Below are 267,224 nucleotides of genomic sequence, written 5' to 3'. Positions count from 1 at the left end.
CACCGTCTAAAACTTCGAAGCGGTGCGAAATATGCCTCGCTCGACAACGGCAGGCTGGCCGGCAACTGGTGTGAGAGTTGCGCCGGTGACGCACTCACCCCGACTCCACCGAATATGGTTTCTCGGAGTGCCACCGGTATTTCACCGGCTGCACACATGTGAGCAGTAAAAAGGCCGTCGGTATCAAGCCAGCGTCGTAGCAAGCTCGCACGGTGCACCGGCCACCGTGGCAAGCTCTACGAGTGAGCACCGACCCTCGGTGAGACAGTGATTGTGTTTCACACACACATGAAAAAAATAAAGGCTGCTGCAGTCTTCTGCGCCGTGTGACCGCTGCTATCAAATGACTAACACGAAGGAGTGCCGAACGATTCGAAGACACACAGAAACGGCGTACCTCATGCATGCCGATGCAACTCATCCAACGACCAGGAACCACGGCTGCGAACTGTCTCGTTCATTCAAATCCTTTGCTTCGTAGCTTAAACTGCGTGGATAGGGAACACCTAACTCTGCGCATGGTAAAAATAAAGAGATGAAAACTTTACAGCAGCAAGCATTTTGTGATCGCCAGCTGTCATTCATCGTATAACTGTGCCGTACTCCTGAGTGAGGCCTAGTCGTCTGACGCGGTAGCGGCGGTGTACCTCGGTTCATCGCTGAAGCTGCGGGATGTGTGTCGTTGAAGTGTTCATGCATGAACACTCGGGCTTTGCGTACGAATCAGTGCATTTACGGATTCGCACACCGTACTGCAAATGCAAATGCTGCCCGTATGCCAAAGCACCATCTGACAAGTGGCTTTCGGTGTAGATAAAAGAGTATTGAATATTAGGCGGAGTTAGGATAAAAAACTTGTATGTTGCAGTGCTTACAATAGGCCATCGCAAATATATATCTATGCAGTGCATACCTATTGTTTTATCATTAGCATAGGAAGGATGTCGCCAGAGATACATGGGAGGTCAGAATATTGTGCCTATATATACCCGGCGGCTAACGTGTGAGTGTGCAGCGTGAGCGGCAAGTTGTGGTTAGTGGGAGAGTTGTAATATTACAAGAACGTTGTATGCATATTTCTGTACTGTGATCAATATTGTGTGGTTAGAACATAAGTAAATAATGCTAGCGCTGCAGAAGTGATTTTCTATTTCAGCAGATGTAAAAATTTACCCCTATAGTGACCTGAAAAAGATCCCCGATGAATATAAAATGAAAACCCCCTACATCCGTCCAAAAGCCCCTCCTGTTGGGAAGTTACTTTTTTACTTTCTCCGTATGGTGTTTATAAAACCCCCATCGGGGCATGCGCTAGAGAATAAGTTGTTCACTCCATCTCCGCTTATTTTTGTTTACAGTGTACAAGCCTGCCGAATTAGGTGGTCGCTTAGAAACGACGTGGACTCAGAGCTCACGGGTTCGACTCCTAATAACTCAAATTTTTTCTTTGTCGCCTAATTCTGGGTATTTTTTGTCGTCACTTCCGTGACGGAAATACGTCATTAAAGTATTGGTGGGCCAGGTATAAGACACGTTCGTGTTAAAACATAAAAAATGCGTGCAGCAAAACGAACTATCCAACAGCGAAAAGACGACAAAATATAAAATATTTGTGCAGTAGATAGGTAGCTTTGGAATTGACGAAACGCGGCTACTGCTTGTCGGCTGTAAGCGGTTCTGACCTTTTGTCATCGTCAAGGCAAAAGACGACTTTCTCAGCACACTAATGAGTTTTATATATGAAATAAAACCATGCTAGGGCTGATACATCACAAATTTGTGCTCAATAAAACTGACTCCATGTCTAAGGAAGTAATTTATATTATGTAGATTCGATTACCAACACACATGCCAAACTTTCGGTCCCGTATCATAACGAGATTACAACTTGCTATGCTTTAGCTTAGTTGTGCCAAACCAAAATCACGCTTATAAAACTCCAATTCAATCTCAGCCGTGTTGCGCGAGCTCGCGCATCACGGTAACACAGCTTGTATCCAAAGAAATCACTGCTCTGCTTTGAAGGACGCAGCACAAACTATATGTCACCATCATCATCGGCAGTACGACAGCAGGGCAAAGGCCTCTTGCACGTTCTGCCAATCAACCCGGAAGATATTGATTCTTATTCTTATCTGCCCAGCTTATTCTCTCTGTCTCTCACCCATGTAGTTTTTTTTGGAATTTTATCAGTTATCTTTAATCATCAGCAGTTTTTGTACATACGCGCAGCGTGCCCAGCTCCTGCCAATTTTTTCTTCTCGGTTTCCACTTCCATATCTTCAACCTCCCATCATTCCCTGACCCACTTTTTGCCTGTCTTTTAAAGACTAACCCTAATTTATAAACACACCGGCCTACTTCGATGGTGCTACATCGATGGTGTACTGGATATGTGCAATCATGAGGAGGAGGAGGAGGAGGAAGGGAAGAAATGAAAGGCAGAGAGGTCAATCAGACGCATGTCCGGTTTGCTACCCTGCACTGGGGGAGGGGTGAGGGGATTAAAGGAGAAGAGAGAGATAAGTGAAAGGCAACGTGTGTGTAGATGTGACCTTGTCCATTGCACGCTTATAAGCGGTCGCGTAGTCCGGTCGTCTTTAGAAAACTTAGCAATGCCCGCGTCGCTTTGCTGGCCAGCGACGCGTAGAGCCATGAGCCAAGTATCTTCTCTTCGGAAAAAGGTCTACTGTCTAGTGTCTCTAACGTTTCGCGTAGCAAGTTGCGTTCGCTCACAAAACGTTCACATGAACACAGTAGATGTTCTATTGTCTCGTCAGTGTCGCACGATTCACATCGGGAGCTATCCGCCATTTCTATGCGAAAGGAGTACGCCTTTGTAAAAGCTACTCATAACCACAGGCGGCACAGTAAAGTTGCATCCTGGCGGGAGAGGTCCGATAGAACTTTAAGCTATCTCAATGGGTCCAATTTGTGTAGGCGGCGGTTCCTGACACTGGGGTCACTCAGCCAAGTGTCCGACATAGTGTTAGCGAACGAGTGAAGGCCCCTTGCAGCGTCGGATCTCGACAATGCAATTGGGGTTGTCTGGGCGTCCGCGTGGGCGGATCGGGCAGCATTATCAGCAATGAGAATGTCTTCATAAGTTACTGGGAAAAAGTCTGGCACAGTTTCAGAGACATAGACGATGTTGCTTTCTAGATGTTGCTTGCGAGAAATCACACCACAATTTTTGCAGTCATCCGACATTGTCAGATCTTTGATAAGTGGCATGAGCAGCACGTGATTCGCTATCATGGCCTCACGATAGCGGACACCCTCTCAAGCTTCCACGCAGCTGTCTGTTATTCCAAACTGTAACCGCTTGTGTCTATACTTGAAGACTTCAGCCATCAGTGGTAGCACACCAGCTTTCATTTGAATGCTTCACTCACGAGTCGGCAAACTTTTGGGCTCCGGATCTTCAAAGCGACTTTCCTACCGAAATTTCTAAGGCCTCACAACTCATCGTCCAACAATCGCCCATCAGCTACCCACTGCATGTCTGAACGCCTAATAGTGGACTGCCCAATATACGCAACACGAATGGTTTGAATGCTATCCACATTTGTGCAACCATTCTGTTACTTAATGACATGCTAACACACACACATTTGCGGTCAAAGCATATCTTTAAGCAAGTACCAACTAGGCCAACAATTAGTATTGTTACACTATATTTTGTTACTTGTACTACTATCTATTGATGTGTAAAAGCGAGGAAGATGTAAGTGCCTCTACAGTAAAATTGCTAAGTTTGTGGCACTGTATCGCACTAAAAAATTGTGTAGCATGGATGGTATTTCCTGAAGTGCTCTTCGCTAGGTAAAACCTTGGCCGCGTCTCTGCAGATACAGGCTTTCATCGGAATTATACGGATTGCAGCAAAGATAAAGTCGCATCTTAAGAAGCCCACACGCGTGAAGATTTCGCTGCAGTCACTCATTTCCGCAACATATGTGTTGATTTCTGCATTTGTTTGTTACCATATCCTCAGATTTGCTTAGTCATTTTTTTTGTTCTCCTTTGCACTCAATGTACTTTATTTTTACAAAAAAATGTTACGTTGACATCAGCACGTGCTGTGAATGTATCATCACAAAAGATTTGATGAAGCTGTCGAACATCTGCATTAATGCAAGAAGGGTATTTTTAGTTTCGGAACGCCAGATTTTCTTACGGGTGTACATGTATTCTTCGTTAGTGTCGTTTCAAAGTGAAAAAACGCGCAAGCAAAAATTGATAGTGCACATTTTCTGCGCATTTAATAATAAATTGGTGACAGTTGTGTATATATAGCAAAATATACTCTTCATTGTGAGAGCTAATATTACCTCATAACATCATGGAAGAGTTATCGTCCAATGATAAATTGCTCATTGTGCTTTACACGTGAACACATGACCACACCAACTCATACGTAAGTCATGGTGAGGCACAATCAGCCAATAGCGAAGTATACAAACATAGCGCACAAGTGGCAAATACTATATTACTGGTGGCTTATTAAAAGTTACGCTTGGTTTCGAAATTATCTTAGCAACAACCTTACTTTACCAGTTCCATATCAGAATTATTTGCAAATACGTATATCACTATAAAAGTGTCACAGTAATGTATGTTAATCATTAAATATGGCTCTTTCTTTTTACAGCAATTGGTATATGTTTAGTAATGAATATGAAATCTTTGATAATGAATACATTAGTTTTACAGAAGCACGTGCTTCGTATTATAGAAAAATTTAAAGGTCCTCCCAGGAACCTAGACACTGAACGGTTCTTCTCAAACACGAAATTCTGCCTGTTAAAAAGTTTATAATTTTGAGCTGACGCAACGTATTCATAAGCATAAACTACGGGATTTCTACCTACGCACTACAAGGACTAAATATTCCTTCAGAAATTTTGCCCTCAAAACCAAGGAATTGTGCACTAATTACGGAAAGCAGGATATTGATTACAAAGTAATTCAGTTGGTGAACCTTAACGAATCAAAAATAGACTCATCACTTTTTTTTCTCGACTGACGTCATTGTAGACCCATAGTCATTTACACGTAGGAGTAATCGTCCACTTTGTTTTTGTTCATTTTTATGATTGTTCACTATAATTCTAAAATGGAATTGAATCCAACAGCGTCTACGTTTCCAAGTATTGAGTGTATTCTGAATGTATACAATGTAGAACGAAGCGTGTTTTAAAATGTGTACTTTTGTTTGCATATCCCAAAAATGAATGTTCTGAATGTTTAAATATTTTTAATATGTAAAATTGTATTATAACATGCCAGTTTTACCTACCAATAAAATATGTAAATTTAGGTGAAATATGTAACCGATATATATATTTGTGTGTTGAAGATGTGTAAAGGTATGTCCCTAATGCAGACTCTTTTAGTTATTAGGTGGTGAGAGCTCATCAGAGTTTTAGCATTCAGTCTTTGCCTCCCGCAAGCAAATTCTGTATTTATTTCGTGCAAATATACAACGTTGAATCAATGTTGAATGTAGCACCAGCGTAATCTATAGCACCTTGCCTCTGTGTTGTAGCTTTTAGTCTCTTTCAGCTTTATATTATAAAATTGGCAACTCTATTTTTGAGAATTCGTGAGAAGGAATGTGATCTCACAATCTTTGTGGTATATATACGTAAGGTTGGCGCAAGCCTATCATTTATTCTTAAATCACCCAAGCGTTAATGATAAGCGAATACTAGCACAGTGTTATCTCAAGATGTATACTTCCTCGCTATCGTCCACTCTGGGAACAACAATTCCTAGACGTGGCAATGAAGATTGAATACCACTAATCATCGCCTTTTCTCGAAATAGTTTTCACAGCAAAAGTTGTTATGGTATCACAACTCGGGTCACGCGCGGCGCAGTAGTTGTCCGCCGCCGCCACAGGTGGTGTACGTAAGCACTATCCCACCAAATGAGAAAAAAAACCCTAATACCAAGGACACAGTGGAGCTCGAACCAGGGATCACATTGTGCGCTTCAATGTTCCACGTTGTTCACAAATAACTTTACTCTCTCTCCATCAGTGAAAGCATTCATGAAATGTGCCTTTAAGATTGATTATGCTGTGTACATAAGTTTTAAAATAGAAGTTCTAGGCACAGAATGGAAAAAACAGAAATTGCAGCGTACGTGCCGCTGCACAATCTATAATATGCAAAGATATCCGACCCTAAATAGCCATTCCCAAGCGTATCAAGTGGTGATGAATGTTACCCCAAGAATCAGAGCTGAAAGACTTGGAAGATAAGAATTGAGGGGCTTCTCGCTTGTCGAGAAAAGGGCAGACCATATTTAGCGTGCGTTTGTGTCTCACGACAGCCTTTGTTCGTTTCTTTCTTCCTTCGACACTGCGTACTGCTACCGCCAAGTTGTTTTATTTTCCAACGCTGGTAATAAAAGTGATAGTACCGGGTTTAACAGCGCAACACTACCATGAATAGCTACAGCGAAAGAGGCAATCGTGGGTTCATATAAATGGAGCCGTGAAATGGGTCACGCTGAAATGAGAAGTTATTCTCAAAATATTTAGGCAATAAGAATGTCCAATAAAAAATTGGCCCCGTATGTGCATGTTAATCAGCAGATGTCGTTGAAAGACGATAGTCTTGCGTGTGGAGAGAGTGAATAAAACATTTATTTGTTGTTCTGCAAAAGAAAATTCGTGGATGGTATTCTGTATTCTGGCTTCGAGCGTGCAGCGGAGGTGAACGAACGCATCAAGCACGTCACACGTAAGACATGAGCGCCATCTGGCAGTTTTTTTCGGAAAACGAAGCACGTGGCTCTGAGACGTGTGTACGTGCCCGTCTCAAAGGTGATAACGTGTAGAACGCAAGACGATGGGTAGGCGCCACCACCGTCTCATCTTAGCAAAGCGTTGGAAACACTCACCTTTTCGTGCAAGCGTCGCATGATCAGCGCAGCGTGATAAGCCCTACGGTTCTTAAAATTTCCTATGAATGCCTTTTCCAGTAAAAGGCGCACAGGCAGAATATAAGTGTTGTTTGGTGTCCCAGACATGCGCGATAATTGCTTTTTATTTGACGATTGCACAAGCATCAACGCTAAACCTTAAGCAACATTGGTAGGCACTGCGGATGGGGTCAGCCGTTTCAAGTACCCGGTGCCGTTTACAGTGAAAAAACGGACAAATTTACAGATAGACAGACCAAACGTTTTGCGTTGGAGGTCCCCAAGAAAGACTATTATTGTTAAAATTCCTCTTCACTGGTGAATGTGAAATGAAGCGATCAATTATCATTTCAATACGGCGAATACAAATAGGCACGAGACCATCGCATCTTCAAGATCTCCAATTTTTGCACCAGCGAGCGCCCGGTTTCGCTGCTCTCGAGGCTACAAAACGGGCTACAATAGAGACGCGATAAAAACCTAACTCGGGAACTGGGCTGCTTAGGGCAATCGTATATGTCACAAGCCTCTGATGTAACAGTCATAATTGTGGTACATGGCGCTAAAGTAGGAGATTTTGATCAATGGGACCGCCAAGTCCCATATTTTTGCTGTTATAGACGACCAAGCTATCAATGCTAAAACCAATTTCTATTCCTGTGGGCGGTAAAAATAGGATAACAGTGATTTTTCAGCCAGTGCTTGGGCGCACTATGCCATTGACAAGCGATAGTGCACAGTCCTCTTCTCTACTCTGTATCACGAAAAATTGGCGTGTCTTTTCATAATGCCAACTCATGCCAAGCATAGACTGACCTGCTAGCTATAAAGTGCATGTTAGAGTGTTTTTGTTAATTCGAACTGTTGCAGCACTTCCTCTGTCGAGGTATTGTTAGTGACAAACACTGCTTCTGCACTGTATTGCAGTGTTACTATGAAATGTTTTCATTAATGTGTGTGTTATGGTTTGTGGTTTCTGCCAGATATAGTCTCAGTGAATAAGGTGTGCGTTCCCGTATTGCAGCAAAGCTTTTGCGACGCAATCGCAAGCTACAATATCTGCACAACGTGCCACGGTTTGCTTTAGAAAGAACAAGTGCTGTCCTTCTCAAGTTCTCCTTGGTACGTTTATCTATTCATGCTCGTCTTGTTTGCGGAAAGCCTGATAACCTCTTCAATACTGTCTCAGTGGGTTGATCGCCTGTTCAAAGATACAAGCAAATATGCCATCACGCAGTTACAAGGAAATTGGTTCGCATAACACTCAAGGCGTTTTCTGCTTACTTGCTCGAAATATAGTGGTCGAAAAAGCAGTCCTGGTTAACGTAGAGACTTCCTAGGGGTAACTCCCTAGATGATAAACCCGGTTCACTTGTATATCCCTGCATTAACAGAGTGCTGTGCTCTTCTTTTAGTTAGCAGGAAGGCCACATTCAACGCTGTGTAACTAAGGACCATGTGCCTCATTTATTGAAGCCCGAGTTCCCTAGGTAATAGAACAGTTTGCGAACTGATGAAATTACAATGAAGTATGCTTCTATATTATGTATTTTAAGTATAATAATATTTGAAATGTCACGTAACTGGTGTCCTTCATTATAAATACCACATGATAGCCAGCTCTTACGCAGTAAACATTTTTTATTGCAATTAGGTAGTATTTGGTCCTTTAGCGTTGCTTCAGTACTCCCTGATGTGGGTGGGTTCGCAGGCTACCATCTGCATCAGATGTTTTTTCTGGAACATAAAAAATCGGTTCGGCTGCACAGAATTGACATCGTTTCATTGTGAGTCATTCTTAGTATGTGAATGTATTCGTGCGCGACCGTTTCAATAGGTTACAGTGATAGTCGCAATTGGTTATTACGACATGTCACTTTACGACTTCACAATGGACAAACGCACATCTGCAGCTAATACCATCAATCATCTTTGGCCAAATATGCGAGGCTGTGAAATAGGGCATCATTACGTGTAGACTGGGCTCATTACAAAATTGAAATATTTGCAATTACGTGTTCAAGTGTGCGCCTGCAATCCCTGCATGACTTCTTTCCGACAATTTGGAACGCAATTCAAAAATTCATGACTGGCATTTTACCTGTACACCTTCACATTGCGATGGCCGTGTCGCAGCAGCAGTCAACCTCGTGTAATCTTCCACTGCACATTTTTTTTTCTTCACTGAGTCGGCTGATATGTTCAGTGTTTGTTAATGAAGCGAGCTATTGCAAAAGCAGTTTTCTGTTTTGCGCGTAAAAATAATGAAGAATTATGATGGATGTAGAGTAGAACCAGTACAGCTTTTATAAAGAATGTTGATGCCCTATAAAATATGAAAAATACTGCTTTTATTAGCAATGCATAATAAATGAAATGAACACCATACTTTCTTAAAGAATCTATTAGGGCTTTCTTATTTTTTGGCTTTTTACGTGGACGCCATGCGTGCTGGCAACTGCAACTAGTGCCAGCGTTCGCACGCAGAGTTACCCGTGATAAGTTTAAAAAAAGCCAGTCGAAATTTTTACTTTGAATGACAGTCAACTTCTTTGTCGCTGCAACAATCGCTACACCCTGACGATGAAGCGTGATAGTTTATTTTTCTCAATAGAATTTCATGCATGGGCATACAACATGGCAGGTATGTTCTTTAGCTTGTGTGTCTTAAGAGGATGCTTAAACATTAAACGTATGAGCAGTGTGGCGCACACTAGGACGACAACCTGTCAAATGCTGTCTTACGTTACAGTATCCTGTCGTTCTCGCTTGGCATATTAATTTATGTGTTGCGTAATGAGCACGCCCATGTCAAAGTGAAGTCTTTTTATTCTTTGTCTTCAAATGTTTTGATGACAGTAACGCCTTGAAGATAGTGATTTGTCATCACAAAGAGCCATGAACGGCTCAGAAACTTACTCTTCACCGAGTAACTCTACAGCCGACTGTGGCAAGGAGGTCATCTTTCTTTGCACGAAGAAAAACTGAGAAAATAAACCTCTCCTTTCCTGTTTTCGTCACGCACAAAAGCCTCATTTTCGTGGTTCGTAGAGGAACATACACTGACTAGCCTAGCGAAAAGTACTTCTAAACACCTCGTAAACAGTACTTTCTCCTCGATCTATTTGGTTCCTTCTGAGATTTTCCGAGAGCAACAAAAAGATAACATTATTAAGCGTTCTTTACATTGAAGACCTGTGGTGTACTGGGCGAGCTGGCTCAGATTCGTGGCTAAACTAAACGCGTGGACAACGTAACACAGAGTAGAAGAAACAAGACAGGCGCTGACTGATAACTGAAGCCTGTTGAAAGTATAATCAGCCTCTCATAGACGGGAATAACGTCTCAACAGATGAAGATATGCCCTCATGTGAACATAAGTGAATGCAACAAAGACAATGGAAAAATTTAGCACGCTTCGAAAGAAACTAAAGTTGCCGCTAAAGCGAGCATGATTCATAAGCGCGTAACTGTGAAAGTAAGCTTATAGGTAATAAACACGAGTCTTTTTTGGGATACTTCAACAAAAACATTTGGGTGGGTCTCTCTGTCTACTGTCAATTAGGTTTTTGTCAGTTCAAACGGCTAAAATCCAACGACTTTCACAGCATCCAGAAATCAAACATTCATGCGAAAACACTGTAGACATTTTCATTATAACGCAAGATAATATTAGGTTATTGGACTTTTGTTGCTAGTGCGGTATATGAAACCTTAAGTGTCGAGTTTGGCATGTCCTGTGTAGTCTAATTTTGTGTAGCACAGCATTTCTTGCATTGATATGTACTATTACTACAGTTTACGTAATCACACCACTTCATATAAAAAAATAATTAGGACAACCTTTCGAGTGGCATAACTATCTTCGTTAATTCAATAGTTCATAAGGACAATGCTAGAAACCGTTATCTTACTCCTAGAACGTCGTGAAGATGTTGTTCAAGGATGACAAGATTTACAAGCAATGTCTGAGTTGTGTTTGAAACAATTAGTGGCTTCTGTACACTAAATGTTTTCCTTGAAGTTGAGTATCAGCACTTCACTGCGGGATTGTTGTTCGAAACCCCGTTATTTAAAGCACCGGCACGGCTCATTTATTTTTTGTATTTCAATAAAATATTGTAACGAATGTAACAGCCTCACAACAACGACGTTCTATTTACACGGTTTATTAAGGGCGAACTTGCGCCCAAAGTGAACGTCGCACAGCAATCAAGAAGATCCAATGTCGGTAGTCCTCGTGAGCCTCTGCCTTGAGCACTCTCGTTCTCTTCTTCACGCGCGTTGGCTGTTCGGCGGAGTACCGGGCGCATGCAGGGCCGGCTCGTGCATTGCGGCTGGCTTCGTCGCTCGTAGTCGTGCCGTTAGCGTTTCTCTAGTTCCCAACGTCCGCGTTTCGCGGAGCAATGGTAATTTCTTGTGGCATTATCCCCCCTCTCAAGAGGCATCGCCCCGATGCTTTCGATGATAATGTATGCAGGGTTTCCGTCTCGGAAGGTTTGTAAGAGGGAAATGGTTGTACAGCAAGCAAGTAGGGTGGCTAGTCTGCGTACCGGTCATAGTACGGTTTCATGCGCACAATGTGTACACGCTCGGTGGGATTGCGTCGTTTAGAATGCCCATGTCCTGTAGGCTTGACTTCATAAACGAGGTCGATGAGTCGCTGTACTACCTCGTAAGGATCAAAATATCGAAAAATGAGTTTTTCAGACAGGCCTCATCGTCGTACTGGGGTCCATATCTCCACTTTGTCACCAACTTTATACCGTGTTTCGCGTCCTCATCGGTTGTAGCGGTCGGCATCGATTCGTTGTTGGTGACATATACGGTACTTGCTAATTGGCAGGCCTCCTCCGCTCTCTCTATATAGTCATCGAGATCAGAAGAATAGTCATCTTGATCTATAAGTAACATAGCGTCCAGTGTTGTGGTAACTACATGACCGTAAACTAGTTAAAACGGGGTAATCTTGGTAGTCTCTAGTACGGCGGTGTTATAGGCGAACGTGACGTATGGTAAAATTTCGTCCCACTTTTTGTGTTCGACTTCCACATACATAGATACTGTTACGGGGAAGATTTATTCACCGAGAGCTGGTCTTGCTAACGGCTTAGAGAGCGCACAGTCAAGCAGGACAACGGGGAGAAGCTCGAGAGTGCAACCCACAACAACCACGTTGTCGTCTTCTTCGTTTGGGTGCCAATTCAGCTGTGTCGGCGCGACAGTTCCATACACGTATCATCACCCCGGCCCGTAAGGCACCGTCTCGGTGCCTGTTCAATGAGCGAGTCGGCGTTGTAGGGCTTGAGACGAGAAAGGTGGACTACTCCCGTTCTGGGTGAAGCAGCTGAAGAGTTTGTGGTAGCGGCAATCTCGTAGGTCACAGGTGTGACCTGACGAATGACTCGGTAGGGCCCAGTGTATCGCGATAGTAGTTTGTCGCAGAGGCCAACACGTCGAGATGCGAGCCACAGGAGAACAAGAGATCCCGCGGAAAAAACGGCATGTCTATGTCGACGGTCATAAAGGGACTTCTGTGCTGTCTGCGACGACGATAACCGAGCGCGTGCTATCGCGCGTGCCGTGAGGGCCCGGGTGATCGCATCCTGAGCGTACGAAGTTGAGGATGGGTGGTCTGATGAAAGCAGTGTGTTGAAGGGCAGTAAAGAATGACGTCCGAAGAGTAGATAAAAAGGGGAGTAGCCCGCTGTTTCATGACGCGACGAATTATAGGCAAAGGTTACAAACGGAAGAGCTATGTCCCAATCAGTGTGGTCGGTAGATACGTACATGGCAAGTGCGTAATGTGTGGTTTAGGCGCTCCGTAAGGCCGTTAGTCTGAGGGTGGTAAGATGTGGTGAAGTTGTGACGGGTAGCACAAGATCGGAGTAGATCATCAACCACACGAGATAGAAAGTAGCGACCACGGTCTGTGAGCAGGTGAGACGGAGCGCCAAGCTGGAGAATAATGTCGTACAGCAGGAAGTCGGCAACGTCGGTTGCGCAGCTGGTTGGTGGCGCTCGAGTGATCGCATACCGAGTGGCATAGTCTGTGGCCACTGCAATACATTTATTTCCAGTTGTAGAAGTAGGAAAGGGACCTAGCAAGTCCAACCCCACTCGATAAAATGGCTCGAATGGAACTTCAATAGGTTGAAGAAGACCGGCAGGGGGAGTCGTAGGCTTCTTTCGGCGCTGGCAGAGGTCGCATGATGCGACGTAACGGCGAACATAGCGGTAGAGGCCCTCCTAGAATACTCGTCGTCGAATGCGGTCGTAAGTTCTGGAGACTCCTAGATGTCCTGAAGTTGGAGCGTCGTGGTTTTGTCGCACAACATTCTTTCGCAGGTGATGCGGTACGACGAGTAAAAGTTCTGCGCCGTCGGGGTGAAGGCTGCGGCAGTACAAAACGTTGTCTTGAAGTACGTATCTGCTAAGAGAAGGGTCAGCATAACGCAATTGAAGGTGGTTAGTGATGATGAGCAGCGATGGATCTCGGCGCTGTTCGTCGGCCACGTTCAGAAAGTCAGTGATGGCTAAAACGCAGGCATTGGATTCCAAATCGGTGGAGCTAGCTGGATCAACGGGGTGCCGGGATAAGCAGTCAGCATCGCTGTGCAGCTTTCCAGATTGGTAAACAACCGAGAACGTGTACTCCTGTAATCGAAGTGCCCATCAGCCGAGTCTTCCTGTAGGGTCCTTAAGCGTCGACAGCCATCAAAGCGCATGATGGCTCATGATGACTGCGAACGGACGTCCGTATAGGTACGGACGGAATTTCACAATAGCCCAAACGAGGGCTAAGCATTCTTGCTCAGTGATGGAATAATTTTGTTCCGCTTGCGACAAATGGTGGCTAGCGTAGGCTATCACACGGTTGGTGCCATTCTGTATCTGAGCGAGTACAGCACCAATGCCATGGCCGCTTGCATCGGTGCGAAGCTCTGTTCGAGCCGCTGGATCAAAATGAGCCAACACAGGTGGTGATGTGAGGGTGGTAATTAGCGACGCGAAGGAATGTTCTTGGTCCCTTCCCCAAGAAAAGGCCACATTCTTTTTGAGGAGATCCGTGAGGAGCCCAGAAATATCTGCGAAATTGAAGACAAAGCAACGGAAGTATGAGCAGAGCCCAATAACACTGCGAACTTCTTGTGTGGAACGCGGAACCGGGAATTCTCGGAGTGCACGGACTTTGTCAGGGTCGGGTTTAACACCGGTGGCGACAACAAGGTGGCCGAGTAGTTTATTCTGCCGGCGTCGAAATGAGCATTTCGACGAATTCAGTTGGAGACCAGCGCAACAAAAAACGTCAAAAATTGCGGAGAGACGAGACAGGTGGCTTTCGAAGGAGGGCGAGAAAGTAATTACATCATCCAGATAGCAAAGGCAGGTCGACTATTTGAAACCGCGAAGAAGAGAGTCCATCATACGCTCAAACGTAGCCGGGGCATTGCCCAACCCAAAGGGCATGACCTTGAATTGGCAAAAGCCGTCAGGTGTGATGAATGCTGTCTTCTCGTGGTCGCGGTCGTCAACCGAAATTTGCCAGTATCTGCATCGAAGGTCGAGGGACGAGAAATAGTTGGCACCGTGGAGGCAGTCGAGCGCATCATCGATTTGGGGTAAAGGATAAACGTCCTTCTTGGTGATCCGATTCAGGTGGTAATAGTCGACGCAAAAGCGCCAGGTGTTGTCCTTATTTTTAACTAAGACCACAGGGGATGCCCAAGCACTCGATGAAGGCTCAATGAGGTCTTTACTCAGCATTTTCTTGACCTCCGGCTGTATGTCTTGGGGAAGAACTTGGGTCGACTTACAGGAGTGGAGAACCGGAAGTAGCGCCGTGTTGTTAATAACAACCACTATAGTATGTGGTAGTGTGATGTGGTGCGTAAGGGTCAAATCAATGAGGGAAGCCACCAGATAGTCTCCATCAGGAACGGACGGGAAGGGCGACAGAGGGATGGGCATAGCAGCCTGGGGTGGTAGCCGTAGAGACTCCATGGATCGTAGCCGAGTGCGACTTGGAGGAGTGAAATTGGTGCACAAAGACAATTCGAGCCGTAACATACCGGTAGAACAGTCAATGAGGGCGGAGTGGGCGGTTAGGAAGTCAATTCCAAGGATGACGTCATGTGGGCAAGCATCAAGGACTGCGAAGAGAACGGAAGTGTGGTGGCCAGCAACAGTAACGCGGGCAGTGCACATACCAAGCACCGATGTTCGACTTCCGTTGGCAACTCGCACAGTAGAGAACTTAGCCGGTGTGAGAACCTTTTTCTGGCGAGATCGAAGTGTAGAACTCATAACAGATACTTGTGCACCAGTGTCAATTAGAGCAGTAACGGCGTGGCCATCAACGAACACCCGAAGTAAATTGCGTCTTGAATTTGTAGCCGGTTGAGGGTTTTCGTTCCACGTCGTCAACGCAGTGCCACCTCCCGGAGCTGCACTCCTCAGTTTCCCGGGGAATGGCCAGAATAAGCCGGTGACGGAAAGCGGTGGCGTTGAGGGGAGCGAGACGGCCGACCTTGAGGTGACGGCGAGTGGCTAGACGAGTTTCTTTGGGTGACGACGTCAGCGTAGGATGGTTAGGAGCGTGGAGATGAACGGCGAGCTGAAGGTTCCTGAATATGGTCATCCGGAAAACCGGGTTGCGAATAGCGTCCACGGTTCTGACGGCGGTCGATATTAGGAAAGCTATGCCGGAAATACCACCTGTTGCGGCAATGGCGGAAGATGTGCCCAACTCAATAGCAAGAAAAGCAGATGGGTCGATCACCGTGCGTGCCCCACTCAGATGGATTTCGGTAGCGTGGTGGAAACCGAGGAGTAGCAGCTGCCGCAGTGACAAGTGGGGCAGAGTGGTGGTCAGCATTTTGGACGGGAGTGCTCATGCGCTGCGGCATAAGTCTGGTGGGCTGGGAAACCTGGACGCCCAGGTTAGCAAACTCCTGACGTACGACGGCTTGAATAAGCGAGACTGTTGCCCAGTTGTCTTGCACAGGAAGCTGACAGGAAGCGGGTGCCATGGCTTCCAGCTCCTGGCGAACAATCATTGCAATATTGGCAGGAGGCGCAAGTGAACGGGGCCCTGCAGAATCCTCGCAAGACGAAGTCACAGCAGTGTTTGGTAGTCTCGGGTTGTGGTGGGTTATTCGCCTGCTTTTAGCTTGTTGAAAGCATCATCAGCAATGCCTTTCAACACGTTGCTGATCTTGTCCGCCTTGGACATGTTTTTGTCAGTCTTCCGACGCAGTGCCAGTACGTCTTGAATGTACGTGACGTACGACTCCGTCGATGATTGAACACGCGACGCGAGTTCCTGCCTGGCTGCCATCTGACGAGCAACTTTCCGACCAAACAAATCGCGAAGCTTTTGCTTGCATGTGTCCCAGCTGGTTAGTTCTTCATGCGTCTCATACCAGGCGCGAGCCGTACCCCGTAGGTAGAATAGAATATTTGCCAGCATAAGCGTTTCGTCCCACCTGTAGTGCCTGCTGACGCGCTCGAATAATGCGAGCCACGCTTCGACGTCCGTGCTGTCCGTCCCGGAAAACGTGCCAGGGTCGAGAAGATGGGGGGAGGGGGGAATCACTGATCATAGAGCCGGCGCGGTAGGCGAGGCCTGAGTGCCGGTTTCAGGCATCGCGGCTGTACAAAGCTGGCGTCCACTGCGGAGTTCCAGAGCCGGGTTGTGTGAAGACCCCGCACCTTCCACCAAAAAATGTTACGGGGAAGATTTATTCACCGAGAGCTGGTCTTGTTAATGGCTTAGAGAGGGCACAGTCAAGCAGGCCAACAGGAAGAAGCTCGAGAATGCAACCCACAACAACCACGTTGTCGTCTTCTTTGTTTAGGTGCCAATTCAGCTGCGTCGGCGCCACAGTTCCATACACGTATCAATATGATGTCAGCTAGAGTTCTGTTAAGGCGTTCAGTCAGGCCATTGCTTTGAGGGTGATATGCGGTAGTTTTCCTGTGAACAGTGTGGGTCATGTTCAGCAGGCATTCCATGAGTTCCGCCGTGAAAGCCGGTCCGCGATCGGGGATTGCAACAGTTGGAGCGCCATGCCGTAGCACTATGCTCTGTACAAATAATTTGGCGACCTCAGCTGCCGTCCCCCGATGCAAGAAGTCTGTTTCCGCGTATCTCGTTAAATAATAGGTCGCTACAACGATCCACTTCTTGCCAAGTAAAGATTCCGGGAATGGTCCAAGGAGGACCAATCCAACTTGTTGAAAGGGTGCTTTCGGTGAGGTGTATCGGGTGCAGAAGGCCCGCTGGCTTAACACGAGGCGCTTTCCGTCTTTGGCACTCGCGGCATGTTCTGACATAGCGCTGTACTGAAGACAATAGCTTGGGCCAATAATAGTGCTGACTGATTCGTCCAAGCGTTCGAGTGACCCCCAAATGTCCAGGCGTAGGCTCATAGTGGCACGCTTGTAATATTTCTAGCCGCATAGTTGCGGGAACGACAAGCAGAAACTTTTCACGGTCGTGCTTAAAGTTTCTCTTGCAGAGGACATTTCCTCGGAGGCAGAACAATGCGAGGCTTCGAGAAAATGCACGAGGTACTTGTGCGTCAGCTCCTTTCAGCTGTTTGATGAGCGGGAGCAATTCTTCGTCCGCATGTTGAATTTAAGTTATCTAAGAAGTCTCGACAGCAGCCACGAATAGAAAGTCCTCTTCATCTGATAGTGCTGTGTCTGCAGGTGCCCGTGACAAACAGTCGGCGTCGGTATGCTTCCTGCCAGATCGGTATACCACAGTTATGTAAAATTCTTGCAGTCTGAGGCTCCACCTTCCTAGTCGTCCGGACGGGTCCTTGAGGTTGGCGAGCCAGCAAAAGGCATGGTGATCGCTGACTGCCTTGAATGGTCTACCATACAATTAAGGCCGAAACTTACTGAGGGCCCAGATGACGGCAAGGCATTCTTTCTCTGTTGCCAAATAATTGGTCTCCACCTCTCCACCTTTGTTAGAGTCCGGCTGGCGTGTGCTATCACCTTTTCTTCGCCATTCTGCCACTGTATTAGGATGCATCCTAGGCCGATGTTGCTGGCGTCTGTGTGTGTTTGTGTGTCAGCTGTTTCACCGAAATGAGAAAGGATTGGGGGCTCTTGCAACCGTTTTCTTAATTCGTTGAAGGCGCTTCGTTGCTCTGTTTCCCACCGGAAAGGTACATCTTCTCTCGTAAGTTTCGTCAAGGGTTGTGCAATCTGCGAGAAATTTCTGACAAATCGTCGGTAGTAAGCACAGAGACCTAGGAATCTCCGTACTGACATTTTGTATGCTGGCACCAGGAACTTTGCAACGGCAGCTGTCTTTTCGAAATCAGGGCGCACACCACGGGCGCTGAAAACGTGCCCAAGGAATCATAGCTCTTCGAAACCAAATTGGCACTTCTCCTGCTTGATGGTTAAATCTGTCGAACGGATTGCTTCTAACACTGTTCACAGGCGCTTGATATGCTCCTCGAATGAAGCGGTGAAGATGACCACGTCGTCAAGGTGCACTGAGCAACACAGCCACTTCAATCCGGAAAGTACAGTGTCCATCATGCGTTGGAACGTTGCCGGCGCACAACAGAGACCAAAAGGGAGAGCCTTCAATTCATAGAGTCCGTCCGGGGTAACAAAAGCAGTCTTCTCGCGATCACATTCATCAACTTCGACCTGCCAGTATCCACTTTTCAGATCTAGTGATGAAAAGAACTTGGCACACCAAAGTCTGTCTAATGTGTCGTCAATACGCGGGAGGGAATATACATGCCGTTTAGTCACAGCATTTAATTTCCGGTAGTCGACGCAAAACCTTAGCGTGTTATCCTTCTTCTTGACAAGTACTACAGGAGATGCCCATGGACTGCTAGAAGGTTCAATAAAATCATCTTCAAGCATATCCTGTACTTGACTCTTGATGAGTTCCCTTTCTTTTGGTGAAACGCGGTACGGGTGCTGGCGTACCGGCCTGGTTGTCTTGTCTGTTACGATCCTGTGTTTTGCAATGGTTGTGCGTCGTACCCTTGAACTATTGGAGAAAAAACTGCCAAATTCCCGTACAAGGTCGTATAGCTGTTGACGTTGGATCACTGAAAGATTGTGATTTACGGATATTACGTCGCAGACATGATATGTTGGTTTCATATCCGTGGACATTGTTTCAAGGCTGGATATTTCTGTGGCTTCACAAACCTCATGAAGAAAGGCTATGGCTGTCCCGTTTGCGATGTGCTTGAATTCGTTCCCAAAATTCGTCAGGAGGACGTCTGCGTACCCGTTTCGTAGCTGGATAATCCCTCGTGCCACACAAACACCTCTTTTCAGGAAAGCATCCATGTTGCTGTCTGCCACACCTTCGTAGTCACCAAACGTATCATTTCTGACTAGAACCATTACACCGCTCTGCGGCGGTACAATCACGTCGTCATCGACGATGCGCAGTGGAGTGGTGTATTGCTCGTATGCTCGAGCTACCTTTATAGCTTGTTTCGTCGACAATGATACGCTGGACCTCTGCAAATTGATAATGACACCATTTGCTTGCAGAAAATTCATTCCGAGTATAACTTCTCTCGAACATACGGGCAGGACAACAAAGCCACCAACGTAAGTGAAACCACGTATCTCAACTCTTGCGGCGCATCTGCCGAGAGGAGTAATAAGGTGACCGCCTGCCATAAGTACTTGAGGTTCACTCCAATCGGTAAGAACTTTCCATAGGCACTTCGCTAAATCGTAGCTTATCAGAGAGTAATCCGCACCAGTATCGATTAAAGCCATGAGCTCTAGCCCGTCAATTACCAACGGCAATTCTGAAGTTATCTTCTCATTACTGCACATCTTTACCTAGAGACAGTCGTCGTCGTCGTCACGCTGGTGTCGCAGTGGAGGATCTTCGTATTTCGAACCACCAGCGGCCTCGCCTCCACAGGTCACCCACTTCAGTTTCCCGGGTTTGGACTAGGTGAACGATGCCTAGGTGCGTTTGGAAAGGAACGTGAGCTTGGCGAGGGCTGACGCAGAGGGGATGGTGACCATGGTTGGTGATGACGATGCAGGTCGAAGCTCTGACGTAAGCACATGTATTCCCCGATGTCGGACGGCCTTTCGCCGTTTGGCGGACACGGTGCGTTGACCGAAAATCTTCGAAGACCAGCTTGACGATATCGGCAAAACCGGTAAAGATGGCCAGCCTCTCCACAGTTGAAGCACAGGGGCCTACGTTCCACATCTCGTCATACATCGCTTTTCCGAGGTCTTGTCTGTCGGAAGAGGTGCGCTGCGAGTTGCCTCTACGATATGGCGTGGGCTACGTGTTGTCGGTGCGTAAGTACCAGGTGTCTCGATAGGCGCACAATGGACAGCAGGCCGCCTGAGCACCTCAAAATAAGTTACAGCGCGTCGTGTCGGTGGTGCACCCCTTTGCGGCTCCCGCATGGCCTGCCGAATTTCTTCTCGGACAACATCCGCAATAGACAGTTCCGGTGAAGGGGTGGCTGCAGCTTGCGTAGTTCCTCCCTGACAACTGACCAGACGAGCTCACTCGCAGTGTCAAAATTATCGACAACGTTCGCCAAGAAGACCCCTGCTGATGTACAGGCTACGTCACGATTGTATTGCCGGGCTCTCTGCTGCAGCGTCGTTTCGATTGTTGTTCCTTCCGACCAAAACTCGGCAACAATACGCGGCGGATTGCGAACGAGTCCCGCGAACAGCTCTTGTTTTACCCCATGCATGAGATGACGCACCTTCTTGTCTTCAGTCATGTTGGGATCAGCTCGCTTGAACAGGCGGGACATGTCTTCTATGTACATAGCGACAGTCTCATTTGTGAGTTGATTCCGTGCACGAAGAGCTGCTTCTGCCTTTTCCCGGCGATCATTGTTGCCAAACGTACACAGTAGCTGCCGCCGGAACTCTTCCTAGGACGTCAAAGATGCGTCGTGGTTTTCGTACCACACTCGCACTGCGTCTTCCAAAGAGACTTATACGTTGCGCAACTTGCCTGCTTCGTTCCATTGGTTTATGTTCGCCACCCTCTCGAGATGATCCAGCCAGTCTTCGGCGTCCTCGAACGGGTCACCAAGGAACACCTTCGGTATGACGGGCTGGCTGATAATGAGCTGTGATGGTGCAACTTGGCTAGTCATGGTGGTGGCGTTTCTAGGTTCCGAAGCTGATGCCCTTGGCACAGGAGGAAGTGGTCCAAATTCTGGTGAATCTCCTCGAATACGGCAACTGATCCGTTGGTGCACCGGCGTAAGCTCCACGGCTTGCGGATGGTCAGGGCTTGGACTTCGCTCTCTCGTGGGGGCTGGAATCATCTACCCCGCACCTCCGCCAGAAAATGTAATGAATGTAGCAGCCTCACAACAACGATGATCTATTTACACGATTTATTAAGAGCGAGCTTGTTCTCAAAGTGAACGACGCACAGCAATCAAGAAGATCCAAGAGCGGTAGTCCTCGTAAGCCTCTGCCTCGAGCACCCTCGTTCTCTTCTTCTTCATGCGCTTTGGCTGTTCGGCGGAGTACCGGGCGCATGCAGGACCGGCTCGTGCATTGCGGCTGGCTTTGTCGCTCGTAGTCGTGCCGTTAGCGTTTCTCTGGTTCCAAACGTCCACGTTGCGCGGAGCAATGGTGATTTCCAGTGGCAATATAAGAAAACCACTGTGTTAAGGAAGAGCACATAAAACGTGCGAATAATGTTCTGTGCAAGAATATTGATGAGTGTGATCCTTAGTCGCAATCTCAATGAAAATGATCACATTATTCATGATGGCTTCTTGGATTATCGGATCTGAGCTGAACAGAACTACCTACCTCCAATTGGCTTGTGTCCTCACTTACAAAGGTATATTTTCTGGACATCTACATACCATTTTGTACAGTGTAGATGTCTTATTAGCATAGAACCTGCACTGTGATGCATTTGTGTCATGATCTTAGACAGAATTAACGGATTAGAGTTAGGTTCTGCAGACAATGCTCTGCTACCTGCAATTTTATACTGAGGTTTGGCCCCCCTATGCTGGACATGCGACAGATTCACTCATCGAGATGTTCTCTCGCGTTTGGCTACCCAAAGTTATTATGCCCAATCAAAGGGCGAGCTTTACATCCCAGCTCATGAAAGAGATCGACCGATCACTAGCCTCAAAGAACACCTTACGATGCGCCATGGCAAATTGACAATTAAAAAAATTTTAGCGGCACTGTAAAGAGAATGATTAAGCGAATGGGCCAAGAAAAACCAAAAACCTGTGAGAGGTACCTTGCACCACTCTGTTTCTCCTATAGATAGGTACGGCCAGCGAGTACGGACCTCTCACCCTACCAGTTGATTTATAGCTGGTATATCCGAGAACCACTTACTATTCTCACAAATTATGGACTAATGAAAGAATTCATGGCAAAACCCTCACTACGTACACGTACCTCGTAGATTTTAGCCAATTCAGCGTTAAAAGCTTTTTTTTTCAATAATAAAAGAATGTTCCTGGCATTTAGAAATCTCGGCTTCACTTCAGTTTTAGGAAACGTTCCGCACGCTCTTGTGTTATCGTGCATAGCGTGTCTTTGAAAAGAGGTTGGTACTTCGCCAACGAAGGGTCGAGCCATTTTCTTACACTGATATTGGTTGTGTTCGACCCTATAATGTTATTCAGGTTCTTAGAATTATGCCTAGACCAATTGGACGGTGTGTAGCCAATCCTGGCCCAGTAGAGGTTGTACCTTGCCGACCACGACGTAGAGCGGAAGAGGTGCCAATTGTTTGCCGCGCAGAACGTTGACCGAGGACAATCTCTGGGGTCGTACGAGCGCTCCTGTGTAGGTACGATGCTTTAACTGTGGTGGACCACAGGACAGTGAAGAACTGACGGAACCTAGTTTGACATGACGGAAAGAGCCGCTCCCGCGTCTAGCTCTATGCTAACCAAGACGCCATCAATTGCCATCTGTACAATGACTGAGTCGAGCTTAGCCTTGAACACGCCGTTTAGACTGAGCACCGAACATTTCTGCGACACAAGCCTGGGCAGCTTCACATTTTTTTTCTGTCTTCTAGTTGGACGAACTCTTACGACCAATTCAGCATACTCTCAGGATATGTCCTTTCTTGTCGCAGTTGAAACAGGTTGCGAGCACAAGTGCGTATGCATCACTCCAGTGCGTTGGCGAACTGCAGTGAGAACAGCTTTTACTTGTTTTCTGGGGCTAAGCTTGCACCTTTCGCAAATCGCCGACTGAGAAGTCACCCCCGCTTGCCACGGCGCTGCATCATTCCAGGGCACTACATATACTCGCCCCCATCAAACTATTTTCGCTTATTTCAGGAATGTTTGCGGCACTGGTGCGAGGCTCACGTGCATGATAGTCAGTGGAAACTGGCTGGTGTGGCTGGGTATAATACACACCTTTCTGATATTGAAGAAACCGTTTAGTCTTATCAAGAGACAAAAATGCGGCAATTATATCGCTGAAGTCAATGTTAAATTCATAATGACCGTCAGGAGTGATGGATGCGGTTTTCTCACGGTTCATTTCGTTTACGGCTTTCTGCCAGTAGCCTGACCGAAGGTCAATAGTGGAAAAATAAATAGCAACGTATAGGCAGTCGAGGGAGTCGTCGATGCGCGGCAGAGGGTAAACTTCTTTTTTGTAATCTTGTTGAGGTGATGGTAATCAACGCAAAAGCGCCATGTTCCATCCTTCTTCTTCACAAGGATGATTGGAGAAGCCAAGGGGCTGCATGAGGGCATCTTCGAGGCTTCTTTTTGTATGCTCTTACGCGGAACTACAGTATGGATGTCGATAAATGGGAGTTGCATGGCCATTATCAATGCGTTGAGTGACGATGGTCTTTTAGCCGGAAGAGGTACTGGCAAACTTGAAAATGTCACGATAGCCCTCAAAAACGTGGCAAAGCACTGCAGCTTGCTCAGACATGAGGTACAATGACACCATTCACTTGATGTCGACGCTCGAAAAACGTGATGGGCTGAACCACTGGTTCAGCTGCAGCAATCGTCCACTCTGAAGGGCTCGACGTCGTCGTCTTAAAAAGCCGTAGTTTTGCCCAGAGAGATACGCCGTGGTATACAGCTTGGTGGAGAGGGAGAAGTTGACAAACTGAACACAGGTGTGCTTTCCACTAATCGCTAGAATCGCATGCAGCACAGCAACCCCATGGGTAAAGATCACGGCAGAAATTGGGGCACATATAATCACCGTTAGGTACTGGTGACGTGGAGGACAAGCTGACATGCATGACAAAGTTAGGCGGGAGACGTGTGATATTATTGCAGCAGAGGTGGCTTTGCGGTGGGCCATTCCGGTTAAAAAGGAGAGGTAAATCTAGTGGAGAAAGCGAGCTGAACACTCTATGAGGGCGGAATGCGTGGCTGGAAAATTCATACCAAGGATAAGTTCATGAGAGTACTGTCCAATAACGGCAAAAACACGACAGTGCTTCTCTCCCGAATTGAGACTCGGGAAGAGCACATGCTGAGAATTGCGGCAGTTCTTCCATCAGCAACTTGTAAAGCTGTGTTGAGGGTGGGCGTGAAAACTTCTTTAAGTTGGCGGTGAAGGGTAGCACTCATAATGGGCACATGCGCGCCAGTATCTATCAACTCACTCACAGAAACATTGTCGACAATAACGTCTAAAAACTTCTGGCTTATGGGTATATTTAAGCGAGGATTTTTTGTGCGGGTCGTCAAAGTAGCTCACCCTCGAGAAGCTGCATGGCCTAGTGTTCCAGTCAAAATGCTGCAAATTGGTGGGCGAGGCAGCACGGCGTTTTGGCGGCGACCGGCGCTGACGACGAGCAGAGGACGGTGACCGGTCGCAGTGATATTCGCTTAGAGGTGCGGCAGGAGCGGAGATTCTGATCGGCATCAATGAAGGAAGTGCGGGGCATAATGTGACGATGGAGCACAGTGGCTGCAGCAGTGGCGAGTGATATGACCAACGCGTTGGCAGTTGAAACATATGGGCCTGTCATGGAGGGAACTCTATTCGGACGGATTGCGTTGTCGAGAATAGGTAGAAGCAGGGTGAGGAGCTGAGGGGGAACGATAAGACGGTTCAGCTGAGCATACGGCAGGAAAAAGATGTAGGCCGACATTCGACAATTCTCGACGAACGACGACGGCATGTATCAAATAAACGTTGGTCGGGGAAGGCTCAAGCTTCGGGAATGGCGTGGCACCAGTTGTGCTGCTTCGACCTTTTTAAAAAATAATGTGTGTGAGGTTATCACATCGAGGGGCCTGGTGGAAGACCACGCCACATTAAGAAGTAGCCGCCCTGTTGTGAAGGTGCACGATGCTTCCAGCCACGCGGCAGGCTTTAGCTTTTTTGAGAGGTTGGCATTTTTTAAGGATTGTGTCGATGCTCGTGACGTTGTTAAGAATCAGTAGGTTGAAAATATCGCAGGCAATATATTTTAGGATGTGACTGACCTTCTCGTCTTCCTACATGCGCTGGTTGGCATTGCTACAAAGCCAAAGCGTCAATAATGTAGGAGGCATCAGATTTGGTAGAAGACTGTGCCCATGTGGCGAGAATGTTCTTGGCAGGGAGCTGACAACCCCATGAATCACCAAACAGGCCGCGGATCTTTTCTTTTAAGAGATCCCAGCTCAAAATTTGTACTTTGTGGCTTTAAAACCATGGCTTTGTCGAGGTATACAAGTTAACGTTGGCGAACATGAGCGTGGAGTCTCAGCGACGAGTAGCACTGACGCGCTTGTACAGGTTCAGCCAAGTGTCAACATCGATGGTACCATTGCCGAAAAAAGTGCCGAGATCCCGGAGGTGAAAGAGTGTGCCGTAGGTTGTGGCTTGGGCTGAAACCGGTGGCGGAAAGGAAGTACCACCAGTCGAAGTTGAGGGGGCGCCAGTGTTGCGACCACTATCGGTCTCCATCGAGGTATGGGAGTCGTCAGCCTCCACCTATAATGTCTCGAATAACTTCTTCAATGATCTAGTTACAATGCACAGAACTCGGCAATTAACATGGCGCCAGTACGGCATCAATCAAAACTACCTTCTACCTCCTCTTTCATGCAGCCACGCTGTGGCGGCTGTTTTGTATGAATATTTATTTCTTAGACAGCGTTCATTTTCAATAAACCGCTTGTTTGCTGGCATCAATCGCCAGATATGAATAAATTACGCCTTTTATATCAGCTACCAAAATATATTGAAGAGAACTGTTCCAACACTTAGATTGGAAAAGGGCATGATTTGTGTTCAGTTGATGCCTCATGTTTTGTTGCTCACACGCATTTCATCTGATGTACAGAATTTCCTTTTCCTTTAGGCCTCCATGCATAACTTGAAGAAAAAAAGACATTAGCATTTGCTACGAACCCTAATAGCAAAGCATATAATAGTACGACTAATTCATCCACAGCCTAAAGAAGGAGGCATGAAGTACCACTCATCTTCTGAGACATGGCTAAATTGGTTCAGCTGTGTCGCCGTATCTACAGTGACGGAAGACCACGAAGGTATGACAAGAAACAGCGTTCTGTGCATTGTTATGCCTGCGAGTCCGCAGCAAACGTCCATGCCTCGGAAAAAGGAAATCTGTGTCAAGGCCAGCACGCGAGCCCGTCTGACGCGATCAACAACTCAACGGCGTCATCACGCGACGGCGCCTTTCCGGCACGCACGTGCAGTGAGTCACCTCCGCCCGCGAGCCCGTCGAGTAAACAACCGGCGTCTTCCTGTCTGGCGGGTCTGACGCAATGTGCGGCGACGTCACTCGTCCTTGGGTGCAGCCACCTGCAGCGCAGCCTCTCCAGATTCGATGAGAAAGAATGACGCGGCCCAGAGGCAACCCCATTGGAGGAGTCTGACCTCATGATTAGCGGCGCTTCTGATTGTACATTTTGTTACTCAAAAAATCCACTCGGTGCATTTAAAAGAAGCCATGCGGCGCGTCGCGAGCAGCAGTCCTATGTGAGAGCAGACATGTGTGTCGCAGTTGAGCTGTGTGTCAGAGTTGAGCTGTGTGTTAGCAGCAGTCCCATGTGAGAGCAGACATGTGTGTCCCAGTTGAGCTGTGTGTCAGAGAAAAGAGCTATGGGCTAGAGAGTTGAGCTATGTGGTAGCAGTTGAGCTATGTGTTAGAAGACCCCTTACAGCAGACCCATTTCAGAGCAGACCTATGTGTTAGAGAGGAGAGCTTGGCTCTTCAGTCTTGAAGCTGTCGGCCCCAGTGCCGAATTTGTAACGCCTCTGTATATATGCTGTATATAAACCTTGTTTAACTCACCGTCGTCTCGTCCGCTTGTCTATCAGCTCTGCGCAGAAGCAGTTACGAACTTAGAAACCTACACTACCAAACGGCTGGTGACCTTCCCGGCGGTGTTCGAAGCAGTGGTGCCTTCGAGACCGTGTTGGTGTGGCCGTCGTTCGTAAACAGTGGATGCAGCGGTGAGATTCGTAGCGCCCTTCGTAATTTCGTCGGAGGTGCGCTTCGTAACAGCATATGGATTGCGAGGCAGAAGGGTTTTGCGAGATTCTCCTGGAGGGCACACTGTCTAAGGTCGAATACGCTGGCATTTTGCCTATAAAGGAACTATAGGAAACGAGCCAAATTTAAAGAAATATATTGAATTCGCACCTTTGCATCAACTTTTCGGAACTTGCATAGTGGCATGTATAAACATTGCACAAATGCTAGGGGTGATATATTGTTACTGGCACAGCAATGAACTTTCTCACATATTATGTCAAGTGAATATTGTTCTCACCAAGTGTCATGTTCATAGACGGCAGTACTTCCTTAAACGTCACAAAAAAAACTTTGATTTAGAAAAAAAAACACTCTCTCTTTTTTGCCAAGTATAGGACTTCCAAAACCAAAGGGTGAGGCACGCTGTATAGAGGGCAGCACATCATTAAAGACGAAGACTTTAAAAAACCTAGGGCAAGAACAATTGTTTACATAACAAAAATTGTTATTTTTGTCTTACCAAAAAGTATGCGATTTATAATGTATATTAAAAATCACAACGTTTGGACATTTAAGATCAATAAAAAGACCATGATTACCGAATAATATATATATATATATATATGTATATATATATATATATATATATATATATATATATATATATATTATAAAGCAAGATAAAAAATGGTAGAATGCAGTGGGATAGCACAAGCTCTTAGTAATTCAAGCTTCTTTTCTGCCTAATATTTTGCGAACGCTACGATAACTTTCTGTAGTAATTTAGCACTACATATACAGAACACGGTTACCAAAAAAGATTTCTGAGAAATTTAATGTACTTGTGCTAAAAACCAAGGCGATGGTTGGTAGAGGTCGAGAAGGAAGAAGTCAGAATGAAATAAACATTAAAATTTTGTTCAAATTATTGCCCAGTGACGTCTCCAAAGTTATAAACGACTCCTTCAAAAACTCATAGGTGCCGCAAGATTAGAGGATAGCAAAAGTCATTCCTTTACTAAAATGGTCAGAAGCAGAATTAACAGTCGATAATATCGAACCCATCTCTCTAACATCTAACATGGTCAAACTAGTAGAGAGGATCCGATCCTGCATAGCCGACTAAATATCTGGATGGCAGACAATGTGGTAATAAAACTGAAGCAAATCGGCTTTCGTAGTGATTTCTCTATTTGGTGTGCCCATGCTGACATGGAGAGCCGAATACAGCTTGCTCGAAAAAGAAGATCACACGCTGCTTTGGCAACGCTTGATATAGCCAAGGCGTATGGCAGTGTGGAGCACTTCATTTTGTTAACTACTCTTAAGAGATTAAATTTTCCACAATATTTTATCGTGTGGGTGGCAGACTTTTTAAAATCAAGAGAATTCTACTGCATCAAGGATGGACTTTTCTCATCCAGGTTTAATCAAACACGTGGTGTTCCCCAAGGAGCAGCATTATCTCCAGTGGTATTTAGAGCTTTAATGAGCACCTTTTCAACAGGAGAAGAAGTTACTGTCTACGTTTGTGCTGATGGCATCGCATTCTTTGCTGCTGACTGTACTATTTGCTCACTACAACTGAAATTAAAAGATATATTATCTCAGAAATTTCGTTGCACTCGATTTCATTACCGTTAAATGTCAGCAAAAGTGCACTCTTGGTGTTTCCACTTGCAGACTCAATTTCAATTCTATCTAAACAGGACCTCATCCAGTAAGTACACTCTATAAAATATTTGGGAATCATATATAATAAAAAACTGAACTGGAGTTCACACATGTATTATATAACTACCAAGGCACAACGGGCCTCGGGCTTACTGCACAAGCTATGTAACCGTAAATATGGGTTACAAAGGCACACCTTCATGAAGTTGTACAAGATGTACATGCGCCCCATCATGGGATTCGGATGCCTATTATTCTCAAGTGGCCTTGCTTATAAAACAAAACCTCTAGTTGTGTTGGAGCGAGAAGCACTGGGAATGTGTCCGGGACTACCTAGGTTTGTGGCTATCAATGTGCTGCACCAGAAAGCACGTCTGCCTACACTACTTTGTCGATTTCGCAATTTCACAGCAAGGCATTTTTAAAATTTATAGCTTACCATCAAAAAGATCTCAATAAGATTTTACCGCCAACCCATACGCTTTCTTTCTTGCTCATTGGCCACAGTTTCACACACCCCAGATAATTTTTGAACAAACGAATTTACAAAGTATAAATGTGATCATTAGAACTGTAATTGAGAATAATGGCTTGAATTGTATTGTTTTAACTGAAAATGATGATATTTTCCCCCAAAACGCCAAGTTTTATTCTCTCAAACTTTTAAATAACATATTATTAGATTACTTGGAGCACGTAAAAACTGAAAATATAATAGCCTAAGACGCTTTAGTAAATAATCAAAAGGCAGGTGTAGGCATCGCCTCTGATTTGCTTGACTGGTCAAGCAAATGCGACAAGACGAAGTGGCACATGAGTTCACAGACAGGCGACCATGCGTATTTCGGAAGAAACTCAACCATTAAGCGCACCTTCCTTCCGCACGAAAGTCGGCCTTTACACAGTCGTCGCACCAACATATGACACGAGACGTCGCTCGCCCTACTGATGCCCTTCATGCTTCGTCTCGCATACATGGCTCACCACCTGGTTTTCTATGACGCAGCTCTTCAAAGGCTCCTAACGGTCACTATTCGTGTCATCAGGACGCCTCGTACCTGGTAGACCAGCTGATCCATGCGGGAAATACCAAACAACGAAATGACAATTCGAAGAGTGCAAATCAGTCTTCACACATTGAATCAACTTACTTTCCATCTCGCACACTTGGCCCAGCTCCTGGTTTTTCATTGCTTGGCGCTTTTGTCGCTCAGAACGCTCACCTCACGCCTCACACGCCCTCTACGGTCGGGATAAAGCAGTGAAACTCGGAGGATACTTAGCCATGCACTGCGGCTTCTATCCAGATTCATTCATCAGAGCAGCTCAGCACGTTAGTTGCACGGAAAGACGGACATTCAGAACTGAAATTTGATGAAACCACGCACATCGCGGTGTCACCGTCTAGTGCACAGCCACACGAAAATCTAAACACAGAAGGCTCAAAAGCACCAACTCTCACAGGGTGCCGGGTGCAAGAAGCCTCCATAATGAACGGTGTCGCAAGTATTAGTGATATTCCTGCAGTCAAGTCTGTTCTGCTAACTTCACTGCATGAAAAGCATTGACACAGCTACCAAGTGAGAACTACGTCAAGTTACCAAAAAAAAACACTGCCTTTTTCCAGAAGGGCTGCCACTCAGCCTTTTTCGCAACACCACCAAGACCAGAAGAAGAAAATCAGCCAGGTTAAGCAACGTGCTATGCGAAATGGACAACCACAGCCCTCGAAAGACCACTCGCACCTCAAGGAAAGCCATTTGCAAGAGACTCAAGTGAAGCGTCGACAAATTCAAGATATCTTTCTCTAGAGAAAGAACACATCAGATTCAAGACATTTTGCCGAAAAGAAACATCACACAAGTTTTCTCCGGCAGAGGTCAAGACGGAGCCTACGATCAAAGCGATTGAAACCGCAGGAGACAAAACAACACAAACGGCGTAAAACCACACCCTGTTTTTCAGAAAGAAGCAGGGATCGCCCCGTTAGCCAACGATTACGCAAACTGGCAGTGCCTCTTGCGTACTCTTCACGACAAAAAACACGACGTGTTCAAAACTCGTGCTTATAAGTGTACCAACGCGTTCCACAGTTGTTTATTCGTCACAAGAATTGCTGTGTCATCACCATTTTCTGCCTTCAAGCCGTACTTCTGTTGGCCAGTATGTAACAGTCAGCCTCGCCCACCAGAACTGCAGCACTTACCGGAATGCTGCACTCTCCTGTGAAGCTACAGTGTGTTTGCGGAATGTTCCTGGGACATGAAACGATTTCCCCTTTTTGACAGTGTTCACTTATAAGTCGTGTATTTTCAGTTTTCGTTTTTTTTTTCGTCTGATGTGACTTCTAGTAGCGGGGAAAGGATGCATGATCTGGCGTATAAAGCAATGGTTGGTAGAGGCTGAGAAGAAAGAACTCAGAATAGAATGAACATAACATAAGAGCCAGGCCACGTCTCCCGCATTTAGCGTCATTTATATTGCTAAGATACTGAGGGAACGCGTGGAAGAAGAGGAGCCTCGAGGTTGGTACGAGCGGTGATTGGCCAGATTCCTGGACTCTCTCATTCATCATCTCTTGTAAATAAAGGCATTTCACTTTAACAAGATTGGTGGAAGGTGCTGTGTACAGCGGAGCGATCCCAGGCGAACTGTCACGGAAGTGCTGCCTCAAGAACTAGGCTGAAGCCGCCGACTGGCTGGTCTACCACCGCTCTCTATGGATCCGAATGCCAATGGCGACACCACGCATTCTTCGTCTGGCGCTACGAGGCCCCGACACATGGTACCACGAAGCTTCTCTGGAAGGATCGGAGAAGACGTCGACGAATGGCTGAAACACTTCAACCGTGTGACTAAATACAATTGTTGGGATGCAGCCTCCCGGTTGTCCAACGTTGGATTGTTTCTTCAAGGGATGGCGTTGGTGTGGTTTTAAAAACCACGAAGAAACAATAATGACCTGGGAAGCGTTTGAAAGAAAATAGCGAGCTGCTTTCGGGGACCCATTGATGAAGAAGAAGCGCGCTGAGCAAACTTTGATGCAGCGTGCTCAACTACTGCGAGGGCTCATCAGCTTCTCGATAAAACCGCTGGCGTGGTGGTATGCGCTCAATGCGCGACTCGTACGTTGGGGACGGCTTCCAGCAAACGACCCACAGTGATACACATGTAGGGCGTGATTCCCACCGGAATTTACGCAATGACTCGCATTCCTCCGTGCAAAAATTGACGCCCCCCGCAACACGCCGGTTCCGTTCCCCATCTCCTGGTCGACGCGTCACCTCCCCGCCTCAGGAAAACTAGGTGGTGCGGCCAATGGAGGTGAGGTCACGAACATTTTTCACTTCAACCACCTATGCCTCCACCCGTTTTTATGACGCAAGATAGGGTCGCGGTGCTTATTGATAGACTTCCTAAGATGGCTTTGATAGATACGGGAGCAGCTCTTTCAGTGATGAGTCTTAACTTATGATTGCGGCTAGGACATAAAGTGATGTTTCGCTGGGACAGTTGCGCATGATTGCGTGCAGTGAGCGGGGAGATACTGCGCCCTATCGGTGTGTGTGTTGTTAGTGTCACTTTGGGCGACAGGGTGTTCGAGGCTGAATTCGCTGTCCTGACCAGCTCCACCCGTGACATCATCTTGAGGATCGATTTTCTACGCGAGTGCGGTGGTACTGTAGATTGCGGTGCTGACTAAGTTATGCTATTGGCATTTACTAATGATCCCAGGTGCTGTCAAGAATCTATCACCGTCATTGAGGATGTTGTCTGGCCGCCCAACTCGATGAAGACCGTACGCGTTGGCGCCTCTGCCTCGGACGCCGGCATGTTTGACGTTCTTGTGGAGCCCATTCCTCTCAATTGCGCCAAGAAAATTTTCTCCTTCCACATTGTGTTCTGTCGATTAGTGATAGACGATCGGCCTTATGAGTGTCGAACTATTCAAATGAACCTGTCATGCTACCCTGCGGATTGCGACTCGCCCTCATCGAACAAAATGCGACCAGTTTTATTGCGTCTTTAAGCGACGAGAGCGTAGACCCTATTCGTGCAACGTACCATACAAAAGCCAACTTTCTGAGTATGGTAAACAAGTCGCTATTATCAGAAAAACGTCAAGCTTTAGTCGAAGTCCTTGCGAAGCAGGCTACTATAGTTGACTGTGCTCAGAATGAAGAGCAAATGAGCGCACCCAAGTCGCATACTCGCCACGGGATCGGCACAGGATCCGCTCACCCTATCCGGCAGAAACTATACCGTGTCTCATCTGCGGAGCGCAAGGTCATTGCTTAACAAGTAGAAGAGATGTTAAAGAAAAGGGTCATCCAAGAGTCGTGTAGCTCTTGGGCTGCCCCTGTGAATCTTGTCCGAAAGAAGGATGGTACATGGTGATTCTTCGTGGACTACCGATGGCTCAACTCTATTACTAAAAAGGATGTCTACCCGCTTCCCAGGATTTATGATGTCATCGATTGCTTACATTCGGCATCGTACTTCTCCATGGATTTGAGATCTGGTTATTGGCAAATCTCCATGCACTCGAATGTCAAGGAGAAAACGGCCTTCATGACCCCAGATGGTCTATTTGACAATCAATGTACTGCCTTTTGAATTCAATGTACTGCCTTTTGGCGTATGCAATGCTCCAGTCACGTTTGAGCGCTTCATGGACTCTATGTTACGTGGACTAAAGTGGGAAATTTGTCTCTGTGTTACGTGGACTAAAGTGGGAAATTTGTCTCTGCTACCTGGATGACATTATAATTTTTGGCCGTACATTCGATGAGCACAACTACTGTCTAGACATTGTTCTCACCTGCCTTGAGAGATCTAAGCTCACCCTGAACTCTAAGAAGTGTCACTTTGGCAGCCGTGAGACTCTCGTTCTCGGTCTTCTGGTGGACAAGAATAGCGTTCGACCCGACCCCTAGAAAGTCACTGCAGTGAACAGCTTCTTTATTTATTTTGAATACCTCAACGACCCCAGCTGGGGTATTACATCAGGGATGGATATTGATTACAGAATAAAAAAATTGATTCGAGGGCAATCTTGAATGCATGCGGGTCGGAGTGGTGCAAGAGAGTTGCAGGCAGATGATTCCAGTCCCGTGCGGTTGTCACAAAAAAGGAGCGAAGATGTGCGGTGCTTTGGGCTGGTGGAGGATACACAGCGCTTAAATTGTTTGTGCGGCTTGATGAGCGACGAACTGGCAGGATGGCTGGAACTTTGATGGGGGCATGATAAAAATTGTGAAAAAGACATAGTCGAGATAAGTGATGTCGTAATTCTAGATTAGAAAGGTGAGCACGAGTTTTAAGTTTGGGAACACTGGAATCGTAGGTATATTCACAGTAGATAAAACGCGCAGCACAGTTTTGAATCGATTCAAGAATGTTGAATAAGTGAGATTGGTGGGGATCCCAGACAGAACATGCATACTGTAATTTTGGACGAACAAGTGTGACTTACGATATTAGATTAACAGATGGGGGCGCAAGTTTTAAGTGTCTACGTAGAAAACCCAGAGTGCGATTCGCAGAGTTGGCTATGTTAGTCACGTGGGCTGACCAGGAAATGTTACTTGAAAATGTGACTCCAAGATATTTGTAAAATTCAGCGGGTGAGAATGCAGAGCCGGACATGGTGTATTCTGCGGACTGGTGAAGCGCCTGCGATGAAAAGATACCAATGAAGTTTTGTTTATGTTTAAAAACATTAGCCACTTTCACACCAGGATACAATTATTTGAGGTCATTTTGAAGTGTAGTAGTGTCTGCGCTGTTTGCTTTGGAACGGTATACGACGCAGTCCTCTGCAAAGAGGCGAATGCTTGAAGAGATGTTTGATGTAAGCTCATTGATGTAAATGAGAAAAAGTAATGGTCCGAGCACTGTACCTTGCGGAACACCAGAGATTACAGAGGAACCGCTAGATGAGACGACGTTAGCATGCACAAATTGTTGGCGATTGGTAAGAAAACTGCGAATCCAAATAAATACATTTGTATTATAGTTTAGACGAAAAAGCTTTAGTAGTAGCCGTCGATGCGGGACTTTGTTGAATGCTTTTTCAAAGCCTAAGAAGAGGGCGTCAACAGGTATATTTATGGCGATACTGGAACTGATATCATGAAAAAATAAAGCTAGTTGTGTGTCACACGAAAATCCTGAGCGAAAGCCGAGCTGACTGAAATGAAAATAGTTATTGCTGACTAATAACTTGACGATGTTAGAATAAATAACATGCTCCATTAGTTTGAAGGAAACGCTGGTAAGGTAAAAGGGGCGATAACTGCTGCAAAGAGATGAAGAACCTTTTTTGGGCACTGTAACAATCTCGCCCACTCTCCAATCTTCCGACACCACTACTGATGATAGTGACTGTTGAAAAATATGACAGAGTGGTGTACTAGCAGTTCATTTCGTGATTTTGAGAATTTTCGCTTTTTTACAATCGATGCCGCATGAAGATGGGAGTTTCAGTGAGTCGATTAATTTTGTGATGCCATTTGAGCAGAATGTGATGTCTGGGATCTCGCTATGGTTGATATTAAGAAATGAAGGCAAGTTATCGACAGGTTCAACGGTAAACACGGAAGAAAAAAAGCTGTTAAGTTGTTCGGAGGCCTCGTGATCAGGAATTGGATGATTTTGGTCGTTGTGCAGTGCTAAACGTTGGAAGGTACTGGAGTTAATTGTGCACCAGAATTTTTCGGGGTTGTTGCTTAACGTAGAGGGCAATGTTTGTGACAAAAATAAAATTTTTTATTTGTTAGCAAGTTTATCGAATTCTTTTTCTGCAGCGTAGTACCTGTTCAATGCACGTGTGCTATTGAACCGCTTTGCCGATCTAAAGAGTCGTTTCTTTTTGTTATTTAGGCGTTTTATTGTGATGTTAAACCACGGGGATGAAAAATCACGGGGCCGAATGATTTAAACTACCTCAGTTGGTACGAGAGTTGCAAAGCATATTTGGCCTATGCTCGTACTTCCGTCACTTCGTGCCCAAGTTTGCCGACCTCGCTTACCCTTTGACGACCCTACGCAACAGGAATGCACCTTTTCGGTGGTCAGCGGAATGCGAGTCGTCTTTTTCGCAACTCAAGTTTGTTCTTACGTCAGGGCCCATACTTCGCCATTATGATCCATGTGCTGCCACAGAAGTTTATACCGACGCCAGTGGTGTAGGTATCGGTGCCGTCTTTGTCCAACGCCATGGAGCTGCTGAACACGTCGTTGCCTATGCCAGTCGCTGTTTAAGTAAACCGGAGTGACTCTATATTGTCACAAAGCAGGAATGTCTCATGGTCATATTCGCCTTGCACAAGTTTCGCCCTTATATATACGGACGCCGATTCTAGATTATCACGGACCATCATTCTTTATGTTGGCTCACTGGACTACGGGACCCATGAGGTCGTCTTGCTCGTTGGTCGTTACAATTGCAAGAACGCGACTTTGAAGTCTGTTACTAGAACGGTCGTCGTCATGCCGACGCTGATTGCCTTTCACGGCTTCCCCTTCCGACAACTGACTGTGACGCTGACAACTTTGATGAATACTTGACTGTAGTGGACACTCTGTACCCTAACTTAACAACTTTTCGAGCAGAGCAACGCAGTGACAACAGTCTCATTTCTTTCTTCATTTCCGGAACGAACGGTCAACGTGGTTTCATCGTAACGGATGGCCTTCTTTACAAAAAGAATCATTCCGGCGTAGGTCCTCACCTACTTCTAGTTGTGCCAAAGAGTCTGCGACAACACGTGCACGATGACCCAACATCTGGCCATATGGGTTTTTCTAGGACATTTTATCGCACGCAAGAACACTTCTTCTGGCCAAAGATGCGTAAAAGTGTGACTGCATACGTTGCGAGCTGTGAGCAATGTCAACCCCACAAGCGTCCTACAACTCCACCAGCCGGACTACTTCATCCCATAGCGCCCCCGGGTTCACCATTTCACGTCGTCGGTGTTGACCTGCTCGGCCCTTTTTCGCGATCAGCGAACGGTAACCGATGGATTATTGTGGGCGTTGACCACCTCACACGTTACGCCGAAACTGCGGCGATTCCGGCGGCAACGGCCACTCAAGTTTCACAGTTCAGGTGGTCGCACGTTATATTACGCCATGGATCCCTCCGTGTCATCATCAGTGATCGCAGGCGGCAATTTGTTGCCGATGTAGTTGAACACCTCCTTCGTCTTGCTTCGTACCATTTTCTTCACACTGCCCCGTATCACCCGAGGGCTAACAATTTGACAGAACGAACTAACAGGGTTCTCGTCAACATGATTTCCATGTATGTCGATTCCGGACACAAAATATGGGACGCAATCTTGCCATTTATAAGTTTCGCCTACAACACTGCACAGCACGAAACAACGAGATACTGTCCATTTTATCTGCTCTATGCGCGCCAACCGGCACAGCTCTTGACGCTATTCTTCCTTTTTCCGAGACTAATCAACCTACGCTCGCCGAAACCATTTGCCGCGCAGAAAAAGCCCGGCGCATCGCCTGTCTTCGAACTTTTGTCTTCCAGAAACGCTCCAAGAATCGTTACGACAGAAGTCACCGGTACGTATTGTTTGAGAAGGGGGATTTGGTGTGGCTTTGGACGCCGCATCGCAAGCGCGGCCTCTGCCAAAAGTTTCTGGCCAACTACACTGGTCCGTTTGTTGTCCTGGAACGTCTCAGCGATGTCACACACGTGATATCTCAGCTGTTTTCAACTGGCCGCCGCTCAAGCAAGACCAACGTCGTTCATGTTGCCCGTTTAAAATCCTATCATCATCGCAACGAAGCCTAACTCGCCCGGTGGGCATCGTCTGCAAAGGGGGAATCGCTAAGATACTGAGGGGACGCGTGGAAGAAGGGGAGAACAAGGTTGGCCCGAGCGGTGATCGGCCAGATTTCTGGACTCTCGTATTCAATTCTCTTGTAAATAAAGGCATTTCACCGTAACAATATATATATATATATATATATATATATATATATATATATATATATATATATATATATATGAATCCAGCAAGATAATGAATGGTAGAAAGTAGTGGGATAGCACAAGCTCTCAGTAATTCAAGCGCCTTTTCTCCCTAACGTTTCGCGAACGCTACAATCAATTTCTGTTGTAATTTAGCACTACATAATTCAGCACACCGCTACCAAAATGAATTTCTGAAAATTTAATGTGCTTGCGCTGAAAACCAGTCTTTTTTCTCAGTTGGTGATTTCTGTTTGTGGATAACCAGTATTTCTGTCGTACAGCATTCAAGAAGCAAAATTTGAGTCCTGTGATATTTATGGCTTCAATATATAGTCATATGTCATATCGATTTTGCTGTATTCAAAGAACAACTGAAATATTTCATCATTGTAAAGAGAGTTCCCTGGCTTGATAAGTACTATTCGCACAAGTGCTTAAACTCCTTTTTCGAGGTCCTTGTACGGTTTACTGAGTGGACCAATACAATGTATTTATTTATACAGCAATTAGAAAGACAAAGTTAGGGTGCATCAAAGGCTCATTTTTTCTTAGACAGAGCCCAACGCAACGATTACACAAAGTAGGTATAACAGAAAGTAGCAATACGCAAGTATGCAGGAAGAATACACAAAAGTTGGTATCACATGTTTAGTTCTTGCATTCAATTATTGTGAATAAGAGTGTCACAAGATGAATATATATGGTTTCATTACAAAATAGTTTGGCTACCAGCCGACAGAATATTCACCCTTGACATATTGCATCCTAATACCCCCTAAATTGAAGTTAGGGGAGTTTTAAGTCGCAGTTGTTAGTGTTCTCCCAAACACTATTTCACGTTTGCGTTTCCATTGCGTGTAAATGCGTTAGCCAACAATTGTAGAGTCTACAGCAGCCACTCCAAAGAATGAAAGTAAAGAATGTTGTCGAGAGAGAAAATAACATCCCTCAACGTTGGTCACTGCTTATTTAAAAGTATGTGGACAACTAGATTGAGAAGTAATTGAAAAATAATAAAAGATGAGCCACTTTTGAACCCGGCACTTAGTGGTGATGTAGTGACCAGTAAAAATAGCGATGATCTATCAAAAACACACATATGAGTCAAACCAAGACACTATAAAATTTCGAAAAGGTACGAGAATTTGTTGTAAAGATGTTGAAAAACTCAGCGAAAGAGAATAAGTTGTTGATGACAAACAGATTTCGCTTTTAAATACCCTCTATAGTAGCTGAAATGTAAATCGATGGCTTCATTATTTATAGAAAATTTTGTAATTGACCGCGTTCACAATGCCGTGAAATATGTTTTTCGGGCTTTGATCGGAATCGTGCCATAATACGCTGCAACAATTATATAACGTTTTTTTTTTATCTCTGTGTAATACTTTAGGTTTTCGACAGCTTTCCTGTAAAAGAAGCTGCCTATTTGTTCGCGCTACTCACTAGATAAAATAAAGTGGTCGCTGCCATTTATTTCAGCTATCCGATAAATAATAAAAGTAATTGTTCAAGCACTTTCATTTGAAAAGACCCCAAAAGGAAAGTTTTCACTCGATGTTGCTTGATTTTTTTAATCACGTAAATCGCCTATGTGCACAGAATTTCCTTATTTGCTTTTGACGTCAGGCGATGAGCCCTTCCTGCTGAAAGCGAACGGACAGAAGAAATGAGTGGCTGTTCAAACGTTTGTTGTAGAAGGGTTCAATGAGGTGCGATACATAAATAACTTACCAACCACATATTAAAATGCAGGCAGACAAGGTACACCGCTCATCTTCCTAAATACGGTTAAAGTGGTTCAGCTGTGTCATCGTAACAGTAGTGATGGAAAACCACTACGATTTGGAAAAAACACCATACTCTCTACCGAATGCGCCGCATGAGTGACGTACAAGATTCTCCTGGCGCAGCGAGACCTACGTTGGACCAACTGGACTTAGTGTTAACGTAGAAACCGTAAGATACGAGCAAATTTCTGAAGAAAGCAGTCAACTTGCATATTTGCCTCAACTCTTCAAATTCTATAAAAGCGAACAGCGGTTTACCAATGTTAAGACGCTTGGTAAGAGTAATAAACAAGCTTCCTGGGGCTCGTCAGGAAGCCCTTATTATTCAATCGTTACTTCATGCATAAACGTAACATTTATAACTTGCGTTACATCTGCCATTGGTATTGCGTCTGTAGCCTTCTGAGATTTGATTTCTTGTGTGCTCTTTGCCCCTTTATGTAGGTGTGTTTTTCAAGGCGCAGGTGTCGCTTTGCATGTATGTTCTTTGTATTCCGAAATAAATAAATTTGTCTGAAGGGGCTGTCTGTGTCATTATTTTAACCATCTTTTCTCGACATTTTTTTAACGGCTAGATTGGTTTCACGCATACAGCGTAAAGTGAGACTAAAACACTTCGTTCTATACAAAAAACGTTCTATGTGATTGATGATATGTGGGGTTTAACGTCCCAAAACCACCATATGATTATGAGAGACGCCGTCGTGGAGGGCTCCAGAAATTTCGACCACCTGGGGTTCTTTACCGTGCACCCAAATCTGAGCACACGGACCTACAACATTTCCGCCTCCATCGGAAATGCAGTCACCGCATCCGGGATTCGAACCCGCGACCTGCTGGTCAGCACTCGTGTACCTTGGTCACTAGACCACCGCGGCGGGGCAAAAAAACGTTCTATGTGAAAACAATTATATGTCGACCGACTGGATCACTTAGGCTGAAAAAACGAAGTCGACTATATTGTCGGCACTTATTGGTTTTAGTGTCAAGAAAGTAACCTTAATATTGCAGCAGTATATAACTAAAAATTGAAATAGTGGAAGAATATTATCGATAGCGCACCTTACAACTAGTTTTTTCACTTGCGTGGGTTGTCTATAAGCAATACGCCAGGTACAATATGCACTAAGCTGTTCGTAACATGATAATTTGTTTAGTCTTTTGTTGTGGGCATGGTTTATGGCGACTTCAAGGTAGTCGCACTTGAGAGTTTCCTGGGGGTGGCGGAGAGATGTATCTTTTATTACGGTAAAACAATTGCCAGACTTGGAAATGATGAAGCACCTCCGGAACTTGAGGATGACGACTGCTGAAAAAAATGGTAGCATGGCAACAAACAATAGAGCATATCTGCAAGAACGCGTAGAAACTACATGCTTACATCATCCTATTTATGAATCACCTACAAAAACCATGCAGTTGTGATGGTCTAACTAAAACCACAATGCGTGGAGATAGAGAGAGAGATAAAGATGCAAGGAAAGGCAGGGAGGTTAACCAGACGCACATCCAGTTTGCTACCCTGCACTTGGGAAGGGATGAAGGGGAGAAAAGAGGTTGCAGAGAGATGAGAAGGTGCTTGGAAATTTAGCACCTAACAGCCCACCTTAGGTGCCATATTGGTTTACTTTTTGCGGTCATCTCAATCACACATGCAATCACACTAGCAAGTATTCACTACAACACACCTCAAGATAGAGACGATGGTGTGCCGAGCTGCGCCAAATTTTCAAGATGACAATAACATAGGTCTGCAAACACACTCATGAACCGTCTCACTCGTATTTACTTAGACTCAGGTCGAGCTGTGGGTCTCAGCCTGAGTGAGCCCGGTTAAAATAACTTTGAGCAGTGTGTCTAAGTGAGCCCTAAATGAGGTATATTTCATTAGAGAGTCTGACTACGCTCCCAGATGCTTTTGCAGACCTCTCGGCCTGTCAACACAGCTTCAGCAATTAGTCAGCCTTAATTCAGCTTACGTTTATACTAATTATGTTTACTGGCACCATAACGCAGTAGTACTCGAATGTTAGCTCGATATCAATTGAAAACAGACGTACGTTACGAAAGGAGGAAGGTGCCTCGACACTTCATTGGTTTTTTTTGTTGTTGTTGAAGGTCTACGTAAACATCTCTGCTATGAGTTATCACTTTCAAATATTATGTCCTTAGTGAACCGAAACCACTGATAACTGGCTTTTGAAGATGCTTGGTCGAAAACGCCAAATATAGACCTGATCACTTGAGATATCGGCGTGAAAAGCAATGACTCCTTGTATGAAACTGTACACAACGGACTCATGAGTCGGCACGCTCAGAATCCAATAAAGCACAGAGTACGAGTCTGAGTGCGTAATATCTTGGTGGTCCTAAGTCTGACTGAATTCGAATATGTAAAAGTTAGGTAGTCGGAGTTCAAGCAACTCCGGCCCAAGAAAACAATGGTTAGTGTGAGTGCGAGTGAGTCTCGAGTGCGATGTACGTCCCATGAGTGACTCTGAGTGAGCTGTAAATGTTTTGCCCATATATGCATATTAAAACACGTCTAACAAAAGTTCTAAACAACACCTATATTCAAACAATGTAAACATGTTTATGTTTACTGGGCCTGGCACACATGTTAACATTGTTACTCATAGAAGGTACTGATTGTGAATGGTAAAGCACAGCAAAAAATGAACCCATATTACTTTACGTAGATATATCCCTCATAACGTACGCCATGAACGGCCCGGTACATTGTGGTATAGCAGTGTTCGCTGCCCCGACCGTATATGGGTGCATCTTTTGCACACCGCTAAGCAGTTGGGTTTCGTCAAACTTTCTACAATATGTGTTCGGGCACTATGTTAATGTGTCCCAGGTCAAATATACGAATGCTCTGTTTCTTTCTAGCTAATGCTTATCTTACTTACTAGTTTAGATTACTATTAGCATAATTATTTAGTACTTTTTATGGTCATGAAACTCCCGCGTCGCTCAATGGAAGAGCTTCATACGGCGCCCGCATTTTCCACGCCGCGGCACTGCGTAGTGAGAGGGGTGAAAGAGCTGGCCCGGCCGGCTGCCTCGCTAGTCGCCATTGGCAATGTGCTAGCGCGGACTGGTGGCGGTCGCGCGCATCAGCCTTTGTTTTTGCTTTTCAGGATCGCATAGCGTTGTCAATGATGTCAAACAGCTGCTCCGTGCTGGACTGTCACTCTGGATACAAGGGCACCGTGGCTTCCTGTTCTGTTTCCTAGCCAACGAAGAACAACGCGACAGGGGGAAACATGCAATCCCGCAACAAGAGATTGCTGGAATGTCGTTCGACAAAAAGAACCCTCGCGTGTCTGAAAAATGTTTCGACGCCAGTGAAATTGTACGTGCGGACGTGTGCACAGTGAATGGAGTCAGCGTTTTGCTTCCCCAAGAACGACCAAGGCTGGTAGAAGATGCCGTACCAAGGAGTTTCCAAGGTTTGCCTTGTTACCTCTTCAAACCAAAACGGCATTCATGTGCAACGAAGCGCCCACCTCTTGATCCTTCCTCCACACGGAGCCTCGGTTGAGGGGATGGTCCGCATCACCTCTTGAAAATACAGGATTTTTTTCAACATAAAGAACCCACTGTTAACCAGGTAAACACTTGAATACCACCCACCAACGCTGCTTGTAGGGTTTCTGTGTATCGTAAACGTACGGAGTGGCGTCTAGCCTTTTGATGCTAATGACAGGCACGTCTGGTCGTATGATATGGAACAAGCTTTTATTGTGTTTTTTGTAGTATTTTATTTTTCTATTTTCTCACTCTGGTCAACGTGATGTTACGAAATACGTTTCAGATTATAACCATGGCAGTTCTTTTTGACTACATACTGCTGGAGCCTGCCGAATGCATGCAAGACATGATTCATCCAAAGTCAACGAGGAACTGTACTTTGGATTAATTCAGTGACTATGTAGAAAAAAGTTTGCTAAACTAAGCTACAAGGACTGCCTCTAAACACTCGTAAGCAACTCCCGTGAGCCAATTGCATTGAGTCAAATGAAGAGCATTTGTGCAAGCGCCATCGCAGAAATTATTGGGGCTCTTGCAAATTGTGCAAAAACATATGGAAATATGCACTGTCGACAGAGTACTCTGTGCCAGTGTTTACGTAAGCATTGTTGATAACATCCTGCTGGACGACCACCTCCTTCAGCCAGTGTTGGTTGTGGAGTTATTTCGTTAGCACTACAGCAGAAATTGTGAGTTTTTTCATTAGGTGCTGTCAACATTTTTTACGCGTGAGGAAAACAAACTGTTTCGTGCTCGCGGACGTCGTTTATTCTGCTAGACCAAAGGAGGGAAGAAACTAGAAGCTTAAAAGTTTTTATGTGATTTTCGTTGGGTCGTTCACTCCACCTCCCAACTTTCAACAACAGTTTATGAAATGTATATTTGAATAAACTTTGTGCCTGAGCTCATGGTAGTTTGGAATTCTCGACGAGTGCCAGTAATTTCAGCAAAAAACATTTGCCGACATTTTGCCTACATTTGCTTGCAAGGTAGTTGCTGAATTGAAAATGTTACCCACTGTTAGTTTAGTGGTGCACAGATTTGTATCTGTTTGGCAGAAATGTCTCGCATGTAAAAAGCTCAAGTTGGATTGAAAGAAATATCCAAGTACATAAATAAAGTATGCAAAATTATTAAAAATGAGCAATGTAGTTTCATGTACGGCTCATTCGTTTAAACTTAAACTGAACAGCTGGGTAGAAGGAAGATACTGGTTGATTTCTATATGAGCGCAGGAGGAACAGGGTAGCTAATTAGAACGCGGACTTCGAAGTTGTCGTCATCAGAGAGTACATGGGAATGCATACAAAAAGCCACGTATGTCAACGCTGGGCTGCGTTATCAGATATTCATGGGTAAAATTAAAAGCTTTTGTTTTGAAATATCACGTAGTGTGTATATCTAGCAACTCACAACAGTTTCATCGCATTGTTACCTTTAAAACCAAGGGCAGAATATTACACCAAATAGAAAAAAATACACAGCTTGTGCATTCCCCTCCGTCTCGTGGTGTCTCATTCAGATCTTTATTTTTCTGGCTTTATAACTAACGGTATTCCTGAAGAGGTACTTGAAGGCTTTTAATGCCAAGTGACCCTGATATACAGATGTGTTCATTACATGCGAACTTCTAATAGCTGTTTTGTTATGCTCTATTGAATAAAACGACAAATATTCAGAAAATAAACGTTACGTGCAGCCAGACCACGGCTGCTCCGTAATCTCTAGCGCAAACTATGTTAACCTTTTAGTCATCTAGAACCAGCCAGTGTTCGGTTTAAGCACGATAGCGACTATGCAATAATTGGGAAATTAAGGAATGCTATGAATGCACGTCAATTGATAGACGGACTTAGTTGAAACCTCACCCGCAATCAACGACTTAGGCAATTTGACAACGCGCATTTTGGACTACTTCGACAAAACTAATAGCCGCTATAATTTTTTAGCAAAAACACGGAGGGCGAAAATATCTTAAGAAGTGCATTTGATGGGAAACGCTTCCGCGAACTCGCTACAGCCCTGTCAAGCGCCCCCATTGATGCCCTCCTGCTTACGGTGGCCCCTCTGGTGCAGTGACGTACCAACTCTTTCGCGAGTGGGGGGGGGGGCAAACTTTGCACTCGTCTGCCCGGATATATCCACGTAGAGCGTTATGTTGGTGCGAAGGGAATGTCTCGGCAGCGTGGAACCCATCGAAGACGAACGAGTTATGGAACAAGTTATAGATCAACCCGATGACATGCACTGTTCAAGTTCCAGTACGCTTAGTGCTGTTTCGACATCTGCTTCATCATCTGATGATGTATTCGGTCCCTCCATTCGCGACAACCTTACGCCAGGCCAGCGTTCCCAGCTTCTGGGCCTGTTGGAAGAATTCCGGTCTTCTTTTGATGTCGCCCAACCTTCTCTCGGCCGCACATCCACCGTCACGCATCGCATCGACACAGGCACACAGCCACCACTGAGACAGCGTCCATATCGCGTATCTCCCACAGAACGCCATGTCATCAACGAGCATGTCGACGACATGCTTCACCGTGATGTTATTCGACCCTCTAGCAGCCCCTGGGCGTCTCATGTCGTTCTTGTCACGAAGAAGGACGGTTCTGTGTGGTTCTGTGTGAACTACCGACACCTCAACAAGATCACTCAAAAGAACGTGTACCCACTACCGCGGGTAGATGATGCGATTGACAGCCTGCAAGGAGCTAAATTCTTTTCATCCCTCTATTTGTGCTCAGGATACTGGCAAGTACCTATGGCTGAGGACGCTCGACCGAAGACCGCTTTTGTCGCCCCCGACGACTTGTACGAATTCAACGTCATGCCGTTTGGGCTGTGCAATGCACCCGCCACCTTTGAGCGCATGATGGATACTGTTCTGCGTGACCTGAAATGGCACACGTGCCTGTGCTACCTCGATGACGTCGTCGTTTTCGCTCCGGACTTCTCGACGCATATTCAACGCCTACGGCATGTTTTAACGCGTCTGAGTGACGCCAGTCTGCAACTGAACTTTAAGAAGTGCCGATTTGCAGCTCGGCAGCTGACAGTACTCGGCTACGTCGTGTCCAAGGACAGAATTCTCCCTGATCCAGCTAAGCTTCGGGCCGTGGCCAAGTTCCCCAAGCCGACATCCGTCAAAGAACTGCGCAGTTTCGTAGGGCTGTGTTCCTACTTTCGGCGCTTCGTTCGAAACTTCGCGACTATCATATCGCTGCTGACGAAGCTCCTTGGAAGTAACGGGTCTCTCCATTCGTGGTCGTCACAGTGCGACGACGCTCTCACACCGCTCCGTCGTTTGTTGACGTCGCCTCCCATACTCCGCCACTACGACCCTACGGCCCCTACAGAGGTACACACGGATGCCAGTGGTGTCGGCCTTGGCGCTGTCCTTGCGCAGCGCAAACCAGGATTCCCGGAATATGTCGTGGCGTATGCAAGCTGTACGCTTACTAAGGCCGAGACTAATGACACCGTCACCGAGAAGGAATGTTTGGCAATCGTCTGGGCTCTTACGACGTTCCGACCTTATTTGTATGGTCGCCCATTTGATGTCGTCACCGACCATCACGCACTATGCTGGTTGTCGTCATTGAAAGATCCCTCAGGCCGTCTCGCCCGGTGGGCACTTCGCCTGCAAGACTATGGCATCCGCGTGCTGTACCGCAATGGAAGGCAACATGCTGACGCCAACGCCCTGTCACGCTCTCCCTTGCCTGACGACAATGCCCACAACTCCACGTCTCACCTTGCCATTTCTTCCATTAGCATTCATACCATTGCTACTGAACAGCGCAAAGATCAATGGATCGCCTCACTGATCTACTTGTTGGCTGATCCATCCACTCCATCCACTCGCGCGTTGCGTCGTCAAGCCCACCATTTCGCCGTTCGCGACAACCTCCTCCACAGGCGCAATTGCAACGGTGACGGCCTCCAGTGGCTACTAGTCATACCTCGCAGTATGCGCTCTAACATATGCGAGTTTTTTCATTCCGATCCGCAATGTGCGCACTCCGGGGTATCGAAGACTTACCACCGCATTCGCCAGCGGTACATTTGGCGCGGCGTGTACCGCTACGTGCAGAAATTCGTTCGCTCCTGCATAGAGTGTCAGTGCCGAAAAGCTTCAACGCCCCTTTCACCGGTAAATCTGCAACCTCTACCTTGCCCTGCCAGGCCCTTTGGGCGCGTTGGCATCAATTTGTATGCGCCCCTTCCACTGACGTCGGCTGGTAACCGCTGGGTCATTGTCGCTGTGGACCACCTCACGCGATACGCCGAAACGGCCGCTGTGGTTTCCTTTCTGCTCCAACGATTCATTTTGCGACACGGTCCACCCCAGGAACTGCTCAGTGACCGAGGCCACGTCTTCCTGTCTGAAGTTGTTGAAGCCATTCTTAAAGAGTGGAACGTTGTTCACGGCAAAACTGCTGCTTACCACCCGCAGACGAATGGCCTCACCGAACGCTTCAACCGTACGCTCGGCGACATGCTCTCCAAGTACGTCGCCGCCGATCACACAAATTGCGATTCCATTCTACCCTTCGTCACCTACGCATATAATACCACCCCTCAGAGCACCACTGGTTTTCACCTGTCTTTTTATTATATGGAAGGCACCCGTCGCCCACCATCAACACGATACTTCCGTACAAGCCAGATCCGTCTGAGTGGGCGCCTATTTCTGCTACAGCCAAGCTTGCCGAAGACTGTCGAGAGTTTGCAAAGACCTTTACTGCGCACGATCAAGAGCGGCAAAAAAGCATTCGCGCTGACGCCAGCACTACTGCGCCCACGTTCTCCCTGGAGCGCTCGTCTGGCTCTCGATGCCTACCACTGCAACTGGCCTATCTTCAAAACTATTGCCCAAATACGAAGGACCCTACCGTGTCGTCAAACGCACTTCCCCTGTCAACTACTTGATTGAACCAATCGAACCATCTTCAGACATGCGGCGTCGAGGACGCGACATTTTTAACGTGGAGCGCCTCAAGGCCCTCCATGACCCGCTCATTGTAACCACCTGTTAGGTCGCCAGGCGGCTCCCTTTTCGTACCCGGGGTAGTTGTGGCAAAGCCTTCGAACAGTGGGTCGTCGTCTCCAGTGCCTTTTAGTGGGTCGCCCTTTTCATAAGAAGAAGAGCAGCTCGTGCAGAGAGCCGGTTCCCGCATTGACTGTCGCTGTCGTGGATTGTCAAAGAGTGTCCGCCAATAAACATCTTAACATCTTATATATATATATATAGAGAGAGAGAGAGAGAGAGAGATAACTGAATCGCCGCATTTTCAATTTGATATAAGTTTGATGCAGAGAGGTAGCGCAACTCACGATCTTAGAAACCACGAAAGTCAATCACACTTTAACAGACTAAAAAATGGCGCCCTTAGCCCGATTTCCGCATCCTAAACAATTCTTTACACACATCGGCTTACAACAGTTTTGACAGAGCAGCGGAGAAGATATAATCTTTTTAAAGAAAAGTATTTTCCGGAAGCAGCAAATTCTTTTACCGGTCTTTAAAGAGTTTGCTCTTTCCCATGCGTAACTTCATCAATAAGTCACAGCAGAATGAAAACATAAACGAGTGACGTAATAATATTAGGCCCCTTTAAAGCACTTGCCTGCTCTGGAATACTACAGCAGAAGACACGATGGTGTCATATAGGCAACCCGCACTGCAAAGAGCCCACAAAAAAAATCATCACAGTGGAAATGTTGGCAAAGCTAAATTATGTTGTAACGTTGCCTGGTAACATCGTCATTCTTTCGTAAGAACATAAATGAGTGATTACTGTTGTGACGGAAAAGTTCACCTTGATTGTTGGTTTCTCCAGTGAGCAGCAAGAAGGACCACTATCAAAAGACAGGGGAGGAAATACTCAGCCTCCCACCACTTTTGTTTGTGGTGAGTTCGTGCGCCCCCCTTGCCCCCCGGGCTGATACGTCTATGCTCTTTTGGCCACTTTAGTCGCCATATGAAGCTTTCGCGGGCTGTTTCAAGACCAGAAAACAATATTAACAGACCATGGTCAGGCAAATGGTTGGTGCAATATTCAGGAAGGATGTCGAACAGCTTGCTCGTTGCACGAACGCCTCCCATAGGTGCCGCCTCACGGTGGGTTGTCATTGGTCGGCAGGCTGAAGCCAATAAATTTTATTCTCGATTGTCAATGTAATTTTTAGGTGCAGCACACAGGTCCAGAACACCAGATAGTTTTCCACATCAATTTGTTCGAGCTTTCTATGCTCCAGTCACAGAGACGTCACAAAGTCTCGAGCAATAGCAGACGCTGGCCAGCATTACAATCATTCTGCTAGGTGAAAACAAAAGGCCACAAGGTTGCAAGAATATATAGTCATCGAAATATTTGTATGCAGCTCCCACAAGTATTATCTGCACGGCATCTTATCGACCTTGAAAGTCATCCATGCATAGATTTTACGTGGTGTGTTCCCGATAAATGTAGAGTGCGATGGGCACCAAATATAAGGATAGTATTGCACAAAGGTGACTTTTAAAAAGTCAATAAGTTCAGATTATTTCTAATAATCCAAATCACCGAGAAGTAGATACACTTAATAATATTCCTAAATTGCTTTGGAAACTTGAGGCTGATTTCTATGCTGCGCAAGAGTCCTTGACATTGTATCGCCAAAAGAATGAATGCTTTTTCCCCAGCACTCCTCCGGGGCTACAGTGATGGTGGAAACAGCTTGACACTACTCACTGAGATCACAAGTATATCGACTGCCATCAAGAGGAGCAAGCTTATAAGGTGTTACAAACAGTCGTGTGGATCTCGTGCCTCAATCTTACTAACCAGACATTGTGTCTAAGAATGCCTAAAAGCTTACTTCGAACATCGACGTCATCGACGGTTAGTAAATAGGCCAACGGAAGTCGCAGAGTGCCAGAACTACGTACTTTGGGTACATGAAGTACAAAAGGTACATTGAGCACAGGTTTCAAAACTGCGGCAATCGCGGCACTAGTAAACATTTCTGCTAATGTATCATTGATTGAAGTCTTTCAAGTAGTCATTCTCTTTTTTATAACCTGGCTTCGAGCCCTTCAAGAAACAAGTAATTGAACGGCTTCTGTTGTGGAAAAAAAGTTTATATATAGTCATTTTTCGCTGTACATGGCTCTGAAAGAAAGAGGTGTTTCAACGATATCTGAGGCTTCTCTTTTATTTCATAATTGTTGGACAACCAGCTAGGGTACATGTAGGTAATAAATTATATTTATTTAGAGAACACATTTCTAAACCATTTTCTTTGTCCTAATATCAGGTGTCTGGTAACTATTATCTACCAACTACAACTGACCATATTTCATTTGATCATCACTGACCAATGTTTTTGTTGGCATAAACCACTTACCTCTGGAAGAACTCGGGGTCACCCACGTTGTAAATAGAATGGGAGTGCAATTGCAGATTTAAAATACATGCGAAACTCAATCTTCAAGCAAGTGTTTTATTCATGGTAGATAGTAAGAGGTTGTAAAATTTTACCATTACCAATAATCGAAAATTGGCACTATGAACGCATGCGCTACGTGTACCTTTACACTGCAAGTGCTAGAATGATTGCAGTTCAAATGAGGCAGTGCGAACACTTTTATTTAAATTGTTAGCTAATGTTTTTTTCACTTACCTTTAGTTGCATTGTATACACTGAAGGGAATTCATCTTGCAGTTCAGAAACAATACATATCAGAAATGTTCGTAGATTGGGCTGGCCGCCCTATTTCCTCTCGTATTGTTCCTCTTTGTTCAAGCTGCCAGCGCGCCAGAACTCTCGTATTGCTCTTTCCTGTCACAGCCTACCAACACCGCGAGGGGAGGGGCTACCAACAGCGTGGCAAGTAGGTGATGCCGGCTACACCACGGTGGGTGCTCCCAATCACGCTTTAACTGTGTTCGAGAGTCCGCTGGAAGGGTCTTTCATAGGCGACACTAGCTTCATTACAATGATTGATAACGACCATGCTGCGACGTCATAAGAGATGTAGTACACTTTTATGGTCTTCTGCTTTGTATTTGTCGTGGTTGTAACACCGGGCACTGCATGCCCAAAGAAATGCATCAATTGAATTCCGAAATTGCACTCTTACCATCTGACGCTGTTTAAAGTTGTTTTTCTGTTTTCTTGCTTTTCGGTCATCGCCTTGGCAATGCAGCTGCCTGCTGACACCTTGCACGTGGATATCTTGGATACACATTGTCACCATGATGTTGTCGGCCTCAATCGGGTCGAGGGGACCAGAGGATAGATCAGGGAATCACTGCGCTTGAAGCTACCAATAGTTCAGCTCAGCATGCAGCACGCCTTACCTTCTACCGTCAAGCGAATGCGCTTTAGGTTTCTTGTAATGGAGCTTCTGATTCACAGACCAGTCCACTGTCAACTACTACCTAACTCCCGTAATTGTTTGTTGGCAGGGTAAAGTTTGCGGTCAATAAGCTGCAAGGCGCCGTTGCAGCCTTAAAGTGGTGAGGCTACTGAACGTTACACTTGGCAGAGGTATAGTAGAAGTGAGTGGCAGCTCTAATCCGTTAGTCCATCTGTCCAAAGGTAGCTAAAGAATGGGTGCTACAAATACACCTGGGACTGCTGCCTTATATTCAAGGTGATCTGTGGTCTCTCACCATTTCGACTCGTTTGTCAAGGCTGCACCATCGCCTGGAATTTTTCCCTTCATCAACCAGTTATTGGCGCCATTCTCGAAGCGTTAGAACTACGGATATTTCTTGTAGTTAATCTTGGAGGGCCAACAAGTATAAACCCGACCATTCAGACGCGAAGCAGGCCTTTGTCTTAAGAAACCTGCAAGACTTTTACCGCGAACCTTCACAGTCCTCGAGTAAGCTGGCTTCAAAGTCAGACTAGTCGGCCAAACCCAACCCGGTGTTGATTGCACACTGTAGCGTCATCGTCATTGACATGCATTATCGTAATCAGTCACTCACCATCATGCCACGAGTCTCGGTCAACTGATGCGAGCTCAGAACACACGCCATTTATTTTGATTCCTGCTAAAAACACCATTTGTATTCCGTAGTTTTCCGATGCAATTCTATGCATGTGGCCGACACTTTGAGCTTTGTCTCTGATTTCAAGTGCGTAGTTGATTTTCTTGCATTAGCCTTTTTCTTTTGCCGATGCGGATGATACCCGCATTATGGTGAGCGGGTACCCGGTTTTACTCAAACCAACAACTTGCTAAAGAAACGAGGTAAAAACAGTATGAACAGGCACTTTCTTCATCGCGGTAAGAAACAAGGCAGGACAGTGCGATTCTACAAAATTTGCTTCCTTCTACAAAAGCTGCATTTCTTCCCTATGCTAGAAAAATTAGTGCACATCTTCCAGTAAAAATTTGATACTGATAAAAAAATAGCAATATGCTGTATGCGAGTACTGTCGATTTAAAATCTATACCTTTCGAGAAATAAATTTGAAAAATAAACCAGTTGTTCAGCATCAGCAAAAACTGAATGCTGACTCTCAGCAACCATGTGATAGCAGAAAGACGCACGTGGCAACGTGCCTTTGTCAGATTTGGACGTCTTATTGCAGCAGTCGAGTTGGTTGATTGGCTCCCATGCACACGCATCTCTACTGTAACCTTTCACTGTCAGTGCATTCACGCGAAAATAGAGATGCGTGTACCCTGTTTCAACAGACAGAACTCTTTCGGGACTGTAGGAATTGTCCTACAAATTTTTCAAAGACTCACTCATTTGAAAAACATTCTACAACTTGCATTGTAAGTTAGATGTTGCGTTTTCATGAAAGTTGGCTTTATACACTATTCATAGCGACAGAATTACACTTATTTCTTAAGCGGTAAGCTGGGTATTTCGGGAATTGTGTACAAAATGACTGAAAGTTACAGAAAGTCGTTATTTGTTTTGTGCCTTCAAAAGAGCTTGCGGGCGTCATGATTGCCATATTGGAAAGCACCCCCGGCACACTCACAAACAGTTGTTCACTAATTCAGGACGTCCAAGTTGGAAATGGCATTTGTGCTCTTCGGTGTTTCATTTATGCCGAGGAAGTTAGGTGAACTTGATTGGAGCAAAATTATTACTGGAGATGACTTTCACAGTTTGAAATTAGGGATCGCCTTCTTGCCAGAAGGACTTTTTTATTTATTTTTTTTTTTCATTTATTACATACTGCAGTCCGTAGACCAAGCAGGAGGGGCACAAAAAGGGAGCATAGCGAAAAAAGCGAACAAGTTATACAGCAAGTTAGAATACACAAAGCTACTGAAAAACAAGTCATAATAAATAGGATGCTTAGTTATACATATCTAGAAAAAAAAACTAACAAACTTCTAGAAACAGTTTCAAGCACAAAAAGTAAAGCTACACAGTTGAAATAATAAGATGAGCTAATCTAGCATTGAAATATCAACAGTGTTGATTACACAAAAGATGCATGTAGTTTTCAAAGTCGGGAATGCCACGTTCAGGAAAAACATTTGAAGGCAGTGCATTCCATTCGCTAATGGTTCTAGGAAAGAAGGAATGTTTGAAAAGGTTAGTACGTGCAAAGTAAGGTGTCAGATCATGATTGTGAGCATGCCTGGTTTTCCTGGAAGAAGAGGGAGAGATGTATTTACTGGGATCAATATTAAACTGATGATTACGAAGCAGGAAAAGAAACTTCAGTCGGGCGATAGTTCTACGCTGTTTCAAGAGCGGAATGTTGTTAGTAGCCATAAGTGATGAAGGAGAATCAAGATTGTGATAGGCATTATAGATGAATCTTACCGCTCTCCTCTGGACCATTTCAAGTTTATAAACGTCCTTTTTAAAGTACGGGTCCCAGGCTACGCATGCGTACTCTAGACGGGGTCGTATAAATGTATTATATGCAAGAAGTTTGATCTGAGTTGGCGCGTTTTTTAGTTTGTGTCTTAGAAACCCTAGTTTTCTAGAGGCGGAGGAACAAGCGTCGTCAATGTGGTTACTCCACGACAGTCGATTGGTAATATTGACTCCCAAGTATTTAAAATTACTCACTTCGATCAACGGATTATTATTTAAGGTGTAGCGTGATGCAAAAGGGGTAATTTTATTTGAGATACGCATATAGACCGATTTACTAATGTTTAACTCCATCGACCAGGCATGGCACCAATCGCAGAGAGAATTTAGGCTGTTCTGCAAGCACTCTTCGTCTCTTTCACTTTTAATTGGCTTGTAAAGAATGCAGTCATCTGCAAAAAGCTTTAAGCTTATGGCGGAGGTGTCAACTGATGAAACGATGTCATTGATAGAGATGAGAAACAAGACAGGGCCAAGGACACTGCCTTGTGGAACTCCCGAGGTTACAGGTAGAACCCCAGAGCAGCAGCCCTCGACCTGGACAAACTGTTTGCGGCTGGTAAGGTAGGAGCGGATCCAATTAATTACAGTAATGGGTAGGCCAATGTTTGAAAGTTTGGTGAGTAATTTACTGTGGCAAGCACAGTCGAAAGCTTTTCTAAAATCTAAGAAGATGGCGTCTATTTGGTCGCCCTTGTCAATTGCCATAGCGAAGTCGTGAATTGTGGTGACAAGTTGAGTGTTAGTCGAGAGGCCCTTCCTGAAACCATGCTGGAAAGGAGTCAAAATACTGTTTTCTTCAAGGAATGACATTATGTAATGCGCGATGATATGCTCAAGAAGTTTACAAGGACAGGAAGTTAATGAAATTGGCCGGTAGTTTTCAACATTTAGGCGATCACCTTTTTTAAATACGGGAATAACGCGTGCCGTTCGCCAATCATCGGGAAGAATTGAATTATGAAGCGAAAGACGAAAAATATGGGTGAAGACATGCGCGATAGGTTCGGCGTAACGTTGCAAAAATGCATTAGGTATGCCTTCGGGACCATCGGAAGATTTAGTCTTAACATTCAGTAACAGTGAAAGGACACCTTCGACAGTTATGAAATCGGCAGATATAGTAGACAGAGAAATAATGTTTGTGTTAGCATGATCTCCCTGAGTGAATACTGAGTGAAAATACTGATTGAATTGGTTTGCAATTTTGACTGGATCGTTAACAATACAACCATTTACTGTTATCTCGGTTGGTGTTTTGTGCGCATCGCTCAAGTACCGCCAGAATCTATCCGGGTTAGTTTTCAAAAAGTTAGGAAGCGAGTGGTTGAAGTATCTTGCCTTAGCTTCGCTTAGCCGAGTTGCAAGCTGGGCCTTCAACGAGATAAGTCTGCAGGGTATTTTTTTCTTTTTTCTAGCTCGTTTTAGCTTGCGGTGCAAATGTATAATATCTCTAGTAATCCATGGGTTATTTCGGTTTTTCCTAACCCGTTTGCTTGGCACAAACTTATCAGTGCAGTAATGTATCGCAGTTTTTATTTGGTTCCAGGCTATCGACACATCATCAGAAAGATTATCACATAAGAACCACAGATAATCCAAAATGGCCTGGTCGTCCGCCTTCGAGTAATCCTTAATGACATGTCTGGTCTCTTGTCGGTGTGCTTTGTTTTCACCAATACCGAAGGATAAAAATACTGCTTTATGGTCGGAAATGCCATCTTCAATAAAGACCGTGTATTTGCATACATTAGAATTTAAAAAGACTAGGTCGAGTGTAGAACGGGTGTTTCCAGCCTCTCTGGTGCACTCATTAACAATCTGCACAAGATCGCACATCAAGGCAATGTCAGCGAGAGGGTTTAACGTCGTTACATCAGAGCCAGAGTATGGAACGCGCCAGTCAACATTGGGCAAGTTAAAATCACCTGCGAGAATCAGACGATCATTTTTAAACGTGAACATGTGGTCATATAGTCTAGACAGATATTCGTGTGTTGAAGAGGGTGGTCTGTATATGGCACATACGGTGAAGTAATGGCCCCAGCAGCTTACCTTAAGGAATAAACTTTCGTGCTCATGAATTTGTTGAAGGGGCCGAGCACTAATACAATCTTTGAGAACTATTGCTACACCACCACCTCTTGATGGCCGGTCACGTCTGAAGATTTGATATCTCGGAGGAATTAGTACTGAATCATTTATACCTTCGTGCAGCCAGGTTTCTGTGATTATTGTAATGTGAGGGTCGTAGGTGAGTAGAAGGTACTCGAGCTTGTCAACTTTATTTGATAGGCTTTGCGCGTTTACGTTAAGCACTCTCAAACTTTTGGACGCACACTGTCGAGCGGGTCAATCAGAACCTGTAGTTTGCGGGTTAAGGGCTACACGCACATTTTTGGCTTCATCCCAGACAAAAAGTTTGCCATCAATTTTGATTTTGTCGTGAATAAGTGTAACCTGTTTCCTGCTATTGCGTTCAGCTTTTGCACTTTCCCAAAGCAGGCGGCGCTTGCGCAGCGTGCACTGGCTATAATCATTTTGCACATAAATATTGGAGCCCTTTAATTTATTTGAATTCTTTAAGACTTCTTGTTTCTCCTGATAATCTTGAAAGTAAGCTATGACAGGCCTACGACTACCTTGGCGGCCAAGACGGTGAATGCGGGCTATGGACTTGCACTTCACTCCCAATGTTTTCTCGAATATATCGGTTACAACAGCAGTTCGAAGACAGTTGTCATTTTCATTTGTGTTTTCGAGAACACCATGAATGACAAGGTTTGCCCCACGGCTTCGGTCTTCGAGATCAGTTAACTTAGAGCTCTGCCATGACAGCACAGTTTTAAAGGAAGCTGCAGTGGATTCAAGAGCTGCTACTTCCGGTGATTTATCTTTAAATTCCTGTAGTTTGGCTTCAATTGCTTGAAATCGCAAGTCCATGTCGCACATCATTTGTTCGTTCATCGATTTTAACAGCAGTATTTCAGCCTTCATATCTGCTTGGCCCTGAAGAATACTGTGTAATAAATCAGCGTTCGTGGGTCCTGGGTTTGTCTCAACGTCACCACAGAGTAACATTTTGCATGCACAATAGCACTCATATGCAATACTTAAACAGGTGCTTGGGCACGGCACAACTACTAACATGACTTCATCACTAGTTTTTATGTTGGAAGCAGAGTAGCTAACCTTTACAACGAAGAAGAACTTCGTGGTCAGCAACATGGTCGCTGTCGTCTCGCCGTGCCCACTGTCGAAGAAATGCTGCAGTGGATGCTTTAGAGCCTCGGTCGCTGATGTCACGGACATGCGCAACTGTCGCTGCGTCGGAGCGTCCATACAGAAGGTCAGTATCGGCGTCCGCACATGCAGATCTGCCACGGAAAGGTAGATGGTGTCATCCGGCGGCGCGCACGTGTCATTCGTGCTCGGTAATCTTGTGACCGTCAGCAGCGAAACCTGTACAACGAAGAAGAACTTCGTGGTCAGCAACATGGTCGCTGTCGTCTCGCCGTGCCCACTGTCGAAGAAATGCTGCAGTGGATGCTTTATAGCCTCGGTCGCTGATGTCACGGACATGCGCAACTGTCGCTGCGTCGGAGCGTCCATACAGAAGGTCAGTATCGGCGTCCGCACATGCAGATCTGCCACGGAAAGGTAGATGGTGTCATCCGGCGGCGCGCACGTGTCATTCGTGCTCGGTAATCCTGTGACCGTCAGCAGCGAAACCTGTACAACGAAGAAGAACTTCGTGGTCAGCAACAAGGTCACTGTCGTCTCGCCGTGCCCACTCAACTTACACTCTTCCCTTTATCAAAATCCCCAAACTTCAGTGTTGAGGAAGGTAATTACTGCACTTTCAAGTTTCTGTCCTAAACTACGTTCTTATTCATCTCAATACGTCTGCTGCTACATTAATTATTCTGAGTACCTCTAGTGACTATCCTGCTTCTGTAATCTTCCAAATGCTCTGACATATTGCAACAGACACTGGTAGACCGGTAATATAGCGTGCAGAAAAAATATTAAAGAAGATAGTCTTTCTTGGGGACCTTTGACGCAAAGATTTTGGTCTGTCTGTCTGTCTGTCTGTCTGTCTGTCCGTCTGTCTGTCTGTCTGTCTGTGTCTATTTGACTGTTTGTCCACTCTTAACAGCATCGGGTACTTGAAATGGCCCACCCCATCCACAGCGCCCACCAATGTTGCTCAAGCTCTAGCGTTCATACTTTTGCGATTGTCAATTAATAAGCAATTGTTGGGCATGTCGGGGGCACCACAACAACACGTGTACATTCTGCATGTGCGTCTTTTTCAATAAAATGCATATATAGGTAACTTCAAAGACCATAGCAGTTATCCCGCTGCGCTGACCATGCAACGCTTGCACGAACAGGCAAGTGTCTCCAAAGTTTTGCTAAAACGAGACCATGGAGGCACCTACTTATCGTCTTGTGTTCTACATCTTATCACCCCTGAGACGGGCACGCACACTTGTCTCAAAGCCATGCGCTCTGTTTTCCGAGAAAAATGCCATATGGCGCTCATGTCTCACGTGTGACGTGACTTGACGTGCTTGTTCGCTTCCACTGCACGCTCGGGACACTCGAACGCAGCACCTCCAGGATACCATTCACCGATATCTTGCACAGAACATCAAATAAGTGTTTTGTTCACTCTCTACACACACAAGACTATCGTCTTTCGACGACAATTGCAGATTACATGCAGATACGGGGCTATTTTTTTACTTCCACCTATGCTTAACTCCTCGTCGTTGTAATGTATATTTTTCAGTTCGATGAAGCCTAGCATGAAGTTTATGGTCTGACTCAAGCAAGTATTTCATTTCTACGCATATTCCTTTTTAGGCATTCTTTTATAATCATCTAAACGTTAGCAGTAGTATTCTTCTTGTTATTAACAACCTTCGAGGTATACATTGGATGACAAGTTTAAAACTGCGTGGAAAAGAACACTACGAAGATGGCCGGTTGGTTAGTAGAAAGAATACTAACATTTTCGCATTCGAGGAATCGTTTTTAAATAGTCATTTTTCTTAGTAATGGCCTGTCGCGTTCATAGTGTTCCGTTCAATTACACACTCTTTGCATGACGCGAGAAAGAACCTAGCGAACGAATGCGACTATTATGACAAGCTAGGATATAGTAGCACAAATTAGGTTTACAAGTGAAAATTGCAAGCTGCTAATACCATCAGTTGACCCGTTTGAGTACACCCTTGAGGGCTGTTGAAGAAAATAAAGAGCTTTTACAAATAGGACGACTGGCAGAAGTCACGTATCCCGTGGTTCGTTTTGAAGACCTTGCACCTACGTGGCATGGGAAGTTCAAAGCCTACATGCTGTACAGGGGAAATCACGGCAATAATGGTTAAATACACCTACACAAGTAGCAAATAAATTGTTAAATATCTCTGCACTCTTGGAGTTGACTCGGATATTGGGCAGTTGGTATAAATATCGAAAATAGGAACTACCTTATCAGGCCTACTCATACCAAACCAAGTTAGCATTAGACACTGAACTTCTCTGCTTTGTGTTAAAAAAAGACTTTTACGCTTTTATCATTCAGGTCATGTCGCACACAGTAGCCAGATTCGAGTGGGCAGCAACCGTCATGGCAAAGATGCTGGCGAAATTCATTTCGCAATAAAGTATTAACCCAAGCTTTCCGTCTGTTCATAGATTAAACGGAAGTCTGCGGCACGTCTTTATTAAACTCCCACACCTCTGTACAGTGATCACGGAAGTGATACGCACGTAGCAGGCACCTCTGACTTTATCAGGATCGTAAGTGGTCAATATCGCTCTAAATTGAACGAGGCATCTGAAACACAAGGAAGAATGTGAACAACAGCTGATGCGGTGCAAACCACACCTAATCCGGAGTTCACATGTAAACCATACGGCACATCAATACAAAACTTCCGAAAGCGGCTCTTTACCTCTCCGCAACAAACCACACGTCTGGCGTGCTTGACCCAGCATCTACATACCACTGTCTAGAAGATATAGTTTACCCTCCTTTGGAGGGTGTCTTCACCACCTTAGTGCAATTGATCGTACATTGGTCATTCCGATGCTTTTAAACGCTAAGCTCCCAAAGCGCGAAGTCATATATACGTTCCCCCTCTGAGAATAATTACGGCATATCCACGAAGTCACCAATGATGAGTTGGCTAAGGAGTGGGATCATTCAGTCGTATCGTAAATCACCCATGACATTGAGTACTCACGCATAGAGAATAATTGTCAAACAGTGTACAGTTATATACAGTGTTTATTAGCGATAACCAGTATCGTTTACAGCGAAATATGTTATGGGATCACAACGTGCGTCGCGTGCGCCGTTGTTGTCCGCCGCTGCCATTTTTTGTATGCACTATCTGCAAAAGAAGAGAAAAAATAATTAAATGAAAAACAAGACGAAAACATTCGGATTCAAACTCTGGTGTCCTGCGTTCGAGCCCTGCATTTTACCACTGATCTACGCCGGTGCTTGAAACTCCACTGTAAGAGGCCTTGAGCAAGTGTAATGTCGGGTAATAAATCACGGTATCAGCTGTAATAGAGCGTTTTACAGCATTAAAAGGGAACAACCAGGCGTAACACTTTGCGAATCCATCATCGAAAGCTACAACTCATTAAAAAAGCTGCGGTCGTAACTCTTCATCTTCGTCCGCCACACCATGAAAGCATGTCATAAAACTTTTCGAAAATGCGTAGCGCGTATCGCGCTCATCCGAACAATGACGAAGAATGGCATAGTGAATGAGCGCTATAAATGTGTATGGGACCTCCAAGGTTTGTGGCTGTTAACGTAGTGCCTAAGGACGCATTTGTGCCAACAATTCTTTGTCGATTGCGCATAATAGTGGCACAAGCTTTCCCTAAACTTTAAGCCATATTGGCTAGAAGACTTCAGTGTGCCTTTATTTGTGACCCTCACGCCTTCCCGCTTGTTCATTGGCCAAATCCTCAGGTAATTTTTCTCGAAACGAAACAGGAAAGCATAATAATGGACGTTAAATAGTCTTTGAAATATCACCATATCACCAGGTAAATTAAAATATCACCATAGAACATGGTCGAAATTTCTCTGCGCAATCTAAAATCCTACCCTTCAGATTTTTTTTCAATAACAAAGTGATTGAATAAACTCTTGATTGATTGATTGATATGTGGGTTCGAACGTCCCGAAATCATTATATCATTATGAAAGACGCCGTTGTGTAAGGCTCCGGAAGTTGCGACCACCTGGGGTTTTTTAACAGATTAAAAGATTACACTGTACAATGGAAAATATATTACATAATATTCTTAGATGCTTCTCTGAATTATAAAAAGGCAGGTGTAGGAATAGTCTGTGATGACCTCGGCTGGTGATTGTCAGTGAGCCTGCTAAATTACACTCCTTTTTCTGAAGCTGACCTGATTGCTTTTATTTTGGCGCTTCGAAAAGTGCCTTTGGGTGAAATCAGTGAAATCATCATGACTGATCTCCTTTCCGTGTGTACGGCTCTTACAGCTTTAGAACTATCAAGAGCTTCGTGACTCCATGCATTTTAGCACCACTAGAAGTGAAACTTTTTAATGTACTATTTCTCTCAGGCCACTGTGACATACAGTTAAATAAACTGTTCAATTTGTTAACCCGAGCTTCTACTGATGGACCGATGATTTCGCTACTACCAGAAATAAAATGTAAAGCACAAATCAGGTATGTGAATTTGCAATTTGTACCGATATGATGGAGAGTATTACGAAACGGAAAGACTATCAGCCCGTCAAACTTCCTGGGAAACCTGTGTGGAGTCAATGACGGTTTACTTTGAAGTCATTTGTATCAAAATGGGAGGCTGTGCAATCGTTAAAGTTTAATTTACACAGATCTGGTCTGGCGATATCTCCCTTGTGTCCATTATGCGAAAAAACAGAAACTACTGAGCATTGTTTTTCATCAAGTAGGAAATACTCAATATTCAGGTAAACACTTCTAGTTGTAAGTTTCAGTTCCTCCGTCTTGGTAGATTGCTACAGAAAGGTACTTGGTGTAATAAATTTTATATTTAGGAATAGCAAAGAATTTCAACAAAACGTTTTCTTTAATACACTCTCGCAAAATGCTAGTGATGTAAGTTTTATGTGAAAAAATTTAGGACATACATTTGATTTTTGTCACGTGAGTTGAAGTCCTCTGTATGGTCAGCTCGAAATTTCCGTTTTTCGAGATGGTATTACCACTTACTTCATTGATTTATTTTTATGTCAATGCTTTAGTTTATATATAGAATACTACACGGCTGTTTGCCTGAGGTCTCAGAGTAGGTAGCGGCCAGAGTTGAGAGGTAACAAACAAACAAAAGTGTCCCCTACTACACAAACGTTATGGTGATTTATGGCGTAGTAGGAACATTCCAAGTGTGCTGTAGCAATTACGCGTAAGTGTTTACCAAAGGCTCTAAAAGGCTTCTCTTCCGGCTTTCGCTGTGACTGTTCTACGCTGTCCACACAGGCATGGCAGTTTATTTAGTTGTGAATTTCGTTTTGCCTTCACTTTTACTGCTTTGTGGTTCTCTACCTCTCCTTACGGCTGACAAAGATGACGTCTGGGCATATTTCTCTGGGGGTTGTTTGTCATTTCCAATCATACAAAATTCATCGTAGCATATCGAGATATCATCTACTACACAACTTAGTCATTGTCCGCGATTATCATGATCATCTATATCCTGATCAGCTTCATCGCCATGAACCCGACGATGACGCCGCTGACGCTTCACGGAGCCACGCCTGCATGTTCTGTGCAGTGATGACGGATATAAACTGTGTGGTTTGTTTGTTTTCCCACAATATACGGAATGTAGCCACTTTGGGGGATAGGCCAAGAATGCGACGTTGAGACTTTGAAAGTTATTTTAGAAACGACAGGTGAATTTCAAAAAAATGAAGAAATGAAATGACAATGACATGTTATAGATTAAATTTAAATGACAAGTATCATGTTTTGAGCTTGTATTTCAGACTACCGTATGAACCTGATCATAACGAATTTGAAGAACTTATTTAGGTTTTACCTTGTTGAAAGACGAATAAGTTTAGATACGAGAATAAAATGGTACTCGTTGAGTAGCTACAATTAAATTACACTCGACATCAAAGGCATTCCAGTATCAGTATCCCATGCCTGAGGCATCGAAGCTTAAAATATTTTCCTCAGATAATTTTTGCCTACTTTTTGAAAAGGAGTTATGAGAAGTCGGGTTCTAATACAAGAATAACTTCGACAAGACAAAGACTAACGTTGTTCATTGTCTTTAGTGGCATCGTCATTAATACCACGTGCAGTTGGTACCTTCTATGTGGTGTGCCGTGATGACAGAAAGAGATTGTATTCTTTGGAACTTGCTTCTTGGTCATTATCAGCATCGTCACCATTGTCAGCGTCAGTGGTGGCTACGGAGCAAAATGCCGATGTGAATTCCATCGGAGAAGCCTCGACGATGAGGTGTTTCACCCCTAAATCTATCTGCCCCGTTACCTAGCAATGACCAAAACACAGCTCTACACCCCTTGTGTTTCACCTCGCACTAGCCTAGCAGGCTTCGAAAAGCAGCCAACGTGAAAGGTATGCTCTTATACGAAGACACTCTGTGCAGTCAGAACGCTGACGTTGGCCGGCGTAGCACAGGGAGAGTGCGAGCTACAAAGCACCCATTCTCCGACCGGCAATTCCGCGGCTAGGTCTGCACGGTGGTTTCTAGAGCTGGGATTTTAACACTCGCCAGCTTCGTGACAGGTTTGGGGGTTCGGCTATAATCGATCTACGCCAAGGAGAGACTTTCAGCATTACTTCAAAAGTCAACATTGATACCCTGGGATCGCCCAGTTTGACTGTTTCTTGAGCTTTGCGCAGCGACATTAAACTTCATTTTTAAATTTTTGTTGGGGCTAAGGGTCAGTTTTATTCTGCATTCAAGGTAATTGTGACATGAAAGTTCTGGTTCACATCAAATATGCATTGTTTGTTTAACATTAAATTCTTACCCGAACTCCACCTAAGGTGACAGTTTCAAGGCTAGGAGGACTTGAAGGCTGAAAAAGACAGGAAAGCACTGAAAAAGTGAGTATACATCTGCACAGCTACCTGTATCCACCCAAAGTCACACTTCATGGCTAAGGGTGGAGCAGCTGTTCCCTGCCAGACGGAAAAGTGTTCGTCATTTACAAGAAAGCAATGCCTACGTTTCATTCATGATGGGACTAAATGATGTCATTATTCCGCAGATTACGGTACATAGCCCCCACGAGCTATATCAGATCGCTAAATGATCAATTAAAATGGCGAGCTGAAATTTGCGTAGACGTTCAATCTCGCCTTTGAACGTATCCAAAATTAGTGCCAATTCAAGCTATTGAAGACTGTGCAGCACCTTTATATCACGTTATTGACAGGAAATAGGCTTAGGTAAAGCATTCGACCAGTTAAAACCACATCCTAAGCTGATACTTCGTAACTATATATTGGACATTGCAACGCAGACAAGCACAGAGAAATAGATCAACACACATGAAGGTGCCCAAGTACGTATGCTTGCCCTTCTTATCGCTTCATGTTTGCGGAGTTCAGCATGCAACGTAGCACTAGATTTTAAATGAGATTAAATTCTTCTAGGCAGGTATTGCTTGTGGCGTCTACATCACTCATTATTAATCCTTTAAACCCTGGAATTTCTCTTTTTGTCAGACATAATTTTACTGGGTATTTTACTAATATTTTGGGTATCACAAGACCAAAAACGAAAAAATAATGCACTAGTGTAAGTATTTATGGATTGGCAGCCATGACATCAAATTAGATCATCACTAACCTATAGCCATCAAATCACAAATATGACAAATTTATTGCTGTTGTGTCATAGAGCGCACAAAATCTGAATAAACGTAGTATTGGAAAGTGTTGAAGCTCTTAAAACAACTTCAGGACTCCAACTCAAAAGTGGCGCCTTCCCGCCTCTGCTTGCCGGCGTAATTGTTCACAATGACCTCGGTTCAGAATCTTCTTTTTAACGGCTCCATGTTCCACAAAAACAAAACAACAAATGTGTCGATCGCAGTGGATATAGTTGGAGAAATACGTCTGTACTAATGGGCGGGTTTGGTTATGTTTTCAAGGTCCAAGGAGAAGTTTTGTATGGTGTCTCCATAGCACTGTTATACAAAGGCCACAAAAACTCGATCTTAAGTACTTTTGTTTTGTTTGGGCATTCTGCTTCTGTCATTTACTTTTTGTCAATTCAGCTGAAGAAGCTCGGCATTTTTTAGGAAACAGAACGCAAACGGCGATTTCTTATCGGGGCCAAAGCTCCTTGAATATTCGAGACACCTTACGGCAGTTTAGCGTTATTTTATTCATTTTTGATAACACCCACTGTAAAGCTTTTTTCGCACTCATTTGATTACCAAGCGAGACTTCAATAATTTTACCATCAAAATTTGGCGATTGCTGCCCAAAACCAACGTATGAACTTGCAGAATCACAAGACCAAACTTATGGCACAGTTTCCGTACTGATAGTTATACCAGCATTCCAATTACACAGTTTCCCTATTGCCAGTTATAACCACATTACCAATATAGGGCATCTTGCAGTGTTCAAAAGCTGCGAAGACGTAAGGTCAATTAAGTTTTCTTGCCCATGGTATGTGTACTCCCCATACGTGGGGCATCTGCAAATACCCTTCATCAAGTACGCTTACAAGCACTTAGTTTCCTTTCAGCTCAAGTAGTGAAGGTCAACATACTTCCTACACTATGAAGATTGGGTTTCATGCAAGAAAAAAAAGTTACTGGAAAGTAGAACTGTGACCTATTTTGCGTATCAGCCTATAAGCAAGTAAATCAGAGGACCTTAGCAGAAGAGGCGACAGACGTTTGGTGTGTTGCTTATTGCGTTGTTTTGTCCCCCCAGCGTGTAAATACCAGTGTTTGGTACATTCTGTTGCATCAATCTTATAAATCATAGCTTGACAATACGTATGTCTTGATTTCCAATGCGGTGTATCTCGTTTCTGCTATGGGCAAGGGGGCGTTACTTAACAGGATTCTTTTAAATGAAATACCAGATATTCAGGTAGAAATTAAACGCCTACCTGAATTCCACCAAAAAAGACAGTGTCAAGACTTGGGGGACTAGATGGCTAGAAAAAAGGATAGCATTGCATTCGAGAAATGATTACACATTCACACTTAATATTTGTGGTTTATGATAATCAGGAATCTCAAAATAAAGTGCTAGTGTTTGTGCACGCTTCAAATTATCAGCAAAATCTGAATTTCATGCGTAAATTGTTCGCATCTACAAACTGAAAACGCAACAGCATTTGCAGTTTAGAAGTAAGATAGGACAAATATATTATTTGTAATGCCGGTAAATATTTTCTTAGCTTTTTGGCAGTATCGCTCAACACTGAAGCTAATTTTGTGCCATTAGCCCAGTAACTTCTAATGCAGAGTCTACCAGAGCTCTCTCAGCCGGCGGAATAATCAATTTAAGTGACCATTCAAATCTTGACGCTATTCAGGAAAGGTGCAAAGCCTCTTTCAGTGACTTAGGATAGCTTGTCACAACTTAGTTGTTGATGGCTCTGCAGATGATGATCACTGCGGCAATATTGTCACGTGCTCGTAACGTAGATGAAGGCAGCAGTCGTCGTGTTAAAAAACTGTGCCCGGAAAACGAAAGGATCATAGCACAATCAAATCGAGCCGTTCATTGATAGCAGTGATGCAAGCGTACGCATCGGATGGTTGGCATCTGGTTTCTTGTGTTTGATGTCGGTGTACATGGCCAGAATCTTGGTAATGGTCTCAGTGAGACTGTCTTGTCTGTAGATGGTGGCAGTGGTCCACTGGTTCTTTGTATAAGCAGTCAGAGGCACCCACGTTAGGTGTGTAAGACCCTGAACTGTTTTGTTAAGGTAATCTCTAGGGCTGTTTTGGCAGGTCTATTCTCCCACTTCAGCATCGACGAATCGCATGGTCGTTTCCGAATAGTTGACAAAGTAGTGCTCTCCTAACAGTTCTGCTGTCATGAGTCTGCTTCATGCACAAGTTCATACAACGCAACCATCAATTGCAGTAAATGGTTTCACCTATATTTGACAGAGCTGTTTAGATTGTCAGAGGTGCTTACATTATGAAGCAGTTCTCACCGAAGTAATCAACCAATACCACTAAGACTAGAAGTGCACGCAAAATGGGCATTGCGGTCACATACCACAAACAAGGTAATATTTAACTTTGTCCTTCATGCATGATTCTTTGGGCATCTACACTTTTGTTTGTCGACCTTAGCTCTACGTCAGAATCCTCCGAGGGGCACACAGAAAAGTACCTCTCACCTTTCAGCAACGAATGTCCTCATACGCAGAAGACCCCTATTGAAAATCCTGGATTGGTAGATGCTGGAATCTTTAGTGGATTTGGTCATGATGATTTCTATTCTGTTCTATTCTTTTCTAGTAGCACGTGCAAAACCAGTCCATCTCGAGTAAGCGACGAACAGAACTGAAGTTACACAGTGAGTTTGTAAATTAACTACTTCTTGAACACCACATTTGCCATCTGTTGGCGTGGTGCAGTGACTAGTGTGCTCAAATGGAAATCGGTAGGTGGCAGGTTTGATTGCGCGCTGTCGCACGTTCTTTTTTACGGGTGCCTTTTTTTATCATTTTCATACAATTATTTTCAATATTTTTTTAGTGGCAGCTCGTCACGGTGGTTCTGACGCTGCTTCGCGCTCCAACATTGCTGGCTTAAGTGCACCACCAACCATTTGGTCCACCATACACTATCATACACCACGTGCAACCAACATTTCCAGCACCATAACCCACCAAAGTGGTGGATGGTGGAATGCACCAATCCTATGGACGTTTTTTTAATAGGGGAAACTGAAAATTTTGTGCGGTGACGTTTGGAACTAAAATTGAAGCACTTGGCTTTGCCGCTCAAGAAGCGACTTCCTCGCCATCAACACGGCGTACACACTCGGCGTCTGAACTTCAGTGTCACCCTCTCACTCTCCGAGATACTGCAACTACCGGGGCTCCTTCTTATTTTGCAGAAAGTTATAAATGGCGTTGAATGAGGGTTTGCTCAAATACTAAGTTATAGCTAATAGGACATTTAACACTTCGTCCGAAAGGTATGGGAATCAATTTTTCTTTGTTTTGTATGGTTCTCGATATCCTAATGCTATATCACCGCCTTGTAATGAACCGACTATATTTTCGGTAAACTCTTTAATGAGCGTACTTACTTTTTCAGTCACGTTCTTATTTCAGCTCATTTGGCAATGGCTACCCATTACAAGTTTTACCTTGAGGAAATTGCTTTAATGGGAAACTTGGTTGATTGATATGTGGTGTTTAACGTCCCAAAACTACCATATGATTATGTGACACACCATAATGGAGGGCTCGGGAAATTTAGACCACCTGGAGTTCTTTAAGGTGCCCCCCAAATCTGAGCACACGGGCCTACAACAGTTTCGCCTCCATCGTAAATGCAGCCGCCGCAGCTGGGATTCGATCCCGCGATCTGTGTGTCAGCAGTCGAGTACCTTAGCCACTAGTTCACCGCGGCGGGGCAACGGAAAACTTCAAAGTTCTAAGTTGTGATATGAGCCACTAGAGTTGGCGTTCAGTTTCATGCCCAAAATTTTTTGCAGTAAGCTCATAAAAGAGTTCGTTCTTTATTTGCTTTTTTTGCCTAAGAGATCACTACTATGGCCGTCCACATCACTATCACCAGCCTGGCTATGCCAACTGCAGGACAAAGGTCTCTCCCATTTTTCACTAGACCACTAGGTTCTGTGCTTGATACTGCCACATTATTCGCAATTCCGGAAAACTTTCCGTGTGCTGGCAACAATGAAAAAAACAGAGATGGCTGCACCTAACAGGTTCAATGAGCACTTTCGCTTGGCCCTTAAATTTTCTTGATTGTAGTGTCGGATCGCGTTCTTTCATTGAAGACGAAAGATGGCTGGCCACGGACCCCCTCACTGTCATCAGCATAATGAATTTCACTGAAACAGCCTAAATTGTTGCACGGTGCGCGCAACATTGAGCATCCACGGCAAACCGCATCAAGGTTACTTCGATTTGAAGAACCAGTCTAGCAAGTCTGAGGTTGAAGAAAGCAGCTTCCTAGGTGTAGCGGGCAAAAGGCGCTACCACTTTACGCTGCGTTGCCATTCTGCTGCAGAGAAGGCCAGAACAGTTTTGGAGGTGACTTCGCAGCGACTCGTGCTGCCGACTGCATGAATCTCATTGAGTCATCACACACTGACCTGACCAGAGGAAAATGAAATGGTTGTTCACTATTTGGTGCAAATCTTCTTAGCAATCCGGGCGATATGATGGCACTATAGCGCTGTTTTATGACTTTTCGTCGACTCACATTAGTCTTTTTTGGGCTTAGTTTATTACCAAACTTAGCTTTCGCACACTGACTTGACCATCAGCATAAGACCACTGACTCATCATAACCTAATAATGAGCTCACTTAACCATAAAAACAGATTGCTTTCATGATAATACTACTACTGGTTCAAGCCAAAGCAACGAAATGGGGCATCTCCCATTCTTTAGATATGATGAGACTTTAGTCAACACCTTCTTTCCTAAACATGGTAACAAAATCAACAGAGAATACTTTATTTTAAAATACTGTTAATGACTTTGGCCTTTGAGCTGTTTTCCATTCTTTTTCAGCTCCTGTAGTAACGATTATCGATACCTATTTTAGCCAAGTCGTGCAATAAAAATTAGTTGCAAGTAAAACAGTGTTCATGTGCTCTGATTTCGTACAAAGATAGTGTGAAACACATTGGCAGAAGATGGCTCGCAGGTCTCTCTGCACTTTCCGGTTACGTCATCTGCATATGAGGCAGAGGCTCGCACACGTCATTGCATCAGCAGTTTAATTCGTATTCTGGTGATGACAGATATTTTTTTTCTATTGCGCTCTGTCAAGTTTTTACTACATACATGCTGGACGTTGCGTAATAGGTTTCGTTTACGTGCAACATCACGTATTTTAGTTAGAGAAATGCGCTTACCGGAATTCCATTGAAGTAGACAGTGTCTAGACTTGGGGGAGTCGAAGGCTGTAAAAAAGTATGATAGCACTGAAGGAATGTATACACATAGAAACATAACCTTTGTTGTCTATGAAATGACAGCAAAGGACTTGACATTGAGCGATCGCATTTTTGCAGCTTCCAGTATTCTGCCAAAACAGAATTTTATGGCTGAAGTATTTGCATCGACGAACTAGCATTCGTCAAATGGTTTGCGATTCACAAGAAAGACGCATCAAAATTTTTATTGCTAATGCTGTTTTTCTTACCCATCTGTTTATTATCTGCTTATCCACGGGAGTTTTCCAAGAAAAAATGAACCTTGCGAGAGTTAGTGTCTTATACAAATCTAATGACCGAAATATCTTTTCTAATTATCGTCCAATCTCGATACTTCCTGTTATATCTAAAGGGCTAGAGAAAATCATATATCAACGTGTCATGTCTTTTTCTGAAAAGTACTCTATATTATCAACGCATCGATTTCGCTTCCGACGGGGCATGTCCACGGAACTGGCTCTCCTCACACAAAAAGAACTCATTCTTAACTCATTTGAAAAGAAACTGTTAACACTGGGTGTTTTTATTGACTATTCCACAGCGTTCGATAGAATCAACCACGAAGTACTCTCTGCAAAATTGCGTCATTATGGTTTTCGGGGAAGCCCACTTGACTTTCTTAAATCTTATTTATCACAAAGAAAGCAATCTGTAGTTATAAATGACAGCCAATCCTCCCTGCTAACCATAACGACAGGTGTACCTCAGGGCAGCATATTAGGGCCCCTACTGTTTAATATTTATATAAACGACATAACAAGTGTCAGCAAATATGTGGACTTTATAATTTATGCAGATGAGACTAGTATATTTTTTCATGGTAATGATTTAGGTAAGCTCGCAGACTCAGCCAACAACATTCTTAATGACATTTTCATATGGAGTACTGCAAATTATTTAATGATCAACACAAAAAGGTCCAAAGCTGTGGTATTCGCACCGGTTCAGAAAGCTGTCTGTTGTGGTTTGGATATATATCTCAAGCCCGAAAAAATTGAGGTTGTCAAAGAAGTTTCATCTTTAGGAGTAATTTTTAATTAAAATCTTAATTGGGACGAACACGTTAATAAAGTAACTAGAAACATAGCTAGGACGTGTGGTGCTCTTTCTAAACTTCGACAGATACTTCCAGCAAACAATAAAGTTTACTCTATAATACGTTGTTTTCATCTCACATAAAGTATTGTAGTCTAGTGTGGGCAGATACATCTAAAGCAAATCGAAACAAAATATTTTTACTGCAGAAAAAAGCGATTCGTCATATTGCAAACGTACCATACGACGCACATACAAGTCATTTATTCAGAGAATATAAGACTTTACCGATCGATTACATACACAGTTTCACCCTTATTATGAAATACAAACAAAGCTTGCTATCAAACAACGCTTGTTTTCTTAAACTGTGTAACCTCAGAAAAAATACACAATCCTATTATGACATTCGGAAAAGGCTTTCCTGGTTCGTTCCTTATTCGCGAACTAATCACGGTTTGAGAAGACTTGAACACTGTATTCCAGCTTGTTTTAACATGTTTGAAAATAAAAACATCGGCATCTTTAATATACATAAAAAACAACTTAAGAACCTTCTTATCCAAATTGGCGGCGTGTAGTTAAGCTTCTTCCAGTTGTCCGGCTACAGTACTATATGTAAAAGAAACACCCTATAATAGTGCTCGTGTGTAACATGGCATCCTATGATGTTTGCTCTCTTTGACATTTTTTTTTGTTGCTTTTTTTACGAGTAATGCAGAGTTTGGCCCCGAGAGAACATTTCACTCGTCAGTGTTTCCCTTGTGCATTAAAACTTGTGCTTTTTGCATACCCAATGTTGTAAATGTTGTATAATCATTTTGTAATACTTTGGTAGCAGTTTAGCAACGTGTGCATTGTTTTCATGATTGACCGCAAGCTGTTTTCTTTTGTTTTTTGTTGTTTTTCTCTCTTTGTGGGTTGCTTATTTTGTGTAAACCTGAAACTGATGTAATTTTGATGCATTTTATTTTTATTTTCTAATTTCTTGAAGTTTTGAAAATCGACGTCAAATTGTTTTTTCATGTTTTGTGCTCTGCGGATTTTTGTAATGCCAAGTGAAAAGGGGTAGGAGCCTCGTCAAGCTGCTAACATAGCAGCTTTTTGCTCTTATTTTTGCGTTTTCTTTTTCGCAACTCTTTAAAGAAAATGCTCAATAAAACTGAAACTGAAAACTGAAACTAAAACTGAAATATTTTTCTCAGGTCTTCGGAGAATATTAGTCAATAGTAAGGCTATCTTTTTAAGTGTCATGAGGCAAGTATTATATAACAAAAAGTGAGCAATAGCCTCTCCAACCGCAAAACTTTCACTTTTAAGTTACCACCTGAAATTAGAGAGGCATGCAGGAAAGTTTCCAAAGCATTGTTATGAATTTCAGCTGCTGATGACTCTGCAGCTAGTGATTAATATGAAAACACTGCTTGAAAACAGGCTCAAGACGCTTCCGGTGGCTTTATGTTGTTTGGTATCGTCATCTGTCTATGGCGTAGTGGAACGGCCCACGTAAATTGTCTTGATTATATAAATCATACCTTCGTAATAGCAACGTTTTTTTCCTATTGTGCCCTGTCCAATTTTCATGATGTGCAAGGTAGGTGTAACATAATAGGATTTTTTTGTATACAAATATTGACGACTTTGTTTAGAGACAAAACGCTTACCGCCATTCCACCAAAATAGACAGTACTGAGACGGGGGGGACTCCCAAGCTGAAAAAAAAAGGATAGCGTTGCACTCAACAAATTGATTCACACATAAGCCAAATCTCAATGTTTGTGACCACAGGGCATCTGAAAATGAAACGCTCGCATCTGTGCAGCTTCTAATATTCTGCCGAAGCCACAATTTTTTAGTAAACTATGCGCATCTACGCACCACAATATCTAAGTGACTTTGAGATTTACGAGCAAGGCATGTCCACGTTTTCATTGATAGTGCTGTTACACATTTCCTTCGTTTTTTTTGGACAGTACTCTTCAACACTGAGGTTACCTTCACGTCGTGATGAAAGTGTTGTATCATACAAGTTCTACATAGCTTTTGCGGACTGCAAAATGGTCAAATTTTAGAGACGAGCTCAAATCTGGGTGCTATGCAGGGAAGGTTTCAAGACATTGTTTTATTGACTTACTGGAGCTTATTACAGATTCCAGCTGCTGACGGCTCTGCAGCTTGTAATATAAGGATGGTACTGAATCAACGTGGTCGTGAAGTTGACGGGCGCAGCAACTGCCGTGTCTTCTAAGACGAATATATTTAATGGGGTAAATCAATGCCCAGTGATTTATTGGAGAACAGCACGAACAATTAAAATTATACAGTGAGAGCGGCGAGGAAAACGTAGGCCACAGAGTCAACTGATCTGCGGGGGTGTGCGCCTGCATGAGGTTGGAAAGAACAGTAGCGAAGTAAGTAAAAACTAGTCTTCAGGTACCTTAACACGCTTTGAAAGACTTCAGGCGGTCCGATTGTATGACCTCGGGTTGTGGCCAACACTGCTCACAGTCCGCCATGCGATTACGTACAACTTGGTAGTTGAGTGCGCCGAGACGTGAAATAATCTTGTATGGCTAGAAGTATCACGGGAAAACATCACAGCGTATTCACGGAGTGAATGATGATGAGTGGGGCGAGGGGTCCGTCAGTCCATTTGCACTCTCGTCCACTCATTAGTTCTTACCTCCGTCCGTCCATGCGTCTGTTCATGCGCCCGTCCGTGCTCCGTCCGTGCGACTCTCTGTGCGACCACCCTTGCGGCCGTTCGTGCATTCGTCAGCGTGTCTGTCCATGCGTCCATCTCTGGTTATTTGCGTTCATCCATGCATTCGTCGTTTCTACCGTGCGTCCATCTACCCGTCTGTGTGTTCATTCTTCCGTTCATCCGGGCATCCGTACGTCCCTCCGTGCATCAGTCTATGCGTCCATTCATGCATCCATCCGTCCGTCCATCCCTGCGTCCGTTCGTGCGTCCATCTCTGCGTTTGTAAGTACATACGTCCGTCCGTTCATGTGCATGTCCATGCATCCGGGCTTCCATCTGTGCGTCCATGCTTCCGTTTCTCCATGCGTCTGGACGATCGTTCGTCCATGCGTTTTGTTGTGTCAGCGCGACGCAGTGTTATCAAGGCACGTCCCGGCAAAATCACATGCGCTTAGTATAAATACAAGCTTCTCAATAAACCATCGTTCTTGTGGCGTTATCTGGCTTTCTTGTAGTATTTGGACACTGACATGACAGTGGCGACGTGCAGACCCGTGCAATCATGAGTGCCGGGCGGCCACCCGAATTCGGAGAGGTGGATGGTACCTGACCAACGTATTGTGCTCGTTTCGAGGCTTGCTTTTAAGCTCATAACATCGCAGACGAAGCAAACAAACGGATACTCTTGATAGCATTACTAACGGACAGTGCAGTGCGAGTCGTTCAGGGGCATTGCCTCCCGAAGAAGGTCAACAAGCTCACCTACGACAAATTTGTCGAGTATTTACAAGAACATTACACCCCACACGCCAACGATACCACCCTAAGCTATGCATTCTTCATGCGAACACAAAGGGCTGGTGAGTCTGCGGAGGATTTCATTGCCGAAATCAGGCGGTTGGAGGAGAAGTTCAATTTCGGGATATCGTTGGAGCGCATGCTGAGGGACCGATTTTTGTGTGGCGTGCACATTTAAGACGTCAGGCGACATTTATTGAAGCAACGGAAGCTCACGCTAGAACAAGCACATTGCTTTGCTATTTTGGCGCAAGACACCAAAGAAAACGCTCAAATAATGCATTCTACGGACCATTGTGCTGTAATTTTTGCACGCCAGAGGGACCGTGCTAAGCAATTGAGACTGAAACCAAATACTCGCGGCTGCTGTGGTCGCTGTGGCAGCGAAAAACATGTAGCGGAGGGATGTAAACACCTGCGCACGGTGTGCAACAGGTGCGGCAACCGGGGCCACTTGAAACGGTTGTGCCAATCAGCCACGTCGGGTCACCGACAGAGCTCACGTGCGGATGTACGTAGGCAAGGGGTGTACGTGGCGACAGCGGAAGACTGCTCAGCCTCGGATGATAATGAGGCCTTGTACAATATACAGGCCGTCCTTCATCAAGAAGTAAGCATCCACAAGGTGACACCTATTTACAAAGTTGCAACCAGGGATAGAGTTGCTCTGACAACGCTGATGGACACTAGATCACCCATAAGCATCATTTGAGCATCCGTGTTTCGGAAGTAAGAAATGAAGTGGCCGCCGTTGCGAAAAACGCCGCTAAAACTGTCCCACCTAGTGGGTAAACTTACAGTGCTCGGACAACTACGTATGACAGCTAGAAGCGACAGCAAAGATATGCAAGGCACGGCCATAGTGGTTGATAGCTCGGGACCATATTTATGTGGCAGAGACAGGATAAAGGCTTTTAACAAAATAATAGTTTCAATGCTGACAAACGTCGTCGCTAGCCTGCACCCCATTAAGTTGAATGAAGCCGACACGAAACCAGAGGCTCTGCTCAGCGAATGTGCAAATGTCTTCGCTCGAGGTCTTGGACTTAGTAAGGAACACCGTTGACATTCCAGCAGAAAGAAAAAGTAGTTCCGTGGCTTTTCAAGGCCCACACCATACCTTACGCTTTGCGGGACAAGATCACAGAAGCGCTGGATCAGCTAGTAGCCCAAGACGTCATTACGCCCATGAAAGCCGCCGAGTGACCAACACCAGTCGTACCCGTCATAAATAAGGATGGGTCGCCCAGAATCTGCGGAGACTTTCGAATGACTGTCAACACGGCCACTGTGACAGAGCAGTACCCACTGCCGCTATTGAACGACATTTTGCAAAGCTGAATGGCGGGAAAGTTTTCACAAAAATGGACCTGCGGTAAATGGCTTACAACCATTTACCGTTGGATAAAGACGCCCAGGAAATAGCAGTATTGAACACGCAAAAGGGTCTTTTTTTGTTTCAAACGGTTCCCTTTTGGTGTGAGTTCAACACCAGCCATGTTTCAAAGACAGATGTACGCACTTCTGAGCGGTATTGAGGAGTACAGGAGTATCTGGATGATATCATTGTCGTGGAAAAACGAAGTTACATGTCGCGACTGCGACAAGTCTTTCAGAGATTACGGGAATATGGTCTACGGTTACACAAGAAAAAATACAAATTTCGACAACGCGAGGTCACTTTTCCCGGCCTTCGTATCGATGCTAGCCTCGCCGTGGTGGTCTAGTGGCTAAGGTACTCGGCTGCTGACCTGCAAGTCACGGGATCTAATCCCGGCTGCGGCGGCTGCATTTTCGATGGAGGCAGAAATGTTGTAGGCCCGTGTGCTCAGATTTGGGTGCACGTTAAAGAACCCCAGGTGGTCTAAAATGCCGGAGCCCCTGCACTACGGCGTCTCTCATAACCAAATGGTAGTTTTGGGACGTTAAACCCAACATGTCAATCAATCAATCGTACCGACGCTAACGGACTTCGGCCGACAGAGGACAACATCGATGCCGTTTGCGAAGCGGCGGAGCCCACATCGGTGAGTGAGCTGAAAGCATTTTTTGGGTCTCGTGAACTATTACGACAAATTCTGGCCGACCCTAGCAACCACACTGGCACCGTTGTACGCGCTTCTCCATAAATGGGCCAGATGGCAGTGTAATCAGGAGCACAAAGGATGTTTTCGGAAAGTTGAACAGCCAATAGAAGCATCCAAGTTTTTGACCTACTGTTATCCTGATAAGCCATTGAAGCTGGAGTGCGACGCGTCCCCAGTAGGCATCGGAGCGGTTTTGTTCCATGGTGTCAATGGTGCTGATTACACGATTGATTTCCGTTCCAGAAAGCTGACAAAGGCAGAATGTAATCATTCACAGTTGGAAAAAGAGACCCTAGTACTTGTTTTCAGGGTTGCACAGTTTAAGGACTATTTGTACTGTCACGAGTTTGTCTTCGTGACAGACCATAATCCTCTTACTGGGTTGTTAAATCCAAGAAACGCAATACCACCGATGGCAGCCACTCGGATTCAGCATTGGGCGTTGTTTCTCTCTAAACACAGCTATACGGTACAGTATCGTAAAGGCAGTGAACATTCAAACGCAGATGCCCTAACCCGGTTGCCGCTGCCAGTCAGAGCCTCGAGAAGGCTATTCAGATGAACGGGTTATGTTTTGTTTGCCCAATCGATAGAGGAAACAGCTATGTGCGCTCGAGAGATGAAAGATATGCCCGATCGGGACCCTACTCCTAAACAGGTCAGCGAGTGGATTTTACAGCAATGGCCGCGGTTCCGACCCCAAGATCACGAGCAGTACCAGCCATACTTCAACAAAAGAACGGAACTGACCGTAAGTGACGATTCGGTGTACTGGGCCATCGCATTGCTGTACCTGTAGTGGCAAGAACACGCTCACAAATCCTGCTGCATGAAACGCCTCCCGGCATAGTTGCCATGAAGAGTATTAATAGGACGCTATTCTGGTACCCGGGAATAGACTGTGACATTGAGCAACTGGTCAAGTCATGTGATGTTTGTGCACAGGCTTCCGCGATGCCACCTGGTCAGGTGCCTGCATCCTGGCCAGCGACCAGTGAGAGCTAGAGCCGTCTGGATGCCTAATTCACCAGGCGGTTTTGGAAGAAGTCGAAGATTGATTCCAGCAGTAGTGCAAGACCATCAAGGTTCCAGAATGGTTACCATGCATTGTGCTCAAGGACTGCACCGACGGCATCTAGATCAGCTAAGACATCGAGTGGAATCGGTGAAGAGTGGCCCTGGACAGACACAAAAGCAGAAGCCAGTCGAAGCCACCGCGGAAACTGTGCAAGAGAGACCGAAAAATAAACTGGACACAATCAGCCTTAACATCACCACTCTTGCGAAGATCAAGTCGGCCACGGAAACAACCTGAACGCTATGGGTTTTAAAGGGGTAGAGATGAGGTGTCAGTGCGATGCATTGTTATCAAGGCACGTCACGGCAACGTCACATGCGCTTAGTATAAATGCCAGCTGCTCGATAAATCATCGTTCTTGTTGCGTTATCTGAATTTCTTGTAGTATCTGGACAGTGATATAACACGTTTGTTCCTCTATTCATCCATGTGCATCTCTCTGTCCGGCCCCTTCATCCGCCCGCTCCTCTATTCATCCGTCCGTCTGTTTCTCGGCCTGTACGTCCGTGGATGAGTTCGTCCGTCCGTTCATCTAGTGAGCGCTGAAAGTACCGCTACTTCGCATCTTTTCGTCATATATTCATCATATAGAAGTACTGCAGTCCAGCAGACATTCCAAGGACTAAACGCGAGGTGGCTGCGTACTACTACGAATACTGCTTTTACTACTTCTACATGCAATGCGGTGCACCACCTACGGCTTAAGGAGCTTCGCCCCTAAAAGTTTTTGACTAAGCTGATGTCGGCTTATCAGGCTCTATAGTTAAACTCAGTCACCGGCCTGATATTCTACATAGCATTGTGGAAGGTTGTAATATTGACGGTTCCTTTGTCTTGTTTATGCGCAGTCAGGAAATATGCCTGGATTCTTCCGTGTGCTGAAGGTAGAAGGTGACTTCGTGGTTTCCGTTCTTGTTGATATTGGGTAGAACGGTGTCGAGCAATTATGTCGCTGAGCTCCTTTCGTATACCAACTTGCATGGCGTCATCCACTTCGTTTTTTGCATGAATATGTTGTAACAAAAGTGGCGTACGGAAGGATTTCTTGTGTTTGGACGGTCGGTGCACCAGTCAGCAAAGTGGAGATCGTGTTATTTAGATGCTAATTGTGACCTCTTGTCTGTGGTTCATAGATGGTGATAAGTTGGCGGCGTTTTTGGCTGCGTCTCAGCATCGCTCATGTTGCATCAGCAGTAAAAGACCTAAATCATAAGGTGATTGTGGCATCTGAAGCTCGGTTACAAAGGGCAACGAGCATAGCTGTTTTGCTATATTAGTTAGGACAGTGGGCAGCTACGTTGATTCGCGTTTCACCACACGTTGACGATTTGAAAAGCCCTAGCATATGTATGCCGATCTGTTGGAAGGGTCGACGAGAGGCATTACCTGGCCCAAATACTGCTGACTTTTTTAGCGTTGTCTTGCATCACTGGCAATGTCAGCATGTCATCACATACTGAGCGACGTCGACGGTACGGTTGGGCTACTAGTACCTCTTGTGCTTCCTGGCGAGTGGGCTAGAAAAAGCAAAGCTGCCAGCACTAATGCAGACATCACTGGCTTGAAGATATTGGTGTCTTCGTATCGAAGGTACAACGGCCACGTAGTTCACTGGGACTCGTAAGAAGTTCTGCTTTACTAAGACATTTCTGCTTTACGAAGACGCTAATTTTTATGAGAACCCGTTGCGTACACTGGTGGTCTTGCGTTCTAAGTACTCTCTCAGGCTTCTAGGTTCAGTATCAGTTCACTGCTGTTGATCGAGGCCGTCGGCATTTTTGCGACCAAAGAAGGGTCGTTTATTTTCGCAAGGTTTATTGATGGGTAAAAAGATGATGTCATTGCCTTTGTTTTGAATGAAGTACCCGCCACGGTGGTCTAGTGGCTAAAGCATTCAGCTGCTGACCCGCAGGTGGCGTGATAAAATCCGGACCATGCCGACTGCATTTTCGATGGAGGCGAAAGTGCTTGAGGCCCGCGTGCATATATCTACTTGCAGGTTTAAGAGCGTCTGGTGGTCGAAATTCCTGAAGCCCTCTACTATGGCGTGTCTGATTATCTTCTTGTGGCTCTGGGTTGTTCAACACCAACAATTATTATTGTTGATCGTGAGGCGCTGCAGATGCGGAGGAATACTGTTTACTTTACCATGCATTCCTTTCGTGCAATAAAGTTTGGTGCTCTTGTTGTCACTCATTCTTTCAGTGCCCTTGTTTCTTCGTGCTGTCGTTCTTTCTTAAAACTGGGTTTTTCTCGAGATCGACTTCGAGGGTTGATCGGTAGGTGCGTGCAACAGCGATTGGTCGTCATAGTGCTTACGTCTGAAATTAAAGATTATGCTCATGACGAATTATTGAAGCGTCAGATTCCTCCCTTCGAGGTTCTCGGAAGGGTGCTGCCAGCTTGCTGACCACAACAGTGTGGGGTGACCACTCACCACATTGAAAGGACAGCCGCAGCGGTAACGGCGTTGCGATGATAGACCAAGTGATCGCAAGGTGGTGTTTTTCAGGAGTGGAATAGTTTGATGCAGGCTTCTACAGATAAAGACTAGCGTAAGCGATCAACTTTTCTCGAAATTCAATGCCGTCTACAAGTACGGTGTCAGGTCCTGCAAAACGTCTATGGGTGTACATTTCTGTGTCTGCGTTATTGTAAAGTTTGCAAGAATTGGCGGTCACTGTGTGCATCGTTTCATTCCTCTAAATTTTCTCTCCTACGGTGATTTCCGCTAAACTGAACAACGGCCCTGGTCAGGTTGCAAGGTGGTTAGGTCATGTGGACAAAACTTTCGAAGATTTGCCTGTAAAGTAGATCCAGGCCAAACAATTGGCCCACAGCCTTCTTATCGGTGGGAGGTAGCAACGTAGCGATAGCGGCTGCCTTCTGCTTCTCAGTGCAGGCTCTAGATTTCCTCACGACGTGACCTAAGAAGAGTAGCTCTTCGTGCTAGAATTGCTTTTTCGCCGGCTCGGGTGTTAAGTCAGTTGACATGTTTACCTGAACCACTGTCTCCGGGGGTGTTCTTCAAAACTTGTAGTGAATATGTTGACGTAGTATAAACAGACTTATGAAAGTCTGTCACCTAATTACAGCCAGCTCTGTCGAAAACGCGTTCGAACGTCGCACACACTGATTATAGGCTATATTCTGTGACCTATGCCTAAACGACTTCTTCATTTTATGCTATCATCGTCTACATGCTGAGGTGTCAGTTTTATTGACTTGAATTCGCTATCACGACCCTTATTGTTGGTGTGAGAAGCCGAGCAATGCCTCTGACGACTAAAAATGTGAAGTCCAGCAGTAAACACCGACAACTTTCGATGAGGTCTCGAATATTTTTTTAGATTTGTCAGTGCCGACGGTAATTATCATGCTGGTGCAGTGCGAAATGATTACTTTATGCTCAAGCTTCTTCAAGGCACGGGTGTACGTGTTGGCGTCCGGCGCTGTCGATGTATCCTACGATAAATATATCGAGTTGGTTCTTTGGTCACTGACGTGTCTTGTCTTAAAAACAAGAAGCGACCGAGACGTTCATTCGTGTTCTTCAGAGAAGTCGGCCATCAGAAGGCGTGGTGGTCCGTAACGGTTCAGAATATGCGACCATATAAATATGGCCTGAACTTGGCGACGGCTGAAACTAAAGCTAATCACTCTCTCTCTCTCTCTCGGTGACGGAATAAATCCTCTCAGGGGGAGAAAGCAGGTGACAGGGGTGAGCTATCACGCACTGTCTGCCGTGGTGCCGCTGAGCGAGAACTGCGCAAATACCGGTGCCACTGGCATCGGTGCGAACTTGTGTGGCAGCACAAGGATTAAAGTGGAAAAGAATAGGGGGTGTAGTTAAGTAGCCAATGAGAGCAGTGAACGCTTGAACCTGCTTAGGGCCCCATGAGAATGTAGTATTTTTCTTCAGCAAGCCTGTGAGTGGCCTGGCTACGTCGGCGAAGTTTTTCAGAAAACGACGACAGTAGGAACATAAGCCAATGAAGCTCCGGACGTCGGATGTAGAACGGGGCTTCGGAAAGCTACGGACGGCGCGGATTTTTTTGGACTCTCGTTGGACACCGTCGGCGTTTTCTAGATCGCCCAGAATGGTAATCTGACAGCGGCAAAATTGGCATTTCTTAGAGTTGAGTTGTAGCCCAGCTGTTCTGTAGACTGCGAGAATTGCAGCTAGACGGGTCAGGTGGCTATCCAAAGTAGATGAAAAGACTATCACATCGTGTAGATAACAGACAGAAGTAGACCACTTATAACCACGCAGGAGAAAGTCCATCATTCGTTCGAAAGTGGCAGGGGCGTTACATAGTCCAAAACGCATGACCTTAAGCTGTTATAAACCATCCGGTGTAATCAAGGCCGTCTTCTCGCGGTCCTTTTTATCGACATTTATCTGCCAGTAGCTGGAGCGAATATCAATAGACGAGAAGTATGTAGCGCCGTACAAGCAGTCTAATGCGTCATCAATACGTGGTAGCGGGTATACGTCTTTTCACGTGATCTTGTTGAGGTGGCGATAGTCAACGCAGAAGCGCCAGGTACCATCCTTTTTTTTCACAAGGACGACATGGGAGGCCCAAGGACTACTTCATGGTTCTATTACACCTTTGTTGAGCATTTTTTCAACTTCCGCAAGGATAACTCTGCCCTCAAGGTGGGAGACACGATAGGGCGTCAGCCAAAAGGACTGGCGTCACCGGTGTTTACACGGTGCTGAACACTTTATGTCGGTATATGACGCGAGAAGGCGATGGATGTCGTTGGCTTGCGCAGGATTGAGGTCGGGTGCAATCATCTTCGAGAAACGCTTTGGCAGAGAACAGGTGCTGTTATCTACAGGAGACTGAAGTAAATCAATCTCGGTGGTGAGAGCCGCTATTTCGAATTCGTCAACATTAGATACGCTGGCCATAACATGCCACATGCCACGAGGAAGCACTTGAGGGCACAAGATGAAATTGTGAAGTGGGGTTGAGGTACAGTTGTCAGTGACAGTCACAATCCTATGAGGAATGGTGATGTTGTGGCTCAGAAGGACGTCGGCGAAAGGAAGGAGGACATATTTACCATGAGGAACCTGTGACTGTGCGGTCAAAACGACGGAGGTGGCTGCCTGAGGTGACATTCGTACATCCTGAAGGGAGCACAGGCGTGGCGGGGAAGTCTGGGGATCAGCAACTATCTGAGGCACCTGTGCCTGAAGGACGATGGTATCACAACCGATAAGAGCAGAATAATTCTACAAGAAGTCCAGGCCTAGAATGACGCCATAAGGGGAGTGGTAAATCACGACTAGAATGACACAAGTAGTGTGGTCCTTTATACTTAATCGGGCAGTGCACAGACCGAGAACCATCGGCGTGCCACCATCAGGCACACGGAGAATTTGTGCATCCGCTGGTTTCAGAACTTTCTTTAAACGTGTGCGTAGGCACGAACTCGACCGAAATGCTTGCGCAGGTGTCTACAAGTGCTTGTACAGGTACGCCGTCTACTTGAACGTCTATTACACTTCGTCTGGTGGGAACGAAAAGAGAATTTGCTGCGGAAGTCGTCAATGCCGCACCACCTCCGAGGGCTGCAGTTCTCAGTTTTCCGAGATGATGCAGCCGGAAGCCACGGGGGACAAGAAGCTCTGTGACTGCGGCGAACAGGACAGTGGACGGCGTATTTGCGGCGAAAGAAACTGGTGCCCACGTGGTGAAGACAAGCGGCTGTACCCAGTGTTCCGAGATTTGTCAACGGCATTGGACTCTTCAGCAGGTGAAAAGGTGCGGGTGGTACCGTCGAAGCAGGTCACATGGGTCGTTGCGCGAGGTGCCGAGGACCGTGTGTTGCGGCAGTAACGTGCAATATGTCCAACGTGGTGGCAGTTGAAACATATAGGGCGGTCATCTGCAGTGTGCAACTCAGCCGGGTTGCGGGTACGTGGAGAAAATCGTCGGTTGGAGGAGGGCATCGCGAAAGGACAATCGCTGACTCTGGGCGCGGTGACATAACACACGGAATGTACTCCGATGTTTTCGAGCTCCTGGCGCACGATGGCTTGAACAAGAGGTACAGTGGCAACAGTGGTATCGGTGCTGCGCGAATAGAACACCGAGGGCACCATTGCTTCCAATTCGCGACAAACAATGCGTGTCAGGTCTGCAGGCGGCGACGGACGTTGTGGTGCGGACTGGTCCTCGCAAGTCTATGTTGCATTGATGTTTGGAAGTCGGGCGAATGTTTACAGAATGCGGCGACTTTTCACTTGCTCAAACTGACGACACTTTTTGATGATCGCGTCCACGGTGGATTAGCCCTTCCACATCAGGAGATTGAACGAGTCGTCGGCAATCCCCTTCAGGACATGCCCGACCTTGTCTCCTTCTGTCATATCGCTTTTGGACTTTCGCCGGAGGGCCAGCACGTCCTCATTGTTTGTGAGTTATGATTCCATTGTGGATTGGGCACAGCAGGCCGATTCTTTTTTGGCGGTGATCTTACGACTGGCGTTTTTGCCAAGCACCTCTCGCATCTTTTTTTTTTTTTTGCATTGGTCCCAGCTTGTGAGGTCTTCTTCGTTGTTTTCATACCATACCTTGGTCATACCTCTAAACTAAAACAGCACATTAGCCAACTGAAGTGAGGGATCCCGTCTGTTCGGCACACTCACTCGTTCAACCATGGCCAACCAATCGTCAACGTCGACGCCATCAGTCCCGCAGAATATACCGGGATCCTTAAGTGGCATGAAAACGTATGGTTGCGACGCCGTGTTCGTCGGAGACGCTGACATTGATTTGGAGGACTGAGCATTGGCCATGGCTGGAAAACCGATGTGACGTCTGCTGCGGAGCTCCGATGCCTGACGGTCACCCTGCACCTCTCACCGACATGTTACGGAGTCAGTCACTTCTGTACAAAATGTTTTTTACAGTGGAAAAGCCACAGACAAGAGTTACAATGGCTGATTGGCAAGCTCGCGCACCTCTCAGCTGATTGTGTTTTTCCTCTTCCTTTACTTCATTTCCGTAACAATATTCGCAGCAAAGAAGAAACTCGCGAGAAAAAGTATGACATGTTGCAGTTATCGCACGGCTTGAAGTGGACTAGAACATCTACGCTTCAAAGCACCTCGATGAAAAAATGCATCTCTTATTTATTAGGTGTATATAAGGAGAGGTTGGTGCCAATGCGTGGCATCGGCTACTCCTCTTCTCCTGCACAAAAGTCGATATCGCATATTTCGTACCAAACACAAGGCTATAAATACGTACAGAGCACAATGCTTACGCATTGAGTTCACACTTTTTAATACTGAGTGCCCACACCACACAGAACTGCGTCCCCATTACATACAAATTTGTCCATACAACACAGTGTTTGTAAAACCACAAGCATTCACGCAATTTAAGTGTTGACGGAAAGCATGAAAGTTCGATAAATTTTCTAAAGTGATCTTGTCGCTTAAATACTGAACTGTTTTCAGAAATGTTTTCCCAGAAATATCATAGTGAAACACGAAAATGTGGTTTTGAAATATACTGGTTAACAGTGGCAATAATACATTTTTTTCGTTCAGTACTTATGAGTTATTTCTTATTCCTCCAGAAAATGAATAACTGCACGCGCTGCAGTGGCTTGTAGCTTTCCTTATAGCCATGGACCCAAGATTTTAGCAATTGATGGATGTCGCTTATATGAACAATTTAGTTCTTGTAAAAGGTTCTTTTGATGTACGTCATAAATTTACAATGCATCGCTCATCAATAGAGGTAGCAGTGATATACTATTTTCCTGACGTGCTGTATGTGCAAAGTGATGAGCTCTGCATCTTTTTGTGCGAGGACTGGACATTACACAGAATATTGCAGAAGAAGCGTCACGATGGAACAGCACAAAGAAGCCTTGCAGTAGCATCGAAGGTGCTTCAGATTCAATGGACCTCACCACACGGCGAAGACATGCTGCGCTAACGTACGCTACAATACATGAAAGGTAAGGCACGCAATATTCTTGTATCGATCTCGTACACCTGCGGAAAAGTCCGCTACACAGCTAGGTGGCGGTGATGGGCGCGTGCGTACAAGCGCCCAACGTGACCGGTTAGGTGCTAGAAAGTCCTGCAACATGCACGCACAGAAGTCCCAAAAACAAAACCACCTACTACTACAGACAGCCTCACCGTGGACCAAGGAAAAATACAGTGGTTGGTACACAAGAATTCTGCTAGATTGTGGGAGCAAGCACACAATCCACCAAATACTGTCAAGGAAAGTATGTTGCCAGGTCAAAAGTTCTGAAAGGGTCATTTTTAGATAGTTTGGAGGAGGAGGGACAGAATTCGACATTAAAGCACTCAAAGTCAATTGAAAAAAGGACCCTACATTGTAACGCGTAACGATTGAGGCACTGGTGATAGACTATATATTCTGCGACATGCTACCGTTGCCACTGTTGAATTTAGAAGAAAAGACAAGATCAATAGGAACTTCTTTCGCTGATGACAGTAATAAGACGGCCAATGAAAGCAAAATCTGTACAGTTTTACATTTACTAAAACATATTGTTACTAAACCCTAGCCACTGGTGAAACTCGCAAACTTCGTTGAAAAGTAATGGCGATAAAAACGATCTTGGGATGAACAATACAAAGTCTTGTAGAACTTCGTCATGCGCAACTGAATTCGGTGACAATTATGGTACTCAAGGTCAGTGCAAAATCTGACAAGATAGTCGATGAATTTCCAAAATTCTGAAATTCAAAAATCACGAGAATGAACGAGAAACCAGAAAAAAAACTGACTGATGAACATGTGAAAGAGTACGTACGAAAAATAATTAAATTCAAAGCTGGAAAATACCAAGTGTGGCTAGCAAGGAAAGAAAACGTAACGTTGGGCGATAACAACGTCATTGCAGAAAAGAGGCTTACTCATGTGACAAAGAATGTACGCAATGATAGAGCTGACCTTAAAGACTACGACAAAGATGTCCGAATGTACTATGTGAAAGAAATAGCAGAAAACATCGGAGAAGCTGCGGATCAGATACAAATGCAAACTTGTCTACTGCATGGCGCATCAGGCCGTAATAAAAAAAAAGACCGAACAACAACAAAGCTACGGATCATCTTTGAGGCTTCATCAGTTAAAAACCCCGGGAAATTCTTGAATGACAACTAAGAATATGAGTCAAGCCTTGACCCCGACATCACTCGTTTGCAGATGCACTTGCAGCAGCACCAGGTTGCTTTGTCATTCGATGTGGAAAAATATTTTTTTACAAAACAGAATACACGAGAATGACTAAGACGCCGAGCGATTTCCGTGGTGTTAAGAAATACCCAGCAAAGACATGCTAATGCCGAAGAAAAGAGCATGGAGGATGATGAGGGTAAATTTCATCACTACAACGAGTAGCCTTCTTCTAGCGACCACAATTCATCGACATACAAAAACATTTCATGAGAAATAACCTGAATTTGGGGTGCAACTCAGTAAACAAATTTTGCGCCGATAACTTCCTACTAGGAGCCGACTCATACTCAACATCGGCGAAGCTATACAAAGAAGCAAGAGACATTTTACGTAAAGCGGGAATAAACTTCAGAAAAAGGGCTTCCAACGAGGCTGAAATAAGAAACATATTTGGCAGAGAAGGAGAAGATTTAGTTCATGAGATCAGAAAAAAAGGCAAACAAGGTTATAGAATTGAACTTGAATTTCTCGGGCGACGTGTTGAGCTTTCCTGGCACGACATAGTCAAAGGAAATGAATATGAGGCAACTCTCAAAAGAACAGGTTCTTCAAGCTAAGGGAAGGCTGTACAACCCTTCAGGTTTTTCGACCTATATCCAGTTAGAGCAAAACTATTGCTGCAGTAAATTTGGATGAAGACACTGAAATGGAATGACTCGTCACCAAGTCAGCCCCGATAAGCTCGGAAAGACGGGTCGGAGCAGCTTCAGCCTTTAGATGACTTCTCCCTCATCAGATGCTAACACAAAAGGCAATCTAAAATGAAAGCATCGACTCTACTACACGTCTTCTCCGATGAAATTTGAATGGTTTATCGGGCGACAGCATTCATTTCAACAGAATACCCCGATGGAAGCAACGAAGCCAGCCTAATCATTGAAAAAGGCAGAGTAGCTCCTAAAAAAAGATTACCCTATCAAAATAGAGTTGCTAGCTGCCACAGTATCACTCAGATTGACCAGTCATATAGCTTAGAACTTCATTAGCAAAATAACGAGTGGTAAATATTGAAATTGGATACACCCTCTAGTGTAGTACGCTGGATAAAGTAAAACAAGAAGAAAGATCTCTTTGTTTAAAACCACGCAGCAGAAATCAAGAGCAAGTTCAACGAGACTCGATGGGGCTATGTTAAAATTGATGAATATCCTGCGAATTTATTGACGAAAAGAATGAAGACGGGACGGTCACTGAACAGTGAATCACGGTGGAAAGGCCCCACGTGGATCAAAAACAAAAAATTAAAAGCCTGATTATGACATCACGCTAGAATATCCCAATGATGACAACAAAGGAGACGAAGAGACCGTGCTTAGCCTAATTACCGCAACGTGTCAAGATAAAAATAATTGATGTGAACATGTTCGAATCGTACAAGAAAGCGTTACCAGTTACACAATGCGTGACGCGTTACATTGCAAATCTAAGAAAAGAAAAGAAGACAGGTTCGCTCACTGAAGAAGAATTGGACAATGCATAGTTTGTGCTGATAAAGCAGGACAAAAGGACGTTACAAAACGCAGTGACACGAATATATGACAACATAAACCTATATGACATGAACATCTTAGAAGTCAATCAATGTGTTTTAAGAGTGAAAGGGAGGCGTCACTGAATTAGTTTGAGCTTTGTTGAGAAGCATCTTATCGTTTCGCCAGCGGAAAGGCACTCGTCAGGACACTTAGTTTTCAATACGCCTCAAGTCACAATGCAAGGCGGCGTTATGGCATTATTGAAGCATTTGTGAACTAGGTTTTAGAGTATTCGTAGCCTAGAGATGGTGAAATAGGTTATGAACAGATGCATCACGTGTAGGAGGTTTAATTATGGACCAATGGCACGAGAAACTTCACCACTACCGGCTTACAGTATAACGCAGACGAGACCGTACAACATAGATGGTATAGACTTACATAGACCACTAAGTGCTCGAGATGACAAAGGCTCTAAGCTACAAAGTTCTACAATGTGGTATCTATGTGTGCAGTAACCAGAGTTGTACCACTGGAGTTGATCAAAAGGATGTCATCAAAAGCGTTTATACAAGCGTTCTGAATCGTAGCTAAAAGAAGGATGCGTAAAACAATTTACACTGACAATGCAAAAGTGTTCAGGGAATCAAAAAAATATATAAATATTTTGTTAAAGATGGCAGATGAAAGGGCACCACAGTATACCAATAATCTTAAAGTGAAATAGAACTTTCTTACAGAGTTAGCTCTATGGTGGGGAGATTTCATGAAAAACTGATCACAAGCTTTTAGACGTCCATGGCGAAAACTATAGAAGTACAACTTCAGATGACGATGAAGTACGGACTGTGGTTGTTGTAGCAGATTGAGTAATAAGAACTGCTCTTTCACTTATAATTGTGTATGATTAGTTTAACAAGCCCCAAGTCATTACACAGGTGGTTGTTATGGGAAAAGAGCAAGCAATCAACAAGAAAAAGGACAACATAAATGGAAAAAAACACTTCAGAAGAACTGGAGTGCAACAAAACAGGTCATGATAACTAGGTGGCCCACATGAAAAAGGGAGTACCTGAGGATGCCTATGTGTGCCAGCAGCAAGACAAAAGGTCGAACAAATACACAAAAAAGAGATGTACTTCTTCTTCAATAACGCGAAAAACCACGGTGGGCATCTGGAAGGTCAAAAAAATTTTCCCAGACAAGCATGCACACGTGACAACATGCTTGCTTCAGAAACGAAGGAAAACTGGTCAAGAGGCCGATTCAACTGTTTTATTCGTTAGAAGGCGGCTTTGGTTGAATCTGTGAATAAGTAAAAGGAAATGATGCATAAAAACGTGGTCTCTATAAATACAGTGGAGAATCGCATTCAAACCACATTGTCATAAAACATAAATATATTGTCGTGACGCGCGAAGGACAATACACAGGACTACATTAGTTCTAAGGACACTCAGAAAAACTGTTGCTGCTGGTGGTGTTGCTCCCTTCTTTTTACTCTGTGGGCTCGCAGGCTCCGTGGGCTCTCAGCGGGGCAATATGAATGCTACATTTCATTTCTTGGACCCGAAACAAAACATTCTCTTTGACATGAAGCAGAACCCGTGATGCTCGTAGGGACATGCTTTTAAATGATCAATTAGGTTTTTTTTAATCCTTTATTGATTAAGATGAAAGTCAGATGACCCACCGAACGCAAAACGAAACAAAGGATCTTCTGGGCAGAGGCTTATCTGGACCTGCTTGTGCATCAAGCAGGTCCAGGTAAGCACCAGGCGAGATGAAGCGCATGCATTTTGTTGGTCAAGCTATTTTTGCTGAGGTTAGGATCGGTTGCGGCTCAGGTGCGAAGATTACGTCCATGACAGTCAGTGCGCTGGAAGCTAGCTGATATGGCTGGGTGAAATGCACGTCTCTTGGGTAGTGAAGAAACCAATTAGTCTCATTAATACGGAAACACTCTGCAATTATATTGCTGGAGTCGATGCCTTTATCTAGTTTCTTGTAGTGTGAACAAGTAGTCATATGTAAGACGCCCGGGCACAAGATAATTACAGGGGCAGATATGTACAGATATTGAACCGAAAATGTTTGAATTGCCCACAATTTCTAATTTACTCCGGGCATGTCAGTGAACTCTATTTGAGGCCGTTTATCGCATCATGCAATTAGCAGCAGCTGGCAGAGATCTTGAAATACTCCACTGTCAAATACTTTTCATGTTTCCAAGCGATACTCCAGAAGACGTTTGCCCCAAAGAACGTAAGACGACCCAAAGTATGGTCGAACTTAAAATATGCATTACAATATGTATGCTATATTTGTGGTAGTACAAACATTTAGGACAATGAGTTCAGCGATACGAAAAGTGGGTTCACCGGAGTTGGGCCCCTATCAGCACTAAATAAAAGCCGTGTGCTGGGCACTCGCTCGCTAACATCATTTCGGAAACTTGGCTGAGTGACCCCAGTGTCACGAACCGCCGCCTACACAAATTGGACCCATCGAGAAAGCTTCAATTTCTAACGGACCTCTCCCGCCAAGATGCAACTTTACTTTGCCGCCTGTGGTTAGGAGTAGCTTCTACAAAGGCGTACTCTTTTCGCATAGGAATGGCGGATAGCTCCCGATGTGAATTGTGCGACACTGACGAGACAATAGAACATCTACTGTGTTCATGTGAACGTTTTGCGAGCGACCGCAACTTGCTACGCGAAACGTTAGAGACACTAGACAGTAGACCTTTTTCCGAAGAGAAGATCCTTGGTTCATGGCTCTGCGCATTGCAGGCCAGCACGCTGGTATTGTAAAAGTTTCTAAAGACGACCGGACTACGCGACCGACTGCTTATAAGCGTGCAATGGACAAGGTCACATCTACACACACGTTGCCCTTCACTTCTCTCTCTCTTCTCCTTTGATCCCCTCACCCCTTCCTCCAGTGCAGGGTAGCAAACCGGACGTGCTTCTGGTTGACCTCCCTGCCTTTCATTTCTTCCCTTCCTCCTCCTTCTTCCTCTGCGTCTGCTGGGCTTCCACTGAGCCTCTATTTTCCTCTATTTACCCTCTATTTGCCCTATAGTAAGGCAGATGTATATGCGGTGGCTCAAAAGTAGCATCCCTCATGTGCATATGAAAAGCGCACGCTTTCCATCTAATACGTTCCAGTCCAAATTCCTGGATGAAACGATAGTTCGTGCTTTCCGAACTATGTAATTTAGCAACCATTGTGTGATAGTAAGACATAAATGTGTGATAGTAAGACATAAATATTGCACTTGTGCGTGGTGAAGGCTACCCTTCACGACGTATATCCAGGTCATGAAGCTGACGTGCATGCAATATCTTCTCATAAGCTGTGCATCACAGCTGTGCATCACCTCTGTCTACATCACTACTCATATAGGTGATGCCCGTAACTACGCGCGCTCCAGAGTAAGTCTGCGTGTGGCCCACATCGTGATAAAAAAAGCAGCCGCCGATGCGCTGGGCGGACGGTTATATAGCCGCTAAGTGGATAGAGTGGCGGTGCTCAGATAAGTTACACGTATGCTGCGTAGCATCTCGGTGAGAGCTAAGAGCTAGTGCGTATGCACGAGAAGTGTTTCGGTGAGGTTAAATCTCACTATGTAGTTCAACAGTAAACTCTCATTTCTGAAGTTGGCTTTGCTCACTGAAGTATACCTCAAGGCAAGTAAACGGCAAGCGGCCATTTCGATCTGCTATCAGGAAATATGAAAGGGTCCGTTAAGTGACTTCTAGAAGCAAACAAACGCTACAACATACGGCAGCATGTGCGAGGTTCGTTGAAGGTGTTTCTGTTTGGAAAATATACGAACGGTAATTAGGACCTCTCGGTAAAGGTACCACGTATTTCACTGCGTGTAAGTACTTTTCGTGTGACTAGTGCTAGAAATACATGTGGAAAAACAAACATTTAGACGACGGTGCCATAGAAGAATATCTAAAGCGCTTTGCATACAAGACTGCTAAAGTTGGCCCCTGTTTCGAGGCTTGTATATGTTTAGGAGAAGAACATGAGACCTCAAGAAATTATTATGTAAAGCTTATCATGTAAAATTTAAGAGAAGAACATGAGACCTCAAGAGCACAAGTCTTTTGTGGCCATCAGTTGCAAAATGTTACTGTAATTATTAGCGTTAATACAGTCAACATACAAATTCCTTGGAATACGTCAGCCTAAGATGTCACAGGTCGGTAACGTTTGTTAGGGCAACATGACGTCAAAGAACATAACATCTCATAAGACATTGTTCCAACGTCAAAGCAGGACCTATGCGTACGCGCTATAACCCCACGTGAGGTGCACAAATGTTCCGATGTCTTCAATACCAGAAACAGTGCAAAACGACGTTAACTTCAGAAAACGGCTTGGTGTGCAGAGGAAACTTCATATGTTTTATTGAGAAAAAAAAGTGCGCACAGCTAGCACTGGATGCCCAAGGCTAAACAAAGGATCCAGCCGATAGGCACCGAATAAGCTCTATATTTCATTGCCTGGCAAAGTTTTGGAATATTGTTCTTCACTGTTTATCGCTTCTATCTTATTGGTCTTTCTCTACATGTTTTGTCACCTTTTCTCCGCTCATCAATTCATTTCTATCAATATCATTCACTTTCTTACTAAACCAATCTTCCTCTTTTTTTCTTTTCTTTCTCTCTCTTTTTCGAAGTATCAGTTGCTTCATCTGAGTTTCTATCTTTTTATTTGTTTCTTTGAATACTTCTTCTTTTCTTCTTGTGCTCAAGTATATTTCTTTCTTCCTTCATTTTTACAGTGCTTTTTTATTGCTTTCTTGATTTCTCTCGTTCCTGTCATCACGCCTTTCCGTCATGCTCACTTCCCTTTCCCGCCTGTTTAACAGTGGGCGCCAGCAAGGCTGTAACTGTGGCTGTTGATAAAACGCTATGTCTATGTCTAACTATGTCAATTATGTCTAACAAGCAAGTTGTCTATAAAGTGTGCTGCCCATGAGTAAGAATGTCTCCACAGGCAAATCATTGTTTTTGAGGCCAAAAGAAAATGCACGCTATCACAAATTGAACTAATTTTTCCTTTAAAAGCTATTACCGGAATGTAACCTAGGAGCCTGACACCTTTGCTGCTCATGAAGCAATGTATCGTAGTTTGCTAAACTTCCCAAGGCAGAAATTACCTTAAGATAGAAAAATGCTTTTGCTGCTGACTCAAGTCCTTTCAATTAGTGTTCTGCTGTGCACTTTGTTGAAAAATGTTTTAAATGTTGGTGAAAGACACATTTGCTTCTCAATGGACAAGCTTATCATGTCCGGGTAATGCCTAATAATGAGATCCAGATGGTTTTGTTTGGAAAGAACACTATACTTTTATGGAAAGAAGAGATGCCGTATTGACGAGGCTGCGGAATAGGTGTATTTAAAACCAGCGGTAAAGGCGTGACCGGTTCACCAGCAATCGAGCGGAGACAACCCTTCGTCTTCCTCGACAGGCACACACTCGCGTCACCCCCTAGAATATCAATATGCATTCATGCAGTGTAACCCCTGGCGGCACAGGTGCCGTCTCAGAGCATACAAATGTCAACGTCACTAGGAGAGTGGCAGGGCTTTAAGCGCCCAGCATGTACGATTCGCAAGTTCCGTAGACTGCCACGCCGCTTCGCGGCCACCAGCGTAATTTTTTCAAAGAGTATGGGAGTAGCGGTAAGGCAGTGGCGTTCATAACACGTGCATGTACGTCTTGCCTGTCGTAGGGCTTTCACTAGATCGTTTCTGTTGTAGTTACTGGACGTACAAAGGTCACTGCAGTCGTTCCACAGTTGTCGTTTGCGAAGAGGGTGAGTTTTTTAGGCACAGCAAAGTAACAACTGAGACGCTTATTCGCCTTCATCTGTATATGTGAGTACATTTCGTTCCTCATTTCACGTGAGATATGTGGGGCACGTTTTGATCTGCTTGTCATTCGGCGCTGAACTTCCGATTTGTTGCTGTCGCGTTCATCGCTTCGTCTTTGCAGCGAAGCTGTGACGTTTTTCAAAGAATGCGTCAAAAATATCGGCTACAGACCACCACGCCACAACAAGTGATGTGTTTAGAATTAAGGACCTCTTCGAGGCATCGTATTCGAGTTTCTGAAGCGTATAAGTCGCGCATATTATGCGACTGCAGAAAAGGTAAAGCCATCGCAAAGCCAAAAAGAACAGTGCAGGCCGCATATGTACTCAGCGACTCCGACCGTAACAGATACTCTCTGTGGGCGCCATATTGAACCACCCAGGCGATGAAACTTCCGAATATCGGTATCCTGTTGGGCACATGAAGGCGACGGGATGGCAGGACCTATTTCATATGTTACAGGAGTAACCACACGAAGGATTCCGTATGGACCTGTGTAGCGATTAAGCAGTTTTTCTGACAAGCCAGTTTGGCGGGTCGGAGACCAGAGCAAGACCGAAAAACCGGGCGGAAAGTGTACGTCACGGTGTCGCTGGTCATACAAACGTCGTTGCTTCTCTTTAGAGGTCAGAAGTTTAGTACGGGTGATTTAGCATGCGCGAGCGGCCTGAGTGGTAGCGTTGATAGCATGCATGGCATTTTCACTGGTCCGTACTGCAGGGGACGGTATGTTGGTGTCTAGAGGCAATGTTGGTTCTCGGCCAAACAGCCGAAAAAAATGGAGAGTAATCGGCCATGTCATGGCAAGAAGAATTGTAGGCAAATGTGACGTACGGTAACGCGAGATTCCAGTCGGTGTGGTTGGTAGAAACATACTTAGCGAGCACGTCTGTAAGAGTTCGATTTAGACGCTCCAAGAGACCATTGGTTTACAGTTGGTATAACGTAGTCAGCTTGTGTTTTGTTTGACAGGGCTGCAAGATGTCGGCAATAATCTTCGACAAAAAGGTGCGGCCATGTTCTGTAAGCAGCTCCCATGGGGCTCCGTGTTGCAAAATCACGTCCTTGAGGAGGAAGTCGGCGACATCTGCGGCGCAGCTTGTTGGAAGAGCTAGTGTGACAGGATAGCGCGTGGTGTAGTCGGTGGCCATGGCTATCCACTTGTTAGCCAAGGAAGACAAGGGGAAAGGGCCAAGTAGGTGCAAGCCAACGTGGAAGAAAGGTTTTGACGGAATGTCAAGTGTTTGAAGGCGTCCGGTGGGAAGAGTCGGCGGTGTTTTGTGGCGCTGGTATTTGTCACTAGCCGCAACGTATCTTCTGACTGAGCGTACAAGACCTGGTCAAATGAGAGAAAGAAAGAGAAATGACTTTATTGAGTTGAAAAAAAGGAGTGCAGAAGCTAGATGGGTGGGGCCCCACGTCCAAGGCTCCACTTGCTTGCGCCGCCGGCCGGACGTGGTCCAGGAGTGCTAGTTGCACCTCTGGATCCGAGCTAGCAAGGAGTGCCTCCCACAGCTCCAAAGAATTTTCTATTCTATACAGACGCTGTAAGCGATCGAGTTCATTTGGCCATTTAGCACAACTTCACGAGATTCGGTAACGGGTCGGGGGCGAGTCGCGACACCACGGACAATCGCACCCATACAAAGTTGCACGAATTTTATGGACACGTAATAAATTTTGATCAACTCCCGTTTGAATTTTACGGAGGTCTATGACGTCTTCCTTTTTAGGAGATTTATGGGGGGCGCCATATTTCTGCCGTGTGAATCACTGGTGAGCCAGAAGCTCTCACGGAGCCTCCTCGCGAAAGCCGTCATGCGTATTGCTTCGTAGTGGTAACAGCGAGTAAGGCTGCTGCTCCACTTGGTTCAAGAGCGCTCAAGCTAGAACGTCCGCCCTTTTGTTACCCTCTAGGCATGCATGTACCGGGCACCAGACCAACCTATAGGTGTTGATCAATTCGCCGCCTAAACTTTTGCAAGTGTTTATTGGGAAGCGTCCTTTTGTGAATAGCCGGCACGCCTCTTGCTGGTCAAAAGAAGCGTCGGCGTATTCAGTAGTAAGCGCGTGACAGACCAAGGTGACCAGCAGTCGGAAGGTCATGGAGTTTATGTAGAACTTCCGAGTGAAGGTGTTTCGGAATGACAAGCAGCTGGACCGGTCTATCCGGCTCAGAGCTTTGGTAGTATAATACACCATCGTGAAGGACGAATGTGTGATGCGACTGATTGGAAGATGGTGATTCGAGGCACTCAATGATAGCGTGTAAGGACGCATCATGGCGCTGGTCCTCACTGATGCATGTCATTTGCGAAAGGAAAAAGAGGCAAGGCTCGGTGTCGGTGTCAGGCATTGTGCTCGACTCAGCAACCGGGTAGTGTGACAGGCAGTCTGCGTCGTGAAATAGGCGTCCGGACTTGTACGTCACCGTGTAGGTATACTCTTGCAGTCGCAGAGACCAGCGCTCGAGCCGGCCAGTAGGATCCTTCAGTGAAGTAAGCCAACATATCGTATAATAGTCAGTTATCACGCTCTGCCATATAAATTGGGCCATACAAATATGTACGGAATTTTGAGACTGCCCAAATAAGAGCAAAAAATTCACGCTCTCTAATATAATAGTTGCGCTCAACAGCTATGGGGAGGCGGCTAGCGTAGGCTACAACGCGGTCATGTCCACGTTGGCGTTGGGTTAGGATGGCTCTGATTCTGTGACCACTAGCATCGATTCGGACTTCTGTCGGAGCAGATGGGCCAAAGTGATCCAACATAGGTGGAGTCGTCAGTAGCGTGATTAGGTGAGAAAGAGCAGTGGCTTGGTCGGTACCCCACGTAAATGTGACATCTCTCTTCAGAAGCTCAGTGAGGGGTCGAACGACGGTTGCGAAATCTTTCCCAAACCTTTTAAAATAGGAACAAAGTCCTACAAAATGCTAGACATCTCTGACTGACTGGAGTACAGGAAAACTGGTGACTGCACCGATTTTCTAAGGGTTCAGCTGCAGACCAAAGGCGTCGACACGGGGGCCCAACACTGTAATTTTCCGGCGTTCGAAGTGCCACTTTGACAAGATTATTGAAGTCTTGCAGTGCGGAACATGTCGGGAATAGCTGATAAACGCTGAAGGTGAGTCTCAACTGTTGGGAAATATTCAACGACATTGTCAAGATAACAAAGACATGTTGATCATCTGAACCCTTGTAGCAGAGAGTTCATCATGCGCTCGAACGTGGCTGGGGCGTTGCATAGCTCAAACAGCATAACCTTGAACTGATATAGGCCGTCTGGGGGTACAAAAACAGTCTTCTTTTAGTCTTTTTGTCGACAGAAATTTGCCAGTAGCCGGAAGGTAGGACTATTGAAGAGAAGTATCGGGCGCCGGGGAGACAATCGAGAGCGTCAGTGATGCGGGGTAAAGGGTAAACGTCCTTTTTCATGAATCTATTCAGATGGTGATAATCCCGGCAGAAGCGCCATGTGCCATCATTTTTAACGAGCACAACGGGGGACGCCCAAGGGCTCGAAGAGGGTCCAGCAATTCCTTTGGTTAGCATCTTGGAGACTTCTTGTTGAATTACTTTATACTCGGTGGCAGACAACCGGTATGGTCGCCGATAAATGGGATGAGAATCGCCTGTGTTAATGCGTTGCTGGATGAGTGAAATCTGGCCGAGTGGACGAACGAATGTCGATTTCGACGGTGTCACGGTATGAAGCTAAAAGGTGGCATAGCGCGGCTGCCTTCTCAGGTTTGAGGTCCGCGGCGATCATGGAGCGTAAGGTCACATCGAGGCACGTGGCATCCTGCGAGTGACGTGGGTGATCGGGACATACGTCAGCCGTAAAACAGGTGACGTGGTCGTCAATGAAGAGTTTTGGCGTGGCGACTGTAATTCCTTCGGGTAGCACTTGTTATATGGAACCTAAATTGATAACAGGTAAATATGTTCGGTTAGAGGTCATGGTTACGACGGAATATGCGACAGTAATGCCATGCGCCAGGAGAACATCAGGGATTGGCGTCACGATATGATCACCGCCGAAAAACACGGGACAGGTTGTTGGCAATTGAACGATTGCGAGAGCTTTACGTGGTATCCGGAAAACGTCTGTGGTACACAGGCTGTTCGGAAGTTCAGGGTGAGAATCCGGGAGAAGAGGAAGTTCTAGGAAGCGAGTACCGATGGCACAATCGATCAGGGCAGAATGCGTCGATAGGAAGTCCATGCCGAAGATTAGGTCGTGAGGGAAATTTTCAAGTACCGTAATTAAACGGGGACATGGTGACGGCAATGCTAACACAGGCAGTGCACATTTCAGCATTGGCCACAGTTCCAGCATCAGCGACATGGAGGGCTTTATTACCTGCAGGTGTGAGGACTTTTTTGAGTAGGCAATACAGATGAGCACTCAATATGGACACTTGAGCTCCGGTATCAACTAACGCCGTCAAAGAAATACTGTCCACATACACCTCAATTATGTTTGTATTAGTGGGGAGCGTCAACGGAGAATTTGGATCAGTCGATATTGATGAATCACTACCTCTTGGAGCTGCATGGTCTCTTTTTCTTTCCGAGAGGTTATATAGTTGACCGGCGACGGATAGTGGCGAGGTTGGGGTGATGAGGAACGGTGGCGTTGAGGTAACGGCGAACGAGAGGTGGAGTAGCTGTTAGGGACGTCGGAAGAAGGGTGCACACGACTGGGCGAATACCGACGGGAGTCCTCGTATGGTCGAGTAGAGGAACATGGGCTCCAGTTTGATGGCGTCAGAGTGCTGTGGCAGTAGCGGAAGATATGGCCAACTCGGTGGCAGCGGAAGCAGATCGGTTTGTCCTCTGCAGTTCCCCATTCCGCGGATTACGGGATCGCGGAAGATTATGTGAGTCATGGCGTGGTGATTATATTGTCATTGGTCTGGAAGTGGGTCGGGAGACATAGCAGTGCACAGGAAACCATGCTTTGCAATTTTGCTGGCTCACGACGGCTTGGCTAATGGAGACGACCCGAGGTGTTTGTGCGGCGCCTCGGTCGAGTGGAAGTGAAGGAAATGGTACCGGACTTGACATCTCAAGCTGCCGTCGAACTATACCTGTCAGGCTGTCCTGCGTGGTCGGTGCGCCACCGAGTTCGGTGGAGGTTGATGTAACAGCCGTGTTTGGTAGCCGCGTAAATTGAGGCAGAACATGGTGGCTTTTGCCATTTCAAAGCGGGGGCATTCCTTAATATTCATATCTACGGTCATGACGTCGGTGTACACGAGCAAGTTGAAGACGTCGTCCGCGATGCTTTTGAGTATTTGGCCCACCTTGTCACTCTCTGTTATTTGCTCGTTCACTTTCCGGCACCACGCGAGCACGTTCTGTAAGTACGAGACATACGACTCAGTTGAAGACTGCACACCAGTGTCGAGTGCTTTTCGCGCTTTTATTTGGCGCTGGATGGGTCCCCAAAGATGTCGCGTAGTCTCTCCTTGAAGGTATCATAGTTGGTGAGCTTTGTCTCATGGGCGTCGAACCAGACGCGTGTGGTGCCGTCCAAGTAAAATATCACAATGGCGAACATCATGGTAGGGTCCCATCAGTGTGCCAGGCTAACACGCTCGTACATACGGAGCTACTAGTCAATGGCAAGCCCAGGTTGTGCGGAGACTGTACCGGGATCACGGGGGTTGGGCAACGTCGGGTATGTAGTGGGTGGAGCTGCAGATGGAGACGCTGACGGGTTGTTGTCATTGGTAGCAATGGCCGGAGACTGAACGCTGCGGCCACTGCGAAGCTTCGTGGTAAAGATGGGGAACGTTCCACCTTCACCAGATATGTAACGGAAAATAAAAGACGCCGTATCGAGGAGGCTGGGGATTAAATGTAAATACATCTAATCCCCAGCCAGCCGTGATGGCGTGACCGCTTCACCAGCAATCAAGCTTTGTTTTGTTATGTTTTGTTTCCCTGGGAGGTTGGCTCATACCCACTCAGGGGGATTGGCCAAGAAAGTGTAGTGAAGTTTTTCTGTAATCATTTTAACTATGTGTAATGAATTGGTATTATAATAAGACTAATGTAAAAATAAAAACAACATAAAAAGAGCAAACGAAAAAAAAAATCAAGTTGAGCAATTTTGAGATTTGAGGTGTTATGTTTACCACTTAGCTGCGTTTACTTCACTCTGCCCTTGGGAGTAATAAATAATTTTTTTTGATTGAAGATCACAAAGGTATACGCTTGGTTGCCTGAATATAATCGCAAACGGCATTGAAAGCATCCCTGTGGCAATGTCCCAAAGCTGAGGCGCCAATGCTTAGCGCCATTTCCGCCGTCAATGTAAGGCCTATTTTCCGAAATGGCATAATCAAGCGGAGACAACCCTTCGTCTTCCTCGTCAGGCACACACGCGTGTCGCCCCCTAAAATATCAATATGCATGCATGTAGCGATACAAATGGCATCAAATTCAAAGGGTTCCCCAGACGCATCACACATTGCGCGACAAAGGTGCCGCATTGCGCCAGGTGTCAAAGAAAGTGAAGTAAGCAACTAGTGGGTCTTTTAAATTCCCACCCTACAAAAAATGCTCCAATGTGTTTTATAATCATCAGCAGCAGCAGAAGCCTCAACAAAGTCAACATCTTCATAGGCTCACATGTCGCCATGAGGACTAGTATTGGGTTCTTTGCTGACACGCAAAAGGAATGGGTTTGATGTAGTGGGCCCCTAACGAAATTATGTTTGCAAGAGGCATTCAATCATACTTCAAAACGGTGAATGTTGCGCACACAATCGCTCATTTCCCAACGGCATGTTTTAGGCATATACCGAGAACGAAGCAGGGTTAGAGTTTCTCAGGAGATGTGCACGAGTTCTGATTAAGCTTCGCAATCTGGTCTAAAGGTATGCGGCCAAGTGACCAAAAATATTTTTGAAAAGCAATATATACCAAAAATACTATAACGTAGTATAAACCACATGTTTTAGGCACATGGAAGGGTTATATAGCAAGTCATATTTTCGTTGATTTCTCATAATTGAAATTTATTTAAAAGTATGCCTTGTGCCAACGCTCCTAACTCGAGTCCTACTTGTTAAAAAAACTTCAGTTTTGCCAGCATATAGAAGCGTTGGCATGTGCAATGAACGGAAACAAACGAAATCTGACAAATAGGAAAAACGTAGTAGGTAATTAACCATAAAATGCACTAGCACTGGGGCAACTTTGTATAAATGGCAGCCTTATGATACCTTTAGGCACGGCTTTTTTGAGGTTCTTTGTCCCCCGAATAATGTGACGAAAATGTGTGCTAGGTTTTATTGAAGACTGTTTGTTCGCGTGAAAAAGACTGGAAATACAAATTTTAGTAAATAAACGAGAAATCATTGAAACAGGTGCAGTTCGCACACAAGATAATAGGAAGGCAGAAATGCTCAATATTAACAGCCAGCTTCATTGTGGACCTTACTCGTGTGTGCCATTTTTATAGTGCCAGCTTTAGTATTTTTTAGCCTGTTTGCAGTAGAATAGAAAGATGTACTAGTTGGTATTTATTATCCCTTCAGAGAACTGGGAGTGCTGAAAGACATACACAAAGAGCCAAAAGGTTCACACAGCTTGAACGCTTTTGCTGTGTGCCTCTTCTTTACATCTTCTGTGTGTTCATCATGCTCCCAGTTCACTGTTTTGCAGCATCACTGATGTGATGGGGCGCTTTTGCACTGCGTTGCTGATCGTTAGTGAGGTACACTTTTCCGCTGTAAAGCACACGCCTGAAATAAATTTGCTTAAAAACTATAATCTGATTCAGCTGTCAATTATGAAATGGCACGCATCGTCTATCAAAGAAAGTTCATTTTTTTACAGGCTCACATGCGGGTCGTTGAGCATTAACAACAGATGTACCACTTTAGCACTCACCTACAGAGCAGTTTAGTACGTTTATGAACAAAATGATGTGTTGAGAGTGCTCTTGCAGCAATATCGCATCTTCAAATTTGATTTTATTGCTAAATAGGCAACACAATGATACTTATTAAGCTCGTCATAAGATGCACGCAAAACAGGTCATTTCACTTTCGGTTTCGCAGTTCTTTTATGGTCGAGCATTTTTGCTTCTATCTGTTGAACTAAACTAGATAGAGGAAAGCTTTAGGTAGCGAAATGAGGGGCAATGCATTGTGCAACTATCTTACAAAAACTGGAAAAAAACGGCATCTTGAGAAAATAATTCCTATATTCACATGATCTCTTACCTTAGAGGTAAGGCTGAAGTACTCTAAAGTAACTGTGTGTGTGGTTTTCACTAAATGCCAGGTTAATCTAGTGCACTACTTCTTTCAAACGTCCGAGGTAAAACACTTGGCATTTGGAAAAAATACTTGCCGAACTTGGACCAAGTAAAGGACTTCCTGGAGTTGAGGGTAACCGAGGCTGAAAAGATAGCAGAAAGACAGTCTGGGATTAAGAATATTCGCATGCTGAAATCAATGTTCATATCGATAAACTCAATGTGAAGTTATGTGAATATGCAGTTATCATAGCTGCACAAAAACCAAACTACACTCCTTAGGCAGGCAACTTCTACCAAGCACCATAGGAGATGGAAAAGCCTAACATTTATATTAAAACAATAAAAACGTGCTTAAATTACTACTCCTAGTTCACTCGTTAAAAGAAATTTCGTCGAGTTACTCAACGTTGCCGTAATGATCAACTTGTAAAGTTTACGGGGATGTTCAGCAGCATTTTGTATCAGTCTTTTTCTTTGTGGTAGCGTTTGTGATCACTTCCTGGATATAAATCATTTAGAAGTCGGGTTGAGCCAGTGAAAGCTGGCTCAACCCGACTTAGTTTGTGAGTTAGACTTAGTTTGTGAGTTAGTTAAAGCCAGTGAGTTAGAGAAAAACACTTGCTCGACTGGGACCAGGTATAGGAGTTCCGGGAGTTGAAGGTGACCCAGGCTGCAAAAATGTTAGCATGGTAATGAACATTAAAGACGCAGCGTTTAAGGAGTCCTGTTTGCTTATTTGGTAGCACTTAGTATTGTTTTTCGGTCACCTTGAATTGTATTTCCTGAAGGCATAAAGTTTAACATCTCAGGTTGAGTTAGTAAAAGTTTTATATGGCAGGCAAAATTTCAGGTTGAATTACAGTAATACACTTGCCTGACTGGGGACAGGTAAAGGACTTCCGGGACTTGAAGGTGACCCAAGCTGCAACGAGGGTAGCACGGAAAATAACAAAGAAGGCATAAAATTTAGTAGGTCATGTTCGGTTGTTATGTAGAAAATTTATTGTTCCTTCTATGTTGTGTAGAAGATTACTTCCTGAATAAGAAAGCTTCAAATCTCAGGTTGAGAGAGTGAACCATTTAAATGCCAGGTTAAATACAAGGTTCAGTTAAAAAAATACACTTGCCTGACTTGGATGACGCAAAGGACTTTTGTTACTTGGAGATGACACAGGCTGCAACAAAGGTAGCACGACAATCAGCAATGAAGGTAATAAACGATAGGGAGTTATGCTGAGTGCTTTGATAGCATTTTGTATTGTTTTTTTTGTAGCGTTAGAGCTTACTTCCTGAAAGAGAAACCTAGGTGGTTGAGCTAGTGAAAGCTTTGAATACCAGGTTAAATTTGTGGTTGAGTTAAAACAAAGTCCTTTCCGGAACTGGACCTGGTAAAGAACTTCTGGGAATTCAGAGTGACCCAGGCTGCAACGAGCGAGGCGCAGCAATCAACAATGACGGTAACATGTGCATCGCCTGTGAGTTCTTCATACTTTACATTTACTTTTCGTAATGGTTTTCTGCCGGAAATGTCATTATCTAAAATGCAACAATTATTGCGAATGTTTTCTCACTGGTCGTCCTTTTCCACAAAATTCCGCTGCCTGCATTATAAGGTACATTCACTTAGCTGTGAAGAAGCGTGGGTCGGCCATTAGAACACAAGATCGTCTGCATTGTCAGTTGTGGGTACTTTTCTATGTGTTGTGGTCTAACAAAAAGAACACTAGTAGCAGCCTTTGGCACTGAAGAGGCTACGACGTTTTAGAGTCGTCGCAGAGGACGCAAATAATTTGGATTTGTGAAGGGCTAACACGAAGACCAGCGGTAAGGCTCTACTTTTCAATTCGGCGTCAATAAATGCCGGCGAACATCAGCGCTGATCAGATTACTCGGCAGCCGATAACTTTTAACACGCTATCAGTTCATTATTAACCTTTAGTTTGTACTTTTCATTACCGGGAAGCTTTTGCGAGTTTTGTATTAGCACAACATTTCTCCAGGGAGGTGATTCTCGGGGCGAAAATTCAAATGTCACCACTTTGCCGTCATTATCGATTAGCGTGTTAGTGCGTCCTACAAGACTCCAACCAGGAGAAGATGACGATGACGACACACCAAGCACGAGATTCTTGTGCCTGTTGCTCTTGATGTGTGCCAAAATAATTTTATATATTGTGCACAGTTTGTGGCGAGAATGTATCTACATCTGTCTGCCTGTTTCTACAATTCTTGCACCTCACTCAATTGCACTGACCTCAGAAAAAGTGCTGCTTCCCGAACGAAGCCAGGGAATAACGCATTGCATTTAAAAGATGAGGTCACAGTTCTCTCTCTGTCCAGCATCTTCATCACCGTCGGAAACTGAAAACCTGCAGATTTTGAAGTGCTACCCAGGGCTCCCAGCAGCTGCTTTTGAACCATAACGTTAGCGTCACAAAAGCAGCCAAGCGGCATGATGGCAAAACAAAGTTTGCGCTGGCGAAATTCAGCCACGAATATAGACACCTTAGCAGTAGTACGACAGTACCCTACAAAGACAAATGCGTTTCGCCGGCGGCGCTTTCACCCTGTTCGATGCTAACATAAAAGCCTCAGTGAGCAGAGCTTCTGAACCCGATTAAAACGGCAACGCGAACATTTCAAATTGCAACCAAGACCAGCTTCAAGACGTACTCCAGAATTCGTATGATTCTTGTCGCTGTTTTTCAGAGTTCTACAAAACCCAGTAGCGGGATATCACACATTACAGAAGAAACTGACCAACTGATGCGTCAAAACCCTTACCGAGTTTCGTTGCGTAATAGCCAGGCCGTAAAAAACAAGTCAATGAAATGTTTTACGTGAAGGCATCATCCAGTATTCTACCAGTCTGGGGGCGTCATTCATTTCGTTAGAGAATAAACAGGACGACAACCGACGCGTCTGCGATGATTATTGGCCCCTGCACAAAATTACGAATAAGGACGTGTACCCGTCGGTATGAATGTAAATTCGCACCAGCTTAATCAGCGTAGATAATAAACAAATAATAGCGCGACAAAAACAGGGACGGGAAAGAAAAGACAAGCTACAGTGCTGTAGTTTGTCTCTTCTTTTCCGCCTTTGTTTTCGTCGCACTAATACTTATTTAACATGAACGTGCACCAACCAGTGTTGCGGAGTTGACACTCCGGAATAGTAATGATTCCGTGATCGTTCGATATTTTCGCGACCCCGGAATCAAATGCGAATAGAATGGCAACAAAGCTTAGAGGAATGGAATGGGAATGACATTACGCATAGCATGGCCCCGACTGAACGGAAATAACATTACGTCTTCTACCGAAAATCTAGCACGTTCGCGTGCTGCTTTTCGAACTTCAAACATTTGTAAATAAGAGCCTCGTGTGTAACAATAAAGGAGCTTTCTTTTGAAAATGGCTGGTATAATCACAAGCTGAATCTATTTCTAAACAACGCGCCTGTTACAAGTTTTTCTCATAATAATGTCCTACACTCAGGTTGGTGTATACTTTTGCCTAACCGCTGTTCAGTTGAACTGCCCTCCCCCCCCCCCCAACCACGCCCTCTTTTTGCCTTGTGATTTGTATTTGCCCTTCGCGGCACCACAGCTACAATCCCCAGGCATCTGCTGTGTTCACACCTTTAACGCCTTTGTGCTAGCTTCTGTCACAGTCGGCAGAACCGGAGACATGTTCTCTCCCTTTGGGTGATTTTAATCAAGAAAAAAGAGATAAGTGACGTCTGCAACTGTCTCTCCTTACGAAGAATTCTCCACAGTTAAGTACAGGCGTGTTCTAAAGGAAATCACTGGTATATGAGGGAGAAGATGCGAAAAGAAAGAAAAAAGGAAAATGGACACATGTGACCCACCTCCCGCAGCACTCGCCGGAACCACTGCAACAAGCAACCGTCCGGCAAAGCAGCCAATATTGGGAGGTCTGCCGAGTTAATAGTGAACGATGAGAGGAGGTGCTATGAGCTCACACACACAAAAAACGCTTCTCTAAGTTGTGATGCGTATTAACGCTGGTGCGATGCTTTTGTTCACTGGAAGCTCAAGTCCTACTCCCCTCTCTCCTGTTTTGCAGTACTATCTACCTTGCCACACATGAGCGCCTTCGCCCGAAACTCTGTCGACGAAGGTCTTTAGTTCAGCGCAGCTCAGAGTCGTACACGACGACCTGTGTGTGCTCTCCTCCGTACAGACAGATATAGAATAATCTCTTGAAAGCATTAAGGTCCCTAGATGAAACAAGTTTCCAAGGTAGCGACACCCTCCCTTTTCCTCCTCGCTTATTTGCCTGAAGCGCCCCCTAGAAGGTTTAAAACTTTCATGCAAAAGCGAATGTTTGGGTTCTGTTGCTACGGTGAATAGATGTAAATGAAACAAAATGGAATGAAATAAGACGTAGAATAAACAGTTACCTTTATGAACATAAACGGCACAACACAAGAGCAAGCGCGATGTTGTGCTCAACCAGCAACGTTGTGCAGTTCTTTACTTTACACCACTCGCCATAGCGTCTCGCGTAGTACATTTTAGTTCCACAGCCGCGGTATTTCGTCCAGTTTTAACTAGTCCACTTCTCCGATTGTGTTTTGTTCGTGCTGTGACACAGTGAACGTGCATCTTGCTGGATCCTGTAAGTAGTCACAATGCGTGACGTTGTGACGATTGATTACAACCGGCTTGTGCACACGCAAGAAAAAAAACTACGACCAGACTGGTACGAACACTCGTCCAGCAGCACTGCGATGACGTTTTTTTTAAATGTGGCCATTTGGACAAGCGTGATGCCAAGTGATTCTGATGCGGTGCTGGGAACTTCCTGAAAAGTGAGAGTTCTACTGGTGAGGTGTCTCGAAGCAGCGCGTTTCGGCTCAAGCAGGAACTGGTCAAGAGTGAAATGTTTCTGAAGGTGCGTTGATTACAACCTACAGCTGCTCTGTATACGTGCATACCCACATGTATTTGTACCAACTGGCATGCACTAGACACGCATTAGACGCGCGCCTGGCGTTTTAATAAAAACCGACTAGTGAACTCGCTTCGAAGATCCGCGTTGACATATGTTGACGGAGTTGCACGAAAGCATTCGCGTGAAATGGTTCATAGTTGCACTTCATGGTGTGCTTCATCTCGAAAAGCACGAGGTAAGTTGAAGAGAGCGAAACCATTTTCTGTTATTTACGGCAACGCAGCATTGCTGAAAAACGCAGATGTTCCATTGAATGAGCATGGCGGAACAATCTTGGTCGACTTAGCGCACACCAAAACGCTCCTCTTCTTCAGTTTATGTTCTGGCTACGATTTTGTCTGTGGTCACGGCAAGAATCCTGCTGGAGCCATATGCGCATGCGTACTCGTTTTGAACCTTTTGCATAATAATAAATAACACCACCAGCCATTTGCAAGATCACGTGCAAGTAATGCACCAATTACAGACGCGGATGGCAGAGAAAAAGAGGAGTAATCGAGAGAGTGAGGAGGATCGCTCGAGAACAATAAGTGACGCTACCTTGTTTCATCTAGGGACCTTAGAAAGCATTAGTTCCGGAAGCCATCTGGAGTAAGAAAGTCCAGGTAATCACAGCCACAGCGGTGCCTCCATATTCTCGAAAGAAAAAACCCAAGCGCCGAACTAAACCTATGTTTGCTCTGTTCTAAGAAAGAAGGGAGGGGCGACGCCGCTGCTGTTATGTGTGTAGACGGCTAGAGAAGCACTACCAGTATCCACTACCACACAGGCTCCTGCGTACAGTGGTTTACGCTTGAGCAGCTCATGTTTGTGAAGTGTAACACATAGTTAGGAAGATGGCAAGTGCCTTACCTCAGCTTTTTTTTAGAACCAATCCTTGAAGACGCTGCGCAGTCACAATTCGGGTTTTGAAACTTTACACCAGAGAAGAGAGAAATAAATAAAAGGAAGAGACAGGAAGGTTAGCCTAGACGAACTGGTTTGCTACCCTGTACGGGGTTGGGGAAAAGGGTCGGAAAGAGGATAGATATAGATAGATATAAAATAAATCAGAAAAAAAACCACATCCGCACCCATTCAGGGAGTTCCGATCACAGCCGTTTGGACAGGCCGGTTGAACGCAAGAAGCGCAGGAGCGCCTTCACAGCCTTCTTCTGCGACACAAACTCCTGTCAGCAGCGCAAGATTCTTTCTTCCGAAAGAGGCTGGTTGTCCAGTCCATCTAGTGCATTGCGGAGTGACTGTCTCTGCGAGCTGTATTGTGGGCATTCACAGAGAATGTGCCAAGTTGTTTCATCACCGCCACAATGGTCGCATGCAGCAGTGTCAGCCATTCCTAGGCGGAACGCGTACGCATTTGTAAATGCGACGCCCAAACATAATCTTCACAGTATAGTAGCGTCTCGTCGGCGTAATTCCGGAGAAATTTGAAGACTGAGAGTTGGGTACAAAGTACCTAACCGTGCATGGATGAAATGTGACTCGTTCCATTGTGACGTGGTGCGCTTGCGAGCAAGCATTCGGAGTTTCCGTGCAGCGTCAGTTCTGGAAAGCGCACTTGATATTACGTCAATTTCAGTATGGGCAGAACGGGCAGCTCGATCGACCCGTCCATCGCCAATTATTCCACAATGATTTAGAAGCCATTGAAAGGCTATTTCTTGTCCTTTCTCTATGAATTAGTGAGTCTTTTCTGCAAACTCAAATACCAGCTGTTCGTACGGGCCGTGGCGTAAAGGTGATAGAAGATTTTGCGGTGCCGCCTTTGAGTCACTAAAAATTGTCTTTTTGTGGCTTTTGGTCGCTGATGAATTGCAAAGCAGCACAAAGAGCTGTGAGCTCTGCTCCCTTTGATGTGGTAAGGTGGGAGGTCTTGAATTTTCTTGTGTGTTTTATCGGCATAACAAATGATGCCGTTGAACTATTTTGTAAAACAGGGCCGTCGGTGTATACGTGTATACAGCCTTGATACGTCTCGTATAACAAGAGCAGAGCAAGCTGTCTAAGAGCAGGTGACGACATACCTGCATTTTTCTGGATGACAGGTATAGTTAACCTGATGTTAGCCTGAGTCAGGCACCAGGGAGGAGTCGAAGGCCTGGCGGCGGGTGTGAAGCATGTTGGCAAAGAATCGCGATTAGTGGTGACCGTTTGGCAAAATGACGAACGTGGTCTGCCTGCTGGTACAGAGGCTAGGTGGTGGTAGGGTGTCCGAGCAATATGCCTTATATGTGCTCTGAGTGCCTCAACGTCGATATGTGTCGCGTTGAAGTGGTCACCGGCGATAGCTATTGTAGCCATTGTCGACCCACTACGAGGCAAGCCGAGGCAAACTCGGAATGCCTAGGACTGAACACTCTGTAGCGTTCGAAGGCTTGTTCTGCTTGCATTGGTCAGTGCCGGTGAACTGTACCGCAGGAAACCCAAAAAGGGTACTCTGTACAGCTGTAGCATTACACTGGGAGACATTCCCCGAGTCTTTCATGCCAAGAACTTCAGTATATTACAGATGTCCAATAACTGTTTCTTCATGTACGGAACGTGATCGCTCCATGATAGATTCCTGTCAATTATGACGCCCAAAAACTTGTGCGATCGAACATATTGTACAGTTTGACCATTGATGCTTATAGTGTACTTTTGCATATGCTTTCGTGTAAAAGCTACGAGGGCGCATTTCCCGGAAGAAATTTCCAATCCTCGATTTCGGAGGTAGCGTAATGTTTCAGTGTCAGCTTTTTGAATTCTCCCTCGTACCTGCAGGCGTGTTACAGCCAATGCCCAAACGCGGATATCATCTGCGTACATTGATAGCCTGACCGTACTTGGCAGATGCTCAGTGACAGCAAATAACGTAAGATTGAACAGCACAGGGCTGAGTACGCCACCCTGGGGGACGTCACGGTGGCTGTAATGTGCAGAGGTTGAACCGTCTTCAGGGCTCACAAAGAAGGATCGCATTGACAAATAACTACGTATCCAGCGATACATCCAACTACCTACTTCTATAACACCAAATCGCCCATTACACTCTTATATTTCATTGCAAAATTTTGATAAATAAGGCCAATAAAATAAAGCTTCTTTTTTTTGCACCAAGATTGTACTGCTTGCTACATTTACTGTAGCATTTAGAAACCTCGAGGATGCTTAAGCACTTTTAGGACGCAAGGCTAGTGACCAAAAAACTAGTGACCGATTGCCGAACGTGTTCGAAAGATGAGAAATTCGAGAGAACAAGCCTAGCAGACCAGGCATTCCTGAGCCTTTAGATGAGAGGTGGTCAACCCGCACTCCTTTAGAACATATGGAAAAAACTATAGGAGTATCACTTTTGGATAAGGTGAACTATGGACTGTAGTGTTGGTACAAAATGAGCAACTAAAAACCGGCCTTTCACTTATACTTGTGTATGATCATTCTAACAAGCCCTAACCCATAACACAGGTCGATGTTATGGGAGCAGGGCGAGCAATTAACGAGAAAAGGAACAACACACTTGGACAAGACAGTTTTCTGATTTACTGGACCGCAACAAAACAGGCACTGATGACTGGGTGGCCCAGTGGCAAAAGGGAGTACCTGAGGGAGCTTAAGTGCACCAGCATCAAGACAGAAGCTCAGAGCACTATACAAGAAGGATATGTGCTTCTGCTTGGGGAAACGAAAAAACACAGCGGACATCTGCCCGGTCAAAAAGATTTTTCCAGGCAAGCATGGACAAGTGACAACATTCTTGCTTCGGACATCTAAAGGAAAACTGGTTGAGATGCCGGTTCAGCTGTTATATTCGCTAGAAGGCCACTTTGGTTGAATCCGGTCGGTGAGAGGATGTAAAAAACTGAATAGAGGCGGATCTTGGAGGTGAAGAAGAAGAGGTAGCCAGGTACACGCTCTGTACATTTCTCTAGATTCTTGTTCTGTCAACAATAAATTGAAGAATTATTGGTTTTGTGGTCTCTCTGATCATTCTGAAACAACTGTGTCGCATACATGCTGTATGAGCAACATCAAGCCCCTAATAGAGGAAGGCCAGAGCAGGGGTTAGTTGATTGCAAATAATGAGACACTTGTGCATACTTGAACATAGTTGTGCATCGTTGAACAGCGCCTCATTGAGACTACTCAGATTTGCGATATGAAGACCTAAGTTGGTGGCACTTTCTATTTACTCGTATGTTAGCTTTGCACAACAAGCGTCCTTGACATGATTGATGCCAATGCTGTGTCGTTGTTGCTTCTTGCCATCATGAAAAGAGAATGCCCAGTGTGCAGTGGGCATCACTTCACATTTTTGAAAATTCATTGGCTTTCTTACTATACCAATCTTCCGATTTCTTTCCTTTCTTTCTCTCTTATGTTGTGTGTACCCGTTGCTTCGTCTGCGTTTCTATCTTTTTGTCTCTTTCTGTGAATATCTCTCTTTTTCTTTTTGTACTTCAATATATCCCTTTCCTAATTCTATGCAAAGCTTTTCTCTATACCCTCTTGATTTCTCTCCTCCTTGTCACCACACCTTTCCTTCAAGCTCACTTCTCTCTCCCGCCTTTTTATCAGTAGATACCAGCCCGGCTGCGATTCTGGCTGTCCATAAATCTTTGACATGTAGACACAAATGTACAAAATGCAACCATGATGATAGAATTGGTCGAGTATGCCTAATATACGAGGTTTCCGTAAGCTGTGCTGCCCATGAGTAAGAGCATCTGAACAGACATAGCATTGCTTTTGGGGGGCAAAGGAAGATGTACAGTACAATAAAAATATATAATTTTGTGTTTTAAAAGGTTTTTGTGGAATGTATCGTAGAAGCATGGCACCCTTAAAACTGATGAAGCGTTCTTCCATAGTTTCTGTTTTTTGCAAGGCGAAACTCATTTCAAGATTCAAAAATATCTTTGCGGCTGAGCCACGTCCTTTCAATTGGTGTTTTGGTGTGCGTTTTGTTAAAAAATGTTTAGAATGTTGGCGAAAGTGGCATTTTCTTCTTATGAACAAGCCCATCAAGTCCAGGTGCTGCATAATGAAGACATCCGCATGATTTCTTGAACTTGTTTGGAAATGTTACTATATAAATGACTTACAATACAAGGAGTTTCCTAAAAGCGTCACATATTGTGTGACAAAAGCAACAAATAGCGCCTGGCTTTATATAATCTGAAGTAAGTATCTAGTGGTTCTTCTGAAGGCCGACCCTCTACAAAGTGCTCCGAGGTGTTTTATCATCGTCATCAGCAGCAGAAGCCTAAAAAAAGTCAAATCTGCGTAGGCCCACGTGTCGCCATAAAAACTCGTATCGGTCCTTTGCTGATTTGCAAAATGAATAGTTTTACGTAGTGAGCACCTAAACACTGTGTTTGCAAAAGCCATGCAGTCATACTTGAAAAGGGCGAATGTTACGCGCACAATCGCTCATTTCCTGACCGCACGTTCGGGGCATACATCGAGAACGCAAACAGGGTGAGAGTTCAAAAGAATATGTGCACGAGTTCTGATCCCGCTCCGCTATCTGCTCTCAAGGTATGCGGCCAAGTGACCAACAATAGTGTTGAAAAGCAATATTTAACAAACATATAATATTCTATAGTGTAAACCACTTGTTTTAGGCACATGTGACGGTTATAAAGCAAGTCCTATTATTGTCTCATTTTCATAACTGTAATTTATTCAAAAGTATGCCTTGCTTCAACAGTCCTAACTCAAGTTATACCTGTTAAAAAATCATAGCTTTGCAGGCGTATACAAGAAGCGTTGGTCTGTGCAATGAACGAAAACAAATGAGATCTGATTGATTGATTTGTGGGGTTTAACGTCCCAAAACCACCATTTGATTATGAGAGACGCCGTAGTGGAGGGCTCCGGAAATTGTGACCACCTGGGGTTCTTTAACGTGCACACAAATCTGAGTACACGGGCCTACAACATATCCGCCTCCATCGGAAATGCAGCCGCCGCAGCCGGGAATCGAACCCGCGACCTGCGGGTCGGCAGCCGAGTACATTAGCCACTAGACAACCGCGGCGGGGCAACAAATCAGATCTGATGAATAGTGAGAACACAGTAATTAAATAACCAAAAATGCACAAGCACTGGGCCAACTTCCTATAACTGGCAGCCTTAATACGTCTTTTGGGATGATTTTGTTGTGTTTAGTTGCACGCCTAAAAATGTGATGAAAATGTGTGGTAATGTTTATGAAAATGTTAATTAGCAAAGATATATGACTGTTCGCGTAAAAAAGACCAGAAATAAAAATTTTGAAGAAATCAACAAAAAAATTTGAAACAAGTGCAGTGCACACACAAGACAGTCTGGAGGGCTGCAATGCTCAATATTGATCCCCAGCTTTATCGTAGACTTCACTCCTTTGTGCCTTTTTTATAGCACTAGCTTTCATTTTTTTTCGGCCTGTTTTCCAGCAGGATACATAGGTGGACTAGTTGGTTGTTTATGTTCGTTCAGCAAACTTGGAGCGCCGAAAAACATACACAAAGTTCAAACAACATGCACACAGCACGAGCGCTCGTACTGTGTACTTCTTCTTTGATCGTCTGTGTTCCTCATCACAGCCCAGTTCGCTGTTTTGCAGCATCAGTGACGTGATGCGGCGCTCTTGCGCTGCGGTGCTGATCGTTCATGAAGGCACACTTTTTCAGTATAGGGGCCAGGCTCTATCTCAATTCGCTTATTATTATTGTTACATGCATGTTTACATTTTGTGGGACGATGCGCGTGTGTGTCTGAAAAGAGTACGACGGGTTGCCTCCGCTGGCTTGGCGGTAATTTTATCTTTTGAGAGATTACTTCAAGTTATAGCCACAGGGAGGTTTGCTCTGCTGTGTGTAGGTACATAATGGAAACAAAAAGATTGCCTTGTTAGTCTATTGATAATATTATTTCTGCCGGATCACTAGCTCGTGTACCATTTTCATACAACATTTACGATTTGTTTTGTGTCTTACTGAAACTCAATTGGATGCTTTGAAATACAAAACGAACTAAACAAAAGATCCTGCCACCCGGTTCGCGGACGATTCCTTTCTGTGGACGAGTCCACCAATGCTAGAGGAACATCGCAATCATCATCATCGTTGGACTAGGATGGCTCCAATCCCGTGACCACTCGCATCGGTTCGGACTTCTGTCGGAGCAGACAAGTCAAAGTGGGCCAATATAGGTAGAGTCGTCAGAAGTGTGATGAGGTGAAAAAAAGCGGCAGCTTGAGCGGAACCCCACGTAGAACTCACGTCTTCCTTCAGAAGGTCGGTGAGTGGTCGAGCGATTGTTGCAAAATATTTCAAGAACCTTCTAAAATAGAAACAAAGTGCCATAAAATGTCAACATGCATGTAGAAATATTATTGAGCGAATTGGAATCGAGCCTGGCCCCTACAACTGGCCCCTGCTGCCTCACCGCCTTCAATTGCGCCACTGACCACTGATATTGTACATGTGGCACGCTTGAAGCCTTGCCACTCACCCGCTGACATTGTTACTAGATGTGCAGAGACGGCGCTTCTGCCTCCAGAGACTATGCTACATGCACGTTGATATTTTGTTGGACGATGCTCCTGTGTGCCTGACAAACTGGACGAAGGGTGTCTCCGCTCGTTGGCTAAATACCGGTCACGCCGCTGCTGCTGGTGTGAAATATATTTTATCCACGGTCTCGTTGATAAGGCGTCTCTTCTTTTCAATAAAAATGTCATATGTGCTTGTGTTGTCATCATTGAAACTACGGGCATCGGTCAACAAACAAAATTCCATCGTTTACAGGCTGACTTACATGTCCGTGAACGTGAACAACACATGCACCACTTTACAACTCACCTAGTGAGCAGATAATTACCTTCATTCACAATACGTTGTATTGACAATGATGTTGGAGCATAATGACATCTTCTCACTTGATATGATTGCTAAACAGGCAACATACTAATACTTATTGAACTAATCCTACTGACACTTTCAGTTTTGGTTTGGCAGTTCATGGATGGTCTAGCATTTTTCCTTGTATATGTTGAAACTGCGTAGACTATAGCTTTAGACAGCAATATTATGGGCAATAAATTGTGCATCTATCATAGGAAAAAACTGAAAAAACGTCATTTTGAAAAAAATTGCTTTTTTTACTTGGCCTCATACCTCAAAGATGTAGCTGAAGCGTCCTCGAAATATTGTAGGTGCGGTTTGTATCCAACACCAGGTTGACCTAATGCGCTACTTCTTTTCGAACGTATGAAGTAAAGCACTTTGTATTAGTAAAAAAAAATACTTACCTGACTTAGACCAGGTAAAGGACTTCCGGGAGTTGAGGGTAACCGGGGCTGTAAAAATAGCAGCTTGGCAGTCAGGGACGAAAAATATTCGCAAACGTCTGTGCAAAAATCAATGTTAATATTGCCACGTTCCATTTCACAAGTTTTTGTTATCGTTCCGAAACACCACACGATTCTCGGCGCAAACCGCGCCTGCAGGTTTCGAGAAGGTTCCGGACTGTAGTAGATCATTTCGATAAGATTACGCCCACTGTGCGAACAGTACAGATTGTTCTGGAACCTACGCCACCGCCAGCGATAACGCTAGAACATTCGACGGCAAGGGTATAAATGCCGACGCGCTTCGCCGCTTGTCAGTTGTTGATCGAAGGCCGACGCTGCGTTCACCGCTATCAGTCCGAGACTGCTATCTGTGCAAGACTGCTGCTGTAATTAGACTTTCCCTTTACCGGGCACAGGTTCGCCCAAATAAACAGTTAAATCCCAACACGAAGTTTCCTGTCTTTGGCCACGTCACGACCACGTGACATCTGGTGGAGGTGCATTATTTCAGTCGGCGCTCCTAAATCACCTGACTTGGAATGCGTCGTTGAAGGCAGTCAGTATCTGTTGGTCACCCGAAATATTTGCGTCGCAAGAGGAATTGCAGAGCTGCGGGGAGGCAAAGCAACGGTTATGCTCACGAATTTCAGCAATGAGTACAAACATGTGAACAAAGGAACAACGGTCGCATACATCGAAGAAATTGTCGAAGCCACCAGTGCTTTCGCCCTCGCCGATTCTGCGGAACCTGCTCAGAGGAACCAAGCCCCTCCCATAGCTTTCGACGTCAATCCCAGGTTTCCGAACGATAAGAAAGAACAGCTCAAGGCCCTGCTCCTGCAATACGAAGATTGCTTTTCGTCGTCATCGAAAATTCGGCAGACCCCAATCACGAAACATCAAATCATAACCGAAGAAAATGCCCGACTACTCCGTCAGAGTCCATACAGGGTTTCGACGCGAGAACGTGAGGCAATGAAGAGACAAGTTGATGAAATGCTGCGAGATGACATTATCCAGCCGTCCAAGAGTCCGTGGGCATCCCCCGTGGTGTTAGTGAAGAAAAGAGATGGGACCCTACGTTTCTGCGTCGATTATCGCCGCCTGAACAAAATCACAAGAAAGGACGTGTATCCTCTCCCACGAATAGACGACGCACTTGATCGGCTCCATAACGCCAAGTACTTCTCGTCAATGGGCCTCAAGACTGGCTATTGGCAAATCGAAGTCCACGAAAGAGACCGAGAGAAGACGGCGTTTATAACACCGGACGGCCTCTTCGAGTTTAAGGTGACGCCCTTCGGCCTATGCTCAGCGCCCGCAACTTTTCAACGCGTTATGGATACAGTACTGGCAGGATTGAAGTGGCAGACTTGTTTTGTGTACTTGGACGACGTCGTCGTGTTTTCCTCGAGTTTCGACGAGCATCTTCTGTGCCTTGAAGCTGTACTTCAAACCATCAAGACGTCCGGACTCACGCTGAAGCCAGGAAAGTGCAGATTTGCGTATGAGGAGCTCTTGTTTCTGGGGCACGTTATGAGCAAGTCTGGAGCTCGTCCCGATCCACGGAAAACAGCCGCCATCGCCGACTTCCCGCCGACCACTGACAAGAAGGCCGTGTGCCAATTTCTGGGCCTGTGCGCCTAATATAGGCGGTTCGTGAAAAACTTCGCCCGCATCGCCGATCCTCTCACTAACCTTACCAAGGCCGACTCGGAGTTCAAGTGGGAAACGCCACAGGAACACGCTTTCCAGGAGCTTAAACATCGCCTCCAGACGCCTCCGTTACTTGCCCATTTCGACGAATTCGCCGAGACAGAAATACATACTGACGCAAGCAGCGTAGGTCTTGGCGCCGTTCTTGTGCAGAGGGCTGACGGACTTCAAAGGGTTATTAGTTACGCCAGCCGATCGCTATCCAAAGCAGAAGCAAATTATTCCACAACAGAAAAGGAGTGCCTCGCCATCATCTGGGCTACGTCGAAATTTCGCCCCTACCTCTACGGCAGGCCCTTCAAAGTTGTGAGCGACCACCACGCCTTCTGTTGGCTAGCCACCTTGAAGGACCCTTCAGGTCGCCTCGCACGATGGAGCCTGAGACTTCAAGAATATGACATTACTGTCATTTACAAGTCCGGCAAAAAACACTCTGACGCTGACTGTCTCTCTCGTGCGCCTGTCGACCAACCGCTACCCGATGACTCGGATGACGACTACTTCTTGGGAACGATAACTACCGACGGCTTCGCTGAACGACAGCGGGCCAACCCGGAACTTAAAGCCCTCATAGAATACCTCGAAGGCAGCACCGCCGAAGTCCCGCAGGTATTCAAGCACGCACTTGCGTCGTTCTTTCTACGAAACGGTCTTCTACAAAAGAAAAACTTTTCACCACTTCGAGCTAAGTACCTCCTTGTGGTGCCTTCAGCTCTGCGACCAGAACTCCTGCAGGCCCTGCATGACGATCCGACGGCAGGGCACCTCGGTGTTTCCCGCACGCTCGCGAGGATACAAGAAAGGTACTACTGGCCACGTCTTACCACCGACGTCACTCGTTACGTGAGGACATACCGGGACTTTCAGCGACGCAAGACACCGCCGACAAGGCCATCGGGACATCTGCAGCCAATTGATCCACCTTGCCGACCTTTCCAGCAGATTGGTATGGACCTAGTGGGGCCGTTCCCGACGTCGGCTTTCGGAAACAAGTGGATCGTGGTAGCTACCGACTACCTCACCCGCTACGCCGAGACAAAAGCCCTGCCAAACGGCAGTGCATCCGAGGTAGCTAAGTTCTTCGTCGAAAATATCGTCCTACGTCACGGCGCCCCGGAGGTCCTTATCACCGACAGAGGAACGGCATTCACTTCCGACTTAACTCAAGCGATCTTGGCATACAGCCAAACAAACCACCGCCGGACGACAGCGTACCACCCACAGACCAACGGCCTCACCGAGCGGCTTAACAAGACGATCGCCGACATGCTGTCAATGTACGTCGATGTCGAACACAAGACGTGGGACGCCATTCTTCCGTATGTGACCTTCGCATACAACACGGCGGTGCAGGAGACGACGCAGATATCTCCATACAAATTGGTCTACGGAAGGAGCCCGGCAACGACGCTCGATGCCATGTTACCCAACGTCACCGACGAAGAAAACCTCGATGTGAGCGAGTACCTTCAACGCGCCGAAGAAGCCCGAAAACTTGCGCGTCTCCGTATCAAGAATCAACAGACGACCGACAGCCACCGTTACAACACTCGACGACGCTTCGTGGAATACCAGCCCGGTGAACGTGTTTGGGTGTGGACGCCGATACGCCGACGTAGACTAAGTGAAAAGCTTCTGCGACGGTACTTCGGACCGTACAAGGTGGTTCGACGTCTCGGACCACTTGATTACGAGGTTGTCCCCGACGGCATCACGAACTCCCAACGACGCCGATCGCGACCTGAAGTCGTCCATGTCGCGCGCCTCAAGCCGTTTCATGCACGTTAACAAACTGAAACAGTGTTTCTTGTATTATTGTTGTATTGTTTTTTATTCATTGTACTTTCTTGCATTATTATTGTACCTTCATCTTTAGTTAAAGCATCGGGACGATGCCTTTTTTCAGAGGGGGGCAATGCCACGTTCCATTTCACAAGTTTTTGTTATCGTTCCGAAACACCACACGATTCTCGGCGCAAACCGCGCCTGCAGGTTTCGAGAAGGTTCCGGACTGTAGTAGATCATTTCGATAAGATCACGCCCACTGTGCGAACGGTACAGATTGTTCTGGAACCTACGCCACCACCAGCGATAACGCTAGAACATTCGACGGCAAGGGTATAAATGCCGACGCGCTTCGCCGCTTGTCACTTGATGATCGAAGGCCGACGCGGCGTTCACCGCTATCAGTCCGAGACTGCTATCTGTGCAAGACTGCTGCTGTAATTAGACTTTCCCTTTACCGGGCACAGGTTCGCCCAAATAAACAGTTAAATCCCAACCCGAAGTTTCCTCTTTTTTGCCACGTCACAACCCCGTGACAATATCAATAAAACGTTAAGCAAGAAGTGTGATTATGCATTTACGATAGTTGCACGACACTATATACAATATTTACAGCGCAGCAGTGGAGGCTGGCTGGTAAATCCTTGTAGAGCGGTTTTAGCGCGTCATCCTTCTATCCGAACTGCCCCCGGAACCAGGTTGCACCAAAACTTCACTACAGTGCATAGGCAGGCAACATTCATCAACACAACGTAAGAGCTGGAAGTGTTTAGCAATTATACTAAAAAATTAAAACATGTGTATTTCAGTACGTGTAGTTGACTTGTTAAAGACCATTTCGTCGTATGACTCAGCGATGCCATAACCCTATTGCAAAACCAGCTCCACTGGGTACCGGCGGCCAGCGCCAAGCCTGATTATGCGCCCAGTATGGCACTGGTACCAGCACCTCCCAGCGCAGGTACTGGGACGCTGGAGCGTTAGCGTCCCGGTACTCTGCGCAAAATTGCTACACAGGGCTAAAACGGGCTTGCCCATTTGCCATAAATAAATAAATATATAAGCAAAATAGCGCGCATTCGCGTTAAAAAATAAGAAACTAAAAATAAAACTTTTCTGACGGGATTTGTTGTTGTTGTTGTTGTTGTTGTTGTTGTTGTTCTCCTATCGTTAGTGGCGCATACCCACTGTGGGGGATTGGCCAAGAATCGAGTGGCTTTAAAATTTACTGTTCAGATTTAGAATGATGGAGGTATAACAGAAAGATTACCGATAGCCTATAGGCAAGTGTGGTGCTTAATGTAATGCATAGAAATATTTACATAAACAAATTTATTCTTAGAATAGAGCATTAGTCTGATTTTATACGTATATAATTAGGTGAACATGTGAAGATAATGAAACTGGTTAATTAGTCAACCTATTAGTTTCATCAATATAGTCCCGGACGGCCGCGCATACTGTGCCATTACAGAAACCAGAAATGGAAGCTCCAAAAGACAAAATGACAGGCAGAGATAAGTCCATACCAATGCCACGCAAAGGTATTTCTAATAGGGTTTTTCGTAATGTGTTAAACCGCCTGCAGGTCAAAAAGAAATGGTCTATTGTTTCCAGTTCATCACAGAATGCACACAGTGGCGAAGGTGCCTGAGCAGACCTGTGTTTATAGAAATTTAGATTTGGTACCCGGCAACGCAGCCTTGTGATAGCTACTTCTTGTTTTCGAGTGCGGCAAAAGTCTCTTCGCCAGGGATATAATAAATGGCGATATTCTGTAGAGTTTGTTAGTGCTGAACCTTTAAAGACTTGCATAAGCGTACGTCTGCGGAATCGAGCAGCAGTTACATAAGCGGATGATGGACAGAGCGGTAGAATTGGTTCGCTGATTGACGACTTAGCTAAGGAATCTGCTATTTCATTAAGAAACAAACCTTTATGTCCAGGCACCCAAACTAATCGCACTTTTCTTAAATGCGCAGGTACTAATGCACGGAACGCCTTTGTTACGTGATTATCAGCACCAACAGAAAGTGCCGCACAAAGAGATAGGGAATCTGTTATTATGACAGCTGATGTAATTGCTGTATCTAACTTGCGTAAGGCGAGCACTACTGCCAGAAACTCAGCCACAAAAACGGGTATGAAATCGGGTAGTCGAAGGGAATAAATCCAATTTAAAATAGGGCTGAAAATACCAACCCCTGACTTTTCGTCGTATTGCGATGCGTCTGTAGCAATAATAACGTTCGTTGTAATACGGCGCAGGTGATCTTGGAGTAAACCATCCAAAATATTATGGGGAAGTAATTTGGCATTATTAGGAAAAATGTCGTCGAATTGAATTTCTACCGGGGCTGAATTATAACGACTCGGCATGATGTCGCATATACGTACGTTTAGAGGCTCCAGTAAATTTTGCACAAATATAATTTGTGGCGTGTGAAATCGCGGCCATCTGGCAGCAAAAAATGATTCCGGGGTGGAAATAAAGGCTGTTTCTGAATGTCGTAATGGTGATTCATAAATTCTTAAGAATGTCTGAACAGTCAGAAGGCGAATTCGACAAGAAAGCGGAGGGACCCTCGATTCGAGATATAACACATTGTTGGCGACTGTTTTAGGAAGGCCAAGGCATAAGCGTAAAGCTTCTCTTTCCAGAAGAATTAGAGGCCGCAACTTGTAAGCTGGAACTCCAGAGAAAAGCACACAACCAAATTCCAAAATGGGACGAACATACATGCGATATATCATTAATAATGTGTCTCTTCTCATACCTATGCGGTAGTTACTTAGCCTACGTAATATGCCAATGGCCCGCACACCTTTTCCGGCGATATATTCGATATGAGATCGCCAGTTGAGCGACGTGTGATAAATTACTCCAAGGTATTTAACAGATTCCACCTGTGGTATATCCTCATGATGGTAAGACAGAGAGATGTTCACAGGGTATTGCAGCGGGAAAACAAGGAGGGCACATTTACTTGGATTAAGTAAAAAGCTGTTGCCATCGAGCCAGCTCTCCAATATATTAAGGTAAGTCTGCAGCCGTTCATATAAGGTCTGAATGTTATCTGCCATTGCAAAAAATGCGATATCGTCTGCATAAACATAAGTTGTTATATCCTTTTTAAGTGGGATGGTGCTCATTAGTAAATTAAATAGCACCGGGGAAAGCACCGAGCCTTGCGGTACTCCCCTCGTTTGGGTATGAGTAGATGATGAAAACCCATCTTTAAAACAATAAAATTTCCTGTCTGCGAGAAAATTGTGAACCCACGCTACTATGTATGATGGAAAATCAAGGTATTCTAATCGATCTATCAAAATACAGTGCTCCACGGTATCATATGCTTTAGCGATGTCTAAGGTAACTAAAGCAGCATATTTTTTATGTAGCCGAGCTAATTGAAGCCTACTTTCTAAGTCAACGTGGGCATCCCAAATTGAACAACCAGCCCTGAACCCAATTTGATAGGGACTTAGAATAGACCTCATGGTAATAAGTTCATTAATTCGTATATTGATGATTCTCTCAACCAATTTCACTAAGTTTGATGTCAGTGCGATCGGCCTTATGTTATCCAACGTGTATGCATCATTTTCATTTTTTAGCAACAATACAATTTTGGCAAGTTTCCATTCTGGAGGTATCCATGCATTCCCCAAAGAGTAATTCACTAGTTCTAGCAAAAGATTAGGCGATTCCTGGAGTAAACATTTCAACATAGAGTTCGTAATCCCATCTGGTCCGGGAGCCGTCCTCGGTAAGCATAATACTGTCTGATTCAATTCAGCTAAAGAAACTTCTGGAAATTCTTGCAAGTTTACCAGAACGGACTGAATAGCCGAAAAATTCGCAGTGAAGCGGCGTTCTAAACCTTGCGCTATGTCTTCTAGAGAAGTGTTCATTTCTACCGGCGTCAAGACACATGACTGCAACGTTAAAGGTGCTGGTAGTACTTTTCTTGTCCGAAGATAAGCGAACAAAGCACGCTTATTCTTTGATTTAGAAAGATAATCAAAATGTCTACTCTCGTATTCTTCTTTCGCGCGGTTCACTGTACGCTTAAATACGCCAGCAAGGAATTGATAGTCTTTCCAGTTTGTTGGGCTCTGATTAAGAAGAAGTTTTTTCCAAGCGGCTTTTCGTCTTCTATAATCGCGCGTACACTCATCGTTCCACCAACGAGAGGAGGATCGTTTATTGGATGGAATAGAAAATTCAGAATTTTTTCTAGATCCCTCCAGAATTGAACCTATCGTAGATGCAATCTCCTTAGTACTGGCATTTCCAAGCTTGGAAATGGCAGAACGGAGGCAGGCTTGAAATTTGCTTTGGTTGATGTATGTGCGTTTTGGCTGATCTAAAGTTATTGTTGGACAAGTAATGTCAAAAACTACAGGAAGATGGTCACTGTTAGTTGCCGAATCCCGAACAGCCCATGACAAAATCTTGATTGAATTGGAGCAAAACGTTAAATCCAATACTGAGCTAGTTTGTCCTCGGACAAATGTTACATGACCTTTATTCAGACAGGAGAGGTTGTGATCAATAGTCCATTCCCACAGTCGCCTACCACAAGAATCTGTCCTTATACCCCAAGACAAATGGTGTGAATTAAAGTCTCCTGTGAGTACAATTTCCTTTCTACATGCTACCAAAACGCTGTCAAGATAACGCGTGCTTTGCACACCGGAGGGGAAGTAGCAATTTACGATTGAAAAAGGGTGGTATCCGGGGAGACACAAGTCTAATGCTGATAATTCGCAATCGAAGTCTAACATTCTGAAAGAAATTTTCGCTTTATGGCATAATTTACTTGATACAAGGATCATTAAACCACCACCACGTGATGGGCGATCTAATCGAAAAGAACGAAAACCTGCAAGATGGAAATTTTTATCTGGTGTAAGCCAAGTTTCTTGGAGAATTATAATATCAAGATTAAAATTATTGCAAAAGTAATGTAAGTCGGTTGAGGCTGAGAATATAGAACGGCAGTTCCACTGCAGTACCCTCAACTGACCTATGGTGTTGAGCGCACCGCAGAGGCGCATGTCGCACCCTTGTTAGCATCTTCACGCGAAATAGCTGATTCATTCCGTTTAGATTTGGACTTGAGATCGGTGAAGATAGGGGATCTGGTACGTTTATTAGTTCTTATATCGAGTTCCATATCTGTATCAGTACTTGTACTCGGCCGAGGCGAATGTCGGTCCAAGTGCACCTGTGTTCCTGGCTGCTTAGCCTTGCCTGCAGATGCAGAAAGTTCGTCCATCACTACATTGCGTAGCTGTGTGGCGTCACTAGTAATGTGTAATACTGCAGGTTCTGTACCAGTCTGTACTGTTTGTCCAATCTGGCTTGAAAGAATTTGCACTAAACAGTCGGAAAGGTTAGATATTAGTTTATCCATTGCCTTACTCACTGCCTTTTCCACAGCAGTTTCAATAGCCTGCGATAGGGTTGAGTCCATACTGGAAGTGCAGCGCGCTGTTATACCAGAGTATCCAAAAGCCCTGTCTCTAACTATGTCAATGGCTTCCCTTCGTGAACAGCGGCGGCGGTCAATAACTTCCAGGATTTGAACCTCCCGGGAACGAGCGGAACAGTCAGAGTTGTCGGCGCAGTGACTGCCCCCACAGAGACAACACTTTTCCACTGTTGCAGTACAATTGCTTGAAGGATGACTCTCTCCACAGGTGCGACAACGAACGTTAGATTTACATCCTCCCGCACTGTGGCCGAATCTCCAGCAGTTCTTGCACTGAATCGGACGAGAAGCGAGGGGTTCTACTCGGAAGATCAGTGGCCATAATTTTATTTCTGATGGGCATTTTGTGCCCACAAATGTCGCGATAACAGATTCGGTTGGTACCCTCTGGTTGTCGACTAGGCGATTACACCGGTAAATTGAAATTACGCCTGCTCCAGAGAGCCTGTCTAGGGTCTCAGCTGGACTCAGCTTGGAGTCGACTCCCCGTACAAGGCCTTTGGTACATGCAAGGTGAGGCGGAATGAAAGCACTCACCGGGGTAGCAGCAAAGGAGGTGCATTTGAGAAGATCCTGCACGCAGGTCTGATCAGGCGACCTACACACGATACCTCCTCGCCCAAATGGGCGCACATCTGTGATGGTCTGGAAATGATTTGAAGTTGTCTTGAGTTCCTTTTGAACCACCTGAGGGTTTGAAAGTCTGATGAAGCCTCCATTTGTAGGTACCAGTGCTACGGGAATGCTGTCGATACCACTGCGGAAAAAGGAGTCTAGTGGTAATTCATTAGACGGCAAGGACGCTGACCAGGCGGATCGCGCCTGGCCAGGAGAAGTAGTCGACATGAGCACTACAGATATGGTTAGACTCAGAACAAACTAGAGTCGGACTCTAAGACAGAAATTTAAAACCACTCAATCCTCAGCCAAGAACACCCCAGTAGGTTGAGCGCGGCACCAGCTACTGCAGGAACGGTCGTGGTTCCAGATGCGGGCGTCGAATCCTGGTAGCCAGGAAGCAAAATGAACGCTCCGGGTGCAGCACCTCCTGCAGTCCTATACCAGCGAATGCTTCCAACCAGTCCTATACCAGCGAATTGCACTTGCCTCCTTCTGATCACGAACTGAGCCCCCTACCCACTACGCCATGCAAGAACGTGCATGGTGGGTTGTAAAATGACTATTTATCCAGAAAACGCACCGTTCGACTTCATGTATACAAGTCACAAAGTCAAGATTGACGCCATATTTCTTTCCCAATAACAATTGCGTCTTTATTCGACAATAACGAACGCCTTCCGGGCACCGAATGACGTGCGGATATTAGCAAGAGCGCAAAGTTTTTTGAAGCATCCACATCTTAACTCTGAAAAATCTCAAATTGACTGGAGGAGCAGCCACAGATTATCGGCTGTTGCTGCCGATAGTTCTTTTTTTTTTTTGATAGTCAGTTCTTGCAATTGCTATTGGTCAACATGCACAGATGATTTAAAATGTGTTTTTCGTTAGGTATTCGCGCACACGATTGAATATTGAGTATTTTTTTCGCGCTGGCATTGATGTAGCAGTACACATCCCACGTGCCTAACTACATATTTGCAGTTATATCGATACTTTTAACTAAGAAACTGCCAAAAAAATCACTTACGCAATCCGCTGAAAAAGTATGTCAGTGTGTTAGTTCACTGAGGCGTACCAAATTACCAACTCAAAATTGCATGTTCTTACATAGGAGTCAGAGAAGTACCGGCTCCTGCGCTTAGAAAAAGTTTCCGGTGACAGCCTGCGTTGCTGAAAGCACGACACATCGATCGTCGCTGCTCCTTGTGTGGGCACCGCACACGTGGTGAAATGGTTGATTTGGGCTCAGGGATGTTCATACTGTACTGTAAAGTTATTCTAACATTTTATAAGTGTGCCTACCTATAGTAAAAAGCGCCGGCAGCATGTACACTGACGCGGCCGACACGATAGACCTCGCTGGGACGGGGCACTGGGTAAGGCCGCTCTCGAAGCAGCTGAGTTTCGATGCTTGAAGTTAAGGTTAAGGATGTTGTAGGTAGCCGGTGGATCTAGCCTTGCATAATTGACAGGCAATTGCCCCACCCGGTTTCCTTTTTGCTAATTCTAGCTGATGTCCCTTGTTTGTTTTTTTATCTGTGAGGGTAGCATCTCTCCGTGCCGTTGAATCAAGCGTTCTATATTGAACGACACCGACACATACCACGGCACACGCTACAATAATGTGCACGATGTCCTGGTAGAAAGAGTGCGTGCTCCAGTATTCACCAGCGCTTGCCAGTGAAAATTCCAACGCTTCCAGCGCTTCGCAGTGTGCACCAGCATCGCAGCGATTAAGGTAGCGCCCCTACCAGTGCGACACAGTTTTTTCCCAGTGCGCCCAGCGAAGTGCCAGTGAGTACAAGCGTGTACCAGTGTCTTAAGCGTCTACCAGTGCCAAAAAACGTACTGGCGTTACGCTGGAGACGCTGTTTTTCGCAATAGGGAGTGATCAACTTGTAAAGTTCAGGGAGTATTACTTGGTAATTCAGTAGCAATTGCCATCATTTTTTGCTGTAGTGCTTTGATTACTTCCTGAAGATAAACACTTTATATCTGAGGTTGAGCTAGTAAAAGTTTAAATGCCCAGATAAAATTCCAGGTTGAGTTAGAGTAAAGCACTTGCCTGACTAGGACCAGGTAAAGGACTTGAGGGGCTGGAGGGTGACCCAGGCTGGAAAGATGGTATAATCGCGATCAAGAATGAAGGAATAGCATTTAGGGAGTCAACTTCAGTCGTTTTGTAGCATTTTGTACCTTTCCTTCTATGGAGCATTGAAGTTTACTTGATAAAAGTGAAATTTCTAGATCTCAAGTTGAGTTAGTAAAATCTTTAAATGCCATGTGAAAATCCAGGTTCAGTTAAAATGAAACAATTGCCCTACTGAGATTGCGTGAAGGACCTCGATGACTTGAAGGTGAACTAGGCTGCAAAAAGGGTAGCGTGCAATCAACATAGAAGACATAGCATTCATAGAATCATGTCCTGCCGTTTGGTAGCATTTAGTATTGTTACTATTATGTAGCGTTGAAGAATACTTCTTGAAGGTGAAAGCTTTAGATCTCAGGTTGAGCTACTGATAACTTTAAATACGAAGGTAAATTCCAGGATCAGTTAGAATAATACACTTGCCTGACTTGGACCAGCTAAAGGACTTCCAAGATTTGAGTGTGACAAAGGCTGCAACAAAGGTAGTACAACAATCAGCAATGAAGGCAATGAGGTTTAGGGAGTCATGCTTAGTAATTTAGTAGAAATTTGTATTCTTTCTTCTTTTTGGTACCATTCAAGTTTACTTCCTGAAAGCGAAAGCTTTATATCGGAGGTGGAGCTAGTGAAAGCTTTTAATGTCAGATTAAATTTCCAGTTGAGATAAAATAGAATACTTGCAGACAATGGTCCAGCTAAAGGACTTCCGGGAATCGAGAATGATGAAGGCTGCAATGAGTATAGCAGACCAATCAACAATGCAGGTAACATATACATTGGCTTTCATTTATTCATGCAATACATTTGATTTTCGTTAAAGTCCTGTGTCCAGAATGTGCTAAGCTAAGATGCGACCATCGTTCGATGCGACAAATGCTGCCATCACCGGTGGACGTTCTCAATAAAGCTTCGGTGCTGGCTGCAATAAAGGGTACTTTGCTTAGCTGCTAAACAAGTCTGTGCCGGCTACTTGGAATACAACGTCATCTATATTGTCAAGCGTGTTTATGTTTCATGATCTGGGGTCTAACAAAGTTGAAATGGCCAGGCCTGCTCGGAACGGGCAGCAATCACACCGAAAGCTGGAAGAGCGGCCTTTCAGAGCCTTATCTAAACACTGTTTCGGTAAGTGCTAGGAGCACACTTGCTGGGTACCCACTACGCCTTAAATATTTGTAGTTTTTGTCTGGTAGGCCGTCATTCACTATGCTATTCTTCATTTTTCGAAGAGGCGTAGTATTCGCTAAACACTAGCAATGAATTCTGTGCAATTTTTGTTTTTTGTGCAGTGGATGACGACGATAAATTATTACGCCTGAAGTGAGTATGTGCCACAGTTGATAGGTGATGAACCATAGTTTCTCACAACTCTATGTGAAGAACGAGCTTTCGTAGTTAGAGCGATGGACGACCCACTTGTTACGTTTTTCACATTGTTCTTTTGCTTTTCTGAAACACTTTATTAGTCCTACTAACGCGATTCCTTTACGGTCATCAAGCCGGCCTAGGCATGTTTTTTCACGAGTCCCAAACACCCACGGGACTCAGCTGTAAAATATTGGGCTGCAATGCAGTAAAACCAGGCTCGAATTTTCCTGTGACTTTGTCGTTTTTGTTTGAGTTTTTTATTGCGATAGCAAACATATAGAGACTCTCAGCTGGAATTTGCCGCCAGCATCCAAGCTGACGTGGGCGTCGCTGCTAGGCACCGTATCTTTACGTATATATATATATATATATATATATATATATATATATATATATATATATATATATATATATATATTTATATATATATATATATATATATATATTTATATATATATATATATATATATATATATTGTGAGCGCGACAAGCGAATGACTCTTTATTCTCTTTGTAATGATCATCACCTATACATCTTCTTCATCTAAGAATATCATCACCAGCGTGATTGAGCTCGAGCCTGGCCGAATAAACCGGTTTTTCACAAGTGGTGGACTGTGCTTTTCGTTCCCTCAAGTTCTCTCGCCTGTTCTCGCTGGAGCTCCGCTCGGGTCGTCGCATACAACCCCCTGACATGGCGGCCCAAGAAAACCCTGGCCCATCCAACGTCGCCGGGTTACTGCAGCCACCGCAACCCGCTCCGCCCAACAACACTCGCCTGCGTGATCCACCTGTGTTTTCCGGTCTCCGAGGCGATGATGTCGAAGACTGGATCAAGAACTACGACCTCGTCAGCGATTTGAACAGGTGGGACAATCCACAGAAGTTGCGCAGCGTCCCATTTTACTTGTCCGATGTAGCGAAGACTTGGTTCTGGAACCACCACCCGGATCTTCCCGACTGGGACACTTTCGAGCAGCAAATTCGTCAGGTATTTGGTGCCCCTGCAGTTCGCACTGAGGCAGCAAAGAAGAAACTCGCTCAACGCACGCAGCTCCCGGGTGAATCTTACATCTCTTATATTGAGGATGTCCTTGCACTGTGCAAGCGCGTTAACACCGGCATGTCTCAAAACGACCAAATACGCCACATTATTAAAGGCATTAACACCGTCGCCTTTAACGCCCTCGCCATGCAAAATCCTGCCACCACACAGGACGTGATAACCATCTGTCAGCGACTTGACGAGCTTCAGTCTCTTCGCCTTTGCTACGATGCCACCGACGTTCGTTTGCCTGCACCCCTCGACTTGCGTGCGCTTATTCGCGACATCGTTCGTGAAGAGCTGCACGGGCGCTGCTCTTTCTGTGCTGCAGAAGTTACTTTACCTCCTGAAAAAGATAGCTTGCGAGACCTGATTAAACAAGAGATCGCCTCCGCATCGCGTGCGACGTGTTCCAACAGTCCCTGCGTGCGCCAGACGCGCACGTACGCCGAAGTTGCCGCGCTGTCTGCCGCACCCACTGTTTCTGTGCCTACAACAGCAGACCATACGCCTGTGGCTTCGTTATCACCGCCAGTGCGTGCACCACCTTACTACGCACCTCAGCGCCCACCTCGACCAATCTGTTACTACTGCGGCTATCGAGGACATATCGCTTGGTTTTGTCGAAGGCGCCAACAAGACGAGCAACGCGGCTACGCTCCCGAAGAACATCGAAGCTTCCGTCCGACCATAAACTACTTACGACCAACCTCCCAATCGTCCTATTACCGTTCACCGTCACCTACTTACCACACAGACATGCCTGGGAATTCCCGTATGTCTCGCCGCAGGTCGCCTTCGCCAGATCATCGTTCAGTGTCGCCTCTACGGCCCGCCTCCCATTCCACGAACGCCCACGCGGAAAACTCCCCAATGCAGTTTTAGGAGGGGAAACTGCATCCCTTGGACAGCTAACAATTCCTCCAGAGCGGCCATCGAATTTGATAGTAGTGTTTGTAGAAGGTGTACGTGTTGAGGCGCTTGTAGACACTGGCGCTGCCGTTTCAATTATTCGTGCTGATTTTTGTTCCCGCCTTCGAAAAGTAACCACACCTTATGGCGGCCCACCTCTACGTGCGGCGACCAACGCTCTCATTCGTCCACTTGCACAGTGTACCATTCGTGTCTGCATAGAAGGCATTCGTCATCACATTGTTTTCGCGTTATTTCGTGAGTGCACCCACGCTCTCATTCTTGGGTGGGATTTCTTGTCTTCTGCGTCCGCTTTCATATCATGTCATCAGCGCCTCCTGCATCTAAACGCCACTGACTCTTCTCCGCTTGAACAAGATGGACGCATCCGCCTTGTCACCAAGTCAGATTATGTACTTCGGCCATACATCGAAGAAATTATAAGTGTTAATTGCACCGACATTGTGGATGGCGACGTGCTATCTTTCCCTTACAGTCATACCCTACGTAGGGGCATTGTGATCACACTGGGGCTTATTCGCTTCTTCGATGGGTCTACGTACCTAACGGCCATAAATCAAACGCCCGAGTGTGTACTGCTCCCCTGTGGCTCAACAGTATCTTGCGCGGTCGACAGTGAGCCTGTTGCGATTGTTACTCTTCCGAACAACAACCACAACGATGTTCCGAAATCGCAATCATTGCCATTCAATGCCTCTGCCACACCTGTGTCGGCGACAATAAGCAATGACTTAACACCTGATCCAACTGAAGATTTGCTCGCCCTGTTAAATAGACACCGTTTTCTATTTGACGTGAACTCGCCCGCCCTAAGCATGACTACCACTGCTACTCACAGCATCCAGACTGACGGCTCTCGTATTGTACATCGGCGTCCATATCGCGTGTCTCAGGCAGAACGCAAGATCATCGAGGAAAACGTCTCAGACATACTACGACGCAACATCATACGTCCTTCCTCGAGTCCCTGGTCATCCCCAGTTGTTCTCGTTCAAAAGAAAGATGGGACAGTGCGTTTCTGCGTCGATTACCGTGCGCTAAACAAAATAACGCGCAAGGATGTTTATCCCCTCCCTCAGATCGACGATGCACTGGATTCATTACAGGGCACAGGCTATTTTTCCAGCCTCGACCTTAGGTCAGGCTACTGGCAGATACCAATGTCGAAGTCTGATAAAGAGAAGACCGCCTTTTCAACGCCAGATGGGTTGTACGAGTTCAATGTGATGCCTTTTGGACTCTGTAATGCACCCGCCACCTTCGAACGCATGATAGATGGCGTATTGCGTGGTTTGAAATGGAAAACATGTCTATGCTATCTCGATGACATAGTAGTGTTTTCATCCACGTTCTCGCAGCATCTACAACGTCTTGACGAAGTCCTCACATGCCTTGCAAAAGCCGGTCTACAGCTTAACACCAAAGAATGTACCTTTGCTAGCAAGACAATCAAGGTTCTCGGCCACCTTGTCAGCAAAGAAGGAATTCGGCCCGACCCCGAGAAGCTTGCCGCTGTCCTCGATTTTCCTCGTCCACTACGTAGAAGGACCTGTGCAGCTTTCTCGGGTTATCTTCTTACTTCCGGCGCTTCATACGTGGTTTCGCGGAACTTGCGTCTTCGCTCCATCAACTCCTCGCAAACAACGTCCCCTTCATTTGGTCCAAAAACTGCGAGAGCGCTTTCACGGCATTGAAGCAAGCCCTCACATCGGATCCGGTACTGTGCCACTTCGATTCCACCGCACCCACCATCCTTCACACCGATGCAAGTAGTCATGGTCTCGGTGCGGTACTTTTGCAGCGTGACAAAAACTCACGCGAACGCGTCGTTGCTTACGCAAGTCGTGCTCTTACCGCTCCAGAAAAGAACTACACTATCACCGAGCAGGAGTGCCTTGCTGTTGTTTGGGCAGTGCAAAGATTCCGACCATATCTTCACGGCCATCATTTTACCGTGGTGACCGACCATAACGCCCTATGCTGGCTTTCATCGCTGGAAAACTTATCGGGTCGCCTTGGTCGCTGTGCGCTTCGCTTGCAGGAGTATGATTTCGATGTCGCCTACAGATCTGGGAAGAAGCATCAAGATGCTGATGCTCTATCGCGCTGTCCTTTGCCCAGCGGAAGCAATTCACCATCGATACTCCAAAACAACAGCACCTCTCCAATCGCAGCGCTAAGTTCATCACCTGCCACCCTATTCGTCCTTGTTTCACAACAAGGTGTCGACCCATACTGCCGCCCCATTGTTGACCGCTTGACCGGCTCTACTACTCCTCCAAACGCCAGACTCCGTCGACAACTTAAACAATTTAAGCTTGTCGGTGATGCTTTATGTCGCTACATTTACCACATTGATGGCAACAAGTGGGTACCCGTCATCCCACGTTCTCTGCAACGTGAAGTTCTGGAAGCCTTTCATGATGATCCAACCACTGCTCATCTAGGCTACCACAAGACTTACGACAAAATACGAAGTCGTTGTTTTTGGCCTGGCCTCTCTTCAGCCGTCGCTAAGTACATCGCCTCCTGTGTCCATTGCCAACGGCGAAAACAACCGACAACTGCTCCGACTGGCTTAATGCAACCTCTTCCTTGACCCGCCTCACTTTTTGAAGTTGTTGGAATTGACTTGTATGGCCCTCTTCCTATATCATCCAATGGGAATCGCTGGATTGTCACCGCAGTCGACCACCTTACCCGCTACGCAGAAACAGCTTCTATACCATCTGGGACTGCCACTGAGATCGCCGATTTCTTTCTTCGCCACATCTTTTTGCGTCATGGAGCTCCACGCATTCTCCTCAGTGATCGTGGCAAAGTCTTCCTATCTTCCATTGTCGAGCAAGTTTTGCGTGCCTCGAACACTGTTCACAAGACCATTTCTAGCCACCACCCGCAGACCAACGGATTGACTGAACGGTTTCATTGGACCCTGTCGGACATGATCGCCATGTACATTCACCCCAACCACACGAACTGGGATGCAATTCTACCCTTCGTGACATTCGCCTATAATACGGCTGCTCAACGCACTACCGGCTTTTCTCCATTTTTCTCGTCCGTGGTCGCTCGCCGAGTTTCGCTCTAGATGTCTCTTTCCTTTCGGCCCCTGCACCCTCGACGGCTTCTTTCTCTGAAGAATTCCTATCTCGTCTCGCACACTGCCGTCACCAGGCCCGTATTAATACCGGCCTCTCTCAAGACACTCGAAAATCTCGCTACGACTCGTCTCGCCGTGTTGTGAGTTTTTCTCCTGGTGACGAAGTTCTATGGATTCCACTACGCGTCCCCGGCCTATGCGACAAATTCATCAGTCGCTTCATTGGGCCATACACGGTGGTCGAACAGACATCTCCTGTCAATTACCGCGTTTCTCCTCTTAGCGCTAGTCCAGATCATCGTTCCCGAGGAACATAGATAGTGCACGTATCTCGTTTAAAGCCTTATGCGCGACGCATTTCATAATACAGTCAAGCGACCAGGCAGCCGCTTTCACCGCGCGGGGGAATTAGTGTGAGCGCGACAAGCGAATGACTCTTTATTCTCTTTGTAATCATCATCACCTATACATCTTCTTCATCTAAGAATATCATCACCAGCGTGATTGAGCTCGAGCCTGGCCGAATAAACTGGTTCCTCCTCAATATATATATATATATATATATATATATATATATATATATATATATATATATATATATATATATATATATCACGTACCAAGAGCCGTAGAGAAGGGACAAGAACAGCGGGGCAGAAAGACACGAGCGCGTATCTTCAAAACGAGGCGCTAACCACACCTCTTCATTCTCCTTGCCCTTTTCGGCTCGCTAGGGCTTGCCGGCTCACAACTCTAGGTGGCAATATTCCCCCTCCCATTAGAGCATCGACCCGATGCTCATACACCAGGGGACAGCAGGGTCGATAAGGAAAAAAAAGAGAAACGGTAGCTATAGTGCACAGGGCATATGCAAGTGTAATGATTGTCTGGGGTTAGTCATAAGAGAAAAAACCATTAAGAGAGTTGTTCGTTCGAGACCCAATGAACAATGTAAAAAACGAAAATGTTTGCTGCCCGGGAACAAAACGGCGAGTATCACCGCGTAATATAAGATTTTAGGCGGACGACATGCACAATCTCTGTTCGTGGTGAGTGGCGCTGTGTCGTTGCCGAGCGTCCGTCTGGAATAACTTCGTAGTTGACCTCGTTCAACCACCGTAATACATTGTAGGGTCCGAAGTACTTGCTCAGGAGTTTTTTGCTCAGACCTCGCCGTCTACCAGGAGTCCAAACCCACACTTGGTCGTCATGTTGGTAGGAGACTTGTCGGTGGTGGATATTGTACCTTCGGGCGTCTTCACATTGCTGCGATCTTATGTGCACGCGAGCTAATGGACGTGCTTCCTCTGCACGCTGAATGTAATCGTCGACATCAGGAGTTAGTAGCTCGTGCTGGTCGATGTTACAAGGAATCATAGCGTCTAGCAGGGTTCGCACGTCTCTACCGTAAACGAGGCGGAAGGGTGTGAACCTTGTCGTTTCCTGGGTTGCGGTGTTGTACGCAAACGTTACGTATGGCAGGATTTTGTTCCACGTTTTATGCTGCATATCCACGTACATAGAAATCATGTCCGCCAGCGTTTTGTTCAGCCTTTCTGTTAAGCCGTTACTCTGGGGCTGGTAATGCGGTTGTCTTGCGGTGGTTCGTGTAACTGAGCTTGAAGATGTCGTCCAACAGTTTTGCCGTAAACGCTGTCCCTCGGTCAGTGATGATGAATGGCGGGGCACCGTGACGAAGCACAATGTGGTGAATGAAAAACTGGGCGACTTCAGATGCTGTACCGCGTGGCCATTGCTTCGTTTCAGCGTAACGCGTCAAGTAATCAGTTGCGACGATGATCCACTTGTTTCCGGAGTGAGACAAAGGAAACGGTCCAAGAAGGTCCATCCCAACTTGGTCAAACGGCGTACGTGGTGGATCGATGGGTTGTAAGAGGCCTGCAGGTTTCACAGGTGGTGACTTGCGACGCTGACGTTCGCGGCATCTTTTCACGTAGCGTTTGACACAAGCTGCGAGTTTTGGCCAGAAATGTAGCTGTCGAACCCGGTCGAGCGTCCGTGAGTATCCCAGATGGCCGGATGTCGGCTCATCGTGGTAGGCTAACAGGATGTCATCACGAAGGTCCTGAGGGACGACTAGAAGATAAGATCTGCTGCCAACACCGGTGTTTTTCATTGTACAATATGTCGTGTCGCTAGAAGAATAAGAATGGGGTGGAGCACATTCGGCAAGCACTCTCAAATTATGACAGGTAGATTGCCACTATCCCTCAAGAGGAAGATATATAACAGCTGTATCTTGCCGGTACTTAGCTACGGAGCAGAAACCTGGAGACTTACAAAGAGGGTTCAGCTTAAATTGAGGATGACGCAGCGAGCAATGGAAAGAAAAATGGTAGGTGTAACCTTAAGAGACAAGAAGAGAGCAGGGTGGATTAGGGAGCAAACGGGGGTTAAGGATATCATAGCTGAAATCAAGATGAAGAAATGGACATGGGCAGGGCATGTAGCGCGTAGACAGGGTAACCGCTGGTCATTAAGGGTAACTGACTGGATTCCCAGAGAAGGGAAGCGGGTTAGGGGGAGACAGAAGGTTAGGTGGGCAGGTGAGATTAAGAAGTTTGCGGGTATAAATTGGCAGCAGCAAGCACAGGACCGGGTTAACTGTCGGAACATGGGAGAGGCCTTTGTCCTGCAGTGGACGTAGTCAGGCTGATGATGATGATGATGATGTCGTGTCGTAAGCAAAATGACGGCAACGTACGGGAAAGTGGACGAAGAACAGACGCGGTGCTGCCTTCTAAATGATCAATGATGGGTCTTAACTCGGGGTCCGCTCGTTGCTTACTGAGGAGGGCCGCCCCACTGAGAGTCCCCAGAAAGGCGCTGTCGTCTTCTACAGCTGTATGGTCGGATTCCAGAGGTACTCGTGATAGCGTGTCGGCGTCTTCATGCTTTCTACCCGACTTGTATACAATGGTGACATCAAACTCCTGAAGTCGCAGACTCCATCGTGCTTATCGCCCAGAGGGGTCTCGGAGGTTAGCCAACTAACATGAAGCGTGGTGATCACTCACAACTTTGAATCGGCGCCCATATAGATAAGGCCTGAACTTTGTAATCGCCCATCTTACCACGAGACATTCCTTCTCTGACGTTGAATAGTTGGTTTCGGCACGTGATAGAGTGCAGCTCGCGTAGGCAATCACACGTTCAATCCCATCTTGTGTTTTCAGCAGGATAGCTCCGAGACCAATGTTGCTTGCGTCAGTGCGCACCTGTGTGTCAGCGCCCCCATCGAAATGACCGAGTACAAGAGGGGAAGACAATCGATGTTGCAGTTCCGCAAAGGCAGTCGCTTGTTCGTCAGTCCACTGAAATGGAATGTCGTCATGCGTAAGTCTAATGAGAGGCTCCGCAACCTTAGAAAAGTTTTCAATAAAGCGGCAATAGTATGCGCAGAGCCCTAGAAATCACCGAAGACTTTCTTTGTCTGTCGGAGCTGGAAAAGTGGCCACAGCGGCAGTCTTCTCGGGATCGGGCCGAACGCCTGCAGTGCTCACAACGTGACCGAAGAACTTCAGTTCATGTAGCCGAAATGGCACTTCTCTAGCTTGAGGGTAAGGTCAGCGGATCGTATGGCTTCGATGTTGCAGTTCCGCAAAGACAGTCGCTTGTTCGTCAGTACACTGAAATGGAGTGTCATCATGCGTAAGTCTAATGAGAGGCTCCGCAACCTTAGAGAAGTTTTCAATAAAGCGACGATAGTATGCGCAGAGCCCTAGAAATCACCGAAGACTTTTGTATTTGTCGGAGCTGGAAAAGTGGCCACAGCGGCAGTGTTCTCGGGATCGGGCCGAACGCCTGCAGTGCTCACAACGTGACCCAAGAACTTCAGTTCATTGTAGCGGAAATGGCACTTCTCTAGCTTGAGCGTAAGGTCAGCGGATCGTATGGCTTCAATAACACTCCGAAGGCGACAAAGGTGCTCGTCAAACGTTTTTGAAAAGACAACGACATCATCTAGATAGACGAGGCAACTTTTCCACTTGAGGTCAGCGAGAACGGTATCCATCATTCGTTAGAATGTGGCTGGAGCGGAACAGAGGCCGAATGGGAGCACTCGGAATTCATACAGGCCGTCAGGAGTTACAAAAGCCGTTTTTTCGCGGTCACGTTCATCGACTGCAATTTGCCAATAACCACTTTTGAGGTCGATTGAGGAAAAGTAGTTTGCTCGCCTCAGCCTGTCAAGAGAATTGTCCACTCGAGGAAACGGGTACACGTCTTTCTTTGTGACGTTATTCAGCTTCCTATAATCGACACAAAAGCGAAGTGTACCATCCTTCTTCTTTACAAGGACCACTGGCGATGACCAAGGGCTACTTGATGGCTGTATTACACTGTCTTGAAGCATTTCCTTCACTTGCTTTCGAATCACGCGTCGTTCGGTTGGTGAAACGCAGTAAGGCTGTTGCCTTATAGGGTGCGCGTCGCCGTAGGTGATAATACGGTGTTTGGTAATCGATGTTTGGCGGATTCTCGATGAACGTGCAATACAGGCGTGGAATTCAATCAACAGGTCGTTAAGCCTTTGTTTGTTTTCGTCAGAAAGCGTTGGATTGATGTCGACGCCCCGGAGAGGTGCTTCGGCATTATCGGTTGCCTCGGAAGCAAAACACTCAGTCACATTAGTTACTGGGTGAGCATAGGCGTTGACAGTACCAGGGAAGAGGTGTCGGCGCTCGTAGCTGAAGTTCGTAACAAGTACCTCGCAGTGGCCAGCCTGTTGGTCTACTAGGCTTCATGCTACGCAGACACTTTGGGAAAAGAGTAGGGATCGATTGTTTTCTACCACCATTTCACCGTATGCTGATTTGTTACCCGCCACTTGAACCATAACACTTGAGCGCAGTGGTATCGTCACAGCATCGTCAATTACCCGCAGACATACTCGATCGTGGCTGGGGTTATGCTCTGGTGTGGCGCTTTTTGTTTAGAACGTGACGAGGCGTTGTCGCATGTCGATGATAGCACCGTGCTCCCTCAGGAAGTCCATGCCAATGATCAGGTCTCGAGAACACTGACGGAGAACGCTCAAGCTGACAACGAAGGTAGAACCACGAATCTGTATTCATGCTGTGCAAACGCCGAGTGGCATGACGATGTGCCCGCCAGCAGTACGAATTGACCTGAGGTTCCAAGGCATCGTCACTTTCTTTAGGAGAGCAGTCTGTTTTTCACTTATTATAGAAAAATCCGCACCCTTGTCAACTAAAGCACTGACTTTGCGACCGTCGAGCAGCACTGGAATATCTAATGAAATCTTTGCGGAACCAGCTGGTGTCGTCGTCGTCGGGGAATAGTCAGTTTGCGGAAGCGTCGGTAGGAGGCCTTGAGCTTGTTCAGTATGAGCGGCCTCGCTCCGAAGGTCGCTGTGGTTAGTTTTCCCAGCGCGGACTGGGTGACCAACCCTACGCCACGCTCGAATAGGTGCGGCGTTTGGAGAAAATCACCGCGGCGACGGGAAGCGTCACTGGTGCAAGGATGATGAAGTTCCGCGCTGTTGGTCCACATACTCTTCAATTTCAGGGGGCCGCTGACTGAACCTGGGTGGTGGTGAGCTTGTCGAAATTCCGTGTAGTCCAAGTTGTCGCTAAGGACACTGTCGGTACAGGTGCCCAGCTTCACCACAGTGGAAGCAGAAAGGACGTCGATCAGGCGCACGCCAGACGTCTGATTTCCGCGAGATCAGGCGAGGTGCGCTGTATTATGGTGCCGCTTGGACCGTCTGCAGCATGGCTGGGGCCACGGTGGGATGCGGAATTGCAGGTGTTACAGGTTGCCGCAAAGCTTGAGCATACGTCGTGCGGGGGAAGCCACCGGGTGGTTGATAATCTCGCATGCAAGGTGGTTCTCTTAAGGCATGCTGGACTTCATCTCGGACAACGGTGGTTAACGAAGAGGTAGGGGGCTGCGAGGGCACTGACAGCTTCTCGAGTTTTTCGCGGATGACTGAACGTACGAGCTCTCGGAAAAAATTGATTTGGCCACCGAAACCTCCAAAGTAGTCCGTAGTTGAAGCGTTGACGTGCCACTCGTATGACGGGGCCCGGTGCCTAAGAGTGCTTTCGATGGTGACGGCTTCCGTGAGAAATTCTGACACAGTCTTGGGTGGACTGCGTACAAGCCCACCGAAAAGCTGCTCTTTCATCCCGCGCATGAGGTACTGTACCTTCTTTTCTACTGGCATGCCGGGGTCAGCTCGGTGGAAGAGGCGCGTCATTTCCTCTACATACATTGCAACCCCTTCGTTCGGCAGTTGTATGCGGGACTGCAGATCGCGCTCAGCTCTCTCCCGACGGTCAGGGCTGGCATATGTCCCAAGAAGTCGGCGTCTGAAGTCTTCCCATGATGTAAGAATACCTGCCCGGTTCTCGTACCAGACACGTGCGCCGTCCAAAAGACTGAAATAGACGTGCCGCAGTTTGTCTGTGTTGTCCCACTGGTTGTGCATGGCACCGAACTCGTAATGAACAAGCCAACCTTCCACATCCTCAAGTTCAGTGCCATGAAAAGGATTTGACGTTCGCGGTGTGAGTAAGGTGCAATGGAGGGGCGTTGTGCCGTTCGTACCCGTTGGGTTGGTGTCGGCAGGGCTGGTCGGAGCTGCCATGTTGTTTGCGAGCAGTCCAAACTCAGGGGATCGCCCTCGGACTCTTCTGCTGGCGCGGTGCACAGGAGTGACCACCAGTACGACGCTTGTGTTCCTGCTATGTGGAGGGGTACAGTGCATAGATTACCCAGCACCTCCACCAGTTTGTCACGTACCAAGAGCCTAGAGAAGGGACAAGAACAGCGGGGCAGAAAGACACGAGCGTGTATCTTCAAAACGAGGCGCTAGCCACACTTTTTCGTTCTCCTTGCCCTTTTCGGCTCGCTAGGGCTTGCCGGCTCACCACTCTAGGTGGCAATATATATATATATATATATGTATATATATATATATATATATATATATATATATATATATATATGTGTGTGTGTGTGTGTGTGTGTGTGTGTTTGTGTGTGTGTGTGTGTTTGTGTGTGTGTGTGTGTGTGCGTGTGTGTGCGTGTGTGTGTGTGTGTGTGTGTGTGTGTGTGTGTGTGTGTGTGTGTGTGTGTGTGTGTGTGTGTGTGTGTGTGTGTGTGTGTGTGTGTGTAAGTGCGTGTGTGTACAGGCGTCTGCTGCATCAGGGAGAAGCCGTTAGTGGTAGCGGTAGGCGTATTAAAACTGGCAAGCAAACGAGATCTAGTGGTTTTGGCCGAGCGCATGGGGCTCGAAGGCGATGAGCTTAGGGCGTGATTAGATGAACAGGAGGCAGCAGGAGTCACGGGCACGAGATGAACGAGCTGTGGAATGCGAGGCGAGAAAGGAGCTGCCAGAACTGGAAGAAAGAACGGAGAAATTTTTGCAGTTGCAGCTGAAAGTAGCCGAATCGGAAGCAATCCTAGCGAAACAAGAACGGCTGACCGTGGATCTAGCGGGAACGATTTTTGCAACTTGAACCCTCAAAGCCTAATTCCGATTTTAATGAAAACCGGGACGACTTGGATGCATACCTAAATAGGTTTGAGAACGTCGCCACCGGACAAGAGTGGCCGAAAGAAAAATGGGCCACAACCTTAAGCTTATGTTTGATTGAGGAGGCCTTGAAAGTCTTTGGACTGTTGTCGCCCGAAGATTCACTCGGCTAAGATAAGGCGAAGGTAGGCTTGCTTCAACTTTTTCAGTTTATGGCGGAGGGTTACCGGGAAAAGTTCCGCCAGAGCAAGCCCCAAGTTGGCAAGACCGGAAAACAATACGCAGCTAGGCTTTCGAGTTTTTTTGATCGGTGGTTGGAAATCTCAAAGATGAACAAAGAGTATTTGGCACTCCGTAATGTAATAGTGTCGGAGAAATTTTCGAACAACTGCCATCAATTGCCAACATTGTTTCTTCGTGAAATGAAGCACATCAAGCTTAAAGACATAGCAGAAGCCACCAATGACTTTTTAGAGGCACAACGACAGCCTAACTTGCTCCTGTTTCGTTAGAGAACGGAGAATAGTAGTATCACGGAGAAGAGCAGAGGCTTATCCGTGAAAACTACCATAAAGTGTTTTCTATGTGGAAAAGCTGGTCACAAGGCCTCGGATTGCCAAACCAAGCTTAAACAACATTTCTCTAGATATTGCCATAAGCCAAGGCACGATACTAAAATCTGCACAAAAAGAGATGGCTCTATGAAGAAAACGTCTTCTTTGCTGTCTCCTTAAGAGAACCCCAGTGAACGTACCAATCCACCATCCAACAAACAAGAGGGAAATGTTTCTAGCGCGGTGAGAACTCGCCCAAAAGCTGTGACTCGCCAAATGCCGGTTTCGCAGGGCCTAGTGTTTGGCCAGATGGTCTAAGAGCTACGAGACACAGAAAGCAATACGCTAGTATTCCGTCGAACTCTGGTGCCAGATGAAGCTTCTAACAGGTACTACTGATACGTTGTTACTCGCCGATGGCAGTAATATCACAGTTCCGGAGGCAAAGGTTGAAATCCAGTCACCCTATTTTTCGGGTATTTTAGTGGTCAAATGCATGGGAAGACCTTTGTACGATGTCATCATTGGCAATGTTACAGGAGCAAGGGAAGTCCAAAATCCCGACGAAGGGTTAAAAGAGAGAATTCCGGGAAGTAAGTCGACATCGGAACGTTCATGTGGAAGATGAACAAAGGATGAAGACTCGCCAGATTCTGTAGTGGCTGGTGTCAAGGGGCCAAGAACTGTCGACATCTAAGGTCGACATAAATACATTGAATTTGGCCGGAGAGGATGTGTGCAAAGCTCAAAAAGAAGACAGAACTTCAGATTCGTGTAAAAAAGTGGGTCAAGTGTTCCGAGGAACATGTGCACCTCACTCGTTCAAGATTGAAAAAAGATTTTTATACCGTTGTTACCTTGGACCTCTCACAAAACGATTCTACAAGTGGTGCTACCCCCAAAACTGCGTGGCCAAGTGTTGGCTCTGGCTCACGAGACATTGATGTCGGGACATCAGGGAATGAAAAGGACCATCGACCGAGTTTCAGGCGCGTTGTACTGGTCTGGCATTCACAAATCAGTGAAAAGATATGCACGCTCTTGCGACATATGCCAGCAGACCTATCCTAAAAACAAGGTAGGAAAGGCCCCACTTGGTCACATGCCTTCAATTGACACTCTTTTTGAAAGAGTAGGGGGGGGGGGGGGGCGCGGGTCGCCGAAGAGAGCGGACGCGCATCACGTCGGCTCCGTCTTCTAAGAACTATTTGCCAGTGATTTGCGGTCATTCAGCCCATACATTTTACATCAGCGCGTGCGGAAAGTGACCAGGATTCCACTGACAACAAAACTCAAGGTCGGAAAGGACTTTTTGCCGAATTGGAGAGGTTTTCAACCCGCACCCCTTTGGCCCGACGCTCACGAAAGCCAGCTACCCGACGAGACGCGCTGAGCGTCTCCTTTGACGCGGGCGCTTTCTTCGCCAATAACGATGGAAGTCCAAGTGAACGAGGAGGATACTTCCCCTGAAGAGTTTCTGGAGGGCACGGACTGGTGCACCATCGGATCTAAGACCCAAGTTAACCGCGCCAACGCGCAGACCGACACCCAGAACGGAGCCCCCTCCTGCACCGGCGGGTGAGCAGACTGCAACCGACAACCGCGTAACAACCGCGTAAAATCAAGCAGCAAGTCATTAGAAAGAGAAAAATGCCACTACTCCCACGGAGCGATTTCAAGATCGTGATACGACCACGAGGAGGCCTCGACGTGGCCACCACAGGAACCGTGCGCCTCGCATCGGCGATTTACCGCGCGGTCAACGTACCGGCGCATGAAGCAGGGGAGGACACGGTGTGCCCCAACAACCATCAAAACTTCATCGTCGTGAGCACACCCCATGCCTCTCAGGCCGATAAGTACAGACAGCTTCAAGTCATCACCATCGTCGGCCGCCACCACGAGGTTAGTGCGTACGAGACGACCCCCGACAACACGGTGAAGAGAGGCATCCCGTTGGAAGAAGACGCCAAGTCCATTCACACCAGCATCATTCACGCACGTAAACCTTACGCCCTGGCAGCCAAATGGCTCAGTAACACCACGATCGTCATAGTGGCGTTTCAAGGGCCGCGAGTGCCCACTTACGTCAGGTACGGTGGCGCTCTCCTTCGCTGCACCTTGTATCGCAAGCAAGTCGACATGTGTCACTGCTGCGGGAGACTTGGTCACCGCATGGACGCCTGCCCAAACCCCAAGGACAAAGTGTGTCGTGGTTGTGACGCCCCTAACCCAGGGCCCAACCCCCAGTGTTCCCCCCATTGCAAGCTCTGTGGGGGCGCACACATGACGGCGGACCGCAACTGCCGTGCAAGGTACAAAACGCCCTACATCGTGACGAAGAGACAATGGGAACGATGCAGGGCCAACGAGGAGGCAGAGGCCACTGCCACGAACTATTCCACCAGAAAGCCCCGCTCAAGATACCAGACACCCAGTCGAAGCCACTCCCGATCTCGTAGCCGTACACCGGGACCCCGAAAGCAGCAGCAACGCCGAGCTCGCAGTCGAACACCTGGACGGATTCCAACGAGGGACGCCAAGGCAACTGATTCAGTAAGCTTTGCAGATGCGGTCAAAGGAAAACGCGCAACAAACGCGGAGGCTGGCGGCAAAACACACTATAAAATAGAGGCGGAGATAGCTCAGTTAACACAGACAATACAAACTATGCAAAAGCAAATTGAATGCATTCAGGCACAGATTCACGCTAAAGACGAACTCATACAAAAGCTTCAGTCTGCCGCTCACAGCGAGACTGATCAACAGGCAATGCAGGAAACACAAAAAAACTCATAGAGGACGGTGAGGTCGAAGGCGCTGATACTAAACGCGAGCCGGCTATCTCCCTTAAAAGGTCAGTACGTTCCAAGCGTACGCGCGCAGCAACAGGCGACACCCGAGGGAAAGCACTCGAGGCTTGCGTGAGCAGTCTCGAGGAAACTATCACCGCGACTATCACGCGTACGATTTAACAGAGCTTGGAGAGCATTTATCTCAGATTGTCCAGATTAGAAGCTGCCAACAGTGCGCTGGTGAGGTCGCATAGCGAAGCGGCGCCACACATGTAGTTCCACATAACCATGGCAAGACACTCTTCGAAACAAAAACATACAATATGGCAGTGGAACTGCAGAAGTTACAAAAACAAACGAGCGCACCAACAACAATACCTGAAAACAATCCCCGAACACCCAGACGTCATCATACTGCAGGAAACAAACGGCCCCGCCAAACTTTCAGGGTACCAGTCTATAACAGGCAAGGCGGAGAATCGAAACGTCACCACACTGGTCAAGCGAGAGCTCACGGTTATCGAACACGACACCCAAGTCCAGGATATTGAAAACGTCCTCGTAGAGCTAATTCTACTGCGTAAGACGCCCGACCGCATCTTCGTACTCAACGTCTATAGCAGTCCGAGATGCTGCAAACATCGCTTTCACGTCCACTTCAAACGAGCACTCGATATCGCCCAGGGGCAACAACTCCTCATTCGAGGCGACTTCAACACGGTGCATACGGCGTGGGGTTACAAACACGATCAGCCGAAAGGCAGGCATTTGTGGGAAATGGCGCTACTCGCCGGACTCGAGTTGGTCACTGACCCAGCGGCGCCAACTAGGCAGGGCAACAGCGTAAGCTCTGACACCACGCCGGACCTTACCTTTATGTGCAATACACGAAAGGTGACTTGGAGAAACACCATGCAAGACTTGGGCAGTGACCATTACATTATTGCTATAGAAGCAGAAGGCGGCCCACAGGAACACAATGCCGGTCGCCAAATGAAAATCACCAATAGGAAACTACTACGAAAAAATTGAGACAAGCAACAGATTGAAGACATCAAAGACGTTGAGCAATGGACCGATCAACTTCGGCGGGACATCGAGAGAGCGACGCAAATGATGCCGTCAACAGCTGGGCTTGATAGATTAGACACCCGGTTACTGCAAATGTGGCAAGCCAAGACCCAACTGCATCGCCGTTGGAAACGACAACGACATAATAGGAGACTGTGATAACGAATAGCACAGCTCAACATAGAAATAGAAAAGCACGCACTTAACCTGCAACAACAGCAATGGGAAGAGAAATATGCGCAGATGGATGGTCAGCTCACTACGAGTCGCACATAGCAGTTACTGCGGTACCCCCTAGATCCCGTGAACACCAAGACCTCACAGAGGCAGGGCATATGCAAAATCATACACGCTTACGGTGGAACGGATCAAGATTTCCTACGGGAAGCGGAACTCCATTACATATCCCAAACACCCCCGCAAGTACATCCGGACTACAGGGGAGAAGGCAACGCCATTATAGACGCAGAATTCTTAATTTCCAAAATCGAGGCGGCCCTCGTCAAACTCAATACCAAGTCAGCCCCAGGCCTAGATCGAATATCGAACAGGCCACTGCGCAACCTCGATTACAGATCGCTAGAGAAACTCACATATTATAATAACGAGTGTCGGGTGCGTGGAAAGTTACCCCCGCCATGGAAAGAAGCGCAGATCATACTTATACCGAAACCCGGCAAGAAATTGCAGCTGCAGAACCTGCGCCCTATCTCCCTAACATCATTTGTAGGTAAACTGATGAAGCAGCGTTCCTCAATAGATTAACAGATTACCTCAAGGACAACAACCCATTACTACACACAATGATTGGGTTCAGAAGGCATCTCTCCACACAGGACGCTCTTCTACAACTAAAACATCAAATCATAGAAAATCCTGGGTGCTCAACGAGAGCCATCCTTGGCCTGGACCTGAAGAAGGCCTTCGATAACGTTCGTCGTGACGCCATACTGCGACGAATAGACAGATTGAACCTCGGAATGCGAGTGTACAAATACGTTCGAGACTTCCTCACGGGAAGAACCGCACGCATGCGAGCGGGACAACTAGAATCAAATCAAATCAACATTGGAAGCTCGGGTACACCGCAGGGCTCGGTGATCTCGCCGATGCTCTTCAATCTCGTCCTGCTGGGGTTACCCGAGCGATTACATCAAATTGATAGACTGCACCACACGCTATACGCGGATGATATTACGATCTGGACGACAACTGGCAGTGACGGAGAGACTGAGTATCGCTTATAGGCGGTCATAGAATGCGTGGAGCATTACCTCGTAGGCACGGGACTCATCTGCTCAACCGAAAAATCCGACTTACTGCTATATAGACCGGTGAAAAAGGGACGCCCACCCAGAGACTACGTTCCTTCAATAAAACAGGAAATCAAACTAGCATCATCAAACGGCTAGCCAATCCCAATGGTAAAGAAGATCCGGGTACTGGGGATGATGAATGAGCAGAACGGCGGCAATGGTGAAGCACTGCGCAAGATAATGGCAAAGGCCACCAGCCCGATGCAACTCATCCGACGCATCACGAAAAAACATGCGGGCATGCACAAACGCAGCGTCATACGACTCATACAAGCCTTTTTTTACAACTAATGTACATGGCCCCGTTTCACAAATGAACAGTTGCGGAAAAAGACAAGCTTAACGCCCTGACACGCAAGACGTACAAGTTCGCGTTGGGACTGGCGCCCGGAGTTAGCACCAGCAAACTCCTAGAGCTAGGGTTGCATAACACCCTCGAGGAACTCGTGGAGGCGCAACAAGTTTCCCAGCTCGAGCGCCTATTCAAGACCCACCCAGCCCAACACCTACTCGAAAAACTCGGCATCACGTACCATACGCAGCACGGCATCAAAGTCGAAATTGCAAGATCGGTACGCGAGCAAGTCTACCTACTCCCATTGCCTCGCAACATGCACCCCCAACGCCATACAAGACGGCGTAAAGCCAGGGCACAACGGATTACTCAAAGCTACTCCAACGACACTGAATCGGTTTTCACTGATGCCGCGCGTTATACCAATAAAAATAGTTTCGTGACGGTAGTTACCGGCTATCGCGGCAAATACATCACAAGCCTCACTATGAACACGGCACACGCTGAAGCGGTAGAGGAAGCGGCTATAGCACTGGCCCTCAAACAGACCACTGCCACATACGTGATTAGTGATTTGCAAACAGCAATTCGCAATTTTGCCAACGGACGCATCTCGCAAGAGGCGTTTCACATACTCCAACGACATAACATACATCCAGGAGTGGTCGACTTCGATAACTGAAGGCACCTGTTATGGATCCCGGCACATACGGGACTGAGCACCCCCAACGAAACGGCTCACCGCGTTGCTCGAGGCCTCTCACCGAACATCGCCGGAGGACGACTAGCCCCCGCGGGGAAATGCAGACATCTGGGCATGGGAGGATCGTATGACCACGTTTCACGACATCACCACACATTACCAGTTACAAAGACGAATATACCCGTCCCCTCACGAAAGGCTAAACAGAACGCAAGCAGTACACTTCAGACAATTACAAACAGATTCATACAGAAACCCTAGACTCATGCACGCCATTTATCTAGACATATACACTACAAACAGATGCACGTCATGTGGCGAGGTTGCCACACTTAGTCACATGCTGTGGGAGTGTCGGGGCCTAATAAACAATTCGAACAGTGCCGATTCGTCTCACTCTTCCACCGCCAGCCTCCACTCGCGTTGGAAGGCCGCACTGCTCAGCTCGAACCTGACAGCATAACTCTGGGCCATCCGGCGTGCCGAGGAAGCCGCTTCGAGACAAGGTGTCGAAACCGCATACGTGGTGGATGCCCCAGCCCTCTAAAAAATGCCGGACTCGAATCGTCTGGATTCGACAAATAAAGTTTATGTTCTTCTTCTTTGAAAGAGTAGCGGTGGACATCATAGGACATTTACAGCTCACATCGCATATGGAGACCGCTACATACTGACTCTGGTAGACTTCGCTACTCGATATCCAGACGCAGCAGCTCTGCCATCAATTGATTCCGCTATTGTCGCCGAGGGATTAATCGAAATGTTTTCTCTCATTGGGTTTCCTAACGAGATACTGTGCGATCAGGCGTCATGTTTCACCTCTGAGCTGAAGAGAAAATTGAACGATTTGTTAGCCATTAAGCATCTTAGATGGACACCTTACCATTCCATGTGTAATGGTTTGGTGGAGTGATTCAATGCCACGTTGAAACAAATGCTGCGGAAATTTAGTCAAAAAGAACCCAAGTCATGGGATCTATTGTTGGCACCTCTTCTCTGTGCCTACCGTGAAGTACCGCAGACCAGTATGGGCTTCTCGTCATTCGAGTTGTGGTATAACAGACATGTTCGAGGACCGCTGAGCATACTCAAAAAGTTATGGACAGATCATATAGGTGAACAAGTGAAGACCACGTATTCGTTTGTCTTAGACCTCAGAGATCGTTAAGAAAAGACGATATTGTTGGCACAAGAGAACTCGCCAAGTTCCAAAGCGACCAAGATGAAGTATTAGGACCGAGGAAGTAAAACCCTTCGACTGAACATAGGTGATCGAGCCCTCATACTGCTTCCAAGTACAGAGAACAAGCCACTGATGAGGTGGTAGGGACCCTTTATGGTCACGGAAAATAAAGGAAACTTTCATTACTGGTTGGACATGAGCCAAAATACTTAGCTCTTCCATATCAATATGTTGAAGCGTTGTGAAGAGCGTCAACCTGAAAGCGCCGACAGTTATTAGCTCGACAAAAACAGTACTCGGCTAGAGAGCGCCAGTGTTTAGCTCTAGTGTAGGCTATAGAAAATTTTCATATATATTTATACGGAATCCCTTTTGTAGTTCAGACAGATCATTAACACTTGCAAAATTTGTCGCAGGACAAAAATCTCAACAGCAATGTATTGACATGGAGTTTGGCCCTGCAGGAATATGAATTCCATGTAGAGCACATCAAGGGGTCTGAAATTGTCGGGGTGGATTACACGAGCCGAATTCAGTGACTATACACTGGTACAATTATTTCAGCATGGGGAGATTACACCACAATGTAGTAACACGCCGACATAATTAAACTGGACAATTTTGGTTTTCGACCTACTGTGGTTGAGTGTGTGCTTTAAGTGACTTCATCCAAAAATTGAGCAGCAGTTCTTCGTGTAGAAACGCTTTTCCAGAAATAAACCTACTGTGGTATAGTATAGTGACGTGGTGGTCTTTGTGAAGTGTGGTGGCACCATGGTGTTATCTACAACATGATCGAAGGCGACGGCAGCGGTGCTTCTCGATTGAGCAGCGTAGAGACGATGATGACGTTGGCGCGAAACGTCACGTGTGAAGCTGCGGCCCGCCAAAAGGAAGTGAAAATTTGCGCGAAAGGTTTTGAGCGAAAGGTATATATATATATATATATATATATATATATATATATATATATATATATATATATATATATATATATATATATATATATATATATATATATATATATATATATATATATATATATATATATATATATATATAATGAGATCTAACAAAAAATAATGCAAAGGAAGGTATAGTGGAAGTTATTAGGCCAATTGTAATGTATATGAAAAGAAAGAAAAGTGGGTGAAAAGATAACTTGCCGTGGGCAGGATTCTGCCCACGGCAATATATCTATATATATATATATATATATATATATATATATATATATATATATATATATATATATATATATATATAAGGGAAAGAAGTGTGTTTTTAAGGGCTCGTTTTTCCGTGTTTTAACACAATAATAATGAGATCTAACAGATAGTAATGCCAAGGAATGTACAGGGGAAGTCGCCTCCGAGCACGTCTTAGATGGTGCCACCACGCTTTCCTGTGACGTATCTAGTGGCTCAACTGTTGTTTTTGCGCCTTCTGAAAGCGCTGTTTGCCGCAAGTGCTTCCTGATTCCTTTCGCCGTTCTGAATATTCACGACGCATCAAGTGCAATTTATGTTTCAAATCCGTTTCCCTCGCCTTCCAAGTTACTGTGCGGAGAGTGCTTGGGCTTTGCTGATGACATTGATCCCTCGAGTGCACGTGTAGTTCCTGACCACTCGACTACGCTACCTATTGACACTGTTGATTGCTGTGTGTCATCCTCTTCCCCATCATTCACCGACGCAATTTCGCGCTGCATCGACACCAACCTTACGGCCCAGCAGCGCACCGACATCATCGCCCTCCTCGAGCGCTTCCGCGCCAGCTTTGACCACCAGCAACTAACTTTGGGCCGTGCTTCCACAGTATCTAACGAAATCGACACTGGCCTTCATGCTCCTTTACGTCAGCGTCCGTATCGGGTATCAGCATCTGAGCGTCGCATAATCACGGAACAAGTTGACGACATGTTGAAGTGAGGTGTTATTGAGCCCTCTAACAGCCCGTGGGCATCCCCAGTTATTCTAGTCAAGAAAAAGAATGGATCAATAAAATTCTGCGTCGACTACCGCCGGTTGAATAAGATCACGCGCAAAGATGTTTACCCGCTACCTCGCAAAGACGATGCCCTTGACTCCTTGCAAGGCGCGGAGTTCTTCTCGTCACTAGATCTGCGTTCAGGTTATTGGCAGGTTCCCATGGCTGAGGCTGATCGCCCGAAGACGGCTTTTGTAACCCCTGATGGCTTATACGAGTTTAACGTCATGCCATTCGGGCTCTGCAATGCGCCTGCCACTTTCGAGCGCATGATCGACAACATACTCCGTGGCCTGAAATGGCAGACATGTCTGTGTTATTTAGACGATGTCGTGATATTTTCAAGCGACTTTTCAACGCATCTTCAGCGGCTCGAGACAGTGCTTACTTGCCTCACCTCCGCTGGCCTACAGCTCAACTTGAAGAAGTGCTACTTCGGCGCTCGAAAACTTCTAATTTTGGGCCAAGTTGTATCTAGAGATGGCATTCTTCCGGATCCGACGAAACTACGTGCCGTTGCTGAATTTCCGAAGCCGAAGACCTTAAAAGAACTTCGCAGCTTCCTCGGTTTATGTTCATATTTTAGTCGTTTTATTCGCAACTTCACCTCCATCATATTGTCCTTGACTGACCTTCTTGCTGGCAACAACGACCTTTCTAGTTGGTCGTCAGCTTGTGATAATGCATTTGCCAAATTCTGCCAACTTCTTACGTCACCTCCAATACTGCGACAATTTGATTCTCTTGGCCCGACAGAAATACACGTGGATGCTAGCGGAGTTGGCCTCGGTGCGGTGCTCGCCCAGCGTAAACCTGGATTTGATGAGTACGTCGTCTCTTACGCCAGCCATGCACTCACAAAAGCAGAAGCCAACTATTCAGTCACCGAAAAAGAGTGTCTAGCCATCATATCGGCCATAGGCAAGATTCGACCCTATCTTTACGGGCGCCCATTCAGCGTGGTTACAGATCATCACGCATTATGTTGGTTCTCCTCGTTAAAAGATCCCACCAGCCGGCTCGCCCGTTGGGCGCTTAAACTACAAGAGTACGACATTCACGTCGTTTACCGATGTGGCCGAAAACATTTCGACGCAGACGCTTTGTCCCGATCACCTCCACGATGTAGTGACAAGTCGCCGTCTTCGCCTGCCCTCGACGTATCTGCACTCAGTGTCAGCGACATGCTACAGGAGCAACGAAAATATTCTTGGATCTCTTCACTTATCAACTTGTTGAGTCGAACTCCCTCGCAAAATATCCCTAGATGTATGCACCATCAAATACAGCACTTCGTTATCAGAGATGTTTTGCTATACAGACGGAATTATCTCTCCGAATGACGCCAATGGCTCCTAGTCATTCACAGTCGTCTCTGCTCAAACATTTGCGCCTCCTTTCACGCCGACCCACAATGCGCTCATGCTGGAGTGTTAAAAACCTACACCCGCCTGTCCCACCGCTACTACTGGCGTGAAATGTATCGCTTCGTTCGTCGCTACGTACGTTCCTGTCTCGCTTGCCAACGCCGGAAGAATCCCGCTCCAAGTTCTCGAGCTCCACTACAACCCTTACCTTGTCCTGCCCGACCGTTTGACCGTGTTGGTATCGATCTGTGTGGACCTCTTCCGATTACACTGGCTGGAACTCGCTGGGTAATCGTCGCGATCGATCACCTTACGCGCTACGCAGAAACTTCGCCACTCTCTTCTGCGTCAGCCAGTGACGTCGGTCGTTTCATATTGCATCAGATAATTTTATGTCACGGTGCACCACGCGAACTCCTGAGTGACCGAGGGCGTGTGTTTTTGTCGGACGCCGTCAAATCGCTTCTCAAGGAATGCCAAGTCATTCATCGCACCTCCACCGCGTATCATCTTCAAACTAACGGCATTGCAGAACGATTCAACCGTACATTAGGCGATATGCTGTCAATGTATGTCGCAACCGATCGCACCAACTGGGACAGTATTCTCCCTTTTGTAACATATGCGCATATTACTGCTGTCCAGACAACCACAGGTTTTTCTCCATACTTCCTCCTTTATGGTCGCGAGCCCTCTTGCACGCTAGACACCATCCTTCCTTACCACCCGGATGTTGCTGGGTCGACGGCGATGTCACAAGCTGCTAACTACGCGGAAGAGTGTCGGCAGCTTGCCCGCTCTTTCACAACTGCTGAACAGCAACGCTAGAAACACCACCGCGATAGCCTAACGCCTCCGGCTTCTTATGCATCAGATGACCTTGTCTAGTTTCGCATCCCTTCAACCAGCCCTGGTCTCTCAACGAAACTGACGTACAAGTATGACGGCCCTTACCATGTGGTTAAGCAAACTTCACCCGTCAATTACATAGTCGAGCCGCTAGAGCAGCCTCATGATCAACGACGCCGTGGACGTGAGACCGCCCACATAGACCGCCTAAAACCATATTACGATCCCTCTATTGTCTCCCGCCCATGAGTCGCCAGGATGACTCTTTTCCGGAGGGGAGGAAAATGTAGTGAAGAAGATGAGTGCTACTCAGAAAGGCAGGGGGTATGACTCAGTCGGTGAAGAAGACGACGTTTGGTTGGCTGGGTACTCAGACTGGTTCCGCCATTATCACTTGACGTGTCGTGACCGCTCTCCTGGTTTATAAAAGAGTGCCACTCTAAAACGCCCCATTATAATATATATATATATATATATATATATATATATATATATATATATATATATGTATATATATATATATATATATATATATATATATATATATATATATATATATTTATATATATATATATATACATAAAAACGCAAGAAAAGAAAACAATTCAGAAAAAGGACTCCGGGGCGCAATCGAACCTCCGACCTCTGAATTGTTGCTGCGAGGCGTTAACCACTGAGCCACGAAGGCACACATCCTTCAACGCTCAGCCTTCAGCCTCTTGGTAAGAGTGCAAAACTGGTTGTGATTGATTACAAGCAATATTCATTTAGATATTCAAGAACGACTGTATCGCCAAAACACCATTACATCTGCGCCGTACAGAAATACAATTCTTTGAGCATTCTTGTGTCTCTCATAATCATATGGTGCTTTTTGGACGTTAAACCCCATATATCAATCAAATCCTTAAGCATTCTTTGCCACGTTATGTGTTGTTCCACGTGCGCGATTCTTTTTCACTGTATATTGTTTGTATGCTGATAGAAATAAGGTTCGTTGACAACGCGACCCGTGTTGTCGTTCTCATATCTGCCTACTTTAGCAGCAAATATGCTGCCACACGGACGGGGCCATTTCAGGGAAAAACACTTCATCTCATACCAGTGCAAATTCAGGAGCACTGATATCTCGATCGAGAATCTAACTGGGCACAGTAAAGCCAATAAACTATTTTGTCGCAAACCTTGTTTTTTACGTAAGAAATTTGAGATCCTTCTTTTGTATTGTACTTGATAAAATATTTTACTATGGCGCAAATAAAATGCAGCGATCTTGTGCCAACTTTTGCTGCTGTTGTGCACATGGTATAACTTTCATGTTATGCATTATATGTTCCAAAATAATATACTGTTTTTTCTCCTTTCGCGTGGTGTGGTTAGTTTGCACTTAATATGACGATGTGTACTTCTACTTCCTTCAAACGTCAAAGATGAAATAATTTGCATTAGAATTGAAGACTTACCAGACTTGGAATAGATATAGAACCTCCGGAGCTTGAGGACAAAGTTTTCTGAACAAACGGTAGCCCAGATATTGAATAAGAAGAATTTCTGCACTCACGCAGTTTGAAAAGAAAAACACTTGTACATGCACAAATTATCTGCGAATAAGAAATGCTAACCATACAGTTAGCATTGTCAAATATCAACCACATAACATGAGTATGAAACAACTATCGACACCGCATAGCTTCTAGGACGGTTTACCTTGACGGTTACATTGCAAATCAAGTGTTAATGCTACTTTCTCTTTCGCAGACACCGTCGCACATGCTTGGTCTTGCAGCGAGAAATCATAGTATATAAGTTTCGCCACGTAGCGTCTACTCTTCAAACTAACACATACTATCAAACCAAATCATAATGTCTCGTATATATTTATGACCAATCAATAAAAACGTGTGTATTTTTATGACGTGACTAATCTGAGATGACATGATTGTACTATCTGCGTCGAATGAAACCCAAACAGCGGCAAGCCTTCATGATATTATAGTCACTAGCGTGCCGTCCAGCTATCACCGCGGACAGGCACGCATGTCTGCGCAGAGCTGCTGAACAGTAAGCGCGCGCCTATCAACAGTGATGACTAGACGGTGCGCATTACACTGTCACGAATACTTGCCGCTGTTGAGGTTTCATTTGACGATGATATTACTTAATTTCGATTACAAGATATGCCACTGTTTCAATTTCACATTTCTCAAGTGAAGAATCAGTGGTTTTTTTTATGATTGTGTTCTCCTAATGAATTTTGTGCAAATTTTACGCTGCCAGGTGACGCCTGTACATAAATACTCGTCTGTAATTGGTACGTGCGATGGCATCTATTTTGAGGTTTTTTTTTTATGGTGGTGTTACTTTGCGATAGAAGTTTTAACTGAAAACATTGTACCATATTTCCTTGGCGATTGCTTTCATGAAGAATAGAAGTCATTCTATTCTTTGTTGTGGGGATATATTCATGCATAGTTTTGCACAATAAATGAACCACCCATTACAAATGGTGCTCCTTCCATCTAGTGTTCTGAAAGATGTTCGCGCTGTAAACTGGAAAAACTTTAATCACTGCACTTTTAAAATATCAGCTTACATCGTTGATATTACAGTAAAATACTTACTATTAGTGCCCGATTCTCAGCACTACCTATACTTGGCACGGGTGAAGGCTGAAAGGACCATACCAGGGCCATTAAGCATAAACACACCACCGCAGTTCGTACTCTTCATGAGATATTAATTAGGACAAAATAGTTACAAGCATCACCAGCATATGTAATGTTGTAGTTACAGTACGAAAGGAACCGAAATCATTGCTTACGCATAGCCGAATACTGAAACACTGGGAATTGGTGACTTTGTTAAAATTATCCATCCAAAGAATTGTATTTGATTGCTTGAAATGAAGCATTCGGCTTAACAGACATATCAGATGTCACTCATACAATTTCGCCAACAAGTTTTGCAGTGACGTAGCACTTCTTTATTTAGCATCTGTCCATTGTGCAGCTACTAAGCAGTAAAATTACGACAAAGAAATAGGTTAGGCAAAAACTATAATCTCTGAGAAATTCTTTATTTCAAGCTTAGAATTCATTCGGTCACGTTGTGAAGGAGCAGGAAAACTCGTAATATTTACAACCGCTGAACTCAATGCCTCGTAGGGCTTGGCAGAACGCAGAATAAAACTACGCTTCTAAGTATGATCATTATGCATGAGGAGGTGGTTTAGACCAGCCCACCCATGAAAAATCGTGAGTTTTGAAGGTTGTCTGGGCAATTCCGCGCGCTGGCTGCGTACTAAACTGATTCGGAAAACTTCCCTTCACTTTTACTTCACTTAGTGTAACGAGGTGTTATGTTGTAGGGGCTGACTTGCAAAAGCTTATTTTCATCACATTTATGGTAGGGCGCTCGTTACGGATTATATATTTTTCGCACCACAGTATTTTTTAACGTCTCCGGCTGTTCGCATGTAAGGTTAGCACTAAATGCTAAGATCATGGATGGCAGTGTTATTTTTGAACTTTACAAAAAAACCTTTTGGTTGAGGAAAAAAAAGGCACTTGCATGAGATGGACCAGGTACAGGACTTCCGACCAATAAAGGTGATGCACGCTGTAAAGAAAGTACCACGTCAACCGGATAATAATTATGTGCAAAAATCTGCGGCCGAAACGAATGTTTACATGATGAAAGTCACCGCAATATCAGCAATTACGCATCCTTGCGAAATGAAATTCACAGCCTATCGGCCGATAACATCATTCAGCTTATCGTATATATGTAGTTGTAGTATGTAGAGAGATACCGAATGCTCAACTAACCACACCCCGAAGGCTATGGTACTTTTTCGTTTAGGTTTAGCATTAATGCACACAGAAGACGGCAATCGACAGTTTATATGTTTATTAACACTGTCAACCCTAATTTGGTAATTTTACAGGAGTGGAAAGCTTATACAATGAATAGGATGCACTTAAGAGCTGAAATTTGAGCAATGAACAAGTAAAAGAAATAGGTATGAAATTATTTTCAAAATAGAGACATACAGCGAACACAGGCATTTATGCTAAAAATATAAACAAGCATGTACATTTTCATTCTGCGCATCGAAGACAAAAATCAACAAAGAGAGAGGCATTATACACTAACATGGTAAAAAAAGGAATAAAAAATTATAAAAAAGTACTGTGACGCATCTGTTTCTGGAAAGATAAGGAATTCTAAAGCTGAAGAAAAAGCTGTAATAGAGGAAGACATCACGACTGTGTTTCGTAATTCATTCCGTTCTTTTATTGCCCTCCAAAAGAAACTGTATTTAAATGCGTCGTTTCGGGTGGCTGGTGGCTTCATATATAAACTGTGTTTGTGTCTAGAGCGCGGATCTGGAGAAATTGCAAAGGAATCTAATGAGTGAACTTTAACCTGATTGTGAAAAATGAGGAATAGAAAATTCAAACAGTCATACGTAGTTGTAAGTTCTAAGGCTTGAAGGTTTGCATCGTTGCAAAGTTCGGAAGCAGAGTGCATGCGTTGATATTCATTGAGTATGTACCTGGCAGCCATTGTTTGAACATTCTCCAGTTTAGATAGGTTAGCGGTGGTGTGAGAGTCCCATGCTATTTTAGAGTATTCAAATATAGGTAGTACTACCATTTTGTACGCAAGACTTCTCCCTTCAAGTGATGGGTTATGTAACTTTCGCATGATATCCCATAGATATTCATTTGCCTTTCTACAGGTGACGTCTATGCGAGTATTCTACCTCAAGTCTGGAGTGAATATTATCCCCAAATATGTCTATTTTGTTACCCTTTGTGAATCGTGGGGACCAATATTGTAAATATCATTGAGAGGTACCTTTTTTTGTTATGCTCCTACAAACTAGTTTTACGTGTTCTAGAGTCGTCTGTCATTCATAACACCAAAGCAAAATTTTAGTTAAGTTGTTGTTCAGGTCTAACTGGTCTCTCAGGGATGTGATCTTGTTATATATAATGCAATCATCTGCAAACAGTCTTACTGGAACAAACATATCTGAAGGCAGGTCATTATTAACAATAAGAAGTAGAAAGTGATTTCTGATACATCTAAAATATATCAGCTGAAAGGAGTTTTTATCTCACCGCCTGCTCTAGCTTTGTGTAAAGTCAGTATTTTTGTAGTACAGCTTGCAAGGTGCGAAATAGGCCTCGTGCGCTATTTACTGCTTCATTAAAAAGTCGCTGTTTATATTGATTTAGACGTTAATCAGAAAACAACAGAAATTTTTTCTTTTCTATTTTATGGTGTGCCCTCGACTTACCAGTGATATTCACCCCAGTACGGAAAACTTCTTTCAACGTTATTGAGTTGTCTAGTTAGGGGACCAGCACTATATTCGCGGCTCCAGCAATTCATGCGGCACCTAGTGGCAATATAGAGAAGCTGCGTACTAAGGTCCAAACCGTGCAATCGCCAGTCGTATAGGGTAGAAACACGGTAGGATGGTGCCGCTCATGATGAAAAAACAAATGGCCAAGCAGATTTCTTCTTTCCAGGTGAGGCACCAGTGTTAACTTGCTGACTCGAACCTATTAAATGACCATTGTATCCAGTAGCTACATGGCACTGCGGCGCCAGAAGTATGCAAACAAAATTTACAGAGGCGCGGTGCACCATGTCCAATACACACACAACGCGACCACTCCAAAAACGCCACTCGTACTTGCGGGACCACTTGGAGCGACTAAAATAAGATGTTCCGCGTTAACAACTCGCTCCCCTTCTACAAAGCAACGCAAACTGCCACCACACTGCAGAAAACTCAATGTTTGTGTTAGCGACAGCGCACGCTGTATAATTTGTGAATCCGCCATGATGCAACTCCGCAGCGCCCTCTCATGTTCATTTGAGTTGCGAATACTGAATATCTTATACACAGCTGTGAAATAAGAAGAGGCTGCATCAGAGGATCATTCCTTTGTTAGATAGAGATGAATGCAATCAGTATACATGGTAGGTATGAAAGCATCAGTTGTAACCTCAAACAATTGTAAGAAATTAAATTCATTGCATCGAAAAATAGCTTTGCTTCCGACAGAAGGAACCTTTAACCTTCAGATAACGCATCTTATTACCCAACAGTTCAGCTACGTGGCAAACGTACATATGAGTGTTATCTTAAACATAGCACCACAAACAGCATTTTGATTATATATACATGATTTAGCCAACATATGCAGGATATACAACAACCAAGCTAAAGAAATAAATAAACAGTAGTCACACAAGGACATGATACCCCTTCGATGATGTTCACTGCCTGAATAGAACTATGCAGGCGACCACATTGGGACCAAATAAGAAAATATCTGAGGAATAGTATTTTATTAACCTGTGATTTTTTAGTTATAGAACTGTTCATCAGAAATAGCGTGGACATAGTGAAACTCTGACAGATCACTCGAACAAAAAAAGTAAAAAACTCAAAGAGCTATGATCGTGCATAATAAAGACGATGAAGAGCCTGGCGAAGGAGAAATTGAATTCGATGGTATTTAGCTTTCGATGTTAAACAGCCTATTGCGTAGCTCAAACTCGACTCGTGGAAGCCATTACGGCTATGATAATTTTCGATGAATAAGAGTGTTTGAAATGACGAGAACAATTTTTTTGCGGCTTTTGTAGGAAACTATAGGAACTGACTAAAATCTAAACAAATATAATCAATTTGCACCTTTGCGCCAGTTTTCCGACACTTGCCTAGTGGCACGTATAGACATTGAGCACATGCCAGGGATAATATATTGTATCTGGCTCAGTAATATCTTTTCTCTAATATTCTGTCTTGAGAGTATTGTTCGCACTCGGTGCCATGTTCATGGATGGCAGTACTTCCTTTGAACGTAACAGAAAAAAATTTCTGATTTAGGAAAAAGACACTCGCCTTACTTCCACCAGGTATAGGACTTTCAATACCAAAGGGTGACCCACGCTGTAAGGAAGATAGCACGTCATTAAAGAAGAATACTTCCAAGAACCTAGGGCCGGAGTAAATGTTCACATAACTGAAATCCTTAATGTGTCTTATGAACGAGTATCCGATTTCCAATTATTATTGTTTAATAAAAGTATATACCTATTTGCGCAGATCAATAAATAGACCGTAAGCACTGAATAACGTATATATATATATATATATATATATATATATATATATATATATATATATATATATATATATATATATATATATATATGTATATATATATATATATATATATATATATATATATATATATATATAAATATATATATATATATATATATATATATATATATATATATATATACATATATATATATATATATATATATATATATATATATATATATATATATATATATATATATATATAAACAATGAAGTGCTAACATAGGACCCGCAAGTAAAAGTTAAAAAATATCAAGCACGTAGGAAAATTGTTTTGTAAAGGACTGGCGTTTCGGCCACGGGACCGGCCTTCGTCGGAGTGATGTGAACATGCGACGGTAACGCAATATGAATGGCGTTACCGTCGCGGGACCGGCCTTCGTCGGAGTGATGTGAACATGCGACGGTAACGCAATATGAATTCCGTTACCGTCGCATGTTCACATCACTCCGACGAAGGCCGGTCCCGCGGCCGAAACGTCAGTCCTTTACAAAACAATTTTTTCTACGTGCTTAATTTTTTGAACTATATATATATATATATATATATATATATATATACACATACCGGATTCTTTGAACGTCATTCACGCTGGACCCTACGTATTGTATTCAAAAAAGAGACGACGACGAAACCTTTACGAAAGTGTCTTTACTTGACGTTTTCAGCTGGTGGACCAGCCTTCGTCAGAGTTATTACTCTGACGAAGGCTGGTCCACCAGCTGAAAACGTCAAGTAAAGACGCTTCTGTGAAAGTTTCGTCGTCTCTTTCTTGCATGTATATATATATATATACGGAAGAATGCAGTTGGATAGCACATGGTCTTGGTAATTCAAGCGTCTTTTTAGCATAATATCCCCCGAACTCTTGAAAAATTTCCGTAGTAATTTAGCGCTACTCTTTTTTTTCTAACTGCCTGCTCTCGCTTTGTGGAAAGCCAGTATTTCGAATGTACAGCATTCAGGAAGTCAAATGTGCCTTCTGTGAAATTTTTGGTTTCAATATAAAGTCCCAATTCACATTGATTTCGCTATATTCAAATAGCAACTGAAATATTTCTTCATTGTAAATAGAGCCCCCTGTCTGGATGAGTTATATTCGCACAATTACATAAACTTCTGTTTCGAAGTTATCGTGTTTGTTTCCGAGTCAACCAGTACAAATAATTGAATTTTACACCCATTTGAAAGACAATGTCAAGGTGAATCAAGGGCTCGATTTTGTTAGACAGAGCCCAATACAACGATTACCGAAGTAGGTATCACACAAAGCAGCTACACACAAGTACGCAGTAGGAATACATCAAGTAGCGGTCGTACCATTAGTTGCTGCGTTTACCTATTGCGAGTCAGAGTGTCACATGTTTAATAAAATTGACTGCGTCACAAAGTAGTTTTGCTACCAGCAGACGGAATGGAATGGAATGAAAAGAACTTTATTTCAGTCCTGCAGGACGCGCTTAGCCCGTAGCGGGCGTCTCCCACGTAGGGACCGACAGGGTGTACCTGGCGGCCGCTTCGTGGGCCTGCTGGACGGCCCATTGCTCGTCGGCGAGAAGTGAGCTCCTGAGGGACCTCTCCCACTTGCTTGAGGTAGAGTCGAGAGGAGTTGTTCTACACTTCCAGAGCATGTATGCGAGTGTCACTGTGTGTCCACATGATGGGCATGTGTCGCTGGGGTGTGCATGAGGATAATAAACGTGAAGCGTGGCAAGGTTTCGGTACGTGTGTGTCTGCAATAGGCGTAGGGTTAATGCCTGTGGTCTGTTGTGTTTCGGATGTGGGGGCGGAAAAATGCGGCGTTCCAGGTAAAAGTGCTTTGTCATGTCATTGTACGTAATGGGTGCATCCCTATTGGTATCTAGCTCAGCAAGATGGGGTTGCCCTATGGTGGTGCGGTCGGTAAGTGCGCGCGCTGCATCATGGGCGATCTCATTGAGGTTGGATAGGGCACCCAGCAACTGGCCAAGATGGGCGGGGAACCAGATGACAGTGTGGTGCTTCAGGGCACTCGGGTCCGCTTTGCACAGGATACGTAACTCCTGGTCAGAGATGACTCCATGTTCGAAGGCTTTGATGGCTGGCCTGGAGTTGCTGTAAATGAATTCCCGTTTGCTGTCGAGCATAGCTATAGCTATAGCTACTTGCTCCGCTACTTCTGCGTTTTGGGTGAAGGTTGTGGCAGATTTAAGAGTCTGCTGCGCGGATGATACCGCGACCGCGGCGAAAACTAGGTTGTTGTGATAGGCAGCGGCGCCCACGAACGAGACCTTGTCCGCTTCCATGTTTATGCGCTTGAGAATAGCGGTCGCCCGCGCAAGGCACCTGCAGCAGACGGAATATTTAACCTTCAAATAATGCACCTTATTACTCCCTAATTTGCACTCAAGAGAGTTTTAAGTCGAAGTTATGAGCGTTCTCTTAATCTATCTTTCACAAAAAACAGTGTTTATATTACGTTTAAATATTTTATATCCATTCCTCATCTCCTTCATTATATATGACCTAAAAAAAGGTAAACTTGTTCTTGTAGCAATAGATAAGTAAGCATCAAAATAGTAGAGAAAGATCATATATGGCGTTCTTTATACCAACTTTTTTTGCTTTCGTAGGTTGTGTATACGTATTACGCCAGTTGCAATACGCACTAGGCTGTAAGTACCATGATATTTCATCTTGTTTCTTGCTGTGAGCATGGTTTACGCCGACCGCAAGGTAGACATACTAGAAAAGTTCGCGTGTATTTCAGAGAGCAAGTACATTGTATTACGGTAAAACACTTGCCAGACTTGGAAAAGATAAAGCACTTCCGGAACTTGAGGATGACCCAGGCTGAAAAAATTATAGCATGGCAATTAACAATAAAAGCATGCGCAAGCATGCGTAGACGCTACATGTTTACATCATCTTATATATGATTAACCTACGGGCACTATGCAGTTGTTATTGTATAACTAAAACCACAATGCATGAAAATGTAGCATCTAACGGCCCACATTGGGTCCCATATTGGTTTACTTTTAGCCCTCATCTCAATCGTAACACACGCAATCACACCGGTAAGTGTTCACTACAACACACCTCAAAGTAGTGACGACTGTGTACCTAGCTGCGCCAAATTTTCAGCATTACATTATCATTGGTGTGAAAACGCAATCATGAGCAGTGACGTTCCGTGAGGGGAATATTCGCTTTTTCGGGGAATTATCACCTGTCATTTTGAGCCAAAAAGAAAAGGGGAACCTTTCAAATGTTGAAGGGAATTTCACCAATGGTTAATTTCTCCTATGATGACCCATCATTACCGGTCACAGTGCGCCTTCCTCCGCTGTAATCGGCTCTGACCTATGCATCATGGAAGCTTGGCTTTTGAGATTTGTTTCTTATAGTTACGCAGAGTGATTTTTTGCTCACTAGTGATGTTAGACCTGAAGCTCGCAGTGTGCAGTGTACTAACACTACAGGAATTATTAAAGTCATGCTTTTGTTGTGCGGTAGTATAGGGGCTAGTTATTATTTCAAAAGCCGCCCGTGCGTGAGACGCTCGTAACTTTATTATGTCTTTGTGAGGATGGGGGTGAAATTGTTACTGTTGTGCAGGAAATTTATCTGGAAATTTTGTCAACGTTTGCAGGGAAAAATGCCCGAAATAGGGAAAGTTCATGTCTTTCAATGGGAATACTTCGTCGTAGTACGAAGCATCACTGCTCAAGAGCAAACTTTCCCAGATTCACTCCGGCCTATATAAGATTGATTGATTAATTAATTGATTGATTGATTGATTGATTGATTGATTGATTGATTGATATATGGGCTTTAACGTCCCAAAACCGCCATATGATTATGAGAGACGCCGTAGTGGAGGCATCCAGAAATTTTGACAACCTGGGGTTATTTAACGTGCACCCAAATCTGAGCACAAGGGTCTAATACGTTTCCGCCTCTATCGTAAATACAGCCACCGCAGCCGGGATTCGATGCCGCGACCTGCGGGTCAGCAGCCGAGTACTTCAGCCACTGGACCACCGTGGCGGGGCCCGGCTCATATAAAGTCATGGATCTGAGTCTGAGTGAGTCCGGTTGAGGAAACCTTTGATGAGTGCGTCAAAATGAGCCCTAAGTGTGAGGTATATTTTATGAGTGAGTTTGAATTCGCTCCTATTTGTTTCTGCTGGCCTCACCACCTGGCAACTCAGCTTCAGCATTTATTCAGCGTTAAGTCGGCTAGAGCTTATGTTGATCATGTGAACTCACACATCAACACTTTAGCATTCAAACGTTAGCTCAATGTTCATTGAAAACAAGAGTAAGTTACAGAAAGGAGAAGGTGGCTCCACCCTTTCTTTTATTCGGTGAAGATCCAAGCAAACATATCTCATGTGAATATTCACACAAAACTTATATGTATTTACTGGACTGCAATCACTAATAACTGACATTTAAAGATACTTGGTCGAAAGAGCCTAATATAACCGATACTATTTAAGATATTGGTGTGAATAACATTGAGACCTTGGATGAAACTGGGCGCAACGGACTCATGAGTCGACACGGTGAGACTCCGATGAAGCATGGAGTGCGAGTCTGAGTGCACATAAAGTTTGTGGTTTTGAGTCTGACTGAATTGGGTTAGGTAAAATTTAGGTAGTCTGTGTCCAAGCAAGGCCGGTTAAAAAAACATTGTTCAGAGTGCAGATGACTGAGGCGCAAAACACATTTCGTGAAACAAGAGGAGCAGAAGAGAAGTAAGGACAGCGCCAATCTCTGTTCATCCTGTTTCAGGAAATGATTTTTCGCGCCCCAGTCATCTGCACCCAATATGCACCAACTTCCACGAAAACTAGTCCTTTTGGATTGCTTAGTGTGAGTTCTATTGAGAGCCGAGAACGAGGTACGTCTCAAGACTAAGTCTTGGTGAGCTGTAAATGTTTTGCCAAAATATTCCTATTAAAAGCACGTAAACCAAAAGTTTTAAAGAACGCTTATGGTAAAACAATATAAACATATTGACACGAAATCTCACTATTTATTTAGCTTTATTGCAACGGACACACATGTCAACATTGTCTCTTGCAAATGGTAGCAATTGTGAATTGTATACCGTACTAAAAAACAAACCATATTTCTTTACCTACATATATCCTGCATTACGAGCGCGATGAACGGCTCATTGTGGTATGGTAGTGTTAGCTCCCTTATCTGTATTTGGGTGTATTTTTCGCAGACTACCTAGCACCCAAATTTAGTCAAATTTCGGACACAATGTGTTAAGGCACATTATATATGAGCCCTAGGTCATATACTTGACAGCTCTGTTTATTCGTTGCTTAAGCTTGTTTTGTGTACTGGTTCAGATTACTATTAGTGATTTCTGATGCCCAATCCCTACACACATAATTTATAGTGTAGTCAAAAAATAGATTTCTGTCACGATGATTTATATTTAACACCTGCGACATCATTCTGTATTTATCTTAAGCAGCGTGAACACAACCAATAAACAAAGATAATACGATGACATAATGAATCAGTTATTTTGCCGGCCCATTGTTCTTCGTACAGAAGAAGAGTGCAGGTTGTCAGCACAAAAACACTACAGCTAAGAACGTAAGCTTATTACGGACAACCGTTTCTATACGTTATCGTAAAACTGCTGCCACATCAGAACCATTACGCATACCATGAACTATATCTACAGCTTCCTCTTGTCGAAGAGTATTTTTTTTAAATTTTCTGCAGTGTTATTGTGAGTTTATTTCCTTAGTGGAAATACAGTTCATGCAGTTCACCTATTGTAAATGGCCATATCTTTGAAAATTCGATTTAACATTGCTCTATGAAAGGCTGCAATCAGTTCTTGTTATTTTAACTTTAAAATAAATTGCGTTTTATTTCCTGCTTTTTCATCTTCCAAGTTTTATTTTGTTTATTTTTTGTTTATCTATCCTGTTAGTACGATTGTTGATGTGCACGTTTGAAAACTCGCTTTAGTGTAAAGACGACAGTCTTTCTTGGGATACTGCACCACAACAGCTTCGGTCTTTCTGGGTCGCTTTTGTTTGTCTTCAAAGCCCTCTTCAACTAGTGGCAGCCTTTACACTTACGCACGTTCCATTGACAAACAAAATATTGCGCATATCTGAGGCGTAGCATCAATACTTAAGTTATAAGTAGTGTCATTCTTTATTAGGGCATGCAAAGATACGTAACTCGAAAGACCGCAGTGTTTCTTACGCTGCACTGACCATACGACAGTATGACAGAAAAAGCGGGTACTTCCTACGCTTTGCTAGAGCGACGCGGTGCTGCCGCCTACCAGTGGCTCTGCGTTCTACACTGCTTCTGTTCTGCCCGATGGTGTCCATATCTCAAGCACCACCTCCAGACAGACATTTCAACATTTGCAACAAAACACATTATACACGGCTATTTTCTTATAGCTTCCCTCATTTCGGTGATCAATAGTACTGATCTACTATTATTATTATTATTATTATTATTATTATTATTATTATTATTATTATTATTATTATTATTATTATTATTATTATTATTATTATTATTATTATTAACATCAACAACAATAGTCTCAATACTTAGACGGAAGTATATCTGAACAAGAAGGCGAGTCAAGCCACTAAGTATAATTAAGATGCTCGAAATTTTTCAACGCACATACACTTATGCAAACGAGCACAAATAGTCTGACGCGAAAGGCCTAAGTTTTTTGTACTAGAACATTATAGTATGTTGTACAAGGTTGGTGCCTCTGATACAGCTGTACTACTTTCCATTGAAGATTCTCAGCTCTAAAAATATATTTTGAATGTGGGAAACTTTTTTTGAAATTGGAGCTTATTAGATGAACCCTAATTGAGCAAATTTTCCCCGGCGAGTAATTATCATATTTTTTAATCTATAAAACCCACGAAATCCTAGCTATGCAATAAATTCTTAAATGTACGCTTTGCGTCACCTCTGCTGACGTGGCTTCGGTTGGCGTTGTATACCATGGGGGCACTACACAAAATAATGTTTAGCATCATGATCATATGTCTTCATTTGCACAGCAGACTTACCAGACCCAAGGCAGCGAAAATGTTCCTAGGAGATCCCGACTGAAATGCACCATGGTAAACGAGAATAATGAATACCACAACTCGTTTCTCTTAATTCACTGAAGAGTTCCTTTAAAGAGAAGGTGGTAATATTTAAGCCCTTGCTAATATTCTAAATAAGCACATGTTGTGATTTTGCCACATCTGATTGGACTGTTCTTTACGCCAATAAATACATTGTATCTGTACACACGCCAAATAGGAATGTTTCAAATGCTGGTGAACATTGCTTGATTCAGTCCTTCGTTTTATTCTGTTGTGACGTGTCTGTCACAAAATTTTGATGAGTCTTACTTAGCGAGATTATCTTTTTCTATTAATTATCATGGGAGTTAAAGAGCTACTTCTTTGTTAGACGTAACTTCAGTGAGAAATAACTGAATGTGATGCCAATTAAACTGTAGTCGTCATTATTAGAAGCAATTTTATTGTAAATTGAAAAAAAAGAAATGTGCGCGGAAGATTATTTCCCCCTGGCGGGGACGGATCATGCAGCCTTCGCATAACGCGTTCGATACTCAACGAACTCAGTCATGGCGGCGGTCATCCCTCCGTACACCTCGTAGGGCACAACATGCTTTTCAACTTGAGAGTTGCAATCCGCGCCACCAGCAGCCATTAGGGTGAGTGTGGAACAATATTTTTTGCCTGTTTTACCCCACAGCTAAGTGGTAGAGCATCGAACACGTTACTCGTAGGCCACGAGTACTGTCCCTGCTGGCGGCTCGTTATTGGTCTATACAATGGGATCAACAATGTGTAAATATGCCAACAGCGAATACTGTGTCGTGAAGTCGTCCATCTTGTACCTTCCTTAGAACGTTATTCAGAATACTTGAATTTCAATATTGCTTTTTGTATTTTGTTGTGTTCATTGGACAGGTTCTTACGTGTTTTGAAGGAGTATGTGTATGTTGAACAGAATTTTCAAAGGTCAACTTATCTGTCTGAAGCTGTCTGAAGTTCGTAGACTAAAGCCTCCCCAGCAATCACCTGGATACCAGCCCCAAAGGCGGCGTACTTAGGCTGGGCAAAAGCCCAAAGCACTTTATGTAGCTAAGTCCTTCATAAGTACTCATAAAAGCTGTTAAATTTTTCTATTCATCAATCTTCACGGAGAGTTTGTGGACTACTCGTATTTCGGCGTCTGCAATGCGCTAAATCCCAAGTTTTTATGTCTGGCGTTTGCCGCCAAAAGTTTTCGCCTTTCGCCACATGTTGGCCACTGAAGATCTTCGCAGAAAGTTTTCTGATCGCTGAAGAACAAATTGACTACCATGTCTTGGCTAATCAAAATAGGCAAAATAAACTTAACCTATTGGATTCCGCAAACATTATATCAGCTAGTCTGCGGAGACCTGCCACAAAACTTGTCACAAAGACTTGAGCATCCCAAAGTCCTTTATTACCGTGAGTAGTTTTCGAGTAGCTCTATTATCGCAGGCATCGCTAGCTTTCTTCACCTCACCACAGTTCACAGTGGCTCCCGGATCACCTCACGTTTGACGAAACGAAGATACCTTGTGATAACTTCATTGTATGTATTTATAGTCACCTCGTAAAAGGATGACATGATTATAAGTTTGTCATTTTGACGTCAACGCAGTTTTATCACGACTTATTCGGACGGCTCCACCGAGCATCACTTTCAGAATTTGATGCCATATCTAATGCTTTCTCATGAATACGTTGTATAGCAAAGAGCATTTGCCGTCTTTTCATTTGCGACAGCAGTTCTCGCTGCTCACACGTTCTGCGTACATCTAAAGTTGTTGCAGTTAATTTGAGGTGTCTCTGCTGTCCGGAAAGTAGTAGCATTTTATTACGTACATAATGACAATTTTCTATGAACGCACATTTGCATAACGTTAAGCCTACCCACCTCGTCAAATATTCGGGGTCCTCTGCTAAGGCGTCCAATAAATATATAATATAAATTCGGCATGTAAAACTTTGCTAATCTTTGTAATGCTTACGCCACTTGAACCCGAAGCACCACCTCCATGACCTGCGGGGGTTAGCGGCTGAAAAAGACACAATACAACCGTCACAAATTTGTAATTGCTACAAACACTCAGAGAGTGTACAACTTTTCATAACATATCTATGAGAGAGCTGTAGTAACTGTGACTTTGCCTACATTGTAAGAAAGCACTATTCGTGGCGACGTTTCAGCTAGCTGCTCCCTGCACGTGGCACCGTAATTTTTCTAATAATAGTGTAAAAGATTTAATTGCCCGAGATTGTTTTGTAAGTGGCCGTTTAAAGCTGCTTTACAATCAATGCTGCTTTACAGAAGGAGATGAAATAGATTACCACAATCCTTTGCATTGTTCAAACTTTTTTTAACGACGCATGCAAAATAACGCACTAAATAGGCGGAAGAGTCGTTCACAACATCTGCAGATTCGGTGGCATTGGTGCAAAGAAACCTTTTTTATTGCTTGAAAGAATTCTTCCGCATTGCATATGCAGTCGGCTAGAGTATCCACCCTATATATGTCGACCAACAGGTGGTACTTCACAACCTGAACACTAACAACAGGACAGTCCGAGTATATGGATTTGTGTGAGAGTTGAGCATATGTTTTCTCCTTCATCATGGGCCTTCAGCTTGTCTCTAAGCACATTGGGTGATTCAAGAAGATTCGTAGGGCACTTCTGTCGATGCTATCACCACTCCTGGCAATGAGTTTGAAATGGGCACATCAAGAGCTCTAAGGCTATAGACCATTTTCTATTACGCCACTTGACAGTGAGCTTTTCGTCAGTTTCGCTTCGCAAAGGAGTGTGGGATAGCTAGTGCCATCATGAGGCCATAGAAAGCCAGCCGTCAAATGTGGGAGTGCTGTGATGTTTCTGTTGGCGGCCAGTTCTCTGTATCACACAGTGCAATCGCACCGTTTTCTAACTTGAACGAGCTCCTAGTACTCTCCGATAAGCTTTCTGAGCTGCTTCCGCTGCACAATGAACAATATTTTGTACTCTTCAACGGGTTGCAGTTTGGCTTATTATGACTGAAAATGCATTGATCCAGCCTGCAAGAGACTTTCATCGGTGTGCCCTCCCGACGTGGTCGGCGTCCTCCAGCAACGCAAGAGGTGTCTGTGTGCGCTACAAGGAACGCGCATCAGCGTCGCTTGGACACACAGCCTGCGTCGTCTGCTGCGGTGCACTCACAATGGCGGCAGACTGTAGTTCGCGTCCGCTGCGCTGGGGCGCCTTTGTTGAAAAAGGTTCTATAATGGAGATGGGGCAACGAGTACTCATGCTGTCATCACTATTTCTTACTACGAGTTTTCCGCTGAGTGGATTCGGAATGTTGATTGTGGTGACAGTGACACAATGCGAGTCTAATGCATAACGCGCATTTAGACTTCTGCTTTTTCGTAAACTCTAGTTGGGGAATGAAAAGGGGAATGATAGCCATACACTTCAAGTGTCCTTCATCATCAACATTAAGCCTTCAATTTTGCCCACGGAAAAATTCATCGTAAGAAATAGTGACGACAACGTGAGCGCTTATTTCTAATATGACCTAACACCCCTTGATTGAGCTCATTTGAAATATATCGCAAGTAATGGAGACAGCATTGACAGAAGTGCCCTGCAAATCTGGTGAACGACAGGCATGGCCCCTTTGAAGTACTCTTCGCGAAATTCGCCATATGAAATTGCAATGGCAGTGAGAGTAGTCCAAGACAAATCCAGTCCGTCGAGAAAATTGAACCTTTCATTGTGCTCATCTGAAAATTCACCCCATTCCCAGAGGTGCGTGGCAAGTTTGTTGCAAGCACATTGCAAGGTTTCTTCATTGTGCAATTCATCACATCGTACGACGACACAATAAAGATAACCATTGACACCACCTCTCCTGATTACATTGTTTAGATTCCTACGAACGAAGCCCGTCACGACAACTTATTTGAGCTGTGGACTACAAGAATAGAAATTTCTTGTTACTTTACTATCTCCCATTAGTCGATGCGTTGACCACAATGGGTCATTCTATGTTGGTAGAGCTGAAATTAAACGTGACTACGGAAAAAATTTAAGACTACAGCCAATGTGATTGGGATTTATTGCAAGAGCTTGCCGTAAAAGAACAGTATTCCTAAATTTGACTAAGCCACCAAGCGTAGCATGAAAGCCGCAGTGAGCCGAAACTGGAACCCTGCTGAAACATTATACTGTGCCGACGTATAGGCACAAAATGCAATTGACTTCTTACAAGAGTCACAAGGTAATGTTTACATTCACATTGTGGGGCCATCAAAAATTGAGAAAAATGTTTTTTTTTCTTATGACGTATCACACACAGTGATGTTCAACACTGAAGTGCTTTTCCCATAGAGGAAATTCTCTTAGTTCATGAAGCGCAATGATATTCATAAATTAGGCCAATACATCATATCCCACAGACCAATGCGCTGTCGTAACGCGTTGTGGAAAGCATGAAAGATGAGTTCAAGAAAATAAAGACTTTGACTTGTCGATATTCTCGTCTGTCCTCTTGCGCAAATAATTCAGCTCGTAGCTCCTGTCAATATCCGTTCATCACAACAAGACACCCATGACAAGAACTCTTCTTATCAACATATTTGAGGAGCCCACGAAAAGAACTCTTCGTATCAACATACTCCAGGAGCCCCGCACCCACCCAACATCACAGACGAGTTCCCGACGATCGGCGAAACTGTGACTCCCACGAGCCACAAGCAACCCCTTACCATCATCAACAGCGCACCACTACTAGGGGGGAAGTCTGCTGGACAGCCAACACGCGTCCCTCCATTGCGGATGCCGAGACCAAAAGCACTACACGGCAGCACCACTACTTTATTCCTCAAAGGGAAGCCTGGCTAACTACGAAGCCACGTCCCTGTATTGCGGACCCCGGGACCGGAACTTCCTACGAGGACGTTCACTGGGAACCCAACGCCGAAATTCTCCCTTCAACGACGAAGGCCTGCCGGAGATAACTACAATACTCGGACTTCATTACTGTCATCGCCACACCCGAAAGAATATTGACCTCTGAAATGTAAGTCCAGCTCATCGCTTCCCAGTTGCAGTGCCACCTTTCTTAAAGTACGAAAACTTCCTGAAAAACGAATCAGACGTAAAATTCATCAGTCAACATTTCAAGTGTACCTTCGCGCTAGAATAGCCCCCAAGGGTATGACACTCTCCCTCACATTATCCGCTACAAATGTAGACGAACATGACCAAACAACATGGAATAATGTCCTCCTTGAGGCATCTCCTAAGTTAACAGAAATCGCTCTCAATCACAGTGATAAGCAGGTAGAGAACTGGTTGCTATGATCAAAACCATTCTTCGCTACAACACTTTATCGAACGAAGATATAACCCGGTTAACAGAATTTGAACAGAATAAATACCAAGCCATCTTCATCACAAAAATTCATTAACTCAAAAGAGGCCATGTGTCCAACCCCGCGTTCCCTGAGATAGTTCCTTATCACTACAACACCACCACCCAGAAAACCACTAGCAATACAAACGAGCACCCATCTATGAACACACCCTTTGACACTTCGATTGTAAACCTTTCGGGCACGAGTTTGTCACCTGACGAAGAAAAACTGCTATCTAAGGGACTAAGCTTCTACCCGACCACAAAATTTTACGATGAATTCCATTTGCTCCGAGAACCTCGACAACTTCGCCAGAAGCTTAAGGTTGCACGAATATTTCTTGGACAGTTCTTCTAACCGCGAAACAATTCACCGTCGCAAATTAAATTATTAGACACCAAACAGTAATTGAGACAAGTGCCTGGACCGCTATATCATTACAGTACAGAAAGATATCGTACAAAAATACCACAGACAGAAAGTAAAACGAGAAAACTTGACAAAATCTTAAAAATTAAGTATGAGAAATCTGGCATCTAGGACAGACACAACAATAAAACCCGCTGACAAAGGAGCAATTGTAGTCCTCAATACAACCAACTACTTACAAGAAGCATACTGCCGACTAGACGACTCAAAATTTTACGAAGGCTTTCAAGGTGATCCGACGGAGGAATAAAAACGTATCTTATCAACAGACGATTGGCCGCTAGGGGGCCACGGTGTGCGGACGCGCGTCGCATCGGCTCCGCAGATTTTCTATGGTTTTCGGCGATTTCTTTCCAGCCATTCAGTTCAGAGTATTCCCAAGTGACTGCGAAAGTCCTGTGGTCTCTCCCGATATCATTTGAGCAGGTGAGCCCGTGTTTCGGTCACTTTTCGAAGATTGCCCGTACCGCCACGCTGGCACGACAGTCAAGCCAGTAGACAAGACACGGCAGGCCTGACAAGTCGTCGGAGCAAGCGGGTGCCCCATCCGCTGCACCGGCGCCTGAAATGGAATTCGTGCAAGTCGAAGGGGAGGAGATATCGCCGACAGAGTTCGGAAAAGAGCAGGGATGGTGCGAGATCAAACGAAACACCAAGAAGGCGGGTGGAGACGCCGACCCAGCGAAGAACCAGCAAGCAACGCCAGTGTCTACCGAGAAGGCGGCGTTTATTCAGAAAGCGACGCAGTACGTGCGGAAGATCACCATGACGAGCCGAATGCCCAACCTGCCAACGGATGACTACAAGATCATCGTGCGACCCCGGGATGGCTTCAACGTATCCCACTACCAGAAGGACCGCGTCCACTGCTGCATACGCAACGCTGCAGGGGTGGGGCGTGAGGTAGCCGAGGAGGACAGCGTCTGTCTCAATGAGCGACAAAACGTTATTGTGGTAAGCACGCCGTCAGAAGATCGCGCTAGACAATATGGAGGCATTTGCAAGCTGCGAATTGGCGACCGTGAGTTCGAAGCGAGTGCCTACAGAGCGGCTCCGGAGAACACGTCCAAAGGCCTCATCAGGGGCATATCGCTAGACGAAAAGCCGGCGGACGTCGTGAGAAGTCTGGTTAACCACCGCAACCCGAACGTCCTGCATGCCAAGCGCATGGGAAACACGACCAACGTGATAATCCTTTTCGACGGCTACTACGTGCCTCGTTACGTGAACTACGGCGGGATGGTGATAAGGTGCACTCTTTACAAGAAACATATCTTTATGTGCTACGAGTGTGGTCGTCTGGGACACAAGGCCGACGTGTGCCCCCAACCCGAACGACAAGAAGTGCCGTGGGTGCGGATGCGGTAACCCGCCCGACGATCATCGGTGCGAGCCGGTGTGCCAACTGTGCGGAAAGGGTCACCTCACCGGAGACCGCAAGTGCAAAGCTAAGTACAAGACACCCTACCTAGTCAAGCGCCGACAGTGGGAACGCAGAATGCGCGAGGAGGCTGAGGCCGCTTACAGCAGTAGCAGCACGGTCAACGACGGGGAGGAGGGCTACGGACGACGCCACGCACCGAGACGACGTCGCGGCAACAGTCGATCGGCCTCAAGAGAGACCCGCGCGCGGAGCCGCACTCACTCCCGTACTCGTTCTCGAGCCCGCTCTCGCAGCGTCTCCCGACCCCGTTCAGCGAAGCCTCGCAGCACGTCGACGGCCCGAGCCAACCACACAGCGGCAGCCAAAGGCGGAGGAGAGGTTGACCCCCATAAATTGAGGTGGGTGGACGTCGCCTCCGGACGCGCGCCCAGCGCACCGCTAACGCGAACCGAGACTGCCATTGATAGAAACCCAGATGTAGACAGACGCGGCAGCTCTGCTTACAAACGCAACAGCGACCCAGAAAGTCTAGTGCGGAAACGATTGGATCAATTCGAATCATTATTCCAAGAACTAAAGCAGGAAAATGCAAGGTTAAGAAACGAAATTGCCACGTTGAAGGGGGAGGCCCCGACAGTTCCCTTTCCTCCTCCTCCTCCAATTAAACCCGTCGCAGCCGACGCGGCTGCTTGTACAGCCGAGAGAGTGGAGGAAGTCATGGAGGCTCAAGACGCGCACCCCGCACCCACAAAACGTAAGGCACTTGACCTGGAACAATTCGACGTCAAATCGCAGAAACGCGAGGAGAAACTCCGCAAACGAGTCGATAGACTCGACGACAAGGTAGACGCGATGATGACCCAACACGCGCAGCAAACCGCGCAACTTAACAATGCAATCGCTCAGCAAACCGCACAAACCGAACAGTTGAGCATTGCAATATCTCAGCTCACAAAAATGGTCGCGACGCTGCAAACGCGCATAGACAATATCGAAATGCGACTTCCAGCCGCAGTGGGTCGCCCAGTACGAACGACTGGGAAACCGTACTTTAGGCCGTTACCCGACGAAGAGGCGCAGGATCAGCCGGACGGCAAACCATAACACGTACAGTCACGATGGCTCGACACGAAATCAAACAAACACAACGCCCACAACAGCATAACACACGAAACACGTTCACTATCTGGCAGTGGAACTGCAGGGGGTACAGGAGGAAACGGGCGCTTCTCCAACACTTCTTACGTAGCCGGCAACGACCGGACGTAATACTATTGCAGGAAACCAATGACCTGGTCAAGCTGGCGGGTACAAATCTATAGACGAAGCTGTGACCGCGGCAGCCCCACCGGCCGCTGCAACGCTAGTGCGACGCAACCTCACCGTGGCGCAACGCGAACTTATGAACGTTAGCATACCGCATGTATTCATAGAGCTCATTCCGACGAAAGGGTGCGGCCCCAGCCTGTTTGTGCTGAACGTGTATAGCAGACCCAAAGCCAGACACCGATTTAGCACGTTACTGCGAGAGGCGCGCGAGGCAGCTGCCGACGGGCCCTTGCTCATCGCGGACGACTTCAACGCGCCCCACGCGGCGTGGGGGTACGGCTACGAAACGCCAAAAGGTAAGCGCCTTTGGGACGATGCGCAGAATGAGGGCCTCGAGCTCACCATAGACCCTTCCGCGCCTACACGCAGGGGTAACAGCGTATGTGCAGACACCTCACCCGACCTCACATTTACCAAGAACGTTGCTAGCGCGCGATGGCACAATACACAGGAGGGCCTGGGTAGCGATCACTCAGTGATCGAGATCTAGGTCGACGCTGAACCTCACCACCGCGTTCATCGGGAAGGTACCAAGGGCAAGAACCACCGGCTGGTGGATTGGGACGCGTTTCGCAAAGTCCGGAAAGAGCAGAATCGTGGCAATGCGGCTATTGAGGATATAGATAGCTGGACTGCGACGCTCAAGGGGGATTTAGAAACGGCGACGCGGGAGGTTCCGCCAGAAGCCCAGCTCGAAGTGGTAGACAGCAAACTCCTACACATGTGGGAAGCCAAGCGCAGCCTGCAAGACAGGTGGAAGCGTCAACGCCACAATCGAACGCTGCGCAGACGCATAGCACGGCTAAGCAGGGACATGGAAGAGCACGCGTTGCAGGTATGCAAAACGCAATGGGAAGAGATCTGCAATGGGATGGAGAACCAGCTGGGACGGGCCAAGACGTGGCATCTCCTCCGGCACCTCTTGGATCCAGAGGAGACGAAAACATCGCACGCACATAAGCTTAACAAGTTGCTGCACGACTACAAAGGCACCCACGCGGACTTTCTAGATGACGTGCGAAGCCGTTACTTTCAGTCACGTAGCCCCCTCGCGCACTCGGCATACGGCTGGGAGCGTGAGGGTAACGCGGAGCTAGACGAGGACTTCAGCGTTGCAGAGGTGGGGCGGTGCTGCACAGGCTCAACACAAAGTCGGCGCCAGGCCCCGACGGGATAACCAACAAAGCGCTACGTAACTTGGACGATGAGTCGATAGAACAACTGACGGCTTACATGAACGAGTGCTGGAATGCGGGCGCTATACCGAACTCGTGGAAAACGGCGCGCATAATTATGATCCCCAAACCGGGCAAACGAGTACAGATTGACAACCTTCGACCGATATCCCTGACGTCCTGCGTTGGTGAGGTCATGGAACATGTGGTTCTCGCTCGCCTTACCAACTACCTCGAGGACCGAAACATGCTCCCACACACGATGCTGGGGTTCCGTCGTAACCTTTCCACACAGGACGTTATGCTTCAACTCAAGCACGATATCGTAGACAATCCCACACGATCCACCAAAGCGATACTCGGGCTCGACCTCAAAAAGGCGTTCGACAACGTTAGCCATGCTGCGATACTTGAAAGTATACGAGCGTTGGGACTTGGCGAGAGAACGTACCACTACGTACGGGATTTTCTTACGGGCCGCCGGGCCCGATTAGCGATCGGCGAACTAGAATCGCAGGACATATACATGGGTTGTACGGGCACGCCGCAGGGCTCCGTAATCTCGCCCATGCTCTTTAACCTCGTGCTTGTCGGATTACCACGAAAACTCGCTGAGATAGAAGGCCTCCACCATAGCTTGTACGCCGATGATATCACCCTCTGGGTTGCCGAGGGAAATGACGGCCACGTAGAGCAAACGCTGCAGGAAGCCGTCGACGTGGTGCAGGACTACCTTCGCGACACTGGCCTCGAATGTTCCGCAGCTAAATCGGAGCTCCTGCTCCATAGACCATCGCGCAGGGGCCGTAAACCCAAGAACGCCGATTCCGCATTCGAGTGCGCATATAGAGAAATCAATGTACGCACATCAGATGGCGCTGTCATCCCACAAGTTAACATCATTAGGGTACTGGGCTTGCGCCTGTCCGCCAACGGCCACAACGGCGAAACCGTTCACAGACTAGAGGGCGCGGTCAATGAAACAATCCGGTTGCTGAAACGAATAACAAATCGGCATAGCGGAATGAAGGAAAGCAACACCATTCGCCTGGTACATGCTTTCGCTATGAACCATATAACGTACGTCGCCTCCTACCTCAAGTGGCAGGCGACTGAACGCACCAAACTAGATTGTCTCATCCGCAAGGCGTACAAACGCGCAATCGGATTACCGGCCAATACCAGCACGGAAAAATTTCTCGAGCTGGGGTTGCACAATGCTCTAGATGAGATAATCGAAGCACACAACATCGCCCAGTACGAACGTCTGGCGAAGACCAGAACTGGTCGACACATTCTCGAGACACTGGGTATCAACTACCATACGCAGCGCGGCGAAAAGGTCGGGATGCCCAGACGTATTCGCGAGCGCATCGTCGTTATGCCGTTGCCTAAGAACATGCACCCGACACATCACATCGGTCGGCGCAACAGGAGCGCCCAAGACCTTGAAAAGAAATTCGGCAATAGCAAAGACACAGTTTACGTGGACGCAGCCCGTTACGACTGCCACCGCGGCTTCGCGGTCGCGATCACGGATCATGTAGGAACTTGCGTCACGAGTGCGACGATAGGCACGGAAAACACGGAGGCGGCCGAAGAAGCTGCCATAGCCCTCGCGATAGCCACCACGGACGCCGAGGTGATAAAAGGCGGCTCGCAGGCGGCGATACGCAACTACGCCAGCGGCCGGATCTCCCGCAAAGCGGCCCGCATTCTCCAAATTCACGAACGCAACATCTGCCGCAAAAACGACAGTTTTCTCGTATGGACCCCCGCCCACACGGACCCTCCGCTTGCGGGCAACGCGACTGCCCACGCCGCGGCTCGAGGACTTACACGCCAAGCTGCGACGCCTGCCGACAGTCCCGATGTCTCGCACACTTCGACAGCGATGCGGGAATGGACGTGGGGGGAACGCATGACCACTTTCAGAGACATCACGCAACACTACAGACTGAACAGATGCAAATATCCACCACCCCACGCCAAACTAAACAAGAAAGAGCAGGTTGCCTGGAGACAACTACAGACACACACGTACCCGAATCCGGTGATCCTTCTCCTCTGCTACCCAGGCATTTATACGTCCGACGCGTGTAAGGCGTGCGGAGCCAGAGCGACGCTGCAGCACATGCTGTGGAAGTGTACCGGTAACGCGCAGCAGTCCCCTACGAACCCGGTAGACATGGCAGTCTCGAACCGCGAGGCGTGATGGGAGGCGGCTCTGCTCAGCCACGACCTTGCTGATCAACTATGGGCCGTCCGGCAAGCCCAGGATGCCGCCCGGGTCCAAGGACTCGAGGCCGTCACCTTGGCCGGGGTGCTTGTAGCCCCACCCCGCTCAATGACGCCGGACATGTTCAATAAAGTTTTTACTCACTCACTTATCAACAGACCTAAAAAACTATTGGATGCGGAAAAGATAATCAACACTGACCACAAACTAATGCGAGCAGCATACGCTCGTCCAGGTCACTTTTACATCCTCCCGAAAATACATAAACCCGGAAACCCAGGTCGACCAATCATATCAAACATCGGTACAATAACTGAACCCATATCAGGGTACGCGGACAAACAAATAAGCCACATTCCATGCACCCTCGCATCGTACATGAGAGATACCTCACATTTTCTTCAAGACATTGCAGGTCTGTCTGCGCCGAAAAACTCGTACTTGGTTACTCTTGATGTCTCTTGATTGTATACAAATATTCCTCGTGATTACGGCATAGCTGCGTTACAAAACATGTACGCAGACCATAGACAATCTAGCAACCCAGATTTCTCTCCCATCGCAAATTTGACGAGAATGGTCCTCCAAATAAATTCATTTGAATTTAACCAAAAGTACTTTCGACAACTGAGGTGAACCACTATGGGCACCAAAACGGTACCCAGTTATGCACGCATATATCTGGGAAAGCTAGTATCAGAATTTGTTACACAAACGTCCTTGAAATCACTGTTATACTGAAGATACATAGTTGACATCTTTCTTATTTGTACCCACAGCGAGGATGAACTTCTCAGCTTTATCTACATTTACAACGCTGTACATCCGAACATACACTTCACACATACCTACTCGCAAGCAACCGTAAATTTTCTTGATGTTATCATAAAGATAGAAGAAGACAAGCTTTCTACAACCCTATATGGCAAACCAAGGGATCGACAACTATACCTCCATTACCAAAGCGATCACCCGCACCACTGTAAAAACAGTATTCCAGACAGCCAGGCTCACCGGTTTAAGCGAATCTGCTAACGTTGATTTCGACACGAGCTCACAGAGAATAAAACTTATGCTCGATAAACAAAAATACCCGCCCTTGTAATTTATGACGCCATTCAAAAAGCGAGAAAACTGAAGCGTGGTGACTTAAGTATGAAGCTACCTCCGAAAAAAAGACCCGCGATGAACAAAGCTCTGCTTAACTTACAGCACAAACTTACCCAATGAAAACAAAGTCTTTAAACGACATTACAACATTCTGGAACAAAGTGAACGTCTGAAATGCGCGTTCCCATCCGCTCCTGGCGTCTTTTACTGACGACCACACAACCTCAAAGACACACTCGTTAATTCTCAAATCAACACCACGCCCCTAATAATTCATGCCGATCTCGTTTAAAGTCACGATGTCTTGTATGTAAAGCGATGCGAGAAACAAACAAAGCAACCAGTGCACAATCCAAGTTTTCAATTAACATATGAGAAAACCTATCATGCGAATCCTCTAATGTGGTATACCTACTCGAATGCGACTTGTGCAGTTTACAATACATCAGACAAACAGAAACACCATTTAGGATTCGTTTCAATAATCACAGAGCCCATGGGAAACCAGCCCCAAGTTTACCTCTATAAAAACGTCACTCAATCTTCCCGACCAAACATTCAACAATCTATCAGTAACACTCTTAGAGACGGCATTTATATCAAACAGATGACGTGGACAACGGAGTCATACCTTATCCACTGATTTAACACCCTCGATAAAGGAATAAATGAGAATCCGGGTACACTTGTAGCAATTAAAGCATTAGAAAACAACGGCATAATGAAAATAATAACTGAGTTCACGGCACTGCAGCTGCGAAGGACACTAAACATCTCAAAATATTTCCAAGTGTAACTACTCTTCCTAAGTAGAGCTGTTGTCTGTTTCTGTTTTTACCCTACTATCCAATCAATTGTGCCAAGCATGACTTGCCTAACAGCAATCCTGTGCACAATCTAGATGTCCCTACTGCACACGTAATCCAGCAGCGGGCAAGAATTGACATTGCATCCTCTTGGCAGCCTCTGCGGCAATACGCGGCTCCCTCTTTCAACGACAAGATGTCGAGGAGATGCTGAGTAATTAAAGGCTTAAACTCCACAAAAAGCTCTTTTTCCCCACACCGAACCGCCAGAGCCATGCGGTGCCATCTGATCGGGAACAATACGTTTAGTGAAAGGAAGGATACACAGACCGCTGACATCCTAAAGGTGAAAAAGAGAAAAGGGAGAGGGAGGGAGGGGGAAGGGGAAGTAAGAGTGAAAAGCAAGCGCCCGGTGGAGTCCACCTGCTTTTTTTTCTTTTTTTCTTTCTTTTTTTTCTCTCTTTTGCCCTCTCCTTTGAGATTTTAAAAGGCCGAGCACCAACAAATGTACCCTCAATCCTGATGAAGGCCAGACTCTGGCTGAAACGCTGAAATAAACCACGTTGTGACTGCTCGCTGAGGATCTACTTGACTACTTATATATATATAAATATATATATATATATATATATATATATATATATATATATATATATATATATATATATATATATATATATATATATATATATATATATATATATATATATATATATATATATATATATATATATAAGTAGTCCGTTTTCTGTTCACGGCTGGTTATTTTTTCATCCACTTTTCTTTCTTCTTATTTACATTCCATTGCTTCTAATAACTTCCCCTGTACATTCCTTGGCATTACTCTCTGTTAGATCTTATTAATATTGTGTTTAACACGGAAAAATTAGCCCTTGGGTATACACTTCTTTCCCTTAAATATATATATATGTGTGTGTGTGAGGTGCGGCGATGGTGTAGTGGTTAGAGCATCCGCCTCGCATGCAAGAGGTCCTTGGTTCAAATCCCGGTGCCGCGCAGTTCCCAACCGGAATAAAAAAAACCGCGTATTGATGGAACTGCATTAACAGGCCTGCGGTGCGGCCTCACCGGTAACCACCGCCGGGAACGCACTCCCTCACAGATAAGGATTGGCCACCCTGGTGCAGTATCTGGCCACTACCTCCCACATGCATACGTCAAATAACTCACGGCCCTCAGTCCCCAGCAGCTGCGAAGCAACTGACCACGGCGGCGGTCAGATCTGCAACGCAGCAGAGGGTGCTAAGAATCTCTGGATCCGGACAGGCCGCCATTGGAACCTGAACTTGGCAACGTTTAACGCTAGAACCTTATCTAGTGAGGGAAGTCTAGCTGTACTATTCGAGGAGCTAGAGGGTGTTAAATGGGATAGGGCTCAGTGAGGTTAGGAGGACAGATGAGGCCTATACGGTGCTACAGAATGGGCACGTTCTTTGCTATCGGGGCTTGGCAGACAGAAGAGAACTGGGAGTGGGGTTCCTAATTCACAGAAACATAGCTGGCAACATAGAGGAATACTATAGCATTAATGAAAGGGTGGTCGGTATTGTAATTAAACTGAATAAAAGATACAAGATGCAGGTAGTACAGGCTTACGCGCCTACATCCAGCCATGATGACGCTTCAGTTGAAAGCTTCTATGAAGACGTGGAATCGGCAATGAGTAAGGTAAAAACACAGTATACTATAGTGATGGGCGACTTTAATGCAAAAGTAGGGAAGAAGCAAGCTGGAGACCAGGCAGTAGGAGATTATGGCATCGGCACTAGAAACGCCAGAGGAGAGCTACTAGTAGAATTCGCAGAACGCAATAATTTGCGGATTTTGAATACCTTCTACTGAAAACGAGAAAACCGCAAGTGGACATGGAGGAGCCCTAATGGCGAAAATAAGAACGAAATTGACTTTATAAAGACTGCACACCAACGAATCGTGCAGGATGGGGAAGTGGTTGGCAAGGTACGATGCAGTGACCATAGAATGGTATGGTCTCGAATTCGCCTAGACTTGAAGAAGGAACGACAGAAACTGATACGCAAGAAGCCAATCAATGAGCTAGCGCTGAGAGGGAAAGTACAGGAATTCAGAGTGTCGCTGCAGAACAGGTACTCGGCTCTCAGTGAGGAAACCAACCTTAGCGTAGATACAATGAATGATAATCTGACGAGTATCATTACGGAGTCTGCAGTGGAAGTTGGAGGCAGGGTAGTTAGACAGGACACTAGCAAGATTTCCCAGGAAACGAAGAATCTAACTAGGAAGCGTCAAATCATTTAAGTGTCAAGTACAACAGACAAAATAAAACTGGCAGAGCTTTCGAAGTTGATTAATAGACGTAAAGTATGCGATGTAAGAAGGTATAACAAGGAGATAATTGAACACGCTCTGCAAAACGGAGGAAGCTTCAAAGCAGTGAAGAGGAAACTTGGGATAGGCAAAAGTCGGATGTATGCACTAAGGGACAAGGAAGGCAAAATAACTACCAATATGGATAGGATAGTTAAAATAGCGGAGGAGTTTTACAGAGATCTGTACAGTAGCAGAGAAAACCACGACCTTAATACTATAAGAACTAGCAGTAACCCAGATGACACCCCAACAGTAATGATAGAAGAAGTCACAAAAGCGTTGGAGAGCATGCAAAGAGGCAAAGCTGCTGGTGAGGATCAGGTAACATCATATCTGCTGAAAGATGGAGGACAGATTGTGTTAGAAAAAATAGCCACCCTGTTTACGAGGTGTCTCCTGACGGGAAGGGTACCAGAGTCTTGGAAAATCGCTAACATCATCTTAATACATAAGAAAGGAGATTACAAGGACTTGAAGAATTACAGGCCAATCAGCTTGCTCTCTGTAGTGTACAAGCTATTTACAAAGGTAATTGCTAACAGAGTAAAGAAAACATTAGAATTCAATCAACCAAAGGAACAAGCAGGATTTCAAACAGGCTACTCAACAATTGACCACATTCATACTATCAATCAGGTAATAGAGAAATGCTCAGAGTATAACCAACCACTATACATAGCATTCATAGATTACGAGAAGGCGTTTGATTCAGTAGAAATATCAGCCGTCATGCAGACACTGCGGAATCAGGGCGTAGATGAAGTATATATAAACATTCTGGAAGAAATCTACAGAGGATCAACTGCTACCATAGTACTTCATAAAGAAAGCAACAGAATACCAATCAAGAACGGTGTAAGGCAGGGGAACACAATCTCCCCAATGCTATTTACCGCGTGCTTACAGGAGGTTTTCAGAAGCCTAGAATGGGAACAGTTAGGGATAAGAGTTAATGAAGAATACCTTAGTAACCTGCGCTTCGCCGATGACATTGCATTGCTGAGTAACTCAAGGGATGAATTGCAACTCATGATTACGGAGTTACACAAGGAGAGCAGAAAAGTGGGTCTTAAAATTATTCTGCAGAAAACCAAAGTAATGTACAACAACCTCGGAAAGGAGCAGCGCTTCGAGATAGGTAATAGTGCACTTGAAGTTGTAAAAGACTATGTCTACTTAAGGGCAGGTAATAACCGCAGAGCCTAACCACGAGAGTGAAGTAACTAGAAGAATAAGAATGGGGTGGAGCACATTCGGCAAGCACTCTCAAATTATGACAGGTAGATTGCCAATATCCCTTAAGAGGAAGGTATATAACAGCTGTATCTTGCCGGTACTTAGCTGCGGAGCAGAAACCTGGAGACTCACAAAGATGGTTCAGCTTAAATTGAGGACGACGCAGCGTGCAATGGAAAGGAAAATGGTAGGTGTAACCTTAAGAGACAAGAAGAGAGCGGAGTGGATTAGGTGACAAACGGAGGTTAAGGATATCATAGTTGAAATAAAGAAGAGGAAATGGACATGGGCCGGGCATGTAGCGCGTAGAGAGGATAACCGCTGGTCATTAAGGGTAACTAACTGGATTCCCAGAGAAGGAAAGCGGGTTAGGGGGAGACAGAAGGTTAGGTGGGCAGATGAGATTAAGAATTTTGCGGGTATAAATTGGCAGCAGCAAGCACAGGTCCGGGTTAATTGGCGGAACATGGGAGAGGCCTTTGTCCTGCAGTAGACGTAGTCAGGCTGATGATGATGTGTGTGACGCTATGATGAATGGGAGACGTGGCCTGGCTCATACGCCATGTTTATTCTATTCTGAGTTCTTCTTCCTCATCCTCTACCATCAGTCACTGCCTTCCTACGTCACAGGATTCCCCCTCCCCCCGAAAGAATGCGTGAGCTACAAACTATGAAACATGAACAAGTGGTGTCTCATCATAGGGAAAAAATATCACAAAATGGGGTAGTTCCACGTAACACGGCAGTTCCATGCACTTGCACAAAAACGTTCACAGGAACAGCAGTCCAGTGACATCTAGGAGACCTCAGGTGGGCGAGGATGGCTGTTGCGTTCTGGAGAGCATAACCATGTCTTCGACGTGGAAAATGAGGATGAAAAAGACTGGATACTAGTGAAAAACGAACAAGGCTGGGAGTTCTTGTAGCGTTAAAAGGTTGGATGTCTCATGCGTCGAAGTATGTGTCGTGGCGAGAACAGACGGTGTGCTTTCAGATTGCGAGTGCGATGGTCGTGGCTGACGGAGTGATGTCTTGGTCTCCGCGTTCTACAGGTGATGCCTTTTCGTCTGTTTCGTCGTTTACAGTGGTTTCGGAGCTGTAATTGTAGGCGCAGTCTTGATCTCGTAGGCGCAGTCTTGCGTTTGTGGCACCGATAGCTTATGCGGATATGCTTCACGTTTTAAGATTGCTTTAAGAGGCTCGCTTTGCGTCGTCGTCCTTGTTGATGTATCCGTTGGGGTGTCTGGAATTCTTGAACTCGCTTTTGTTGGCGTTGCTGCAGTTGCATCGGAACGTGCTGAGATGGGAGCGCTTCTTGAACATCAGGCCGGTTTTCTTTACAAATTGATGTAGTGTCCATTCGGCAGCCGTTGCAACGCCTTTCAGGCAGCTAAGTTGGTTGGACAGATTGGACTGGAGGAACACCACAAGCGCCTTCGACAGCATTGATTTCGTAGACTTCTGGCACCTGGCAACCTGTTAGAGTCGCTTCCGAGCCTCCTATGTCTGGGCTTTCAGATGGCTGAGTTCTCAATGGCGACGCTGCAACAGGCGTGGTTCGGTCAAATTCCAATTGGAAATGGCTGCCTTTCTATGCAACGAATGATGCGAGCTCTTCTGGTGCATGAAACATAACTGTAGGTCCCGGGCATAACTGAGTACGCTGCGAGCTCCTCTGCTCTATTCCGATCATAGTGAAGGTGTGCATAGTGAAGGTGGGCATTGTGAGCGATCGAAGATCCACGAGATGGAAAAGCAGGAGGTGGGTTCACGCGTGAAGACTGCTTTTTACTGTGATGACCGAGCGCGATTGTCTGTGGATGGTGGGTTATAAGCAAGTCTTCTTGGTAGTCGTCATTTTATTCTTTAAACCAAATGATCATTTCTTGTTTGATCTTTTCCCATGACTTGTCGTTTTGAAATATGTGGCTGAGATAGAATTCGAAGGCCTCACCGGAGACGTAGTCAGTAAAGTTGGCGACCATATCCCGTTCCGACCATAATGTAGTGGTAGCGTGGAGCTCGAACAGGTCGAACCAGTCCTGTACAGGTCCATCGTCCGCTGCTGAGGTGTACTGGGGATGGGAAGTTCAGTCGATGATTCCATCATGATGCTCGCCGATGTGTACTGCTATGTGCTTGTTCGGTAGTTGATTTATGGTCAGGGTGTCTTGCGGAGAACCTTGTCGATGATGTGCGACTGATGAAGGGGCTGGCAGGTCTCCACCCTGCCGACTCGTGTGACGCTATGATGAATGGGAGACGTGGCCTGGCTCATACGCCATGTTTATTCTATTCTGACTTGTTCCTCCTCATGCTCTACCATCAGTCACTGCCTTCCTACGTCATATATACATATATATATATATATATATATATGTATATATATATATATATATATATATATATATATATATATATATATATATAATGCAAGGTGAAAGCGGTAGCAGGGTCGGGACTGAAGCAGCAAGAGCTGGCGCTGGATATACGGGCGGCGTCGCAGCAGAAACCAGGCAGCCATGGCTCGCGCCTCTCGCCAACGTGTCGATGTCGCTGCAGTATGGGCATTGCTCTTCACTACATAACGTCCCCCATCGGAAAAGGAGCTATTCTCACGACCACGCAGAACAGAGTATGAGTGGCTCGTAATGTGGTTTCAACCGCTGTACGTGGATGGTTAGAATACCTCAAAACCGCTGGTCTGTCGATGGCGTAACGGGTTAAACGATGTGGTTTACAGGTGAAGTCTGCGAGATAACGCTGCAGGGTCCCTGGTATTTTGAAACAAGCTTCGAAGAAAGGCTTGTAGGGACAGCTGTAACATAGGATGCGGGTTGTTATAGTCACGCCGAGATTTTGGTCTCCATTGGTCGATGGTTATGCAGGACTGGGTGAGCTTGCGGCATTCGTCGCCGTGGCGGGCAACTTCAGAGAGGGACGTAAACTCGGGGGAATTGGGGTGATAAGGCATAATGGTGTCTAGGGTGGTGAAAATGTATCGGTCATATAACAGGGAAAATGGCGAAAAGCCCGTAGTCGCCTGTGAAGCAGTGTTGTATGCGTATGTCGCAAAAGGCAGAATGAGGTGCCAATCGGAGTGGTCTGAGGCAACATACTTACATATCATGTCGCCAAGGGTACGGTTGAATCTTTCCGTCAAGCCATTCGTTTGGGGATAGTAGACGATGGTCGTCTGGTGAACGATACGGCATTCGGCAAGGAGTGCGTTGAAGACTTCGGAGAGGAACACACATCCTCTGTTGCTGAGAGGTTCACGCTGATCGCCATGACGGAGAACGAAGTTCACAGTATTAAAGATGATACGTCACGTGCTGTGGCAGCAGGAAAAGCAGCTGTTTCGGCCTATCGCGTCAACTAGTCGGCAGCGACAACAATCCAACGGTTTCCGGAAGCCGTGAAAGGAAGAGGCCCATACATATCGACTCTTTTGCAGTTGAAAGACCTGGCTGGCAAGGAATTGGATGGATTGGACCAGATGTGTGATCACGCAGAGCTTTCGTTTTCGTTGGCACTGCGGGCATGCCTGAATGTACTTACGCACAAAGGCGTACATGTCTCGCCAATAATATCGGGAGGAAAGCCGAGAATATGTTTTAAAGATGTTCGCATGTGCGCACTGAGGGTCAGCGTGGAAAGCTGAAAATACTGCAGCGCGAAGATTGCGAGATATGATCAGTATATATTTTCGGCCGTCAGACTTGTAATCCCTGCAATAAAGGAGGCTATCGCCAATCTCAAATTGAACCGCTTGATGGCGCAATGTTCGAGAAGATTTAGAAGTCAACGAGTCTGAAAGGAATCGCAGAAGAAAGCTGAGCCAGCCATCCTTACGTTGCTCAGACGCCATGTGGCAGTTTGCTGCAAACGCGACAGTTTTGTCCACGACAGATAGATAGGCAGAGCTTTCCGATGACACATGTGAACGCGATAGGATGTCGGCATCAGTGTGACGTCAGTTAGACTTGTAGACAATATGCATATGAAACTCTTGCAGCCGCAAAGCCCAGCGAGCTGAACGGCTGGAGGGGTTCTTCAACGTGGATAGAGCAAAGCGCATGGTGATTGGTGACTACGTTGAAGGGTTAACCATATATGTACGGTATAAGTTTACCTAGAGCATAAACATTAGCTACACCCTCCTTCTTTGTCACAGAATAACTCTTTGCATTGGTGAGGATACAGCTTGCGTATGCGACCACGTACTTCTTGAATCCCGATTTGCGCTGCGTGAGCATGGCGCCGAGTCTAACACCGCTGGCATCGGTGTGTACCTCAGTCGGAGCAGTCGGGTCGAAGTGACGCAAGATTGGCCGCGAGGTTATCAGGTGGCGCAACTTTTTGAAGGCATCGTCCCAGGCTGGTGACCAAGCGTAACTTTTTGAGTCATTCTGTAAAAGTTCAGTAAACGCGAAATTCCGAATAAATGATCATCGCGAAATTCCGAGTAAGGGGCGGAAATATGCGCAGGGCCAAGAAAGCTGGCAGACCCTTCAGAGGTGCTGGTTTAGGAAACTCTGGAACTGCCCGAAGCTTGGCGGTGTCAGAAACAACACCGCATTAGGAACAACATGGCCGAGGATGGGGCGCTGACTTGCGCCGAAGCAGCGTTTTTTTTTTTTTTCAGGTCGAACTGAAGACTGGCGTCTGTTAGGCACTGTAGTATTTCTTCTGGTCTGCGGAGATGCGTGGGAAAATCTGGAGAAAATATAACTGAGCCATCTAAACAGCACAGGCATGCATGCTTTCCACTTCGGGTCACGCAAAAGATTGTTCATCATCCGCTCGAATGTTGTGGGTGCGTTGCAATGACCGAAAGGCATGAAACAGAATTCCTAAACGCCATCAGGCGTGACAAAAACCATTTGAGGCTGAACTTCAGGTGCCATAGAGACTTGCCATTATAATATAAATGCAAGGCAAACACGGTATCAGCGTCCGGACAGAAGGAGCAAGAGCTGGCCGGGTATACGGACAGCGTCGCAGCAACAACCAAGCAACCCTAGCTCGCGCCTCGCGCCAACGTGTCATAGGCATTCCTCTCGTCGAATGTCGAAATAAACTACGTAGTGACTGCTCACGGAGTATCTAATTGACTTCCCTTATATATATATATATATATATATATATATATATATATATATATATATATATATATATATATATATATATATATATATATATATATATATATATATTTGCCAAAAATATGTATAGGGTAATTTAGTAGACGCAATTGTAATGGAAATATGAAGAAAGAAAAGTGGGTGAAACGATAACTTGCCATGAACAGGAACCGAACCTGCGATTTATATATATATATATATATATATATATATATATATAGATATTTATATATATGCGAAGTTTTACACAAGTTTTATTTGAAAAGGTGTGACAAGTGCAACGAAAGCTTATGGGTAGCCCTTAATTAGTAGCTTAGTGTACGCTATGCGAGAACTCTCTAATAACGCGGTTACGTCAAAGAGCTCTTTTTTCAGATATCTGGGTGCGGACGTCAGTGTCACTGGCTGTTAAAGAAAAACTACCGTTATGCGTCAGTGAAAGATTGACCATGATACAAATAAGCAGGTAATTCTGGTCTGAGTGTGATTCAACAGCAAGTATTCTGAGTAGCAGATAAGTGTTGTGATATAAAGTGCTTCAAGCAACATTGCACGCAGTCACTCATTTCACCCCACTACCACACCAAGAACAATACAGAAACCATTGAATACATCATATCATGTTAATAGCAAACTTTCTGTCTCAACTTGTGACACAATTTTGGTTGGCATTGTATACCATGTACACAATAGCTAGGATGTTCAATCTGCATCGATGAACATGTGGTTTCATTAGAACCAGAGACCTACCTGACCGACAGCAGGAACGTTGCCAGGAGGTCCAGGCTGAAATGTACCACAACAATAAAAAGTTTGCAATGAAGTATCCATCTTTATTATTCAGAGTATTTTTAAACTTTAGCCAACCCATTTATGGGGAAGTAGTTGTCAATATTCTAAAAAGCCCCAATTTTATAATTTAGTTACATTTTATTGGTCTGTTTCATTCAGCTGAACGCGGCTGAACCAAGAATGAAACGAGCTGACTCATCTGACTTAAATAAGGGCGTGTGTGAAAAGACATCTCTACCTGCGAGGCCTGCTGTCGACTGCAACTGAAGCAGACAACAAATCCGCCTCGGGCTTTGAAAGAACGTGAAGGAATATGCTGACAATATTATGTTACGCTTATCATCGCAAAAAACACGATACGATTATGAGCCATGTTGGGGGAAGCGGAAATTTGAAGAAACTGGTGTTCTTTAACGTTCGCTAACATTTCCCTTCACACGTGCCTTCAGCATTCAACCTCCACCAAAACGCGACCACTGCGGCTGGATCTAACTGGCACCCTCTGAGTCAGCATGCGTAAGAGAGGGACGGAAAGTAAAAAAAACTTAATTTACTCTTCTTGCAGAGGTCAAACAACCGTGAAAAGATTCAAAATTGTTGATTCGATCTCCTTTCATTCAGAAAATTAGTTTCTTCCGACATGCTATGTTCTTCTGGCCCGTTTCAATGCATTGCCAACAACAAACCCTCGTTCATTCATTCCCATGGGGCTACGACCTGGATCATCTCGACGACCCAAGGAGCGTGCCGAGAGTAAAAGCCTGCAAATGTGCTACTCAAAAGAGCGACAACAGCGTTCGCAAGCAGCCGAGACAAGGCAGCGCTGTCCGCATCCTTAACTTTACCAATGATGCCCACGGAGGTCTCCACATTTTTTGTAATCCAATTCAACGCATGCTATGTCACGAAAAAGGAACACAATGAAGACTGTTATATGGGAAGACCTTTCAGCTGTGGTAATGATCCTGGCATGAGCTGATTGATCAATACGTGGGTTTTATACCCAAGGCCACCGCAGCCATTTCTGTAGCCGTAGCCGGCATACAAGCTACAGATTCATCACACCGAGACGCCCTTAACATACTTAAACAATGGTTATGAAAGTCAAAGTGTATTCAGCATGAACATCTAGAATGGCTCCGCACCTAGAAATCTGTTCAGTCGTGGAGCAACATTGTGACCTTACGGGAAAATTTACGACGAGGTTCGAGACAATCAGAGGGTTCTCGTGAACCTTATGAGAGATACGTCATACGCTGTCATGCTGAATGAGGTATGATTGCAAATGATTCGGGCAGACATTCTAGTTAATACAAATAGGAAAGTCGGGGGTCAAGTTTATTTTAACGAATGCCAGCTGTACCTAAACTTCGTAAGAGAAGATCAGTCGCCTGCTTTATATCTTCGAATCTAAGTGGATTATTCCAAGAGAAGCGCAAAGATTTCGACTCCAGATCTCATGAGCAGTTGCAGTGATATCACTGAAAACTTTCACAAGCCTCTGTCACCTCCAGCTGCCAATTATCTTCACTATAAATCAAGCGTTTTATCTGCGTCCTGTGTTTCGTATGGCAACTGGCGATAATACTGAAGAATTCATAGCCACCTCAGCATAGGATAGAAGCGCAATAAGCTCACAGTAGATGGTCGTTTACAAGTTTACCACCAAAGGACAGCTGGCAGGAGAATGCCACCACAGTGTAGAGATCAAAGCATGCAAACATGCTTGCATCTTTGCAGGCTTTGCATATGCATCTTTGCATGCTTTGCATATGCATCTACAATACGTATCGCGGGGCAACTGAAAGTGCACGTTCAGAAGCCGAAAGTGCTTCTGATGCTGCTATGTGTCGCTACAACGGCATGACTCCTTCACTTTCGTCGAACCTTTTCATACTCTAATTTGAACATCAGCGACTGCCAATTACTTGACGCGCGAAAGTTCTCAGCGTGTCAGCGTTATGCTTCGGAGTTAACTAGAAAACACTTTCGTGCAGATAGGAGGTGTCGTCGTTCCTTTCGTGGTCGGTGACATCACTGCATCTTGAACGACGAATAAACTTTACAAACTCATCATTGGCAAAAGGTACACCATCGGCGGATACAGTTCTTTTCCTTAGTATTACCCCTGAACCCGGAGTATATATTCTGATTGGACCAGTGAAATTGTAGAAAGTAACGCGAATTAACAACGAAGTGCGTTGGGTGTCGAATAACTGGGCATTTATATCCAATAACACAAAAATGGGGTGAACTCTCCCAGGACCATCATCCGCCAAAGAAGAAGGTGGACAGTATGCAAACAGTCATATCTGCGCCCTGCGAACCGATGTCTTTGATGAGAAAGTTTTCTCTTACTCATCACAACTAGTTTCGGATCATAATACCAGTGGTATTGCAGAAAAGTTATTTTGGAAGCAAGACATCAAGATATGACGGTTTCTGAAATGGTCGCGCAGAATTCGCGACGCCAATGACATCGTCGAAAGATAATGGCAGTGGTGCCATTTTCTTCAAAGAAATAGTTGAACCTCGGGTAAAAGGTATGAGGCCACACAAGAAAAATTTATGGCATCATCGCCAATGCGCCTTCAATTCGATGCTAAATTCGGCCTAATGCTAAATGCCTGGATGCTTATTAGGTTTACGTCTTGTTAAAGCACATCGAGTGATCAAAAGTTGCAAAGCAATCTTCTACCGCATTTTTCATAACTATATTATGGTTTGCAGTAATAAAAACTCCACAATCATTGTATTACTTACCTCCCTTAAATGAGGACTTCCACCTCCATGGCCTGCGGGGGCTGGAGGCTGAAAAAGGCAAGGAAGAGCCCTCGAAAATAAGCAATATATACAAACAGTTTCACAGCCTGAACATACTTTACCAACATGTTTATCAAGGAGCAATATTTGAGTGAAGCACACTCAAAACCAAGCAGCTATGGCGCTAAATCATTTATAACTGAGCTATAGTAACAGGCCTGTTGGCGAGATTGTACAAGAGCACTGTCTGGGGTAGATTTCACACAGCTGCTTCTTGCATATCCCAAAATTGTTTGCTCTTTAGAACAATAGTATGAGAATTTTACACGTTCGATTCTGTTTTGTAAGTAGCCATTTATTCCGTTTACAAAACATGAACGTCCTTAAAGATGAAGTATTTGTTCTGTGAAAGAGATGGCATACGTAATTTCAATGATGCTTTAGTTTATTCCAAAGTTGTCTCAAGACTGTTGCGAAAAAAGTAATTATGTGATTTCACCAACTTGTTAATACACCATCTGTAATACTTATGGCATGAGAGTAGCGTGGTGCATATCTGGGACATCATGGCCATTAAGCCTTCGTTTCTACCATCAAAAATTCATCATATTGAAAGGTAACGAATGTGACAGTAGTAGTTCGCCATTCTGGTACATCACAGGCACTGAGCCTCTGCTCCCGCCCATCTGAACCTGTATCGCATAGAAAGGGGACGACAACGACTACAGCGCATCACAAACGTGATCCATCAGAGCTACTGGGTATGTAGTTCTGCGTAACATGACATTGATCGCATGCTATGACAATGCCATAAATAAAGTCGCTGATACCTGGTCTCCTATTTACATTGTTTATATGGTAACATACGAAGCACATAATGTTCTAGATTATGAGTACATGATCAAAAAATTCCTGCCACTTAAAGAAACTGCCATTATTGGGAGTATTGGGGATAATGGCACATTATGTGCCCGTACAATTGAGCTTCAACATGAATTTCTTTAATGCTGATTGTCTCGCAATCTCCTTACGAGGTTTGTTCCAGAAACTTCCGGCTGCAGGAACACTATTCTTGCACGTGACTATGTCACCAAGCGCAACCAGTTAGTTGTAAGCAGCAGAAAACTGCAGCTGTGCTAAAATAGTAAGCCGCTGTACTCACAAAACGTCTTTTTTCAAGAAACCACCAGCTAAAGTGTAAAAAAATGTAACACTGTCGAAGAGCAGCTGCTGTTAAAACATATGATTTGTAAAACGTGTGAGTGTTTGAAAGGCTCACCAGTTGCAAAGCGTTCCGCTCTATGACATCATCTATGATCATATCCTAAACACATATTATCATGATCGGCACTAAAACTTCAACCATGTCAACTGCCGCGTAGATTTCCAAGCTGCCTTACGTAGGCGCATTGGGAACTTTGCTGAGCCGAGACGAGGAATTTCGGTGTAGTGAGTACTTTGCAGCTGTTCTTGCAATGATCATAACATAGAAAATTCATGCGTCCAATGCTACTCACATGTACGTTTCTTTGCTTGCAGCTCGGTAAAAACATCCACGTGGAAGCAAAATAGGTTCATAAATTTAGAAGGCGATACGAGCGGTGGCCGATTTATCCACCGTGTTCTACTCCTGAGCACCAGCAATATCCAGACTTTATTTTCAGTTCTAGCTCAGTGTGCTTTTGTCTGGGTAAATTGTTAGGCGCTTTTATAAGCACGCTGATTACGTATTCAAAATGTGTGCCTTTCAAAAAGGAGAGTTGTGGCACATTAAGAGTTCCAGTATAAGTACCATGTTCGCCTTACCGCATTCTTTGGCTAGTAAGCGCTTGTGGTAGTTTTTGGAGAATCTCCGGCAGAGTAGCCAGTGTTGTTCTTTGTCCTGATTGTCGGCTACTGCACAACGTATTCCTAGGTATTTGCTCAATGTAAATGCATTCCACACTGTTAAATATAAGTTGTTTTTCTGCTGGGCCACTACAATTTCCTGCACTATACCTGGAAGAAGGGGTGCACTGTTAATCTTGAGTATATGCGCCACGATTAAATGAAAAAAAAAATTACATGTAACGCCATTGTCACATAGTTGGCAATGGAAAATAAAACATACGGTAACATAAAAGAAAACATCGACTTCTTTACAGTATGCGTCGAACTTAGGGCAGAGTGAAACCCCTAAAAAGTTGGCTTTTTCTGACGAAGGGGGCATTCATTCATGCATTTCGGCGAGCGAAGAGAGATATTTTCAAGGCGCCGATCCAGCTTGGCGAAAACTATTTCTCCGTCATTTCTCTCATGATTCTACATTGTATCATGCATTAGCAGTTTATGTGGAGTCGCCGTTTTCTTAGACAGGGAACACTGCTCCTTCCAACAGCAAAGTGCCACCGTGAAGCCCTTTGCGCTTAATAATTAAGACAGTTGGATGTGCAGCAAAACAAGCACGAATTTTGCAAATGGGAAAAACAAAGTTTAGTAAAGTAGTGATGTTATGGTAGCATTGATGCTGCATTTTCTCACGCACAATGCTCTCCTACATACACTTCGCTCACCTAATTACGCATTTTGAAATAATAAATGCGAAAAAACTTGTGGTTATTGCGGTGACACCGCTGTTTTTGTAAAATGGCTTACCAGACACTCCACTTTAACTTGCGTGCTAAAGTTGTCACTGTTCTTTCCGCCATCGTTCTGAAGTGTTATGAATATAGATCTATTTTACATATAGAATAAACTTCATTTACCTAGCTATCACGAAAGAGCGCACATTTTAACGAGTGTGACGTAGTTTTCATTACAATAAAATACTTGCCGTTGGTGGTAAACGCAGGACACTGTCGAATGTCAAGGGGCTGGCAGGCTAAAAAGAAGATAGCAGGCAGGTAAAAAGCCAGGAATACGCGAATAGTATTTCACTTGACTGAATTCTTATTTAAAAGAATACCAATTGAAAAGTACTACGTGATATAACAGAGAATAATACCAAATAAGGTATAGGAAATGGTATTATTAGCAAACATATTTTAACTGTTAAGAAAGAAAATTGAATAAAAAGACAACTTGCCCCGTTCAGGGGCTGAGCCACCACCATCAAACAACGCCTCCGATGCTCTACGAACTGAGCTACCAAAGAGGCCATCTCACCGTACACTTGATTGCTAAAGATATATATATATATATATATATATATATATATATAATGTTTTGTGTGTGTGTGTGTGTGTGTGTGTGTGTGTGTGTGTGTGTGTGTGTGTGTGTGTGTGTGTGTGTGTGTGTGTGTGTGTGTGTGTGTGTGTGTGTGTGTGTGTGTGTGTGTGTGGCGAGAAAAGAAACAGCCGTGCGAATACGCCATGAAGCGGCCGAAGTGGCTGTGCCCATCTCGCCCCTTCGGAGCTGCCGTGGCTGCCAGCGCCCAGCACATCGTGTACGTGAGCTCGATATGTTCTCGCACAGCTCTAGCTATGCATTATCTGTGCGAGAGACGTAGTGTGGTGGCCAAGAAAACAATAATGATGCGGATCATGCACTGCAGGGCTCCCTTCTCAGCACTCTGGGCTATATTGAAGTGCATACAAGAAAGAAAGTGATAGAAAGAGCCTACATATGTGAACTACAATACTCAAGGTGCCCTTTTAGGAAGTTCAGGTTGTCAACTTCAAGTGAGCATCGGGAACCAGTGGGTCTCTGGTGGGAGACACTGGGAGTTGCGCAATGAATGAAGTTAGCGTCGGGTCACTGTATTTGTACACAAGTGGGTGACAGGATGACCCGCCGGGGCAAGCTAGGAGAGCGCAGGGTCTCGCTTGTGGGCATTGCAGGTAAAGGCGCCTTGAGGGAGATTCGAGGGAGGGTGTACAAACGCCGATGTGGCCCCTGCGCGCAAAGCAACGAGAAGTGGCGTAGTGAAGTCTAGCAGACCACCCGTTGACAGGCAAAGGCTTCGACGGTGCTTTCGCGGGCGTGCGCAGCGCTGACGTCGATGTTGGTACGCAGATGTCGTCACTTGAGCGGTATCTGCATATCAATGAACTTGACCGTGTACGTTGGCAGTAGGCAAGTAGCATTGTACGCGTCGGGTACAGGTGAATGACGTATACGGCTTGTAAAAGGGCCTGCCTATATTACAGTTGCATGCCTGTTGGCCCACAGTTTCCGCCAAGAACTCGGTAGAAGGCGTGCCATGTGATCCAGGAAGTGTGGACTCTGGAGGAGGCTCAGTGGGCGGGTGCACCTTAACTTGAGAAAACACCATCAGTAGTCGGCGCATGTGGGTTTGTGCGCAGGTCGGTATTGCAGGTGGTTGCCTGTACAGCTGGCGTTACATGTGTGGTCTGCTGTGACACAAGCGGACCAGGCACGTCGTCATCAGGACCGTCGGCAATAGTCGCAGTGTCTCGGAAGTTTGGCTGTGGTAGATGGCTCGTTGCTTCAACTTCAGCTGCGAGAGACTGTGAGGGTGGGGCTGGTTGCTGCTTACAAATCAGACAGAGCATCACATTGCATAAATGTTCGGGTTGGTCGATGACAAGTCGAATGATGACAGTGTCTGTGGAAGGCTCCAGGGCGTGCAGCGAGGTTGCTGTCATGGAGACTGACTCGACTGACTCGTCATAGGTGTTGTGGGCCATGGAAGCCGGCCAAGACGAGCGGGTTGCAAGTATGCCTACAGTATTGTCGGCCGAGGACGGTGAAAAACGTACCTCGTGGCTGACTAATCGCATGCCGCACGAATGTCCTGACAATCGTCGGATGAACAGTCGGACGTGAGACTCGCGTTGCAAGTAGCCGGACGAGGGGTTGTAGGTGACGTTGCTAGGGAAGTGTGAAGTCTTGATCAAGGCAGAGATGATGGCCGCTTGATACGCCTCGCTGTGACTCCCGGAAAACCGGAAAGTAGCGGGTCCTCCAAAGCGAGTGATAATTAAGGCTGTAGAAGACCAACACCGCAGAGCAGAGGTCGTCATGTGGCTGCCAGCTGGAACTTGACGTGGTAGCGAAATGGCGCAGTTCTACCAGAAGGACGTAGAGAATAATGTTGTGCATCAGCGGCTGGTCTGTGACGTGATTCACCGCAAGAACGGCGCCGAGCTGCATAAAATATACATTGAGGTTGGTCGATTGGAACGGCGGCAATGGCGGGCAGAGTCACGGAAACATTTAACCCTATGGCCCCTCGATGGGCGCGTTCTCCGGGTCAACAATATAGCGGTGAGCGCAAAGATAGACGTGACAAGATGTTGTGAAGGCGGCCGAAGTGACCGTGCCATTCTCGCCACTTTATTTAGGCCTGCAGTGGAGCCGTGGTGGCTGCCAGAGTCCAAGAAGCCAGGTCCGTGAGCTCGTTCTGTTCTCGCGTAGCTCTAGCTATGCATGAGCTGCGCGAGAGGTGCGGGGCGGTGCCAAGGAAATGACAATGATTATGATCATGAACTACATGCTTTCAAATGTCAGAGTACCAATTAGCACTACCAGAACTATGAAGGCGAATCCGAAACACGCTTTTTTCAGCCTGTTGGCGTCACATTGCACATCATTCTATTACAAGCTGGAAGCTGATTAGTAAACCCCCGCATATTACCTTAAAGCATCCCGGATGTCATGAAAACGAGGCCCCTGATATGAATAGGCAGCAGCGATGGCGTAGTGGTTAGAGCATCCACCTCGCATGCAAATGTTCGTGGTTCGAATTGCAGTGCCAAGTGATTCCCAACCGGATAAAAAAGATCCGTGTGGTGATGGAACTGCATTAAGAGGCCTGGGGTGCGGCCTTAGCGGTGGCCACCACTGGTAACGCACTCCCTCACCAGAGAAGGATTGGCCACTCTGGTGCAGTATCTGTCCACTACCTCCCACATGCATACGTCAATTACTTCCCGGCCCTCAGTTCCCAGCAGCTGTGAAGGTACTGACCACGGCGGCGGTCAGAGGGTGCTAAGAATCTCTGGAACCGGACAGGCCGCCATTTGAACCTGAACTTGGCAACGTTTAACGTTAGAATCTTATCTAGTGACGCAAGTCTGGCTGTATTATTTGAGGAGCGAGAGGGTGTTAAATGGGATATAATAAGGCTCAGTGAGGTTAGGAGGACAGATGAGGCCTATACGGTGCTACTGAATGGGCACGACTTTTGCTATCGGGGCTTGGCTGACAGAATACAACTGGAAGTGTGGTTCCTAATTCACAGAAACATAGCTGGCAACATAGAGGAATACCATAGCATTGATGAAATGCCGGTAGGTATTTTAATTAAACTCAATAAGGGATACAGTATGAAAGTAATACAGGCTTACGCGCCTATAACCAGCCTTGATGACGCTCCAGTTGAAAGCTTTTACGAAGAAGTGGAATCGGCGATGAGTGAAGTAAAAACACAATATACTATACTCATGGGAGACTTTAATGGAAAGGTCGGGAAGAAGGAGGCTGGAGACAGGCAGTAGGAGATTATGGCATCGGTACTAGAAACGCCAGAGGAGAGCTACTAGTAGAATTCGCAGAACGCAATAATTTACGGATTTTGAATACCTTCTACCAAAAACAAGGAAACCTTAAGTGGACATGAAGGAGACCTACAGGCGAAAATAAAAACGAAATAGACTTTATAATGAGTGCACACCCAAGCATCGTGCAGGATGTGGAAACGGTTGGCAAGGTACAATGCAGTGACCATAGAATGGTACGGTCTCGAATTCGCCTAGACTTGAAGAAGGAACGACAGAAACTGATACACAAGAATCTAATCATTGGCTAGCACTGAGAGGAAAAGTACAGGAGTTCAGAGTCTCGCTTACAGGTACTCGGCTCTTATTGAAGAAACCAACCTGAGCGTAGATACAATGATTGATAATCTGATGAGTATCATTAAGGAGTGTGCAGTGGTAGTTAGAGGCACGGTAGTTAGACAGGACACTGGCAAGTTTTCCTAGAAAATGAAGAATCTTATTAAGAAGCTTCAAAGCATGAAAGCCTCAAGTCCAACAGACAAAAAAGAACTGGCAGAGCTTTCGAAGTTGATTAATAAGCGTTAGATAACCAACGTAAGAAGGTATAAGCTTGAGATAATTGAACACACTTTGAAAAACGGAGGAAGCGTCAAAGCACTGAAGAAGAAAATTGAGATAGGCAAAAATTGAATGTATGCACTAAGGGACAAAGAAGGCAAAATAATTACCAATATGGTTAACATAGTTAAAATAGCGGAGGAGTATTGCAGAGATCTGTACAGTAACCGGGACAACCATGACCTTAATACTATGGGAACTAGCAGTAACCCAGATGACACCCCGCTAGTGATGATAGAAGCCAGAAAAGCCTTGAAGAGCATGCAAAAAGGTAAAGCAGTTGGTGAGGATCAGGTAACATCAGATCTGCTGAAAGATGGAGGACAGATGGTGTTAGAAAAACTAGCCACCCTGTCTACGAGGTGTCTCCTGACGGGAAGAGTACCAGAGTCTTGGATGAATGCTAACATCATCTTATTACATCTTAAAGGAGATGACAAGGACTTGAAGAATTGCAGGCCGATCAGCTTGCTCTCCGTAGTATACAAGCTTTTTACCGAGGTAATTGCTAACAGAGCTAAGAAAACTTTATAATTCAGTCAACCAAAAGAACAAGCCAGATTTCGAACAGGCTACTCAACAATCGACCACATTTATACAATCAATCAGGTAATAGAGAAATGCTCAGAATATATTCAACCACTATACATAGCCTTCATAGATTAGGAGAAGGCATGTGATTCAGTAGAAATATCAGCAGTCATGCAGACACTTCGGAATTAGGACATCGATGAAGCATATATAAACATCCTGGAAGAAATCAACACGGAATCAACTGCTACCATAGTGCTTCATAAAGAAAGCAGCAGAATACCAATCAAGAAGGGTGTAAGGCAGCGGGATACAATCTCCCCAATGCTATTTACCGCGTGCTTACAGGAGGTTTTCTGAGGCCTAGAATGGGAACAGTTAGGGATAAAAGGTAATGAAGAGTACCTTAGTAACCTGCGCTTCACCGATGACATTGCATTGCTGAGTAACTGAGGGGACGAATTGCAACTCATGATTACAGAGTTAGACAAGAAGTGCAGACAGGTGGGTCTTCAAAATAATTTGCAGAAAACGAAAGTAATGTACAACAACCTCGGAAGAAAGCAGAGCGTCGAGATAGGTAATAGTCCACTTCTAGTTATAAAACACTTTGTCTACTTAGCGCAGGTAATAAGCGCAGAGCCGAACCACGAGATTGAAGAAACTAGAAGAATAAGAATGGGGTGGAGCACATTTGTCAAGCACTCTCAATTCACGACAGGTAGATTACCACTATCCCTCAAGAAAAAGGTATACACCAGCTGTATCCTGCCGGCACTCAGCTATGGAGCAGAAACCTGGCGACTTATATAGAGGGTTAAACTTAAATCGGAGAGGAAGCAGCGAGCAATGGAGAGAAAAAAAGCAGGTGTATTCTTACAAGACAAGAAGAGAGCAGAGTGGATTAGGCAACAAGCGGGGGTAAAGATACCATAGTTGAAATCAAGAACAGAAAATAGACACGGGCCGGCAATGTAGCGCGTAGACAGGATATCCACTGGTCATTAAGGGTAACTAACTGGATTCTCAGAGAAGGCAAGCGGGTTAGGGGGAGACAGAAGGTTAAGTGGGCAGATGAGGCAGAAGTTTAATTGGGCAGATGATATTAAAAAGTTTGCGGGTATGAATTGGCAGCAGCAAGCACAGGACCGAGTTAACTGGCGGAACATGGGAGAGGCGTTTGTCCTGCAGTGGACGTAGTCAGGCTGCTGCTGCTGATGATGATGATGAGGAGGAGGAGGAGGATTATGATGATGTGAAAAAAGGAAAGTGGAAACTATAGAGGCTTGTCTTTCTTTGGTAGACACTATATTACTTCGAATATCCAAGGTTACCAAGGCATGTATAGGGCACGTGTTTAGTAGTAAATTCAATGTATATGTTGTGAAAGGAAAGCGGACGAAAAGATAACTTGATGACGCGGGCAGAGACTTCACCGCAACTTTGAAAGAAGGCGTTGGTTGATCTACCAACTGAGCTTTCGCGGCGGTCATCTCCGCGTATGCAATATGGGGCATATACGTGCTTTTATACGTGGGGTTCAGTACCACCAGCCGCCATGACGGCGAGCCTGAAACACTCTTTTTTGCGCCTGTTGGCGTAACGGAGCCCGTGGTGGTATTAAGAGCTGGCCGTTGTTCAATCACAACTCGCATAATACCTTAAATCATCAAATATGTCATAACGGAACCCTCGCTACGAATGAATGAAGGACTGGAGAATTTTTAGAGCTAGTTTTTTTTGTTAGACACAATAGTGGCAAGAACTAACACACAATGTTTCCAAAGAAGGTATCGGGGTTGTTAACAGAAGTAATTGTAATTTAAACGTGAAGGAAGAAGAGTGGACGACTACATAACTTGTTGGTGATTGTGTTAATGTGAACAATAATCTGTAGGCTGCCTTGTAGCGCTCTTTAATACCTATGTATTCGCACGAACTCGCCGAATGATTAGTGCTACTTCAGAGCAGACTTACCGGACTGTAACGTAGGGCCATTCCAGGACTTAAGGGCGGTCCATGCTGGAAAAAGGACACCACAAAAGCTAATAGGTTTTACACAATAGCCCAACAACCAGAGTGCTCTCATCAAAAATTGGATGTCTATAAATTTTGTCGAATAAAAGCAATGGTGACTACGCAGTTGCCGACTTTGTTCAAAGGCGCATTCTATAGCTTGTCTACACATAGCGGCACGCCTATTTTTTATAATGAACAAACTCATAATGAAGACAAAAAAGACGATTTTAATCACAAATGATGTATGTCCTTAGTACGAAGCTTTTAGCAGTGTTTTATTACTGCAACGTTTGTTTTTTTTTAAGTGATAAGCGCTGCCTATTGACGTTGTACTTATCTCCGTGGCGATAGTATTCACGTTGCTAGCGCTGTTATTGAGTCTTCCGTTTAACAGGGTTACTCTCGATGATGTGTTGTGGATTTTGTTTTCCTTTTTCGAAGGCAGTTTATAGTGTGCCTTCTTAAGTATACGTTCTGCCTTAATCAGTGAATAAGCATCTTCGTTAACACTTCATATGCGTATTTCCTTATTCTGGCGCCAATATTTCTTGTCCTAGAGTATGAGCGCACTCAATGAAGTTATCGAGAAGTTGGTTTACCGAGGAAATAGATGCACAGCTTCCACGCTTGTGGACGCAATGTAGACTGGCAAATATTGAAAAGAGAACACATGGCTCATGATTGGCTGTTGAGACAATGAAATGTTATTGCACACCTTAAATTGAAAACAAGGCTATTGAGAATGTAGAACAGGCTTTGCGAGCAGTGCTCTTCATATTGCTAAAAAATCAGAGGTCAGCGTATAGGTAATTTCACATATTGGTAAAAATTATACAACACAGTGCAACCCAAGGTGGTATTTTAAAAATCAGATTTTGAAGCCTTCAATTAAATGCACTTTTCTAACGAAATGCAATTAGCTTTCCCAAAGTTGTAGAAACACCCATCTCCTGCTCATCTGGTGTTGAAAAAATAAAAACGAATATCTGGTCATTAAAACCAACAGCTTATGAAGCGGTCAGTTAAGTTTACTCAGGAGCAGACTATAGTGAGCCTTATCTTTCTTTTGCAGCCAGCCAACTTGACTGACGAAGCCAGCTGCCCTAGGAGCTCTCGTCATTGCTAACACACTCAGATGGGCTTCTTTTTTGAGTTCTAAGGCATTTTTGGCAAAAGTACGCTATGGGAAGCTCTGCGTATGTTGCAAACTTCAGAGTATGGACCACGGTGGGACTCAGTGGCTGGGCAGCCAATCACTGTAGGAAAGAAGTAATGTACAATGTTACAGGGCCATGGTGGAAAAGAAACGTGTCCCCTCACTTGAGTGGATTCTGCTTTGGTTTATGAAAGTGTCGCCAAGTCTTCTTATTAAGGCAATAGCTTTCACTTTACGTCGTTCTTTACAGGCCTTGAACGTATACTGGAGTCACTGTTTCCAGTGGGCACTTCATCTTCGCAGCCGTGGTCTCAATACGCGAAGACTAAATCGAGAGCCTTCTTCCTTGATTCGTTTTTGTTTCCATAACTGAAGCGCCATCAAAGTCAAGGTCGTGGTCGCCTCGCACTATGGTTCACAAAAGTGATATGTTGCTCCTCTATCTTTCTTACGCTGTCCTCGCATCGCGGCATTCAATCAGGGAGACACTGTCTTTAGTCAGTATAGCTGGCTGGACACTCTAAACACAGCACTTTCCAGACCATGCCTAACTGTTGTCCTTTACAGCGAAAGAGAGAGAGAATCAATCAGGAGAAAGGCAAAGAGTGCATGTATTAAAATTGTCCCTTACAGAGTTAGCCATGGTAGCAAGCAGGTGAGCGTCGGTGCAGGTTTCTCGATTACGCTAACCCCCGTTTTTTCGAGCAATCTTCGAAGATTTTCACAAATGTCCCAACCATATAAATTCACGACGTGCTGATCTGACCTCTTCCGTTCTGTTGCCGCCAGTAGCGTTGTCTCAGAGATGGAAGGGTAGCGTAGCATATTGTTTGCATCACCGAGGCCTTTCCGTGGTGTGGCAGTTGCGTACTCAATACATGGCGCCCCGCCGCGGTGGTCTAGTGGCTAAGGTACTCGGCTGCTGACCCGCAGGTCGCGGGTTCAAATCCCGGCTGCGGCGGCTGCATTTCCGATGGAGGCGGAAATGTTGTAGGCCCGTGTGCTCAGATTTGGGTGCACGTAAAAGAACCCCAGGTGGTCGAAATTTCCGGAGCCCTCCACTACGGCGTCTCTCATAATCATATGGTGGCTTTGGGACGTTAAACCCCACGAGTCAATCATACTCAATACATGGCGTTACACTCAATGTATTGGCACTTCCGCGCATCCATTTTTTTTCGTATGTCGCTGATAGCCCTGCATAATTATCTTTTTGTCAGCCTTCCTGCCATGCTGATTACTCTTGTGCGTGAAAATATCGTCAAAACCACACACGTTTTGTGGTTACTTATATGACTGCAAGCGAAGGCCGACGCCACTACTCGGTATGCGTTGGCCTTCTGTACAGCGAGAACATGAAGGGCTATTCTTGTCGTCTGAGCATTAGGTTAAAAATGAAAACGTCCCGTCTTACACCTTGAGCAGTACCACTTTGTCATAATGCTAAGGTGTTCTAGACACTTATCTAACGTACTTCTTTGTTATGCAGAAGCGAACGTGCACGCATCTCCAAAATACTTTTGGTCTCTCAATAAAGGAGCGATGTATATTCTTTTCTACGCACTACATTGCACTACATGTCCGCTCATGAAGAGGTACTACTGGCTTATCTATGGAAGTTACCGTTGCTCTGATGTGTGTTCTTCTGAAGCATCAACACGCGCCACATCATATCGATGCTCTAATAGGCGACACAACAGATCAATGTTGCTTCGCCGAGCACTTCATCTTCATTCAAGGCTGCTCGGGCGCTGATCATCGATAGCGCTACGGGCATGCTGGTGAACAAGAGCAAGATGCCGAACGTCATGAAGCTCTCATCGCTGCTAACTGCCACTGGTTTCATGCGTTCAACGAAGTGGATGGCCTTGCGCAGGTGAACTATTGTTTTTGCCCACGAGGAACGCCTGAAATCAGTAGAGATTCACGAATAGCGCACGTTGTAGAGAAGAAGCAATATTTACTCTGATACAGAGCGGTACCTCGCACTTTTGATGACAAGCTCTTAAAATATGGTGTAGAGACGTTACGGCAAATGAACTTCAGTCACAGAACCTATGAGTAAGTGGCCTAATCGGTCCTGAAATGTTTAACTGCTTTTAAACATTGCCTGAATTCATTACGGCTTCCTCATAAATTATGAATATATCTCTTTTCTACGCATCTGTTGATATTTTTTTACTTTTTTATTAACAATCAATATTGTCGATGTAGAAGACTGTCCATTGTATTGCTTGAATGTCGGCCATGGTGTTTCTTTGTCTGGTTTTGCTTCTGCTGTGACATGCCCTGCATACACAATGCTGCAAATGCAAGACAACACTCACTTCTCATTGCTTCATGGGCCTCTTCGGCACTTAACTCAGTTTATACGTGACGTGTAGCATCTATCTACACCAAGAGTTCCATAGTGGGAGCTACAGTAAAACACTTACGTGAAGTGGTGAACCATGCCCTGGGGCGGGACTTCTGGGTGGTCCAAGCTGAAACAGGGTAGCAGGACAAGTAAGAAAGTGCACTGCATACACAACGGTGCAAATGCAAGACAACACTCACTTCTCATCGCTTCGTGGGCCTGTTCGGCACTTAACTCAGTTTAGACGTGACTTGTAGCATCTATCTACACCAAGAGTTCCATAGTGTGAGCTACAGTAAAACACTTACGTGAAGTGGAGAACCATGCCCTGGGACGGGACTTCTGCGTAGTCCAAGCTGAAACAGGGTAGCAGGACAAGTAAGAAAGAAAAGTAGAGATAAGCCCTCACCTAAACAGTTGTCGCAACTAATGAGCTTTTTGCAAGGCAGCAGTAACACTGTAGCCACAAATTTTCGTTGAAACGCAACATATTACAGCTCGGCCCTACATAGCGGCGCCCTTATATTTCACGATTGGTACCACCAGGTCGTTTGTTCACTGTGCTCTTTAATTAATAGACGTGCTCTCTTACAGTTATATAAAAGTTGACTTCCCACTCTACTTCAATAATGAAGCTTTTAAAATAATAGCAACAAGTTCACTACAGAGGCAGCTATATTAGCTTATAAGAATAATCGCGAATTTCACAGTGGATCAGTAGCTAGAGTGCTCTATGGCCTACCTGAAGGACGCGGGTTCAATTCCAGCCGTGGTGGTCGCATTTTGATGGAGGCTAAACTGTAAACGCCTGTGTAATATGCATTGTGAGCGCACGTTAAAGAATACCAGATTGTCAAAATTTCCGGAGCTTTCCAATGCGGTGGCCCTCATTGTCATATTCTGGTTTAGGGACGTGAAAGCTCACATATTCCTATAATACAGAAGCGAAATGTACATCAAACCAGGAGGATAAGTGCGGCATCTTCATCGCTTTTGACAATCCTGAGGCGTATTTTTCTATGTAATTTACCAATATTTCAACAAAATTTTTTGCAGTAGTTTCTTTAGAATTTCCTTTTTTAAGATTATGTTTACACTATCGAGATTATTTACTCTCGTTGGTTTCTTGCCTGTAAGATTGTGCGGTTGGTGTGCGGCTGGGAAGCGCTAGCAGAACGATAGGATTTAATAGAAAATTTTATTTTATGCCTAATTGTTAGAAATCTTGTATTATGTAGGCGACATTTGCTACTTTAGGCTCAGGGAGTGGCTACTTTAGACTCGAAACAACAAATGGTGTGACCTCATCAATGCTCAGCTCACTGCTATGTTGGCAGCATGTTAGCATTATAAAATGAGGTTTGTTTTTATGCATTGAGAACCACCTGACTCTCTTCAGTTTGACATATGTAGAACTGATAATATTGTTACGATACTTCAGAAGTGCAGGGGACTTAAAATTAGCCAAGATGCAGCCAGTTCTTGAAAAGCGCATCCGTCGCTGCTGCATCTTGCTTGCTTGCTTGCTTGTTCCTTTCTTTTGTGGCTCTCACCCACTAAGGGGGATTGGCCAAGAAGCCGGTGGTTAATGCAAGTAAATACCTATAGATTTTCTAGATTAGGGGAATATGATTACTGTGTTTTGACTGTGAAACTGCTACATGTTGAGCGAAGAAGACGCACGCGATCTTCTTCTCTTTTTCAGTGTGAGACCCGCTTTGCTTCACACCCATTACATGCAGGTAGCATTATCCAGCCTTCCGAAAGCAAAAACAAAAATAAAAGAGAGGAAAAGAAAAGGCATTACATTGCCCCGATGCTCTAAAATGTGCACGTGAAGAAAAAAAGGAACTAAATCTATGATAAACGGAGAGTAGAAAATAAAGATCATGTCAATAAGGAACAAGTGAATGAACGAGCATGAAAGTTGAAGAAAATGAATGAATAACACAAAGACCAGTGAATTATTAAACAAAAATTGCAGATCCAAAGTACCATGAGAATCGATGATATGCGAAGCATGAATGGAAAAACGGATATGTCACTTTAAAGTCAGCACAACGTTACGAGGTGGTGGTTAATGATGCCTTACATGACTTCCGTATCATGATTTTCATGTTTGTATGTGTCGTTTACGTTCGCCATTTATTCATGTCACGTGATTTCAAATTTAGTATATGTAGAGCTAGCGAAACGACCGTGAGCACGCTAAGAGCGTGGTGTGTTGTCATGTTCTTACATAACACGCTTCTCAGGATGATCATATTTGCACAAGTCATATACTTTCGTCATTCATTGACATCACGTAACACCAAATTTGGTATATGTGGAGCTACCACAACGGCCGCGAGCGCATCATCAAGGGCCCAATAAACTCCAATGTAGCGTTGACGCGCGCGCACGCTGCGAACAGCGGTGCCACGTTAGCAAAACGCGAGAACTCTATAGTCTGAAACCAGGCGCGATCAGCGTCCATGGAAGCAGTCCGACGGCAACCGGAGCAAAACGCGACATGTTTCATTGTACGCGGATGCGTTACTTAGACAACACTGCGTCTCCCTTTGTCGTGACGGACGGATGCCGGACGCGCTGAAACGTGCATGCGCCAAAGCAACGCAGCGCAGCGCACGCCTGCAAGTGTATAGCGGTACCAGTGCCTGGCATGGCAACGCCGGCGTGACCCGACGAAATGAACTCCAGTGAGCACACGCACCGCGTCACGTCGAGATGTATTGGCGCCTTGGCAGTGACATGTATTTATGTTTTCAAATGACACGCATCTAATGATAATCGTGTTTGCAGCAGTCACATACCTTCGTCATTCATTGACGTCGCGTAATACCGAGTTTGGTGTGAGGAAGCTATCAAAACAGCAGCGAGCACATCATCAGCGTAGCATGTAGTCATGTCTTTACATCACATCCATCTCATAATTATAATGTTTGCACCAGTATCATAGCTTCGTCATTCATTCACGTACCAAAATACCAAATTTCGTATATGTGACGCCAGCGAAACGCCCGTGGGCGCATCATGACCTCGGCATGAAGTCATGTTGTTACATTACACGCATGTCATAATTTTATTGTTACGGTCTGTCGCTTGTGTTCGCCATGCGATCATATTGTCACGGGGTCGTGACGTGGCCGAAGACAGGAGACTTCGTGTTGGGATTTAACTGTTTATTTGGGCGAACCTGTGCCCAGTAAACGAAAAGTCCAATTACAGCAGCAGTCTTGCACAGATAGCAGTCTCGGACTGATAGCGGCGAATGGAGCGTCGGCCTTCGTTCAACAACTGACAAGCGGCGAAGCGCGTCGGCATTTATACTCTTGCCATCGAATGTTCTAGCGTTATCGCTGGTGGTGGCGTAGGTTCCAGAACAATCTCTACCGTTCGCACAGTGGGCGTGATCTTATCGAAATGATCTCCTACAGTCCGGAACCTTCTCGAAAACTGCATGCGCGGTTTGCGCTGAGAATCGTGTGGTGTTTTGGGACGATATCAAAAACTTGGGAAATTGAACATGGCATTGCCCCCCTCTGAAAAAAAGGCATCGTCCCGATGCTTTAACTAAAGATGAAGGTACAATAATAATGCAAGAAAGTACAATGAATAAATTACGATGAAACAATAATACAAAAAACACTGTTTCAGTTTGTTAACGCGCATAAAACGGCTTGAGGCGCGTGACATGCACGACTTCACGTCGCGATCGGCGTCGTTGAGAGTTCGTGATGCCGTCGGGGACAACCTCGTAATCAAGTGGGCCGAGACGTCGAACCACCCTGTACGGTCCGAAGTAGCGTCGCAGAAGCTTTTCACTCAGTCCACGTCGGCGTATCGGCGTCCACACACAAACACGTTCACCGGGCTGGTATTTCAAGAAGCGTCGTCGAAGGTTGTAACGGTGGCTGTCTGTCACCTGTTGATTCTTAATACGGAGATGCGCAAGTTGTCGGGCTTCTTCGGCACTTTGAAGGTACTCGCTCACATCGAGGCTTTCTTCGTCGGTGACGTTGGGTAACATGGCATCGAGCGTTGTTGCCGGGCTCCTTCCGTAGACCAATTTGTATGGAGATATTTGCGTCGTCTCCTGCTCCACCGTGTTGTATGTGAAGGTCACATACGGAAGAATGGCGTCCAACGTCTTGTGTTCGACATCGACGTACATTGACAGCATGTCGGCGATCGTCTTGCTAAGCCGCTCGGTGAGGCCGTTGGTCTGTGGGTGGTACGCTGTCGTCCGGCGGTGGTTTGTTTGGCTGTATGCCAAGATCGCTTGAGTTAAGTCGGCAGTGAATGCCGTTCCTCTGTTGGTGATAAGGACCTCCGGGGCGCCGTGACGTAGGACGATATTTTCGACGAAGAATTTAGCTACCTCGGACGCACTGCTTTTTGGCAGGGCTTTTGTCTCGGCGTAGCGGGTGAGGTAGTCGGTAGCTACCACGATCCACTTGTTTCCGAATGCCGACGTCGGGAACGGCCCTAGTAGGTCCATACCAATCTGCTGGAAAGGTCGGCAAGGTGGATCAATTGGCTGCAGAAGTCCCGCTGGCTTTGTCGGCGGTGTCTTGCGTCGCTGACAGTCCCGGCATGTCCTCACATAACGATTGACGTCGGTGGTAAGACGTGGCCAGTAGTACCTTTCTTGTATCCTCGCGAGCGTGCGAGAAACACCAAGGTGCCCTGCCGTCGGATCGTCGTGCAGGGCCTGCAGGAGTTCTGGCCGCAGAGCTGAAGGCACCACAAGGAGGTACTTGGCTCAAAGCAGTGAAAAGTTTTTTTTGTAGAAGACCGTTTCGTAGGAAGAACGACGCAAGTGCTCGCTTGAATACCTTCGGGACTTCGCCGGCCCTGCCTTCGAGGTATTCTATTAGGGCCTTAAGTTCCGGGTCGGCCCGCTGTCGTTCAGCGAAGTCGTCTGTAGTTATCGTTCCCAAGAAGTAGTCGTCATCCGGGTCGTCGGGTAGCGGTTGGTCGACAGGCGCACGAGAGAGACAGTCGGCGTCGGAGTGTTTTTTGCCGGACTTGTAAATGACAGTAATGTCATATTCTTGAAGTCTCAGGCTTCATCGTGCGAGGCGACCTGAAAGGTCCTTCAAGGTGGCTAGCCAACACAAGGCATGGTGGTCGCTCACAACTTTCAAGGGTCTGCCGTAGAGGTAGGGGCGAAATTTCGACGTAGCCCAGATGATGGCGTGGCACTCCTTTTCTGTTGTGGAATAATTTGCTTCTGCTTTGGATAGCGATCGGCTGGCGTAACTAATAACCCTTTAGAGTCCGTCAGTCCTCTGCACAAGAACGGCGCCAAGACCTACGCTGCTTGCGTCAGTGTGTGTTTCTGTCTCGGCGAATTCGTCGAAATGGGCAAGTAACGGAGGCGTCTGGAGGCGATGTTTAATCTCCTGGAAAGCGTGTTCCTGTGGCGGTGGCGCTTCCCATATGAATTCCACGTCGGCCTTGGTAAGGCTAGTGAGAGGATCGGCGATGCGGGCGAAGTTTTTCACGAACCGCCTATAATAGGCGCACAGGCCCAGAAATCGGCGCACGGCCTTCTTGTCAGTGGGCGGCCGAAAGTCGGCGATGGCGGCTGTTTTCCGTGGAACGGGATGAACTCCAGACTTGCTGATAACGTGCCCTAGAAACAAGAGCTCCTCATACGTAAATCGGCACTTTTCTGGCTACAGTGTGAGTCCGGACGTCTTGATGGCTTGAAGTACAACTTCAAGGCGCCGAAGATGCTCGTCGAAAGTCGAGGAAGACACGACGACATCGTCCAAGTACACAAGGCAAGTCTACCACTTCAATCCTGCCAGTACTGTATACATAACGCGTTGAAAAGTTGCAGGCGCTGAGCAAAGGCCGAAGGGCATCACCTTAAACTCGAAGAGGCCGTCCGGTGTTATAAACGCCGTCTTCTCTCGGTCTCTTTCGTCGACTTCGATTTGCCAATAGCCAGTCTCGAGGTTCATTGACGAAAAGTACTTGGCGTTATGGAGCCGATCAAGTGCGTCGTCTATTCGTGGGAGAGGATACACGTCCTTTTTTGTGGTTTTGTTCAGGCGGCGATAATCGACGCAGAAACGTAAGGTCCCATCCTTTTTTTTTTCTTCACTAACACCACGGGGGATGCCCATGCGCTCCTAGGATTTGGGTGCACGTTAAAGAACCCCAGGTGGTCAAAATTTCCGGAGCCCTCCACTACGGCGTCTCTCATAATCATATGGTGGTTTTGGGACGTTAAACCCCACAAATCAATCAATCATGCGCTCCTAGACAGCTTGATAATGTCATCCCGCAGCACTCCATCAACTTGTCTCTTCATGGCCTCACCTTCTCACGTCGAAACCCTGTACGGACTCTGACGGAGTGGTCTGGCATTTTCTTCGGCTATGATGGGATGTTTCGTGATTGGGGTCTGCCAAATTTTCGATGACGACGAAAAGCAATCTGCGTGTTGCAGGAGCAAGGCCTTGAGCTGTTCTTGCTTATCGTTTGGAAGTCTGGAATTGACGTCAAAAGCTATGGTAGGGGCTTGGTTCCTCTGAGCAGGTTCCGCAGAATCGGTGAGGGCGAAAGCACTGGTGGCTTCGACAATTTCTTCGATGTATGCGACCGTTGTTCCTTTGTTCACATGTTTGTACTCATTGCTGAAATTCGTGAGCATAACCGTTGCTTTGCCTCCCCACAGCTCTGCAATTCCTCTTGCGAGGCAAATATTTCGGGTGACCAACAGATGCTGACTGCCTTCAACGACGCCTTCCAAGTCAGGTGATTTAGGAGCGCCGACTGAAATAATGACGCTTGAGCGAGGCGGAATGGTGACTTGTTCTTCCAGCACATTCAAGGCATGGTGTCCTGACGGCGTGCGCGGCGGTAGTGCTTCTTCTGTGGATAACGTTATCGACTTTGTTTTTAGGTTGATGACAGCACCATGGAGGCATAAGAAGTCCATGCCAAGGATGACATCTCTCGAACAACGCTGTAGGACTACGAAGTCTGTAGGATAAATACGGCCGTTAATGGTGACTCTTGCTGTGCAGGTTCCTGCAGGCGTTACGAGATGACCTCCAGCTGTGCGGATTTCAGGGCCTTTCCAAGCTGTCCTAACTTTCTTTAACTTCGCGGCGAACGGCCCACTGATGACAGAATAGTCATCTCCAGTATCGACGAGAGCGGTCACACTGTGGCCGTCGATAAGAACGTCGAGGTCACTAGTTCACCGTCTCGCATTACAGTTAGGGCGTGGCGTCGGGTCACGGCTGCGTCGGCTTGTTCCGCTGCTTCCATGTTGCGTCGTCAGGCCACCTTCGGTAAGTGTGCTTTCGCCGTCAGGGCTTTGCCTGGTTGGCGTTGTGTTCGGAAAGCTCCGTCGCGGCGTCGTCGTCGTCGTAGGACCTTCGGTAGTTCGTCGTACAACAACCGCACCTCCACCGGTTGCTGCCCTTAGTTTCCCGGATACGAGCTAGGAGACCAGCCCCGCGTTAGGCCGGAGTACTGCCGGGGGTGCGGTGACATGCGGCGGCTGGGCGACGGCGAACGGGAAGGACTTCGTGGTGTCAATTTAAATCCTGTCAGGTAGTCGGCGATGTCACGTGGCCGTTCCCCTGGCTGCGGAAGTGGTGCATCGACGGCGAAGCCACGCAGTCCCTTCTGTCGGTACTGGCAACGGCGGTAAGTGTGCCCGGCCTCGCCGCAGTGATAGCACAGTGGGCGGTGGTCAGGGGTGCGCCAAACGTCGGTTTTGCTCGGCGCACTGCGCTGGCCCGCTGGCGAATGGTAGGTCGTCGGTAGGGGTGGTGGCCGTGGTGGTGTCTGGCGACGGAAGTGCGACGGGGCGGCGTTTCGGCGTGGACGGGGAGGAGCGTTGTGGCGCACTGCAGTGGCGTAGCTGATAGTTTCTGGCTCGGGCAGCGGTGTTTGGGGAATTTGAAGCGATTGCCGAACTTCTTCTCGCACAATGTCGGCGATCGAATCCACTTGAGGTTGCGCCGAAGGCAACAGTTTGCGCAGCTCTTTCCGCACGATCGCTCGGATCGTTTCACGCAGGTTGTCGGAGTCACTGGCTTGAGCAGCAGCGAATTCTGGAGTCAGGCGACGATTATACTGTCTGGTGCGCATGTCCAGGATTTTTTCGATGGTGGTCACCTCGGATACAAATTCTTGGACGGTGTTCGGTGGATTCCTCATTAGTCCCGCGAAAAGCTCCTGTTTGACCCCTCGCATGAGGAAACGAACTTTCTTCTTCTCAGGCATGTCTGGGTCAGCGTGACAAAATAGGCGGGTCATCTCCTCTGTAAAAATTCCAACCTTTTCATTTGGTAGCTGAACCCGGGTCTCTAGTAGAGCAGCGGCCCTCTCTTTGCGAGCGACGCTCGCGAACGTTTGCGGAAATGCGCCGCAGAAGACATCCCACGTTCGGAGCGTGGACTCCCGATTCTCTATCCAGGTCCTTGCGGTGTCTTCCAGGTAGAAGTACACACGACGGAGCTTTTCTTCGTTGTCCCAGTGGTTGAGGGTGGCCACACGGTCGTATGGTTTCTAGCCAGGCTTCGGGATCTTCAAACGATGACCCTTGAAACGTTGGTGGTTCCGTGGGTTGATGAATGACGATCGCGGGCTGGGACGTTCCGGTTGTCATAGTCGCTGCAGTAGAGACTATGGCCTTGGCTTTCCGCGCCTTGTCTTGTAGAAGCCCGTACACCGGTGGGAGACCTCGCTGTCGGCGGCTTGTTCGCTGCTCTTGGTTGGCGTCGGCGTCTTCTCCGCGACGTGGGCTGGGTTCACGGCTTGGCGGGGGCATCCGGTACATGAACGAAGCAGCACCTCCACCAGAAGTCACGAGGTCGTGACGTGGCCGAAGACAGGAGACTTCGTGTTGGGACTTGACTGTTTATTTGGGCGAACCTGTGCCCAGTAAACGAAAATCCGATTACAGCAGCAGTCTTGCACAGATAGCAGTCTCGGACTGATAGCGGTGAACGGAGCGTCGGCCTTCGTTCAACAACTGACAAGCGGCGAAGCGCGTCGGCATTTATACTCTTGCCATCGAATGTTCTAGCGTTATCGCTGGCGGTGGCGTAGGTTCCAGAACAATCTGTACCGTTCGCACAGTGGGCGTGATCTTATGGAAATGATCTCCTACAGTCCGGAACCTTCTCGAAAACTGCAGGCGCGGTTTGTGCTGAGAATCGTGTGGTGTTTTGGGACGATATCGAAAGCTTAGGAAATGGAACGTGGCATTATTACACCATACCACTTTTGCAACATGCCATGTGAACGAAACAGCCATAAGAGCTGCAAGACCATGAAATGTAAATCATGACATTCATGACATCCATGTCATGATTTTCATGTTATTACGAGTCAAATATGTTCTTCATGCAGCCATGTTAAGCCATACCAAGTTTGGTATTGATATCATTATCGAAATGACCAGGAGAGCTAAAAGTCGTAGGCTGCTAGATAGATAGATAGATAGATAGATAGATAGATAGATAGATAGATAGATAGATAGATAGATAGATAGATAGATAGATAGATAGATAGATAGATAGATAGATAGATAGATAGATAGATAGATAGATAGATAGATAGATAGATAGATAGATAGATAGATAGATAGATAGATAGATGGATGGATGGATGGATGGATGGATGGATGGATGGATGGATGGATGGATGGATGGATGGATGGATGGATGGATGGATGGATGGATGGATGGATGGATGGATGGATGGATGGATGGATGGATGGATGGATAGATAGATAGATAGATAGATAGATAGATAGATAGATAGATAGATAGATAGATAGATAGATAGATAGATAGATAGACAGACAGACAGACAGACAGACAGACAGACAGACAGACACACAGACAGACAGACAGACAGATAGATAAATAGATAGATAGATAGATAGATAGATAGATAGATAGATAGATAGATAGATAGATAGATAGATAGATAGATAGATAGATAGATAGATAGATAGATAGATAGATAGATAGATAGATAGATAGATAGATAGATACGCACAAAGTCAACGAAGTTCGCTAAGAAATGGTTCGCATATGAAAGAATGTTACGAACGCGCAATGAACGGTTTCATGCGCACAACATAAACGCTATCCAGGCTCGGTCGTATGCTGGTCCATGCCTGCGGTGTTGTTGAGTCCGGGACGACTTCGTAGTTAACGTCACTGACGAGGCGTTGCACTTTGTATGGGCCGAAAAACCGGTTAAGTAGCTTTTCACTTAGGCCTCGGCAGCAAACTGACGTGCACGCCCAAACTTAGTCTCCGTAGTTGTAGACCACGTCCCTGTGGCGGGTACTATTGCGTCGTGCATCTGCTTGCTGTTGCTGGCCGATGTGCAGTCGTACAAGCTGTTGAGCTTCAACTAATCGCAACTGATCGTTGTCTTGACATGGTAGCATGGAGTCAAGCATGGTCTGCACTTCTCAGCCGTAGTGAAGCCAAAATGGCGCGAATCACGTGGTCTCTTGCAAGGCGGTGTTATACGTGAAGGTCACGTAACGCAAGATCAAGTCCCATATCTTTTGCTATACGTCGATGTGCCTTGTGATCATGTCTGCGACCATCTTATTCAGCCAATGGTACGCGGCTGTCTTTTGATGCCTGGTGTTGCTTAGTTCAAAAACTTCTTCCATAAGCAGTGCCGTGAATGCTGCGCCTGTCTGTTATGACGCTACAAGGTGCCCCTTGACGCAACACGATGTGGCACATGAAAAATTGCACTACCTCAGACGTCGTAGCTCTTGGGATCACCTGTGTTTCAGCGTAGCGTGTTTAATAGTCGGTCGCTACAATCACGTATTTGTTGCCCTCAGAAACAGAGGCAATAGGCCGAGAATGTCCACATCAACTTGTTCAAACGGCGTTACAGGGTGCGTCAATTGGCTGAAGTTAGCCAGCCGGCTTACCAGATGGTTTCTTACGGCGCTGGCATTCCTGACAGCCTTTGACGTACTCTTTGACGCGTGTCGAAAGTTCAGGCCAATAGTACTTCTCGCTCACTCTGGCAAGTGTACGTGAGTAGCCTAAGTGGCCAGACGTGGGTTTATCATGGCAAGCGAAAAGGACGTCGTCTCGCACGTCTCGAGGAATCACCAGGAGGTAGGCACGGCCTTTCGAACGGGCGTTCTTTTTTTATAGCACGCCGTCTCGCAGGCAAAACGACGTGAATGAATGGGAGAGATGACTCGATATGAGTGTGTCGTGGCCATCAAGTGATCAATGATTGGTAGAATTTTTCGGTCATCACGCTGCCGTCTGCTCGGGTCCGAGGAGCTAATGGCTCCCAGGAAGCCTTTGTAGTCCTCTGCTCCCTGGCTGACGAGACGAAGCGGTGCGTGCGAAAGTGTGTCAGCGTCTTCATGCTTACGATGGAGCCTGTAGCTAGAAGCTCTACTGTGCTCGTCGTTCCGAATTGTCTCGCATGTTTGCCTACCAACAGAGGGCATGGTGGTGCGTCACTATCTTGAAGAGACGACCATAAAAGTACGGGCGAAACTTGGTTATTGTCCACACTACTGCGAGGTACTCTTTCTCCTTAGCGGAATAATTCACCTCGGCACGGGATATTCAGCGGCTGGTGTAAGCTATGACACAATCGATGCCACCTTGATGCTGAACGAGCACTGTACCGAGACCAACGTTGCTAGCGCAAGTATGCACCTCCGTGTCTGCATCATCGTCGAAATGAGTGAGAACGGGCGCTGATTGCATGCGCTGTCGCAGTTCAGCAAACGCTGCTTTTTGCTCGTGTTCCCACGCAAACGGTGTGTCATCCCTTGTGAGGCGAGTCAGGGGTTCCACTATCTGTGAAAACCGGTCAATGAACTTGGGATAGTACGCACACAAACCAAGAAAGCGCTGGAGGGCCTTCTTATTCACAGAAACTGAAAATTCAACAGCAGCGGCGAGTTTGCATCGGGACGGAATCCTTCAGTGATAACTACATGTCCAAGACGTTTGAGTTTCTTATTACAGAAGTGGCACTTCTGTTGCTTTAGTGTGAGGTTCACTGATCGGATAGCCTCGAGCACACTGCGCAAGCGGTAAAGATGCTGCTAGAACGTGGCAGAAAAGACCACCACATTGTCAAGGTAGACAGCACCATTCTGCCACTTCATCCCTGTAAGAACAGTGTGAATATTTCGCTGGAAGGTTGCTGGCGCTGAACACAAGCCAAAAGGAAGCACTCAAAATTGATAGAAGCCATCTGGAGTCATGAAGGCTGTTTTCTCACGGTCTCTCTCTCATCTACCTCAATATGCCAATACCCACTTTTCAGATCCAGAGAAGAGAAATATTGGGCATGGCAAAGTTTATCCAACGAGTCGTCGATACGCGGCAGCGGGTACACGTTCTTTTTGGTCATGTTGTTAAGCTTTCAGTAGTCGCCGCAGAAGAGTAGTGTCCCGTCTTTTTTTAACAAGGACAACCGGAGACGACCATGGGCTGTTGAGTGGTTTGATGACACGATCTTCAAGCATATCTCGCACTTGCGTACGTATCACTTCGCGCTCTTTTATCGACACGCGGTAAGGATTCTGGTTTATCGGGCGTGCATCGTCGTACGCAATTATTCTGTGTTGTGTGATGGATATCTGGCGCACCTTTGATGAACTTGAAAAGCAGGACCGGAATTCAAACAAGAGCGTGCGCAGTGCCGTCAGGTTTCTGGTCGGCAGCGCACGATCGATGTCGATATTATCGAATGCCGTGTCTGTAGCGCCGGTGGCCTCCGTTGCGCAACAGTTGCCAATTTCTTATATTTTGTTGGCAAAAGCGATTGAAGTCTCACGAAAGAGGTGACGGCGCTCGTTGCTAAAGTTGGTAACAAGCAAGGACGATCAGCCACCACGAAGCTGTATGACACTTCTGGCTACACAAATGTCTTGTTTCAGAAGGTGCTCTAAGATCGTTTCGGCCACTGCTATGCCATCGCTCAAATCGCAGCATGTCGCGTCGACCATGACACTTCCTCGAGGAGTAAGCGTGACGCTGTCGGCAGAAAATCGAAGTAGGTCGAGTTGCAGTTCGTCATCCTGTACATCGACTGCTCGGTTGGCTGATAACATAACACGATGCTCTTGCAGGCCAATTATAGTGCCATACTCTTGAAGAAAGTCAACTTCAACAATAACGTCACAGGAGCACTCGCGCGGGACGAGGCAGCTAGCGACGAACGTATATCCTTGAGTCTGAACTCTATTAGCACTGGCGCCCAGCGGAGTAACAACATGGCCACCAGCCGTTCGAATTTGCGAGTTGTGCCACGGCGGGATCATTTTTTAGCTGAGAGGCCAGTTTCCCACTGAATATTCGGCAGTTGGCGCTGATGTCCAATAACGCGTCAACTGCGTAACCATCAATCGTCACTGGTATATCAAGTGAAAGGTGGTCGTATTCTGCAGTATTTTTACGTCTGTGAGTCGTTCGGAGGTCTTCGGCGCTTCTATTTTCAGCGACCCAGCCTTCAGCAGTCCCTCCAGTTAGTTTTCCCGGCGAACACTTGGAGACCATGTGGTAGAATATGGTGGGGCAGCGATGAAAATCACCTCGGCCATAGTGAACGCGACTGGCACCAGAAGACGGTGGCGCAGGGCGCTCGGCGAGGTAGTTTTTGATGTCCCAGGATTGCTCGCCGTACCGGGGTGGCAGCTAGTACGCAGAGAAGCCGCCAAGCCCAAGGCGGTGGTGTACAAGTGATCCGTTTCACAACAGTAAAAGCACAGAGGCCGGCGGTGAATTGTACGCCAAATAACTGACTTCCGAGGGGACGTGCGCCTATCATCGATGTAATGAACTGGCTGCTCTGAATGATGGCTTACTTGAGCGGCATGGGCAAATGTTCGCGCCGCACACCTATCATCGTAGTACTCTGTTGACTTCGCCGACTGTAGCGACACGGTGGGAAAAGCGCGGAAGAACATTGGCAGAGGCTGCAGGCTGCTTTAAGACTTCCAATATGTGGCCGTCTGACGGCGGTATTCAGTAGGGGCTGGCTCGGAGCTTTCAGGAGGTGAGGGGCCCCGTAGTGCGTGGTGCAGCTCCTCTCTGATAACCGCTGCAATTGAACCAGACGGGAAATGAGGTGTCATGCTGGCCTTCTCCAGCTCTTCGCGCACCACTGAACGATATAGTTCTCGTAGGCTATCGTTGGTTCCAGTTGTGGCGAGAATTTCCACATCGCACATTCCATTTATTTGTCTGGCATAGATGCAGGAACGTTGCTGCAGCACTTTTTTTCATGGTCACAGCATCCGTTGAAAACTCCACGACGATCTTAGGATAGCTCCGTATGAGGCTGGCAAGGAGCTCCTCTTTCACACATGCATCAGATCGCGCAACTTCTTATCCTCCGCCATTCGTGGGTCAGCTCGTTGGAAGAGGCGTGTCATGTCTTCCACGCAAGTGGTAACCGTTTCATTTCGCAGATGAACCCAGGCCTGAATTGCTCGTTCTGTTCGTTTTTGACGATCGGCACCTGTGTAGGTCTTCAGAAGACTAAGACAGCACTCGTGCCATGACGTCAGGTGCTCCTCGCAATTCTTGTACCACGTGCGCGTCCCGTCCTCCAGGTAGAAGTAGACACGTCTCAGTTTGGCCGAGTCGTCCCCTTGATTTAATGCAGGTACGCGTTTGAAATCGGCCAAAGAGTCATCGACGTCTTCGTGCCCCGTGCCCCGGAACGTCATCGGCATTCGGTGGTTCTCCAACGTATACCGGTTTGGAATCGCTGTTACCGTGTCGCTTAAAGCTGTCTGAATCGAAGAACTCGTCATACCTGTTGAAGTGTTCGGATCTGTGTCGTTGACTTGCGGAAGCAATCCCCTGACTCGGTGGGTGATCTGATGCATTGGGGTGTTAACAGAAAGTGAACTCGTAGCGCGACCCCCTGGAGGGGTCTGCAACATCCATGAGGGCTACCCAGCAGCTCCACCAGTTTGTCACGAGACTTCAGAAGTGCATGGTGCGTTTAGTTAGCCTAGTGTAGCCAGCTTTTCAAAAGCGCATCTGTCGTGGCTGGATCTCGAGCGAAGAAGACGCACACGATCTTCTTTTCTTTTTCAGGGTGAGAGCCGCTCTTCCTCCCAACCCATTACATGCAGATGGCAACATCAACATTCATAAAACAACTCTTGGTCAAGTGAGTCGTGAATAACCAGAGGGTTGCATAAAGCACCCCTCTGTACACTTACTAATTACACACCTGGTATGGCAGCCGCCTCTTCTTTCACTGCGCACACGAGGCCACAGCTTAGCAAGTTTGTAGGTGAAAAAAAATCAGGCATACCGTGCCGGGTAGCAATCTTTTCAGCGATGTGCGACACCTTAGGTAACTACAGTATAACATCTGATGGTAACTTAGGTGTCTAAACCTCTCCTCCTATCCTTAGTGCTCCGTATTCCTTACTGTCGAAAGTAAGCCACAAAGTTAACCACTAGGTTACCGTTTCAGAACAGTTGCAAGAAAACGCTGACTACGATAAAAGCAAACTAAAGCAACACACCATCCTTTTCAGATGTTAACGTTTGAAAAGGAAAAGCCAGCTGCAAAAAAGCGACATAATTTGCAACTAAACCTAAACTACAGTTCTTGGGTGCAATACTTGCGAGAAATCTACTCCAAGCACCGGATGGCTATTGCTATTTTCCGATGTTAACGTTTGAAAAGGAAACCCGAGCTGCAAAAAGGCTACATACTTTGCAACTAAATCAAAACCACAGTTCATGGGTACAATACTTGCGAGAAACCTACTCCAAGCACCGGATAGCTATTGCTATTTTCCAATGTTAACGTTTGAAAAAGAAACTCGAGCTGCAAAAAGGCTACATCCTTTGCAACTAAATCTAAACCACAGTTCATGGGTGCAATACTTGCGAAAAACCTACTCTAAGCACTGAATAGCTTTTGCTATTTTCAAATGTTGATATTCGAAAAGGAAAACGCAGCTGCAAAAAGGCGATGTACTTTGGAACTAAATCTAAACCACAGTTTTTGGGCTCAATACTTGCGAGGAACGTTCTTCAAGCACCGAATAGCTATTGCTCTCTCCAAGCCTTTGAGCTCTTAATGGCATGGCGGTACCTTTCCTCGTTCATTGTTGGATGGTAGCATCGAGAGTGTTTAAATAAAACCAACTGCAGCAGGGTATATACACCTTTATTATCTTCTTAAAACACAGGAATTACGGAAATTTGTCACCGTCGCTGTATACAGCCAGCTATTGTTCTTTAGCTGCAGTTTTGCAAGTAGTGTTCTGCCTCCTCTTTCCTTGCAGTTGTAGGAATATTATTCACTAACTGAAGTTGTACGCTTTTAAAAAGGACTAAAAGCATTGCATTTCCGCTCCGTTGTTTGTCGTGTTCCATTGTGTGCGAGTGCTACGTGATGTAGCAGCTTCTCTAGCCAAAGTTAGCACAGTTTGCACACGAATAAAGCAGTTGCCTGATCTCTTAGACGACGGAATCTTTCATAAAGTAGTGGCACTGTGCGGTTAAAATATCATAGCCGGTCAATAAAAAATAAAGTGTATACGAGAGCGCATATGATAATTCAAAATGTAACTCTACGAGAGCTTTCCGTAAAAAAGCACAAGTTTTTGCACAGTTATTCGCATTTTGAGTGGCATTCCCACAATTTTGTAATGAATAAGTTATTTTAAATGCTCACAGAAGCGTACACGCTCACACACTTTCAAATAAACAAGAGAGAAAATTTGGTTAAGAAGCATAGACAATACTTTGTAGCAGCGAGGTGCATGCTTTATCGCAGTATATTTCCCATGTCTCACACGAACAATAATAATGCACTGCGGATTAAGGGGGGGGGGGCAATAACACTTATTAACAATTTCCTCCCATGTTCTGCATCCAGTTTGCATCGAATTCAAAGGAACATTCATCAAATATTACATTCTTCACATGAATGTAAAAGACTTGCCGGATTGTGACCAAGAACACTAGCTTGTCTGCGATGTGAAGGGCGCCCACGCTGAAAAGAACACAATGAGGAATCAACAATGTGCCTAAACACGTATACAACTGCCATGCACATTTTCACAAACGTTGTTACAGGGCCATATCAACAATACTCATCTACCAGCGTTCAACGTGTACCACCATGCATAGGTAGCTTACATCTAGCTACACTTATGGACCGCTTATTCTATAGGAAAAAAACTGCTGACGATGCTGAATAATCGCTTATTTTCGAGGTGGAGCACCCGCGATAACTCCTTTTGTGCTTTAAATAGCATTTTATTGCTATCCATACACTATTTGTTCCACTGCCTATTTGTTTGGAACCGGACACGATGCTCTGGCGCAGTACGTGGTTCTTCACGACGAGCTCAGACACTCATGTATTCATTGTTATATATATATATATATATATATATATATATAGAGAGAGAGAGAGAGAGAGAGAGAGATTTATTAGACAATAATGCCAGGGAAGGTATGGGGAAGTAAAAACTGAATTGTAATGTAAATGTGAAGAAAGAAAGTGGGTGAAAAGATAACGTGCCATGGACGACAACTGAACCTGCAATTTCCGAATAACGTGTTCGATGCCCTACCATTGAGCTACAACGGCGACTATCCTCCCAGCCACTTTATTGGGTATATTTGTGAAATAAAACATAGAAGGGTCAGTCAGCACCCTCAGTAGCCATGGTGGCGAGTGTGGCACACTCTCTATAAGGCTGTGTGGCGTCACGTAGCACGTGAACTTATAAAGAGCTCGCAGCTTACCAATAGTCCCTAGTATACAACCTAAGACCCCAAGTTTGCCAGTACGAGACCCTCGTAAATGAGTAAGGCTAAGAAGTGTATATATTAAGGGCTCGTTTTTCAGTGTTCTGACACAATATTAGTAAGATCTAAAGGACACTAATGCTTCAAAAAGTATGGGGAAGTTATTAACCAAGTTTTAATGCAAATGTGAAGAAATTTTGCTCGCAACATTGTCTGTTAGATCTCACTAATGTTGTGTCGAAACTGGGGAAAACGAGCCCTTAAGTATACACTTTACCTTATATATATATATATATATATATATATATATATATATATATATATATATATATATATATATAATATGTATATTTATATATGACGCATTAACAAGGTGCTCATGCCTCACAGCACATGTGCATAAACTTTCTTTATGACGTTCCCAATTTGTAACTGAATGTTTACGCGACCCAAAGTTCGAATGCTTGATGCAACTTGCTGGATCATGATGCTGGAGTCTCTCATCAACTGAAGTTTTAGCTGTTTGTACACAGCCTCGCTGATACAAGTAATTGTTGCTCCTGTATCGAGAATTGCATTTACTGGGTTTCCGTTGATGAGAGCACTGAAGTGTATTAATAAAACTTTGGGTCGCCCTCCTCTTTTCCCCATTCAGTATCAATACCGGACACATTGCCACGGCGCGGACATTCGTTGTGCCAGTGAAACTGTCGTGGGAAACCAGCAGCTTAGCAGCATCTACATTAGTTTAGCGGGGCACGCGGTTGAGGAGTTATTGTCGATTGCTGCGGTCTGCTGAAGAGACGTGGAGCTCTTGATACGATACTAGCGTTACGAGTAAAGGAAACTCCTCTCACCCATTTTAAAGATGTCTCGACCCGTTGAGCAGCGGTGAGCCACTCTAATGACGAGTTGAAAGACAGTCCGGCGAGCGCCAGTTCCACATCAGGAGGAACACCATCAGTCAGTCCAGAAATGATGTGGCACTCTTTCAGGTCAGCCAAAGAACCCAGTCGCTTTTTCTCGTCGTAGTAGTCCTTGATGGTCTGCCCTCCTTTAAGTCAGCAGTGAATGAAGAGACGGAAGGCATCTTCGTCAGTCGTAGCAAAGCGGGCTTGCATGTCACGCTTGATATTGTCCCAAGTTGTCTCGCCGTTGCCGAAAATCTATGTCAGGTACCACTTGAACGTTTCCCCTTCAATGTATTCGTTAAAGTGACTGACCTGATCGCGGTGAATCCATGACGCCTCGGCTGCCTTCATGTCAAAAAGAAGAAGCCACTTGTCGATGAGGACGTCTCCTGGTGTTCCCTTGAACTTCTATATGTAGAGCGGAGGCTTTAGCTTAGCCATGGCACGTTGATGAGGTCGTTCCTTTCGACTTGTGTGACACTACAAAACAGAGACACGTCGTGGTCCAGATGCCATGCGTTTATTCTAATGCACGCGCACTTCCTCTTCGTCGGCTTCTCCTAGAATCGCCTTGTTAATGCGTCACACACACACACACACACACACATATATATATATATATATATATATATATATATATGAAAGTAGATGCGCTTTCGCATAACAACTGTTTATTGTGCCGACATTTCGACGGGAACCCCGTCTTTGTCAAGGCATAATAATATTTACACATGTTCCGTGTCTTTTTATAGCCTGTCGAGACAGGAGGGAAGGGGTCAAAAGAAAAGTAAAAAAAAGAAAAGAGAGAGAGAGAAAAAAAAAGAAGAAACAGCGAAACGGGAGGAGAAACATTAAATAAAATATACAAAATCTTGGAGAAGAAGCAAGACCGACACGGCGTAATTAGAAAAGGGCAGCATCTCAACAGAGTAGGGCAGAAGTAGATGAGCAATGTCATCATTGTCAACAATACGTCCCCCGCACCCACTCTTCTCCAAGTCGGCAGTGTGCCACCGTTCTTGTATTTCACTTTTCCGTGTAGTCCGCTGGCGGCTCGTTCCTCTTTGAAGTTTAAGACAAGTTAATGGGGAGAGCTTAAGCGCTTCGCTTCGAGTGCGTGCTGGTGCCGTCGGGAGGAATGAAAAATCTGGTGATTGAGGCGCCGCCATCGATATTCTTTATATGCAATGTCTCCTTGTCAGTAAAGGAACAGAATGTGCGTTAAAAATTAAAGAAGAAAAAAAGAAAAAAAGAACGGGAGGGGGGGAGACTGTACGACCTCCGGGATAGTCACCACATAGGTGTGGCTCACTGGGAAGACATGCGCGCATGTATGAAAAAGTTAACGAAACCACCTAGCTGTCAGCTCCTTGTCAGTGAAGGAACAGAATGTGCGTTAAAACTTAAAGGAGAAAAAAAAGGAAAAGAAAAAAAGGGGGGGGGAGACCGTACGACTTCCGAGACCACTTATCTGTGCGTTCCGGCTGTGCTTGATCAGGCAAATCATTTCTTTGCTGTCAGATGCATAGGATAAAAGATTTGTTAGCGGGTAATATTATTGTCGTAATGAAACCGGACTAATTAGAGAGAAGCGTTTGCGTCTTGTAGCGGTCGTAACGCTGACAGAGTGCCTGGGTGTTCATTTATTCCGTATTTTATCGTGTTAAATTTGTAGATAAAATAAGATTCCTGATGTTTCCGTTCTCTGATTGTTCGAAAGTTGTTTTCTAGTAGTGTAACCCTGATGTCACCAAAGCTGTGGTCTTTTAATGTGCAGTGTTTTGAAAGTGGAAGGCCTGGCAGAGATCGTACATGTGCCTGATGGTTGTTTAATCTAATTCTAAACGGAGTGTCTGTCTGGCTCCCGTTTCGCTGTTTTTTCTTTTTTTCCTCTCTCTCTTTTCTTTTTACTTTTCTTTTGACCCCTTCTCTCCTGTCTCGATAGGCTATAAGAAGACACGGAACATGTGTAAATATTATTGTGCCTTGAAAAAGACGGGGTGCCCGTCGAAACGTCGGCACAATAAACAGTTGTTATGTAAAAGCGCATCTACTTTCATATTTATAACCTCGCGGCAACCGAAGTTATTCTTCTGTATATATATATATATATATATATATATATATATATATATATATATATATATATATATATATATATATATATATATATACTGTAAAGAAGAGGAAGTACTCCGGCGCAGAGGCAGCAGCATCGAGCGTGCAGGAGCAGCTCGAGCTCAGAAATTGCGGCTGGTGCATCGCCTTCCAAGCCTTCCAAGCACAACTTTTCTTCTTAATAAATCTCCTTTATAATTGGTGGAACCGGGCCGGGTACCGTCCCTTACACCTTCCCGCTACCATCCTGGAACTCCGTTCTCGACGGCTACCTTCTGCTATGCCGGACACCGATCAGCAGATGCTTCCATCTCTTCCGGTCACCTGTCCACGCAGTGTTCCTCAGCGGGAGCCTCCAAACTTCAGTGGAACAGATGACAATGACATTGAAGATTGGCTCTCGACTTTCGAACGGGTGAGCGCTTTAAACAGATGGACGGACGCGGACAAGTTGACACGCGTGTCGTTCTACTTCGCGGGTGTAGCCAGCCTTTGGCTTAGAAACCACGAGGCAGACGTCCGAACGTGGCCGCAATTTAAAACGTCGATTGTAGCAGTTTTCGATCGACCTGCCGTCCGAAAACTTCGTGCCGAGCAACGTTTACGCACACGCGCGCAAGAAACGGGTGAAACCTCCACAAGTTACATAGAAGACGTCGTCCATTTGTGCAGACGCGTGAACGCCGCAATGACGGAAGCTGAAAAATGTAAGCACATCCTCAAAGGGATTGACGACGACGCTTTTCAAATGCTCTTGGCGAAAAGCCCGACCACTGTTAACGACGTAATTAGCCTCTGCCAAAGCTACGATGAATTGCGGAAGCAGCGAGCTCTGACAAGACGTCCTCCAGCGCACGATTTCGCATCGCTGTCTAGTGTGATCAGTGGTCATGACCAAGCGTCACTAAAAGCCGAAATAAAAGCATTTGTCCGCGAAGAAGTTGCACGACAGCTTTCCTTGGTGCCTTTCACACCAGAACCTACCACAACTTTACCAACGTCTCTACGTGGCGTCATTCAAGGAGAGGTCGCCGAGGCCTTACCAGCTGCTTGCGAGCCTAATCTTGTGGCTGCTTCTCTCACCTACACCGCGGCTGCAGCCATGTCAACTCGCAAGGCGCCTACGCCTCCGTTTCAGCCTTGCGCGAGCTATTCCCCAGCTCCAGTTCACTAGACCAGCACTAACACCGCCAACCCGTGGCGCACCCTCGACAATCGCCCGATATGTTACGCTTGTCGATACCCCGGACACGTCGCAAGGTATTGCCGCCGCCGGACGCATATCACCAATGAAAGCCGCCGTGAGCCTTTCTTCCCGCTTCACTCCAACTCGCGATACGGTTCCTCCACTCCAATGCCAGTCCGCTACCAGGACAACCACAGCCCTCGGCCGGGACGTCTTCGCTCGCCCTCTCCACGCCGCCGCTCGCCTTCTCCTATGCGTCGACGGCCCGCGCCTAACGAGGAGGAAAACTAGACGACGCAGTTCCTGGGGCAAGAACTGCGCAAGTTTCGGTTTGCCCAAGTCCTCATTTGTCACCTAGCAAAGTTATTGACGTGTTCGTCGACAAATATCCCTACTGTCGCTCTTGTAGATACCGGTGCAGCTGTTTCTGTTATAGATGCTGGATTTTGCCGCTCAATTCATAAGGTTACGACGCCTTTCTCCGGATTATCGCTTCGCACAGCCAGTGCTCAACCTGTTCAACCGAGCGCCGTATGTAGAGCCCGCGTGACAATTCAGGACGTTCTGTATACGATAGAGTTCGTGGTTCTTTCATCGTGCTCCCATAATATTATCTTGGGATGAGACTTTTTGTCGCGTCATAACGCCGTAATCGACTGTGCTAGGGCTGAGGTTGAATTTTGCTCACTGGATGACCAAGCGTCCGTCGACGCCCAGTCTGCCGCCAAACTTGTCGTTAGCGATGACACCTACATTCTTCCATGCTCGTTTGCGTTCGTGCCAGTTTCATGTAGCGCCACGGCACGGTCTTCTTCACACCATCTCCAATATACGTCGCCCAAAGAGCCCTCCCCCTGCCTTTTGCTGCTCTCGATCTTGTGGAAGGCTCAACCACAATGCCAATTTATAATCATGAGTCGTCGTCTTTATCCCTACTTTGTCACGAGTGCCTTGGCCATGTCGAGAGAATCAGTTCTTCCAGAATTATAACCGTCCCCGATGAGGCGCCTTCTACCTCCGTCTGTGAACTGGTTGTCGTCTCAGCGCCTGACTCAACGTCGGCAAACATATTTCAACCATTCATCGCTGCAGATTTGACATCTTCGCAGCGTTCACAACTCCTCACCATTCTTGAGAGCTACCGCCATTCTTTCGACGTTGAACAAACATCTCTTGGTCGTGCCTTAGCAGTAGAACACCACATCGACACTGGGTCCCACTCACCGCTGCGACAACGACCATATCGCGTGTCCGCTACAAAACGCCGCGTCATTGCTGACCAAGTAGACGACATGCTTCGCAGAGGCGTCATTCGACCTTCGTAGAGCCCATGGGCGTCTCCGGTGGTCCTCGTCAAAAAAAAAGACGGTTCTATTCGTTTCTGTGTCGATTTCCGGTGATTGAACAAGATCACGCTGAAAGATGTCTATCCACTACTGCGCATTGACGATGCTTTGGACAGTTTACAGGGTACCGAGTTTTTTTCCTCGTTAGACTTGCGGTCAGGCTACTGGCAGGTGCCTATGGCGGAGGCCGATCGCCCCAAAATCGCTTTTGTCACGCCAGACGGCTTATATGAATTCACCGTCATGCCCTTCAAACTTTACAATGCACCTGCAACGTTCGAACGAATGATGGACAACATCTTGCGTGAACTAAAATGGAAGATATGCTTGTGTTACTTCAATTATATCGTGGTCTCCGCCCCTAACTTTGACACACACTTACGTCGCCTTCAGCACGTCCTTACTTGCTTAACTAACGCCGTTTTGCAATTAAACCTCAAAAAATGTCGATTTGCCATGCGTCAACTGAACATTTTGGGTCATGTTGTTTCCAAGGAAGGCATCCTCCCGGATCCCGAGAAATTGCGAGCTGTTACGGCGCTTCCTAAACCTGCCACCATCAAAGAACTTCGAAGTTTCATCGGCTTGTGTTCGCATTTCCGGCGATTCGTCCGAAACACCACGTCTATTATATCACCTCTCACGCAACTTCTCAGCAACTGTAAAGACCTCTTATTGTGGTCCTCTGCCTGTGACGAGGCTTTAAACACCTTGCGATGGCTTCTCACGACGCCACCCATTCTACGCCATTTCGATCCTGAAGCTCCAACTGAAATCCACACCGACGCCAGTGGTGTAGGCCTGGCTGCTGTGCTCGCACAGCGTAAACCGGAGCATCAGGAATACGTCGTGGCATACGCTAGTCGCACACTTATCAAGGCTGAGAGCAACTACAGCGTCACAGAAAAGGAGTGCCTGGCCATTTTGTGGGCCCTTGGAAAGTTTCGCCCATATCTATATGGTCGTTCTTTTGACGTCGTGACCGGCCACCACGCGCTGTGCTGGCTTTCGACGTTAAAAGACCCATCTGGCCGCCTCGCTCGCTGGGCGTTGAAAATTCAAGATTACGACATACGCGTGATTTATCGGTCAGGACGGAAGCATGCTGACGCCGACGCCCTTCCCCCCTGTCCCAGAATGCCACAGCTGACTCCACCTGCGATTCCACATTGTCATCGCTTGACTTTGACACCATTGCTATCGAACAACGCAATGACCCGTGGACTGCGTCTCTCCTCAATCATCTCTCCGACACTTCTGAACTCCCAAAGACGCGAACGATCCGGCGCCAAGTTCCACACTTCTCGATACGTGACACGCCTCTCTATCGACGCAACTACGCACCAGAGGGACGCAAGTGGCTGCTCGTCGTTCCACGAACCCTGAGGTCACAGATTTGTTCCTCTTTCCACGCTGACCCACAATGTGGCCACGCAGGAGTCTTCAAGACCTACGAAAGGCTTCGGCATCGCTTCTACTGGCGTGGTATGTATACCTTCGTCCGCAACTTCGTTCGCTCTTGTGCCGAATGTCAGCGCCAAAAATCTCCACCGCACGCCTCCGCCGGTGAACTGCAGCCTTTACCATGCCCTTCCCGACCCTTGGAACGGGTTCGAATAGATATTTATGGGCCACTTCCATTGACTCCGACTGGCAACAGGTAAATAATAGTTGCTATCCACCACCTAACGCGCTATGCTGAGACCGCTGCTCTTCAAACGGCTACAGCACAGGAGGTTGCCACTTTCCTACTGCGTCATTTTGTGTTGCGTCATGGAGGCCCTCAAGAACTTCTCAGTGACCGCGGCCGCGCCTTCTTGTCTGAGGTCATTGAAAAATAGCTCGCTAAGTGTGCTATTGTACACCGCACATGTAGCGCTTACCACCCTCAAACTAATGGGGCTACCGAGTGCTTTAAACGTACTCTCGGTGACATGCTATCTATGTATGTGACGCCTGACCACTCTAACTGGGACTTAGTCCTCCCATTTATTACACATGCCTATAATACGGCAACGCAGGCGACAACAGGCTTCTCCCCTTTTTACCTCCTCTACGGCCGTCACCCCTCCCACACCATTGACACCATTCTGCCCTATCTACCGGACGCGTCCAAGTGCCTACCGATCTTGGACGCCGCCAGAAACGCAGAATAATGCTGCCAGTTAGCTCGTCGCTTTACCTGCGATGACCAAAACAGGCAAAAAGCAATTCATGATGCCAGGACCTCAACTCCCGTTTTTCTTCTGGGTGCTCTTGTATGTCTGTCAGTGCCGCATCGCACACCTGGGCTCTCTTCCAAACTTCTGCCTAAGTACGATAGGCCATATCGTATTCTCGAACAAGCTTCGCCAGTAAACTACCTCATTGAGCCTCTTACGCCACCAACAGACTTGCGACGTCGCAACCGCGAGGTTGTACACGTCCAGAGGCTCAAGCAGTACCACGGTTCAACGCCGCCAGCACAGGAATAAGTCGCCAGGATAGCTCCTTTTTTTTCTCCGTGGGGCCATTGTAAAGAAGAGGAAGTACTCTGGCGCAGAGGCAGCAGTATCGAGCGTGCAGGAGCGGCGGCTCGAGCTCGGAAATTGCGGCTGGTGCATCGCCTTCCAAGAATCAACCTTTCTGCCTAATAAATCTCCTTTATAATATATATATATATATATATATATATATATATATATATATATATATATATATATATATATATATATATATATATATATATATATATATATATATAGGGAGATTAGAGAGTATGACGCACGTTGGTTTTGCACAGTATATTCTGACTGACGTTTCGGCTGGCGGACCAGCCTTTGTCAAAGTAACAAGTACATGTCAAGGCGCTTGCTTATAAATATAATTCACATGGGATAATAAAGATCGGCGACGTATATCAGCAATTAGACAATTCATAGCGTGAATTGTTCATGACGGTACAGTTAGCTATCATGCAAAAACATAAATAAATATATAAAAACATATATAAAAATGTAGAGCACCAAAGAACAGAAATCACTTCTTCGTGCACACAGAATAACTCTGTAAGCACCGGAGATAGATAATGATAAAACAACAATGAAAGCATGGATATCAAACATCAAAAAACCGCGTGATATTACAGTCAGAATGCGCGTCATACACTAAGCTCAGTCATTGTGATATGAATAAGATGAGTAGTTTATGCTTTTATTGCGCGTGCGCGTTCAAATACAGTCTTGCATCCACATTCGTGATAGCGGTGGCGATTAATGAACTCAAGTGACTGTGAACATTAGATACACAAATATACACAATAACAGTAGCATTAGAGACGGTATCCAACAAGCTTAACCTACCACGCTGCGGGCAATGGGTAAAGGTTGATAATGCCTGGTGGGCACACCAGAAAGCGTGCCTGTACTTTCGTTTATGCCTGATGACATGGTGTTGAATTTGTAGATGAGGTACGATTCGCGGATTTCCCGATCGTGGTGATGACTGCGGTGAGAGGTCTTGTCGTATGGAAACATCACATACGCTTCCTGTGGCATGGTTCTCATGCCTAAAGTTTTTCATTCAAGTGAGCAACCAAGGCCACCACCAAGAGAGCCACCACCTTCCTGTTCACCGGAGATCCTGCTCACATTTACCGTGGCGAAAACCTCGACACATACGAGTGGTTCTCATCAAGCTCCCTATGATGAACTACCCGCTACCGTTGAGCACAACCACCTAATCAAGCGGGTCTTAAGACAGTGCCGTGCACCTGCGGCATACAATCATGGGACTCCGTGGTGCGGTCAAGCTTTGAAAGCGTCGAGCTCTGCCATATTTCCTACCATGTTGTCGGAATTAAGCGCCACCGACGCCATGCTCTACTTGACTGCCTCATACGACCTGGAGGCCAGCTCGCATGAGCAACGTAGAGAGCTCCGCGATAGCCTCTGGCTGCTTGACGACCAGCTGGGCAGCTTCCCGCTGGCACTTTGTGCATTTTCACCTGTGATCCCTTCATAGCAAGCTACATGCACAGTACTAAAGTTCAATGACTTTTACGACCACGCGGAAGATTTAATAACGATCATCAATGCTACTGGAGCTCACGAAGCTTCGGAGGAATGACAGAAATGGGCCGCGGCTGTAGAAAGCCTGCTGCGGTGTGGCGCCGATATGAAGGCGTGAAACAGCTGTCTTGAACAGAGTGGAGCTTCAAGCTCATAGCTTCTTTAGGCCTGTCTTCTGGTGCTGCCAGCGAATCCGAGACTTTTGGCGACGATGGGGCTCTAGAGGGGCACCGTCTCGAGGCAGCATGGGTTAGTCGTCGCTCATCAATGGAGAACATCATGAACTTTCCTGCTTATGGCACTGACAGAAGTGGCAATAGTCCTCTTTTACAGGTCCCCGACTCTGCGCCGGTATTCGAGCTGATAATATTGCCACCAGATCTTCCTCTGTTGGAGATGTTGTTTTCAAGCTCGTCATCGTCTAAGCGAATGAGAGCCCTCAATCCAGAAGTGCCTGACTAACTACAAACTCCCGAACCCTACTAAACCACGGTAGTGAGCAGCACGACCAACGAGCAACACGATCTACCAGTTCCCTAAGCAGGCCTTCTGGATAATGCTGACAAGATGAGTCCAAACCAACCAAATGTGTAGGCCCAGATGCGTGACCAGACGGAGGTTTTTGTTGCCCTAAACGGGTCTTCGCAGATGAACTCTCCTGCTGGTGAGACAGCTTCCTACTGGGACGCGTCACGCGCATGCGAAGCTTCAACAGCAGCCACAAGATCGACTACCTCTAGAAGCTGTACACCGAGAAGGCTCCAAAGTTATGAGCTGCCTCGTAACTTATCTCGGTGAATAGCCTGCTCAGCGACACATATGCTTCGCAGGGTACCGAGGGGCAGCTCAACTCGCCATGTGAAGTACGCTCTATGCCAAAATGTGCGACACACAACCGTTAAGCATGTTTCCCAGTCTTCAGACTGGCGACCAGACAAGCGTCAACATTTCGAAATGGGCCAGTGTCTAAAATGAGGCAGTCAGTGTCGCCCCCCAAAAGCGTCACCGAAATTCCATACGAAGTCACTTATGACCGAAGATGTCAAGTACCACAAAACTGTCAATTCTGTCCACGAGAGGATTCCCTGACAGCTTTCTATGCAACTTCACACTGAGCTCGATCCCAATCCTCACCACCGTGACGCAGTCAATGTTGACCGCTAGATCTACCAGCGGAAAATATTGAAGCAAAGACCAAACGTCCTTTACGATGCACCACCCCCACCTGCCAGAAAAACTGTTAGCCGTAGCGCGCGCTCGCAGTCATGGCCGAGTATCAAGACCAAGAGAGACACTGGTGCTCAGGCGCACAAGTACCTAGAGCAAGGGAGAGGAACAACAACAAGGCAGATAGGGATCAGACGGCCCAAAGCAAGTGCGTTGTGTCTTGTCTCATATTCCACACAATATATATATATATATATATATATATATATATATATATATATATATATATATATATATATTGTGAGCATTATTTATGCGTCCCATCTTTTCATCTGTACATACTCATCATCACCAGTCAAGTTTAGGTTATGGGGCACATACTCGGGTCAATAAAGGATAGTCTTGAGTGTACTCGACGCCATCTTACAAGTGGTGGAGGTGCTGCCCGGTTCCTGCGTCCTCTCGCGTTCTCGGACACCCCAGCACCTTCTAAAACACATCCCTGGAGCTCCGTTCAGGCCACCGCCTAAATGACCTGGGTCCGGTTATTTCGCAAGCCGCCCAGTCCAGCGTGCCAGCTTCGCCACCGCTCCCACCACCAAGAAACCCTTCTCACCTGGTCACCAGCCCTCAAAAGAATCCTCCGCTGTTCGCAGGGCTTCCGGGTGAAGACGTTGAAGACTGGCTCGAGGAGTATGACCGCGTGAGTGTTATCAACAACTGGGATGAGCCTGCGAAACTCACCCACGTTGCATTCTACTTGAGCGGCGTCGTAAAAACGTGGTTTTTCAACCATGCCACAGATTTTCCGACGTGGCCCGCCTTTACACGTCAGCTCCGCCAGCGCTCGGATATCGCCGAAAAGAGGCTTGGTGCCCGTGTTCAACGCCCTGCCGAGTCTTACAATTCTTACATCGAAGATGTTCTCGCCCTTTGCCACCGCGTCGACAACCATATGGCGGAAAACGACCGTGTGCGCCACCTGCTAAAAGGAATTGCGACTGTCGCTTTTATTGCGCTTGTGGTGTCAAATCCCCAAACCGTAGCCGATGTTGTCGCTACCTGTCAGCGCCTTGAGGAGCTTCAGACCACTCGGGTACAGCTTGATATGTCTGATCTGAGCTCAAGTCATGATACAACAGAGCTGCGTGCATTGATCCGCACTATCATCCGCGAGGAACTTCATGCACAGGCTTCACCTCGCCACCTTGATATCCGAACGACGCCACCCGCTACTAGTTTACGCGACGTCGTGAGGGAGGAACTGGCCTTGATGACTGGTACACCAACTCCGAGTTCACATCCCATGCCCAGTTATGCTCACGTTGCTGCAACGACACCTATGCCCCACCAAATCCTGGCCTCGATGACTGTCACACCTGTCCCGAGCTCATATCCTGTGACCATGCCAACGTATGCTTAGGTTGCTGCTAGGACACCTGCACCCTAGTAAAGCCCAATGCAGCTCAGCGCCCTAAGTGCATGGTTCGCTCAACTCACTCGCACCGCGACCATCTTCCCAGCCTTACAACGCCTGGCGCAGTTCGCGGCCGACTTGCTTCTCTTGCGGCATCCTTGGTCATATTTCAAGGTTTCGCTGACGCCGTCAGCAAGATGAACGACGAAGCTACGATAACCTTGAACGGGACGACTTATACGCCACTGGACCACCCTATTGTCGGCGATATCCGAACAGCACTCGTCGGTCACTGTCTCCGCAGAACTTTGACCCAGTTGGCAGTTCCCGGTTCTCACGTCGTCGCTCACCTTCACCGATGCGGCGTTCCTCTTCTCCTCTCCGACCTTCTACTTCAATTGCCGACCGCCAACTGGAAAACTTAACCGTGCAGCTTCGGGAGGGAAAGCTGCACCTTTCGAACTGCGTCAAACTCTCCCGGACCGCCCATCGAATGTTTCATTGGTGTATGTTGAAGGTATACAGACAGAGGCACTGGTGGACACAGGCGCATCACTTTCCGTAATTCGTGCAGACTTTTGTGCCCGCTTAAAAAAAGTTAAGACGCCCTACGATGGTACTCTCCTTCGTTGCGCAGATGGAGTCCCTATTCAGCCTTCAAGTATTTGCCCAGTCAGCGTTTTCATAGATGGCATTCTTCACCACATTCACTTTCTTGTACTTCCTTTGTACACTCACACAGTAATTTTAGGATTGAACATCCTTTCTTCGACATCAGTTTTCATATCGTGTCGTCAGCGATTCACTCAAATGTCAGCTACTGAGAGTTAATCCGATGTCGATCCATACAGCTTCCGTTTCGTTGCTGCCACTGATTGTTTCATTTCGCCAGGAGATGAACAACTTCTAACGATCGCTTCGGATACTATAGTTAACGGTGACGTGTTCGTAGCTCCATCAGTTCACTCCAAACCTGCGGCGCTTACCATCCCACCCGGCCTTGTGCGGTTTAACGACGGTAAAGCATTGGTCACCGCCTTGAAAACAAATTCTTCGCCAGTGATGCTGTCCCAGGGCACTGCTGTGAGCTGCTTCGCTGACAGTGAGCCCTTTTCGCTGGTTCCCCTTCACGCAGAATCACCGCCTTTGTCTGCTACTACTGTTATCAAGGCTACCACTGTTACCTTCAATGACACCATAAGTCCTCACCTCACTGCCGAGCAAAAGAGAGACCTCTTAGACCTTCTCCAAAAGCACAGCCTTTCGTTCGATGTACATTGCAAAGTTCTGGGCCGCACCTCCGTTGCAGAGCACAGCATCGAAACCGAAGGCAGCTCCATTGTACGCCGCCACCGATAACGTCTCTCTTTGGCGGAACGGCAAATCATTGAGGAAAACGTCGCCGACATGCTTAAACGGGATATTATTCAACCTTCATCCAGCTCCTGGTCGTCTCCTGTGGCGTTGGTCCGGAAAAAGGATGGCTCTGTCCGCTTTTGTGTTGATTACAGAGCGCTCAATAAGATCACGAAAAAAGACGTACATCCGTTGCCACGCATAGATGATGCCCTGGACATCTACAAGGCGCAGAATATTTCTCCAGGCTCTACCTCCAATGCGGCTATTGGCGAATACCTATACGCGAATCAGACAAGGAGAAAACGGCGTTTGCGACGCCTGACGGGCTTTACGAATTTAGCGTCATGCCTTTTGGCTTATGCAACGCTCCAGCAACATTCGAGCGCATGATAGATATTGTCTTACGTGGTCTCAAATGGAAAACCTGCTTATGTTATTTAAACGACATCGTCATTTATTCTTCTACTTTTCCTCAGCACCTTAAGCGTTTGGACGAAGTTCTAACGTGCATTTCGAACGCTGGCCTACAGCTCAATACAAAAAAGTGCCACTTCGCCAGCACAAGCATCAAAGTATTGTATCTCCTTGTCAGCGAAGATGGCGTTCGACCCGACCCCGACAAGGTTGCTGCCGTAATTAGTTTTCCACGTCCGCGCAATCAAAAACAATTGCGAAGTTTCGTGGGCCTGGCGTCTTACTTCCGCCGCTTCATCCGTCACTTTGCTGCCATTGCGGGGCCGTTACACAAGCTTCTGACGTCAGGAACGAATTTCACGTGGACTGACGAGTGCGAGTGTGCTTTCCAAGCCCTTAAGCGTGCTTTGACATCAGACCCCGTCCTCCGTCACTTCAATGAGAGTGCACCCACTTTCCTGCACACAGATGCCAGCGGCCACGGAATCGGTGCTGTCCTCCTCCAGCGCGACGACACTTCACGTGAGAGAATAGTTGCGTATGCCAGCCGTGCACTAACACCTGCGGAGCAGAACTACTCGATAACAGAGCAGAAATGTCTTGCTATCATTTGGGCCATCCAGAAATTTCGACCTTTTCTGTATGGACGCCACTTCGCAGTGGTTACCGACCACCATGCCCTATGCTGGTTGTCCTCGCTGAAAGATTTGTCTGGGCGCCTCGGTCACTGGATACTGCGTTTGCAAGAGTACACTTTTGACGTTGTGTACAGGTCCGGCAAACAGCATCAGGATGCTGACGCTCTTTCTCGCTGCCCTCTGCCACTTTCATCTCCAACCACGCATCCTCAATGCTCCTCAGGTGATCACGCGTCTTCCTCTACACTCACGTTATCACCCCTGGCAGTTGCTGGGTCACTACCTTTAAACAGCAGCGCCCAGTTTGCCGCGTACCAACGTGAGGACCGCTACTGTAACCGCATCATCGGATACTTCAAAGGCTCGCCTTCTCCACCTAATGCCAGACTACGTCATCAGCTACGGCTGTTCAAGCTAGAGAACAATGTCCTGCAGCACTATACTTACAATGCAGATGGGCACCGATGGGTGCCAGTACTTCCTCGTTCGCTGCGAAAACAAGTTCTCGAAGCATTTCACGACGACCCATCAGCTGGACACTTAGGATTTCAAAAGACCTACAACCGCGTTAGGAGCCATTTCTTCTGGCCTGGTCTTTCTACCTTTGTGGCTAAATATGTCGCTTCTTGTGCACTTCGTCAACTCCGGAAACGACCAACTTCAGCTCCTGCTGGCTTATTACAAACCATTCCATGTCCCAACACACCTTTTGTCGTTTTCGGAATAGACCTCGTCGGGCCACTTCCCGTAACGCCAGCGGGCCACCGCTGGATTGTCACGGCCGTCGACCATCTCACACGATACGCGGAGACCGCTCCTCTACGTACTACTTCTGCCTCAGACGTTGCCGCCTTCTTTTTAGAAGCCATTGTGTTGCGTCATGGTGCACCGCACGCGTTGTTGAGTGACCGAAGCAAGGCCTTCCCGTCAACAATTCTCGACGATATCTTAAAAATTGTGGCACAGTTCATAAGACCACACCCGCTTACCCCCCGCAGACAAATGGGCTGACAGAGCGATTCCACCGGACTCTAATTGACATGATATCCATGTACATCGCACCGAACCACGATAATTGGGACAAAACCTCGCCGTTCGTAACATTTTCACACAACAGCGCTGTTCAACGAACCACCGGGCATTCACCTTCGTTCCTCGTCTATGGTCGTGCGCCGACATTCACCATTGACGCCTCTTCCGTCAATGTAATGACAAAAACGTCCACGACTACGCCAGAACATTTCGTCTCCAGGCTTGATGAGGCACGGCAACGTGCTCAACTCAACACGGAGGCCAGTCAACAGACCGCAAGCAACGCTATGACAGCTTTCGTCGAGACGTCACCTTCCGTCCTGGAGATGAAGTGCTACTTTGGGCACCTGTTCGCACACCCGGATTGTGTGAAACGTTTCAGTCACGCTTTCTAGGACCTTACGTGGTTTGTGAACGCACATCTCCTGTCAATTACCTTGTCATTCCCGTCGAGAGTTCCTCGGACCGTCGTTACCGTGCCTCCGAGATAGTCCACGTTTCACGTCTCAAACCCTTTGTGCGCCGTACCTTTCCCGCCTAAGTCTCGGCCGGGTCGGCCGCTGAAGCGCGCGGGGAAAATAAGTGTGAGCATTATTTATGCGTCCCATTTTTTAATCTGTACATACTCATCATCACCAGTCAAGTTTAGGTTGTGGGGCACATACTCGGGTCAATAAAGGAGAGTCTTCAGTGTACTCAGCGCCATCTTACAATATATATATATATATATATATATATATATATATATATATATATATATATATATATATATATATATATATATATTTATATATGAGACAGTGTCCCACTAAAGTGGTTAGATAGGGGGCCGAGAAAGACATGGTTTTGGTGTAGGACACAGCTCTTGTTCTCCATCTTGGCGTGCGAGTTGGCGCTGTACAAATATATTTTCAGACGCCTAGTTCCCGGTGTGCCTTCACGTAACATTTTGGTGAAAGGTGCTGGGTTACAACGCATAACAGAGTTACGCAGCAGACGCCTGGTCGCTGCTTCCAACAAATCCACCTGCAGCGACGCTTCGTCAGCTGCCACGCCCAATGCATCAACGGCGCCGACCTACCCTGTTTTTCCCGTGGCGATCCGGTAACTTCTCGGGAATGGCAGACGAGGACGTGGATGAGTGGCTTAAACTCTACGAGCTCGTCAGCGAAAATCACATGTGGGAACCAACCTTGATGCTGGCAAACATCATCTTTTATTTGCAAGGAACGGCCAAGGCATGGTTTAATAACAATGTGGACGCGATCACAAGCTGGCACGTTTGCAAGACCAAGTTACGCGAGTTGCTTGGTCAATCTGCAGGCTGCAAGCAGGCCACTAGGAAAGAACTTGGCACACGTGTTCAGACAGCTACGGAGTCTTGCCTGGCGTACAAACAAGATGTGCTTACCCTTTGCCGTAAACTTCACCAAACCACGGCTGAAGCCGACAAGGTAGAGCGTGTGCTCAAGGGCAGCGCAGACGATGCATTCAGCCCCCTTGTGTGCAAAGGCTGTTCCACCATGCAAGATGTTATCTGGGAGTGCCAACGCTTTCAACAGGCTAAAAGCCGTCGCATTGCCGACCACTTCACGTGCCTTCCCAACACTGCTGCGACGTCAACTTGCGCGAATCGTACGCCACCAAATCGAGGCCATATTACACGCACCCTTGAGAGCACTAGTACCGAGTGATCCTCAGGCGATCACTAATGCAGACCGTTGTTCGCACGGAACTAGCCAACGCGGGTATTCACACGGTCTGTTCTTTGAAGCGTCCCGACGCTGGCAGTCCATCTACCTGCAGCCACCCACAGCATTATCGCGACACTGCTCCATGTAACCGTGACCCGAATTCGTGGAAGACGCCTGACGACAGGCCGATTTGCTTTCGACGTGAACGAGTGGGACACATTTCCTTTCATTGCCGGAGCACATGGACTGCACCGTATCGGGTAAACTCAAGCTTCCCCAATGTCCACTCACCAGCCCATCTGTATGGCCAGGAACTACCACGACTTGATGGCTGAGCTAATGACGACCCGACCACTACGACCACTGCCCAGTACAGTCGCTCACTTTCACCTCTACGTAGATTTTCCAGGTCTCCGCCAACACCTCCTTCCCCGTCTCCATCCTCTGGCCGGTGGTTTTCTTCAGAAAACTAACGGCTGCAGCTCCCGGAGGTGGCGCTGCTGATACGACTTGCTCTACAATTCCTCTGTTGACGCTCCCGACCAACCAGAACCTGATCGAAGTTGAAGTGGACGGTTTATCTGTTAAAGCCTTGGTAGACACTGGCGCCAATAATTCTGTGATGAGCCTGCACATTTATGACCGCTCAAAGAAAGTCCTTACTCCAGCCCATTCACGCAGTTTTCGTGTTGCTGATGGTGGTACGGCTTGTGTTATTGGCGTCTGTACTGCACGTGTTACTATCGCCGGCCGTCCAACTTCAGTTCTCTTCACTGTTCTCTCTCAATGCACCAATGATGTGATCCTCGGTGTTGAATTTTCGTCCACTCATTTCACCCTCATCGACTGTTCAGCTGGTACTGGGCAAATAGACCTACCGTATCCGATTGATCCGCCCAGTCCACCCCAAGCTCGTATGTGCGATGCTGAACATGTCCGTTTGTCACTGCAAACTGTGACCTGCATCACCGTAATGCCCTCACCACCTGTATCCGATGGCGACTATGTGCTCGCACCCTTCACATTCATTCTTTTGACTCACAGTGTTACCTTACCACACACTGTTATTCAGTTACGTGCAAACCGTGCCTGCATTCCTGCGCTCAACTTTGTTCTGTGTCCACAAGTGCTCCCGCGCGGAAGTGCCCTCGCCATGCTGACTCCCTATGACGAATGCGTCATCTCAGCTCTGTCTTCGAATGATGCTGCACACTGCAGCTACACGCATGCTCGATCTTTGTAAGCAAGCCCGTCTGCTGACGTTAAAAAAATGATCGCGTCAGACCTTTTGCCACATCAAGCTGACGCACTACTTCACATCGTTGAGTCATACTGGGACGTTTTTTTTTTTCAGCTTTGTGATCGTCCGCTAGGTCAAACCACTGCTCCAAAACACCGCATAGACACCGCCGATGCCTTCCTTGTCTATCGACGGCCATACCGCGTATCTTCAACTGAGCGTCAGATAATTCAAGCAGAAGTCAACAAAATGCTCGCTAGAGACATAATTGAGCCATGATGCAGTCCATGGGCTTCCCCTGTAGTTCTTGTCAAAAAGAAGGACAACACTTGGTGATTCTGTGTTCACTACCGACATCCGAACAAGATTACTAAAAAAGACGTCTACCTGCTACAGCGCATAGACGACGCCCTGGATTGTTTTCACGGCGCTAAGTATTTTTCTTTTATTGATCTAAGATCAGGGTACTGCCAAATTGCTGACGACGACATGGATCGCTAAAAGACCGCTTTTGTCACACCCGATGGTCTTTATCAGTTTAAGGTCATGCCCTTCGGGTTATGCAACGTTCCAGCCACGTTCAAGTTGATGATGGACTCTTTTTTGCGTGAGTTCAAATGGTTCATTTGTGTATGTTACCTTGACGACGTTATTGTCTTTTCTCTGACCTTTAAGGCCCGCCTCCACCGCCTATTCTCAATACTGGCTATTTTTTGCAATGCCGGTATCCAACTGAACTCGTCAAAATGCCACTTTGGACGCCAGCAACTAACCTTGTTGGGCCACCTTCTCGACTCATCTGATGTACGCCCTGATCTCGATAAATTGCGAGCCGTGCGGAACTTCCCCGTTCCGACCTGCACTAATGAAGTCCGCAGCTTTCTTGGTCTGTGCTCGTACTTTCGACGTTTTGTGAACAACTTTGCGGAAGTAGCCCGTCCTCTCACAAACTTACCGAGAAAAGATGTCTCATTCACAAAGGGTGCTACGCAAGCTACGGCGTTATCTACACTTATTACAGTGCTAACAGAACCACCTGTTTTGGCACATCTTCACAGTGCCGCCCCTACAGACGTCCGCATCGATGCCAGTAACCATGAAATCGGTGCTGTTTTGGTCCAGCATCAAAGCGGCTGTGCCCGCGTTATCGCCTATGCCAGCCGTCTCTTCTCGCAGGCGGGAAAGAACTACTCAATCGCCGAAAGGGAATGCCTTGCTGTCGTTTAGGCAGTAGCGAAACTTCGACCCTATTTACATGGTCGACAATTCACCGTTACAACTGATCACCATGCACTTTGCTGGATCGCATCCTTGAAGGACCCCACTAGGCGCCTTGGTCGATGGGCACTATGAGTCCAAGCTACACTTACTCGGTGTTCTACATATCTGGCCGTGTACACCATGACGCTGACTGCTTTTCTCGGAATCCAGTGGACCCACCTGAGGCACTCGATGAAGCGCCATGTGAGCTGTCTCTCTTCGCTTTAAGCAACATCCGTGAGTAACAGCGTCGAGATCCTGTCTTACGTAACATCATCGAGAATCTTTATTCTGCGGCACGTGATCTGTCTACTCGATGGTTCGTGCTCAAGAATGGCACATTGTATCGTTACAACGTTCGCCCTGATGGGCGCGAACTGCCCCTTGTGGTACCTTCCCACTAACCTGTGTGCGTGGTCGGCCAGCTCCACGACGCTCCCACTGCCGGTCACCTCGGAGTGTCTCAGACATATGACTGCGTACAGCGTCGATTTTACTGGCCTAGTCTTTATCTCTCCGGTCGCAGCTATGTCGCCTCATGCGACCAGTGTCAACGCTGAAAGAAAAACATTCTATGAGTCCTGCCGGGCTCTTCCAACCACTAGACGTTCCCTTTCATTCCTTATTTCGACTTGGTCTTGACCTCCTAGGCCCTTTACATGCGTCCACTTCTGCGAATAAGTGGATAGCTGTTGCGACAGATCAAACAACCGAGTACGCCTATGCACTGGCTCTGCCAACCAGCTGTGCCATGGACATTGCCGATTTTCTCCTGCGCGACGTCATACTTCATCATGGCGTCCCACGCTAACTCCTAACATATTTTGGGCGCTATTTTCTATTCCGAGTTATTGACGACCTGTTTCGCTCCTGCGAGACAAAACATAAATTTACGACAACCTGCCACCCGCAAACAAACGGACTGACAGAACCATTCAACCGAACTTTAACTAATATGCTCGCGATGTACGTATCGTCCGACCACCAGGACTTTGACGTTGCATTGCCCTTGGTTACGTTCGCGTGTAATTCCTTACGCCACGGTGCAGCTGGTGTTTCACCTTTTTATGTCGTGTTTGCTCGTGATCCAACTTTACCATTTGACGCCATATTTCCGACAGCCGTCGACTCGATGACCGAATACGCCCGCGATGCTATCACCAGAGCTCGCAAAGCACGAGAAGTTGCTCATCAGCGCCTTTTAGCATCGCAAGATCAGCAGCGGCAGCGCTACAACTCCCATCATCGCCAAGTTTCCTTTACGCCGGTCTCTCTTGTGCTATTGTGGACTCCGACTAGGCGCGTTGGACTTTCTGAAAAACTGTTTTTCCTCTACTGAGGACCCTATCGCGTTTTGCGCCAGGTGACAATTGTGACCTACGAGCAGCCTCGCTTGAGGCTTCCTCCTCCTCTCCTACACTCTCTACAGACATTTTTCATGTATCTCGCCTTAAGCTTTGCCACTCGGCAAAATCATAGAAAGCATTGAGACGGTGCTTCAGCACACGGGGGTTGTGTTATGAGACAGTGTCCCTCTAAAGCGGTTAGATAGGCGCCGAGGAAGACGACGTGATTTTGGTGTAGGACACAGCTCTTGTTCTCCATCTTGGCTTGCGCGTTGCACTGTGCAAATACATCTTCAGATGCCTAGTTCCCCGTGTGCCTTCACGTAACAATAAATACACGCACGCACACACACACACACACACATATATATATATATATATATATATATATATATATATATAGTGTCACGACCAAGAAAGACGCTGGCGCTTCGGCGCGTGGGCAGCTAAGGGAAGGTAGAGGAGGATGAAGACAGAATAAGAACAGCTGGCCCAGAATCGTGTGTTGTCTCTTGTTCTCTGTCTCGCTCATCACAATGGCGCAGCCGACCAAGAAGAAGTCTTACGTCCCGGATTCGTCATCCAGGACAGCCGCGATAAGCGCCGCGTGAGGACGGCGTCAAGGCCTCCTCGGCAGCTGTTCACCTGCTGCCACTGCCACCACCGTTCGGGGATGGCGTTAAGGCCTCCTCGGCGGCCGTCAGCGCAAGCCGACAAGTGAACCCTCTGCGGGAAGCCTCCGGTACGTGTCTTCGTGGTTCGTCGGCAGTGCGGGCTTCTCCATCCAGGAACGCTGTTGACGTTTCTTTGGCAATGGAGTCAACAACCCGGCCGCCGCTTCAGCTGCCCATTGGACCATCAGTGGACGGTGTCCATTCCTCCTCTGTGGTACCAGAGCATCACCCAATGGACACTAGGCTAGCACTTTGTGGCCGTAATACGCACGGGCTCCTGTCCTTTGGGAATGCTGTTCAAGCTTCCCGTGGCCTGCATTCCCTGTCCGGAACTCTTCCAAAACATGAGCCACCAAGAAACGCTGTTCATGCTTCCTTGGACGTGCGCGTCACCACCGTGAGTACTACTAGAACCACGTACTTCACGGACGTGGTTCTGGCCACTACCTCCCACATGATTACGTCAAATAACTCACGGCCCTCAGTCCCCAGCAGCTGCGAAGCAACTGACCACGGCGGCGGTCAGATCTGCAACGCAGCAGAGGGTGCTAAGAATCTCTGGATCCGGACAGGCCGCCATTGGAACCTGAACTTGGCAACGTTTAACGCTAGAACCTTATCTAGTGAGGGAAGTCTAGCTGTACTATTCGAGGAGCTAGAGGGTGTTAAATGGGATATAATAGGGCTCAGTGAGGTTAGGAGGACAGATGAGGCCTATACGGTGCTACAGAATGGGCACGTCCTTTGCTACAGGGGCTTGGCAGACACAGGAGAACTGGGAGTGGGGTTCCTCATTCACAGAAACATAGCTGGCAACATAGAGGAATACTATAGCATTAATGAAAGGGTGGTAGGTATCGTAATTAAACTGAATAGAAGAAACAAGATGAAGGTAGTACAGGCTTACGCGCCTACATCCAGCCATGATGACGCTTCAGTTGAAAGCTTCTATGAAGACGTGGAATCGGCAATGAGTAAGGTAAAAACACAGTATACTATAGTGATGGGCGACTTTAATGCAAAGGTAGGGAAGAAGCAGGCTGGAGACCAGGCAGTAGGAGATTATGGCATCGGTACTAGAAACGCCAGAGGAGAGCTACTAGTAGAATTCGCAGAACGCAATAATTTACGGATTTTGAATACCTTCTACCGAAAACGAGAAAACCGCAAGTGGACATGGAGGAGCCCTAATGGCGAAAATAAGAACGAAATAGACTTCATAATGAGTGCACACCCTGGAATCGTGCAGGATGTGGAAGCGATTGGCAAGGTACGATCCAGTGACCATAGAATGGTACGGTCTCGAATTCGCCTAGACTTGAAGAAGGAACGACAGAACTTGATACGCAAGAAGCCAATCAATCAGCTAGCACTGAGAGGGAAAGTACAGGAATTCAGAGTGTCACTGCAGAACAGGTACTCGGCTCTCAGTGAGGAAACCAACCTTAGCGTAGATACAATGAATGATAATCTGACGAGTATCATTATGGAGTGTGCAGTGGAAGTGGGAGGCAGGGTAGTTAGACAGGACACTGGCAAGCTTTCACAGGAAACGAAGAACCTAATTAAGAAGCGTCAAATCATGAAAGTGTCAAGTACAACAGACAAAATAGAACTGGCAGAGCTTTCGAAGTTGATTAATAGACGTAAAGTATGCGATGTAAGAAGGTATAACATGGAGAGAATTGAACACGCTCTGAAAAACGGAGGAAGTGTCAAAGCATTGAAGAGGAAACTTGGGATAGGCAAAAGTCGGATGTATGCACTAAGGGACAAAGAAGGCAAAATAACTACCAATATGGATAGGATAGTTAAGATAGCGGAGGAGTTTTACAGGGATCTGTACAGTAGCCGAGACAACCACGACCTTAATACTATAAGAACTAGCAGTAACCCAGATTACACCCCACCAGTAATGATAGAAGAAGTCAAAAAAGCTTTGGAGATCATGCAAAGGGGCAAATCTACTGGTGAGGATCAGGTAACATCAGATCTGCTGAAAGATGGAGGACAGATTGTGTTAGAAAAACTAGCCACCCTGTTTACGAGGTGTCTCCTGGCGGGAAGAGTACCAGAGTCTTGGAAGAACGCTAACATCATCTTAATACATAAGAAAGGAGATGACAAGGACTTGAAGAATTACAGGCCGATCAGCTTGCTCTCTGTAGTATACAAGCTATTTACAAAGGTAATTGCTAACAGAGTAAAGAAAACATTAGAATTCAATCAACCAAAGGAACAAGCAGGATTTCGAACAGGCTACTCAACAATTGACCACATTCATACTATCAATCAGGTAATAGAGAAATGCTCAGACTATAACCAACCACTATACATAGCCTTCATAGATTACGAGAAGGCGTTTGATTCAGTAGAAATATCAGCCGTCATGCAAACACTGCGGAATCAGGGCGTAGATGAAGTATATATAAACATCCTGGAAGAAATCTACAGGGGATCAACTGCTACCATAGTGCTTCATAGAGAAAGCAACAGAATACCAATCAAGAAGGGTGTAAGGCAAGGGGACACAATTTCCCCAATGCTGTTTACCGCGTGCTTACAGGAGGTTTTCAGAAGCCTAGAATGGGAACAGTTAGGGATAAGAGTCAATGGAGAATACCTTAGTAACCTGCGCTTCGCCGATGACATTGCATTGCTGAGTAACTCGGGGGACGAATTGCAACTCATGATTACGGAGTTAGACAAGGAGAGCAGAAAAGTGGGTCTTAAAATTAATCTGCAGAAAACGAAAGTAATGTACAACAACCTCGGCAAAGAGCAGCGCTTCGAGATAGGTAATAGTGCACTTGAAGTTGTAAAAGACTATGTCTACTTAGGGCAGGTAATAACCGCAGAGCCGAACCACGAGATTGAAGTAACTAGAAGAATAAGAATGGGGTGGAGCACATTCGGCAAGCACTCTCAAATTATGACAGGTAGATTGCCACTATCCCTCAAGAGGAAGGTATATAACAGCTGTATCTTGCCGGTACTTAGCTACGGAGCAGAAACCTGGAGACTTACAAAGAGGGTTCAGCTTAAATTGAGGACGACGCAGCGAGCAATGGAAAGAAAAATGGTAGGTGTAACCTTAAGAGACAAGAAGAGAGCAGAGTGGATTAGGGAACAAACGGGGGTTAAGGATATCATAGCTGAAATCAAGAAGAAGAAATGGACATGGGCAGGGCATGTAGCGCGTAGACAGGATAACCGCTGGTCATTAAGGGTAACTGACTGGATTCCCAGAGAAGGGAAGCGGGTTAGGGGGAGACAGAAGGTTAGGTGGGCAGATGAGCTTAAGAAGTTTGCGGGTATAAATTGGAAGCAGCAAGCACAGGACCGGGTTAACTGGCGGAACATGGGAGAGGCCTTTGTCCTGCAGTGGACGTAGTCAGGCTGATGATGATGATGATGATGACTTCACGGACGCGAACCGAAGCGGTTCAGAAGCCTCGTACGACAGCGCCGTGGAACTGCGGCATACCATCGCACTGCTCTGCGCCGAGACTAACGAACTGACAGCGTTGATCGCCGAGCGAGCTCCTACAATGTTGCCAGCATTGCGGGACATTAACGCAGTGTTGGATGTAGCTGCTTCATACGACCTTGAGGCAAGCACACCGGAGCAACGCTTGGAGCTTCGGTCTTCTCTGATCGAGCTCTCACACCAGCTCGACTGCTTCGCGTCGGTGATCTCTGCGTTGCCACCTGCCACTTCACAACCACCAGCCGTCTGCGAACCCCCGGAATTCCACGGTATCCAGAACGACGCCGACAGCTGGGTGGCAACCGTCAACGCGATAGCAATGCGCGAGGCCTAGACAGAAAATCAGAAATGGTGTGTGGCTATAGACCGTCTTCGGGAAGGTGCAGCGGTGTGGCACTGGTATGAAGGCTGGAAGCAGCAGTCGTGGGCGGAGTGGAGCTGCAAGCTCATAGCTGCTTTCGGTCGTAATCCTTACCACCTCTTCACCACCACCCCGTCCAACCTGGCCAGTATCGAGGAGCAAGCTCCAGAGGCTCTCCACCTCAAGGCTGCAGCTGTGCGCTGCAGCTTACCACACTAGAAAATCCCGAAGCTATTTCACTGTGGCCAGAGGCCGCTACCTGAAGCAAGTTCACTGCGGCCAGAGGCCGCTACCGAAGTCGGACCTCTTGAAGGGCGTTGCTCCAACGAAGCAGCCGCAGAGAATCATCTCGACTGTGCTGTATTGCCCTTCACCGACGCAACCCCATTTGCACACCGAGCTGAAGTGGAGCAACACTTCGAAGGTTCCTCGGAGCCCTCCAGCCGCGCCGCAGAAAGCTTCTCCGCCTGTCCTACGAATGACGTCAGACGCAGGTGCGACACACCACTGCTGCTCTAAGTGCCCGCGCCAGTACACGATGCCATCAGGTCAGTGGAAGAGGCTGATACAAGTCCTCATACAGCTCAGTTAGAGAAGCCAGCCCCAATATCACCTTAACTGAAGCAAGTGGAGACACCAGCATCGCCTATGCTTGAACCGCCTATGGTGATGGCGCCGGTAGAACCCAAGGTAACCACTGCTGGTGTCACTGACCAAAATCATGAGGAGAAAGTTGGCCCTCAAGATGCAGCCAGCAGCCAGTCTCGACCTCCCGATAGACTTGTGGAAGACTCTGGCACCCGGTTTCAGCGTGGCCAAGGCCGACCTCCGAGATGCAGCCACTATATCGACCACCAGATCTACCTTTAGCAGATACCGGGACCAAATCGCAGCCGAGAGCGTCAGCCGCAACGGGGCAGCCAGTGCTGGCCGCCTGAGTCCACAGCACTTTTTTTCAAAAGACATCGTGGCGTGCAAAAGAGCAACCAGCTCGACGCAGCCAGTGCCGTCCACCAGAAACTTTGCCACCAGCTCCGCGCGCGTGCAGTCATGGCCGAGTGTCATGACTAAGAAAGACGCTGGTGCTTCGGTGCGTGAGCCGCTAAGGGAAGTTAGAGGAGGATGAAGACAGAATAAGAACAGCTGGCCCAGGATCGGGTTGTCTCTTGTTCTCTGTCTCGCTCATCACAATATATATATATATATATATATATATATATATATATATATATATATATATATATATATATATATATATATATATATATATACCATGCACAGTCTCTGCAGCTGGTAAGGTGGACGAAGGCTTGGGGCTTAGCAGTGATTTCTCGTATATGTCATCAGTAACTCGGGGAAGGCATCGGTAAGGCCCGACATTGCACGACAGAAGTTTTCACTCAAGCCAACGTGACGAAAAGGCGGCCAGAGTAAGACTAGCATGCAGGGCTGCAACTCGCGTCGCGGTAAGAACTGTCGTAATGGCGCGTTCGGTTGGTGGTATTGGCCATGCCAGAAGAAATGACAGCACACGCGCTCGTAAGTTCAGAAAACACCCAAATGGCCAGTGGTGCGAGCATTGTCTAATTCGAAAAGATAAAAGGTCGCAGATGCTGAGGAACAACGAGAAGCAGATCAGCATTGTGTGGTGTCATATTGCCCCGATATGAAGTGTCAACGTGCAGAACAATCATATGGAGGGAGGTGTTCCATCTTGTTCAATTGATGCGTTGTTTTTTCATCAGCAGCAGCGTAACTATGCCCACTGCAGAACAATATACATCTCCAATAAGCCGCCAGTCAAGTCGATCCTGTGCCTGCTTCCGCCACTTTATACCCGTAAACTTCCTCATCTCAACTACCCACCTAACTTTCTTTTCCCTCCTCACCGACTTGGCCTCTCTGGGAATACAGTCAGTTACCCTTACTGACCAGTGGTTATCCTGCCTACGCGCTACGAGCTCAGCTCCAGTCTATTTCTTTTTTGTAATTACAACTATGATTCCTCTAAGACCGGTTCGTTTCCTGACCCATACTGCACTCTTCTTGTCCTTTAAGCTAATACTATCATTTTTCTTTCCATCTCTTGCTGTGCCATCTTCGATTCAAACTGAACCCTCTTCAGGTTCATATTCTATAGGTAAGTGAGGGATAGCAGTAATCTGCCAGCCATGATTTCAGAACGCTTGCTAAGTGTGCTTCACCGCATTGTTATTCTCGTTACTTGGATGTGATGGTTTTTCTCCGCGTTTACTACCTGTCCTAAGTAGAGGCATTGTATAAGGGATCGCGAATAAGGGTGGCAAAGCTGCTCGTTGGTAACCTGTAGGAAATCGCCGAGCGACAAAACACAGCTATCTGAATCAGTTTAAGTGGTGTCGTTTTGGTCGGCAGAATAATAGGCGATGCATTTACCGTCCTTTTGTAGCCGTCCAGACGTGTACGACACAGATAATTTGTATTCTTGAAGGAGATAGGTTAATGAAAAAGGAAGAGATAAAAAGGCAATATTTTCTGCCTCCTGACTTGGGGGCGTTACTTAGCGCCTATAGTTATGGGGGAGGGGAAAGTACAGAAGATAAGAAGGTTTCTTGGAGCAGTAAAGCCCAGCGACCAAGCAGCCCCGTAGGCGTTTTGAGTGAGTGGACCCAACCTAAGGCATGGTGGTCGTTACCACAGTACAAGATCGGGCCCCACAACCTACAGCGGTGCTGAAATTTAGCGTGTCTTTACGCAAATGACATAAAAGCTTAAACGTTTGGCGTCATTGAGCTCCGGGGTATGGCCTGCCGCATTACCATGAGGCACTTTTTTGGAAGTACCGGCGTTCTGACGCTTTCAGGGTGATGCCAATACATGGTTGACAACTATCAATGAACACGGTTCTTGTTATACCTGGCCCGTGATTCATAATTGGCAGTTGGCCATTCATAGTCTTCGAGGTGATGCCGAGGCATGGCAGTTGGAAAGCATGAAGCGCCAGTTTCGGCCTAAATGTATCACCAAGCTCACCGCTGTGTTCAGCCGGATCCAGGAGACATGTGTGCTCCACCCTACGAATACCGTACATGAGGCTCAGGATATCCTCCTCCTGCCTGCAACTAAAGACAGCAGTTCATCCACAGGCAGTTTGAAATCCTGCTGTTGCACGAGTGCGGTACTCGGCTTTTTTCGCACCCAGAGCAGATCATCAACCTCCCGCCAACTTTTCATTAGCATGCTGATGATGTGTTATCACCAAATACTTGACACCGCGCCACTGAAAGCCAAGCGTTTCCTCTTCCGACGGTGCAGGTCTTCGTCGACGGAATGAGTGAACTCTCGGCTGTGATGCAGACGGGACCTCCACGTTCTGCTCTGCATCAATGATATGCCCCAGCCGCCCTCCAACTATGGGCATCGGTACCCCTGCGTGGCCTCAGCGCGAACGTGTTAAATGTCGGCGCGGTTCGATTGCAGATGCAAACCGAAGCCGGGAGCAAGTTTCTGGTCTCTGTTCCAGTGTTCGATGACTTGCACGCAGACATCAATTCCAGAGCTGGCTACTTCCAGTTTGGTGAATGTGGGCTTATTTTTGCTGTCGGCCCAGTAAAGCTCGGCTATTGGGCTCCGAGCATTTTTCGGCATAGACTACCGAGTGGGTAGAAATCAACCACAAATGTTCATCAGCGAAAAGAGCTTCAGTGAGCAGCCGGAGGCATATATACTGACTTTGCGAAAGTCATTGGCTCAGAGTGCGAGTGCTACATTCAAGAAGTTCATAAGAATTGAGGACATACTTATCAAGAGTGTGACTGTTTTATCAGGATATAAAGGCTACGGCATGGCAGAAGATACGGATATGCCACAGACATAAGAAGCCAGTGTCAGCCCTTCCGACTGCATTGCGTGTGATTCGGCTAAAACCGACAAATAGTTATCGTTCATTTCAAGGGTACTTCTTGTATACCCTAGGAATCACCACGAGTTGGTATGTGCCTACAAGGAAGCCGACACCCAAAGGTCAGGTAGCGACCAGCTAGCCCAAAGCAGCGATATGGTATCTTCGCACAACCATTACGTCTGCAGCGTGGGATGCAGCGAAAGTGAGGTAATCTTGTTTGGCCATGGTACAGATTTTCCAGAGAACATCTTTGGTCCTTGCACAAAGACAACAGAGAAGTGCAGTGATGGCAGCCGAGAAGCTGCTGCGCCAAACCATGAACACTGATCTCGCAGCGTGTCTGAGCTCTCAAGCATCTTTCGTTTAAACACTACGTGTCTACCCGGCAAGCTCAAATGAACAAACACGATTTATATCGAAGCACGAGACAGTACCAGCGTTATCGCCTGCTAGGCTTGCGACGTTCATCAAGACATACTATATGGCGTAGTCATCCACTATGTCTTGATGACATAGTCTATGACCAGTCGTAACGCTGGCCTAACAAACGGTGCATTCGAAGGGGACAAGGCATCTTGAAATGCGTTGTCGATAATGTGGATGTACTCTATTACCGGATGCTCAACAGTGGCGGCTGGTGTGCTGGTAGGTCAGACCAAGCACCAGATTACAAGCGATAAATACACTCTTCGTTAGTCATGACGTATCTGGAAAAATCAGCCCAAGTACTTTTCAGACCAACTATATATATTATAAACACTCTAATGAATCAGACATAAAGAACAGACCCGATCCTGTACCAGCTGTTCTATTATCTGGTGGTCTTCTTTCTCAGTATCGGTATAGCTACCCATACACTCTAACCCTGGTGTCGCTCTTTGTCATTATGGTCGGCCATGAATGTGAGCGTGTGGGATGCCGACAAGGTCTCCTGTGGGGGAACTGGCTGTTTCAGAGGGGCAAGACTCGACCACGTGGGAACTTTACCTGGGCACTTTGTCAGATATGTTTCCGCTGACCGACACTGGCTGTTTCACCGTGACGTTCGCCATGTTATTGTAGACGCTGGGCTTTGATCTGTACCTTTGTTGTTAACGACTCTGTGCGTCAGCATTGGCGGTCTGGAGGAGTCGATGAGTCGTCAACCAGACCACCGCTTCAGGTAGACATCAGCTGAGGACGTCCATGCCTCTGGTACGGTACCAGGGCGCGACCTGACAACCACAATGGCACCTTCATGGCAGGAATACGCACGGGCTTCTCACCTTTCGCAATTTCGCCGTTCACACTTCCTGTGGCCTATGTTCCATTTCCAGTCCTCCGCCAATATGCAAGCAACCAAGGAGCGCTCTCAAAGCTTCTTTGCTCATAAATGTCACCAGCCCGAGAGCTGCAACCAGCACTTAACATGATACCGTGATACCTGACTCTTCCGATTTCACATCCGACGGCGCGGCGAACCTGTGGCGTGCCATCGCGCAACTCGACGCCGACATTAACGAACACAGGGCGTCCATCTCGGGGCTGTCTCATACCATCTTGCCAGCTTGGTGTGCCTTAGCGCGATGTTGGATGTAGCCATCTCATACGGCCATGAGGCTTGCTCACCTGAGCAACACAGAGAGCTCCGTTACTCCCTCATGAAGCACTGCTCCCAGCTGAGCTGTTTAGCGTCAGCGATCTCGGAATTCTCACCTGCCATCCCACCACCGACAGCTGTCTGCAAACTACGAGAGTTTTACGGGTTCTAAAATGACGCCTACCACTGGGCGGCCACCGTCAATGCTCTGGAAGTGGGCTAGCCCTATATGGTGTCTGAGAAATGGTCTGTGGCCAAACACTGCCTTCGGGAAGGTGCAGTGGTGTGGCATGGGTGTGAAAGTGACAGGCAGCATTCTTGGGCAGAGTGGAGTGCAGGCCTGATTGCTGCTTTCGGCAAGATTTCTTCCTTTTCAAGTGAGTCCAATCATATTACCACTAAGGGTGGAGCTTAGGAGAAGCGCCAACTCGGGGGTTTGACTGAGCACTGAACTTCATTGGTGCATAGATATGCAGCCTGCACTGTTAGAAACAGTGTACATGGGCTGTGTTGGGGTCTCGCATCGATATCTAGGGCTAGAACATCACAGCCGATGGTCAACCAGATTCTAAAAACACATTTGCCGGATTCCCTATCTTCACACTCGTCATCGTCAGAGCATATGAACGCGCTCACCTTTGTTGTGCCAGACCAACTACCACGCTATGAGTGCATTAAAGAAGTGTAAATTCAGGGGCTCGTTTTGGTTGTTCACAGACGTTCTGTTGCGAGACAGATGAAGCAGGCAATACGGTTTCTGATTTCTGTTTATAAAAATAGTATTCAAGACTGATCAATAATAAACACTTACTTTGGTCTTAGGACACGTTGACTTTTCTATCATCATTGATACCATTATCAACATGAAGGAAATATGAAGATGTCTCAGTTTCATATTCATCTCTATGCCAGAGGCTCCTGGTGAAGTAACCGTGACGAAAATATCCAGACTCGTGAACTGTCATGGGTTAGACGGAAAAGATGACTCAAGCGTAAACCCCATCGTTTAAAGCATCTAGCACTCCTCATTAACACTGAAGAATGAGACGCATTTTGTCTAAGCCCTTCATTGTTACTTAATTTCAGCAAACGTGATTGAAATGGCCCTCCACGAGCCATAAAGGCCTTACAAAGATCACTACATCAACTGCGTTTCTGTAACCTTCGTCTACGCAGGTGGTTTCTGCTAAGGAGGGCGTGGCGAAAATGCCGATATCTGACACCTGTCATGGGCCAGAAAATAAGTTGACTCACGTTGCAGCCTTCCTTTTATAGCAACTAGCAGTACCCACTATTCAGCAGAATGATAGATACTTTTTTCTCTAAGCGTTTTGTTGTTCTTTCATGTTCAGCAAATAACTTCATCGAAATTGTGGCACATCTTCTTCAACTCACAAGTGCCTTGCAGAGATCCTTGCTCCAATCACGTTTTTATATCTTGCACACATTTGAAGCGCCAGTAAAAGTTAACGGTTGTTTCGCCGGACATGACAATCTTAACATGTGGAATTAAATCAAAGCAACTTTGAGTAGACAGATTGCGTTATTAAGAATAAGAAGCTTGCGAGGGCTGGCCGACGCTTCTATAGCAACACTCATTTTTTTATTCATAGGCGCCTTCAAATTGTAGTACTGTTCGGTTCGAAAACTATTAGTCGGAGGCGTCACTGGAATGTGGAGTCGTTATTGCTACGCGTCATGGAAAAAAGACGAATCTAGAGAGGCAATGAGCCTGGAAGATAGAAAATCTCGAAGTAATTATATAAGATACAAACAGCTTTCTGTTTGTCGGAGCTTCATAATTGCAGCGATAAAAGGGCGACTTGGAAAAGCAGTATCAAATTGCTCCACAAAAACCATGGAAGAATATAAGAAGGAACAGCACAAGTGCACACCAACGATTGAAACGTTTATTGAAAACACAAAGAATATGAAGAATATCATTTTCAAGAAGATGCATTGTACCATTCAAATATTGCTTACCTTGATGTGCAAATTTAGCAATTTTTTTTTGTTTTTGAGCACGCACGTGAGCATTTTTGTGCTTTTTTTTCTTTTCATTGGATTGATATGTGGGGTTTAACGCCCCAGAACCACATTATCACTATGAGAGACGCCGTAGTGGAGGGCTCCGGAAATTTTGACCACATAGGTTTCATTAACGTGCACCACAATCTGAGCACACGGGCCTGCAACGTTTCCGCCTTCATCGGAAATGCAGCCGCCGCAGCATCTTTTCATTTCGCGTGTTTTCAATAAGTTTTAGTTGTTAGTATACGTTCGAGCCTTTCCGGTATGTCTCAATCCACGTGTTTATAACAGTGATCTTGATGAGGTAATACCAACTCGCCCACCATTCCATTCTACTAATTAAAAACCATTTGCACATTAAGTGAACACTATATGAAGTACGGAGCGTTGAATCGCTTGTGTTTGCTTATGGCTTTTATTGTGTTTATTGTTAGTGACAGCAATTATGAGATCGAAAAACGGATCATATACGGCACTGTAGTTGTCCGACGCCACCACTGCCGCCGCCAGTGTTCGTAACCACTATCGCGAAAAAACAACAAAATTTAGTATTAGAGACACAGTGGGGCTCGAACCCAAGTCCACTGCGTGCCAGCCAACATTCTACCACTAAGCCACGCCGGTGATTCATACTTGTTCGCAAACTTGCCTTAGGCAGGCTTGATTTCGGGAAAGGAATCGCTTGAATGACATGTGGGGTTTAACGTCCCAAAACCACCATATGATAATGAGAGACGCCGTAGTGGAGGGCTCCGGAAATTTAGACCACCTGGGGTTCCTTAAAACGCACCCAAATCTGAGCACACGGGCTTACAACATTTCCGCCTTCATCGGAAAGGAATCGCGTTAATACGAGTAATAAAGCGTTCTAGAACTGCAAAGGAACAACCAAGCGTCACACATTGCCTATAGCGTAAAGGGTAGTTCGTCTATTGCTCCAGCCCATTACAAAAGCTCAATTTTTTGATCAACTATTACCTATGGCGCATACCCACTTCAGGCATAATTTCTCATCGTCGTCCGCCACAACATGAACAATTAGAACAAAATAGTCAATACATCCACCCTATTATCGTTTGGAGCCAGTCAGTTGAGTGTGGGCCGCAGTGCTATTCGTCAGCGCTACATAAATTTATTCAGGCAACCGGAAGGATACGCTGCTAGTGGTACTGCCAGATATATCCAATTCTTTCTCCCCCTTCCTCATTCTTGTTAATTTGTTTTATATATTCTGGTTTATTGCATTCTTCTGCAATTTTCCACGTTTTTTCAGAGGAACAATATTATTGTTCCTATCGAATTTCTCTTTACTTTTTTAGCAAGCTTTGGAAAAAATGATCTATTATGAGGTACAGTGTGGCCAATCCTCCATGTGGGTATGAGCCAAGATCTCCTAGGAGACAAGACAAGACAAGACAAGAACAAAATTCGTTTCCACATCTTTAACCGAAACAAGGTTTCTCAGAACAATGACGAATTGTAGCATAGCGAATGCTGGTCTACTACCCAGAAATTATTGTTATTAATGCCATAGTAGGTACACCCCAAGTGTGTTTGTAGCAATCACCCTGTGAGTGTTTAGAAAAGGCTCTGAAAGGCCGCTCTTCTAATTTTCCCTATGACTGTGCGGCGCCTTCACGCGGGCCTGGCGTTTTTACCCTATGTTCTTTCCGTGAGCTAAATATGACATTGCTTGTTCTTTCCTGTTCTTTTCTTGTGATTATCTTTTATTGTTTTCGCATGAAAACGCGTGGGCTTGACATTTCGGCATAAGAACGTCATGGCTAGAATTTCCCTCGAGTTTTATTGGCTGAAATGCTGGAAGGATGCCGAAGGCTTTGTGCGCTCATGTGACACTTGTCAGAGAGCTGGAAAGTCCACAAACAAGTTGAAGGCCCTCGTAAAGCCTGTGGAAATAATCACAGAATCTTTTCAGCGTGCAGTAATTGATATCGTCGGATCATTGCCAGAGCCAAGGCAAGGTTGTCGATACATCCTGACGGCCCTCTGTATAGCCGCGAAATTTCCAGCAGCGATACCAATTAGGGAGCTAAAGCTCAATTCTCCTCATATCGTGGATGCTCTGCTTTCTATATTCGCACATATCGGATTTCCTTCTGTAATACAACGCAACAACGGTATTGTCTTCACCAGCTGCCTTACCGCTGCCTTCTTGGATAAATGCGTGTGAAGAAGAAGATGTGCCTGCAGCAAGCAGCATCGCCAACGCCCGGCTCTCTCGGCTCGTGCTTCGGTTCGTTGCTGTGCCGATCGCTGGACGGTTTTTCACGCTGTCTCGTCACTGTCTTTAACGGCTAATAAACCTCCTTACATTTGGTGGAAGGTGCTGTTAATCCCCGTTGCTACACCCTGGAGCTGCGAAGCCGCACGCTACCACCTGTCATGACTGCAAACGCCACTACATCGACGCCTTCGCTCCAGTTCAACTGCCCTGGCCATCCTAGGCTACGGGACTCGAAGGTCTTCAGCGGTGCGGATGAGACTGACGTCGAAGACTGGCTCGAGCACTACGAACTGGTGAGCCCCAACAATAAGTGGGATCAAGCCGACAAGCTGGTCCACGTGATATTTTATCTCACTGGCGTCGCCGAATTGTGGTTTAATAACCACAAACACAACATCCCCACATGGAACGTCTTCAAGACGTCATGTGCTAAAGTGTTCGGTCGGCCGGCTGTTCGCAAGCAGAGGGCAGAACAGCACTTGCGCGTCCGCTCTCAGCAAACTGGGGAGACCTTTACCACCTATATTGAGGACGTCGTCGACCTTCGTCGACGTGCGAATGACACCATGCCCGAATGTGACAAGGTCAAAAACATCCTGAAGGGCATTTACGACGGCGCATTTCAAATGCTCTTGGCAAGAAATCCGAGCACAGTTTCCGAAGTCGTCAGCTTGTGTCAGAGCTACGACGAGTTGAAGAAGCAACGCACTCTGAATTGGCAGCGTCAGCATGGTGGTGAGTCACTGTCCAGTTTCGACACCCTGCCTGACAATTCACCGCTGCTTCAGCAAGCTCAAGCCTTCGTCCGTGAGGAAGTCGCCCGCCAACTTTCCCTAGTGCCCTTCACTCACGAGACCACCACCCGTCTACCTGCCCCGCTTCGCACTGCTATTTCGGAAGAGGTTGCCCAAGCTGTTCCTGTTGCGCACCACGAGCCGCCTCTATCCAGCCATGCCCACTGTCAGCGTGCCGCGCAGCCGGTAGGCCCTCCTGTCGCCTATCCGCCAGCCGTGCAGCCTGTGGCCGCGCCCCTAACGTATGCAGCGCCGCCTGTAGCTCCTCCCGTCGCCTGGTCGCAAGTGATGCAGCCTGTAGCAGCGCGTTCACATATGCAGACGCTGTGCGTAGGCTTCCGCCACCACCCTACACCACGCGCTCACAGCCCGCACACCCGGCTGCTTATACTGCATCTTGGGCGGCACCACCAGTCGCCAATTGTTAGAGGATGCCCGATAACCAACCGATATGCTACGCCTGCTTTACTCCTGGACACGTTGCCCGCTAGTGCTGCCGTCGACCTCAGACTTTCGGCGACTATGTCTGATCTTCGCAACCCGGCAGCCAAACCTTCGCGCAATACGGGCCGGTCTCGTCACCTCGCTATGCCCCTCCTAACGACCCCGACTTCGTGACGCCGCGCGCACCCTCTCCTTGTCGGCGAACGCCCTCCCCAATGCTTCGCCGGCCCAGACCTTCTGACCAGGAAAACTAAGCACCGCAGTTCAAGAGGCAATTCAAGAGGCAGAGGCTTCGCAGTTTTGTAGGCCTATGCTCATATTTCCGGCGCTTTGTTCGCAATTTTGCATCCATCATGTCACCATTAACCCAGCTTCTTCACGGTGACGTGAACCTCTCCTCCTGGTCCCCTGCATGTGACGTTGCCTTCACTACTCTGCGCCGTCTGCTCACCTCGCCACCTATTCTTCGCCACTTCGACCCGACGGCTCCTACCGAAGTGCACACCGACGCCAGCGGCGTCGGGCTAGGTGCTGTCCTCGCCCAACGAAAACCCGGCTATTCAGAATACGTTGTAGCCTACGCTAGCCGCACTCTGACGAAAGCCGAAACTAATTACAGCGTGACAGAAAAGGAGTGTTTGGCTCTCGTGTAGGCGCTTGGAAAGTTCCGACCGTACTTATACGGCCGCCCGTTCGATCTAGTAACTGATCACCACGCGCTTTGCTGGCTCTGAACGCTTAAAGACCCTTCTTGCCGCCTTGCGCGATGGGCACTCCGCATCCAGGAGTACGACATTCGCGTCGTATACCGCTGTGGACGCAAACGCTCTCACGCTGACGCCCTGTCCCGCTCACCTTTGCCACCAGATCCGACATGCGGAAACACGTGCCTCCAGTACTTGCCATCGTAAAATCTTGACTCGATTGCCACCGAACAACGTCGTGACCCGTGTATCGCATCTCTTCTCGAATATCTATCCGGTACACCCAACCTTCCGGTATCTCTATCCCTCCGACGTCAAGCTTTCCATTTTGCCAGCCGCGATCAACTTCTCCGTCGACGCAACTACTCTCCTGACGGCCGCCGGTGGCTACTGGTCATTCCACGCAATTTACTATTGCAGGAATGCGCTTCTCTTCACGACGATCCACAATGTGGCCACGCCGGTGTGTTCAAAACACATGAACGCCTTTGCCATCGCTATTACTGCCGCGGCATGTACAATTTCGTACGCAAATTTGTGCAGTGCTGTCCTGACTGCCAGCGACGCAAATCAACACCGCTACGTGCGACTGGCGAATTGCAGCCACTTCCGTGCCCTGCCAAGCCATTTGATCCCGTTGGCGTTGACCTCTACGGCCCCCTTCCATTGACAGCAGATGGCAATCGGTAGATTATCGTGGCGGTCGACCATCTAACACGCTACGCCGAAACGGCCGCTTTACCGAGCGCTACCGCTCAGGATGTCGCCTCTTTCATTTTACGTCAATTTATCCTTCGACATGACGCACCTCGAGAGCTCCTTAGTGACAGAGGCCGCGCTTTTATCTCCGAGGTCGTCGAAGCTCTGCTTTCGGAATGCCGCGTCATTTATCGGAAAACGACAGCATACCACCCGCAGACTAATGGGCTAACGGAACGGTTTAACCGCACGCTGGGTGATATGCTCTCAATGTACGTGGCATCTAATCATAGCAACTGGGACCGTGTTCTCCCATACGTTACATTTGCATACAATACTGCAATACAAACAACCATGGGATTTTCACCTTTCTTTCTTCTTTATGGACGTGACCCTTCCCATACAATTGATACTCTACTTCCCTACCGTCCTGATGCTTCCGAATGTCCACCTATCTCCGATGCTGCTCGACAAGCCGAAGAGTGCCGCCAGCTCGCCCGTGCGTTCACCTCGGACGAGCAGCAACGCCAGAAAGAAAACCGTCACCTTTCTTCCGGATCCCAACTATGCCCCAGGGTCTCTCGTGTGGCTTGCCATTCCATGCCAAACTCCGGGACTCTCATCAAAACTTGTCCCCCGGTACGAGGGGCCTTACACCGTTTTAGAGAAAAGCTCTCTGGTTAATTACCTAATTGAGCCAGTTTCTCGATCGGATGACATGCGCCGGCGTGCACGTGACATTGTTCATGTTTCCCGCCTAAAACTGTATTTTCAGCCTCTCCCTGAAACTTCGTAGGTCGCCAGGATGGCTCCTTTTTCAGCGGGGGCGATTGTGATGAAGAAGATGTGCCTGCAGCAAGCAGCATCGCCAACACCCGGCTCTCTCGGCTCGTGCTTCGGTTCGTTGCTGTGCCGATCGCTGGATGGTTCTTCACGTTGTCTCGTCGCTGTCTTTAACGGCTAATAAACCTCCTCACATGCGGAATAAAATTAGTGTACAGCTTAATCCATCACCCACAGTCTAACCCGGTAAATCGTATGTATTACGTTTTGAGATGAATACTGAGAGCACTTTGTTAGAGCACTACTGCGACTTGGAAGTGTGCATTCCTCTCGCTACGTTCGCTTTGAGATCAGCTCCCCATCAAAGCACTGGCTTTAGCGCTGCAGGGTTTGTGTGTGGCCATAGTTTAAGAACACCATTGCGAATGCTACACGAGTCCTGGGAGGGAAGTTTTATAAGGACCCTAATGTAGTTGCCCGTATGTTTTCCGCTTTCTTGAGGAAGGAAGGACAAGAACAACAAGCGAGAAGGCAGGAAGGTGAACCAGGCACATTCCCGGTTTGCTACTTTGCGCTGAGGGAATGTGAAGGGTGTATAAAGATGAAAGATAGAGAGCAAAGAGAAGAGAAAGAGAGGGAAAAAGGATTGTCTGTCAATGGGCTGACGCGTATGCAGCGGTGGTCCTACACAAAAGTAAATGATGTTCACAGAGGCCTGTAGTCTTCAAAAAGCACAAGACGGCTTTGACTGCATTTTGAGCCGACGAAAGACGAGGACGGTGTTCCAGTAGCATCTGCATAAAGAGTGGCCAATCGTCCAATTGTTGCAATGCGTCCGAAACCTTCTGTCTTTCAGAGGAAAATCGAGGGCACGGCTTATCAGATGGTCGATGTTTTCTTCGGTGCCGTAGATATCGCATTCTGCGTTGTTGGTCAATCAATTGAGGGTTGTATATGCATTTGTGAAGGCAACCCCCAACCAAAGGCGACAAAGAAGCGAAGCTTCGTGTCGACAAATTCCGGATGGAGGTCAAACTTCCAGTCGAGGGTTTATTTGGTAGTCTTGTATGTCTTATGCTTGAGGTGTTCCACTCCAGCAGACACAGACTACGCGCCTGGTGATGAAGTTGCTTTGCAGCGTCTGTTCTTGACAGAGGAATCGAAAGGGTGTGCTCTTCTTGGTGGGATGTGCAAGCCGCACTTTCTGCAGAATCATTGCCACTGATCTCACAATGACCAGGTAGCTCCTGAAAAATGACCTCGTGGCTCGTTTCTGCGACGTGGTGAAGAAGCTTGATAACCTCGCATGTTAGCTGTTCTTGGCAACTTCGTCGAAGGACTGGCTGAATTCTTTGTAAGGCCGGTTCCCAGTCGGAAAGCACAGCCCATATCACGGTCTATGGGATTTGATGTACTCTAGGGTGTCACGCAAAGCCGCAAGTTCTGCCGCTGTAGACGTTGTGACTTGCGACAGCTTGATTCGCAGAGTCATTCCTCTAGCTGAAATCACCACCGCACCGCCAGAACCAGACACTGATTGAATTACCAGTGTATTTGTGCACGTGGTTATTTTAGATTTCGTGCGGGAAGTGCAAGCTCAATTGTTTTGGGTTGACTAAGGCAAATTAGATTTTTTCTGTATTTCTGGAATTGAAAGACGTGCTTGCGGAAGTGTCAGGCACCACGGAGGATACACCTATTTCTCCACAGGCGTAAAACCTGACCTAAACTATGCACGATGTGCACAGATAATTGCACTGAATTTTGTGTGGGGCCTCTCAGTAGCGAGGTTTTGAAATGGTGGGAAGGATTCCTAGCATGTTGCCTGAGGTACGTACGCATCTTTTCAAAGGGGACGTGTGTCATGATCAAGTAGTCCTGAGCAATGCCAATGGTTTCAGCTGTTGATGCACAGCGGGTAAACCAAGTCATATCCTAAGAGCCTGGGCTTGAATATTTTGGATTGTGTGCAGGTTCGTTTTGCACGTTTTAGATATAACAGGTAGGCTGTACCACAAGAATCCTCCAAATATTACCTTGTACAGCTGTAACATAGAGTCGACAGACACTTCCCAACTATTTTTCTCACGAGAAACCTGAACAAGTGACAAATGGCGGTCAACCGCTTTTTCACATAGTTTACGTGTGGGGTCTAAGACAGGTTACGGTCGATTATGACTTCCAAGAACCTGTGACTACGGCTGCTTGACACCAATTGCCCGTTCATTGATATGCCATAAGCGTACGTTGGCTTTCTGGTGAAAGCCATGATTACGCGCTTTCCACTTGCGATCAAGCCCTTGGTTACGTAGGTGGTGCGATGTCACTGATGCTGTCTTCTGAAGTCGAGCGCGAAGTTGAAGTCGAGTCACACCTGATGTCCACACACAGAGGTCATCAGCACGAATGGAAAGTTGTAGACTGCTTCGTTGCTTGCCAACTAGTCCAATAAGTGTTAGGTTGAACAACATCGGGCTTAGCACTGCACCTTGAGGGAGTCCTTAGCTGCAGTAATACTCGGGTGTCGGGCCATTCTCTGTCTGCACGTGAAGTGACCTATTTTGTAGGTAGCTCTGAACTCCCATATATATCTTGCCACCGAGTCCCACTCGTTTTAATGCACTGAGAATGGCTTCGTCATTGACATTATCGTAAACCCCCTC

General features: G+C 46.2%; 1 protein-coding gene across 4 annotated transcripts; it reads right to left on the bottom strand.

Annotated features, from left to right (window-relative positions):
• Positions 1-60,565: 60,565 nt before the first annotated feature.
• On the bottom strand, positions 60,566-257,984 carry LOC142765398 (uncharacterized). 4 transcript variants are annotated; one of them, XM_075866300.1, is made up of 27 exons: positions 257,673-257,974; positions 224,883-224,933; positions 208,208-208,255; positions 207,979-208,026; positions 204,346-204,390; positions 197,589-197,636; positions 194,777-194,824; positions 191,972-192,007; positions 170,592-170,639; positions 168,577-168,615; positions 164,282-164,329; positions 161,230-161,277; positions 157,869-157,916; positions 156,920-156,967; positions 155,762-155,809; positions 128,881-128,928; positions 128,623-128,670; positions 128,116-128,163; positions 116,386-116,433; positions 104,253-104,300; positions 104,000-104,047; positions 103,218-103,265; positions 73,213-73,260; positions 70,433-70,480; positions 66,456-66,503; positions 64,351-64,398; positions 60,566-60,689 (listed from the first exon to the last, which is right to left on the bottom strand). In XM_075866300.1, exons 1-27 carry the CDS (start codon positions 257,760-257,762, stop codon positions 60,630-60,632), a joined length of 1,329 nt encoding a protein of 442 aa, XP_075722415.1. In that variant the 5' UTR covers positions 257,763-257,974; the 3' UTR covers positions 60,566-60,629. The 4 variants fall into 4 exon arrangements, with proteins under 4 accessions (XP_075722415.1, XP_075722412.1, XP_075722414.1 ...); XM_075866297.1 differs by lacking the exon at positions 60,566-60,689 and adding an exon at positions 63,538-63,759 and having other exon boundaries at positions 257,673-257,980; XM_075866299.1 differs by lacking the exons at positions 60,566-60,689; positions 156,920-156,967 and adding an exon at positions 63,538-63,759 and having other exon boundaries at positions 257,673-257,984.
• Positions 257,985-267,224: the final 9,240 nt, after the last annotated feature.

Source organism: Rhipicephalus microplus, chromosome 6 (assembly GCF_043290135.1).
Source record: "Rhipicephalus microplus isolate Deutch F79 chromosome 6, USDA_Rmic, whole genome shotgun sequence".
In the NCBI taxonomy this organism is placed as follows: Eukaryota; Metazoa; Arthropoda; class Arachnida; order Ixodida; family Ixodidae; genus Rhipicephalus; species Rhipicephalus microplus.
Note: the sequence above shows the minus strand (reverse complement) of the source record. Positions and strands in the feature narration are given on the sequence as shown.

Bases quoted from the DNA above. Each gene is read 5' to 3' on its own strand.
- LOC142765398 (XM_075866297.1), bottom strand. From the start codon at position 257,762: ATGAATATGAAACTGAGACATCTTCATATTTCCTTCATGTTGATAATG. The intron at 128,164-128,622 runs GCAAGTGTATTA...CCATCTTTCCAG, and splicing joins CTTTAGCTGGTCCAAGTCAG to CCTGGGTCACCCTCCAGCCC. The intron at 104,048-104,252 runs GCAAGTGTATTT...CCCTCGTTGCAG, and splicing joins CTTTGCGTCATCCAAGTCAG to CTTGGGTCACCTTCAAGTCC.